At 35.3% G+C, this 260,341-nt stretch overlaps 7 protein-coding genes and 1 non-coding gene across 12 annotated transcripts; 4 read left to right on the top strand and 4 right to left on the bottom strand.

Moving 5' to 3' along the window:
- The first annotated feature begins 53,178 nt into the window (after positions 1 to 53,178).
- On the top strand, positions 53,179 to 53,251 carry Trnaf-gaa (transfer RNA phenylalanine (anticodon GAA)). The gene has a single exon. It is a non-coding gene; the product is annotated as a tRNA-Phe (tRNA).
- Positions 53,252 to 55,729: 2,478 nt separating this feature from the next.
- Positions 55,730 to 79,671, bottom strand: LOC132559150 (inactive histone-lysine N-methyltransferase 2E-like). 4 transcript variants are annotated; one of them, XM_060223763.1, is made up of 29 exons: positions 79,360 to 79,671; positions 76,267 to 76,419; positions 75,885 to 75,966; positions 75,268 to 75,506; positions 73,738 to 73,880; positions 73,096 to 73,322; positions 72,710 to 72,757; positions 72,078 to 72,148; positions 71,656 to 71,746; positions 70,608 to 70,685; positions 70,117 to 70,220; positions 69,074 to 69,191; positions 68,650 to 68,759; positions 68,243 to 68,326; positions 67,789 to 67,981; positions 67,259 to 67,429; positions 66,927 to 67,070; positions 66,110 to 66,261; positions 65,688 to 65,717; positions 65,055 to 65,490; positions 64,409 to 64,621; positions 64,105 to 64,258; positions 63,735 to 63,934; positions 61,826 to 63,394; positions 60,704 to 61,013; positions 60,324 to 60,452; positions 59,888 to 60,043; positions 58,513 to 59,079; positions 55,730 to 57,780 (listed from the first exon to the last, which is right to left on the bottom strand). In XM_060223763.1, exons 2-29 carry the CDS (start codon positions 76,332 to 76,334, stop codon positions 57,263 to 57,265), a joined length of 6,405 nt encoding a protein of 2,134 aa, XP_060079746.1. In that variant the 5' UTR covers positions 76,335 to 76,419; positions 79,360 to 79,671; the 3' UTR covers positions 55,730 to 57,262. The 4 variants fall into 4 exon arrangements, with proteins under 4 accessions (XP_060079746.1, XP_060079743.1, XP_060079744.1 ...); XM_060223760.1 differs by lacking the exon at positions 59,888 to 60,043 and having other exon boundaries at positions 65,055 to 65,508; XM_060223761.1 differs by lacking the exon at positions 59,888 to 60,043.
- A 293-nt stretch (positions 79,672 to 79,964) lies between these two features.
- On the top strand, positions 79,965 to 175,504 carry LOC132559146 (calcium-dependent secretion activator 1-like). Its single transcript, XM_060223756.1, has 29 exons — positions 79,965 to 80,821; positions 108,513 to 108,593; positions 118,407 to 118,564; positions 131,621 to 131,714; positions 132,431 to 132,552; positions 136,271 to 136,382; positions 138,505 to 138,641; positions 139,533 to 139,599; positions 139,815 to 139,923; positions 140,446 to 140,640; positions 142,369 to 142,505; positions 143,490 to 143,677; positions 145,771 to 145,872; positions 146,620 to 146,683; positions 147,242 to 147,365; positions 147,843 to 147,851; positions 152,504 to 152,610; positions 154,922 to 154,933; positions 160,105 to 160,261; positions 160,399 to 160,540; positions 161,008 to 161,163; positions 161,614 to 161,725; positions 161,970 to 162,008; positions 165,016 to 165,090; positions 166,241 to 166,324; positions 166,616 to 166,723; positions 166,957 to 167,061; positions 167,219 to 167,305; positions 169,294 to 175,504. Exons 1-29 carry the CDS (start codon positions 80,015 to 80,017, stop codon positions 169,414 to 169,416), a joined length of 3,813 nt encoding a protein of 1,270 aa, XP_060079739.1. The 5' UTR covers positions 79,965 to 80,014; the 3' UTR covers positions 169,417 to 175,504.
- Positions 175,505 to 178,340: 2,836 nt separating this feature from the next.
- Positions 178,341 to 187,624, bottom strand: LOC132559152 (protein SEC13 homolog). Its single transcript, XM_060223764.1, has 10 exons — positions 187,517 to 187,624; positions 186,572 to 186,616; positions 186,205 to 186,320; positions 184,853 to 185,004; positions 184,330 to 184,419; positions 183,387 to 183,430; positions 182,631 to 182,758; positions 181,447 to 181,567; positions 180,667 to 180,810; positions 178,341 to 180,341 (listed from the first exon to the last, which is right to left on the bottom strand). Exons 1-10 carry the CDS (start codon positions 187,517 to 187,519, stop codon positions 180,237 to 180,239), a joined length of 948 nt encoding a protein of 315 aa, XP_060079747.1. The 5' UTR covers positions 187,520 to 187,624; the 3' UTR covers positions 178,341 to 180,236.
- Positions 187,625 to 199,529: 11,905 nt separating this feature from the next.
- Positions 199,530 to 210,339, bottom strand: LOC132559153 (probable E3 ubiquitin-protein ligase makorin-1). 2 transcript variants are annotated; one of them, XM_060223765.1, is made up of 7 exons: positions 210,235 to 210,339; positions 209,176 to 209,301; positions 208,229 to 208,473; positions 207,150 to 207,385; positions 206,353 to 206,567; positions 205,035 to 205,145; positions 199,530 to 202,864 (listed from the first exon to the last, which is right to left on the bottom strand). In XM_060223765.1, the coding sequence occupies exons 1-7, from the start codon at positions 210,294 to 210,296 to the stop codon at positions 202,564 to 202,566; spliced, it is 1,296 nt and encodes a 431-aa protein (XP_060079748.1). In that variant the 5' UTR covers positions 210,297 to 210,339; the 3' UTR covers positions 199,530 to 202,563. The 2 variants fall into 2 exon arrangements, with proteins under 2 accessions (XP_060079748.1, XP_060079749.1); XM_060223766.1 differs by lacking the exon at positions 210,235 to 210,339 and adding an exon at positions 209,701 to 209,802.
- A 20,090-nt stretch (positions 210,340 to 230,429) lies between these two features.
- Positions 230,430 to 231,501, top strand: LOC132559162 (transmembrane protein 121B-like). Its single transcript, XM_060223775.1, has one exon. The coding sequence runs from the start codon at positions 230,474 to 230,476 to the stop codon at positions 231,425 to 231,427; it is 954 nt and encodes a 317-aa protein (XP_060079758.1). The 5' UTR covers positions 230,430 to 230,473; the 3' UTR covers positions 231,428 to 231,501.
- Positions 231,502 to 237,729: 6,228 nt separating this feature from the next.
- Positions 237,730 to 248,637, bottom strand: LOC132559160 (dynein regulatory complex protein 11-like). The gene is made up of 18 exons (XM_060223774.1): positions 248,627 to 248,637; positions 247,786 to 247,876; positions 247,127 to 247,363; positions 246,742 to 246,861; positions 246,292 to 246,483; positions 245,982 to 246,053; positions 245,238 to 245,446; positions 244,917 to 245,025; positions 244,305 to 244,424; positions 243,720 to 243,795; positions 242,866 to 243,014; positions 242,234 to 242,358; positions 240,843 to 241,033; positions 240,321 to 240,520; positions 239,756 to 239,839; positions 239,424 to 239,601; positions 238,904 to 239,142; positions 237,730 to 237,873 (listed from the first exon to the last, which is right to left on the bottom strand). The coding sequence occupies exons 1-18, from the start codon at positions 248,635 to 248,637 to the stop codon at positions 237,730 to 237,732; spliced, it is 2,547 nt and encodes an 848-aa protein (XP_060079757.1).
- Positions 248,638 to 248,737: 100 nt separating this feature from the next.
- LOC132559155 (B-cell receptor-associated protein 31-like) lies at positions 248,738 to 258,592 on the top strand. Its single transcript, XM_060223770.1, has 8 exons — positions 248,738 to 248,803; positions 249,805 to 249,909; positions 252,823 to 252,923; positions 253,571 to 253,718; positions 254,151 to 254,289; positions 254,621 to 254,705; positions 255,677 to 255,777; positions 256,442 to 258,592. The coding sequence occupies exons 2-8, from the start codon at positions 249,818 to 249,820 to the stop codon at positions 256,478 to 256,480; spliced, it is 705 nt and encodes a 234-aa protein (XP_060079753.1). The 5' UTR covers positions 248,738 to 248,803; positions 249,805 to 249,817; the 3' UTR covers positions 256,481 to 258,592.
- The last annotated feature ends 1,749 nt before the right edge of the window (positions 258,593 to 260,341 follow it).

The following is a 260,341-nucleotide window of genomic DNA, read 5'->3' as shown; positions in this document are numbered from 1 at the left end:
TGATGTTTACTGTATATATAGCTTTAAAGCTGAGTTTAAGCGCTCATTTCTCATTGCTGCTTGTGTTTTAGAGAGAAGGATACTGATTTGCATTGCAAGTTTAGTTTTGAATGAGAATGATCTCAAAGTAAAATGCTGCATGCTTGTTATCTTGTGATCTGTAATAGCATATGACAATGATTTTAACTTTGAGCACTACAAGGGTTAAAGGTCTGTCATTGTCATAAGTATATCAAAAGCCTGATGTGTACTTTATTTTGCAGTTTTCTAAATAATAATGCCTTTCACCCTCAAGTTATTATGTTAATTTAATTGTGATATGACTATTTCTTCACTCCATCATTGAGGACAAAGATAAAACATGTACAACAATTCAATGTTGAACACTGTTTGATACATATAGTGCTACTGGTTGGTTAGAGTAGTCACGTTGTGCTCTTACATAATTCATAATATACTGGACTCCATAATAATGATCTTACTCAAACAGGGTTGCTGTTTAAGGACCATTTATTCTAGCAATCTTTGCCATAATTTAAGACTTTGCTTATAAATCTAACCCTCTTCAGAGAGCTAAAACAAGACTTCAAATTTAAATACACATACAGTAAGTAGTTCAGATGGATATGACTAACATTATAAGTCTCCCATAAAGTGGTGAGAGCATTTGTTCTAAGAAAAATATTTAAAGGGAAATAACTCTATCACTAACAGCAAGTATGTAAAACATAGCATATATCCTTAATTTCAACTCAAGTGTAAATGAATACAAAAAATGTTCTAGATAATCACTCATATCAACCAATCATCCCTAACTGAACAAATTATAACACACAATGTACATTGTATTATAAGCATGATTTTTTTTTCTTTTGAAAATTCACATCAAACTTGCTCACTCCCTTATCTAAACTCTTTCACTTCTTGCAAAAGGCAAGAATTCTCAGACAAAGCAAAATAAATAATGGCCAGACTCTCTGAACAGAAGTTAGTATGTCTGACTTAGATTTAAATTTTTAAAATATCTATACAATGATATCAGAATTACAAACAAAGATCAAAGAAAATACTGTATACAGGAAACTATCACATTCCAATGAATAAATACTTTTTCGTCACAGAAATCAAGATGATTTCTTGCACGGTTTTTAGTGAAATTTTTGCTACATTATAAAATTGAACTTCATTTTATAGAGAAAAACAGATGAAGTTAAACCATGGCAAAAGTTTTCTAAATACCTCAATGCAAAGACTTTCAGATTAACAAACTCTTTGTTTATGAGATCAGACAAGCAAGGTGCCTATAAATCTATAGAATTCAATTGGTAGTCCTATCTCATAACTTTTACTAACAAAAAACAAAAAATGGCGGCCAGATTTGGCTCCGGAAATCCATCAAAAAGCCGTACATCTGTCCAACTGAGGACTGTCAACTCCCATCTTCTGTTGAAACTGGAAAAAAAACAACTTATGATAGTAAAATTTAACATATTTTGATTAAAATGCAAGCCTTTATAAGGGCAGACAGACAAACAAGGTCATATACTATCTGTTTCTGGGCAGTCTAATTGTGTTTTATATTACCTATCAACAGTTATGATGCTTAAGGACAGCAGCGTCAACTAACAAAAAGGGGTATATATTGCTGTGGCCATTTAAGGACAGCAGTGTCAACTAACAAAAAAGAGTATATACTGCTGTGGTCATTTAAGGAGAGTAGCGTCATCTAACAAAAAGAGTATATACTGCTGTGGCCATTTAAGTACAACAATGTCAACTAACGAAAAGAGTATATACTGCTATGGTCATTTACGGAGAGTAGTGTCAAATAACGAAAAGAGTATATACTGCAATGATCACTTAAGGACAGTAGTGTTAACTAATGAAAAGAGTATACTGGAAGGCAGAATAATTTATGTCTGTGTCACTCTAATGACAAAATACATCCCTGTATCCTTATATAATAAATATGTCAAAGAAACAGTAATTTTCTCATCAAAGTGTATCAGAGAAACACAAGTTCATGTCATTAAAACATGAGGACCATCGGACTTTACAGACCTTTTATGACACAACAACAAGAGGCCCAACTGAACTGAATCAATCAGATGTTCTACTCAGCTTACACAGAAAACTATTGGCTCATAGAGTAAATATCTGCAAAGCTGAAATCCTATTCCTAAATCATGCTACTACACAAATATCTTGACCCTGGAGCTACTGCTTGTTGAAAGGAGACATTTTGTGTTCTCAACATATTCGACCCAGTAACATTGAAAGTGGGTCATGACCTTTCACTTGAATAAACTAGGTAGCCCTTCATCCCAGCATGTAATAAAGCTAATATCAGTAGTCTGGGTTATTGAGAAAATTGTGTTAGATCTAGTTTACCAAGTTTAAAAGAGATTGGTAGAAAACTGAGAAATCTACACACATGATTAAGGAATTCAGATTGTGAAACATGTAAGGGGCAGTAACTTTCAAATACTGCCTTCAGGAAAACATATCTTCATGTTAATTAATCCTACAGAGTTTGATTTGGTTCAAAACTGTGTAGGAGTTCTCTGGATAAGTGAAAGTTTACAATGAAAATAGTGTCAATGCCATACCACAGTAATATGCTGTCAAATTTTTTGACAGGTGTATAAAAACTATATTCGGTAGTTACAAACATTCTCTAATAATAGCTGGAGAGTGAGTGGGCAGCGGTCACAATCTACACAGGAATAAAATGGACAACTGTTGGTATGGCTATTTTTTATGACTAATTGTGACAGTGATGGACTGTACTAATAACAGGTGAATTAGCCAACTACGGGAGGTTCATGGCATTTTACAGTCACATGATCATTGATATAACATACCTGGTTACAGCTTACCTGTCATCATTAGAATTATCCTATACCTAAAGCTCCCATCAAAAACAAAGCCAGCATTAGCTTGTGGTAAATTATATCAGCAAATTCTAACTGACCTACTCTTAAGACTAAAAGATTCCTAAGTAAAAATGTACAGTTAATACATCACAAGAGTACTGCCAATAGTACAAAAGCCTGCCTCACATTGTTCAGCACTAAACCTTACACTAGCATTAAAGGGTGGTTTCACCAGCTAGAATCTATATCCTAATATACTAACATTGAGTTGGAGAATTGCAATACATATTTTGATGTTTGTACAGAAATAAGTAAAATGAATTAGTAGATTAAAATGCAACAAGAACCAATCACTATGATACATTTACTTTTTAATCCCCTGTGAAACGCATTTGCAGGGGATATTAATTTTGGCTCCGCCCATGTGTGCATCCATCCGTCTGTCCGAGGGTTTTTCCAAACTATAACTTTAAAACTGTTCAACTCAACTTCACAAAACTTGCTGTATATATTAGGTTAATACCCTAGTTATGCCTTTGCTATTGACAACATTTCATTTTCTTACATTTTTTTCTGTTACCATGGAAACATTGTTACAAAAAACTTACAAAATTAGTGTTAACTTTCCTTTCCGGGCTACAACTTCAAAACCATTCCACCCTACTGTACAAAACTTTCTGTGTATATATATGGTTAATGCTCTAGTTTTTCCTTTAACTGTCGACATTTCTTTTTTTTTTAATATTTTTTCTGTTACCATGGAAACACAGTAAAAAAAAGACACAAAATTAGTGTTAACTTTCCTACCCGGGGCAAAACTTTGAAACCATTCCACTCAACTACACAAAACTTTCTGTATTATAAGGTTAGTGCCCTAGTTGAATTTTTTTCTGTTACCATGGAAACAGATCATTTCAGTTTTTCTGGACCAGTGCTCTAAAACACTTCAAGATAATTGCTCAAAACATTTTACACTTATTAAGCTCATAGTATCTTTTGCTATGACGAAGTTTTCGACTTAAATATTTTTTCTGTTACCATGGAAACAGATAGGCCATATCAAAAAGTTAAGATTTTCATACCAGTTCCCTTAAACCATTCAAGGTACTCAAAACTTTGTACAGGTATCAACCTAGTACCAAAAACCAAATATCAGTTATTAGTACACCTAAAAACAGCAAATCTCAAACCAGTGCCCTAGAATATTCACAAAGTTAACTGACGCCTTTCAATGCTTAGACCAAAAACTGAACATTTGGGAACCAGCACTGATGCTGTCACTGGAGTGACAATATAGCTTCCCCTCACTTCAGGAGATGAGCTAGTTAAGAAGATATTTCTCTTGAAGCTCTGTGGTAGAAGATCTGACTTAAAGGCTTTTTCGGTTTGCTGGATCAATCTTCAGCAATACATCTCTCGATTCTTAACACCTTTCTGGTCTTTCTTGGTGTGTTTGGATTGAAGAGCAATTTCCAATAGTTGTGAGGATAATGTGTTAGAACAAATTGAACTATGTGCTGTCAATTAATTGGACTAATTAAAGATGAATATGACCTGTGATTTTGAATTCTATATCATAACAAAAGATCCCAGAGGGATCTTGGCACCCACCATTGTTTGATCTTTATATGCTCTTTGAAAGTTGGATCAGTTTGTGTCTGCTGGCTTGCTCACAATGCGACAGCGGGACACGAAAGAAAACTTAACTCACGGAGATCTTAATTACCTGGTTTTCACATAATATTGTGTGACAAGGAACATCTAAAACCAGGGACACTTATGTGTCTTATATGTCTCCGATAAAAGTTATAAAATGATTATGAAACGTATTCTTTCCTGTAATTGATTTATTCTCAATGAAATCACCATAAAAATGTTTATATATCTTTGACATATTTTTAAAGTTTTTACTGAAATGTAAATGATGCATCAGGTTTAAAGAGTCGATGTGTAACCTATCGTAACAAAGGCATATCTCTGTCATAAGAACGTAAAGACCATTGCTCACACAGCTCTAGGTAAGTACCTGACAGCCCCAGGTGAGAGATAAAAGAGGAGGTTGACCATTATCTATCATCATGTGTTTCCCTGATGACCACCTTGTCTTAACGCCCCCGACACCCACACTACTGAGTTACAGCACATACTCACACAGTAAGGGTTGTGAAAAAGGTGTAATAGTGTGGGTGGAGTATCAGCTGTTATGTGATGGTAAATGTGCTGAGGTGAGTCTGCTGAGGCCAGGTTAAAGGTTTGAGGAAGAGCGTGTAACAGTGAGGTACAGGTGTATAGTGAGATGACATGTGAGTGTGGTGATAGGGTGTGTCATGATATTCCTAGGTCTAGTGAACAAAGCGTCAACACATGTGTCATTAAATCTCACTGATAAACAAGGTGTAAACACAGTCAGGTGTCATCATCTCTCACTAATAAACAAGAGGTAGACAGTCAGGTGTCATTATCTCACACTAACAAATGAGATGTAGACAGTCAGGTGTCATCATCTCTCACTAATAAACAAGATGTAGACAGGTGTCATCATCTCTCACTAATAAACAAGATGTAGACAGGTGTCATCATCTCTCACTAATAAACAAGATGTGGACAGGTGTCATCATCTCTCACTAATAAACAAGATGTAGACAGGTGTCATCATCTCTCACTAATAAACAAGATGTAGACAGGTGTCATCATCTCTCACTAATAAACAAGATGTAGACAGGTGTCATCATCTCTCACTAATAAACAAGATGTAGACAGGTGTCATCATCTCTCACTAATAAACAAGATGAAGACAGGTGTCATCATCTCTCACTAATAAACCAGATGAAGATAGTCAGGTGTCATTAACTCCTACTAAGGAATATTTTTTATTATATTTCCGTTCTTAACAATTGTTATTTATATGTAAGTAATGTGTCACTACAGATAAAATCTTGACACCACACTCATAAATTTGCAATTTTATGTCAAATGTACTATCGTTTTACTGTGACATCTAACAACAGAAAAACAACCTAAAACTCCAAACAGTGTTGTTATTGTATCAGTCTGCAGACAAACCTTTTTGGATTAATTCGACGATGGTACACCAGAAATGATTAAACTATTACCTATATAAAAAACAATGGCTTTCCTGTAAGTTACTTCTGAATCACAGCCTTCAAATCTGTCATAAAATCATACATAAAAACAAACAGGATTTAGATACAGTAACACAATCGTTGGTCTGTGGACGATTTGACAGTGCTGACAAGGCCGTGTCTTGATTTTAAATTGGAATAATTTTTTATATTAAAAATGATTAATACATTTATACTTGAGTGTAATTGATGCTAATTAGGGAACACTTATTGATTTTGAATAATAAGATATCAATCAGTTTGACAGCTTAAATCAACTGACACCAATTTGTTACATTCAACTACCTGGTAAACTCACTGTTCAGTTCAGGACTAATTTGTCAAGTAAAGTGTAAAAGAAAATCACTCAATCTATTCACTTGTTTAATGTACTTTTCAGGTAAGAACATAAATGGGGTTTCAAAGTAATACTGTTTATACATCATGTAACTGTGAATTCTGTGTGAAAATAAATATATGTCCAAATACTTTGTTGTGCCTCAAATTTTTTAATTTCACTTCATAAAATCTAACATATATACCCAGGAATGAATGCCATGTCTGGTGTTAAGCCCAGTCACATGTCCCTTGATATAAGCCCACCTCCCTAACTTTGTGTCACATTGAATGTGTTGACCCCTCCAATCATGTTGTCCTCTGATATAAGCCCACCTCCCTAACTTGTGTCACAATGTATGCGTTGACCCCTCCAATCATGTTGTCCTCTGATATAAGTCCACCTCCCTAACTTGTGTTACATTGTATGTGTTGACCCTTCCCATCATGTTGTCCCTTGATATAAGCCCACCTCCCTAACTTGTGTTACATTGTATGTGTTGCCCCTCCCATCATGTTGTCCCTTGATATAAGCCCACCTCCCTAACTTTGTGTTTCATTGTATGTGTTGACCCCTCCCATCATGTTGTCCCTAGATATAAGCCCACCTCCCTAACTTGTGTTAAATTGTCTGTGTTGACCCCCCCCCACACCCATCATGTTGTCCCTTGATATAAGCCCACCTCCCTAACTTTGTGTTTCATTGTATGTGTTGACCCCTCCCATCATGTTGTCCCTAGATATAAGCCCACCTCCCTAACTTGTGTTAAATTGTCTGTGTTGACCCCCCCCCCCACACCCATCCTGTTGTCCCTTGATCTAAGCCCATCTCCCTAACTTTGTGTTTCATTGTATGTGTTGACCCCTCCCATCATGTTGTCCCTAGATATAAGCCCACCTCCCTAACTTGTGTTACAGTGTATGTGTTGACCCCTCCCATCATGTTGTCCCTAGATATAAGCCCACCTCCCTAACTTGTGTTACAGTGTATGTGTTGACCCCTCCCATCATGTTGTCCCTAGATATTAGCCCACCTCCCTAACTTGTGTTACATTGTATGTGTTGACCCCCCCCACACCCATCATGTTGTCCCTTGATCTAAGCCCACCTCCCTAACTTGTGTTACATTGTATGTGTTGACCCCCCCCCCCCCACACCCATCATGTTGTCCCTTGATCTAAGCCCACCTCCCTAACTTGTGTTACATTGTATGTGTTGACCCCTCCCATCATGTTGTCCCTTGATCTAAGCCCACCTCCCTAACATTGTGTCACACCGTATGTGTCGACCTATTCCATCATGTTGTCCCTTGATCTAAGCCCACCTCCGTAACATTGTGTCACACTGTATGTGTTGACCCATCCCATCATGTTGTCCCTTGATATAAGCCCACCTCCCTAACTTGTGTTACAGTGTATGTAATATGTAACATATTTACGTATTTCTTAGCATAAGACTCTTTTGTAAAGGAGGTGTAGGTCACAGTACCATGCATCTTTAACACAATGAAAACAACGTTCTATTTATATACAATTACACTGTCTGCAAAACAGAGCAATCTAAAGCAATCACATACAGATTACAGATATACACAATTTTTCAGAATATTCAATCACAATCTGTTCCAGCTCAAGGAATCGGTTTTCAAACTTTCCAACCGCCAATACAGAAATTTAATATAAACACATTTTTTTGCGTAGAATAGTTTGCTCAAGTCAGTCGCGCGCCTGCTATGCTGTCTGGGTTTGGACAGTATAGATCTAGATGCTGGGTTACAGTTGTGCCCTCTGGTGCCTATGATCGCCTACTTCATCATACAGTTGGGGCGTTCCTCTATAATTGACAAAAATAAAACAAATGGAAAAGATATAAAAGTAAATCAGTGATTTTTTCCTAGATTCAATTGATCCTGTGAGTAACGAACCTTACACTGATATCAAAGTGTCTGATTGAGAAACACAGTTAACAACTGTGCAGTTATATATAATACGATGAGACGGAATGTTTGAACAGTAAATCTGAATGTCTGGACATGACTTATAGACATACAAAGCATATCCCCCCACTTTCTCAGTCAATCAACATCCTTTCCATGCCTCTGGTTATGAATTTTCACATTCTAAGGAACAAGTACAATCTATTACATTAAAGCTTTTACAATAATGCAGTTTCCTCATATAGTTTTGGTGCACTTAACAAGAGGCCTATTAGGCCTGAACAGTCACCTGAGTAGCTAAGACTTCAAATCCCAAATATTCAAGTGTTTTTCTGTGGGTAGTTGAATTTCCTCCACAACTAAAACTGCCTATGAATAACCTGCATGTGGCATTCAGACAAAATGTTGGTTAGGGATTAGGTGTTATGTGCAGCATAAAAAAATATTGTTTTAAATATTATCTACAAAAAGTTGACAATTTTGGAGTAAAATGGCAGTTAGACTCCTTCTTAGTACTAATGAACTTAGACTTTTGACCTAGTGACCTAAACAAAAGCTTTGCATCATTTCCTGAAATGTTCCTTAATGTGTATGACTCTATGAAAGTCAAAGATTTTTGAACAAATTGTCAGTTTATAGCAGTTGTAGTATTTAAGCTCTATCCCAAAATTACCCCACTCCTGGAGGCTAAACAGTACACAGAGACCACAAATTTTGTAATTTTACTAGAGCTACTCTTTAATATCACAACCATAAAAAGTACTTAAAATTTCAGTCATGTCTCCAAGTCAAGAAGAAGATTTTTTAAAATAACATGTTTTTGCACTGTTTTGGCCCCACCCCCTGAGCCCTAGGGTTGAGGATAACAAATTTCTAAAGATGAGAAACAAAAGAATCAATCAGATATCGGCAAAGCTCATTATAATTACCATGAAAAAGGTAGTCAAAAGGTGGAAACTTCTATATATAGACCAGATCCAGGTAGATCCAGGTAGGTAGGTCAACAGTGCAAATGAAAGTGAAATGGTGCATGATCATGAGTCTGACCCTTGACCTTTACAGTCACTTGAACAGTAGGTAAAGGGGATTTATTTAAATTTTGACAGCATCACATACAATAAATATTGAGTTAATGAATTAGGGATCCATTCTGGGGCAGTATTACAGTGTCCTCTAAACATAAAACCTGACACTGTAGCATGACACTCAGTTGTCACAATGTGCTGATAAGGTTTACCATTCTTTACTCTCATATATAAAGCTGCTGAGCTGAAGGTTGAAAGTAATTATTGTATTTTTTACAGTCAGGGTGAGATAACCCATAACCTTCAATGCACAGAGAAACACTCAACATTAAAATTATAAAACGAAGTCCTCAGTACTGCCAAGAGAATATTTTAAGAAAGCAAAACTAGTTAGAATGAAGAGAAAATTTGAACAGTTGTCGGCTACAGGTTCGACACTACCACTCTGGGCTTCCGTGTTCCCTCTGGGTTTCCGTGTTCCCTCTGGGCTTCCGTGTTCCTTATAAGCTACCAATTCAACACTAACTCTAGGTTTCTAATTCAACACTGTAACTCGAGGCTTCTAATTCAACACTGTAACTCTAATTCAACACTGTAACTCTAGGCTTCTAATTCAACACTGTAACTCTAGACTTCTAATTCAACACTGTAACTCTAGGCTTCTAATTCAACACTGTAACTCTAGACTTCTAATTCAACACTGTAACTCTAGGTTTCTAATTCAACCCTGTATCTCTATAGAATATGGGTCAGAACAGAGGTTTTGATGAAGTTTTGGACTCAAACTCTAACTATAGGATAAAATATCTGTTATACTACATACCTACTGTACATATGGTTGTCTAATTTTTGGATCTGAACCCGAGGGGAATGATGATTAAATAAGCAAACACAGGGCTTGCTGAGTGTTTGCAACATAAGCACCTTTCCTGAGGGTAGAGATCACCCTATCTTACCAACAAGTGGGTGAATGATTATTCTGCTCTGATCCTGCTGGCTTTATCAAGTACTCATATGTCTTTTTCTTGTCCCAATGCTTTGCATCTTTGATGCGATTCAGTTGTTTTTGTGATGTCAGCGCATTGTTTCTATGATGTCATATCATTGTCTTGTCATGGGAAACCTGTGGTCTCAACGCTACGATGAGACAAGGAAATCTTGTACCCCAGTAAAAAGCATGGATTTAAATTCACCTGTCCAGGGTAAGAAAAGTATTATGGGTGTTTAATAAGCAAAGGTGGGAGAATAGTGCTAACACTATAATATACAAAAATGGTTAAGGTAACCAAAACATTTCAAGAAAAAGGCATTCAGTGATATGTTTTGAAAAAAATAATCAAATAATTCAACATCAGTATTAAAGGATCAAGGTGAGATTAATTAAACCTGTAACCCGTATGTAATATCTGTACCTCATTCTCAGCTTTGTATAGAGTGAGATGTTACAGAATGTCAGACAGTATCTCATTCTCAGCTTTGTATAGAGTGAGATGTTACAGAATGTCAGACAGTATCTCATTCTCAGCTTTGTATAGAGTGAGATGTTACAGAATGTCAGACAGTATCTCATTCTCAGCTTTGTATAGAGTGAGATGTTACAGAATGTCAGACAGTATCTCATTCTCAGCTTTGTATAGAGTGAGATGTTACAGAATGTCAGACAGTATCTCATTCTCAGCTTTGTATAGAGTGAGATGTTACAGAGATATCTCATTCTCAGCTTTGTATAGAGTGAGATGTTACAGAATGTCAGACAGTATCTCATTCTCAGCTTTGTATAGAGTGAGATGTTACAGAATGTCAGACAGTATCTCATTCTCAGCTTTGTATAGAGTGAGATGTTACAGAATGTCAGACAGTATCTCATTCTCAGCTTTGTATAGAGTGAGATGTTACAGAATGTCAGACAGTATCTCATTCTCAGCTTTGTATAGAGTGAGATGTTACAGAATGTCAGACAGTATCTCATTCTCAGCTTTGTATAGAGTGAGATGTTACAGAATGTCAGACAGTACCTCATTCTCAGCTTTGTATAGAGTGAGATGTTACAGCTATGTCTAGAGTGAGATGTTACAGAATGTCAGACAGTATCTCATTCTCAGCTTTGTCTAGAGTGAGATGTTACAGAATGTCAGACAGTATCTCATTCTCAGCTTTGTCTAGAGTGAGATGTTACAGAATGTCAGACAGTATCTCATTCTCAGCTTTGTATAGAGTGAGATGTTACAGAATGTCAGACAGTATCTCATTCTCAGCTTTGTATAGAGTGAGATGTTACAGAATGTCAGACAGTATCTCATTCTCAGCTTTGTATAGAGTGAGATGTTACAGAATGTCAGACAGTATCTCATTCTCAGCTTTGTATAGAGTGAGATGTTACAGAATGTCAGACAGTATCTCATTCTCAGCTTTGTATAGAGTGAGATGTTACAGAATGTCAGACAGTATCTCATTCTCAGCTTTGTCTAGAGTGAGATGTTACAGAATGTCAGACAGTATCTCATTCTCAGCTTTGTCTAGAGTGAGATGTTACAGAATGTCAGACAGTATCTCATTCTCAGCTATGTCTAGAGTGAGATGTTACAGAATGTCAGACAGTATCTCATTCTCAGCTATGTATAGAGTGAGATGTTACAGAATGTCAGACAGTATCTCATTCTCAGCTTTGTATAGAGTGAGATGTTACAGAATGTCAGACAGTATCTCATTCTCAGCTTTGTATAGAGTGAGATGTTACAGAATGTCAGACAGTATCTCATTCTCAGCTATGTCTAGAGTGAGATGTTACAGAATGTCAGACAGTATCTCATTCTCAGCTTTGTATAGAGTGAGATGTTACAGAATGTCAGACAGTATCTCATTCTCAGCTATGTATAGAGTGAGATGTTACAGAATGTCAGACAGTATCTCATTCTCAGCTTTGTATAGAGTGAGATGTTACAGAATGTCAGACAGTATCTCATTCTCAGCTTTGTATAGAGTGAGATGTTACAGAATGTCAGACAGTATCTCATTCTCAGCTATGTATAGAGTGAGATGTTACAGAATGTCAGACAGTATCTCATTCTCAGCTTTGTATAGAGTGAGATGTTACAGAATGTCAGACAGTATCTCATTCTCAGCTTTGTATAGAGTGAGATGTTACAGAATGTCAGACAGTATCTCATTCTTAGCTTTGTATAGAGTGAGATGTTACAGAATGTCAGACAGTATCTCATTCTCAGCTATGTCTAGAGTGAGATGTTACAGAATGTCAGACAGTATCTCATTCTCAGCTTTGTATAGAGTGAGATGTTACAGAATGTCAGACAGTATCTCATTCTCAGCTTTGTATAGAGTGAGATGTTACAGAATGTCTCAGCTTTGTATAGAGTGAGATGTTACAGAATGTCAGACAGTATCTCATTCTCAGCTTTGTATAGAGTGAGATGTTACAGAATGTCAGACAGTATCTCATTCTCAGCTTTGTATAGAGTGAGATGTTACAGAATGTCAGACAGTATCTCATTCTCAGCTTTGTATAGAGTGAGATGTTACAGAATGTCAGACAGTATCTCATTCTCAGCTTTGTATAGAGTGAGATGTTACAGAATGTCAGACAGTATCTCATTCTCAGCTTTGTATAGAGTGAGATGTTACAGAATGTCAGACAGTATCTCATTCTCAGCTTTGTATAGAGTGAGATGTTACAGAATGTCAGACAGTATCTCATTCTCAGCTATGTCTAGAGTGAGATGTTACAGAATGTCAGACAGTATCTCATTCTCAGCTTTGTATAGAGTGAGATGTTACAGAATGTCAGACAGTATCTCATTCTCAGCTTTGTATAGAGTGAGATGTTACAGAATGTCAGACAGTATCTCATTCTCAGCTTTGTATAGAGTGAGATGTTACAGAATGTCAGACAGTATCTCATTCTCAGCTTTGTATAGAGTGAGATGTTACAGAATGTCAGACAGTATCTCATTCTCAGCTTTGTATAGAGTGAGATGTTACAGAATGTCAGACAGTATCTCATTCTCAGCTTTGTATAGAGTGAGATGTTACAGAATGTCAGACAGTATCTCATTCTCAGCTTTGTATAGAGTGAGATGTTACAGAATGTCAGACAGTATCTCATTCTCAGCTTTGTATAGAGTGAGATGTTACAGAATGTCAGACAGTATCTCATTCTCAGCTTTGTATAGAGTGAGATGTTACAGAATGTCAGACAGTATCTCATTCTCAGCTTTGTATAGAGTGAGATGTTACAGAATGTCAGACAGTATCTCATTCTCAGCTTTGTATAGAGTGAGATGTTACAGAATGTCAGACAGTATCTCATTCTCAGCTTTGTATAGAGTGAGATGTTACAGAATGTCAGACAGTATCTCATTCTCAGCTTTGTATAGAGTGAGATGTTACAGAATGTCAGACAGTATCTCATTCTCAGCTATGTATAGAGTGAGATGTTACAGAATGTCAGACAGTATCTCATTCTCAGCTTTGTATAGAGTGAGATGTTACAGAATGTCAGACAGTATCTCATTCTCAGCTTTGTATAGAGTGAGATGTTACAGAATGTCAGACAGTATCTCATTCTCAGCTTTGTATAGAGTGAGATGTTACAGAATGTCAGACAGTATCTCATTCTCAGCTTTGTATAGAGTGAGATGTTACAGAATGTCAGACAGTATCTCATTCTCAGCTTTGTATAGAGTGAGATGTTACAGAATGTCAGACAGTATCTCATTCTCAGCTTTGTATAGAGTGAGATGTTACAGAATGTCAGACAGTATCTCATTCTCAGCTTTGTAGAGTGAGTGAGATGTTACAGAATGTCAGACAGTATCTCATTCTCAGCTTTGTATAGAGTGAGATGTTACAGAATGTCAGACAGTATCTCATTCTCAGCTTTGTATAGAGTGAGATGTTACAGAATGTCAGACAGTATCTCATTCTCAGCTTAGAGTGAGATGTTACAGAAAGTGAGATGTTACAGAATGTCAGACAGTATCTCATTCTTAGCTTTGTATAGAGTGAGATGTTACAGAATGTCAGACAGTATCTCATTCTCAGCTTTGTATAGAGTGAGATGTTACAGAATGTCAGACAGTATCTCATTCTCAGCTTTGTATAGAGTGAGATGTTACAGAATGTCAGACAGTATCTCATTCTCAGCTTTGTATAGAGTGAGATGTTACAGAATGTCAGACAGTATCTCATTCTCAGCTTTGTATGAGATGTTACAGAATGTCAGAGTGAGATGTTTACAGAATGTCAGACAGTATCTCATTCTCAGCTTTGTATAGAGTGAGATGTTACAGAATGATCTCATTCTCAGCTTTGTATAGAGTGAGATGTTACAGAATGTCAGACAGTATCTCATTCTCAGCTTTGTATAGAGTGAGATGTTACAGAATGTCAGACAGTATCTCATTCTCAGCTTTGTATAGAGTGAGATGTTACAGAATGTCAGACAGTATCTCATTCTCAGCTTTGTATAGAGTGAGATGTTACAGAATGTCAGACAGTATCTCATTCTCAGCTTTGTATAGAGTGAGATGTTACAGAATGTCAGACAGTATCTCATTCTCAGCTTTGTATAGAGTGAGATGTTACAGAATGTCAGACAGTATCTCATTCTCAGCTTTGTATAGAGTGAGATGTTACAGAATGTCAGACAGTATCTCATTCTCAGCTTTGTATAGAGTGAGATGTTACAGAATGTCAGACAGTATCTCATTCTCAGCTTTGTATAGAGTGAGATGTTACAGAATGTCAGACAGTATCTCATTCTCAGCTTTGTATAGAGTGAGATGTTACAGAATGTCAGACAGTATCTCATTCTCAGCTTTGTATAGAGTGAGATGTTACAGAATGTCAGACAGCAATGTAGAGTGAGATGTTACAGAATGTCAGACAGTATCTCATTCTCAGCTTTGTATAGAGTGAGATGTTACAGAATGTCAGACAGTATCTCATTCTCAGCTTTGTATAGAGTGAGATGTTACAGAATGTCAGACAGTATCTCATTCTCAGCTTTGTATAGAGTGAGATGTTACAGAATGTCAGACAGTATCTCATTCTCAGCTTTGTATAGAGTGAGATGTTACAGAATGTCAGACAGTATCTCATTCTCAGCTTTGTATAGAGCGAGATGTTACAGAATGTCAGACAGTATCTCATTCTCAGCTTTGTATAGAGTGAGATGTTACAGAATGTCAGACAGTATCTCATTCTCAGCTTTGTATAGAGTGAGATGTTACAGAATGTCAGACAGTATCTCATTCTCAGCAATGTCTAGAGTGAGATGTTACAGAATGTCAGACAGTATCTCATTCTCAGCTTTGTATAGAGTGAGATGTTACAGAATGTCAGACAGTATCTCATTCTCAGCTTTGTATAGAGTGAGATGTTACAGAATGTCAGACAGTATCTCATTCTCAGCTTTGTATAGAGTGAGATGTTACAGAATGTCAGACAGTATCTCATTCTCAGCTTTGTATAGAGTGAGATGTTACAGAATGTCAGACAGTATCTCATTCTCAGCTTTGTATAGAGTGAGATGTTACAGAATGTCAGACAGTATCTCATTCTCAGCTCAGAGTGAGATGTTACAGAATGTCAGACAGTATCTCATTCTCAGCTTTGTATAGAGTGAGATGTTACAGAATGTCAGACAGTATCTCATTCTCAGCTTTGTATAGAGTGAGATGTTACAGAATGTCAGACAGTATCTCATTCTCAGCTTTGTCTAGAGTGAGATGTTACAGAATGTCAGACAGTATCTCATTCTCAGCTTTGTATAGAGTGAGATGTTACAGAATGTCAGACAGTATCTCATTCTCAGCTTTGTATAGAGTGAGATGTTACAGAATGTCAGACAGTATCTCATTCTCAGCTATGTTTAGAGTGAGATGTTACAGAATGTCAGACAGTATCTCATTCTCAGCTATGTATAGAGTGAGATGTTACAGAATGTCAGACAGTATCTCATTCTCAGCTATGTCTAGAGTGAGATGTTACAGAATGTCAGACAGTATCTCATTCTCAGCTATGTTTAGAGTGAGATGTTACAGAATGTCAGACAGTATCTCATTCTTAGCTATTTCTAGAGTGAGATGTTACAGAATGTCAGACAGTATCTCATTCTCAGCTATGTCTAGAGTGAGATGTTACAGAATGTCAGACAATTTCTCATTCTCAGCTTTGAGTGTGAAATGTTTCAGAATGTCAGTTAGAGATAAATCAGGGTCAAACATATACATATACAACTGCATAACACTTTCTCAACTATTTTCACTTTAGAATTCTTCAATTAGATTAGATAACAAACCTTTGTAGTAATACATCATTAAGACTGTTGCATGTGATTTTAATTAGGATGTCACTCGGTTCCAAATATTGAGTAAAGGTACCTTAAAGATTCGACAAGAGAGAAAAATTTAGCACTGAGCAGAGTGTGGGATTTCTATCTCATGTACAAGACTAAGCCATCACACAGCATCCACGGTCTATCCATCCCACCATTGATCACATTTATGTAACTAAAGAGCTTCCTAGGAATAATAAATGATAAATGATTTGAACACAGCCTCTAAATTTAAATAACCAGAACATTTTATGCAACTGCATGATTTACCAAGGATGCTGAAGTCAGAATATTTTTGGAAAATCTCAGAAAAAAAGTTTTGAAGTGTAATACATATCCTTGAAAAATATGCATGACCTGAAAAACCCTCGTGCGCTTTACCAAATATGTTACAAAGCAATGTCAATGAACAAACAAAGGGACAAAGGACAGACAAATGGATGGACAGACAAATGGATGGACAGACATGACAATATATACCTGCTTCATTGTGGGTGTTAAATGATCAGAACTGGGTATTTCAATCATAGGTTAACAACAGTCAGGTGAAGCACTGACATTTCCATCAATCCCACTGTGGACCAATAAACATGTAACAATATTGTTGTAGGGTACATGTAAACATATAAGTACGGGGAAGAGATTAATTCCCTAAACAGCTTTATAAGGTATCAAACAACACATCTAAACTGAATTGTCCTGAAGCTGACATTTCAGAACAGGGGAAGTAATGCTATTAAAACTGTATATCGTGACTGTATTTCTTAGTGAAAGAGTTATCAATCCATCTACTTCTGGGTAAAGTTACATCAACAAAATGTTTACATATCAAAAAAGCTTAAGTAGAAAAATAAACTTATTGAGAAGGAGGAGGAGAGGAGGAAGAAGAGGAGGAGGAGGAGGAGGAGGAGGAGGAGGAGGAGGAGGAGGGGAGGAGGAGGAAGAGGAGGAGGAGGAGAGGAGGAGGAATAAGGAACACAATTAAGAGGACAACGAGGATGAGGAAGAAAATAAAGAGACTGGGGAAGAGACCAGGAGAAAGATGAGAAAGAGGAACAAGGAGACAGCAAGGAGGATGAAGATGACAAAGAGGAGAATGAGGATGATGATGAAGACAATGGAACCAAGGACAAGGATAAAGAGGAAAGTGAGGACAAGAAAAGGAGAAGGATGAAGAGGAAAATGAGGATGAGGACATGGGGAACAAAGACAAGGAGGAGATCTACAAGGATCAGGAGTCTAATGAAGAAGAGGACAAGGAGAATGATGATGAGGAGATTGAGGATGAGGACATGGGGAACAAAGACAAGGAGGAGATCTACAAGGATCAGGAGTCTGATGAAGTAGAGGACAAGGAGAATGAGGATGAGGAGATTGAGGGTGAGGACATGGGGAACAAAGACAAGGAGGAGATCTACAAGGATCAGGAGTCTGATGAAGTAGAGGACAAGGAAAATGAGGATGAGGAGATTAACAAAAGTGTAATTATAGAGATTCAATTTTTTATATATTACTTTCCTGTATTTTCTGCATCATAGTGTACATGTTACACTGTAAATATAATAAGTTATATAACTTTCAGTATTAGAAACTTCTGTCAGAATTTGAGTAAAGGAGATAAGATTTTTTAATACTTGATTGTTTCCTAGGAATTTCTGGCCACCCACTTTATTTCCTGACATGCTGAAACAGGCACGGACAGGAAACTTAGTTGTTTTCTCAAACAGCATGAAAACCCCCTTCACATGACATGTTGAGATTCTTGGTGTGTCACAGCTACAATCCACGCAAAAAAGGAAATAAATTAAACTATTTTCAATGATATCATAAGGTGTACTGGTACCGATATGGCAGTTACGTTCCACAGGTGGAAGGAAATGTCGCACGTGCTGTGCACTTTTGTGACGTCATATTACAGGTAACATACAGGTGTGTAGCCATTTCAGGGCTTGTTGTAAACTGGACAAGATGTGTCACTTTAAAATATATAGATGTTTGTTTGATAAGGACTTTAATCACAACATTCATACTAACTTTTACAATGTTAGAATACTAAAGAAATTAGTATAGATCAATATCAGATTCTTGACCAATATGTGAAATAATTATTAATATTTAAATACATTTTGAAATGTTTCTTGCGACTCAAGCAAGCTCACCTGTATTCTGTTGTTTTTCATTAGAGAATTATAATTTTATATGCAGACTGAGCGAGAGAGAATGTGTGTGACTTACAAATATCCCAACAAATTTATCACCTGATTCCTTTAACAATTTCATTAACAAGTAACTGTAACCAGGTGTATGACCGTAACACATCCAAGGTGTCATTGTCATCAAATAAAGTTTGTGGTTACAGAAAGTTTCATACAGAACCCCAAGAAATAAGTCCTAGAGTGACTACAGAAATATCAGAAAGGGGAAGATTGTACAGGTTAAGTCCTAGATCGATGAGTGTAATTTCTTCATCCAAGGTAAAATGATACAGACTAAATACTTAATAAGTCCTTGAGTGATGACAGTAAATTCAGACAGTGTAAGATCAATTGCCTGTGAACTTAATTGTCAAATTAATTAGAATGCTGGCTTGTTGTTGGAAGAAAACAGAATTTGTTTATTATGCAAATAAAAAAATGAAAAAAAAAAACCAAAAAAAAAAAAAAAAAAAAAAAAAGGTTCCTTAATATTGCTTTTCAATGCTTCTGAACTGGATTTCAACCAAGTCACTGAAGCATGGAACATAACTTCTGCTTTTTTTTAAAACCTCATGCAAGTGTATTCCCTTTGTCACCAACATTTTGCCAGCCATGAACCTTCACAATGCTTCTTCATTGGTTGCATGAGGATGGATGGAACAAATTCATTTCAGTATTCCTTACCAACTCAATTGAACAGGAGATAAATGTTCAAGAGAAAGTTAAAACATATTTTGAACAAATTTACTGTAAACATTCTTAATTAACTTTCAGACTTCCTTTTTACTGTAACTGATTTGAATGGGGCTAATTTTCATCTCAAAAGTGCATGATCAAATTTTTACTAAAAATTTTACTAACCTGTATATGTTATTATTTTTTTTCTAAGTTTTCTCCATCAGAAACAATTTCCAATTTGAAAACCTTTATTATTTCAAACAAGTTTTATTAAAAACCCGGGTGATGGACAAAATACAGACAAATTATGAGGATTTATAAACCAGGTGGATGAGGTTTTGTCACATCATTCTGATAAAAATTCGCTGTTAAAGTTTACAATGCCCTGTAAAGTATCCCACTCAGTTTTATAACCAAATCATGACAAACACATTTTAAAATTCTTCAAGTGTTTTTATGGAATGGTATTCCAAATGTGATCTACTTGTAGGAGTTAGGCACAAGTTTATGATCCTATATATGGAATTGATGATGATTTTGTGTACAAATCCTGCCAGTAAGTGATAGAAATTCTATCTCCCTCTGATTTAATGTTTTGGTGCAAGATATGGAATTTGTGAAAATGTAAAAATAGAATAAACCCAGCGATCACTTCCTTATTGTATTACTTATGCATCAAGCCAGCGATCATTTCCTCAATGAAAAACTAGAATAAACTCAGCGATCACCTTCCTCACTGTATTACGAGTATAAACCCAGCATTCACTTCCTTATATTACGGGTATAAACCCAGCATTCACTTCCTCTTATTACGGGTATAAACCCAGCATTCACTTCCTCTTATTACCAGTATAAACCCAGCATTCACTTCCTTATATTACGGGTATAAACCCAGCATTCACTTCCTCATATTACGGGTATAAACCCAGCAGTCACTTCCTCATATTACGGGTATAAACCCAGCATTCACTTCCTCATATTACCAGTATAAACCCAGCATTCACTTCCTCATATTACGGGTATAAACCCAGCATTCACTTCCTCATATTACCAGTATAAACCCAGCATTCACTTCCTCATATTACCAGTATAAACCCAGCATTCACTTCCTCATATTACCAGTATAAACCCAGCATTCACTTCCTCATATTACGGGTATAAACCCAGCATTCACTTCCTCTTATTATGAGTATAAACCCAGCATTCACTTCCTCATATTACGGGTATAAACCCAGCATTCACTTCCTCATATTACGGGTATAAACCCAGCATTCACTTCCTCATATTACTAGTATAAACCCAGCATTCACTTCCTCATATTACGGGTATAAACCCAGCATTCACTTCCTCTTATTACGAGTATAAACCCAGCATTCACTTCCTCATATTACGGGTATAAACCCAGCATTCACTTCCTCATATTACGGGTATAAACCCAGCATTCACTTCCTCATATTACTAGTATAAACCCAGCATTCACTTCCTCATATTACGAGTATAAACCCAGCATTCACTTCCTCATATGACGAGCATAAACCCAGCATTCACTTCCTCATATTACGGGTATAAACCCAGCATTCACTTCCTCTTATTTCGGGTATAAACCCAGCATTCACTTCCTCTTATTACGAGTATAAACCCAGCATTCACTTCCTCATATTACTAGTATAAACCCAGCATTCACTTCCTCATATTACGGGTATAAATCCAGCATTCACTTCCTCTTATTACCAGTATAAACCCAGCATTCACTTCCTCTTATTACAAGCATAAACCCAGCATTCACTTCCTCTTATTACCAGTATAAACCCAGCATTCACTTCCTCTTATTACGGGTATAAACCCAGCATTCACTTCCTCTTATTACGGTATAAACCCAGCATTCACTTCCTCTTATTTCGGGTATAAACCCAGCATTCACTTCCTCTTATTTCGGGTATAAACCCAGCATTCACTTCCTCATATTTCGGGTATAAACCCAGCATTCACTTCCTCTTATTTCGGGTATAAACCCAGCATTCACTTCCTCTTATTTCGGGTATAAACCCAGCATTCACTTCCTCTTATTACGAGTATAAACCCAGCATTCACTTCCTCATATTACGGGTATAAACCCAGCATTCACTTCCTCTTATTACCAGTACAAACCCAGCATTCACTTCCTCTTATTACGAGTATAAACCCAGCATTCACTTCCTCATATTACGGGTATAAACCCAGCATTCACTTCCTCATATTACTGGTATAAACCCAGCATTCACTTCCTCTTATTACGAGTATAAACCCAGCATTCACTTCCTCTTATTACCAGTATAAACCCAGCATTCACTTCCTCATATTACGGGTATAAACCCAGCATTCACTTCCTCATATTACAAGTATAAACCCAGCATTCACTTCCTCATATTACGGGTATAAACCCAGCATTCACTTCCTCATATTACAAGTATAAACCCAGCATTCACTTCCTCATATTACGGGTATAAACCCAGCATTCACTTCCTCATATTACGGGTATAAACCCAGCATTCACTTCCTCATATTACAAGTATAAACCCAGCATTCACTTCCTCATATTACGGGTATAAACCCAGCATTCACTTCCTCTTATTACCAGTATAAACCCAGCATTCACTTCCTCATATTACGGGTATAAACCCAGCATTCACTTCCTCATATTACAAGTATAAACCCAGCATTCACTTCCTCATATTACGGGTATAAACCCAGCATTCACTTCCTCATATTACGGGTATAAACCCAGCATTCACTTCCTCATATTACGGGTATAAACCCAGCATTCACTTCCTCATATTACGAGTATAAACCCAGCATTCACTTCCTCTTATTACCAGTATAAACCCAGCATTCACTTCCTCTTATTACGGGTATAAACCCAGCATTCACTTCCTCTTATTACCAGTATAAACCCAGCATTCACTTCCTCTTATTACCAGTATAAACCCAGCATTCACTTCCTCATATTACCAGTATAAACCCAGCATTCACTTCCTCATATTACGGGTATAAACCCAGCATTCACTTCCTCTTATTACGGGTATAAACCCAGCATTCACTTCCTCATATTACCAGTATAAACCCAGCATTCACTTCCTTTTATTACCAGTATAAACCCAGCATTCACTTCCTCATATTACGAGTATAAACCCAGCATTCACTTCCTCTTATTACCAGTATAAACCCAGCATTCACTTCCTCTTATTACCAGTATAAACCCAGCATTCACTTCCTCTTATTACCAGTATAAACCCAGCATTCACTTCCTCTTATTACCAGTATAAACCCAGCATTCACTTCCTCTTATTACCAGTATAAACCCAGCATTCACTTCCTCATATTACCAGTATAAACCCAGCATTCACTTCCTCATATTACGGGTATAAACCCAGCATTCACTTCCTCTTATTACCAGTATAAACCCAGCATTCACTTCCTCTTATTACAAGTATAAACCCAGCATTCACTTCCTCATATTACGAGTATAAACCCAGCATTCACTTCCTCTTATTACCAGTATAAACCCAGCATTCACTTCCTCTTATTACCAGTATAAACCCAGCATTCACTTCCTCATATTACCAGTATAAACCCAGCATTCACTTCCTCATATTACGGGTATAAACCCAGCATTCACTTCCTCTTATTACCAGTATAAACCCAGCATTCACTTCCTCTTATTACCAGTATAAACCCAGCATTCACTTCCTCATATTACGAGTATAAACCCAGCATTCACTTCCTCATATTACGAGTATAAAACCATTGATCACTTCCTCATATTACAAGTATAAACCCAGTGATAATTCCTAGATGTATAACTATTATGAACCCAGGGAGCAATTCTTCATTGAATTACTAGTATGAACCCAGTGATCGTTCCTCACTGTATTACTAGTGTGAACCCAGTGATCATTTCCTAACTGTATTACTAATGTGAACCCATTGATCATTCCTAACTGTATTACTAATGTGAACCCAGTGATCATTTCTTTGCTGTATTACTAATGTGAACCCAGTGATCATTCCTAACTGTATTACTAATGTGAACCCAGTGATCATTTCTTTGCTGTATTACTAATGTGAACCCAGTGATCATTCCTTTGCTGTATTACTAATGTGCACCCAGTGATCATTTCTTTGCTGTATTACTAATGTGAAACCATTGATCATTCCTAACTGTATTACTAGTGTGAACCCAGTGATCATTCCTCACTGTATTACTAATGTGAACCCAGTGATCATTTCCTAACTGTATTACTAATGTGAACCCAGTGATCATTTCTTTGCTGTATTACTAATGTGCACCCAGTGATCATTTCTTTGCTGTATTACTAATGTGAACCCAGTAATCATTCCTTTGCTGTATTACTAATGTGAACCCAGTAATCATTTCTTTGCTGTATTACTAATGCGAACCCAGTAATCATTTCTTTGCTGTATTACTAATGTGAACCCAGTGATCATTCCTTTGCTGTATTACTAATGTGAACCAAGTGATCATTCCTAACTGTATTACTAATGTGAACCCAGTGATCATTCCTAACTGTATTACTAATGTGAACCCAGCGATCATTCCTAACTGTATCACTAATGTGAACCCAGTGATCATTCCTCACTGTATTACTAAAGTGAACCCAGTGATCATTCCTAACTGTATTACTAATGTGAACCCAGTGATCATTCCTAACTGTATTACTAATGTGAACCCAGTGATCATTTCCTAACTGTATTACTAATGTGAACCCAGTGATCATTCCTAACTGTATTACTAATGTGAACCCAGTGATCATTCCTCACTGTATTACTAACGTGAACCCAGTGATCATTCCTAACTGTATTACTAATGTGCACCCAGTGATCATTTCTTTGCTGTATTACTAATGTGAACCCAGTGATCATTTCTTTGCTGTATTACTAATGTGAACCCAGTAATCATTTCTTTGCTGTATTACTAATGTGAACCCAGTGATCATTCCTTTGCTGTATTACTAATGTGAACCCAGTGATCATTTCTTTGCTGTATTACTAATGTGAACCCAGTGATCATTCCTTTGCTGTATTACTAATGTGAACCCAGTAATCATTTCTTTGCTGTATTACTAATGTGAACCCAGTAATCATTTCTTTGCTGTATTACTAATGTGAACCCAGTAATCATTTCTTTGCTGTATTACTAATGTGAACCCAGTAATCATTTCTTTGCTGTATTACTAATGTGAACCCAGTAATCATTTCTTTGCTGTATTACTAATGTGAACCCAGTGATCATTCCTTTGCTGTATTACTAATGTGAACCAAGTGATCATTCCTAACTGTATTACTAATGTGAACCCAGTGATCATTCCTCACTGTATTACTAATGTGAACCCAGTGATCATTCCTAACTGTATTACTAATGTGAACCCAGTGATCATTCCTAACTGTATCACTAATGTGAACCCAGTGATCATTCCTCCCTGTATTACTAATGTGAACCCAGTGATCATTCCTAACTGTATTACTAATGTGAACCCAGTGATCATTCCTCACTGTATTACTAATGTGAACCCAGTGATCATTCCTAACTGTATTACTAATGTGAACCCAGTGATCATTCCTAACTGTATTACTAATGTGAACCCAGTGATCATTCCTAACTGTATCACTAATGTGAACCCAGTGATCATTCCTTAACTGTATCACTAATGTGAACCCAGTGATCATTCCTAACTGTATTACTAATGTGAACCCAGTGATCATTCCTAACTGTATTACTAATGTGAACCCAGTGATCATTCCTAACTGTATCACTAATGTGAACCCAGTGATCATTCCTAACTGTATTACTAATGTGAACCCAGTGATCATTCCTCACTGTATTACTAATGTGAACCCAGTGATCATTCCTAACTGTATTACTAATGTGCACCCAGTGATCATTCCTTTGTTGTATTACTAATGTGAACCCAGTGATCATTCCTCACTGTATTACTAATGTGAACCCAGTGATCATTCCTAACTGTATTACTAATGTGAACCCAGTGATCATTCCTAACTGTATTACTAATGTGAACCCAGTGATTATTTCTTTGCTGTATTACTAATGTGAACCCAGTGATCATTTCTTTGCTGTATTACTAATGTGAACCCAGTGATCATTCCTTTGCTGTATTACTAATGTGAACCTAGTGATCATTCCTAACTGTATTACTAATGTGAACCCAGTGATCATTCCTTTGCTGTATTACTAATGTGAACCCAGTGATCATTCCTTTGCTGTATTACTAATGTGAACCCAGTGATCATTTCTTTGCTGTATTACTAATGTGAACCCAGTGATCATTCCTAACTGTATTACTAATGTGAACCCAGTGATCATTTCTTTGCTGTATTACTAATGTGAACCCAGTGATCATTTCTTTGCTGTATTACTAATGTGAACCCAGTGATCATTCCTAACTGTATTACTAATGTGAACCCAGTGATCATTTCTTTGCTGTATTACTATTATGTGAACCCAGTGATCATTTCTTTGCTGTATTACTAATGTGAACCCAGTGATCATTCCTAACTGTATTACTAATGTGAACCCAGTGATTATTTCTTTGCTGTATTACTAATGTGAACCCAGTGATCATTTCTTTGCTGTATTACTAATGTGAACCCAGTGATCATTACTTTGCTGTATTACTAATGTGAACCCAGTGATCATTTCTTTGCTGTATTACTAATGTGAACCCAGTGATCATTCCTAACTGTATTACTAATGTGAACCCAGTGATCATTCCTAACTGTATTACTAATGTGAACCCAGTGATCATTCCTCACTGTATTACTAATGTGAACCCAGTGATCATTCCTAACTGTATTACAAATGTGATTCCAGCGATCATTTCTTTGCTGTATTTAAATATGAACCCAGTGGTCATTTCTTTGCTGTATTTTAATATGAACCCAGTGATTTAGAATGTTGATGAAAATTAACCAATGTATTTGTGACTGTTAATGTCATGACACAGTTATCAAAGCTCTTGTTTTACCAACATACTTCCTTCCCTAAATTCCTATGACAGACAGAACATCATAGTAAGTCCTCGTAATCAGACATGTCCCAGAGATAGTGGTTAAAATGAAGGCTTTTAATTGGATGAAGAATAACTATATCATTTTAATATGACAATCAGTGTTCATTTATTGGGGAAGTTATCCTGATTTTTTTCAAATCTAACCACACCACAGAAACAATAAAGCATAGGATATTACAAGACAAATTACACATCCGATCATGACTCTGTGATTAGTGTATGATGACAAGAGCCTTGGCAACTGTAAACCCAATATCTTTTCCTGTTTTTTCTTTCTCCTATTGTCAAGAAGAGTTCCCACAGAAGGACAGGCTGCATTAGACAATTCTCACCTGAGGAGGCTGCCTAGACGATTCTTGCCTGAGGAGCTATGTTTTTTTTTTTTACCCATAATCTGGACTTCATCATACAGTATTAACACTATAGTAACAGTTATTGACCTGTGGGCTCTTTGTTAAAGATCAATGACATTTCTTACCTGCAGTGACACTTTACGGCCAATACACAAACTTTTCATCACGCTCAACAACGTCTAATTATGGCAAGCAAAAACACTTGTCTGGTCTCGCAGCCATCTTTAGACCACTTGACAGCTGGTTCTGGTCTAACGTCAACATTCACAGACAGATCGCGTCCTGGCCCAGAGACGACTAAGATTATTTGTCTCAAAGCTCTGTCATGACTGTCCCTCATTTCTCAGGCCAGCCCTGATATTAGTCAAGAGCAGTCTTCAACTTTACTCAAGGGCCATTCACACTTAACAACTGCTGACATCAAAGGAAGGCAGCATTCGATGATACGACAATATTTGTTATACTTTAAGATCCAATAAACAGCAGGATGTTTTGGTGTCACTTTCAAGAAGACCGTATAAATTGAAAATCATCCCTGATTACACGTACTTGGAGAATGAGCGTTATGTAGCATTAGAGAATGGGAGCTTGCCTTACATCACCTGAACACTTGTAGTCTATCTGTGACCTGAAGTCACTGTCTTTATCATTTCAATTGTTTTTATATCACTCTATATTGTAAGAAGGAAACCCAATTTTTTTATGAAATGATACTTTTTTGGCTAATATAGGTTTAGAATGGATTATATGGTTCTCACTAGATGTATGATTTGTTAAAGAACTACATAAAAACAAAAACAAAAACCAAAATGAAATATTATACCTACAATGACAATTGACATATGGCATTGTGAAAGATGTAAAATCACTACACATTAAACAAACAATTATTTCTTTTCCTTTTACCCAAGTTATTACAAAACAGAATTCCTCCTCTGGTTAAACAACAGGGCTTCTCCATTGCAGACATAATTATTTAACACCTGCAGATGTTGCCAACTGCACTATCAGATTTCATAAGTAACTACATTTCATGTGCATCTAATTGAAACCATGTAGGTAATTTCCCTTCTTGCGGTTTTCTTCAACAAAATTTGATTAAAGAAACATAAGAACATGCAGACGTGTTTGAAAAATCAGAACAAAAATAAAAAAAATAAAAAGAAAGTGTTTGCTGTCAAATAAAAATGACTCCCAAGAAGATATGTTCGGATCAGTGAAAAGGTAAGCCCCGTATTGTCTACAGTAGCTTCAAATGTGTAAGAGAAATGAGATGTTAACATCAGTCACCATCAAGTCATAAAAATGGCAGCTGACTTTCTTAAGCAATATAGAATCAAATAAAAACCTAACTATATGTTAAATTTTGTCAGTGACTTTAATTAAAAATTGATTGAATTTGTATTCATCTCATGCATGTTCTGCAAGTGTTGTGTTTGGACTGAATGCATTTTGTAATAGAAAGTAACACATACACATGTTGACCCTTTGGGTAGCAGATGACACTTCAATGGTATGGAAAATAAAATGTTCATTTACAGATCATGATTGATGGGAACACCCACATGAAGAAAAAATCCATACTCAATGAACAAAACCCACATGAATTAAACATTAAAGACAAAACAATATGTACAAAATATCAAAGGATTTAACCATTTATAAATGCATTAAAATGAATTTGGTTACTGCAATAAATATTTTCAGAAAATATAAATGAATAAAACTTTCAAACAAAACTTAAAAGAATAAATTTTGAAGATTTTTCATGCTGCTTTTGCAAATTTTCTGGACAAATTTTAAGCAGTTTATTTTCTGGGAATACTTTTCATCTCCAAATGCTGATGTATCATGTTTTTTCAGCATATGAAAAAAATCAAATTTTTATCCATGGCTTTTATCATTACAATATTAAATGTCAATAAATGATGTAAGAGAAACTGGCATGGTAGAAACAATATGTTAACACAGGAACTACATCTGGTACAATACTGCTGAAATACTACAAACAGGTCATCACTGGTCAAAGACAGATCAATGTCGCCTTGATTACAAAATTTACAAAAAGTCCTTATGTAGGACAAGATTCTGCTAAAGTTTAATCCCTTTTCAAAAGCAGTTTTTGCTAAAGTGTTCTTTTTTCCAGATTTGATTTTGTTGAAAATTTCTTGCTTTTCAAAAAAAGGTTTTCAAAACCTTTTCAAAATGTGAAAAATATATTGATAAAGCTGTCCCCTAAAGTTATCATTTCTTTCAAAATATGACTCTGCTTAAGAAAAGATTTTCCCCTTGTGATATCCTTTTTCAAGCACAGATTCTACCATAACATACAATAGAAAAAACATTAAATTCTGCTGAAGTGTTAACTCCTTCAAGCAAAAACTGGATTATAATCATCTTCTTTGTAAAGACAAACTGCTAGCATTTCCATTATTGCTATTTTCATCATTGCTTTCTCCTCCTGTCTAAGACATTCTATGGGGTTTGGTTTACCGGTAAGTACTTCTGTACTTTTGTTCCTTATTTCTGTAATCTTACACTTACAAAATGTCAACTAAAACACATCCATGGGTCGGCCATATCAGACAGTGTTTGACAACATTATTATTGCAATAAAACAAAGGAAAAATATATTAGACACTTTGTTAAAAAGATATTAATTTTGACTTACTTGACATGTAAATAGACAAAACTAAGACATCACCAACATCAATTGCTATGTGCTAAGATATAAAACTTTACATTTATTATGCAAATGCACCATAAACTCTATAACATGTTTTGGGAGAATAGGATGTCATTTCCACCCATTATCCATATCACCATGTTTTCTTTTCATGTATCAAATTCAACAAAACCCAACATAATGTGTAATATGAATTTTGTTTACAAAACTTCTAATACCAAAGATATGTACAGGACCAAACTCCACTGTACTGATCCTAAAGACAGCATCAGATATGTTGCTTTTAAAAGCTTTCTGAAAACATCAAAGATCATAAACTAAAAGGACCAAGATACCTCAATCTGTTAGAATGTTAACCTACATTGCTTCACGTGAAGATCTAAGGTGTGTTGGCAGTTCAACACTCCCTTCCTATTGCAGTTTGTATTTCTCGGGAAGAGCTGTCATGTTTGTGTCCTTGGGTAAGACACTTCACCTCTCCTCTAAACAGCATATGATTGGTCAGCCATTTGTTTTTCCAGTGAGGAAGTCACTAGCTATAAAGAAGGAAAACCTGCATCACAATGACCCTGGGTGTTCATGAACCCATCAAACAATTATAAATGAAAAACTATGGTTTGCATCTATCCACAATGTTATTTTACTGTGCCAAGTTACAATGATAGTCAAAACATTGTCTAAGAGGATCTGTGCTTACAAAGTGTCATGGACGGACAGATGAACTGACAAGACATTCACCCAAGCTACATATATCCCCATCCCTATACCCCAAGCTTGATATTTCTTCATAACTTTACCCGAAGCACGACATTTCCTCATACCTTTACCCAAAGCATGACATTTCCTCATACCTTTACCCAAAGCATGACATTTCCTCATACCTTTACCCAAAGCATGACATTTCCTCATACCTTTACCCAAAGCATGACATTTCCTCATGCCTTTACCCCGAGCTTAATATTTCCTCATACCTTTATTCCAAGCATGATAGTTCCCCATCCTTTTACCCCAAGCATGATATTTCCCCACACCTCTATCTCAGCTTGATATTTCCCCACACCTCTATCTCAGCTTGATATTTCCCCACACCTCTATCTCAGCTTGATATTTCCCCACACCTCTATCTCAGCTTGATATTTCCCCACACCTCTATCTCAGCTTGATATTTCCCCACACCTCTATCTCAGCTTGATATTTCCCCGACACCTCTACCTTAAGCTTGGTAATTACCCGACTCTTTACCCCAAAACCTGATATTTGCTTACCTCTCATGCACATGCTATTTTTTCTCTCACTTTCATACAAATGTCAAAGTGATGAATAAGGAAACAGTGTTGGCATGTATAGAGATACTACTTCATGTTATCATGGTTAAAAATCTTCAGCCATTCTGGACAAGAAGATTTTTAAAGTAAAAATGGATGAACAGGAACAGGCTGTCAACCAAGTCTTCCTCAAAACATAGGAGGAATTTAGGATTATTTTTTCAACAAATATAGGATTTTTTTTATCGCTTTGAGGCAAAATATAGGAATTTTACAAACGAAAATCATTTCATTTAAATGCATTTATACTAATAATCCTTCTGCAAAGCTCATCATCTGAATGGGCACCTAAAAGGCCAATATTCTGTTGTACTGCCTTGCAAGGTGCCCATACAGATGATAAAGAGATGCACTGAATCATTTTCTGGTGGCTGGTGATGCTGTTAAAGACTTCAGAATTATCTAACCTGTAAAATAAAGAAGCCAAAAGCAGTATCAAAGAAATATTTACACTCTCTTTTACCAGTGACAAATTTCCTGAAAAATTTAGGAATATTTTTCAAAAATAGGAAAATATAGGAAATATAGGTCTTTCAAAACATAGGTTTTTGAACCAAAATATACGAAAATATAGGAATCGGTTGACAGCCTGAGGTAATGACAAACACTAAAAAGTCCTGGTATTAAGTTATGTTATGGTATAAATTCAGTTTCTCTATGCATGGTTCTTTGATCTCTGAAACCAAATTCATAAAATTAGCTCCAGTTTGTAAAATGAGGTGTGGGAATAGACTTATCTCTAATATTTTCAAGTTTAATTTAATCTTGCTCTATAAGCTTTCATTGTGATTATCAGCAATGTTAAATAGCACTGTAGTGATGTAAGTACAGATAAGGCAATCTAATATGCTATACTTTTATCACTGATATCCTCGTAAATGTTACCAATTAAAAATTTCAAAAGCTCTCGAAATAATCTGCCTTGACATATTGAGTCCCTATAAAACATTGTATACATATTTCAAAATGATGAGCAAGTTAAAAATGTTCCATTTGAAAAGTATTCACAATGTTGATACACCTTCAATCAAAAGTCACCTCAAATTTTTGAAACCATATAGATATGAACTAATTTCCTACCTTCACCTTTTGATCTAAGCAATAGTTCAAATATACCATTACTTATTTAAATCTTAAATATTTAAAAAGGTGTTAAGATAATTTAAACTAACAATTACAAATGGTAACAAATTTTGTCTAGACGTGTTAAAAATATCAAAAGAAAAATTGACAGAAATATTTTTTAACACTAGTTTGATATGACAGAGGTGACACCACCATATGTATGTACTGTGACAAAATACATTAGAGAAAAAATTGATCATTCTTATGCAAAAAGAGAAGGGGGTCCTTTTGATGTACAAGTACTTGATAAAATCTAAATTATCTAAATCTAAAATAAAATTTCAAAATATCAAACACAAAAAGAAAAACTTGCATTTTTTTTTAAATTCAAGGTTAACATTTAGCATAAAAAATGCATTTATCAAAATAAATAAACTATCTGTTGTTATTTCAATAAACTTCAGTTTCATTAGTAGTACATATAAGCAGACTATTTCCTCAGGAATACAAGAATACCAGGAGTATTTAAACTTGGGACAACTGTCAATCAGAATAAAAGTTTTGTTGTAATAATTAGTTTGACAGACGACTGGATCATTCGTGGCCCTAAATCACTGATTTTACCCGACTTTGTTGCATAGATCTGTGAAATATAACAGATGGAGTGATGTTAAAATTGACAAGGTCACCGCCCATTGAGATATTGGGACGAAGTCGCAAACAAGCATTCAATCATTTTCTTTAATCTTTAAACATTCCTTTATTGCAAACTTCGAAAAGCCTTCTATAGCTTTCAATTTATTGATATTAACAAACCCAATTTTATTTCTAATAGCTTTTTAGTTTACCATATTTTTTAATCACAAAAAATTTGTGGACCGCCAACGGTAAACAATGTTGCTTTTATCGTGTATAGACGTTAAGGCCATCTATGTTCACTCAATAACAAAATGCCATTTTATGGCCTTTTCATAGTTAAACTTCACCAAGTAATTTGTTTCTATACTTTCCTTCTTGAGCAAATAGTCAGAAAGGTATTTCTCTATGAGACTGCCTAATTAAAGATCAGTGTTAAATGGGTCGGACATCTAGATCTTAAGTCTTTTTATCCTCCCCCTTCCAAAAAAATGTAGCTTCATTTGATATTGGAATTATGATTTTGCAAAATAGTGAGTATATAAAATAATGATTAATAATTGGCCCCTTATAAAAGATAAAGTAAGTCTATTGACCACAAATTCTTGTAGCTCCGTGTTTATTCTGCGTTATAACGACTACGGAACAGTCATACTCTAATCTAATTGGATTGTTGTTAACAAAGAAAAATACATTTTCAACAAAATTGGAATTCAGAGAGATATGGCAAGAGAATGGTTCTCTGGAATTTCATGTATAAACATTATTTCTGAAAGTCTCAAAGCTAAGCAGTCTTCTGATATTAATTAAAACTTGAAAACTGAATACACAACACAGTTGAGAACCAACCTTATGACATTGAACACTGTTACATAAAAACTTCATCCCTAATTCTCAAGCCTTGTTTTGATTTGCTTTAGAATTTGTTTGTAACCCTCCCATCGCCTCCCATCCAAAACAATAAATGCTAATTTTCTGGGAGTAAATTGTAACAAATTTGAAAAGATGCAACTGAAGACATATGGCTGATGTGCAAAGCAGAATTCCCCAATCCACTCCTGCTACAGTCATTTTTGCTAAAAATCCTGTATATAACCAGTAAAATTACAGCTGTGCCCAAGGAAAAATCCTTGTCTTAAAAAGCAACTTGCTAAAATACCTTTGTAGCTAGTTCAGAATTACCAAGAAGTTACATCTAAAACTACAATACTTTGATTTTTGCTCCTGCTTGTTATTCCTAAGTTTCAGTCCTCTCTTATTGATAAAGTCTTCATTGCCTGACTGCCAAATTTCACCATCTCTGTAATCTTTTTTAATCTTATGATCAAGTGTGAAAGTAATCAAAACAATAATCAAGAGAAAGAGACATCTTTTCATTCATGTCATTCTGTGACCTCCAAGGGAAACAATGCCAGATTTATTTTCTTCTAACAATTTTCAGTAATGATAAGGAATATTAAGATGGATGAGCATTGAGGTCAGTGTGGCAGTCCCTATATTTAAGTTTGCTTGACCTTGATCAACATGACCTTGATATAAGCTCTGTTAAATGACCCTGAACCTCATCTTCATTACTATCCCAACTTTTTGGCAGATGTAGATACACACTGAACACCTTACTCATTCACTGATCACTTACATGTGTTTGAAACAAAAACAAAATTTTTAAACAGGAAAAGATTGATGAATTATAGAATAAATCATTTTTTTCTTCTTCGCTGACAATGTTTTAGATGCTTACAGACTTTTGTTTATGGCTTCAGTGATATGGATATACCCAGTTGCCAAAAAGACAGATTAATTTGGTTACACGCATGTTAAATGACTTCAGCATGAATGCTGCATGGCGAGCAATCAATCGACAATTGTTTCAAAGCAATTAGTGAGGAGCTATGACGCAGGAGCCTGGTCACATGGTGAGCTCAACACCTTCCTGGGTTTGTCTGCCAGCTCTAGGGTCACTATTAAAGGGGTAAAAACGTGAGGTGTAAATCTGTGTACACACTTAAGTAATAAAGTGCACACTTCTAGTATGATTCATATATGGATGTCTGGTGGGGAGAGTAATCAAAGGGAGGTAACACCTAACACATTTTCCCCATCAGGACTCACAGTGCAGCTACATTTTCAAAAACAAATCATGTTTATTTTATATCAATACAAATATTGAACTTGGTAAATTGTTTTAAAAACAAAACAGAACTTGACATATCCTATTAACTGTCACTGAATCTAATTTATCCTATGCCTTGTCTGATCGTAAAATACATCGCTTGACAAAATTCTTGCAATAAAATTATGAGAAAATGGATTTTGATAGCTAGAATACTCAGTCACAAATTGTGTCTTCATGAAGATAATAAAAACTGACAAAAATAATCATGACGCAGGGTTAAATCACTTACAGCTGTTATAAGAAGCACATTTTGCCTTAAACTGACTTAATTTCATAAAAATTCCAACTTTTTACAAAATATAAATTACTAGACAAGGTATACACAATGTAATGTTTGTCCAATGTTGTCATGAATTATCAGATTCTGTATTGTTAACACAAACTATATATTCAGCTTTAAGGTACCAGTGTTATCATTTTAAAAAAAACTGCTGAAGTTGGTACCTCGAGGAAGCAAGATATGTAAAGTTCATGTAAAAACCATTTGGAATTTATGTGACTAAAACTGTGTGACTAGATCTTGTCAAGTACAGAAGTCTATACTTATATACATAGACAAATATATCGAAGTATGCGCCAATATGTAGTTTATAAAATTGTTGCAATTTACACGAATATCGTAGTTCTTCTTGTGAGAAAGCGGTAGCTCATGTAAGGTTAACAGATCTTCATCAAATCGGGTTTGTATTTACAAAACATTCTGAATTTTTTTACAAGTTTCAGAGCATTTTGACAAGATTTAGTGAAGATCATTTGAAAACAAAATTAGAACCAGATGTAGCAGAACAAAATTCTACATTTGATAGGTTTTTACATCACAAAATCTGTCTTAGGTTTCTTTCTTTTGGAAAAAAAAAAAGCACAGCACTTTTAGTAGTTACAATAAGAGAATGATACATGTAATAGATATTGAGGAAAGGAGGTTGAGAATATATCTGTTTGTACTGCCTAGGATAAAGAACCATGCACAGCTGGACCTTCATGTTTTTTTTTTTAATTTAAGGAAGATCCATCCGGTATGAAGGACAACTCCAGAATAAACAATAACAAACTTTCCCGGATAATGACCTACGATGGTCACATGTAAGCCATTGTTTCTCTGATAAATCCCACAATCAAATAGGCACATTTAGGGATCAAGGCGACTCTACATGCAAATCCGAGAAAAAAAATCCATTTTTTACTTTTAATGACAATAACAGCAATAACAATATTTATAGTCAAAATCCAAGATGAGCTCTTTTCAGCCATCTTGATTTCTGATCTATCCAAAAATCAAAAGAGAAAAAAAAGAACCAAAGGGAACCATACATATGTAATTTGAGAAAGATCCATTCACTTTTTCTCCAGAAATAACATTAACAAATGAATACACAGATGTATTATTCTTCATTTATCAAATTAAATATCTTTCTAATGTTGCTCAATCAGGTCACTCTGGATAATGATGTATAATGTTCAAGATATGTAAATTATTTCAATGTTGAATGATAACATTTTTTTTCGCACTGTCATGCCACTTTTTAAGACAACAGCACTACAGGTGACAACCTGGTCTTGTATCTCATGATCACATTTCTCAGGGGAGGGAAAGTGAAATGACAGTCACCCCTTTGTGCTGCTATAAAACTTTCCATGACCAAGCTAATTTTGTAATTAGTGGGACTTCAAGAAGTAGGGTAACTATAGTGTCTAAAAACAGGACTTATCAGAACCTGGCAAAGAAAACCCCTTAGACCATGACCTGTTTCTGTCAACAGGTCTAGGTGACTTAATTTTCTTCAGACTAAACGTTCTATGAATGCAACCAGGAAATTAAATTGATGACCTCTTGTACATTACTAATATAAATTTAAATGGTTTTGCTCGTCATAGGTGGTGTTTCTGTTTATAGGTCTCTAATTTGTTTTTCCTCTGTGATGTAATTCTTTGGTCCACGAATCATTTACTTGTGCACTTACAATGGCCGTTTTTCATTACTGACCTGAACATTTGCTAACGAGCTTCATGTAGGTATGATTACAGGTAAGTCAGAAACACCTTGTGGCTGATTTAGCAAGCCACACAGATTTCACAACATGGTACCCTGTTAATTTCTAGTCACTCTATTTTCGGCTCTTTAGTGTTTGAAAACCTGCTTTCTGGTCTGTGAGTTCCCACAGTTAAACCTTATCAGACCAAGCACTCTAGTTTTAGTGAACAGTGGAATCTTGTTAGTCTGGACACTTTGGTTTTATGTGTACAGTAGAACCTTCTGAGCTGATGTTAATTAATCACATGTTATCCATGTTCAACTTTAAATAAATCACCTGAGGATACTTCAGACCTATTCCTGTGTTAAGGCCGTGCCCCTCCCACCCTAAAGAATCAAAATGCATCATTAAATATTTCTTCCCCTTTACCTCAGGATGGTTTACACTAAATTTGGACAAAATCCTGTCACTCCTAAAGAAGAAGGATTTTAAAGAAATCCAGGTCCAGGGGCCCAGACCCACCACTTATACTAAAACTATTCCGCTTCCCCAAAGGATGCTTTTGACCAAATTTGATCAAAATCAGTTCAATTTTTTTTGACTAGTAGTGACTTATGGGAAAAGTTGATGGACAGACAACAGACACTGTGGTATCCAATAGGAACATATGGCCCTTTGTGCCAGGTGAGCTGAAATTAACCTCTCTGTACAATAATAAAACTCTCCTTATGTAATTAACACCTTTAAATACACCTTCATTTGAATCCAAATAAAGACATATTTATCTATTTTTACAACACATAACTTGTTTACTGTCGTCCCTGTCAAGATTTCCATTTCCTGAATACAAAATATTGTCTGATTGACCTTGCACTGTGACCTCCTTGTTCCTGACATAATTAACATTTACGACACAGACAAATATTATAATTAAAATGAATATTATACCTTGTTCTAAACTTCATTGTGGACATAGAAAATAGGTCACATTGACCTAAATACTTGGTCTGCATGTTTTTTTTTATAAGTTTCAACTCAATAACAAAAAATTAATACATATTATGTAATTTTTTTTTGATAGAATATGTTGATCACATAGTCCATGTTATCACCATGCAGCTCGCTATTCCTCGGACTAATGGCCAAAACTGATAAATTGATGACAAACTAGAATTAATTAAACTTTCTTAAATGTGACAGTTTCATTCTGGAAATGATATGTAATAAATCATCCGAGTAGGAAGTAACACGCAGTTATTAGTTACGAGAGTAACATCTCAATGTCACATCTCCTTATAAGTTTCTGCATTAAGGTATAATCTCACCAATGACAAAATACTTTAAATGGAACTCCCACCATTGCAAAATGGTCCTTTTGCTAATACATATAGTATAAGTTACACTAGAAAGTTAAGATATATACCTGCTGAAGTGACAGATTCACAACTCAGTGATCAGGTGATACATCCTGTCGGTGATGTCATTTTCACACCAAATGTGACACACTGAAACAAAACGGGGGTCATCTCATAACTTACTTCGCCCAGAAGGGTCTTCTCAAAACTAATTATCGTATGTCTATTACCCCTTCTGACAGGTAAAACATATTGAATCCTGATGTCACATTATTGGCATGGATCTAATGCTATAGTGAACTGTCAATTTGTTCCCATAAAGGACCTTCCCATACCATTTATATCAGATGTCAAATGCATTTTCAATTTAAGTGAGTAATCGCTAAACCAGGACATCTTGAGTTAAACCAAATTGAATTGTTACATAATAATGCAAAAACAAACCATACGATTCATAAAACAAGAGGCCCAAAAGGCCTGATTCTGCACCACTATAAATACTATGCTATACTTTCAAACGAGACTGATGAAACCTTTTACTTTAGCAAGTGCTTCTGGTGAGATTTAAGAGAAAGTACTGATATGTGACAAGCTTATCATTTCCTTAATGAAATGCAAACAAATTTTAAATATCCTTTCTATCAAATGATTTTTGCAAATATTACACACAAAAATATTGCTTTTCAATGTCATTATTGTAGGCATCTTGGCTCCATATAAGTATACACTATAACATCATAATACAATCAGTGATGGTGAGACACCAGAAGACTATCACCACATGACATAACAAAATGTCATAAAACACATACCTTTACATGGATGTACTTCATATCACAGAAGTATGACATGGTTGTACTTCATATCACAGTGATATGACATGGATGTACTTCATATCACAGAAGTATGACATGGATGTACTTCATATCACAGAAGTATGACATTGATGTACTTCATATCACAGAAGTATGACATGGATGTACTTCATATCACAGAAGTATGACATGGATGTATTTCATATCACAGAAGTATGACATGGATGTACTTCATATCACAGAAGTATGACATGGATGTACTTCATATCACAGAAGTATGACATGGATGTACTTCATATCACAGAAGTATGACATGGATGTACTTCATATCACAGAGGTATGACATGGATGTACTTCATATCACAGAAGTATGACATGGATGTACTTCATATCACAGAAGTATGACATGGATGTACAGAATATCACAGAAATATGACATGGATGTACTTCATATCACAGAAGTATGACATGGATGTACTTCATATCACAGAAGTATGACATGGATGTACTTCATATCACAGAAGTATGACATGGATGTACTTCATATCACAGAAGTATGACATGGATGTACAGAATATCACAGAAGTATGACATGGATGTACTTCATATCACAGAAGTATGACATGGATGTACTTCATATCACAGAAGTATGACATGGATGTACTTCATATCACAGAAGTATTACATGGATGTACTTCATATCACAGAAGTATGACATGGATGTACTTCATATCACAGAAGTATGACATGGATGTACTTCATATCACAGAAGTATGACATGGATGTACTTCATATCACAGAGGTATGACATGGATGTACTTCATATAACAGAAGTATGACATGGATGTACTTCATATCACAGAAGTATGACATGGATGTACAGAATATCACAGAAATATGACATGAATGTACAGAATATCACAGAAATATGACATGGATGTACTTCATATCACAGAAGTATGACATGGAAGTACTTCATATCACAGAAGTATGACATGGATGTACAGAATATCACAGAAGTATGACATGGATGTACTTCATATCACAGAAGTATGACATGGATGTACTTCATATCACAGAAGTATGACATGGATGTACTTCATATCACAGAAGTATGACATGGATGTACAGAATATCACAGAGGTATGACATGGATGTACTTCATATCACAGAAGTATGACATGGATGTACTTCATATCACAGAAGTATGACATGGATGTACAGAATATCACAAAAATATGACATGGATGTACTTCATATCACAGAAATATGACATGGATGTACTTCATATCACAGAAGTATGACATGGATGTACTTCATATCACAGAAGTATGACATGGATTTACTTCATATCACAGAATTATGACATGGATGTACTTCATATCACAGAAGTATGACATGGATGTACTTCATATCACAGAAATATGACATGGATGTACTTCATATCACAGAATTATGACATGGATGTACTTCATATCACAGAAATATGACATGAATGTACAGAATATCACAGAAATATGACATGGATGTACTTCATATCACAGAAGTATGACATGGATGTACTTCATATCACAGAAGTATGACATGGATGTACTTCATACCACAGAAATATGATATGGATGTACTTCATTTCACAGAAGTATGACATGGATGTACAGAATATCACAGAAATATGACATGGATGTACTTCATATCACAGAAGTATGACATGGATGTACTGAATATCACAGAAATATGACATGGATGTACTTCATATCACAGAAGTATGACATGGATGTACTTTATATCACAGAAATATGACATGGATGTACAGAATATCACAGAAATATGACATGAATGTACAGAATATCACAGAAGTATGACATGGATGTACAGAATATCACAGAAGTATCACATGGATGTACAGAATATCACAGTGATATGACATCGAAGTAGTTCTTATGTACATATATTTCATACTTCCGGCAAACATGTTGCTCAGGGTAAATTTGTAACACCCAAAAGAGAGAGTTTTCTATATTTGACAATTTCTATATTAGAATATCTGTCTGACAGTTTTTTCATGATAATTTCCATATGAGAATCTCTGCATAACAAATTCTATAGGAAAATATCTATATCACTGTCTTGCATAGCCGCATGAGTTTTCTCTGTTACTCTGTTTCCCCCAACAGTAAGACCAGGCTCATACACTTTCATCTGTTCCAACAATATTGATTAACACAAGTTGATACATGCATAACCATTGACAATTGTTGTAAGATAACTAAAGTTCCTACTTTCACCATTTGCAGTTTACATCGAATATTTGTTTGGAAGCCTGAAGTCATTGACATTCTAGTGTTAGTCACATCACTGTTTAAAGGGCAGTGATAGCTTAGTGGGTAGACTTTACAACCTAGGGTGAAGATCCCAGTTCTATGACCCATTATCAGGGTAGTTTATCTTTCTCAGAAATGGGAAATTAGGGACTACCCTGGACAGTCATGGTGGCTGTGCCCATGGGGGAAGATCTTTACCCCATTTAATTTAGATAGTGTTGGGCCTCTCACATTTCATTCAGTGAGTTAGCCAACAGTTACAGTAAGGAGTTCCACACTTCAAAATTGTCTTGTCTGTTGACAGGGTGACGGACCAAGCAAAAACAAAAACAAGAAGTGTATGATGGGCACAAGGGATCTCAACTTGTTGCATAGAAGCTTGCTTGGGTGATGTAACTGACATCCATCGCAGTAACTCTGTCCCCTTTTAAGTTTTTGATAATTATGGAATTAACGTATTTATTTCCTACCAGTATTTCATTTCCGATCATCTGTTGAAAACTGAAAAGTAATCAGTTTGACAATGAGATAGGTAGTACAATATTGATATTTACATGTTACACGAGATCTGTGAGGAAGCTACCTGACTCAAAGCTGTGTGGTCATCCTTGATCTATAGTTTGCCTAACAGTTCCATGAAAAAAGATCTGGTCGGTGAGAAATAAACAAGAGATAGCAATCACAACACCTAACACGAATTGCCTTCGTCATAGTCAAGGTTTCTATTTCAATAAACTTTATCTTTCTAATACATCTTTACATTCTCATGTGATTAAATGTGCTTAAATTTACTACTTATCTTAAAACAGGTTTTAAGGGAAAATCCTCTATCATAGTAAAACAGGCTTATAAAAATAGACTTAAAGTAGAAAATTATAGATAATTTTCATGTATTTCATTTTCACATTAAATTTTTAAAATCGAATCATCTTAATCAAATCTTGATAATTTCTGCTAATATCCCTCAAAGAAAGAGAGGTGTTTGATGTGTGGCAGATAAAAAACTGTTACACCTCACTAGGTATATACCGACAAATCAGAGATAGACAAATACTTAAACACCTTGTACATGTTTTTTACTGGAGCAAAAAAGTCAAACTTCAAAGAAAATACAAACACATACAAAACAGGATGACATTTTGGATTGGAAAGAAAATCTGTAAGTTTAAGAAACAATCACTTCACAGTACTTTTTACAATCAAATCTAGAATCTCATAACTGCTCAACACTTAGTACTAAAACTGTTTTCCCTTGAACTCCTTTCAAACCTTGTAGTAATGTTTTATAATTTAGATAAAGAGAAAATCTGTCGGAACTTCTGTGGACAAATGTCATTTCCTATCAAACATCAACAGATATTGGGACATTTAATAGTGACTTGCCCAACAACAATTATCGTTGTCTTATAGAAGTTACTGTTCCATGATCTTCAATGATGCATGTAAGTCATAATTTCAGATAACTCCTGTTTGACAAAAAGCTTAGATCTCTCGAACATGTTGACCGCTTGCTTGATCATATAAAAACAATTATCATAAAATATTTGTCAGTCTTTTCTGACTTCGATAATTCTCCACTTAACAGACTGTAAATGCAAATAATGCCCCATTCGTGACAAGATGAGAGCCATCAGAAGACCTCCTTATACATACCTTTTAGTGTTTAAACGGGCCCAGGCCCTTCATTTTCTCTCATCTATTCTTTCCACAAATCCCTAGATTCCCCATTAATGGTAGTTTGAATTCCAAATTAGACGATGATGAATCTGCAGAAATCACCATTTCAAAGGTTCCAGGCACATCTCAGTCAGTTTGATGTTTACGTAAAACTTCCTGGGAAAATAGACAAGAAAAATCGTAAAAATTTCACATATACTCACCCTAGTGGACAGAAGACATATATTTCCCCCTAAAAGATGTGCTTCAATTGTAGATTCACCTGGTTTTTCTTGAGACAGGTGGTTGGGTAAGGGGATAAAACTCCACCACAACCCATTTAGGACAATATATTGAAGACTTTACGATACAACAGCATACAAATGAGATTTTTATTATCAATACAGACAAAAGCACAGAAGGATAAAGTTGTATTATACCTTTAGAAACTTGTATCAATCCTTCTCAGTAATAAAGTGTTTATATGTCAGCCAGAACACCCACCAGCCACCCAAAAAATTAACCAAGGTCACAAACTCACCTTCAAGGTCAGAGAGCATAGAAGGTCATAGAATTAATTTCAACACACCAACTTCAAGGTCAAAGAGTATAAAAGCTCATATAAGAAAGTTCAATCAAGCAATCTGACAGGTCATAGGACTACCTTTAAATGTCAGAATCAGATGATTTATAAATCATCCTATGAATCAACTAGGATGACCACAACACCCAATCCCTGAAACGAAGATTAGTGTGACCAGTAGCTAAAGGTAAGTGTGACTTGTAACTAGGGTTAGAGTGACCAGTAACTAGAATACTGACACATCTGAAAGGGCCCTGCTATGTGTCTGACCCTTAAGATTTCTTCAGTTTGATTTTGACAAATTTTGCTTGATGTCATAACAAAATGTTTAACAAAAGACATATCATTTGACCTTAACCTTAGATCCATTGTCCTGACATTTATTCAGATGACTTCTCGTTTGATCCTGATCAATTTTGGTTCATAATGATAAGGCAAAATAATTTTTACCTAAATATTTAAAATTTGACCTTGACCTTTGACTTTGACCTCTACTACTTGTTAGATTCTGGCCATCTTCATTTCATAATATCAACAGAAAATGTTTTCATCAAAACCTTTGAAATTTGACCTTTGAAAAGATGAATGACCTTAACTTGTTGCCAAGTAACGTCTCAATTTATTTCAGTAAGTTAAGTTTCATGATGTCATAAGTAAATATCATTAATATTCAGATATAATTTATTGTTTGCTGTATCTTCCCATTTCTATTTATAGTAATGGTGATCTTGACCTTTGACTTATGAACAGAAAAACCAATTGAGAACCAGCATTGCCTGTGATGAAGCAATGGAGAAAGTCTTTTGTGAAATTATCCAAACAGAATCTAAGATATTTTTGCAGAAACTATATCTTTATATTGCAATCTATATAAAGGAACAATGACCTTGACCTTTATCCTCAGGACACAGAAATCATTCCAATAACTTGACTCCCTTGGATATTTCTAAATCACTTTATACCTAAAAGTCTTAAGACTATTTGTTCAAAATGTCTTTAGTGTTGTCATTTACACAACTGACTTTAGTGGGTGGTCTCTGTCCAGGAATGATCACACACTGATGATGTATAACATCCATGATACTGGAAACTTTACTGACTGATTCATCCATAATGGCAAGGAGTCTTTTATTATGAAAGATTGAAGCCATGAAACTGCCTCTGTATTCCTTTCACATATGAATCGTAGGAGTGATGACAAGGATTTTAAACAGAGAAATTAACTCACAAACATAGGCCAACAATTAATGGCAAAGAGTCATTATTGCTGGTGGCAAATCATGTTTTTCTAAACCTATTTGGAGAAATATCCTTTGCTGAGTAATGATAAATATCATAAACAGACAAATAAATGAAATGATTCTGTTTTTGAATTTGGGTTTATTGTCTGATGAACCTATTACAGGTAATATACTGGCAGCTTCATTGTTGTAGGAAATGTTCAACCTGCTACAAGTAAATGAGAATTTTCCAAATATTCTGTATATTCAAGGGATGAGTATAAAATGTAGTATGAATGACACCACAAATCATCACGCGTTAGATATAAAATATTGCTGAAGGGTTTGAATTTCATGTGCCAGCCATTATTTTGAAAACATATCACTGGATATGTACCATACAATCCTCTTTACTATATAAACTTTATCACCAGAATGGAATGGTTGGAAAGATTGTAATAAATGGTTCTGGTGACTGTTCATTGAAAAATACAATATCTAAAGCTGGCTTACCTATACAGCATCTATTTCAAGAGCCAAGGGCCATAATTTTTGGACTCCAACTTGACCTGTAACCCCAAAGCTTGGAGCCACATTCAGAACTTACGGCTATCATTTCAAACATAACAGTAAAATGTCTGCAAAAAACACCATCCTGCACAATATTCTAAGTGCAAAGGCAAATAACTCCACCTGAAAGGTTTATTAGGATTCAAACTCAATCTTTGAACCTATAGTTTGAAACTATACACCAGATTTAAAGTCATAATCTCCAAACACATCACAAAAATGTCTGGATAGCTGACGTTATTAAAATAAAGCAAAACTGGGGACATTCTTTATCATTTAAAAGCTATAGATTTGTTGGGACAAGTCAGATAAATATATTTTCAGTGTAAAATTTTGCATACATTCTCTTGTTTGTTCAGTGTCAGCAATTTGAATTTTTGACTAACCACTGGTTAACTCTAACTAACATTTGAGCAACCCGGCCTAGTGTACACTTAAAAGAACCTGTGTTTCAACAGTATTTTACTTTTAAACATCAGTCTAAAATTAACAAAAAAATTACCCTGATAAAACAATCATATGTAGCAGATGGCAGTACAAGTATATAATTATACCATCGTGAATCCCTATCAAACATGTATAAACTCAATGCAAAATCGGGTCCATTGTGTCAAAGTTAGACACATCCATGTGTTACACAGGAAAATTTGGACAAGTGTGACACTTGTTCGAGGAATAGTGAGGTAAAAACCATGAACATCTAAGGTATGAGGATAAAAATGAATTTGAGAAATAAAAGGGTATTTGAGGAAAAAATAAGTCTTTGCTTAAATAAGAAGGAATATATAAAAACTCGGTCAGAACCAAACAATCAATTCGACAAATAAGGGGTTTGCAAGTAATGCATGTTCAAGGAAGTGGGGTTTTACTGTATTGTATTACTACAAGCATTCTGCGTCTAGAGTGACAGAAGCACTCTTCAGAATAAAAGGCTACCTGTTCAAGAAACTCATACACATAAACAGCTGATAATGATTCCAACCAATTGAAGAATTCAGGTCCAAAGTCTGGTATGAGATTTAAACCTTATGGCAATAACTTTCAAATCCTACATGCTTAAAGTATTTCATAACTGCATAATCAGCTTATTGAAATATTCTTTTGTAAAACTGTAAATTAATGATTATTTCCTCAAAGAGATAAATGGAAGATTTAGTGAAATCACATTTACCTCCCTTTAACACCCTTTTACGTGATAATAGCACTGTTTTGATAATCCTAAGTGATTAAACACACCAGATTTACTGGCTGAAACGTCTAGCCCTGTAAGTCTCCATCATAAGCAATGATATAGCTATTCTTCGGATAGATGGCCTTTCAAATAACAAATCTTTGAGCAAACATCTCAGTGACAATGATAGCTGTTCACTAATCTTTCAAATAAAAGTGTGCAAGAAAAACATGTAAATGAAGTTGAAACATTTGAACAGTCTGAACTTCCACACAACCTTGAAGTGGTATCAGGGGAAAAAAAGATTGTAAAATGTTTAAAGCCCTGTCTGAAGTATGATATAATAGGCTTAGAATTCAGATGATAGCAGCACATTTCAACAGTACTTCTAACTGAAAAATCCTGTTTCAATTTGAGTGAACCTCAATATAAAATAAGGTTCCAGATATCAAGCCATTATGGAGGTCCACATAAGAAGCTACAATGAGAGTCCAGTTAAGAAACTACAATGAGGGTCCAGTTAAGAAGCTTTAATGAGGATCCAGATAAGAAGCTACAATGAGAGTGTAGTTAAGAAACTACAATGAGGGTCCAGTTAAGAAACTACAACAAGGGTCCAGTTCAGAAGCTACAATGAGGGTCCAGTTAAGAAACTACAATGAGGGTCCAGTGAAGAAACTACAATGAGGGTCCAGTTAAGAAACTACAACAAGGGTCCAGTTCAGAAGCTACAATGACAGTCCAGTTACAAAGTTACAATGAGAGTCCAGTTAAGGAGCTACAATGAGGGTTAAATTGTGCTGCCCCTGTAAATCTGATAGGCTCTCTAAATTTCTGTAAACCAACAGTATCTTACAAAATAACTGAAGTTGTACAGCAGAAGTCCAAAATCAATTGTCTGAAGACTGGTCAAGCTTATTAGCTTCAAATTTAAATCTGAACCAATGGTAACCTTGATGTCCCTTAAGTTGCAGTGACCTCATGTTTACCATGAATTTTAGTACTATAAGTCCAATCACCTAGCACCCAGTTAAATGCTTTTAACAATTTACACATCTGGATACACTGCAGCAGGTCAGTAATAAACATGGATGATGACGGGGTGGAAAATGCTCCATCTGTCTGTACTGATAACAAGCTGTAGTGTAAGACACTCCATCTGTCTGTACTGATAACAAGCTGTAGTGTAAGACACTCCATCTGTCTATGCTGGTTACAAGCTGTAGTGTAAGACACTTTGTCTGTTAACAAGTTACATCATAAGACACTCCATCTGTCTGTACTGGTTACAAGACCTAGTGTTAGACACTTTATCTGTCTGTACTGATAAAAAGCTCTAGTATAAGACACTACATCTGTCTGTAATGGTAACAAGACATAGTGTTAGACACTTCATCTGTCTGTACTGATAACAAGCTGTAGTGTAAGACACTCCATCTCTCTGTACTGGTTACAAGACCTAGTGTTAGACACTTTGTCTGTCTGTACTGATAAAAAGCTGTAGTGTAAGACGTTCCATTTGTCTGTACTGGTAACAAGCTCTTGTATAAGACACTACATCTGTCTGTAATGGTAACAAGATCTAGTGTAAGACACTCCATCTATCTGTACTGGTTACAAGCTGTAGTGGTAACAAGCTCATACTGCTATTTTCATACAACTTAAATCTTTTAAAATGTACTTTACACTAATCGAAGTCACACTCCAAGTTATATGTTTTTATATATATGTTTTAATTGCACATTACTTTAATTGATGGTATAAGGTTCTTATATGTAAAGTGTAGGTCTTAAATCAGCAAGTTTTAAACACATGAAGCTGAAATCAATCCAGTGCAAAGAGAAATAACTCCAGGTCAGGTCCCAAAATAGAACAATTTGTAGTTATATCAGAGTTATTTCCCTTCTCAAAAGTGCTGCTCCCATAAATGTCTTTAAACTAAATTGAAATGTTCCTTGCTATTAAATTTGTCTCAATATATCTGTATTATACATGGAATCTGTGTATTTTGAATGACATACTGTGATATTAATTGCTAAAAACCTAACACTAATAATGCTATTCAGTGACCACAATAGCAAAGCACTTTTATGTACAAGGAAAATGTGGCTCTTTTGTTAATAGGTCAAAAATTACATGTGAACCAAGTTCAATGTTTAAGCTGAAATGTGTAATTTGGTATTATTTCAAAGCAGATTCAACACTGGAAAAATAAATGATTTACAGCAGAAATGAGGGTGAAAGTTATTCTTAGGTTGAAAATTGCCTACACAGTAAAAATATGGCAGATATAGATCCTTAACCATCAATGTGTCTTACTAATGCTGCGAGGAATGGAATTAAATCACAACGTTTTATTATTGTTTTTCCACATACTACACAATTGAACAAAAACTGTTAACTGTTGTTCTGCTTTGTTATAGTAAATAGCTATGTATGTCACCACTAGGAAAGTTTGGGATAAACTTTAATACTCAGTAAGTTTAAAATATTACTGTGTGGTCAACTTTGGTTCACCTGTAAGTTTCAAGGTTTGCATCTGTGTTGGAGGTATGTGTTCTTTTTAAAAGGGTCAATGTCTCAAAGGACTGAAAACTTTATGAAAAGTGTGTCCATGGACCAATAACTAGGGTTACCCTCAACAGAGTAAAGAGGAGGTTAAGAGTGTCATGTCCATGAATCAATAACTAGGGTTACCCTCAACAGGGTAAAGAGGAGGTTAAGAGTGTCCTGTCCATGAATCAATAACTAGGGTTACCCTCAACAGAGTAAAAAGGAGGTTAAGAGTGTCATGTCCATGAATCAATAACTAGGGTTACCCTCAACAGAGTTAAGAGGAGGTTAAGAGTGTTCTGTCCATGAATCAATAACTAGGGTTACCCTCAACAGGGTAAAGAGGAGGTTAAGAGTGTCATGTCCATGAATCAATAACTAACTAGGGTTACCCTCAACAGGGTAAAGAGGAGGTTAAGAGTGTCCTGTCCATGAATCAATAACTAGGGTTACCCTCAACAGGGTAAAGAGGAGGTTAAGAGTGTCCTGTCCATGAATCAATAACTAGGGTTACCCTCAACAGGGTAAAGAGGAGGTTAAGAGTGTCATGTCCATGAATCAATAACTAGGGTTACCCTCAACAGGGTAAAGAGGAGGTTAAGAGTGTCCTGTCCATGAATCAATAATAACTAGGGTTACCCTCAACAGGGTAAAGAGGAGGTTAAGAGTGTCCTGTCCATGAATCAATAACTAGGGTTACCCTCAACAGATTTAAGAGGAGGTTATGAGTGTTCTGTCCATGAATCAATAACTAGGGTTACCCTCAACAGAGTAAAGAGGAGGTTATGAGTGTTCTGTCCATGGACCAATAACTAGGGTTACCTCAATGGAGTAAAGAGGAGGTTAAGAGTGTCATGTCCATGAACCAATAACTAGGGTTACCCTCAACAGGATAAAGAGGAGGTTAAGAGTGTCCTGTCCATGAATCAATAACTAGAGTTACCCTCAACAGAGTTAAGAGGAGGTTAAGAGTGTCCTGTCCATGGACCAATAACTACGGTTACCCTCAACAGAGTTAAGAGGAGGTTAAGAGTGTCCTGTCCATGGACCAATAACTAGGGTTACCCTCAACAGGGTAAAGAGGAGGTTAAGAGAGGATATGGAAGATGTCTATTAAATAGTACAGTCACAGTAAACAGTTCTACCTGTTTTTGATAATCACAATCATGGGGTTATTGTGACATATTTAATCCATGTTTAACATTTAAATGACTTTAGGCTGAATTCTGGATTTTTTATTTTACTGTTTTGAATTTTTTCACTTTTCTCGTATGTAATTTTTTACATTGGCAGAGATTGTCCCTGAAAGTGTGAATCCTTTCTGATATTGCAAACTTAAAAAGTTGTCAAGAATCAGAGTTGCTGCAGTAATTTCAAGTTACCTTGAACAGAGTACTGAAAGCTGACATTAAAAAGAGGCCCACGGGCCTTAAGGGTCATCTGACTACAAAAACTTTCAGCAGGGAGAATGGTTATTTTTTATACTTTGAATGAAATTTTATTAAGAAGCTGTTTTCCAAGATGCAAATGGTGAGGGGCAGGTAACTGTAACAAGTGTTACCTATTTTTTGACAGTAAAGTTGGAGCTCAATCCAACTGGTAAAATTTAAGAAGTTTAAAATAAGTGTTGCACAGAAAAACCATGATTGTGCAATCATATTACAAATTGGCCTCCCTGGCTGCTGTGTTAAAAGTTTTCACAAAATCGAAAAATAACATTACTTTGTTGGCTGCCTTTCCTTAACATTCTCACCAATTTTTAGCTCAATGGCACCATTGGAACTTGGGAAGTTTAAAATATGTTTTCAAGAAAGGTGGCCATCTTGGAATTCATACCTGAAAAATAACACCACTTGGTCGCTACCATCTCAAGATCATTTCAGACAAAATTGAGCTCAATCCCACTGGTGGAATCTAAGCAGAAGTTTGAAACGTCAAAAGTTTATGCACGGCAGATGGCTGAAGGGGCAAGAAGACAGACAAAGCATGATGGCTATAAAAATATATAAAAATTAAGATCTCATGGAGTGTGATTGTATGAAGTTCTAAACAAGCTGAAAATAAGTCTAAGATATGTAGTGATATGGGAAGAAAATGGTTCTGAAAGCTCATGGATAAAAAACATCATTATGTAAGATTTTGAGGTCTTTCTTCTGTTTTATCTCATATAGATGTATTTAGCAATAAATGTTCGGTTTCTGAAAGATGTGTGATGGGGTTTTTTTTGTGAAGAAACTGTTTGTCCCACGTGGCCTTTTGTCAATGCAAGATGATGACTATAGCATGCCTTGTACAATGTACAAAGCATCAAGAAATGCTGAAGGATCAGGCTTTCATAAATAGTGCTGTAAATACATGGAATTGACAAGAGATCGGATGAATTATTCTCAGATACATTAAGACAGCATACCTGTTGGATTTCCAAAGGGAACTCATTTATATTCTGGTCCACACAATCCAGGCAGAATCTTTTTGTATAAAATATGCTGCAACTCTGAAAGCAAACAACACCAAACAATGATTTATGACATGCACAATACAGAGTTAGTTACATCAACAATGTAGAGTTGAAAACCACTTATAATGTAATAAGAAATTGAATGTTAATCATCCTTTCAAGTACCAAACTTTGAGTTAGGTATCTTATATTTAGTGTTCCTGCTTCACCATATCAACATGAAACAAAAATTCATGTAATTTTATGTCTCATGTGTTTCCACTTCCCCCCTCCAAGTCTCCAAGTCTTCTGGGGTCAAATCAACTTTCTGATTCATGTCATATATCTCATGTGTTCCCACTTCCCCCTCCAAGGCTCCAAGTCTTCAGGGGTCAAATCAGTCAAATAAACTTTCAGAGTATAAATGATCGCCCATCCCTAATGATTTTTCAGACCAAATCTTGTTAAAATCAGGAAAAGATTTCCAACAGGGCAGGCTGACAAAATAAACATGATGACTCTAGGTCTTTTTGACCCTTTTGGTCAATCGAACAAGCTTGTAATATTTCAAAATATAATTTGTTAAATAATCAGTAATCAATAAATTCTTACCGGTGAGCAACAGACCGACAGCTTACAATTGTAACAGTGAGAGCCCAGTGTGATAATCCCTCCGTCAGAAGAAAACGGGTCCTTCTTTACATAGGATTCTTCCAGTAATCTTTAAAAAATATATCAACGCTCATTGACATAATAGTTGTTTTCAGAAAATACGCTGATTAAAATGGAAACCCAGTTTACTGTAATTTTCGTCGCTTTGCCAAAAGCTTACAGCAAAAAGGAATGCATTTTCCACTGAAGGCACCGAAAATGTTTTCCGTCAAATGTCGTTTTGTTTTTTTTAGTAACAAATCCATACCCCAGTTGATAGGCCAGTTTATGTATCGTACACAAATCTGTGGTTTAGTGTACACACGGACAGTATTCTGTTTATGATTTTGAATTTGATTTTTATAATCATTTCATCATGTTTTAAAAATCTGAACTGCAATCAATCATAAAATAAAATGGAACCCCGAAAACTAACAGATCAAATATATATATATATATCGATATATTGTAGCAGAGTGTCAGGCCTCAGGATGAGAAAAACGCATTTCATCCGTCGAAACTGGAGACCCAGCACAAGAGACGAGCAGGCCAGATTCCGCAAAGGCAAAAACATTAACAATGTCATTACTTACAGAATCGATTTCATAAACGGTGGTTTTGATCCGAAGTATTGAAAATTTGCTGAAAAGTCGCATCTTTTACAAATAAACGTCTTCACGTTCTCTTCCTTTCCACTGGCAGAAGAGCCCGCCATTGATTATTTTCAAACATTACAATGACGAAGACTGGACGCTTTCATTTATTCCCAAGCACTTGTACACAACTATTTGTGTTTAATTGTAACATTTTCAACGGTAAGTTTAGTGACGTTGCAGGTAACAAGAAATTAATTTATCGTATTGCAATGAAGCAATGCATTTTGACAAGGAAAATTTATAAGTGTACCTAAATGGATAACTCTACTTTGTATACTAGTAACACCGAAACAACCATCGCCAAATAATACGATTTCCGGTATTTCGTCATCGATATCGAATTTACATTTTGGTGCCCTCTCCGGTATGGCCGAAATAGCTCAGTTGGGAGAGCGTTAGACTGAAGATCTAAAGGTCCCTGGTTCGATCCCGGGTTTCGGCAGTAAAGTTTTATTTTTACAAATCGTTCCGGACATGCATCACATACCAACACTAGAAAAGTAGCTGGGAACAAACAACATATTGCTGGATCTTGACACACCATTTACCTCACAAATAAATACTGAAAATTCACCACTAGCCTATTCATCTAATTTTTTCATTAATATTGCCTTAAAAAACAGCAAGAAAATACCCACTTTAATTCAAGTTCAATGTAATTCTTGGATGATATACGGGGAACCTTGAACATTTCTATTTCATCAACAACACCCATCAACCAATCAAGCTAAAGAGAAGTTCTCTCTAGCCTTGTGGTATATTGCAGCTAGTATTTTACCAGGGTTATATACTCCCACTCCAGGAAATAACTCGTCCTCGAGTTTCCAGGAGTTACAGCGATGCTGGTGGGGTATGGCCAAGTACTATTCCAGGGTCCCTTCATGGGCCCCAATGTAACAGAGATCATTATTTTTTTCAGTGCCTCCACTAGGACTTGAACAAGGGACCCCTGGCTTACTGGTCTGATGCTCAACCACTCAGCTAGAGAGAACTTCTCTTTAGCTCTATTGGTTGAGCATCAAAAGTTCTTCAATCTTCAATTCTCAAAAACCTGTGTTGTGTCTGTAAGCTGTGAATGTCTCTGACAAAAATTGATATCGGGAACAATCCCTTGAATATCATATAAATTGAGGTGTGTCAATATCAGACGTTTAAGAAGCAAGAATATTGCAACATTTCCATATAAAAATTGAAGCAATCAAAATTATCATGTTTACCATACAGTTGATGGGAGCTGTTCCTACTGGTTTTGACGTAGCTTAGATCAGGGTCAATGTGGCGATATATGTAATGTTTAAAACTTTTCCAATGAAAGTTGTAGTTGGTGTTGTCTGCTTAATAATATTAAGAGATTTTAAGGATTAATTTGATTTCAAAAAAAAAAAAAAAAAAATTAAAGATAAGTAGGCCACTGAATTAATTACTGGTTGTATTTTCAAATCAAATAGATCTTAATATTATATTAAAACTGCCTTCAAATATCTTGACAGCCCTTGTCACCACCATTTGAGATTCATTTTTACTTTGTAAATTGCTGACTCCATATTACCCTTGATGGCCTGATCACACCTGAAATGGGTCATTTAGAGTACTTTACAAATCATATCTACTTTTTCTAAGAGACCAATTGTCTGCATTTGATCATATATGGTACAAATGATTGCAGGAAGATAGAAATTTGAAAATATACCATGCAAAATGCTAGCCGACCCCTTAGGACTCCCCTATGGTCTCTGCCTGGAGTTTATGCGATCATCCCCATCTGACCCAACTGCCATATCCACACATGATTAATATAGTGACACACAAAACAATTCCTGCTAGACTACCATAACTATATATACTTGTATATTCTATACATACTGTGCCTATCTGCGTATCATGCAACTATCATAACTGCTATAAAATAATGCACTTAATAAACACTTTTTTTTCAAAAAGTGCAGGTTTCTGTCATATTTATTGGTGCTCCACATCCCTCCCCTACCCCCGCCAGCATATTTTGAGATACCTACTAGGAGTGTGTGTTTGTGGTCAGTCTTATACGATGTCCATTATATATCAAGTTATTAGACTCTGTATTTATTGCACTAAATTTGAACTGAAACCAAAATATGTCAAATTGTAATTGGCTTTGATTTATCAAGTGAATGAAAAGGCTAACCAGTTATGAAAACCAAGAACTGCAACTTAAGATTTACAAAAGTAAGAATAAAATTGCAAGCATATCTGCTCATATTCCTCGATGTTTTTTTTTTGTTTCACTGAAATTGGTGTGGAAGTTTTCAAGCTCTAGTAGCAATTTCTAGTGTAGTAGCCACTATACTTACTCCAAGACCATTTCTCTGGCCTTAAAGATGATGAACTAGATTTTTTTTTCTCTCAAAATTTATAACGTGGGTATATTTGGAAGGTCAAAGGAATATTATTCATCCATGCAACATATGGGTGGTCTTTCAAAATTGTGTTGCTCTGGTAGGTTTTGTTGTGGTATGGTGACAATTCACTATCAACATACTTACAATGTAAATTTGCATATCCACAATAATTGCTATATCAACACCATATGAAAAATGGAAATTAGCACAATACTTTCAGTGCCAAAAATATAAGTTTACAGTATTCAATGCAGAGGCCATACAACTGTCTCCTATTATAAAGGTGTTTTTTCTTCAATGGTGCAAATGTTTGCAGCTTTACCAAAAGCTTGATGCAAGAAGTCTTTTTTTTTCTAGAAATGGACTTGTTTTCATAAACTCTACCTTCAAGGTATATTTTATGACTTCGTTAAATCTTCACAAATAACCTGTATGAAAATTGCACAGATGTCTGCAAATAGTTCTGAATTACTTGCGCATGGAGACAATGATTTAACAAAAACACATTAAAACACAGAGAAAATAAAAAACACGACAATATACAAGTTTCATAAAATGATTTACTTGACTTCTATCCACTAGTGGACAATAATCCCATAAGCAAAGTACAAAGCTGACCAGAATATCAGACAATACAAGCCAATATCTATATCCAGTCTTGTTCAGACTACCAACTTAAGGCAGAAAGAGAGAAAGAGAGAGAGAGAGGAAAGAGAACATACTTCTGGGATCCACTAGTGTTGGAAGCTTGTTAGTTTATTATGTTGCAGTGATCTAATCACCAGTCAAATGCCAAAATAGCAACTGACAGCAATATGTCACTGCCCCCCTTTTTGTTTATATAATACACTGTAACCTGATATCTGTACAGGTATGAAAATAATGTTTAATTCGCTGTGTACATAAAGCCATCCATATCTAGTACCTATTTCATGAAACACAAAATTTACCCCCTTTAAAATCGATTTTGGTTGATATATATTACACAAAATAAACCTCTGTACAATGAAATACTAAATGAATGATTAATGGTCATTTTGAATGAAAATGGAACAATCAAAAAAAGGTTAATACATGTCAAAAATCTTGCCTCATGAAAAACTCTTTCAGAAAAAAAATTAAAAAAATAGATGGCTTATATTTACAATGAAAAAAATGCAGTTATGTACAGACACGGCAAAATGACTCTCTTCCTTCCAAACACACTTACATCCGAAACCCCAACATATTGAAACAGATGAAGGGATGCAGAGAAATAATAAATACAACTCCCAAACCATTTATTGGGCAAAATAACCTGCTCATCAATAGGTAATGATTCCTATTTACACCAACAAATATTGCCCTATTGAGACTTACTAAAGCAGACAAACTTCCAAGGCAAATAATGCAGTCAGTAAACATGATTTAAATGCCTTGCTTTTAAGATTCATTCATTAACTTTAAATGCCATATAATGTAAACACAATAATTCAAAAAATAGTAAGAAATACAGTACTTCATGCCACAACACAGTCTTCCATAAAAGGGTCTTTTATCTTTTTTTTTACATGGTAATTATGTTATCTGGGTGTTACAATATCATGGCTGTCAAGCACACGATATTACATAAAAAATATTTGCCAACTGAGAGTGTAGCAAACAAGTACAGCTTGAAAAAGACTTCTGGATTTCACTCATATTCCAATTTTTTTTTAAATGCTGCATTACACATAAATGATATGAGCAAATTTTGCATGTTTCCCCCCCTTCTTACAACACTTTAGAACAATATCAAAAGAATTTTGAAAGTATTTGTTTATAAGTACCAAATGTATGGGACTTAATGAAGTAATGCACATTAGTTAAGATCTACGAATACCAATAACATATATTTCTATTTCCAATAAAAACATTTGATCAGAAAGAATATCAGAGTAAAACATCATATACTTAATGAAGAATGTCTTAATTCAAGAAGGTCGAAAAAAAAAAAAAGAAAAAAAAAGAAGACATGTATAAATAAATCAATTAACTCACTCTTTCAATCACAATATAACCCATACACACAAAAATGACATCCTTCCATGATGGTCTCAATAAAGACCACCTGAGTCAGGGTAAACCTGCTGCTGATGGTTATGTCCTTTTTTCCTTTTCTTCCCGAAAAATTTTGATTTTCGTTGCACTGACCCCTGAGAGTGGTACTGTGATGGGGATTGCTGGTAGTGCTGTTTATGGTCACTATTTGACATTCCATTATAACCGTGGTTATACTCGTGCACCACAGGTGGTCCATTTGCAGGAGGTTGCTGTTGTACCTGCAGCGAAGAGGACTGAATCATATTAAAGTTTGAATTGCCATTCAAAGTAGAGTTGAACCCTGTCTGGTTTGATCCCTGGGGACCATTCATAGTAGAGTTGAACCCTGTTTGGTTAGGTCCCTGTGGGCCATTAATGGTGGAGTTGAACCCAGACTGACCTGGCCCCTGAGGGGACTGCTTGTAACTAACAGTGTGGTTGGTTGTGTGAGGATTATGTTGTTGTTGTAGAGCTGGTTGGTTGAAAGATGTTGCCTCATTATTCAGTATACCATGTTGTGTAATTCCAAGCCCTGAAATAGACATCATCAGTACAGAAATCATACACGTAGAATTCCATAGCCATATACAACTTGATTTCAAGAGATTTGTAGTACCAATTTTATTTTTAAAATGTACTTTCCTGACAAAATATACAAATTTGAGTGTATTGAAACAATGAATTGACAAACAAATGATTCCCCAACTCTTAATCCCTGATTCACTGATGTATCTTGCATCCTTTTCTAAATGTAAGGGATTACATCATAATACCTCTGCCTTGTTCAAATTTTTGGGGATTTTTTGCAGCAAATGTCAGTAAACAAGGTTTCAACCATTTACCAGTTGTGAAATGTAAATTGGAAAGTTAAAGGTTTCTCAGACTACAATAAATTTAGGGAATGAATCAAGATGACATCGATCATGCCATGGAATGAAACTTTTATGTGATATTGAATAAAAATTGTACAATTCAGCCATATTACTAAGTGGCAGGGTACAAGGGAAGATTAATTCATTCTTAAGTATTGTAATAATTTGCCAATAATTTGCTAATTAGCTAGAACTATTTCCTTTAATTATCTACAATCAATAATATAAGATAAAGGCACAAGAACGTGTAATAGGCATGTTTTACCCAAGTTTGAAAATATGACAATTTTCAAGACTGACTGACAGATAAATAGACCCTTTCTTACTTTGTTGTCATCACAATTTTATACAAGACTGATGGCCTGATGTAACCACATAACAGAGTAACATACCTTGGTCATTCCCCTGCTGAAGGTGTTGTCCTGGAAAGACCTGTGGTTGTGGAGATTGAGAAGTGGAAGGCCCATTACTGTTGACCGTTGGCTGTAGCTCCCTGGAGGGGAATGTCTGTATGGACATCAGTGACGGTATTTTACCTCCTTGTCTTGGGGAGGGCCCCCCAGTGGGAGCTGGTCCCGGGCCATTCTGCATAGGTGGTGCCTGTACCCCAGACATGTGAGGGTGGGGTGGCAACATTCCTGATGCCTGACCATGTCCCTGGCCATTAGGGACAGGTGGGGGTATGTGACCTGGTCCCACCATTGAGTGAGGAGGCATCATGCCTGGCGCTGGTCCATTGAGCATGGCTGAGTTCTGTCCCATTATATGAGCAGGTTGGGCAGGATGTGTACCCCCGTGCATGACCATGTCCTGCTGCATTGGCGGATGGAGGGGTGGCTGGCCTGTGTGTTGTTGAGGATGGTACATGGGTTGCTGAAAGCCTGGGTGATGTGGTGGAGGACCAATCGTTTGTTGTACTGGGGTCTGATTCTGTGGTTCTTGTCCTTGGTCCATATACTCTGTGGAAAGCAACAAATTATGTTAACAACAATAAATCTGTGTATACATCACTTGGAAATTTCTTTAAAAAAAATTAAAATGTGTTACTTTTTTCAAATATATATAATATACATTAGGATAACATGATAACAAAATTGCTGTACTAAATCAGTGTTTAAGTACTGTTTCAAAATTTGAGAAACCATCCATACACAACACTGATTGATAGTTCAGAACACATTACAGTAAAATTTTCTTACAACAGACAGTGCCCAGATGTTAATGAATACTGCACTTAGCTGACGAAAAATCATATAATTTAGTTTTAGTTTTAAGATAGAACCTTGTGAAAAAAAGTCTGTATTGAAAATAATATTGCAACAATACAGAATGGAACCAAGTCTAGTTGACTCTCAGTCATAGCTTGTGAAAATTACTCTAAAATCTGACATTTCACAATTGATCACCTACAAATTTCAGGGAGAAAAAAAAGATCCAGAAAATTTGGCGAGTTTAAAAAATGATAAAGGGCAATAAATATGTTAAGAGACAGATCCAATGGGTACTTTAGGAGGAATAGAGTAACACGAGTTATTGTTCAAGAGTGGAAAACAAACAGATAAAAGCAGGCTTCAACACCCTATCAAAAGATAATGAAACTTGTAAATTGATACTGCCCATATTAACTCAGGTAGGGATGAAATTGGATCTTTAAACATATTTTTTTTTTACCAAAGTTTATGTAAGATGTCAAGTGTTAACATACAGATGTAAGGCTGTTATACAGCAGCAAGGCGGCACTATCATCCGCTGTGCTGTAGAACTCACCCTGACCACTGGTTAGGCCTGCGGGACGAGGCTGAGAGGTTGTACAGGGATGAGGAGGAGGAGGAGGAGGGGGAGGGGGGAAAGATGATGATGCTGATGAAGCTGCTCTGGTCGTGCTAGCAATGGAGGTGGCGATGATGCGGCGCATATTTCCATCTAGAAAGTAGCAATTTGTCACTATTATCCTATTCTAATTCATCATGTTTAATTAATAAGGAAAATATGTAGGAAATGTTTCCAATTGACTTTTTAAAGGATTAACATCCACTCAACAAACTGCTACTATCTAATCGTTATGAATCAAAGCTAAATACTATGAAATTCAGATGTATTCAAACAAATATTTGTATGAAATGAAAGCAGCCTAAATTTAACTAATGATCAGAAGAAAAAGTGTGCAAGGTATAAGCAATATATATATCTGAGTTAGACTTGCCATTCTTTTCCTTTGTCTCTTCCTCTGTATCATCAAACCCAAACTCTTGTTTTAATCTTTCTGTTAAGCTCAATGGTTTTACAGGTTTTTTCACTTCAGCTGACTTTCTTCTGACAAGGTCTGAAGAACCTACAAAAATACAAGGGTTGAAGGCTTATAAGTAAGACTGACATCACTAATGAAAATATCTTTATGAATATATAAGCAACCACCATTGACAAAAATATCCCAGGTTCTATTACTTGGGTATTGTTATAAAATAATAAATGAATCTGATTCTTATAACGCTACTACTCAGTTGGTGCTGAAAGTGTCTCATCTTTCATTAACATGGAAGAACATCAAGTTTTACATATATTACATAACACCATAATACTTACTTTTAAAATGATATCTAGAAGAGTCTTTTGGCGGAGATGAATCAAAGAGTGGTAGTGATGGTAAAGATGGAAGTCTCTTTGTGTTGTGGAGGGTTGAGGAGCCACGAGATGTTGTTGATGAGGATGGCTTGTTGTATGATGAGGACATGGATGGAGATGGCATGAATGATGGTGACAGGGACGATGGAGATGTACAAGGATATGATGTGTATGATGATGATGAAGCTTGTGATGACGATGATGACAATGGACAGCTGCCACTTGGTGTGCTTTTCTCCTTGAGTCTTTTCCTATACTCCAACAGACTGACCTATAATAAAACATCCAAATCTGTGTTATTATCAGATTACCATAAATTGTACTTGGTAAAACATCTGTATAAGTTGTTATGAAACATGTTTTTAGGAGATACACTTGATTGTTTTTTGGCATAAACCATGCTTTCATACAACCTTCCAGTGTTGGTGGTCAAACTTTAAGCATGAAGAAATTTCAAGTATATATGCATACGTCTAAATCTTTAATCATTTAAATATTTTCTCAAGTGTTCTTTGAAAATTAGCAATCCTTTGATATTCTTAAATCAATACACAATGCTCAAATGAACACATTTTATGATAATAAATGATAACAAGAGGCCCAAGGGGCCTTAACGGTCACCTGAGGAATATATGTCAATAATCTGGGGATTTTAAAATGTTGCAAAAATGACAGACAAATCATGATGGCAAAAAGTCACCATGAGCCTTCGGCTCAGACGACCTAATAAAAGAGTAGTTACAGAAAAGAAATACACATGCCACAGAAACTGAATCGCATTATAGCTTTCTAATTACACAAGTGTTTTTTTTCTCAATATAAACAAATTACATTAATACCCACAACTACTACGGACGGTTTCTGGTAGAAAAGACGGCAGCTATTAAGATTTCATGAAGCTATTGTTAAAATTGTCCTGAGATCCTCAATAAGAAATCTGAGTGGTGAAATTTCTGACTTATTACTAAGACATTGGGTTTACAAGAGATAATTATATACCGAACACAGAAAGGAAAGGCAGCCAAGCTGGATATACAGGTCTCTTTTCAAACATGGTAAACAAGCACTATTCCTGGTTCTTACCTTTTTCTTTGTGGGTGTTGGCAGTGGAGGGGGATCTGAAGGTACAGATGAGGATGCTAAATGCGAGTCTTCAGATATACTAGATGATGATGAAGCTTCTCCAGTATTTCCTACTTCATCTGAGAGACCAAACTCATCAAATGATGGTGTGTCAGCCTCAGATGTATTTGGTAAACACATGGAGCCCGTAACACTGGGCAAACTGTCCTCCTCACTCTTGTCCATTTTTGATGAGACAGCAGCCTCCGAGCTGTCAGCAGAATCACTATTGCCTATTGTGTTAGATGTGGCATCTGATGCACAAAGCTCTGTAGATGATACCCCGACATTATCTGATGACTGTGACGACACAACTGGAGACACATTGTTCGATATCACTGATGAAGCAGAGTCTGATGATGCTAAGTTTCGTCTAAAATCGTCAACAGTTTGTGAGGACACTACAGATTGCACTGAATCCGAGGAGGCCAAATTCCTCCTTTCACTACTACTGCTAACATCTGATAAACAGCTATGTGTCTTTTCATCACTACTGCTGCCTACCTTCTCTCCTGACGTATCTAAGGAAACAACAGAAGAGGAAGAAGAATGTCTCACAGGCTCAGAGAAATCACTCACCGACTCCACCAGTGATTCCTCTAACTGATGATTGGTTTCCTGGTTACTAGAATTTAATAAATCTGTCCTAGAAGAGCCATAATCACTGTCTGTTGACTGATCAGCCAGAAGTATGGCCACTCTGTCTGAATCACTGGGACGCCTACCTACCAGCTGATCAGTATCTGTACTGCTGTCCACAACAGTCGCCTCCTTTGCCTCCGAATGAGTGACTAAAACACTACTGCTGCTACCACTGTCTGCTTGAACTGTCTCAAGCATACGCGGTCGCAATATTTTGTTCTCATCCACTTTGGATGTACTATCACACAGAGCAAGTTTGTTGTCTTGAGCAGTTTTCCCTCCCCCCACATTAGCACTATCTTCTGTACTGTCCACCTGCATGGACTCCTCAATGGAATCATCATTAATCTCACCTTCCTCAAGTTCAGACTCCGACTCAAGTTGTCGCGATTCCATATCGCTGTCAACCCTATTTGTCTGTTCTTGAATACTGTCACACTCAGACTCTATTGGGCCACCACCTTTCACATTTACAGATTTGTCACTACTTACATTATTATTAGCACTATTTTCACTTGCATTATTACAAGTCACAGACAATTCAGCCAAGTCTATAGATTTACTACCACGGCTTCTGTCATCTTTCTCAATTTTATCTCTAGTATTATCACTTATCTGTCCAATCTCTGAACTGGCTTCATGTATTTCCGATTCAGAAGACTTCTCTGCCACTTCCATTTCAAAAGAATTTAAATGTTCTTCAATTTCAGAGGATTTTTCATGTATTACATTTTCAGGGGATTTTTCAAGTCCTGAATCTTCGAGATCAATTGAATTCTTACTAGTAGTCATATCTACTGAATCACATGTTTCACTATCTATAGAGTTCCTGCCTCTCATAGATTTGTCTACACCAACATCTTCAGCTTCCTTTGATAAAGGCGTACTCTGAAATAAGAAGTTTATGTAAGTAATAAAATTTTCAAATTCAATACTTTCTATGTGTTACCTTTCTAACATATTTTTTTATTCTGAGAATCAGCGACAAACCCACTTTTAAATAAAATGCAAAATAATTAAGGACAAATTTTGACAGTTTTGAGTCTGATTTCATATAACCACAATTTTTTTTTGTTATCATTGGTTTGACCTAAATTTAAAAAAAAAATAATATCTGTCAATAAAGCTTCAAGAGTGCTTTCAAAAGATACAAACAAATGATCCACAGTTTCAGTCAAGCATTTGAAGCACTTGTGTGTTAAGATATTTTTGTTGTCTTTGGGTGTACCTCATCTTCCTCTTCCTCTAAGACAGTTGGAGTTGGATGATAGTCTGGCTTGCCCTGGATGCCACTCTCTTCGACCTCACCTAATACACTGTAGTCTACACCTACTGAAGAACAGCTTGCTGGAGTGGACGGAGTCTGTGGAATAGGCTGGTCACACGACTCCCGTGCAAACCGCCTCTTCTTCAATGGTGTCACAAAATCTGAAGTCAAACAGCATTAAACAGTTCAACATCTGTTTAACTTATGCAGTGCTTGGGTTGATTGTTTCTTTTTTTTCTTTTTTTTTTTTTCTTTTTCTTCACTTTTTTAAAAATAACTGCACCACCAATCACATATCAGAACTATTAAAAGAATAGCCAAGGTGACTTACCACCAGGAGGAGAGGCCCCAGGGCTGGGAATACTGGGCATGATGTTAATGGTATTGATAGCAGGGTTGGGACTTGCTCCTCCACTAGCTGCCACTGGGGACACAGAACCACTGTCAGGGCCAGGCTTGTCCCACATGGCCTGCCTTAACCATCGCTGAAATAGCAATGATATATTGAGTATTGGCACTAAAAACGAGTGTAAGCTTTTGTGTTAAGAGTCAGGCCCCAAATATCAGCAGATAACAATTATATCAGGATGTCTAGTTATCACATGGATTCCTTTCTCACAAGCTTTGCGAGTTACCTTTTTAGCAGATCCTATGCTGTTTTCTAAGCCTGCCCGTGCACCACCAGAGCTGTGACTATTTCGGCGAAGGTGGTCCATACTGTTGCGCGGGCTCGGTAAACATGTCACAAACATGGCATTGTCCTCTACTGCTACTTCCAATGGTTCCGTCTTCAGGCCTAATGGATTGCTATCCTGGGTCCTCTCACTTAACCACTCACTCATCAAATGCTACAACACAAAAAAAAAATTACTTTTTACCCAATCAGTATCTTCATCGTAAAAACACCATTGGAGACAGTTGGTGTAGGAGTTGGTAAAGATATGGCAGCAGCCTTGAGATTTGATTTTTGATCTGCGTAACATTTACTAATATTTTAGTGAGTCAGAAATCAAAATGTTGCAATCATGTTTATGCTCTGTGGATAAGTAAAAGTATTATCTCTGTGAAAATAATGGTATGACATGGTGCCATCAATCTTTACTTTTCAGAAAGATTTTTTCATTACCTAAATAATGCAATCAAAACACTGGCTATTGGATTGCAGGTGTTCAAACTGCAAGATTTGTCAAAATAATTGACAATCCTGAGATGATAAGACATTTAAAGATAACTACAAAAGGGAACCAGTCACAAATTTAAAATAGTCCATGCAATAATCACCTTTTTGGTTTTCAAGAATTTGAAAGATGGGGGTGTGGCAAGGTCTGTGCTTTGGACTGGTGTTGATGGACAACTAGGCAGTGTGTTACTACTCTCATCTTGTGAGATGGTTTCTGAGCTACAGCTGCTGCTCATCCTTCCCCTCTTCTGTTGTAGGTTATTAGTGATGGAGGCAGGGACTGTCAGTGGGGCCACACTTTCCGTACTACTGGTGCCACAGTTGCTGCTGAACCGGCGCTTCCTGGACGGCAAGGTGTTTGATGAAAGAGAGCTAGCAATCGTTTGTTGTGGTGTGGCCTCCAAGTTACAGCTGCTTGTTCTGCTTTTCCTAGTGTGTGTAACTGCAGGAGGCTGTGCAGGTGGGGTGGGCGTCACAGGGGTTGACAAGGATTCAACTTCAGATCCTCGTGAGCTACTTGTGTTAACCCGACTTTTTCTGAAACAATCATTGATACTGTTTTCTATATATGCTTGTTTTGTTTTACTTTTTATTTTCTGACCATCTATGAAGTGCTCCCAGTTATTTTCAATATAAAAAGTTGATTATGATATATCTTCATTAATTTACACCACATAATTACCCCTTTTATACCATACATTAAAAACTTACAATTAATTCATTGAAATATTTACCTTCTAGCCGCAGCCTTCTTTGCCTTTCTTCTGTTAAAACAAATCACATAATTCAATTGAAATAGTTATTTGTTGGTAAAATACTACTTTCTGTTTTCAAAACAGTAACAAGCTTGATCTTATTTGTCATCCATTTCAAAGGCAAAATTACTATTAACCTTGAGAACAGTGGCTTGAATGGTATAAAGAAAAAATCCAGTAGACCAGCAGAGTCTCAAAAAGGGATCTAAAATAGACTATTATCCCTAAAACTATATCTGTGATAACAAAGAAAATCATTGCTAACAAAAAAGTATGTCTTTCGTAATTTGCCAATTTTTCGTTTTCTTTCCTACCTAAATCATGTACATGAACTCCTTTCAGTTCTTTCAAATTTTGCTTCTGACAGAAAATGTCTTAATTTTTTATCACAAAATACTTACGTTTTTGGTTTACTTTCTCTTTTTCCACCTTCAACTTTGTCTGTCTCCTCCAGCTCTAAGACATTTTCTTTTGATATGTCTTTCAGAAGATCCTTTTTTGAATCTTGTTCAGACTTTGGAACTTTTTCTTCCTTATTTTCTTCACCAGTGCTCTGTTAAGGAAACCCATATCTCCTATTAACAACTACTTAAATACAGAGATGCAGTTTTAATTTATATCGGTCATTAATGTAGGGTATCATTTAAACCAATAAAATTTAATCATGGCAGTAGTTTACTTAAGTATATATCAGGTCTTAGTTCTGCATATTTTTGAAAATTTTATTAGCCCAACAATATTATTAGAGTAATTATTGAAAATATTTACTTCCTCAAACAAAGATCCCTGAGGAATGTTGGGGTTATGAAATTCACAATTTTGGTAAAGCACCTAAAGACTTTTCTATTAATGTAGAGCATGTGACTACCATATCCTAGTGATGAAAAAATATTTTTGAAATTTTGAAGTCAATATGACACCTTTTGGCAAACTCCTAAAATGAGAAGGATCCTCCCTGTATTTCTTAAGAAATGATTATTACAAGAATAGGATGTACAACAAACCATATGTGAAGGGCAATTTGAAGAACCCACCTAAAATCTACTTTTTTAGGACTGCTGAAGTACAAATTAAAGGTACTGTATTTAAGTAAATTGTTAAATGGAATGGTAAACATGTTTGCAGAAATTTTTACAAATCAGGGGGATATATGAGTAAGAGAGTAACAAACCCATTATTGGTCATTAAATTATCTTGTACAATAGCATGACTACAAACCTCCGCTGAGGTGTTAACCCCATCTGTTGCTGAATCGTGTCGTTGATGTTCTAGTCGTGCCAGTGCTTCCTTTCTCCTTTCTTCTCTTTTCTCCAACTTTTCAAAGGCTTTCATGATGGCTTCCATCTTTCTTTCTTCTCTTGTCTGTAGAGATGGAGGAAGTAAATCAAACAAAATGTTTCACAGTCTACAAAAGCTAAGAGCACATCCTTTTCATGCAATGAAAATAATTTAGTAACTTCTTTTGCCTTAGAATTTGTCAAGTAGAAAATAAACCAGAAATTTGTGTGGAAAAAAGAAACATTATGACCGTTTATGCATAAAGAATGTACCTTAGATATTTTATTTCGTTTCTCTGTTGATGTCCCTGAAGACACATCTTCTGAGTCACTTCCTACATCTGACACTAAAGGAGGAGCTGGAGTAGCAGCAGTAGTAGAAGCACTTTCATGTTGTTCTTCTTCCTCCTCTACCACAGGGACTATCTTTGGCTCCACCGTTTCCTACAGAACACAAAACAGTGATTAATGCTCGAAAAATAAAAAAGCAAGGCTGACGGATCTGAATATACCCTTTTTCTGTCTTTCTAATACTAAAGCAACACTGACTGACCAAAATCAAGGAAATCATTATCTGACCATGTCACAAACACTTCATGCTCTAGATGAAATTGATTCTGTCTTTCTAACACTAAAGCTCAACTCCTGAATATACCATTTTCCTGTCTTTCTAATACTAAATTTCAACTTCTGAACAAACCTTGCAAATATTATTGATTGAAATTATATAGCAGAATTTTAAAAGAATGGAGCCGATAGTGATGATGTAAGCATTATTGGCACTATTGGAAGTAAAGGACTACCTTTTTTACTTCCACAGGTGGGGGAGGAATCTCTTTTGAAGTCTTTGGCGGTGATTCCTCTACAACTTCCTCCTTCTTTACAACCACATCCATCATCTTTTTGATGGAAGACCTTAGAGGGGACTTGGTCGGAGACTTGACTGGAGACTTGGCGATAGGCTTCACAGGTGTTTTAGGAAAGGATTTGTCTTTTCTGAAACAAAACAATAATTCATATAAAATTCAAAATATAGGATAATTAAATATTTCTCTGCATAGAATATAACTATAATCATCCATTTTAATAATAATCATAATATGCAATGCACCAACCAATTGGTAACAACAAGGGAATATTTCTCGAGAATACTAAGTTACTTTTAAGTGCTTTACATATAAGTATATCCCATACAGATATGCACTTACATATTTCATGACTATATCAGCCTTTGAAAATAATATAAAATTGACTTACTTGTTTTGAGCATTTTGTTTTCTTTTGAAATATTTTGCTACAGGGCAGTTGTTTCTAAGGCAGGCACATTCAACACAGTAGGAGCTGTAAAGACAAAATCAATCAGTAGAGTGAACACTTTGTTTTAGTATAATCAAAGTTACAGTTATCATTATCTCAATTACGTATCCTGGTTTTGATATCAATACCTTCTAATTTTGAAGCTTAACCAGGGTGCGGCATCACACAATATGTCATTCAATGACACAATTTCAAAAGATTTTTTTTCTGAACTGCCACAAAATTTCAATGAATAAATTACAAAAAATCAAGGAATCAAGAGTGATCAATAAAGATGCATGATGTATAGCCCATTATTTCCTATTTAGTTATCAATTGTAAGACATTGTAGGCAGACAAGTACTCACCAATCCTTGTAGTTATAATCATATGGTATAGTAATCTCTGAGCCTCTTGGTATAACTTTAGCTGAGTAAATGAAGAAATTTACAACACCTTTTTCCATGACATGTCGTACCTAGATATAAGAAAAGAAAATACTATTGATTGAACACAGCATATATAAAACCAAACACCTATTAACATATACTTGTTTATGACGAAAGTCATGCCATCAAATCACTAATTGTCATCTCCATCACCAATTTTTTTTTTATCTTGAAATTTGCTTAAAAATAAGGGACATCAAAACAATTTCAAAAGCATCTTTATCACACTCATAGTCACTGATAGCAGATTCAATTCACCAATGAGACATCTTGACTGAGGTGGAATTAAGCAACATTCTATGAGAGAAGAATTTTTAACATCATATCATGTTGTATGCCTCACCTCTGCATTGGCTTTACAGGATCGCCTAATAAACCTTGCAGTGCTTCCATATGAGGTGGCATCTACACACAGCTCTATGTTATCATACTTGTTGTAAAATAATGCAAATGGGTTGAACCTGAAACAGAAAGTCATACATACTGATCATGATACAAATATCCTTACACTTTAACCTTGCCTTAAGCCTTTACCCCCTCCCAGCGGGAAATGTGAGACCCTAAGGTCATGAAAGTTACAATTTTGGTAAAGCATCTGAAGGCCTTTTAATCAAAGAAGAGTACTTGATTCTACCATACATCGGGTTTGAGAATTTTTTTTTACAAGTTTCAATCAATTTGACCATTTTTGGGTCTTGACCCTCAGGCCCCTGGAGGTTGAAGACCATATAACTTACAATTTTGGTGTGCCTTAAATCATGGAAGGTTTTTTCTAAAATTTCAATGAAATCAGTTCAGGAGTTTTCCAGAAGAAACTGAAAACGTTATAAGTTTATGATGCACAATGCCAGACAAAAAGTACTATGACCTTGACCCTTGAACAATGAATTCAGACTCGTCTGAAATATAACAGTTTCTTTTAGAGGTGTCAGGTTTAACAAAAACCTCTAAAGAGATGAAGCTGACAGTGCTGATAAATGTAAGTGTTCCATTACATAGAACATCCCAATATTCCCTCCTTAACATTTCTAGCATGGGGATAATTATGCCTATTATATGAAAACATTTCAATGTGTTTTTAATGATTTTATCAGGTTAAAAATAAATATAGCAATTTTTGTAAGGACGTCTCATCAAACCTTAATCAAGATTTTGCATGATATTTTTATTAGTGTTTCATGATAAATCAATGTTTCGTTTGAAACAAAATTGCAATCTGTAATTGAATATGTTATGTTAAACATGTTTATGCTGTTATACTGTCTTTGTGCTCTTTGCAATGCAACTGATCAAATCTTCATTTCAATATGAACCTTTGTCAGGTTTTAAATACAAATGGGTTCATCGAACATCTAAAAGCTGTATTCAGATTTGGATATTACTTACTGCCGGAAAAAGTTGTCCTTGTCAAACTGTTGTTTTAGTGACACCTTTCCTGTGTATTCTATAATTGGCTCTCCCTCGCCGATGGTTTCGGATGCCTCTAAACCCTAAAAGAATAAAAGACCCAGTTACTCTCGCTGCCAGAGAAAAGGTAACACTACTTCATGTAGAGATTGATTAAATATTTCCTTTATAAATCCTTTAAATCAATCATGCATAAACAAAGTAACTGATCAATTTGGATAGAACTGATGTAAAGGTTTATTGCAAAACTTTAGTTTAGTTGATTGTATTGGACAGCCAAACATTATACATATATTACCTTACCAAGGACCTCCATTTACTGTCCTGACAAATATGAACCAAAATGTTTGACTCAATATTACATCCAAATCCATACTCTGTCTCTCATTATCTATTACCTTATACTCTTAAAACTGATTGGCAAAAATAAAGTTTTAAACTAATTAAGTACATCAAACCAACTGGATTACCTTTCTGTTTTTGCTGACTTCAGTAACATGGCACAGTTGGGTTGGCAACCTTCCATTTAATGGATGAGGGTCATCAGCCTAATAAAGAATTAACACACAATATACTAACTTTTATCTTTGTTAACCTAACCTTAATTGTAATTAAGTATAAAAAAGAAACTGGCACTTCAACCTTCAACCATGCCATTGACAAATATATTACCATATTTTCTGGATTATAAGCTGCACTCTTCCCTCACAAGTAGGGCGTGGTCAAAGAAAAGTCAACAGAATAAAAAAAAACAACAACAAAAAACCCCAGAAAAATATCAGTACACTAGTATGAGACATTACTGAGTATTTTTAGTACCTGCCCGTCATTTGTATGCGAGCGAAACTTTGAAGCCGTAGCGAAAGTTTACAATAGCCTTATGCATCCAGGGATCGATGGGTCATCAGGTTATAGGTCAAGTTCTAGAACGACCGCCATGCTTGTTTAGGATATGTATGGTTTTAAGTAACTTACAAGAAATAATATGCAACTATAAGAATTTGATCGGCATTTTAGGGCCTTTGTTAATATTTAACAGTAGACATTGATGGAGAGATTGTTTAGTAAACTGTACATAAAGCCAGGTGCTATATCTGTATGAAGGCACCCAAACCAAAGGAGTAAGATATTTGCAATTTGATGTTTTTGAAATACATCAAGAAAATAAAGGATTATCTCTGTAATTCATTTGCAAACTTCATTAAATATTTCACCGATGATCTTGATAAACTGCCTTCCATTGTCTCTTATATTAACAAATGGTCAATTTAACAGTTACCACTTCGCAAGTAAGGGTGCAGCTCATATTCCCGTGTGGCTAATATGTGAATCAAATTTTTAAAATCGATAAAAATCAGCTCTGTGGCTTACAACCCGGAAAATACAGTACTGTTGACATCATATTATCATTTTGTTTTTTACCATATACAATACATATTTAGCCATGATACAATATCAGAGGTTGTAGTACCATTTTATGAAGAAAGGTAGACAATTACTGACTATTAAACAACTTACTGGTTGACCATTTATGCGTATAGCCATAAGTGCTTGAATATCTGGACTGTACTGATTTTCTTGTGCCTCCTCATATTTGTCTACCCAGGGACTGAATAATAGAAAACAACATTACCAGTGAAATATCCAAAATTCTAGACATTAAAGACAAGAATTATTTTAATTAAACAAACCTACATAAAGGACCAAGTCTTGAGGTTTTCTTCCATCAAAGTCCTTACTACATGAACTGTGTTTTGTATTTTTATATCTTCTTTGCATTTTGAAAACAAAAAACATGTTAATTTCTTCTTCACCATGTTCATTTTTCCCCCTCATTATTTCATCATCTTATCATTCCTCATACCATTTTTAACCATGCATCAAAGAGACTCATATTGTTTTTATCACGCAACAAAGAGATTTTTTATTCAAAGTCTTACCTGTAGCTACTGTCCCATGGATCCTGGGCATTTTCGTTCATGACAAGTGTCAAACCAGGCTTCTTGTTCAGCTGCCAAGAAAAAGCACATTTATAGATCGAAAATATTTAATGCAGATGAATATTGTCAAGTTTGATGTTCCGACATTTATTCTAGATGAGCAATCACTAAGGTTTCAGGTACAGACATGTCAAAGATTAATAAATAAATATGTGATACTGTCTATCTTTTGTCTAATACACTGATTTTATTATCTGCGAATTAAGTTTACCATAGGCTGGTCTAAGTTGTGATAATTTCCAGTTTCAGTTAACATGTTGAAAATGAAGTTGCTTCAAGATCACCTTTCTCATATTTAACAAGAGATCCCAGAGGGATCTTGACTCCCATTTTCATCTGATCTTTTTATAACAAATTTTCAATGTCAAAATCCAAGATGGCCACCAGTATACCATTATCTTTTTTCTGACCAGTCAAAAATCAAAAGAGAACTGGAGACTAAAGGTAAACTACATATCAAATATGAAAAAGTTAATAATGAAGCATTTCTCAAGAAATAACAATGAGAAGAATTGTTTACTGATGGAGCACAGACATTTTTCTACAGCTAATCAATTTGAAACAAAACTTACTTTAGATTTATTGATCTTTTTGCTTATGGCTTCTTTAATAGCTGTTTGCTGTAGAGATGAAATAACATTGCAATAAAACATATGTATATTTTCTTATAAGCATAGAAATGAAATCACTTGATGAATTATATATACTTCTGTAAGGATGAAAACTGACATGTAAACATGCAAAAAATGACAGCAGCAGCTATTGCAAAATTCTTTATTACCCTATATGGCAAACAGCAAGGGTGTATGGTATGTATACATACAAACAAGTCTTTACGAAAACTTACATGCCCTTAAATCTTTTCGAGATTTAAGGCGGGATACTCGAGAAAGCATTAGCTTATATTTTGTAATGGTTCAGCTAATAACTATGATGAAAACTGAAAAATTGAACTTACTTTCTGTTTTTTGTCTGCTTCTTTATTCTCTTTTTCTTTTTTGACATTATCTTTTTTCTCTTTTTTAGGCCTTTTCAACTTGACATCACTTTTATTTGGGGTTGTGGGGTTGTTCTTTTCACTGCGAACTCTAGTCTTTTTCCTATTTTTGCCTTTCTTTGAGTTGAGGAGTTGAGACATTTGTCTGTTCATTGCTTCTTCAGGGTCTGTATCAGTAGCACTAGAATCTGATTGAAAGAAATAGTTTTGTTGACATCTTATCAGAATTACAGTGACAGGAATGAACTGCCATTTGCTGCAATCGTTAGTATCATTTGAAACAAAATTGAAAATTTTGGATATACAATAATCCCTCAATAGAAAGGAGATCCACATCAATTAATCCAAGTGATATATCCACTTTAGCATCAGTAATAAGAAACATGGCTTGTACTAAGCGATTGATTCATGAATTGTTTTGTCATCAACATTTCTGTTTAAGAAAAACTAAGAGATAGATATTTTTGTGGTTTTAGGTTCCAAGTGACAAAGTGACAATCACAATGAAAAAAAAAACATATATGGCTCATTATTTACATGCAACATTTTAGTCTGTAACATAAAATTTAATCCGGCTTTTTTTTTAATCATTAAGTCTTGTACCATTGATGAGTAGCTCCTTCCTCTTTGTTTGTAGCTGTCGAGCTCTTTCTCTGTCCAAGACCCGAGGCTCACATATTTCACAGAAATAGGACTCGGGTATGTTGCTCCTGTCAACTCCCATACAGTCGATGTGTTGCCAGACACTAAACCAAATAAAAAAAAATCAGTATTTAATCACCTGTAACTAACATTCAATTCAACAGTATCAAACTGTGTAAAGGTCAGAACACAAAACAGAAGCTTCCTTTTGATTTAAGACCCCTTACTTTAAAATCTTGTTTCAATTGTAAATTGTGATAATTTTCTATATTTAATTAATCTTGATATCATTTTGTAAAAATCGAAGTTCAAATCTGTTATTTTAGCATCTGAAGTGTTGTATTGGAAATGTGTCTATCTAAATCTGAAGATGGCGACGTTCATAATGACGACATTGACATGCCGCAGTTTGGTGTCCCATGGATCATCATAAGAAAACAAAAACACATTTCTTTTGTAATTTCCAATCATGTTGATAACTTTCTCATCGAGTTTTATGAAAAGCAATATTTGTTATTTTGAAATCAAACACAATATGCATACTTAAAACTAATTTTCAAAAGTTTACGCATGACATCCACTCATACATAGGTTTAAAAAGCATGACAAGTTCCAAGTAAAAAGAGCTTTGAAAAAATTTGAACACTTGGATTGTGCTAGTCAATTGAAAAATAAATGCACTACACTTCTCTGGACCTTACAGGTAAGCAGGTCAATCTCTTGTTCAGGAACAGAAAGTGTGAAAATTTAGCCAGCAGGGCAGTGACATCAACGTAATGCGTCCAGGTGTGACACATGGCTCTGGAGGCAAGAATCCATAGTTCTTGTCCTCACTTACCTGTGATTTACATGTGGTATTTTTTGTGACAGTTGCCAAAATGAAGTGATATTGAGCAATGTCCACATGAAAATAAGTGACATTTACAGATGTTGGATTATATTTACAAGGATTCCAGAGTTACCTTGGTTCCCACCATTGTTTGATCTTTATTTGTTCTTTGAAAGTTGGATCTTTTCCCATTTTTATCTTCTCTTTTCTGTTTTATGATAAGAAATTTGCAGAAATATAGATAATAATCGTAAAATGTAAACTGCCCAATCCAAGATGGTCACCTGTGGGTCATTTTGTTTTTTCTGATCAGTCCCAAAATCAAACTGGCACAACTAGGGACCAAGAGAAAACTACATATAAATTTGAGAAAGATCCATCCAGTTATTCTCAAGTAATAGCAATAATAAAAATTGTTTACGGACAGACACCCAAAGATCACAGACAAAGAATGTTTTGAAAAGCCCTTCATCTGATGATGGTGGGCTTAATATATAGGGGAAAAAAATCCAGGTTTCAAAAAGACACGATATTCACTTGTAGGTAACATTATTAATCAAATCCACCATTTACAAAGTTGACAAACGATGGACAGCATGGCGAGTTAAAAACATTTTCAACATGTTGAAGTAATGCTCAATGTCCATCCCAGCTGTACATACCTGCATTTGTCACAGCAGATCATGTAGCCATCATCATGTGTGTAGTCACAGATGCACCTGGTAATACTGTCATCCTCCACGGAGATCTCGCGTGCTACCTCTGTGGCAGCCACAGCTGGCACCATTACCACATCCTCCACCTCCAGCTGGAGAGCCTTTTCCACCTGTGGAGGAGATGCTGGCGGGGGAGGTGGTGATGGAGGAGGAGTAGGTGGTGGTGGAGCACCATAATTGTGATCCTGAAATTATCAGATTAGCTTGTGTGGTTTTCATTTTTTTTGGTTTTGTTATTTCTTTATTTTAGATTTGTCTTTATAACTTAGTCAAAAAATTACTCCAAACAGCTCATCATTTTCCTTGAAAAATCCAACATAATAGCTTGTAAGCCATTTTGTTTTCTTGATCAGCCTCAAAATTCAATTGGCTCAAATAGAGATTGAGGGGAACTACACACCAATTCTAAGAAATCATAACAGTCTGACATCTGATGATGGTTGGCTAAAGATAAGTAAGTAGACTTTTGATATTTCTTCTTGCTGTACACAATTAAATTCACAAGTATCATAATCAAAGCCTCAAAGCAGACTGACAAATGGAAAAGAAAAGTATGTGCTTACTTGGTAAGGCAAACCAAAACATCCCGGGTAAGTCTGTGGTATCATGTAATATTCTCCTGTGGGACAATCCACCACATCAGTGCTGCAACAGAAAACATGATAACAAACTTTCACAATGGTGCTGAATTTATCTGAGGAAAAAATTGAATATCTAAATATGCACAATGAAAGGTACAGAACAGTTTTACAGTAAACTTTATAGTAAGGTAGGAAGTAGTGTTATACATTTTCACATCTTGTTTGTATATCTTTAAACAAACATTGCAAGAGATTTGGTTAAAAACTCAGCCGTATCAGGTGATTAGGTTATCTGCCTGTATATTATGTATCAAATGTTTGTGAGACAAATGTAGAAATAATTGCCTGATGAAATAAAACTTACTCATTAACTGTATCTTTTTGTCCGCTGTCATTTGTATGGACTACCCCTAGCCTCAGGACCACACTCATCGTCAAGGTTCTACATTGGGCCTAATTATGGCAGTGGACATGAAATTGTACATGAACAGTTTCCTCCATTGCATCAACACACTACCTACAATGTAGTAAAAGATATCATGAAACTTAGGAAAAAGAATTTTGTGCATTCAAAAAAACAGGTGAAATGTTTCATCCAAATTTGATGCTGTACAGTTTCAACTGGTTGCAATGAGTACCATCTATGCAAAATTTCATAAGAAACAGATGAAGTCTAGGAGAAAAAATGTGAGAATTTTTAATTATTTTCAGTAATCCCATGCAATCCTTCCATGTAAGTAGCTTGTGTACCAAATACATATGTGTATGGCTATAATCTTGTGACCATTAGAGGCATAAAGTTACTGTTATGATATCTAGTATACCATATCATCCCAAAGCCCAGTTATGATCATAGCAAAAAAATCACATATATTTACTTGCTCTTGACCGCTTTTTTGTTTAATAACTTCATAGTATCAAGTATTCACACAATCACAATTTCTCTTATTCTAACCAATATGCATGCACTAATTATGTCTTACCAGCTGTCTGCTTTGTTATTCAAAAAAGTTCCCAGTGAATATTAATTTAATTATTAGCATACAATTGATCACTAATATATAAGATTTAAATCTGAAAACCCTCAAAGATAAGAATGATGCAATTTTCAACATTATTGCAGTCACATAGTTGATTGAATCCATAAATAACTCAAAAATATTTAAGGAAGAGAGAATATATAACCATAGCCCATTGTAGGCATTTACATCTCTTGGGAAACTTAACTAGATGCCTGTGATATTCCTAAAGGAAGTCTCACCTGATGCATCATATTTTCACTTTCCAACAGGAAAGCCATTTTTTATGTACATGACCTTATATACATTCCACTGACAATTAAATATAATAAAAAAAATGATAGATTGAAAAACATCTGTTGACAATTGATAAGGAAAACCCTATAATTTTTTTTCAAGCATTAAACTTGTCATTCTTCTGAAATAAGTCTTCTACACTACTTATTATTCTGGTAGAATTGGTCACATACACTCTTTCATTGCAGTCTCGTAATTGAGTTCAAATATATTAACCTGATCCTGAAATACGTTTTCAAAAATTGGCTTAAGAAATATATGACTATGAGGGTTTGCTGGTTTCCAAAAAAATAAAAGATCCATCAACGAAGCAAACCCTAAATATGGCATCACCCTGTCACTACATTTAGATAATGCCAATATCTACATAAATGAATGTAAATGAAAGGAAGATTATGGTAGCCCTTTTTTCAAAGACACATTTAAATGCTAATCTGATTAAACTATAAACTCTGATAGTAGGGATATACTATAAAATGAAAATCAATTTGCAGTGGTGCATGTAGATTTTATGCTAAATGTGTTTTGACTGTTATGAATTCAGTGTTTTCAACTTAATTAACTGCACTTTATCAAAATTTATAATTTGACATGCACCTATCGTATATACTGGAAAGTCAATACATACTATAAATACTTTGAAATCATATTTAAATGATAACAGGCAAATTACCGATTTTCAATTGTTTCAATTAGATCTGAATTTTCTGATGATTTAAAATTATACATAGCACACCAATCCAATCAGATTGAAGAGAAAAACCGAAAATGCATTTTAGTATTTCATTATATGTATTCATGTCATTTAGGCCTTTGTTCACATACAATTTTGACAAAGATTTACTATAAAGATGTTGTCCATGAAGCAGAAGATGCTTACCTTTATAAAACACCTGTAATTTGGGAAATTTGACAGAAAAATAGATATAAATGAATAACTAGAGACATTATATCAAGTTCCTAATATTTGTCCGGTGTAAATAAACAATACTCTCACTCTTTGAAAAGTGAAGAAAAATAATAGACCTGCCTTAGTCAGCATAGAAACAATAATTGAGGGGGAAAAGTTGATTATTTCTCTCCCTTTGATAAAAGAACAGATTTCTGACTGAAATATATGAAAAAGGTTGTCAGAATGATTTACAGTAGCCCTAAAACAATGGGATCACAAAAGTGTACCATTATATTATCTTTTATTTTACTGGTGTAAAGCCCAATGCTGATCAATGTTTGAAAATAAGCAAAAATCAAAATCTAATAGCATACTATACTTGCCAGCCCTTCTCATTAACTGAAGCATTTTGATGTTGAATTGCACATGATGTGTAACAACCAATTTTTCAGGAAATGTGCTTTCAGAAATATTATAATCTGAATGCAAAACATGTACTTGCCAAGAAAGGTCAGCCACCACTAGTTAAAATGGTATATCATTCTATATAAAGCTTCTTGCTGCTACAAAGTAGGGTCTGTAATCTCTAAGCAAATATTTCATGGATGTTATTATTTAACACAGTATTAATTTTATTGTTTAACACGTTTCTTAGCACACCAATCTTCAGTTTGTTCAGTTCAATAACAATGAATCACCATCATTCACTGTTTAGTTCTATGGAAACCTTACCAGACACTGCTAGCAATTATATAGGAATTATTCTGTAGAAGCAGACGAACAAGAGCTATAGATTGAGCCCTGGAATGTTCAACGACAGAAAGCTATTGCATGCATTAGAAGTTAATAAGGACTTCTTCCAGAGATCATAACGGCAAATATATGAATATTTTCAAAAACCCTAATAATTAAAATGGAGTTTTGACCCTGCAGTAACATGTTCACCGAATTCATTAACATAACAATTGCACGACCATCAGCCAAAATTTATTTCCAGATTAGCTGCTAGTTCAATACGATGAAACATTTCTTCTGCACGGTAATTTAAACTTCTGGTTGTTGAACTTCAAAGAAGAACAATAACAATGCTAAAATTAACGACTAAGACAGTAAAATGTTCTAAAATTCAAAACCTTCGGGCGCCATTTTGATTATGGCGGTCCAAAACGTTCGATAAAATTATTTTTCCAACCTTGTCTTTTTCGAGCTTCTACAAAGGTTAGCAATCAGGAATCTTTTGCATACTTACCAGTAAATAATCATCTTCCTTGCAAAACACAATTGCATGTCAAAATAAGTGTCCAAAATGAAAACAAAATAATGACAATCTAACTGTCAAAATCGCAAGAATGTTTAGAACTGACGATCTTGTTTACATATCACTGTTCACAAAATGCAGCAAATAAAACTTAATTGTGTCTTGCTTTAGGTTCCAAATGATAACGATATAAAGCTTTGCACATTGCACAATAAAGTAGTATCCATGTCTGCCATTGCAAATGCCTGACAGCTGTCGGAATGGGCCTATTCTAAACTAAAACGGACTTATTTCTTTTTCCGACGGCGGCCATTACAATTTGTTATTCTGCGGGTCTGACGCTAGAATGTAAGGGAGGGCCAACGTCCGGTGATGTCATTTTTTTCATAAAGTTACAAATGTCAGCGATTTGTTAATATTCTGTTATCTATAATAATTTTAAAGTTTGTTACATATCTATTTTTCTTTTCCTACTCTAATAATATTATAAATATTCTAACCTCCGGTAAAATCCGTCAATGATCGTTTTGTTGCCGATACGCATGCGTGGTAATTTGGCAGGAAAGAGCACTTGGCCGAAATGTAAATAAACTGTCAACGGGATGATGCAGGCAGGCAGAACAGTTGTACCGCTTTAAGTGTGAAGATGATGTACCAGTCCTCAAGTGAAGATGAATCAGAAAATGAAACGAATGAAGATGAGATCACAGACGTTCTTAATCCCCAAAACAACAGTGCAGAGCAGCAGAGTCTGTCTACTAGCGGACAGAGTGGGGATAACTTGCCAAGTCTCTTGCCTCATGGCCGGTCCAACAGTATTCGGCCGTCAAGTCCCAGTCCGTCCCTTCATAGCGACAGAACAGAAAAGGGGACTGATGACACGGAAAAACTGGAAAGGGAAGAGGAGGAGAGAAAGAAAAGGCTTCAGTTATACGTGTTTGTGATGAGGTGTATCGCTTATCCTTTCAACGCAAAACAGCCCACTGACATGGCCAGACGACAAACGAAAGTAACAAAACAACAACTACAAACAATAAAGGATAGGTTTAACGCATTTCTCAATGGTGAAACAAGTATCGTTGCTGATGAAGCATTTACAAATGCAGTGCAAAGTTATCATGAAGTCTTTCTTAAGAGTGACCGTGTTGCAAATATGGTTAAAAGTGGTGGTTGTTCTGCAAATGATTTTAGGGAAGTGTTTAAAAACAATATTGAAAAAAGGGTAAGGAGTTTACCTGAAATTGACGGATTAAGTAAAGAAACAGTTTTAAGTTCATGGATGACAAAGTTTGATGCAATATTTAGAGGGGAGGAGGATCCGAGAAAGCAACCCCAAAGGATGACAACAGCAGCATCTGAACTGATTTTAAGCAAGGAACAACTTTATGAGATGTTTCAAAACATTCTCAATGTCAAAAAATATGAACATCAAATTTTATACAATGCATGTCAGGTAAGTACTTTGGGTTTTTAAACAAAATTAGATGTAATAAAAAAGAACGCTTTTTGGAAAAATCAGTTAAGGGGGAAAAATACTTTTAATGGTTCACAGAAGTAAAAAGTTTTAAAATGAATGTTGGTTGGTGTGGTTAAAGAGAAAATGGGAGTTATACAATTTCAAATGGAAGAAAAAAATGACTACAACTTACTCTAGACAGAAGTTAGATTACAGTTTTGTTTTGTATGATAACATCTGGTAATATATTTGTGTTCCACTTATTACATACATGGATATAGAACTTGGTTGTGGTTGTCTTTGGGAGGAAGACTTTATGAAGGAGAAAGAATTGTAAAAGTACACTATGCTAGTCTCGATGAAATATTTCCATTAGCTTCTTGCAAGCGGTAATCAAGAATATCCGAATCGAGCCAGTTTGAACCCCATTCAAGGCAGGACATTTAAATACTTCATTTTACATGCATGTATGCTTGTGTGTGCTACATGTTTACTTATATTCTCTTGATATTTATGTGTTGAACACTACATGGATCCCTGGCACAGTACATTAAAAACTGTCCTGGTATACACAAGTTGATCAAAAAAATAGTACAATACCTGAAATTAGATCAGATCATGAAAGAATAAGAATAATATATTGAACATTGGTCTCCACCTTAGCAGCTTTGAATTCCCAATGTAAAAATACACACATATTTGTTCCACGCAATGTATCATTTTTTGCCTGTTGGTTCCATTGCTGTATATATATATATATGAATATATATCATTACTTACTTGGATTGGCCTAGATTTACATGTTGGGTGTCATCAATAAGCAGAAAAGACTTATATATACCTAGTGTTATTCTCCTTGTGCTTTTGCTGCTATTTTGCCCAAGCTATATTGAATTTGAGTTTGGATTATGATTGTTCACATGTTGGTATTTTCTCGTTATTATCTAGATTCTGTACTATATACTGTAAAAGACGAATATTCTGTCCCCATAACTTGCATTAATACATTCATGTACCTATAATTTCTAAGTCAGGCTACTAGTGATATCACAATATTTTACAAATCACTAGTACTCATCAGTATTCAGATGATAGATTTGAAGAATTTGTGAACATGTAAGTGATATACATAATAAAAAACAAGGAAAATGCAGATTAGGCTAAGTGTTCAATCATACATTAACTTTTCTTTTCTTGCACTAAAAAAACTGTTATAGATGAATTTATATGAGGGAAACCAATGCAAGCATTGTTTATCATAGAAATCTGACAAAGCTCCTGATAAATATAGACCATTAGTAATCGGACAAATTTAATTAATTTAGACCATTTGATATGTTGCAAAGCTCCTGATAATTTGAAATTGTTTTTCTCCAGTTTTATAGTCAGTTATCAGTAATGTATCAGTAATCACTGCCTTAGTTGTTCCTGTGTCTTTCTTGTCTGATTAACAAAAATGGACGAGGAAAGGTTAAATTGTTTAACATCATGACTTTCAAATAAATACTGATGTGAAAATCTTTGTATTCACACTCTATTTCAATTAATGGGGCAAATAAGTCTCCAGCCATTCTATTACAACTACCTAATAGGAAAGGTCAGACTGCAGTTCACAGGTGTTTGTCTTGCCTCGCTCCATCACAGCTACCAAGAAGAAGAGGTCAAATAGGTGTTTGTCTCGCATCACTCTCTTTGGAGTGACAGTATTGGACCAAAGAAGACTGCCTGGACAGAACCTTAGGGACCCCTTGTATTACACTGTACACTAGTCTGTTACTTAGACCTGGCCAAACTCTCACAGTGTCCCAAATGAACAGAGCTTTTTAAAGACTCATCATAGGGGATAAAGCCCCTTCCCTTCGCATCTGCTGAACACTGGTGAATCTCATTGAAAGCAGCAGATCAACCAGCCTCACTATGTCAAAGCTACTTGACAGGAGGGTTCAGAGTCTTTGCCAGTACATACAGGTGTTTGAAATAAAACCAAAGAAATTCATAACCTGTACCTTTAAATTTGCTGTTGTACCTTTAAACATTAATATGTACAATATATGTACAAAATCCTTTGGAAGAGTTATTGATATTTATAGATGGGTGTGTAATGTTATTCATTTACTGGTTAATTCAGCCTATTTAAAGAATATACCTAATTCATGTTGAGTATTGATTTATTGATTGTAATTCCTCACTTGTGTTTGTGATTCTTGTTCTATGTACAGCAGAATGAGAAAATGCCACAGATGGTGTGATTGGTGTAGAAGATGATCTTGTTGCGATCTGTGATTTTGGAATTAATTTGATTTTAACGATTAGGGTATACTTCTTCTTTCTTTTCTTTTACTTCAACTTGATATGACAGAGCATTTTATTAAATTTGGTTTCCTATGGATTCTGACAAATGTTTTAACCAGACCAGTGTATCTAACCAGAGATTTGGATTTCATCTCATGTAAAATAAGATAAGATACCTTTGCATAAATAGCATTTTTGTAATGCCATCAAGTTGTAATGTCACAATTGAAGTAATTGGAATCTTTAGTCAATGACAGCTAGGTGATACTAATAATGTGGTCATAACACCACTCATGTAATGGTTGTTAATACTGATTACAGGTTTGTTATAAATGTATTTTTTCTATACTTGCATATATTAAGTCTGGTAATTTTATTCTTTGTATTGGTAAGAAATTTCAGATAGCTGTGACTATATATATGTGATAATCAATAGATTTAAGGCAGGTTATCAGTAAAGAATGAATGCAATTTAAAAAAAAAAAAATTCTGCTGAGATCAGAGCACCATTTCCAGAATTTTGATTAGTCCAGTTACAAAGAAAAAAAGTTGAGTCCTCAAAATTCAGATGAAACCAATAAAAAACATGAGTTATTGACTCAAATATTTGAGTCACAGAAATCACTATGTAATATATATTTGAAAATAGAGATATATGTATACACACATGACGATGGCTTTCCTGTTTCAGCTTAATATATCAGTAAAACATTTGTTTTGTGTGATATTTAAATTTGCATGATTTGACATTTACAAATATCAATATTTGTAGCAGATGCTGATAGTCTAGATGATACTTGTTTGCATTGCCCCATTATGATGCTTTTAGAAATTTGACAAAATATTGATTTATTCTTCATCAATACTAGCTAAAGTACTGCAGGTATTATTATGCTGCCTCGGAGTTACAATTTTTTTTTCATTTCAAAGGTTTCAAATGTTAAAATGGAAATGAGATATCAGCTGTACTGTTTTGACACTGAAAGAAGTTCAGTTATTTAATGATATTTTTTTGGTTGGTTTAGAGGAAGGTCTAAGTGACCTATTCTAATCATCTTTTTTTTCCTGTTGTAATGCATTATCGGTTGTCACTCATGGTGAGTAAGTAAACAAGATTTGACTTCTCAGAAACCCCAGAACCATTAGCATTAAAATTTTGAAGGAAGCATCCTTGAGACAAAGTTTCTTCTTCTCTAGATTCAGATATCTTAGAAAACAAACTCTTCATTGATGGAAGGGTCAATGTGCTTTATGAAATTTGTCCATTTCATGGTCCCATAGGCTCCATGTCTGCCACTTCGGTAGGGATGAAATTTATTATAGCTAACCGGTACATATAGGAAAATGATACTTTTATGTAAAATTTGTTCATTATTAAAACTCATTATTAAGAAAAAATAATGTTTTCATAGCTGCAAGATGAGTTTTGATACCAAGACATTTTCTACCCTGGTCTGCCTATTGGATGAGACCAGAAATGGGCCATAACCCCTGGACTCCATGTTTGCAGTTGGGATGGAGTTACAGTTTAATATAGTTGAAGATTATATATGAAAATGATACTTTTGAGCATACTTTGTTTAATTTCTGTTGGAAATATCTCATTTCAATCATAGCTTGGGTTGAAATTTCCTTTATTTTGTTTTAGAAAATTATATGTTTGAGCATAATTTGTGTATTGCCATCTAAAACAATTAAAACTGGGAAAGAATTATTTGTATGTTATGGTACTTTTATATGTATATTTTGGCCCTGGTTAACCATTGGGGTTTAAGGGGATGGTAAGGTTTACTATACAATGTAATTTATATCAGAAAATTACATTTTTGTTGTAATTGCTATAAATTTCCACTGGATATAATTCAAACTAGGGATGATTCTTTAATGTTATGCACATTTTAGAATTGCATTACATGAAAAATGTAGTTCAGGTCAAGTTTCAACAACAAAAACAACAGCATGTATAGAACTCGAGTGACTATTAAGGCCTTTAGGCCTCTTGTTTTCAAATGCATTTGAAGTGTTTAAATGGAAATGACGCACTTCGTTTTTAGGAAGGTAAAATTGATGATTGATGGATTGATCCATATCTTTAGAGGTTATTTAATATATTTGGACATGAAAATCAATAACCATGCCAACTTATTCTCACTCAAGTCTTAGCGATCATGCACAAGTGGTTCCATGGAGATTGGATTTGCTTCAGTCTGCTGAATTTACAATAGTCAGTAATCAGATGTAACGGTGGGCTCTGTGATTGCCAGTGTTCCGTTATATTGCATACAAATTGAATTAAGAAATAAATAATTTTTCTCAGACATTTGTGAATGTATAATATATGTTGTTATCAGACTAGCAGACTATTTCTATAAATATTGCAAATAAAATGGTCTCTTTAATATGAGATGATATACTGGGTAATGAATTGAGTTCAACGAGCATGTAAAGGGTCAAAGTACAAATGCCTCTAGCACCATTTTAGGGGAGTGGTGGGGGCCTATAGTGATGCCCAGTTTTTCATTTATTGGTATAAACAAATTCCACACTAAAATATAACACTGCAGTGATACATGTTACCTCAAGTCGGATTTCAATATGGCTGATGCAAGTTTTTTTCATGAAGTTATCTAATGGGGAATGTTTTGAGGTACATCATTTTTAAGGACATTGTAAGATTTTTCATGAAGTTATGGGGAATATTTTGACATACATCATTTTTAAGGACATTGTAAGATTTTTCATGACGTTATGGGCAATGTTTTGATGTACATCATTTTAAGGACAATGTAAGCTTTTCCATGAAGTTACCTAATCATCACATATCTGCTTAACAGAGCTGACGCAAATTTTTCCTGTGAGTTGAGTGCCTGATTTACTAAAAAAAATCCAAAGAAATTACATTTATTCTCATTTATTCAAACAGTAGACTTCATGCACATCTCAAAATTACCTTTCTATTAACAGATCAAGTTCAAAAGCATTTCTTTCTAGGTCTCCATCTTGAAATGCTTACTTGCTAGATTGATCATGACAATTGACACTTTGTTTTTACCATGATTAAATCAGATGGCAGTTTCTAGCATCTATTTTGAGTAGCTGTACTAAATGTCATTTTGAACTAAAGGAACAGCAAAAAATTGATTGACAGGCAATTGTTATGTTTTAATCGGTTGAACTTTCGTTTATTGGATACTGTTCTTCTTATGAGTACATTCCTTTTTTCAACTAATATGTAAGGACTGTAAAAAATACGGATATTATAGATTTTGAAATATGTAAATTGAATTAATCCATCAAATGCAGGAAGCAGCATGTAACTTGTCTTTTTCACATATGAAAGGATTGAGGAAAACAAAACTCCCTCTTCGAGTTTCCAACAGACTTTTTGCAAATTGAATTTTATTCCATTCCTATCTCAAATTTCCTAATTTGGAGTCTCCCAGCTTTCAGTAGAGGTTATCAATAATTGTAAAATTTGCTGATGGTTGCTAAATGATATTGAAAGCCAATGGCAATAGTTTCATGACAGACTGGAAAATATGTTTTGTATGTTCCATCACTATGGCAAAATGCACCAAGATTTTGACACTTTGATGTGCTTGCAGTGCCAAGCTCTCTCGGAGGAAAGATACATATTGCATATCATGACTGTGAAGCTTGCTGTCTCTAATCAGATATGACATTGCATTATTGATTAAACTTAAACTGAAGTAAGTAAAACAGGTTAGAATCCCTTTGGAGTTCTGTTGTAATCCTCACAGGCGAAGCTGGCTATGTAACCAGACAGGCACAGACAGGGGTTTCACAGGCACAAGTTTTAGCAAAATGTATTTGTAGGTTTGGCAGGAGAAAGAAAGCTTTTTACATGGATGGAATTTTTGTACTCTTAATATAGTTGATTGCCAATTTCACTTATTATTAGTAAATAGTATGTTTACTGTGATGTAACTGTATTGAATAATCTTTTATCATATTGGATGAGCGAACATTTCTCAGTTGTTGTATCTATCAAGTGATAATTATAAACAAATACTGTTGCTGATAGTTTCTATAGCAAAAAGAATAAACTTAGGATAGGACAAATCAGGATTTATTCCAGATAGGAAGTGTTCTTTAAAAGAGGAAGACATATATAATTAATCCATTTCTGGAGTAATTATTAAATACTTCATTTTTATATATTTATATCTGTGCAGTTTTTATCCATTAAGTGTTTATTATAACTAATTTCTCCTTTAAAGGGTTATTTGCTGCCTTCATGAATGGAATGAAATTGTGTAAAATAGATTCTTTGAAAAGTAACAGGACATATTATGGCATTGTCTGTCCATCTGTCATTGTAATTTTCTATTGTGCTTGTGCACAGTTTTCAACCAAATTTTGTAGATTTCATAACCATGTTGTTTTCATAATGATAATCTTGTCTAGAGACATCCTCTCAGTTTTTATTCTATTTCTTTTAAATTTGGTAGGTTTAAATCTCCATGACATGAAGTAGTCTTTTCTTAAACAGCAGTGTGATTCTACAGGTCTTGAAGGAGTTATTGCCACATGTTTTTAGCATTTGAATTTTGTATGGAGGTCTCCTTTCTAAGATTTCTCCGATTTCTGAGAAACTTGTTCTGCTTTATCACCAGTACATGAAATGATGTTTCCTTTCCTGGCATTGTGCTTTCAACATTTTTGGATAGAGATATTGCTGTTTGTTTTTCATTGTTTTGTGTGTATTTTCATTTTCATCTTGACCAAACATTTCCTCTTTCAGCTTTGAACCAATTTCTTTGTGACTTGATTGGTTTGTTGAAACCGCAACATGAAATTGTGTTTTCGTGAATAACATTTTGATTCAATAATGTTTCAAAAAGTTATTGTCCTTTGCTCTTTTCAGTATTTTAATCTTGTCAAGAGACTTAATCTAGAAATCCATAATCCATGTAATGACTTCTGTAAAAAAAACATCTTCTTTGCTGTTTTTGTCAAAGAAAATCAAAATTAATTGAGAAATTCAAAGTTGAAAGTATATCCCTATGCTAATTTTTTTTGTAAAAAAAGTTAACCTTTGTAAAACAAAAACAGAATATATCTGTAGTTTGTTTATTGACTCTCCATGACACAAGGTGCTTGTAGATGAAAAAATGACTTCATGATAACAGTTGTTTGTAAAATTCTGGCAGTGTTTGTGTCTGCTGAAAATTGAATCTTAATGAGAAGTGAAGAAGGAACCATTATCACTGATATTTTTGTTAGTTTGACCAATGTTTTCCGGCACAAAGCTATTCATTGTTAAGGCTTTCAGTCCCCTGTGTCTATTGAATGGTTGGCCTAGATCAATTGATGGCCCTATGTGGTTTTAAATGGAACATAAATGGCTCCATATTCCTGCAGCTATGAAGAGCCTGCCAGAAAAACGTTAAACTGTTTAGAGATATCTGTCAGTAATCATTATCAGAAAAGGATGAAATCTTTGACGGTTACGATGCCTTATATATGTCAAATGTATGTCGGTATAACTTGACCTGGTTGGTTTGTTAAGTACACCACTTGGCCTGTCATAAGGTTTACCATATAACCTCTGGTTAACATGGAGTTGGCTTATAATTCCAATACAACATGGCATATGGCCATTAGCTGACCTAGTTTCCTAGCTGGACATGCAAGATGGCATATGGTGACCTGCTGACCCAGTTTCCTAGCTGGACATGCAAGATGGCATATGGTGACCTGCTGACCCAGTTTCCTAGCTGGATATGCAAGATGGCATACGGCCACTAGCTAACCTAGTTTCCTAGTAGGATATGCAAGTTGGCACATAGCCTTTACATGTTCTAGTTGAAAAACACAAGATGGCATATGGCTACTTGCTGACCTAGATGCATTGGAAGGATGGTCAGTTAATGGTCTTTGAGAGCAGACATTCAGACTATAAAGACAGTAAAAATTCTGTCTCCAGAGACCTGTTCTCATTCTGCTTCTGAATGGTGTGTCGAGGAATTTTGGCAGGAAGGTTCTATTAACTATCACGGCAATCACTTGATTGCATGTTAATTAGAGTAGGTTGAGGAAGAAGGGTACATGCTTTCTGTGGAAATCTGGTGTAAACTATAGTCAAACACTTCTTTTTTTCTAGTGTAAATTTTAGTTTGTTACGAGCAATTTACCACTTGAACCTATATCATATGTAATCCTGTCAGTGGAGGACACTAATGGGACCAAAGAAAAGTGGTCTTAATAAAGAGGTGTTCTTTATAGTCAGGTTGCCATAAAGACAGGTTTGACTATACTTGAAAGTGCTGTAGACTACTGACTATTATGATAAAAAGTAAGGAAACAGTAAGGTTTTGTTAGTACAAAGTATAAATGCTGTTCTTGTTGGTTTGCAGTATGAATTATTCTTGGCGTATGGAATGAATTTGAACTTGGAATGAATTTGAACTTCATATATGGAAGTTTGAAAGGGTTTCTTTTTTTTTTTTTTTTTTTGAGAAGGGAGGGTTTGCTATTGTTAGCATGTAAATGAATTTTGGAATTGGAATCAAAATTCATTGAAGATGGATGTTTAAACTATAGAAGACATGCTTTCTATTGGCTTTGCTTGCATGTGATTTCATGTTGCACCACTGACTTCAGTTATTGTGCAGAATGACTTCGATAATGTTAGTGCCAAGTTCCAAGAACAATTGCGTGATTTGAAATTAACTTTATATTGGCTGGAGTATTAAGAGGCGGGTGTTGACCAAGAGAACTGTTTCACCTGGTTAGTAGAAGATATCAGATGTGCATGCTGTAGGTACAGATCTGGATCACACTATAATGCTAACACTCATGAATTCTTGATTATTGTTGAGATTATAGAGCTATTCTTGGTACCAAAATTGAATAGAGATTTTGTGGGTAAAAATATGTGTAAAGCTTGATACATCAACTTTGAATTTGTCAATATACCCAGACATTGATGTACTCTATATTTCATTTGCTCACCTACCCAAAAGGCAAGTGAGCTTATGTTGTGGCATGGTGTCCAATGTTAACTACCTATATACTGCTTTTTCTCAATAACTGAAAGTCCAAGGGTAAATGATATAAGGCCTGTAGCATACTGGGATGAAGGACTACCAAGTTTGTTCAAATTAATGCCTTTGACTTACTTTCAATGTCAAAGAGGTCAAATATGTCACAAACATTTTCTTCAAAAATCTTTTTAACCAAAAGGCCCACAGGAATGATATCAGAGAAATATTACCTGCTGGGAATAAAGGATTACCCAAGTTTGTTTAACCTGGGTGACTGTCAGGTGTCAAATGTGTAAAATATTTAAACCATTTCTTCTCAATAAGTAAAAGACCCAGGTTACTGATGTTTTTTCTAATAGCATGCATTGATAAGGAGCTACCAAGTTTGTTAAAGCATATAACTTTGATTCACTTTTAAGGTCACAAGGGTAAAATGTGTCGAGAAGATGAAACATCTCTTTTTTAATAGCCAATGGCCATGAGATCATAGTATTGGTGTAGTTGCAAATTTTGGAAATGCACTCTAACATTTATAGAAAATTACTGATAGTTTTTTCTTTGTAAGCTGCAGAACAATTTAGGCCCATTGGGCCTCTCACTTTTATTAGGTATTATTGGGAGATATTCATGGTTATTCTTAGAAAATCTTGTTTAATCTGGGAAATTCTCCCTGAGATACCACACATAATAGTCTGCAATCAGCAATCCAGATTGAATTCTTGTTGTGTGGCATGGCCAGATAATTATCTATTATCAATATATGGCTGATTTACAGTTTTCATTTGATTCAACAAGTAACATCTGGGAACTTTCCAGGGAACACATTGATTTCTACACTTTGTAAATCAAGATATCCTGTCTCCACTTGCAAAGAATTCTTTATTTATCCTGTAAAAAATCCAGGGAGTCAAGAAATTTGGAGTGAAAAAACAAGAAATGTCAACATAATCATAATCTGAACCCAAATGCAATAAAAGTAGGGCAAAATATGAACACAAAAAAAAGATTTATATGGTGACTTCAGAAACAGTACAAGGAGACCAGGTGTTCTGGAAGAGTAAACGTCATCTGCTCCATCAATAACACCCGCCATGTAAAGCTTGTAAAGTAATGTCATGGTCCCAAATCAGAACAAGGCATAAACAATGGAACCAACAGGCAAACTAACGAGCATCAAACACACCCAGCTTCATATAAAAATAAAGCAATGAATATTTTTCAATGAGATCACTATGACAACCATAGAACTTCCTCTTAATTTTCATTTGGTGGTGGGCTTACTGCAGAATCATGAAGTGACATCATTTTTTGGAATTCTACTAAACAGCAATGTACAGTAGTCTAGTTAGCAATTTCTTTTGGTATTAGCAATCAGTTATACTGCTGAGGAAACAGTTTTGCATGTGTAATACACATGTACAGGTAACGGGTGAGTTACCCTGAGTAATTTTAGTAAACAACGCTCACGCAAAATGTTTTTTGGGTTGTTGTTTTTGCATTTTGTAAGGCAGTGTGACGCCAAAGAAAGCATAATTTATCCTGAACCTAAAATAAAACCTGCAGCCAATCATGCAATTGTTTTGATCATGAAAGAGTTGATTATTTTATACTCTTTCAAGAGATCATTGATTAAATATGGAAACTTACAGTGATAGCTATTTTGTCATGTAACCATCTCCCAATTTAGACCTTACGTCTAGATTTGTCTCATTCCCTGTATGACATCAATATTCTATTCATATTGGCACAGATGAAGCTTTTTCGTACATGTACATCACAAAAGTGATGGTATCTTAAAAGAAGATTGTCAAAATCATTTTTTATTCCACTATTTTGCTATGAAAAACATATTACATAATATAGCAATGGTGATTAATGAAGGTTGCAGAAAGAGATGGATAAATGCAAGGGGTGCATATGAAGTGGAAATGTCACAGTATTTATATATAAATTTACTAGTTATTGTACTGATCAAAACCTGACAGCAACACATGTAACTGTTGGAAAGTATGTGTCAGCGCTCTGCATAACAATAAAGTATATTTATAAAGCTGTGCCGCAAATCCATCATTTGTATTTATGTACATGTAAGTGATGATTTAAACTTAATATTAAATTCAGTTTATCCACTTCCTGTTTATAGCCTATGTTGCAGTTATGTTATATCGTATTTTACTGCACATGACTTGTGTCTTTAGCTGTTGCATTGAAACTCTTTTGTATTGCCACCCGGTTATACTGCGAAAAAGATGCTTGGAATATTAATCCAATCTTAATGTAATGCAGAGTTATCTGCCCTTGTAAGCAGGTATTGATTGTTACCTCCTTTGTTTGTGAGAGTAATGAGAACAGACATAATTTTCACGCATATTAATGACACAATAATTACTACCTGCTCACAAGAACAGAATACTGCATTACAAAAGACAAAATAATTTTATAGACATGTATGTGATTAACATCATATCTGTGACAACTGCCAAGGCCAGAACTAATTTCATCTGTTATTGATAGATTTTCATGCGATGTACTTTACAAATACATCTGCTACCATTCACAGACCCCTACTCTCAAAATCAATGGACTGCAGAATCACATAAAATGTCAAATCAATGAACTTTATTCATTTACCTAGCTTGTCCATCAAAAGATTGTGTATACCTAGAGATGAAACTGGCTGTGAAAAGAAACAATCTTGATCCCAGTTTTACATTACAAGGGTCAAATTTTTAGCCCATCTGGCCCAAAGGGGATTAAGCCCAACAAAGTTTATAATGAATGTTCCTAGGATGAAGCCCAACAAAGTTTTCCAAAGGAAATTACTTTGACTTCATGGTCGTAGGGGTCAAATTTGTTTCAATATTTCAACAAATTCTTCTCATGAACTAAAAGTCTTAGAGGTATGGTATTTGGCTGGTATGTTTTTAGGATGAAACCCAACAAAGTTTTGGAAAAAAATTACCTTGACCTATATTCAAGGTCACAGGGTCAAATTTGTTAGAACATTTAAATGACCTCTTCTAATGACCTAAAAGGCCTAGAGGCATTAAATTTGGTTGGTATATATATTATATATATACCAGGTGAGCACTGCAGGCCTATTGTGTCACTTGTTAGCATCTCATGGTGAACTTTTTAAATTGCCTATGTCCATGGTCCATCATCTGTCTGTTAACAATTCTTGTTATTGCTATTTCTTGAAGGACTAGATCGATTTTTCTCCAATTTCAGAAGAAGGTTGATTGCCTGACTGACAGGTGGCTATCTTAGATTTTGACATTGAAAGTTTATCACATTTTCTTGAAATATATCAAATTTAGTCCCTTGGTGCCTAGTTGTGTCCTTTCAATTTTGAGAAAGATCAGAAAAACAAAATGGCTGACAGGCGACCATCTTGGATTTGAAACTTATTACTTTATTTCTTTAGTGGAATTTCATGTAGTTAAGAGTAAGAACAGAGTCAAGAATAGAAAAGAAGGAGAAAAAAACTTTTAAAGAACAGATAAACACCAATCAATGGTGAGTGTCACGATATTTCATTGACTTCTTCTGATTAATCAAAAGACTTTAAATCATTGTATTTAGAGGTAAGTACAAGATCCCCAGGATGAAGCCAGACATCGATTGAGAAAATAACCCTATTCAAGCATCTGTTAGCTAAAAACAACTGAAAGGTTAGGCATGCTAGTTAACAAATTTGGTTAGATTTTATTTAAATCCTCTTTCAATATCAGTTAACAACTTAAAAGTTTGATATGCTAGTTATCAAATTTGGTTAGATTTTATTTAAATCTTCTTTGAATAACCATGATATATTTTGGGAAGCATTTGCAGAATAATAATAAGTGAGCATTGAAGGCCAATCAGGCCTTTTTCTGGAAAATTTAATTGGTTTTCAGAAGTTGAGTCAACGAGTTGTTAATTTGATAGGTTCTGGTAATATTCTGTTTTTTGTGAGTTATTGATTAGTAAAACTAACACAGCTGTAATCATGTTGGTGTGGAATACTTGTCTGTTTACTCATTCTGTTTGATTGGGGGGATTAATGTTTTATTGTCAGTATAATATGGTACATGGTATCAGCCTGGTTCTCAAGCTTATCATTGGTACCATTAACACTTTGGTAATCACAATTACACATGGTATGTCACATAGGTAAATTTCAGTTATCTTTTAATAATTCTGTTTTGTTCACATTCACCTTTTTAACTAATTGTTTCAGCTGAAAAGGAAAACAAAAATGGGTTTGGAGAGTTGTTATATTTACATGAAGTTGTAACATTGGAAAGTTCAGAATTATTAATGAGATGTGTACATGTTATAGGTACCTGGAACTACAAGGCAGTAAATACTACACTTGGTGCTGAATGTACTAGAAAAGGTTTTATAGTGAACTATTTACAGTGGCAGTACCCTCCTGGATGCACTAGAACAGGTTTATATGAGTGAACTAGTTACAGGGGCAGCTCCCTCCTTGATGTACTAGAACAGGTTTATATGAGTGAACTAGTTACAGGAGTAGCTCCCTCCTTGATGTACTAGAACAGCTTTATATGAGTGAACTAGTTACAGGGGCAGCTCCCTCCTTGATGTACTAGAATAGGTTTATATGAGTGAACTAGATACAGGGGCAGTACCCTCCTTTGTGAACTAGATCAGGTGTATATGAGTGAACTAGTTACAGTGGCAATACCCTCCTTGGTATACTAGAACAGGTTTATATGAATGAACTAGTTACAAGGGCAGCTCCCTCCTTGATGTACTAGAACAGGTTTATATGAGTGAACTAGTTACAGTGGCAATACCCTCCTTGATGTACTAGAACAGGTTTATATGAGTGAACTAGTGACAGGGGCAGCTCACTCCTTGGTGTACTAGAACAGGTTTATATGAGTGAACTAGTGACAGGGGCAGCTCCCTCTTTGGTGTACTAGAACAGGTTTATATGAGTGAACTAGTTACAGTGACAGTACCCTCCTTGATGTACTAGAACAGGTTTATATGAGTGAACTAGTTACAGGGGCAGCTCCCTGCTTGGTGTTCTAGAACAGGTTTATATGAATGAACTAGTTACAAGGGCAGCTCCCTCCTTGATGTACTAGAACAGGTTTATATGAGTGAACTAGTGGCAGCTCCGACCTTGATGAATTATAGGCAAGGTTGACTGTGACATTCGTATGGAAAGCTGTTCTACAAGACAATAGACTGAGCATCAATGGAGATTTTAATTATGTTGTGTTTGTTTGCCTATGTAAATACGTGTTTGCGTTAGAGGTTCGTGTAAAGAGATGCTAAAATCATGATTAATGGATAAAATGGAAGAATGGCAATGGTGCCTAACACACAAAGAGTTTGTATTGAACCTTAGCTTGTGCCTTGCCACCACCACCACCAATGGTTCAATATCGTGTCGCTATGACTACACGTATTGATCTGAGGACACTAGGAGAGAGAGTCATTCATTGATGGTCTTACTTCACCAAAGCCGATTCCTGTCTTCTGGCTCACAGCAGGACTAATGCTTTTGCCAAATCCTGCAGTACTAACCACTCTGGTCATATGTCACTGCTTCTTTCTGAAACCTTAAGCAGCCCCATCTTTTTAAGGGAACCTCCTATTTCCATACCCTGATCCCTAGCTCTACCTTGTACTAATACAGTAACAGTCATCCATGAGTTTTTGTGTCGGCAGTACAGTGTAATTACATTAGTCTTTTATGGAATGTCATCATGGACTTTATCCTCTTAATGGTATTTCATTACTTGCAGGATTAGAGGACATAATACAAAGCAGAATAGGTCATTTGCACCATCTCCAGAGTGAATGTTTTAGACAAAGTAGAAACCGACAGATATTCCTATCTCCCAGTATAAATGTTGTACCTACCTCCAGTGGAAATGACCTTTTAAAAAAGGTAGAAAAGGACAAGTGCACCTGTTACAAGAGAAAATAGGGTAGAGAACGCAAAAAAAAAAACAAAGAAAAAAGAAAAAAATTCTTCAATCAAAACTGTGTAATTAAACCTGGCCAGGCATCCCCAGTTGTGCTATGGAAGGGGTTAAAATTGACTGTAATTAATTAAGTGGGATGTTGATTTTTTTCTTTACATTTTCTACAAAAATACTTTTTCAATTTCCCCAAAGGTTATTTCAATATGCAACCATGCAGCCTGAAAAAAATAGTGGTGGGATAAAGACATTTGTGACAATGATTCGATTAAAGCTAAGTTGTACAGGCCCTTTTGTCTTCTTGCTTCTAAAGAAGAGATAGCCAGACTTTAACTCCTACAGAATGGCAGCTCACATCAAGCTTTATTCTGTTAACATTACACCCACGATAGGATGGCAGTAACACTTTATACAGAGCTGCTATGTCACTATGAAATAACATCTATCAATTTTGTCGCACTGTTCATCTGTCATCAGTTAAGATGCTGCGTAGTATGTTCAGCCTCCTACTACCTGCATATAATCATAGAAACAAGTGGACAAAAAAATGGTTAGTCACAAAGAAATGTCAATCTTTGTAGAAAATCTGTACAGAACTTCAAAGATTTTACCCTCAGTTTGAGATAGTTTCAGTTGACATCGTACAGAGATGATATGTTATGTTGATACAGGCATAGTAGAATAGTACTGTTGTCTCCACTACCTATATGAACTCAAGGAAAAAGAATGTTTGGATTTTTGCTGTCCAGACAGGATAAAAATGATAATAATGTTCAGGTCCTGCAGTGGGATCCTTAAGGGATTTTATCTGTCCAAGCAGGATTCCATATCAGCATTTGGAAACTGCCAAAGATAGATTGAATTGCCTGGACTATATACCTATATGGATTCCAATGTATTGACATGCACAAATTTTTATTTTTGTAAACTGACACAAACAGAGACAATCATAAAATATCAGTCCAGCAAAATTAAAAAATATAATTTGTATCTGATCAGTAAGAACATTTAATAAGATTAATTTTATGTGTTATTGTGATATTTACATGTAGTCGAGATATTCAGCTTACTTTCTTTTTGTTAACATTTTTGTGTAAATATTGTTGTTTGGTTAACTATACACCCCATTGTCATCTGTGAACTGCTCGGGGTTTTCTAATGTAAGTTTGAAATTTCTGTCATACATTGTGAATGGTTCAGTCACACACTATTGGATTTACACTAAGGCCTAGCATGAATGTTTTTGTCATTCAATTTTTCTTCTCTTCCTGTGTGATGACTCGACCCTGAAGTAGTGACTGGCTTTACATGTTAGGAATATGAATTATATATCAGAATTGATTTGTGTTCAGGATCAAGTTCTGCCAAGCTTTGACAGTTTATCTTGTCAACTTTAATTAAATTTAGATGTGGAGATGGCATGGAAGTATTTGTACTTAAACTATAGTTAGAATGATATTTTTTGTCCAAAGAAGATACTTATATTTTCCTGTTCAAATTTTGAAATGATTGAATTCAATTTTTATTATTGCATTTCTATAACCTGATGAAGCTTTGTAATAATAGAATTCAGACAATTATTTCTACTCAATAATTGAGGTGATTGCCTCTAGGTACATGTCGTACTTTCATTCAAACCTGAAATTTACAGATTAATTTTACTGCATAAAACTTTGAAGTTGAAGTTTATTTATTAGTCATACTGTCAAACCGGCCTCAGTGATCACCTGAATTAAGCAAACTGACTTCCTGTCCTTTGTGACCGTAATTTTTCCTCCCAGTGTAATCAACTACTGTAAATCATTTCTATTTTGTGTGGGATTTATTTTCACCTTTACACATGAATGGAATTCAAATATCCCTCAGTTTTTCATATGCAGCTATTGATGACATCTTTATTGTTTTGTGTTTACTTGCGTTTAGAGACTTTCCTTGAAGTTATATGTACATTGCCATTTTATCACAAACATATATTACTTCTATAAATTCAAAAATCTTTAGAACCTGAGAGGTTGAAGGACAGGAACGTGCCCCTCAATGGATATAATTGTAATTCCCCAGTGCTATTTTTGTGTTTGAAAGGAGTTTATAACATGCAAATGCAATAGGAAGGAGTAATGAAAAACTCCCTGCCCCTGACGGGTTTGAACTAGCAACCCTTCCATCTCTAGCCGGACAATATACCACTTGACTAAAGAGAAATGCCCACTAGCCAAGGGCTAATAAGGCATCCTGTACTGTCAACCTCTATACAAAATATCTATTTGATTGAATTATAAAATAAACAGTAGGAAAAACTGTCAAAGACATTACCGCTGGGAATTTACTATATAATTAGTATGAAAGTGTTATGAAGTGTATTGTTACACACTGCACAAACACGTCTAACCTATTGAATTCCAGTAATCTTACCATGAAAATAACTCACCTTCCTTTCCAAACTTAAAAGCAAATGGGGTGTTCACATACCTTTCTTTTGTCTACCTGTTAGTCTGTACTCAGGTAAATATTGTTCAATATGGACACATGACAGAATCACTTTTGAGGTATAGTCCTATGACTTTTGATTAACAAAATGGCGGCTGATATGAAGCTAACTGTTAATGATATTGGAGCTTTTTAGAGTCCATGTCTCTATTAGCTATCTTTCCCAAATTTAAGGGGAAAAAATTCTAGATCAGCTTTCCCAAGATAAAATAAATAGTTATAATTCAATATTGAATTTGGAAATCTCAGTGATATACATTGTATACCTGAATTAAGCAACACCTGTTTGAAGTGACTGGCGGCCATCATTTCTGTATACCAAACACCAAAACCAACCTTTTTCTGAAAAATACCTGACTTCCATAAATTTACACATTTACAATTACACGACAATCACACGTTCCTTAAGTTGTGCTTCCCAGGAATTGAATTTGATAAACCCTGAATTAGTTCCTCTTTAAGTGTATTAACCTGAATGAAAATATCATTTATTGTGAAGAAATCGCTACAAAACTGTCAATATGACATTAGTGTAAACTCTTGACCTATTTTTAGCACTATGCTCTTTTGGTCAAAACACAAGATATCAAACTAGATTTATTGCAGCATAACAAATATTGAATAGTTATTCATACACATCACTTGCAGAATAGGAGAGAGTTCTGATCTAATAAAACCACAGCTTCTATTGGAATTGAGGAATATTCACAAAATTCGTACAGGCGCCTTTACAGGTTGTATCACATACAGGTCTTCACAGTTAAATGGCTGTTAAGGTCCATGGCCTGTTGTATCACATACAGGTCTTCACAGTTAAATGACTGTTAAGGTCCATGGCCTCTTGTATCATATACAGGTCTTCACAGTTAAATGACTGTTAAGGTCCATGGCCTGTTGTATCACATACAGGTCTTCACAGTTAAATGACTGTTAAGGTCCATGGCCTGTTGTATCACATACAGGTCTTCACAGTTAAATGACTGTTAAGGTCCATGGCCTCTTGTATCATATACAGGTCTTCACAGTTAAATGACTGTTAAGGTCCATGGTCTGTTGTATCACATACAGGTCTTCACAGTTAAATGACTGTTAAGGTCCATGGTCTGTTGTATCACATACAGGTCTTCACAGTTAAATGGCTATTAAGGTCCATGGCCTCTTGTATCATATACAGGTCTTCACAGTTAAATGACTGTTAAGGTCTACATCCTCTTGTATCATATACATGTCTTCACAGTTAAATGACTGTTAAGGTCCATGGCCTGTTGTATCATATACAGGTCTTCACAGTTAAATGACTGTTAAGGTCCACATCCTCTTGTATCATATACAGGTCTTCACAGTTAAATGACTGTTAAGGTCCACATCCTCTTGTATCACATACAGGTCTTCACAGTTAAATGACTGTTAGGTCCATGGCCTCTTGTATCATATACAGGTCTTCACAGCTAAATGACTGTTAAGGTCCACTGCCTCTTGTATCATATACAGGTCTTCACAGTTAAATGACTGTTAAGGTCCACTGCCTCTTGTATCATATACAGGTCTTCACTGTTAAATGACTGTTAAGGTCCACTGCCTCTTGTATCATATACAGGTCTTCACAGTTAAATGACTGTTAAGGTCCATGGCCTCTTGTATCATATACAGGTCTTCACAGTTAAATGACTGTTAAGGTCCATGGCCTCTTGTATCATATACAGGTCTTCACAGTTAAATGACTGTTAAGGTCCACTGCCTCTTGTATCATATACAGGTCTTCACAGTTAAATGACTGTTAAGGTCCACTGCCTCTTGTATCATATACAGGTCTTCACAGTTAAATGACTGTTAAGGTCCATGGCCTGTTGTATCACATACAGGTCTTCACAGTTAAATGACTGTTAAGGTCCATGGCCTCTTGTATCATATACAAGTCTTCACAGTTAAATGACTGTTAAGGTCCATGGCCTGTTGTATCACATACAGGTCTTCACAGTTAAATGGCTATTAAGGTCCATGGCCTCTTGTATCATATACAGGTCTTCACAGTTAAATGACTGTTAAGGTCCATGGCTGTTGTATCACATACAGGTCTTCACAGTTAAATGACTGTTAAGGTCCATGGCCTGTTGTATCACATACAGGTCTTCACAGTTAAATGACTGTTAAGGTCCATGGCCTCTTGTATCATATACAGGTCTTCACAGTTAAATGACTGTTAAGGTCCATGGCCTGTTGTATCATATACAGGTCTTCACAGCTAAATGACTGTTAAGGTCCATGGCTGTTGTATCATATACAGGTCTTCACAGTTAAATGACTGTTAAGGTCCATGGCCTCTTGTATCATATACAGGTCTTCACAGTTAAATGACTGTTAAGGTCCACTGCCTCTTGTATCACATACAGGTCTTCACAGTTAAATGACTATTAAGGTCCATGGCCTCTTGTATCATATACAGGTCTTCACAGTTAAATGACTGTTAAGGTCCACTGCCTCTTGTATCATATACAGGTCTTCACAGTTAAATGACTGTTAAGGTCCATGGCCTCTTGTATCATATACAGGTCTTCACTGTTAAATGACTGTTAAGGTCCACAGCCTCTTGTATCATATACAGGTCTTCACAGTTAAATGACTGTTAAGGTCCACAGCCTCTTGTATCATATACAGGTCTTCACAGTTAAATGACTGTTAAGGTCCATGGCCTCTTGTATCGTATACAGGTCTTCACAGTTAAATGACTGTTAAGGTCCACTGCCTCTTGTATCATATACAGGTCTTCACAGTTAAATGACTGTTAAGGTCCATGGCCTCTTGTATCATATACAGGTCTTCACAGTTAAATGGCTGTTAAGGTCCACTGCCTCTTGTATCATATACAGGTCTTCACAGTTAAATTACTGTTAAGGTCCATGGCCTGTTGTATCACATACAGGTCTTCACAGTTAAATGGCTATTAAGGTCCATGGCCTCTTGTATCATATACAGGTCTTCACAGTTAAATGACTGTTAAGGTCCATGGCCTCTTGTATCATATACAGGTCTTCACAGTTAAATGACTGTTAAGGTCCATGGCCTCTTGTATCACATACAGGTCTTCACAGTTAAATGACTGTTAAGGTCCATGGCCTGTTGTATCACATACAGGTCTTCACAGTTAAATGGCTATTAAGGTCCATGGCCTCTTGTATCATATACAGGTCTTCACAGTTAAATGACTGTTAAGGTCCATGACCTGTTGTATCATATACAGGTCTTCACAGTTAAATGACTGTTAAGGTCCATGGCCTGTTGTATCATATACAAGTCTTCACAGTTAAATGACTGTTAAGGTCCATGGCCTCTTGTATCATATACAGGTCTTCACAGTTAAATGGCTGTTAAGGTCCACTGCCTCTTGTATCACATACAGGTCTTCACAGTTAAATGGCTATTAAGGTCCATGGCCTCTTGTATCATATACAGGTCTTCACTGTTAAATGACTGTTAGGTCCATGGCCTCTTGTATCATATACAGGTCTTCACTGTTAAATGACTGTTAAGGTCCACAGCCTCTTGTATCATATACAGGTCTTCACAGTTAAATGACTGTTAAGGTCCATGGCCTCTTGTATCATATACAGGTCTTCACAGTTAAATGACTGTTAAGGTCCATGGCCTCTTGTATCATATACAGGTCTTCACAGTTAAATGACTGTTAAGGTCCACTGCCTCTTGTATCATATACAGGTCTTCACAGTTAAATGACTGTTAAGGTCCATGGCCTCTTGTATCATATACAGGTCTTCACAGTTAAATGACTGTTAAGGTCCATGGTCTGTTGTATCATATACAGGTCTTCACAGTTAAATGACTGTTAAGGTCCATGACCTGTTGTATCATATACAGGTCTTCACAGTTAAATGACTGTTAAGGTCCATGGCCTCTTGTATCATATACAGGTCTTCACAGTTAAATGACTGTTAAGGTCCATGGCCTCTTGTATCACATACAGGTCTTCACAGTTAAATGACTGTTAAGGTCCATGACCTGTTGTATCATATACAGGTCTTCACAGTTAAATGACTGTTAAGGTCCATGACCTGTTGTATCATATACAAGTCTTCACAGTTAAATGACTGTTAAGGTCCATGGCCTGTTGTATCACATACAGGTCTTCACAGTTAAATGACTGTTAAGGTCCATGACCTGTTGTATCATATACAGGTCTTCACAGTTAAATGACTGTTAAGGTCCATGACCTGTTGTATCATATACAGGTCTTCACAGTTAAATGGCTATTAAGGTCCATGGCCTCTTGTTTCTATTTATGAATGATTTTCACAATATTATTCATTATTAAGATGAAAACAATAAAGGTATTCACTATTAATTAATTAGTCACAGAAATATACCTTGTTTTTCACAGTAGTATGAGACTGTGGATTTCAAATATTTCTAGATAATTGGATAGGATAGGCATGTTTCAGTGTCATCGATAATGAATACTACAGTGTTAGCAGATTTTACAATAAACAATTACAGGAAGCCTCACTCCAAACAAACAGAAATAGTTGACTGTCTGGCTATAAATTATGTCAGTTATCAATGAAAATATAACGCAATATCTTGTTGTACTGAGCAGTTAGTTCCTATAAGCCTTTTGACATCCTACAGGCTTTGTCCTTTAAATGTCACTGATGAATATATGACAAATACATCCTCGCTGGCTAAGTGGTGGCGGGGGAGTGTGAGTATTCAGGTGCTTAGAAGGAGGTGGACTGAGCACAGGAAGGTTAGGGTAAAAATAGGGAAATGTCACCGGTATAAACGGATTCAGGATGGGCGTGAAAGTTTAATAGTCATGTCTTTATCAGCTGGAGGGAATGGAATTAGGAAGATATCAGGTGTAGTGGGAGAGATGGTAGCCGAGGGGATATAACATATTTAGCTGGCGATAAGTACTTGCCTTGTCCACTCAAATATATTTTGTAAATTTCCTGTAATAAGCCTAACCCATGACTTGAAGTAATAAGTTCTGTGTTGACCATCTAATGACTTATTGCTGAATAAGCAAAAGTATTGTAACTCCCTCTAGAGTGAGGAATGCTTTTAGTATCAGGGAAATCTCTATCAATGGTAGCTCTCCCACAGGTTGGGAATGTCATTTGTATTGGAAATATATCTATCAGTCTAGGTATGCTTTTCTTCAATTGTCTCACAGGGATTGTAATTGCAGATATTGTTTCTGTGAAAGGTATCCCCGGAGGCTGAGGGACTAATAATTTACCTGTGGTGTGATCAAGGAGATGTTATGAAAGAAATGTTGATTGATTGTAATTCAGTTTTGACTGGCAAAAATAAGGTTTTGTCCATAGGTTATGTTAATGTTGAAAGTTATGAGCTTTCATGTCTTTGTTATATATAAATATATGTATTGGTTTCACTTTAATACATTGACCTACTAGGTCAGTTTAAGAATTCAGTTTTAGGACCCAGTAGATTTATGATCTGATTTTTTTTTAACAGAGATGTTACACTTTCAAAAGATTTCCTTTGAGTTTCAAAAAAAGGCTTATAGTAAGGGAATGAAATGATGTGTTCTGTATCACTGATTTATGGCAAGGTATAGTCTTGCTAAAATAGTGTTTTTTCGGTTAAATGATCAGTCAGCTTTATTCATCAAACTGGCAATGGAATCCCATGTCATGCAAACTTCCCATCAATCATACATCTGTCTTTCCATAAAAGGGCAAAGATATCAAAGCGAAAAAGAAAAAAAATCGGAATCAGTGTTAAAAATTCTAGTTGCTGCACTGCACATAGAGAATCTCTTAGTTTTACACATGTCAATCATATTTGGTAGGTTTTATAGATTTGGTAGTGAATAAATCATGATACATGTCTGGTTCATCTTAAAATAACTAGTTGCTGGAGGAAGTGATCCTTATGGCTTGGTATTGATTGGATGTACTAGTTTTATTGTGATTTCACCAAGTCAGGCAACGTTACACTAGTGTATCAGTATTTAACGGCTCTTTCATTGCTTCTTCATCATTAACTCCTATTCATTACTGATGTGTTCCTGACAAAAAGCAACACAACCATGAACTACCATTTCATACTGAGAAATGTGAGGAACTTCACAGATGTTTGTGTTAAACATTCATAATAAAGTTTACAGCTTCAGTGCATTACAAGTGTGGTTACTGAAGAGATATTTTTACCAGCTAATATACATGAGGTTTCATAGTGTTCTGTTTGAATCCATTAATATGTAAACAAGCATTTTGGTGCTCTCCTGTATCATTTTTCACTTATATCTAATTATTCACTTTCTGATGTCTATAGTTAGTTATGTTTTGTAATCAAGTGATTGTGTTTTCTCCATGTGTTGGTTTTATTCCATGTATGTGACTCTATCCCTATGAACTGCCCACTTAAGCCCATCCCTTTTCCCAGTTCCTTGCTCACCCTATTTTGTTCTTTCTAACTAATATCCTTGCTGTTCTATGAATGTCTCTGCCCCATTCCTCTTGCTGTTCCATGAATGTCTCTGCCCTCTTCCTCATACTGTTCCATGAATGTCTCTGCCCCCTTCTTTATACTGTTCCATGAATGTCCCTGCCCCTTCTTCATACTGTTCTATGAATGTCCCTGCCCTTTCTTCATACTGTTCCATGAATGTCCCTGCCCTTTCTTCATACTGTTCCATGAATGTCCCTGCCCTTTCTTCATACTGTTCCATGAATGTCCCTGCCCCTTCCTCATACTGTTCCATGAATGTCTTTGCTTCCTTCCTCATACTGTTCCATGAATATCGCTGCCCCTTCTTCATACTGTTCTATGAATGTCTTTGCTTCCTTCCTCATACTGTTCCATGAATGTCTTTGCTTCCTTCCTCATACTGTTCCATGAATGTCTTTGCTTCCTTCCTCATACTGTTCCATGAATGTCTTTGCTTCCTTCCTCATACTATTCCATGAATTTCACTGCCCCTTCTTCATACTGTTCCATGAATGTCTTTACTTCCTTCCTCATACTGTGCTATAAATGTGTGCTTTCTTCCACTTGCTGTTCCATGAATGTCTCTGCCCCATTCCTCATACTGTCCTATGAATGTCTGTTCTAACTTCCTCATATATTTTCATTCCTATCCCCATATCCTTCCTCTTGCTCTTCCATGAATATTCCTTCTCCCCTCTTGATTTCTTACTCTTGATCCCAGCCTTTGTTTCGATTATTTCTGCTTTCTCCTTTCCTTTTGCGTACTCACCTTAATATATTATTTTAACTGGTATTTTTGCAATACCCCAACAGTATTATGTTACTTTTTATGTCCTGGCCATAAAATGGCTAGAAACATGTAGCATTCACTCTCTACTGATTGCTTATCAATCCATCACATTTTCTCTGAACTGATTTTACATTTAGATGTTTCCGCTTCACTGATTAGTTTCTGACTCTATTTCATATTCTTGTTTTGGTGTTAGTTTTATGATGGAAAGGACTGAAGATTAATATTTTTCGACACTTAGGGATTTTCAGATAACACCATGAGGAGGTAAAATCTGCTTGTAGAAGTTTAAGCTTGAATTGCATTTAGCCCCTGTTAAAATAAGTTTTATGGTTGTTCTAAGTTTTTAATTTAATTGCTTATTGATTTGTTTTCTCCATTGTTGATTTCTGTCAAATATCTTAGATATTGATATTCCACTGCAAGCTTTTCCTTTTGTGCTTCCTTGCATGAGATCAGTTATGAAGTAGATCTTATCCAAACTGTACCTTGTATCAGGAACTTTGATTTACAATTAAATGTCTTACCTCAATTTACTGAAAGAGAACCACTACAAGAGTCCTAAAGTAATTTCTGGCAATAATTTGGGGTAAAGGAGTGAAGTACATACATTCCATGAAACTTGGGTCAGTCTGAAATAGTACAGAAAAAAAACTCATTTATCAAAAATTAATATTGGCATCGAAATGAAAGTTTGGAAGAAAAGGTCTCCAGATGGTCTAGTGTATACATACATGTATATGATGTAAGAATTAGGAGGGAATGTTTATTATTGAATTCCAGTGGGGCTGATTCAGCAGGGAAATTCCTGCATCACACATGGAAGGAAGCCAGTACAGTAAATATGACTGTCTTAATCAAATGTAGATAGTTTTCTTACATTTCTGGTTTGTTGCATAAAGATAAGAATACAGAGAAAGGGCTGTGTCTGTTCGATATATATCTATATACAGTACTGACTGACTGATCAGGGCTTTAAATGGCACTCAGCACAATTCCAGCTCTCAGGACACAGTTGGGAGCACTCATCCATCACCAGTATATCAATAATTATCCATGTGTTATATCAACATTCCAACACACTGGTCCCTGTAGTGTCATTGCCATGCTTGTGGCAAGTGTTTCTTGAAATATGAATGAACATGGCTGAATGGACCAGGGTAGAAATGTTATTTTGCTTTCTCACACATGACCTGGCATGAAGTGCAGACATTTGTGAGAGGTCTCATGTGAGATAATTCGGTTAAAGAAAATTCAACATCCATTTAAATTCAGTACCTTTTTCTGATGAGAGATTTCAGCGAAATGGAGATTTTGCTATGGTTGTAAATTAGAGTCAAATAAAGATAATAACCTTACCCACGCTCACACATGGACAAGAAGTGACAGTTCTCTCACAGATGCTCTACTATGGCTAAGGGAAGTTAAAACTAGTAAGGTTGGATTGTACTCTATAATCTTCTACACAACTCAATCCTTCACAAAATCTTCACTCTTGCAACCGAGAATTTTTATCTGCAACACGTAAGCTTCTCAGTTCATTTAAGCTGAATGAAAGAGCAGTAAATGACACTAAATCTGAATGAGAATGGTGTCATGCAACAAAGCTTTCTCCAACTAGGCCTACCAATACCATATTTATCCTCAAAAAAGCATCTACCCTAGTGTAAAAGTTAAGTATTAAAGTTGTCCATATTTGTGAACTACTTTGAGCTTACTACATGTAGTTCAAGAATATTGCTGATTCTGCAAAAATGAAGAAAGGGGCGTATTTACAAATGAATGAAATTGTGATATTTCTACTCTAACAATGAAGGAAATCCTGTCTACTGACAAGCTTTTTGGTGAGATACAGGTCTTTTGGTTTGAATATTGGTATACAAAATTGTAATATCAGAGATCCTATATGACATTGCAAGTTCCAGACAAATTTCTTATATATGCCTACTGAAGGAATATTTTCAAAAGTGAAGAGAACATTTGAAAAATATGGGGTTTTTTTGTAAGAATTATCAATCTGTCATAATTTTTTCCACAACAGAACACAAAACCTATAAGAGGTATCAACATAAACCATCATAGGTAGATAGATCTCAACAAGGAAAAGTGCAGTGCACCAGAACCATCACTCTCTTTTGCCTAATTTAGCAGTTATTGCCCTTTTTCATACTTAAATACTGTCCATAGCGTTACACTAAAATTATAAGAGGAATCAACATGAAACTTCATAGATAAATAAATCTCAACATGGGGATGTGCAGTACACAAGAACCATCACTCTCTTTTGCATAATCTAGTTAGAGTTATTGCTATTTATTATTTTTCATACTTAAATTTTGTCTGTAGCATTAAACTAATACAGGTAATAGAGGTATCAACTTGAAACTTCATAGATAGATAGATCTCAACAGGGAGGAGGGCATTGCACAAGAATCATCACTCTGTTATCGCTCTTTGTTATTTTTCATTCTTAGATTTTGTCCCATTCAGAGAGCATAACTGTCTCTGACGGCCTTTGTTATTATCCAAGAATATTTGTTTAGAAAATTGTTGCCAATTATTTTCATGCAGTTTAGTAAACACTTTATTTAGCAAAATATCCATGTGAACAATGTTCAGCAACTCAAAATATACATATGATAAAGAGATCACTTTTGATCAGTTCTTAAAGGTCATTTTATTTGTTGCAGCTGGACAGTGCAGATGAACAAGCTTCCCAGGTACGCCGAGAGTTGGACGGGAGACTGCACCAGGTGGAACAAATGTCCAGGGTCAGTACTTACAAACCAAACCTAACAACTTATAGCTTCTCTCACTCGTATCACTTAAATTTCCACCAGTTAACTCTCCATCAGCTAACTCATTGTTCATTGTAGAGCACAAATTCTCCATCAAAACTCACTCTCCATGGTAGAATTCAAATTTAATATCATAACTTACTCTCTCAATTATAGTATTCAACTTCTCCACCAAATTTCACTCTCTTAATTGTAGAATTCAAATTTTCCATCAAAACTCATTCTCTCCATTGTAGAGTTCAAATTTTCCATCATAACTCTCTCTCTCTCTCTCTCTCTCTCTCTCTCTCTCTCTCTCTCTCTCTCTCTCTCTCTCTCTCTCTCTCTCTCTCTCTCCTTTTTTGTTCATGTGTACCACCCAAAGCCTCCATTAAAATTAATTTACCTTCTCATTACATATGAACCTGTCCAACACAACTCATTTTATCACTGATTACATCCATATCATCAAAATGAATCATTTTGGCTTGATTCATCAAACTGAATCAATTTTAGGGAGACAATTGTCTGTAGACTTACCTATAGAGATGTATATACTTTCAATAGAGACTTCCTTATACAAATTGTCTGTAGACAACCTCATAGAGATGTCTATAGCCTTTCAATAGAGACTTCCTTATACAAATTGTCTGTAGACTTACTTATAGAGCTGTTGGTAGACACCCCAATAGAGATGTCTAGACTTATCTAAAGAGATTGTCTTTTGTTCTTTTGATAATTTTCTATGTCTGATTGTCTTCATTTGTATCAGTACATGACCTGTAGGGCTATGTTGGCTGGAGATCCAATTAATAAAATAACAGGTGGCTGTAAACTGACCACTGGTCATATTCATTAATAACCAGAACAGATGACCATTCACCAGTGTATTACCTATACAGTTTAATAAGGCTTTTCATTTCAGTAATAATTACCATAACTTTAGTATGCAAATACAGTACCTACACCCATCTTTGTATCCCAACAACAAAAGATTCAAAAGAAAAACAATCCCGCCCTCCCTACGATCCATGAGCCATCACGACAGGAACGCAGAGTGATCTCCCTTCCTCTTACCTTTATGGCTGCCGACGAGTGCGGAGGTGTCTGAGCTAAGTGCTTTTCTTACTCCTTCTCTTCGTACTGCCATTGTCGTTTGAGTATATTGTTACTCTATTAGTAGTCTATAAACCCATCTCCCAACTTATATTGTGAAATTAAGTATTGTCATTTGTTTATTTTGACCGTATTTCCGGCCGTTTTTTCCTCCACGTATTCGAGTGCGTGACTACTTGTCTCGTTGCTCGGATTTGCGTGAAGTTGGAATTTGTTTTCTTGCTGCTTTGTCGGCCGTGTTGTACGGCCGTTTTATTTATGCAGTGCAATCTTGCTGCGTACGGTAGGCTTTGTGCTCTCGTTCGTAGTTTTTTGATTGTTCGAGAACTTCGTTTCCGGCCGTGTTTTTACTCCGCGTGTTCGAGTGAGTGACTACTTGTCTCGTCACTCGGATTTTCGTGAAGTTGAAATTGTTTTCTTGCTGCTTTGTCGGCCGTTTTGTACGACCGTTTTCTTTTTTTGCAGTACAATCTTGCTGCGTACGGTAGGTTTTATGATCTCGTTCGTAGTTTTTTGATTGTTAGAAAACTTTTTATCCTTGTTTTCATTGTTACAATTTTTTATTGTTTCGATGCTGGATAAAGGTGCCGGGTTTACGTCGGGGGTCAGCGCATGGATGTTCCTATTTCTATAGATAATGGGAACCCCATGATACCTGTCCCATTTGCCGACATTACAGCCAGACCTCACTATGTGAACTTTGTTTGCACATGGAGTCTGCTGCTTAGGCTTCCATGCCTTTCCAGCTAACTTTCCGCCGGAAGAGGGATTCGTCCTCTTCTTCCGGTAAGGGAAGTAAGCTTTTTAAGACCTCCCTCCTGAAGTTCTGAACCAGAGCGTTCCTGCTGGGGGTGCTCTCGTTCCACCGAGCTCCGCCCTTCAGCAGGGGGTGGCTCCCCTTGTCCAGGTGCGTCCTGGAGTAGGGGGGGGGCAGCCCGACCCTGACTCGGCGCAGTCAAGGGTCGAATTGGCCGGTAGCTCTCGAAAGGCGGCGGTGTTACCGTCGGAAAGGGACTTCCGGTCGAGGTCTCTGATTCCTTCAGGGACCTCGGCACGCCAGGTGGCGTCGTTGGTGGGGGCCGCTTTGACTCCGGAACTGTGCCTTCGGGTATAGGTTCAGGGGCCACAGACTTTTTGTCAGGATTGTCTGTGGCTACGGGGATTAGTGACACTTGAGTTCACTAATCCTGGTGTCAGCGCGGGGTCTGTTTTCCCACCCTCACAGGCTTCTGGCTCTGGGACTTCCGTCCCAATCCAGATTTCCCAGTGCAGGGTTTCCCAGGGGGTTTTCCTCCAAGGGTTTGGGGCTTCAGGCCAGGAGTCCGGTTTCCGGTCTCCCTTTCCCCCGGGCTCAGGGAGTAGGGGTGCCTGCGGGCACTTATTCCTGGGTCGCCCAGGCCAACCTGCGGATGGTTTTGGGTACCAACAGTTACTCAGCAGTTACGGGCTTAGCCTGTACATGTCTGGGTTTCCACCTGGTGGGAGTGGCGGTTCATCCTGGTCCTTTGGACAGGATGTCCAGCCCCAGACTCAGGCAGGCCATCTTGGCCAGTTCTGGGGTCACTCCCGGCCCACTGGACCGTTCCCATTCCCTCAGGGGTTTGGGTTTTTACCCCATGGGTCTTCACTCGTGGAACCCATAGGGGTTGGTCTCTCCTCTAGGAGATGTTATAGCAGTGCGGAATCCCCCCAATGTTCTGCTACTTCGGGGGCCTTGTTGGCCGGTCCTATAAAGGTTTGCCAGACCTTAAGGACTTCCGCCTCCAGCGCGGACCCGTCGGTCTCCTGTTCCCAGGGGTCGGCTTCGGGTCTCCGACCCAAGCCTACAGCTACAGCTGTTGGTCGCGCTGCGTCCAAATGCCATAAAGAGGAGTTCCCCTCTGCGGAGATGGCTCCTCTGGCGGCCCCTGTTCCTCCCAAGGGGACTTCGGTCTCTATTGAGGAGGAGATGGACATCGAGGGTGCGGGCTCGGCAGAGGAAGACGATGTCATTCATCTTTCTCCTGGGCCAAGAGGGTTCACAAGGGGAAGATGGCCCTGAGACTGCTGAAGCTGAGGCTCAGCATGTGCTTTCTGGGATGCGGGTCCTCCGGGCCAACATCTCCCGGATTCTCAGGGCGGAGGTTTGCCCACCGCCTCAGCATCGTCGGCGCCTGAATCCACCATCCTTCTGGGTTCCCTGGTGGCTCCTCGGGCTTCCGTTCGCTCAGATCGGTCTCTGCCAGAAGGCAATATCATGTCTTCGGTTCTGGCCACGGCCCGGGCTCCGGTTTTAGAGAAGGACTCCTTCTCTACCCGTGCTCTCGGGTTTGTCGGTCTGCAGCTCAGTGTTGGTGAATTGTCGGAGGCTTCAGCTTCCGACTATGCCACACATGATGGGCAGCTGGCCTCTCAACCAGCACAGCTGGAGTTGAGACAGCTGGCTGCCTGGCCCGGCAAATCAGTGGACCAGGTGGTGCTCGATCCCAAAGAGCACCACAGGATGGAGAGAATGTTGCACCTCTCCATCCAAGTTCTGTCATACATAGACTTCCTGACAATTTGTCTATACAGGGTATCCGATTTGCCTGAGTGTCGGTTATCCGAGACAGAACAGCCGACATACAGGACACGGCAGCCTTGCAGGTTCTCTGCTTGTCAATGCCGTGTTGGCTAGGCAGTTTTCAGTTCTGAAATTCCGCCCAGTCCAGTAACCCTACCGTTTCCGCTTGTTGAATGCCCCCTTCTAGGGCTCTACCCTGTTCAGGGGAGCTCTTCCTTGGGTTCAGAAGGATATGAAGGAGGACTCGGTCGCCTCAGCACTTCTGGTGAAGAGGTTTCAGGCTGAGAAGGCCAGTGCCTCGCAGGGGTCAGTGCCTCCTAAGAAGAAGGCGAAGTCTTCGGCTGCTCAGTTTTCTGCACAGCCCAAGTCCCAACCTCACTTCAACGGCAACAAGGGGAAGGGTAGGAAGGGTAAGAAACCTCCTGGGGGCAAGAAGAAGGGTTCCTGACTATTTCTGCTTCTTGGCCGCGAAAGGCGAAGGGTATGGCCGGGTGGACGGTGGTTCTCCTTTCCCGGGCTCATGTCCTTCTGCAGGCTCAGGCTCCGGGTGGGCAGACGATTCTCTGGTCTGGCAGGGGCTCGATCTGCCCCATCCGGAACTCCCTGTGGGCGGACGTCTCTCTGCTTTCCTTTCCTAGTGGCAGGATATTACAGAGGACGCTTGGGCTTTTGTCGGTGGTCAGGGAGGGTCTAGGTATTCCCCTTCTTCAGGATTCGTCCCTCACCTCCTGGCCGTTTTTGTTTCTTTCCTCCTCCCGGGGATTCAGAAAGGGCACGGGTGCTCCAGGAGGAAGTAGGGACCATGCTGCCAAGGCAGAGATGCCCTTGGGGCTCACGACAGCTCCTTTGGTGTTCACCAAGTTGCTGCTGGTGTTTCCTTCACTCCTGCAGAATAGACGTCCACATCTATTCTCGACTCCCTCATGCCTCTTTTGGTGTGGGAATCGTTAGTGAAGGACACTCGTCTGGTCCTGAAACTCTTGCTCAGAGTCGGCTTCATTCCTTCCAGAGAGAAGTCAGAGGTTCCTTCATATTAGGACTTCTTCTTCCTGGGGAACCATTTTGACATGGTTCGGGGCTTAGCCCTTCCACCTCTGGAGAAGTTTGAGAAGGTCAGGGCTCTGGCTCTGACTTTCATCACTTGGTCACTTGTCCAGGTACATTGGTTCCTCAGTTTTCTGGGGTATCTCAACTCCTTGGCATATGTGGTCCCCCTAGGGAGGATTCACATCGGACCTCTCCAGATGTTCCTCCTGTCTGACTGGGTTCCGTCATCCAGGAGGCCTGGATCCCGCTTACCCAGTCGGTCAGGGAGTTCTCTTGCTGGTGGACCATTCAGGAGAACGTTTTCCACGGGGTACCTCTGACCAAGCCTATCCCCTCTATGATCCTGTTCATGGACGCGTTCATGACAGGAATGTGAGCTTACCTCGATGGGGGAGTGGTCTGGCGAATAACTCTCGGAGCACATCAGTGTACTCGAGATGACACTGTTCATTTGGCTCTGCAGTCCTTTAGGGGTATCCTGCAGTCCAAAGTGTGGCTACCGACAACAGTTGTCGCGTATCTGGAGAGACAGGGGCCACCAGGTCTCATGTCCTGTGTGCCCTCTCCATCCACATCCATCTTCTCTGCCAGGACATGCAGTTGACCATAGCGGTCAAGCATCTTTCTGGCAGGCTGAGTGTGTTGGTGGCCACTCTCCAGGCGCCACCAGCCGGTGTTGACGGAATGGCAGCTGTGTCCCTTGATTTTCAAGGGGAATTGTCAGGCGTGGGACAGACCTATTATAGACCTGTTTGCCACTTCCCTGAACAACCAGCTGCTAACCTTCGTCTCCCCGGTCCCAGACCGTAAGGCGTGGGCTGTGGACGCCCTTTCTCTGGAATAGGAAGGGACGTATGCATATGCATTCCCTCCCTTCAACCTGGTGGGCAGGGTTCTACAGAAGTTCTGGGAGCATCACTGCTCCTTACTTCTGAGAGCCCCTCTGTGGCCGAGGCAAGCTTGGTTTCAGGAGCTCTTGTTGTTTCTGGTGGAGGAGCCCTTGGCTCTCCCCACCAGACCGAATCTCCTTCGCCAGCCTTGGCCCAGAACGACACACTCTTGACCAGAGATCCTCCACCTTCACGCGCTGAGGCTATCTCTGGAAGCCACGCCAAGGCAGGCTTTTCTCAAGAGGTGTCCGATTGCATTGAGCAATCAATCAGGGCTTCCTCTTCTGCCGTCTACCAGTCACGTTGGATGATCTTCTGTGATTGGTGTGTCGGCAAGGAAGCTTATTCATTCGAAGCCTCTGCATTTGATTGCGGAATTCCTAATCTCTCTGTTTAGGTACCGCTATCTGCCACCTGGCACTATTGCTGGCTATCGTACAGCTATTGCCAGAGTTCTTGCTTGTTATGGCAGGAAGGAGATCGGTTAGTCCTCCTCTCTTTCTGCCCTAATCAGAGGCTTTGCTATGAATAGAGTTGTTTTTAGCGAAGAATCAGGTTCCGGGGTTCTCGCACGATCCCATCAGGATCCTGGCTGTGACTAGCTCGGAGGAGCGAGATAGGTTGCTTTGTCCTTGTCGGGCTCTTAGGTTTTATCTTGATAAAACCAGGGGGGGGCGGGGCTCTCGATCCCGTCTGTTTTGCCCATTAAACAGGGGCAACGAGATATCTCCTCCCAGTCGGTTTCCAGGTGGGTTTGCCAGGTGATTTAGTATGCTTACGAGCATTTTGATGATCTGGCTCGGGCGAGAGTGAAAGCGCGGTCTCACGAGGTCAGGGCCCTTGCTTCATCCTGGGCCCTTCTCTCAATGAGTCCTCCTTTCAGGAGGTCATGTCTGCAGTATTCTGGCAGGGCAGGGATACCTTAACAGATTTTTATCTGTGATCCCTAGCTTCCCACTCAGAAGGCCTGTATCATTGGGACCTTTGGTGGTGGCATAGTCAGTGGCTGGGCCTCCTCGTTAGCCCCGGGCCATGTCTTTCCGTACGGCGGCATGTGGGTACACCTGCTCTTTCACAGAGAGGTCCCTTCCTTCACTTTAGCACTCTGTTCTCCCTCCCTACTACTTTGGTTGTGCTGAAGGGGCTGCCTGGCTTCTAGTCACCACTACGGTAAGACGAATTCGCATACTAAAGTTATGGTAATTATTACTGAAATGAAATTGAGGTTTTTTAATGTAAAACCAATTTTCATGATGTAATACTTACCATAACTTTATGGAGTCCCACCCTATCCTCCCCTCTTCCTTATCTGCCTGGCTGCCCCTCTGTGGGGTTTATGCCATAAAGGTTATTAGAGGAAGGGAGATCACTCTGCGTTCCTGTCGTGATGGCTCATGGATCGTAGGGAGGGCGGGATTGTTTTTCTTTTGAATCTTTTGTTGTTGGGATACAAAGATGGGTGTAGGTACTGTATTTGCATACTAAAGTTATGGTAAGTATTACATCATGAAAATTGGTTTTACATTAAAAAACCTCAAGTTTCATTAAGTTTTATTAATTCTGTTTCCAAATTTGTCAAAACTTTCAACGGGTAATCTTCTTGACAAAATTACTTTTAAGTGTAGATCATCCACATGATGACCGGCATTTGACATTATTGTAGGACAGTGTATATCATTGAAAAAATCAATAAAGGAATAAATAGGTCTGTGAATAATTAATGTTATAATATTAATTAAGTGGTAGAACGGTAACTAATATTTTGAAGGTATAATATAGATATTTTTGTGAAATGCACCCAAGAGTTTTGTCAGTGAAGTATATATGTTATATGTGGATATCGTTTTCACAAACAAGTGACATGTTAATTACTACATGATCTCAAAGGGAAATGATAAACAGCAAAATCCTGTACAGTGAAAGTTTGATTCCAATATGCTTTACACTATTGATATAATGTAAATGAGTGACGATATTCATGTCACAATTGTGTTTTACACTGTAATACAAAATATTGGTTTAAATACACAACAGTTAGAGGCTTGTCATGCAATAGGGAGTGCTTATTGATATAAGAATTCATAACAAAAATGAGACGGTATGTTAATTATGTGGAAAAAAATAATTCTTATTTGTTCAACTCTGTGGGATTGAAAAGGTGTGAATACCAACATTCTGTTTAATAAATTGAATTCATACAAGAGTGAGGGAGAAAATTGACCACTGTTCATGCATGATTGCTCACCATCGCCCACAACAGGCTGGTGGTCACAGATGGCTCAGGTGATATGGAGACAGATGGCTATTATCTGTGTGACAATCTATAAATATACTGCAGAGTTGTATCGCTTTACATAGGTGTAACTTTTTTCATGATTTTTATTACTATTATTTCATTTGTATTTCTGAATAATTCAAAAATATTAATACATATATATTAGTTTTTAGTCAATTTGCTACTTGATACAAGAACCATTCAGAATAAACTCCTTTTCATAGGCTGTAGGACATTATAGTACATGAAGCAGTTCCTTACAGATATCAGTGTACCTCTAGAACAGTGGAAAAGACTTGACCATGGCTGACACCGTAGGATCGTGTTGGGCATAAAACAAATCTGTATGATATTACTTCGACTATGAAAACATTTTGCATGTGTTTTATAGTCTAGGAGATCAAATGTCAAACGGGGTGATATGATCAGAACCATGTACTAGTGTTTAAACTCTTGTCATGTGATGCCTTAATACTGACAAAAATCTTGGTTTCCGTCTAGACATCTATGTAATTACATGTCTACGAAGCAGAGTTATTCCCCCTGCTACACATCATTGTCGTCATATCCTAGACAGACCTCCTCAGATTGTAGGCTATGAGAATCTCTTCACAGACGACAGAACAGCTTTTAGTTTCCTTACTGTCTGATGTTAATATTACATAAGGGGACGATTGATAGACAAACAGATAGAAAGTGTACATTACATGCGAACATTTTGGGGAACATTCAGTTTTGAATCCTGACATGAAGGGTATTTGTATGGTATACTGGGTATGCTTTTGTCATCGGCTTCATGGTAATGTTCGTAAAATCTTATCTGATATCAATGAGAAAAGAAACCTTCATGCTTCCTGACATTGATATTGGTGCCAATTCTACTTTTGAATATTACATAACACCCACTTGGTGTACCAGCCACAGAGATGATATAGGAAGATTTTGAGATGAAACATTTTACAATGCAATTTACATTAACACCTTATTAATAAAGATTCTAATTGACAACAATATCCCAACTTAGAGTGGCAATTTTTAACCAGATTACACCTAGCATGAAGGTTTTTTTTTAGCTCAGCTGTCATCTAGCTGTCATAACAAAGTTTGCGAAAAGAAATGACCTTGACCCATATTCAAGACCACAGGGGTTGGATTTGTTGAAAAATTGAAACAACATTTTCTGACTGATGATAGCATGCAGAAGCGTGGTATTTGGCCAACAGGTTCCTAGGGTAAATTCTGATAATGTTTGTGAAAAGAAATACTTTGACCCTTATTCAAGGTCACAGAGGTCAAATTTGATAAAACTTTAAAACAACTTAATCTGACCAATCAAAATGCACAGAAGTGTGGTATTTGGTGTATAGGTTACTAGGATGAAGCCCAACAAAGTTTCGGAAAAGAAATGACTTTGTACCATATTGAAAGTCACAGGTATCAAATTTGTTGAAATCTGTAAAAGACTATGGTAAACCATAACAGATTTCCAGAAAAAAAACAGGTTGCATTCACCTATAATCCAAGTCCTAAGTGTCACTGTTTAGAGTTGAATGTTATAAGCTATTTGTTGTGGAAATTGGTTTAAATTGATTGTATATGCCTACTTTGAATGCTAATGTGTTAACGTATTTGTGATAAACACTGATTATAGTTTTGATGAACATAGAATACCAGATGGACGATGCAAGCCCATTGAGCCTTTTGATTTATCCTCGTGCAGTGCTGTATCAAGTATAATGAAATGATCATGTATAAGATTTGCAAATGAAAATGTTTTGACAGACTGCTTAATGTTGAAAAGACAAAGACAGGATGTATAGCAACATTATTACAGTATGAAAGAACTGTTAGAAAGTCATTGTGATAGACACGCAGACTAGAGATCCACTGGTGAAACTTCAAACAGGACCCATTATTTTCCCATTTTTTGCCTACAGTTGAGGAAGCACCCAAAGTTTGTGGTGAAGGAGATGGAGAGTATGTACGTTGACGAGCTGAAGTCTGCCATCAATCTGCTCATGGCCAATCTAGAGAGCCTGCCAGTCAGCAAGGGCAGCACTGACTCCCGCCTACAGAAGCTTAAACGCTACAACAGGTAAAGTCATGCTTGTCGTAAGAGGCTATACAGATAGCTAGCTAGCTTGACTCGCACATTTAACTACATAGTGAAATTTATGAGTAAAAACAATCTGTCCATGTGGTTCCTGCCCCTTACATTAAATCTCATTGCTGTGTTGTGGTGTTGGTTGTAGTAACTCTGTGTTGTTATCAGCATTCTAAGCACATTATTGTCCAAGCAAATGATTTAACATGAGAACAAAGATTTTAAAATTAGAGAGTTTTGAATGAGATAAAATGAAAGAGACAAAAAAATAAAAGTTTTACAGGAATGTACCATTGCAATCTATTTCTAATGCAGTTCAGTTATTCTGAGCTCCTATACTGTTACTGTATGATTCAGATATGTGCAGCGTCTGTTCAATGTGACCTTTCTTTGAATAATTAAGATTTTCAATCCTGTAAGAGTTAGTTTTTTTTTTACTCACCTGGCCCAAAAGGCTAAGTGAGCTTATGCCAGGGTGTGTCATACGTCGTCGGTACGGCATCAATTTTTCCTTTTAAATGACTTCTTTTCAATAAACAGCAGACCAATTGTCATGGTATTTTGCTGAAGGATGCCTGGAATAAAGCCAGACAAAGTTTGCGAAAAGAAATTACCTTGTCCCTATTAAAGGTCACGGGATTCAGATTTGTTAAAGCTTTAAAAGAGCTTCTTCTGTCTAACAAAAGGTGCAGAAGCATGGTATTTGGCAGAGTTCATTTGTGGAAAGAAATGAAATGAGATATAATCACAATGTTCAATTGATAGTATCTGACCTTGCCTGATATGAAGTTCATGCAGATTTGATCTTGACCCTATTTAAGGTCACAGGTTGGTTACAGACCTGCCAATCTCATTGAAAAAACAGGTGATTGATTACAGGTCTATTGGGCCCATTGTGTTGTCTAGCAAGCGTCTTTCTGATTGGTAAGCTTTGCCAAGTAATATCTGATGATACATTGGTCATTATGATAGAACTCTGTTCTGCTGCTGTAATCACAACCCTGTTAATACAATACTAAAACATGGCCTAAAGGAACTGATGAGACGTCTTTCTTCATAACATTCCAGGGCAAAGTTTATGTTGTTTTCAGGATGGGTATTGATACTTCAGTCACTGGATGGAAATTTTTCTTTCTGTGATATGACTGGATAATGTGTAACTTTGAATAGATTCCAAGATGATTTTTGCACATCTTTTACAAATATATATATCATCAGTGTAAGATAAACTGTTGTTTTTTATGAGAGCAGACTTTTCCAACCAGTTATCATTCTTTTTAAAGAACGTGACTGATTGATTAATGATTAGTGAAAAGTATATTTTAGTGGTAACAATTTGAAAATGTAATATTAATAAAACATCATACTAGAGTGACTTTGGCCAACAATGATTAAGGAATATTGTAGACTTACTTTCTGAGATTATCAACACATATTATTGATAAATGTTTTTCACAGGGACTTGTGTATGATAATAATTCAGATTATAGTTGTTACAACAGTGACTCGTTGATTTCAGATATTGATGTACAGGTCAGAATTGATAATTGTTTCGCCATTGACTTGTTTTTAGATAAAAGCGTAAGCCCAAGTCGGAATTTATAATTGTTACGACAGTGACTTGTTGATTTCAGATATAGACGTACGTCCTTGCTGTTAGATCTTATGTGTTGTCCTTCTATCTATGGTAAACTATTGTAAGTAAGCAATTGATGTGTCTGCACGCTCCTCTCTGAGTCCTCTCTGTATCCGAGCTAGGGGGCAGCACTGATGGATATTGACCTATGACCTGTTGTTCTGCCTCTAGCTTAGCTGGAGCCTCAGTATGGTCTCCAGTATGGCATTAGAGTCTGTGAAGTATTTATACATGTAGAATATCATAGTGCACAATTCTTCAGGCACTTTTATCAATTTATTACTCGAGAATTTCTTTTATCTATTTGTAAATGGTAGATCAGAAATACTATAACATTTTTTCCTTAAACTTTACTTAAATGCCAAGTATAGATCAGAAAAATATATAAAATGTCATCCTGTGACACCTTTCTGTAAATCTTTATTAATATCAAGAGAAATTTAGAAAGCACTTCTTGGAAGATTGCATTTTGAATCATTAAGAGATATAATATCTTAAAAATCATAGCTGAAATAGAAGAGAAAACTCTCGTATGAATGTGTACAATAAATGATGGGATACCTACCAAACTGTTTTAGGGAGTTTGGAATCATTAAGGCACCATTAATGATATTTCAAAACTTGTACCAGTAAAAAGAAGAGAAAAAATAATGACAAAGTCTCACTTGACTATGTATATAAAAGTTTTCTTCTAGGAAAATAAAAAAACAAAAAAGCTTTTAATTTGTGACAAAACTGAGCTGAGAGGTTTCATATTATGATGTTGAGCTAAAAAAAATTCAGTTATTGTGTCGCCTGCCAAAGGCACCACATAGAGGTATTACTATGTCGGCATCATCTTTGTCTGCACAAAGGTTTTTTTCGCAATTATTTAGTTCACTTTTACCAATCAACGTCAAACTTCATTCAGTTTTTCCTTACCAGAAGTGCTTGCTTGAGATCGCTTTTGAGGTCTGAAGGTCAAAGGTCAAGGTCATTGTTACTATAAATAGGAAATTGTTTTTGTCTTGATGACTTGAGTATGCTTTGGCCAATTAACCGGAAACTTCATACTGTACTTTTTTACCAACAGTGCTTGCTTGGGAATGCTTTTCAAGTCTGAAGGTCAAAGGTCAAGGTCACTGTTACTGAAATAGAAAACTAGATTTTTCGCAATAACTACAGTTAATGTATGCCAATCAACCTCAAACATCATACAGTGCTTCCTTACCAAAAGTGCTTGCTTGGGATGGCTTTTGAGGTTTGAAGGTCAAAAGTCCAGGATAGTGTTACCATCTACAGGAGATTGGTTTTCATGCGATAAGTTTTCTTTTCTTTGGACAATTACTCTTCATGTATTGCTTCCTTACCTAAGGAGCTTGCTTGAGATTGCTTTTCAGGTTTGAATGTCAAAGGTCAAGGCCACTTACTATAAATATAATTTTTTCCCATAAATTTAGCTTACCAGAGATAGTTGCTTTGATTTCTGTTCAGGTCAAAAGTTCAAAGGTCAATTTCATTGTAGCTGTAAAAAGAGTTTGTGGGATTACTTGAGTTTTCTTTGGACAATTAGACTCAAACTTCATACATTGCTTCTTAACGGAAGGGGCTTGTTTGAGAGTGTTTTTCAGTTGGGTTGTCCATGTTCCTGCCATATTTTGTGGAAAATTCTAATTCTGTGTGTAGTTGTAATATATGGATCTATCCTTGGTGTTCAGTTCACTTCAACACTATACATCTAATCTGCAAGTTCACTCTTCACATCTCAAACAACCAGACAACTTATATAAATGGAATAAATACAATGAATATCTATGGCTATTGTTATTACTTCAGATTCTTGTTTTGAAGATTATGATTGCCAAAATTATTATGAATATTTTTGTTATGTTTTTATATAACCATTGAAAAATGTGTTTTCTCTTAAAGGCTATCTGTACTGGCAAGTTTTTTTTTCTTAAGTTGTTTCGAAGAGGATAGATATTTGGTTAATTTTTTTAATTTTGAACTCAAAACTAGGAGTAGAAAGTCAATATTTCAATAAGTGCATGCAGAAAGGTCAAACATGAAAAAAGTATTTGATATATCTCGAGAGTATATTTAGGAAATCTGCACTTGTTTCTGTTAAAGTTAGAAATAACAAATTAGATAAAATCAGCTGATTAATGTCATTGCTTCAGTTATTTTAAAATGTTGATAAAACTGTTCATGTTTTTAGAACTCTTCTGTCTGCTGGAATTCCTTTCCTGTACTTTGTTAAAAAAATTCAGAGATGAAGACTGATCAAACAATTCAGAATCACCAAAGAATTAATTTTACAACTCTGACAATATATTTAAGATATTTTAGCCATATCTATAAAAGATTTGACATATAGATGCTGAAGCTTTTATCAAGCATTCATGATTCAACAGTTATAAACATTAATATGTATACTACAATGATAAATAAATGCAGAAGATGAGAAGGGTGTGCATAATTACATGTATCAGTTTTTAGATGATAGTCGTAGAAATTTAACTTTAATGTTACAAATATCAACAGCATCAATACACACTCTTTTCTTCCTAATTAGAATAAATCATATTTAGATCAAATCTTAATGAAATAAAAGACACTTATCAAAATTGAAATTTGTGGAATTTTTAATCAAGCACATAATGTTATACTGAAGGTGAGTCGTCAGTGAAACTAAAATTTTACCAAACAGAATTAACCTTTTTTTCGCAGATTTTGCAATTTCTGAACGCATATGCATGCACGGGACATCACTGAGTATTCAATATTTTCATGGCTATTATCTATGAAGTTCGAAGGTCAGGGTTCATATTCTGGTCACGGTAAATGTCCAATATATGTATTACTATTTTGTTAGGTGTTGGTTGGTTGATGAAATGCATGAATTGGTTTACATATGAGTTTTATTGAAGGTTTTAGTATTATTAAATTTCAATTTATTTTATAAAGTCATGATTAAGGATAATGAAGATATGAAATAATGTTTGAAATGTTTTCCCTTTTATTTTTTTAATCTTTGAGAAGAAGAAAGATGATTTTCTATCTTGATGTGAAAGTATGATGTTTATTTTAAGATATAAAACTTGCATGCTAGACAAATGTTATCAATGTCTTTTTCTTTTAAAAATGAAATTGTTGGCTCAGAGTCATGACAAGTGCAGTTAAAGTGTTAGTTGTCTGTATTGGGTTTCTGAGGAAGTTAAAAGCTCACACACAATATCGCATGCAGTTTTATGCACTAAAGGCTTTTTTAAAATGAAGATTAGAAACCATTGCGTCTCTCAGCCTTCAATGTTAAAATGTCAAAATACAGATGAGAACAGAGTGTGCTTTTAAAAAAAATAAACTGGAAGATGAAATTCCAGGGTGCCATGCAATATTAAGTCATCACCCTAACATGACGCACACTGCAGCCAAGCCACAGATGGACTGCATTATGGTGTATACAAAGTTTGTGAAACCGGAGATGTACAAGAACGTTCTTTGACAGCCAGATAAATAGACTAGAACTCCCATACAAGTTTGCATTCTGTAATCAGTAGTACATACTGCAATGCTAACTTTAATTTACTTATTATTGCAATACATACTTTACTGAGTATCAGGGCCTTGGTAGCCAACTGATTAAGGCATCTGACTGTCTTTTTCACTCGCCCTCCACCTCTGGGTCGCGAGTTCAGGGTCTATATGGGCAGTTGTCAGGTACTGGCAGCAGGTGAAGGGTTTTACTCCAAGAACTCCAGCTTTCCTCCACCACCCAAACTTGGAACGTCCTTAAATGACAACAGGATGTAAAGCAACAATAAATAAACAATCTTTACTTAGTATTGAAAAAGTCCATCAAATTGTCCATCTTTTCCATCTAAATACAGTAAAGGTCAGTGCAATTGCTTTGTTGTCATTGCAGTCAATGATCACTGAAAGGATATCTTAATTGAAGTCTTCAACAATTAAAGATGGTATCACTTGATATATCATTGTCATTACTATCAGGATTTAAGATGTGATGTTTTTAATAGCTGTGACAGTGTTGTTGCACTAACTTCTAAAGTACTGCATGGAATGTATAGATTTCTTTGTGTTTTTCTAAAATTTACCTTAAACTGGATATCCTCATTTCACACTATGATTGAGTGTGTGAACACTAATTGTGTATAGTGTTACAGCAATAATGTGTGTATTTTAGGGCAAGAAGATAAGGACTGTTCCCAACCTTTTAAGGTAAACTAGGACAGACCTTAGCTCCTTGGGGAAAATCCTTAAAGCATTCAAATGCTCAGACATTCTTTTATTTGATAAAAAATGAAATAATCCCCACCTGTTTTCATTTTGAGTCACCTAGTGTTTGTCAAAATATCACTAGTAATTCAAGTTTGTCAAAGAAATCCACACTACTGTTTGATATTTTAAACCATGATGAGTTCATTGTTAACCTATTGAACAGTTTAAACATTTTCTTCTATCTTAATGCTGTGGAAAAGTTAGCTTCTAAAAGAAAGCTTGATTGATACTAAAAGTGTTCTTAACCTTTCACCCTCTAAAGATTTGTTTCACCGGACACTGTGACGATAATTAACTTTTTCAAGTTTTATATCACAATAAGTTTGCCACAATTGATTTAGTAAATCAGACTACTATGCTATATTATAAATCTTATTTAATAAAATTTTGCAGCATTTAACTACTGTTAAATTGTCTTTATTGTTTGTTAAAGTAAATCACACATGAAAGACAGTTGGTTTATAGTTCTACTGTATTGTCTAGTCCATATCTCTGATATTCAAAACAGGTATAGAATGTGAAATCAATATTTCTGTTCCTGTTTGGCTAAATATTTGTAACAGCTTATTTATGCTGAGTGTTTCTGTGATACCTCCCAATTAAATCATGTACCAGGTTTAACCTCGGCTAAAGTTGAATGATATTGAAACTATTCAAATGAAATTTATCCCTTGACTGCCAGATGTGATAAATGTAATTGGTGATTTGGAACGAAACATTTCAAAGTTTTAAAAAATATATGAAGCCATCACTTCAATATTTTTCAATATATCTTCTCAATTATTCTAATTTTGCTCGGTAACAAGAGAAAAAATCCAATTTTACATGCAATGCTTCTACAGATTTCTTACTACTTCCTGATCATACATATTCTGTTTCTCATTTCTTGTGTGGTAAATGTGAAAACAACAAAATGAAATTTGTATTGATGTTTAAATTGGTGAATGTTTATATGTGGCCTGGTAGTTTTCCATATATGTAGGACTATTAATTCCTCAGGGATATTCAGCCATGTATCCTCCTACATTCAATGCTGCTGGAGACATTCGCCCTCGTCACAAATACCAGACATCATAATTGTACGAACTAAATGTCACTAAAATCCTGTCTTTTACTGTTTCTAAATTTATCCCAATAATAACATTAGATTGAGAACATGCAGCATGTATTTTTAAAAAAGAATAAGAATGTTATGGTTTTAATTTGTCAAAAAGTAAATTCTTTCACTTGTTTGTCACATAAAACTTTCAGTTTCAACAGACGTGTTATTCCCCATTGCATAGGAAGAATTAGATTGTACTTGACTGAAGTGAATCTTGTATGGTCATTATAACCCCCATTTAGCAATGTTTGTCAATCCCAATGCATCCTGTCCTGGTTTTTTTCTTCTCATAATTTTGTGAATATTTACAAGGTACTTGTAAACAAAACATCAGTGTTTACACAAATTCTGTGTAAAGACTGAATAACTGGATTAATCTTTCTCAAATTTCATATGTAGATTCCCCTTTGTCACTAGTTTTGCTATTTTGATTTTAGGACTGATCAGAAAGCAAAATGGCTGACAGATGGCCATCTTGGATTATGACATTGAAAGTTTGTTATTGCTATTTTATGAGAAACACTGGATGGATCATGCTCAGATAATATATATACATTCCCTTAGGCCCATAGTTGTGTCTGTATAATTTTGGGAGCGATCAAGAAAAGTAAAATGGCTGACCAGAAACCATCTTGGATTTGAGTATTAAAGATAATGATAGCTATTTCTTATGAAATTTTCAAATTTCTTATGATTAAGATCAAGAACAGAAGAAAGAATAGAAAAGACGGTGGGAGAATCCAACTTTCAAAGAACAAATAAAGACCAGACAATGGTGGGCACCAATATTGTTCTGAAAACTCCTATCTAGCTATAGCTTCTAAATTAAAATTGTTCTATTAATTGGTTACCGTTTATTTCAATGGTATCTATCTTCCTGCACATGGTTCCCATTTTTCTGTAGTTGCAACTATAAAAATAATGTCTTTAACAATGCAACATGTACTTAAGCATTGAACTGCTTGCAGTTGGCATCCATGAGCCTATAAATGCCAACTGGACAAAGGCTCATTCCATTAAGTTGCCTTTCTCTAGTTGGCAAGCATAATCAAATGAATGCCAGTGAATGCCAAATGAAAGCAGTTTAATACATATCTTTACTTATTTCTTATGCTATCCAATTTAATAAAAAAAAAAAAAAAAAAAGTTTTTCAATGGGATTCAAATTTCCTGAACACATGTTGGCAGTAATGATCGCTAACAATTTCATAATAACAGAGATATATTGTGTCAATTTCAGTTGTTGGTAAATGTTTCAGTATCGAAAAATGTGGAAGACCATGGCTAATGCACAGTTCCCCAATTATTGTATTAAACAAGGACAGACACAACAGGGCAATCTCTAGTATCATTACATGACTATATCATCACATTTACTCAAATTCACATGAAAATGAGTCAGATGGTGGTGATTGTTTCCTGAGTAACGTAATTGAATGCCATTTAATGAAGAGACCTAATTAGATATGAGAGTTAAATAGCTTTGTAGTCGACATTCATTTGTAGTTTACTTTACAAAATCAATAACACATTATTCCTGCTAGTATTAATACAATCATGTACCTGGTTAACAAACTCTTTTATCTAACAAACTTCATATTGAAGTTTAATTGCATCTAAATTGTTGAAAGAGAGCAGCTTTTTAATAGCTTGTCAGTTGACTGAGAGTTGGGCTGTGAGGGCCAAGTGGTTAAGATGTGTGACACTTTATCACAAGTCCTCCACCTCTGGATCATGGGTTTGAGACCTACGCTGGGCAGTTGAAAGGTACTGGCTGCAAGTCGGTGGTTTTTCTCCAGGAACTCAGACTTTCCTCCACCACTCAAACCTGGCACATCCACAAATGACCTCGGCTGTTGATAAGATGTAAAGCACAAAAAAAAACAAAAAAAAATTGAAATGGGATTAAAGAATAAAATTGAAGTGTTGCTATCAGAACGCTTCCAAAATGTCTACCGAGATGAAATTACTTTGTGTTCATGATATCTCTGAGGAAGTACAGATAATTTAGTCTCCACCTTGCTTAGAAATTAATGTGAATATTCATTGATATATAAAGTATACATGGTATGTTACCAGTAAACTGATTTTTAAAGTTTAACACACCTGCACCTAAACTTTGTGATTCTGATCGACAGAAAAGGCAACCCACTTACCTGAGGATGTTGAATTCATAAATTTTATAACACTGGTGTGATATGTATGACCAGTTTATCAAATTATACTTAAACTTCATACAATATAATGATATCTTTCAATAGTAATGATTTGTGGTCCTCCGTGTGAATCTACAAGGGACGACATATCATGGTTCTCCTAAACTCATGTGGCCATTTGGCAGCCAGTTATTTTCTAATCACTTGATTGGAACCTCAGCATTATTAGTTAATGATTTCCTGACTAATTAGCTTTGTAGGCAATACAAGAACAAAACTAGTTTACGTTGTCTAACTCATCTATGCAATAATAGCCTTTTATAGTGTTGTGTCCCAGCACAGCATTTTTTGCATGTTGCCTGTCTACCTGCTTCCAAGCACTGAATAAGGAGCAATAAATGTCATACACAAATGGCAGATCGGATGGAGAGGTAAATACACAAACACATTACTCTGATGTCAGGAGCGAGATTCTAAATGGACAACCATCGGCTGGAAATAGATCAGATGGTGTGTTGTTTTCCACAGTCAGCAGTAACGCAATTATCAGGCAGGTTCTTCTGTTTCAGCACACTGTGCAATGTGATTTAAACTTCCAGAGATGTTTCTTAAATACGCTTTCTGTCTTGTAGCTGAATCAATTGTGGAAGAATCGAATCACTTAAACCACATTATGTGTTCCTTGTGTTATTGTTTGGGCTATTCTATCTGGTATTGATAAGACCTAGGTATTCTTTAATAGGAAGATATTTGTTACCGTCCTTGGCACAGCATTATATAGATATTTTGCTTTATGAATTTTGAGAATGATGATCAGAAAACAAAGTTCTTTAAAAATGCAGTGAGACTTAATTCCCCAAACCAATCTTTCTCAAAGCCAATTCAGTCTTAATTCCGACTTACATTTATCCCTTTTGATCGAAGATAATGAAACTTTTATCCCTTTTGATTGAAGATAATGAACTAATTTTCTGGCACAACATTTTAAATTCACCCCAAATTATAATGCAAACTGGCCTCACCTGATCCAATGACCAGGATTCGATATTAAATGCCTGATATATGACCTGCAGAGCATTAAACCAATATCAATGAGAAGAGTGACCCCACTCTTTGCATCTGAGCATATTTAGATCAGCAGGGGAATTTTAATGCTTCTATTACGTATCCACACTGAAGCCACATCAGTACTAGATTGTTATAGCATTAGGTCATCAAACCAATACTATGGAATAGAAATTCTAGTAACACAACCATTAGAAGATTTGATTGTGATGTTTTGATGACTACATGATTACCTTAATCAGACAAATGGCCAGTATGGAGAGTACTAACACTGACATACGTAATGTACGAGGTTGTAAGAACCAACCAGCTTTTCCAGCTGGACTATAATCCTATGTACTAAGGTTGGAAATATGAGATGAGATGGTAAATAAATTATAAAAAAAAGTATACAAGAAGGTTAAATGTACTGTAGTCGATTTGGCTACGCTTTGAAATAAAGAGCAAACAATGCAATATATGTATTCCATGGAGGGTGATGTTTGTTTTATATTAGTAGTAAATATGATGCAGGAGTGAATATTCCAGTCAGTCCCATCTGACTGGAACCTCTGGTATTAGAAATGAGAAAAAGCATTTAGTTTGAGAATTTTGAAATTATATGTCATTACAAGCAATTCTGGCATCAAATTCAGTTTTTAAGTGATATTCGTGAAACTTTAGTAATGTATTAATGCATCTTCAAGGATAAAAGTGTTTTAAATCAGGATAATATGTTTGTTAGATGTAGTTACCTCCCCTTAAGAATCATCCAAGTCTCTAATGCAATTGAAAAATCACTAACCCAGGTTAAATGTGTTTGTGTATCAGTGTTTGTCTCCTCATTCATTTTAAAGAATTATTACCTGTGATTACTATCTCATAATGAAGATATATATGTCACATGAAGTGGTCAGACATATCGCTGATGATTCGATGACCTTATAGAGGCAAACTCCGATGTTTCAAAGTTCAAGGTACTACCAAAAACATTTTGGTACATCAAGACTTTTAATCACTGGTGGTTTTCATATTCATTTCTACAGTTGATGTAACAATATTTCTACCTGAACAAACAATAAATACCAAGATACAAGTTTAAATGAAAGAAATGCATTTTAATATTACACCAAAACATTTTCATTAATGATGAAATAAAACTGTAACTTTAAACAGAAGTCATTGTGAAATTGACTATGCACTCGCTGTCTTATTCTGATGGCCAGGTAGCAATGTGTGAGATTTTCCAGAGGGTTGAAAATACTGATACAATACTGTACAGGTAAATGTTTTGTTCAAATTGTGAGGTGTCGATGATCACAGCTAACATTCTGTGAAATAACTTTTGATACATCAAAAAATTTGTAGAACTTTGAGTCATTAAGGGATAAGATAGTGATGATATATAGGAATAACATTTGGGACTTAACAAAAACTTTGATACATTATGGAATTTGAATCAGCAAAGTTTGATTCATAGAAGCTTGTAATTTGTATTGGTATTATATTTGATGTTGGTTTTGCTTTCATGGTAAACTAATTCAGTTTGATTAATCACATTTTCATTTTGTAAATTATGTATACTTTTTAAACAAGATTACGATAAAAATTTATGATTAAAAACAATTCCCAAAGCGTATAAACCAAAATAGTCCTGCATGCAAGTCTACATCCATATTTAGATAAAGGATTTTAGAAGAGAAATGATTCTCTGGTTGAACGCAGTTTCAGTTTCAAATTCAAACATTTTAGTGGATATCAATAACTGGTTTTCTCGTAAACTTTTGAATATCGGGCCAAGCTGACATAAATGTGCTGTGTATTTCATTGCAGTCATGTTTGAGATAAAATACAAGATATTTTGGAAACTGAGGTTGCTTCAGTAAACAGACAAGTATCTCGTCTTGAGTGCCAGTAAAACCATCTCGGACCGGGGAAATGAATCACACGTCAGTTCTAATGCAATACATTAACTATGACATTATTTTCAAAAAGCAGCCATTTATCTCAAATGCATTTACCCTCTCATGGAATTCTGATTGTTTTTGAAGTTTCAGATCTAGATTGTTTGGTAAATCTCTTTGAGTTTGAAAATGAATTTTCGCAGTAGAAACATTTTAAAATTATTGCTGAAATGTTTTTGCTGCAGCTGCCACTGCCTGTCAAGGAGCTCTTTATAATATATGTGAATTTTGTAATACATGACCAAATTGACCTTCATTGTTTGGAATGACCGAAGTAAACCAAATGGTTTTATATAATAATAAAGATAGTTTTAAATAAATTAAAGAATTTTGCTAAAAGGAAGTCTTCTCAATTGTTAGGTCTGCACGTCAGTCCTATATAAAAATAAAGGTCTTACCACCTAACAATGCCTTTAGTCACTATGCTTCAAATCAAAAAACCACTGTAGAATATTAGAGTAGAAAACTAAACCCAGCACAGTCTATTATCTTCTCAAATTAAAACAATACTCTTAAGTTATTTCTTGAACTAAAATGTGAAAATAACAAAACTAACATGTTTTCCCAATTTCAGCACTTGATCTTAAAATTATTTCCTTTAAAAAAAAAAATTCATGATTTTTTTTTTTTTTCCTTCTTTAATGGCATTTGTTCGTGAAATATTAAATTCATTATTATCTGATAATTGTAAAATGTTTGATAAATTGTTCGGATTTACCTTTGATGATTTTAATCTAAATCTTTGAAATGTCATGTATGTATATTTGATGTATCCTTCGGGACTTTTGTACATGTTTTTAATTTTTTCAGAATCTCTGAAAATTATCAAAAAAAACTGACAGTTTAATTATTTTGTTGTATTTTCAGGACACATCCCTCTTCACTATCCAAAATGGATATATCAGATGACACGGAACCTGGACTGTCTAAACTAGACGTGGTCCTGTCCTTCACACTTGAGGTAAGCTTTCACTCCATATATGAAAGCCAAATATACAGAAGATTACTAAATGTCCGAAAATGATATTTCAACTTTCTTGGAAAATATTTCAACAGACATATGAGTCAATATGGAAAAATATTTAAACTTTTCAGTCTACATCCACCAAATAAAGTCAAATAGCCTACAGGTAATAGACTTTTTGTCCATTGTCCACTTGGATGTTAATTCATCTACACTTAAAAAATGCTTCAAATGTGTGGAATCCTTATAAAAAAAAAAGAAGACATTGAAATAATCAGAATGGTTCAGAGGCGAGCGACAAAATGTATCTAATATATATATGATTTACCCTTTAATGACTGGCTTACAAAAATTAGGGCTTCCAAAAGTGAGCTACAGACAGGTAAGACAAGACAGATTAACATCTTTAAAATTATCAAACTCCCATGATCAGAAAATTACTGAACGGTTAGTTCAGTTGACACCTCATAGAGAACAAAGAACAATTGTTAAAATTTAAAATGCAACAATCAAAATTAGATGTTCAGAAATATTCCTTTACATACAGAATTGTGGATAATTGGAATGACTTGTCTGAATCAGCAATTACTTTTCTGTTGAGAACTGTGAATAGTCCAAAAACTGGTATATTCTATACTCTGAGTAAAATTGTGAAAATTATGTGCAACAAGCCCTAGTTTACTGGCATGTCTAAGGTAACCTTGGTTTTACAGGTACATGTTGTAGAGGTCAAAGGTCTACGTTCCCTGGCCAACAGTAAAATTGTCTACTGTACCATGGAGGTGGAAGGGGGAGAAAAACTGCAGACTGATCAGGCTGAGGCCTCCAAACCAAGGTAAGTGTACTGTATGATGGTACTAGAAGGAGGAGTGAAACTGCACACGTATCAGGCTGAGGTCTCCAAACCAAGGTAAGTGTACTGTATGATGGAGCTAGAAGGAGGAGAAAAACTGCAGACTGATCAGGCTGAGGTCTCCAAACCAAGGTAAGTGTACTGTATGATGGAGCTAGAAGGAGGAGTGAAACTGCACACGTATCAGGCTGAGGTCTCCAAACCAAGGTAAGTGTACTGTATGATGGAGCTAGAAGGAGGAGAAAAACTGCAGACTGATCAGGCTGAGGTCTCCAAACCAAGGTAAGTGTACTGTATGATGGAGCTAGAAGGAGGAGTGAAACTGCAGACTGATCAGGCTGAGGTCTCCAAATCAAGGTAAGTGTACTGTATGATGGAGCTGGAAGGAGGAGTGAAACTGCACACTGATCAGGCTGAGGTCTCCAAACCAAGGTAAGTATACTGTATGATGGAGCTAGAAGGAGGAGTGAAACTGCAGACTGATCAGGCTGAGGTCTCCAAACCAAGGTAAGTGTACTGTATGATGGAGCTAGAAGGAGGAGAAAAACTGCAGACTGATCAGGCTGAGGTCTCCAAACCAAGGTAAGTGTACTGTATGATGGAACTAGAAGGAGGAGTGAAACTGCACACGTATCAGGCTGAGGTCTCCAAACCAAGGTAAGTGTACTGTATGATGGAGCTAGAAGGAGGAGAAAAACTGCAGACTGATCAGGCTGAGGTCTCCAAACCAAGGTAAGTGTACTGTATGATGGAGCTAGAAGGAGGAGTGAAACTGCACACGTATCAGGCTGAGGTCTCCAAACCAAGGTAAGTGTACTGTATGATGGAGCTAGAAGGAGGAGAAAAACTGCAGACTGATCAGGCTGAGGTCTCCAAACCAAGGTAAGTGTACTGTATGATGGAGCTAGAAGGAGGAGTGAAACTGCACACGTATCAGGCTGAGGTCTCCAAACCAAGGTAAGTGTACTGTATGATGGAGCTAGAAGGAGGAGAAAAACTGCAGACTGATCAGGCTGAGGTCTCCAAACCAAGGTAAGTGTACTGTATGATGGAGCTAGAAGGAGGAGTGAAACTGCAGACTGATCAGGCTGAGGTCTCCAAATCAAGGTAAGTGTACTGTATGATGGAGCTGGAAGGAGGAGTGAAACTGCACACTGATCAGGCTGAGGTCTCCAAACCAAGGTAAGTATACTGTATGATGGAGCTAGAAGGAGGAGTGAAACTGCAGACTGATCAGGCTGAGGTCTCCAAACCAAGGTAAGTGTACTGTATGATGGAGCTAGAAGGAGGAGAAAAACTGCAGACTGATCAGGCTGAGGTCTCCAAACCAAGGTAAGTGTACTGTATGATGGAACTAGAAGGAGGAGTGAAACTGCACACGTATCAGGCTGAGGTCTCCAAACCAAGGTAAGTGTACTGTATGATGGAGCTAGAAGGAGGAGAAAAACTGCAGACTGATCAGGCTGAGGTCTCCAAACCAAGGTAAGTGTACTGTATGATGGAGCTAGAAGGAGGAGTGAAACTGCACACGTATCAGGCTGAGGTCTCCAAACCAAGGTAAGTGTACTGTATGATGGAGCTAGAAGGAGGAGAAAAACTGCAGACTGATCAGGCTGAGGTCTCCAAACCAAGGTTAGTGTACTGTATGATGGAGCTAGAAGGAGGAGTGAAACTGCAGACTGATCAGGCTGAGGTCTCCAAACCAAGGTAAGTGTACTGTATGATGGAGCTAGAAGGAGGAGTGAAACTGCACACGTATCAGGCTGAGGTCTCCAAGCCAAGGTAAGTGTACTGTATGATGGAGCTAGAAGGAGGAGTGAAACTGCACACGTATCAGGCTGAGGTCTCCAAACCAAGGTAAGTGTACTGTATGATGGAGCTAGAAGGAGGAGTGAAACTGCAGACTGATCAGGCTGAGGTCTCCAAACCAAGGTAAGTGTACTGTATGATGAAGCTAGAAGGAGGAGTGAAACTGCAGACTGATCAGGCTGAGGTCTCCAAACCAAGGTAAGTGTACTGTATGATGGAGCTAGAAGGAGGAGAAAAACTGCAGACTGATCAGGCTGAGGTCTCCAAGCCAAGGTAAGTGTACTGTATGATGGAGCTAGAAGGAGGAGTGAAACTGCAGACTGATCAGGCTGAGGTCTCCAAACCAAGGTAAGTGTACTGTATGATGGAGCTAGAAGGAGGAGTGAAACTGCAGACTGATCAGGCTGAGGTCTCCAAACCAAGGTAAGTGTACTGTATGATGGAGCTAGAAGGAGGAGTGAAACTGCACACTTAGCAGGCTGAGGTCTCCAAACCAAGGTAAGTGTACTGTATGATGGAGCTAGAAGGAGGAGTGAAACTGCACACTTATCAGGCTGAGGTCTCCAAACCAAGGTAAGAGGTCACAAGGTCAAAAGTTGGCTGGCTGACCTTTACAAACCTAGGTTTATGAGGTTGCCATGGTCAGAGCTTGGTGTGTTAGCTAGTGTTAGCTATGTCACCAAAGTAAAAATGAAATAGGTTTTGGATTCTTGAAATGAAATGAAATGAAAGATAGATCACCCAAGGTCAAATAAAATTGGATTCATAAACAAAGTGAGAGCCAGCTTCTCCACAGTGATTTTTTAATTCAGTTATAAAGTCACCAAGACATGTTTGACTTTGCTGTTTATAACAAAGCAATATAAGTGATTAGATTGCGAATGAATTGTCATTTTACAATCAGTAGTAACCAATTCATCGAGATACAAGTCTTCATGATCATAATGGGATAATACTAACATTTTACTCCATTTTGAGCTAACATATGCCAAATCTAGCTAATATACTTCATATCTAGCTAACTTCTATATATCTTGTGAACAATTTACCCATATCTCGCTAACATTCTATATATCTTGTGAACAATTTACCCATATCTAGCTAACGTTCTATATATCTTGTGAACAATTTACCAATATCTAGCTAACGTTCTATATATCTTGTGAACAATTTACCAATATCTAGCTAAAGTTCTATATATTTAGTGAACAGTTTACCCATATCTAGCTAACATTCTATATATTTAGTGAACAATTTACCCATATCTAGCTAACATTCTATATATTTAGTGAACAATTTACCCATATCTAGCTGCAATACCTCGTATCAAGCTTGCCCACACCATATCTAGCTAACATAGCCCTTATCTAACTGACAAACCTCATATCTCACTAATGTACCCCATATCTAACTAATATAGCCCTTATCTAACTGACATACCTCGTATCTCACTAATGTACCCCATATCTAGTTAACATACTAAAAGATAAGATAACACACTCCATGTCTGGCTAACAGTTTACTACATACTTAGCTATCAATTAATTCCATATCTAACTGAAATACCCCATATCTAGCTAATTAACTCCATATCTAGCTTGTATACTTCATACCAAGCTAACGTACTCCATATTGAGCTTCTTGTCTTATAAGAAAACAAATTTGATTATTTTTTTAGTTATCACAGGAGCTGAGACTTAAAATCATTGTATACAAGTGTTCAGAATAATTAGATGTCTTTGTGTTTTGTACATATGCCTTTGAATCCACATCATACTAGTCTGTGGTATTCAGTATTGAATATACTCATTTATTCCAGAGTTTTTTATACAAGATATTGATCAATTTGTACACTACCAAGTTTAAAGTGGCCAATTATATTTTCATTTAGTTGGGACACCCAGGGAGACTTTACGACTACACATCCTCTGCCTATCGTCAAGGTGAAGCTGTACACAGAAAGCTCAGGCATGCTCAGTCTGGAGGACAAGGAGCTTGGCAAGGTACAATAATGTATTTAAGGATAAAAGAGTAATACTTCAGCAAAATCATGAAAGTGCATAAATATGCAAAATTTGTCACACCCAACATATTTGAATATGTATGCATCAATATTTCTGATTAATTAAATAAGATCAAAATTCTTCTATATCTTAAATTATCTTTGATACTCCAATAAAAATTAATTGAATGTTGTATAAAGGTTTCAAGGTAGCACAAACCCTTAACTTCAACACAAATCACAGGTACTACATTTGTATGGTGGCATATACCTTTAATTTCAACGCAATAATTTGCACTCATGTGTAATGTGTGTAGATAGTTTTGGGGGTTGACAATGCTGAAAATATGTTTCTACTTACATAATTAAAAATTCAGAAACTCTCTTCCAGATCAAAGTTCTCATTAGATGCAAAATATTCAGCTTTCATGTCAGACCAAGGATATAAAAAGTCCAAAATTTGAAAGTATTCTCTTTAAAATTCATTTTCATCTCAATTTTTGGCTTTAATTAAAATGTCATTTTTAATTACAGATTCAATACAATTGAAAAAAAAAAAAGTCTGCCTAATTTGTGCATTTCTTGGTTTTCTTTGACATCAGACACAATCTTCTGAACATTCATCTGTCCAATTAACCTAGATTTATAGATCTTATGTACACAAACGCTTTTCATCACACTAGGCTTAATCAACAGCGATCGGTTTTGTAATTACAGGTACAAGTAATTATCTACCTATTAATGATCACACCAGGTAATTACAATCTCTGAGTGAGGTTTTCTTTCATGTCTAGCTGTGACATCATGTGTGGTGGCAGACACAAATCGAGGTCCCAACTCTGTATTGCAAGCATATGGAGCATGCAATGTTGGCATGTGTATTGTCAAAAGAGAAACCGTGTTTCACTGCACCACTGAGACTGATTTTTAAAAATAATAATCTGCAGTCATAAGTCTCAATCCACATCCTGCATACTAATATGTCAACGCCAACTTTTGCCGATACAAAGTAGACTAGTAGCTGTGAATCCTTTGTAGCAGTATCCAATATAAATGAGAATAGAATGAAACCTGTCATTTCTAAACAGTCAAACATGTAAGTGTTTCCAAAGATAATCATATTATAATCAACATATTTTTCAATGTCCCAAACAGGCTCCTGTCTTGCTAGTTGCTATCAGGGTTTTCAATACTTTGTCTCCATTTTGGATGATGTTGACTCAGATAGTTTGCATTCATATACCATTACTCAAACATTTATTATCATTGCTCTTAAATGAATTATCAAATCCATACTGTGTTACTAATGCATAACAGATAATACCAACAATTCAGTACAAATAATAGAAGTGATGTTTTAGGTTGGAAAATGCCCTTGACTTCAACACAAATAACAGGTTTTATGTTTCAAGGGAAGCATATTTGCTTGACTTCAACACAAATCACAATTACTAAGTTTCTAGGGTAGCATGTACCCTTAACTTCAATATAAATCATAAGTATTAAGTTTCTAGGGTAGCATGCACCCTTAACTTCAAAATAAATCATGCTTGTGTAGAAGCATATACATTGTACCACTTTAACTCCTGTTATAAGTATCTATAGGCAATGCTGGCAAGTCACTGTTAACTCGAAACTGTTTTCAGTGATATAATCATGCAGCTGTGAAAATCAATATTTGTGTTAATTTTACCACTTTAGGTGTACTAACCTGTGAACAAAGAGTTGTCTAACTTTCATTATTAAAGATGAAAGTTAGGTGTCACTGTCTACTTTTAGTTTTCAAATATATTCAAAGTCTTGGTTAAAGAATATGAAATAACAATCATTAGCTACGGGTAATACTACTGTAGCTTAATTGGTACTGCTGTCAAGCAATCAAAGACTTCGAATTTCGTGCATGGTTTATTTTTTTAAACAGGTAAACTTTTGACATACTAAGGTATTAATTATATGCCTTGTGATATCCTACTTTGTGTTAAGAAAACATATTATTTACTGATCCATCTACCTGTACTGTAAACATTAGGTCAACATTTTGGTTTCAATTGTCATATCCCTAGATTCAAATATTTGACGATTACCATCTGACATATGATCTGATAATTGGTTCTGATTCACAGGTTGTTATCAGGCCTACAGCCAACAGTGGACGTATGGCTGAGTGGTACCGTATGCAGACAAACAAGAACTGCCCTGATGATCTCAAGATCAAAATTGCAGTTCGAATGGACAAACCACAAAACATGAAGCATTGTGGGTAAGTCAGGAATTGTAAAAAAAAAAAAAGAGGTGTTATCAGTACAGTCCGTAGACTGTAAGGAGCAAAAGCAATACATGTTTTAGAATGATGGAGACAGTTTGTAAGGAATTATGGATATCTAGTAGCTTTTCAGAATGAGATTAGAAGTTGTTGGCTAGACATACGGTTAAATTGTACTGGTAGAAAAATGCTTCAGTTGGAAAACCTATACATGCAAATTTTTAAGGTTGAAATTGATTTACCAAAATTCTATCTGCCATCTGGTTTTCTTTCAACAGTCTTGGTTCATGATATTTGTTTCAGAAGCATGTTAACTATGGACCACTTTTAAGGTCACAAATCAAATGAATTCAATAATGTTTCAAAGAACTTCTCAGGGACAACAGAGGTTGAGTGTCAGGATATTTAGTTTTTTGTACTGGGATGAAGGGCTTTCAAAGGATTTTTCAAATAAATGACCTTGTCCCACATTCAATATCATGGATGCAAAATTAATCTTAACATTTGAAATTACTGAAATACTGAAAATAATGTTGTTTTGTTTGAAAGTTGGTAGTGTGTAGTCTACATTGACCTACTTTCAAGGTCGCATGGGTCAAATTTGTGTTACAAAAAAGAAGGAAAAGAATTACTGGTCATATAGATATAACACATAAATAATTCAGTAAGGATATGCGAGACAAGGAGCAATATTATGCCTTTATAACTTCTTTCCTTTTGTGTTGGAGTTAATTTGGCCTTGTTGGTCATAACTCAATTTGAAAGTCCCACATATAAGATATATTTGTAAGAGAACTATAACAACAGATGATCCTGAGCAGTACAGGACCATTGAACCTTTTATTTTATGATATTAATGAGTATAGAAATTATTGTTGACCTGTTTAGATACCTCTATGCTGTGGGAAAGACTGTATGGAAGAAATGGAAGAAAAGATATTTTGTTCTTGTACAGGTAAAAAGTTTACTCTGAATCTGACTGTTTCATTATTAAAGATGAAATTTGTTATTGTTATTTCTCATAGAACTTTTGCGCTTTTTGAAAATACTTCAAATGAAAAATAATGAGTTTTGCAAAAAATTAATTATTTCAATAAATCTCAACTTGGTTGATACATTGTGTTGCTACAACATGCTGCATACATGTCATACCTTAATTTTGATTGATAGGTGTCACAGTATACATTTGCCATGTGTAGTTACCGGGAGAAGAAACCAGACCCTACAGAGATGATGCAGCTGGATGGATTTACTGTGGACTACTGTGAACCCCTCCAAGGTAAAAGTCCAAGTCTGACAGTAGATAATGGAACTTATGAATCCTAGAAAGCTGTTGATATTGAGAGATACTGTTTTCATTATTGGTAGTAATTATCATTGTATCGAATTAAATTGAAAAGATTTGGTTTTGAAAGTAAGTCCTCTTGCAGATTTATTTCAGATTAGTGTAGAAATAGCATTAGACAATTTTCAGTACAGTTAAACTGCCAATAGTTTCAAAAATATCAATAAGGATTAAACCTGTTCAAATTATACCTATGCAAATAAACTTTTTTTAGTTTGAAAAATTCAACTCCATATTAGCAAAGTAACAAAAAGATGTCAGACATGTGAAATGGCAAAGTACAGGAAAATGACATGCTGATTAATACCTAAAATGTCTTCAGTAAGTCATCTGTTCACCTACGAGAAAATATATGCAAGTTAGTAGTGCAATGTTTTGTTGAAGTCTTCAGACAGGATGCCATTGTTGGGTGTGACCAAGTATCCATTTACTTTATGTCTGAACTTCTGTTGGCAGATGTTGAGGGTGGAAGATACTTCTTTAATACCGTCAAGGAGGGTGACAATGTGACATTTGCTGCCGAGGATGAGAATGAACGGACACTGTGGGTACAGGCAGTTTACAGGGCCACTGGACAGACGCACAAACCTGTGCCACCAGTCGTACAGACGAACAAGATCTCAAACACCCAGATCTCTCGTATGCAGGGGGGTTAGTTATCCTGCACACTGTGGGAATGGGGGATTTCAGATTGTAAATCTATTACTGTATCTAAAATTATTCCATCAGGTTTTGAATTCTTTAAATTTATCTTTCAATGCTTTTTCAATTATTTTGCTTTTGTGAAGAAATTTGGTTGCTTATTTTTCTAAGGTTACTTCATGATTACCATATTTTCCAGATTATAAGCAGCAACTTTTTTCTCATGAGTTGAGTAAGGCAGCTTTTATGCCAGTGTGGTTTATATGTGAATGAAAAAGTAAATCAGCAGGATGTGGAAAACAATTTTAGAGTACCAGTACGAGACGGAACTGCATTTTATATGAGTTTGTAACTGAAACAAATCGTGTAGAACAGTCACTTGTAATCGTATACAGAATGATTTGAAGATTGCAATAAAAATAATATTCTCAAGGATTTAATGAATCATGCCTTTTGATGTAAATCACAATTACATCTTCTAGACTTTTGTGGTTACTTATCAGCAGTTACAAGAAGGCATGGTGGAAGTTTACAATAGCCTATTGCACCCTGGGATCTATAGGTCATTGGGTGACAGGTCAAGTTCTAGAACGACCACCATGACTGTTTTAGATATATATAGGCTGGTGTAAATACTAGATATTGTGGGACTACAAGAATTTGGTGTACATGCAACGGCCTTTGTTAATATTTAACAATACAGACACCAATAGAGATATTGTAAACCATACATAATGTCAGGCCCTACATCTGTGTATAGAAAATCTTTGAAGGCTCCAAGCCAAATGAGTACAATATTTGGTATTTTATGTATTTTTGAAGATCAGAATAATGTTTAAAGTACATAATTAAAATGATTGCAAACTTTTATTGTTTGACTAATGATCTTGATAAATTGTCTTCTGTTTTCTATTACATCAGAAAACTTTGGTCAAAATAATGATTTCCACATCGTAAGAATGGTGCAGCTAAAATGGTGATCAAATTGAAAAAAATCAGTTAAAATTGGCTCTACAGCCTATATAGGGGTGCGACTTATATCCCGGAAATTATGGTATATGGAAGTTATAAAATCCATGAGCTTGTTGTTAAAAAAGTTATAAAATTCTGGCATATGATATATTCTTTCATATATACTCAGAACTTAGGATTGCTTCATATATTGCCTTTTAAATTTCATAGAAGACAAGTTCATTGAAGCCAAAAAGTTACAGAAATTTGGTCACAAAAAGCATTGAGTTTCAGTGTGTGGGCAGATATTTTTTTTATTCTAAAAGTTACAGATATGTAAATATTTTCTGGTGATCAGATTTAAATCAATGAGATTCTATTACCTGGTGTGTTCCTAACAGCTTTTGCCCTTGGCCAATCCTATATCCTAAAACAATTTTTGTTATCTCTATTTACTGAGAAGTGCTATGTAAATCTTTCTCAAATTTCATATAAAGGTTCCATGTGGTCCCTAGTTGTGCCATCTTACATTTTGATAGTGAAAGATTGATATCATTACTTCTTTAGATGTACAGAATGAGTCTTCTGAAAATTTGTATTTTCAATTTTGAGACTGATCTGAAAAACAGATGGCTTGTACCTTCGACTGTTACAGGAGAGTGGACAAGTTTGTTCAAGCTAACCCCCTAGGTTTTTTTTTTTTTTACCATTGCAGATGCTAATTGTACCAGATACATGACCTTGACAAGTTTGTTTTGGCTAACTCTTGTATCTTTGACCTTACAGATGCTGATCGTGCCAGAAAGCATGGCCTGGATGAGTTTGTTCAGGCAAACCCTTGTATCTTTGACCACCATGAGTTGTTCACAACACTGCAGGTTCTGACACTAGACTACAGACTCAATGATGCCTACACCTGTCTGGTAAATCTCATGTTTTATCTTCCTCTGTTGACACTCGTCACTGTCACCTAACCCTGAAACAATGAAATACTTTGTCATGAAGATATTTACAATGGCTTGATCTACTTTATATTGTAAGAAGCCCAAACATACACTCTGAATCAAAGAACAGTTACTTTATATTGTAATAAGCCCATACATACACTCTGAATCAAAGAACAGTTACTTTATATTGTAATAAGCCCATACATACACTCTGAATCAAAGAACAGTTTTGCTTATGACCTGACAGTATAATACTACATTTGAGAGAAACATTTCTCCAGGGTTGTTTTCATCCCTCATTAAAAAAAAATTTGTCTTTGTCCAGTGTTTCATTCCCCCTCAAAGCATAATAACAGGCAGTTGAACTTCATTAGCTCAAAGTCTACAGGACTGTAGGAAAACTTTGAGTTATCCAATTACTCTATTCAAGTGACGTTGAATGCTTGATTTGAAATTTGGCCAAGACTACTAAAATACTTAAAGGGGGTATTTAGGCTGTACTATTTCAAGGTGACGAGGTTTGACTGTATATTTAAGCTTTAACTTAAAACATTTACTATCATTTTATATTTATTTTATTGACAAAATAGTGAAAATGGGCAAAGTTAAACCACAATGGTTTCCTGTATAGAGTAGTATTTCTGCAGAACTGTACAGGAAATGGATGTACTTATTAAGAGATATGGGCCAATGGCTATATAATTACAATAGCTTCTGTAGTTGAATTAGACAAGAAATTACTAGAATAAAGACCTATAACATATGTAACTTGCTTACTTTCCTTATCCCTCTTGCCCTCTCTCAACGTCCCTGTCGGATAAACCTTTCTTTCAGATATATTCCTATTTAAAGAATACTTCATGTGAATTTTTTATTCTGGTTGCTGAAGGTTTTGAATAAATATTAAAATAAAAAATTGATGACCCCCTTACTCATAAGGATTTGACCTTTATCTTATAGGGCTGGTTCAGTCCTGGTCAGGTGTTTGTACTAGATGAGTACTGTGCCAGATATGGTGTCCGTGGCTGTCATCGCCACCTGTGTTACCTGAGTGACCTGTTGGAGCGGGCAGAGCAGGGTGTGATGATCGACCCTACCCTCATACACTACAGCTTTGCATTCTGTGCCTCGCATGTCCATGGAAATAGGTTAGTATGTGCTTTGCATGTCTAAGAAAGATGATAAATTTGCACCTCATACATCCGTCAAAAAAAAGTAAGTAGATCCTATCTCCTTCCTTCCTTTCTCAGTCACCTGAAACTAAGTCTCATGGTGACCTATTGTAATTTCCTTTATCCTTAAAGTTTTGACATTGTCAACTTTTTCTTAAAATCTCAGAACCAATTTCAGAAAAAAATTTTCAGAAACCCACCCTGGCCAAAGATGAATCAAAATATTAATTTATATGGTCCCCACCACTCAAGGGCCTGAGAGGTGGTGTTAAGGAGTAGGAGACAAATTGATTCAAATTTCAAAAATATTCTTCTTAAGGTGCTTTATTAAGATTATGAATTTCATGACTCCATAGAAGTTTTCTATAGTTTATATAGGAAAAATACGATATTGAGCATAATTTGTTTAATTTCCATTGGAAATATTTCAAACTTAGTTAGAATTACTAGCAAAGGATGACAGCATGACGGTATGCAGATATTGATACTGGCTGACCCCAAGGTAGCAGTAAACAGTTAATTTGCATTTTTCCTGAAATAATTTGTCATGTTTGAGATATACACGTATAGCAGATTGGTTATGAAAAATACATCAATACATGTATATATATTTATAAACTACATAACAATTGCATTAACAGTAGAGAGATGAAATTTGTGTAATAAAAAAAATTTCCTCTGATTTCTGACATTTGATTGTCATGGTTACCTACTGAAAAAATGCTAAAAATGCAAAAATACTGCTAATTTCAACCTAACACTACAACTTTATAGAAGAAATTTAATTCTAAACACCTATCTTACAATCAACAACACTGTCTTGGTAACAAAGTACTTACATTTCAGCAAATTCCAACTCAGAAATTCTTCATAACATGACCACATGAAAACACTATGAAAATTTCACTTCCTGTAAAGCTAGTTTTTGGTGCGTAGACACAGATTCGAGACTGCCCAATTAGTAATCTCCAACACAAAGCTAAAATATTATCCTGAAAAAAATGAAACCCCACATTGTCCACTTTAACATGACAGGACCAATTTTAGCAAGGATTTTTTTTTTCCATTTTTAATTAAAACCTTTATAATGGGGTAATCTAATGAGCAAAAAAATCACCCATGGCCACACCGAGAAACTGTGTACTGCTACCCAAGGGACTGATGGGCCAATAGGGGGTCAAATTCACTCAAAAATTCAAAAATCTTCTCGGTACCCAGATATGGTAGAATCAAATGGTCTTCATGGATGGAAGGGTCACACTGCTTTATCAAATTGTTTTATGTCCATGGTCCGTCGTCTGTGGTCAGACTGGGAAGAATTATTGCTACTTCTTATCAGAGAGATAAAATATAAACAAATAAAAAATTCTAAAAAATAAAGCTATGAGGTAGCCATCTCGGATTCAACAATGAATGTTTGTTAACGTTATTTCATGAGAAGTACTAGATAAATCTTTCTCATGAGATCATCTGTGTCCCTCATTGTGCCCGTTTGATTTTGGGACTTATCAGAGAGAAAGAAAATAAATAACAAAATATGACTGAGAGGTGACCATCCTTTTTTTGTGAAAAAGGACAGTATGGATCTCCTTAAAATAACATATGCAGGTTCCCCTTGGTCCCTAGTTGTGCATGTCTGATTTTGGGACTGATCACAAAAGCAAAATGGCTGACAGGTAACCATCTTGTATTTGGCATTTGAGGATTATTATTGTTACCTAGGTATTTCTTTAGAGAAATGTTCAAATTATGTATCATTAAAAGCCAAAACAGAGGAAAGAAAAGAAGAGAAAAGATCCAACTTTCAAAGAGCATATAAAGATCAAACAATGGTGGGCACCAAAATCCATCTGGGATATCTTTGATGTTTTAATTAACCACATTTCACATTCATATACAAAAGTGACAGGAGCATATTCAACAATAGTATGATAATAATGTTGTCAGATTAATACATGATAGAAAACCTTGAAAACAACTGAAACACCACTAGCTTTACATACATAAAACCTTCACTAACACAGACAACATGTCAACCCCTATACATATGGTGGCATTTATACTTTCAGACCTGATGGAATAGGCACCGTCCTGTTAAGAGAAAAGTCAAAATTTGATGAGATCAAAGAGAGGCTAAGGATTTTACTGGAAAATCAGATCACTCACTTCAGGTAAGTCCCAACGAGTCAAGCTCTAACATAGTTAAGGGTGTTGACAAGTCAAGCTCTATCGAAGTTAAGAGTGTTGACAAGTCAAGCTCTATCGCAGTTAAGAGTGTTGACAAGTCAAGCTCTACCGTAGTTAAGAGTGTTGACAAGTCAAGCTCTACCATAGTTAAGAGTGTTGACAAGTCAAGCTCTGTCAAAGTTAAGAGTGTCAACAAGTCAAACTCTACCATAGTTTAGAGTGTTTTACCTGTTTTTGGTCTTTCATTTCTTTAATTACAAGATTCTTACAAAAAACCATATTGACAGGATTCCTTAAAGTTTTGTTTGCACTATAGTACAGAAAAGAATGATTAGTCATGGATACTTTGGAAACAGTTTCCTTTTAGAATGGATATTAAATTTTACTCAATGTTGAAATGTTAACATTTCATGTTAGAATTAATAGGAAGCTTGATAACTCGGGTTTTGTGTTTAGATATATTCTAATGAAAAGGTACTAGAGAACTGGTAACTCAGTGGCTTGTTTAGAATTGTTTCAATGAAGAGGAGATAGAGAATTTAGTCAATAGATCAATGTTTAGACAAATGAATTACTCAGGTTGAGGTCAAGTTTGTACACCTTGAGGAGTGTCTGCATCTTATTCATACAGGCTTTGTAAATTGATTTTGGTGTAAAGAATTTCTATAAATCACTTCTTGAAGCTAACATGTTTAAGCTATATTTATATATAGAAAAATTTTCCATTGTAGGTACTGCTTTCCATTTGGAAGACCAGAAGGGGCACTGAAGGCAACTCTGTCACTTTTAGAGAGGGTAATTTATTACTATTGATAGATATGCTAAACCAGGATTTGAAGTAGCAATTTAAAGTGCAGTGATAGATCAGCTGACAAATAGCAAACAAAAAACACTTATCTTAACTGACAGGAGTCACCATTTAGTACCAGAAATATTTCTAGAATTTCTGAAAATAGAAATAGTACCAGAAATATTTCTAGAATTTCTGGAAATAGAAATAGGACCAGAAATATTTCTAGAATTTCTGAAAATAGAAATAGTACCAGAAATATTTCTAGAATTTCTGGAAATAGAAATAGGACCAGAAATATTTCTAGAATTTCTGAAAATAGAAACAGAATTCAGAATTTTCAGTTGGTATTGTTATTGTTTTATGCCCTATTAGGAGCCATGCTGTATTTTTTGCTTCAAATTGGATATTTTTTTTTTTTAATTCCTATTGTAGTATGTCTACCAATCTTGTTGCAAAAAAAAAAACTTGGTTCATGTCATCAAAACGATACTTTGAGTAACAACATTAGACTTGTTGATTTTCCATAAATTGGTCTGTAGCCATTTTTTGTCCCTGTGTAGGTTTTGATGAAGGACATTGTGACACCCGTTCCACCAGAAGAAGTACGGAATGTCATCAAGCTTTGTCTCGAAAATGCTGCTCTGGTAAACTACACGAGAATTTCGGAATATGCAAAGATCGAAGGTTGGTATTCAAAACAGAGAAAGAACCCTGTTTCTAATGATATAACCTCATATTCGGAATTGTCTGGCTTGTGTATTATATAATGTGTGGGACAGGTCTAAACCTTGCACTAACACATGGACTTCATGATAAAACATTAGAGAATTTAGCAATGCCTGCTTAACTGCTTTTTGAGAGAAAATATTGTATTTTAAATTTGTAATGACTGCAGTGTAAATATGTTTTGCAACTAAGTTGAAATGATGTAGAAAAAAAATGATGCTTTAATTTTTTAGTTGTATTTCATTAAATTGAAATTCTGATCTTAAAATTATTTCCAGTTTTATATTGAGAGCTGTATTAAAGATGTTATTATATATTTATTTGGCAGTAGAGTATGTTAAAAAATATATCTATATTGACAATATTATTGCTATTTATTTTTGTAGAATCTATTAAAAACATGTTTTTTTGCTCATTAAATTAATGCTTATTCAGGAAGAAAAGGTGATAGCACATTTCCGACAGTAGCAATTTCCAAGATTAAATGTTTTTTGTTTACAATAGATTTTCACTAGCACTTGATTTTTCTGCATGTAGTGATTCTCTGTCACTATTGTAAATCTATAGAGAGCACTATGGTTTTGTTTCTTTTGTACAGATGTCCAGTAGTGTATAGCTGTAGACAGGGTAATCATTGCAAGTAGATACTATGATGAGATCAAAGTCAAATAAAAATATTTTGTTTTAATGGTATATCAAGATTTACTGGGCCCCAGACCTAATTACCATATTTTATGGATTTCAAGCTCTGACATTTTTCCTTTACGATCAGGCGTGCAGCTTATATACCAGCGCAGTTTAAATGTGGACAAAAATAGATAGGCAGAAAGAAAAAAGAAATGAAGCAGACCAGTTTTTCACGAGTACCTATCCGTCACGTGTTTGTGACTGAAACAGATCGTCTAGAACTGTCATTTGCAATCGTATACAGGATAATCTTAAGATTGAAATAGAAACAACATTCTCATCGATATAATTAATCATACCTTTTAATATGAATCACAATGATATCATCAGAACTTTAGTGGTTGCTTTGGATTCTAATTAAGTTGGAAGCCATAGGGGAAGTTTACAATAGCCTGTTGCATCCTTGGGTCGATAGGTCATCAGGTTATAGGTCAAATTCTAGAATGACCGCCATGCTTGTTTACAATAGGAATAGCACTGTGTAACTTCATGTCAGCATGCAAGGGCCTTCACTAATATTTAACAATACCATGATGAAGAAATTGATAAATAAACATACATAACGTCAGGCCCTATATCTGTGCGTAGATAATCTGTGAAGGCACCCAAGCCAAACAAGTTTGATAATTGCTATTTATGCACATCAATCAAATAAAGGATTATCAGTGTATAACTCATTTACAAACTTACATCTGTTGTCTGTTATATCAACAAACTTTGGTCAACATAAAGGTTACCTCATCATAAGAAAGGGTGTGACTTATATTCTAGTATGGCTAATATGTGGATCAAATAGAAAAAATTGTTAAAAATTGTCTCTGTGCTTTATTACTGGTGCAGTTTATAACCTGGAAAATACAGTAATTTAGAAAGCACATCCTTTATTCTTAACAAGAGATGCAAAACTTGAAAAGAAATAATGTTTTATTTTGCAGTTTTAGAAAAAAAATCTCTGTTAGCTGTAACAATAACAATAAAGTTGTGAATCATATTTAAGTTCAGGAATGGTTTGGATCATTAAAGTGTTTTATCCAAACTAGTACCTCATAGGTTTAGTCCTGGTGTTGGCCGAGTCAGTTTCCCTTCCTTACTGAAGGCTTCAGACTGCAGCTTCCAGATATCCCATATATAATAAACAGACCAAAAATGGACTGTCTCATTTATCAGATTCATCCACTTCTATTACATATGATGTAATTTATCTCTGAGCTTGTTCATTTGTTTCTGGAAACTTTATTTCATAGAAATGATTATTCAGAAATTGTATCATGTCATTGACAACTGTTTTTAAACCAGGGGTGATGAAATTTCTAAGATATCTTTTGAAACAGAAGACATTATATAGCTTCATACTCTTGTCACTAACAGCTGAAATGAAGACACAGGCTACACAATATTTTATTTATCATTTATATTGCACTTAGAAAAATTTATTTGATGACACAATTTAGTTGTTTTACGATACCATAGTTTTGTGAAGTTCAAAATAGTCAATCAGTATACAGGTCTTAGAGTAGTAATGTTTCACTATACATTTGTATACAAAAATCACACACACTCACACATTGCTCTTACTGAAGCACTTTTCTGTACAGAACTTGACTTTATTTGACTGAAGCACTTTTCTGTACAGAACATGACTTTATTTTACTGAAGCACTTTTCTGTACAGAACATGACTTTATTTTACTGAAGCACTTTTCTGTACAGAACATGATTTTATTTTACTGAAGCACTTTTGAAAAATAAACATAAGAATTTGTGTTAAATGTTCAGATCTGGTGGCTTTTAAAGCAGAAACAAAGATAACTATGAGATACATTGTTGGCACTTTCCTGAATGAAAATTCATGAGAAAATCTACTGATACTAAGATTGTTAAATTCTATCGGTGTATTGATTGATGGACATGTGAACTGGTGGAAGAAGAGTACATAAGAAATCTACTGACGTAAATCCTCTTCTCATTGGTTTCACAGCAGACAAATCTCAGGGAAATCACATTTGCTATTCTAAGATGTTTCTATCAGTTTTTGCACAGTTTGTATTTGTAAAATTCACAGTACAACAGGTGTTACAGCTGGGAAAACCTCAGATGGTATGCTACGTTAATGAATTATCCACATAATTTGACAATTTAAGTGACCTTTTTTCCTGAACTCATTAACTCAATATACTTACTTATATATCTTCCTCTTTAGGATCAGGTAAGTATGACATTTGTCAGATTTCTTAGATTTTTTTTTATTTCTTTTCACTGTGTTGTTGATACTGTGAGAAAATTAAGGTTTGCAATTTTGTAGACATACCTGCAAAATGATGGGTCTGATCAGTCATTTAACTTATGTAAATCTATACAGTTAATTGATGTAATTGTTTTAAAAAGTATCCCCAATATTTTCTCTGAAATAATCAGAATTTTATTTTCTGAAATGGAAAGGTATATATATGCTTCAGAGAATAAAATGATTTTCAGTCTTTTTACAAAGTCTTCGAACTTAATACTTCCACAAGAAAAAAAACCTCAGACTGTATATGTGGATTAGTGTTTATAGCTGGAAAAAAAATGAGACACAATCTAAAAACCTGCTTCTTTTTTAATGATCACTCTTTGGATGGTATATGGCATATTTTCAAGTACTCAAATTTAGCTTTTAAGAAATCACTTTTGCAAATGAAATTTTGTAATAGAAGGCATTTAGTTTCCCCACTTCAGGAAGGCAAGCTTTTTGAATATCAGTGCAACATACCTTTATGAGATAAACCATTGGTTTACTTTTTATATAGTTGAATAAGTGATGCTTTGATATTATAGCCTGTAGAGCTTTGATATTTTGGTGTTTTATTTTTCTGCGTGGTTTTACTGATTTTATTATTGGTTTTATTTTAAACAGTGTTATTTATTTATGCATTAGTCACTTTTTATTAGACCCCCTGCCCCAGTTCCAGCTGATGTGTCATTTTAACTATAACATCCCTTTTTCCATTTGATGTATTTGGTTCCATTTTTCTATCCACATTCTCCAATAGATCAATATAGATTTTGGTAGAGTATCTACAGAGACAGAGGTACACTGTGATTGGCCACTGTTGATTAAGGCTCTGAATGTTAACAGAATCTTAATGACTTAGTTGGTATGGAGTCTGCCTGGTGATAGATATGAGGGATAACTATTTATCTCTTTTTACTTAGATATATAGAAATGGGAAATAACTGTATCTCTATTTACGTAGATAAAACTCTCTGTCTATATCTTATTAGCTATATATACATGAGAAATAACTCTATCTGTATTTAGTAAGACATCTAGATATGGGAAATAACTATTTGTATTTAATGAGGCATTATATATGGGAGATAACTCTATCTCTTTTACTTAGACAACCAAAATATACATGGAAGACAACTATCTATATCAAATCTAGACTGGATTGCCTGCCATGGTTTTTCTAAAAAATGTTCTTGACTTTACTTTGAAAATTATAACTCCCAGACAGGGTTATCAATCCTGTCATTTTGATGGGCTAGTATCTATGTTTAACATGAGATATTTCTATCCAAGATGGCGATTTTTGGGATTTTTGCTGAAAAATTAAAATGTCTATTTGACAATCACTACAATGTAATCAAATTGTACTGACCCATCAGGATCATTTTGGTCAAAACTTTGACCAAAACACTTCTGGCCTGTCTTGGTTTCAATGAGTGCAGTCTAGCAGAGAAAAATTGTAAATAGGCAGGTAAATCCAGTCTATATTGGAAAAGACATTTAGATATGGGAGATAACTCTTTATGTATATATAGTAACGGGAGATTATTCTTTTTTCTATTCACTTAAAGATATAGATATGGGAGATAACCCAATCTGTATTTATATAGACACATAGAAATGGTAGATAACTATAATTGATTAGAGGTATATATGGGAGACAACTCTATCTCTATATCATTAGACATGTATATATGGGAGATAACTTGGTCTCTAATTCAATAAGACAGATAGATATGGAAGGTAACTGGATTTCTATTCACATAGATACTAGGAATTATAGAGTGAGGTATTTAAAAGCTGGTTATTTCTTTTGAAGGTATTGTTAGTTGCAGCAATGTGGATGCATCAGAAAATTTGTATGAGCATGACTTTATACTGATTAATGTGAATCCATATCTTCTGGAATATAAATTGATGATTAAAAAATACTTAACAAGCTTACTTCACATGAAGATCACTGTAAAAGATAAGTGAAATTTTGTTTTGCCTTGTCATAGGAAGAAATCAGTAGTATCTTAGCCACACATATTTATTTAACATAGCAAAAATATTAACAAGAGTTTAAAAAGAAAATCAATTGATTCTTGTCAGAAGTTGAATTTTAGATATGAGTGAATAGAGGTCTCGTGTTTTTACAGAATCGTACAGTGACGAGGTGACACCCAAAAAAAGGCTAGATGATGTATTACACCTGGCTGAGCTCTGTATTGAAGTCCTTCAGCAGAACGAGGAGCATCATGCTGAGGTGAGGCCGGTCATGTGATCCTCTGTTCCCATGTACTTCAGTAGTCTTCTAATGAAATATTCAATATTTGTACATCAGAGGGTTGGGACTTACAATAGAGTTGATGCCTTGCACCTTATACCCAAGATACCTATGTCTCATAGGATGATTGAAAACTAAGTGCTTCAAGTGCTTCAGATTTTAAACCTGCTACTTGACAGCAATGGATAAATATTCAAACCTGTGTATCTTCTCAATGTTTCTGATTATATACACACAGATGTTTTCCCAGGTCATTGGCCTTTTGCTTGACAAAGCTGTTGACAAGACAGATTATCACATAAATGCAAACCACTCCATTGTCAGCCTTCTGTTCTAACACCCAACAGAACTTTGACTATCGTCAGTGAGACGAAACCTACCAGTAGGTGGAGTCATGTAGGCGAAAACAAGGTAACTGTTGTCTGCTGTAGGTAAAACATTAACACATCCATAGGTAACTTATCAACACCTGAAACATTCAGGAGAAGTCACCCACACCTGGAGTGGCAGATCAAAGAAGTGTTGAAACACTTCAGAACTAACATTTAACTGCATGTCCAGCTCAACTTGTCAGTGTACATTTTCAGATTTCGTTACTTTTCAGAACCAAAACAAACATGAAAGATAGTTTTAGTGATTCCCACTATGGGCTAAAGTCATTGTCCTTGCTTGTAGTAATTTCCATCATCGGCTTTAGTCATTGTTCTTCACCTGCAGTGACTAACTCTGAGCTAAAATCATCATTCCTGGCCTGTAATGACTAACACTATTGGTGAAAGACATTGTTCCTCACCTGCAGTGACTAACTCTTTAGGCTTAAGTATTTGAACCTTGCCTGTAGTTATTTCTGTTATTGGCTGAAGTCATTGTTCCTCACCTGCAGGGACTACCTCTATGGGCTAAAAACATTGTTCCTTGCCTTTAGTGATTCCCACTTTGGGCTAAAGTCTGTGTTTCTCGTCTGCAGGTATTTCCACTATGGGCTGAAGTCATTGTTCCTTGCCTGTAGTGATTCCCACTTTGGGCTAAAGTCTGTGTTTCTCGTCTGCAGTTATTTCCACTATGGGCTGAAGTCATTGTTCCTTGCCTGTAGTGACTAACACTATGAGCTGAAGTCATTGTTTCTGACCTGCAGTTATTTCCACTATAGGCTAATTAAAGACATCTTGCCTCATCGGCTGTGATCCTCACTTAGGACTCTACTGAATCTTGTCTATTACAGCTGTTTCAGTTAGTTGCATCAGTTTTTATTAAAATTCTCAAAAATTATACTAATGCTAATCTTTTTCAGGACATTTTTGAAGAAATTACTGTCTGTTGCACAAATGTTTATAATGTTAACAAGAATGTTTAACTGTAATTTGAAAATGTTAATGATTCTGAATTTCCAGCACTGGTGTACTTGAACCATTGACTGTACTGGTGGTGGGTGATAAGGGTGGAGGAAAAGTGCTGATGTATAAATGTTATTGACTTCAATTTTACTTTTTATGATCACTGATTTAAATCTAATTGACATATTGAGGAGTTGATTTTTTAATTTTTATATAGAAATTGAGATATTAAATGGATTCCAAATATAGTCTTAATTAATGAGAAATCCTTTACCACAGATTTCAATAATAAGATTAAATAAAGATTTAAAGGATGAAATTAAAGGTGTGGGATTTCAGTGTTCCTACGGTGTCATTACATGTAGGTCAACCCTTCATATTGTGTTAAGGTCAGCACTCGTAATATTTGATAAAGCCAAGTTAAGGTAGACTTATACTCTTGTATGGTATTTTCCCATGTTTATCTTTTTTTTAATTAGCATGCATATGTCTCAAAAACACACTTTTGTGAGAAATAAACAAAAGTATTTGTTTTAAGGCAGTTCAATGGTTGGCTTACTGGTATCTGTATAAAATTGTCTGCCGCTTGCATGTAATACATTGGAAAAAACCATATACTCTTCTCTCATGCTGTATTTCTTTTAAGGTTTTTTTTAAGATTCTATTGAAGTAGAAGTTGCAGATTTTTTTTAGGTACAATTTGAAAATCATAATAAATTTTCAAATGCGTTTTCATTAATATCACAGTTTGAAGGGTTGATCAAGTTTGTGTTGTAACCATGCCAGCTTACTGTTCAGTCAAGTTTGTCATATGTGTGAGAGATTTTTATATACATTTGTATCCCCTCTTGTCGGACAGAGCGTAAGTGTGTTTCCACGTCAATATCATATATGTTTCATGTCAGATCATGCATGAATTAACCATATTTTGTGCTTTTTACCCTCTTTGCTGGTAGCAGTTTGTCGCGGTGAGTTATATACCCATACTTCCTGAGTGTGTATTACACATTTTTTACTCTGCACTTCAAATACTACATACAATCAATATTTCTTTTCTTAATAAATCAGAAAATGATTTATTTTATTTATTTTCATAAAGATCACAATGTGTGTCTCTGTATGGTTTAGATCCTGTTTTCTCTCGCCGGCTTCCTAGATCTATTGGTAACACCTGTGCATTTTTATCTGTTTTTTTTTTTTTTTTTTTAAACTGATATTTAAGATGTTACGATGCACACCAGTCACTTCAAAGTTGTTAGATGTTTGGAAATTTTAATACAAGTATTTTTTAATTATTCTATCAGGAAGTTTTGGTTGATTGAATTGTCTCCCTTCGCTATTCTGAATTTTAAGTGTAATTTTTTTCATTAAGATATGTTTTTTTTGTATTACCTCCCTTCTCATTAGAATGTTATACAATTTCAAGACTTTTAACAAAATAACCCTAAAAGAATGCACAGAAAGTAAAGAAAATAACTCTTTTTTATTTAATCTTGACAGTCAATCATCTCTTAAAGATAAAGCTTTAGAATAAGTACTTTTAATTTAAATGTTGTTTTATCTACGTTGAAAAGAGATTGTTCCTTATTGTGATTTTTTGAAAACGGATATTTTTCAATATGTCAGACAAAAACATGAAGGCTTTGCTGATATGCTTTGGATGATGAAAAAATTTATTGGTTTGTGCCATAGTGTATCGATCATTATCAGTCCACTCAAGCACTTTTTCTTTTTCTTCTCAGTAACCAGTGATAGGAGGAAATGCTGTCAAATTTGTTCAAATAAGTTAACCCATTTTTGAGTTCATTTGGTCATATAAGTTAAAATCTTCAAATGACTTCTTCTGAATTACCTGATGGCATGGAGTCTTTTTAATGGGCCAGTAGTAATGCTTGAGTGAATGACCTTGACTTGTTTTCAAGGTCACTGAGATCAAATGAATTGGAAATCTTTTTACAAGATTTGAGAGTTCCAGAATCATTATAATGGGCCAATAACATGTTGTCTGAAGGGCTATGGACAAATTACTTTGATCTAATTCATTAGTCATAAGCCAAATGAGTTAAAATCCTGAGACAACATCTTAATAACCAAAAAGACCAGTGTCATGATATGGACCCAGTAGTATGTTGGATTTAAGTGCCATCAAGTTTATACTGATGTATAAAATTGATGTTGTTGTGAGGTTGAAGTAAGGTGTGTTTAAATCATAACAAAAAGTTGTGAATTAGCATCTCGTCAAGGGTTGTAATTTTTAATAATTGTGCAATACTGAAAAGAAGGGATGATAAGTTTGGAATATGGATGAAAGTTCATAAGTAAAAACTAACAGCAAAGTCTTCTCGGAAGCTGCAGAAACAGGTGAGCACTACAGGTTGATGGGCCACTTCTTATGTACAAATGTTTACTACAGGTACAAATGCTATATACAGGCAGTTTGCTCATTATAAACAGAGTTATGGCCCCTTTTTAGCTGTTCTTCATGTTGTTTGCAGCATATTTCTCTAATATGGTCCATTTGGTATGACTGACAAACTTGTATCAGATTGTTCCATTCTGAAAAAAGAGTATACACTCTACATACTGCCCTGAGTTACTTCTAAAGTTTGTCCAGAGGTGGAGTTGTATAACATGTATTTGCTGTTGAGACAAAATCTGCAAAATTTCCTATACCTAATTCCACCACTATATTCAGTGAAAGTTAGTCTGTTGAATACTTAGAGAGTTCTGATGTTGGTATCTTCCTTGTACATGGTTGGAAATTTTTTTTTAACTTTGACAAGTTAAGTTTACAATCAATTTTATCATACCTGAGTTTATCAGTGTATCACAAAAACCAAAATATTCAAAACACAAGTATGCTTTTAAAATACTGCACCTTGACTCACCACAAATATCACAATACCACAACTATATAAAAACACAAGAATGCTTTGTAAGATACTGCATGTTGACTCACCACACTGTCACTATATCACAAATATCAAAAAACACAAGTAGCTTTGTGCTTTGTAAAATACTGCATGTTGACTCACCACAAATACCACAAGAATATATAACAAAATTGTACTTTGCCGAAATCATTACAACTGACCACAAATATATCTAACTACTAGACTACTAAAGAACATCTCGGAGCTCATCGCAATTGAATTCATACCACAAATACACAGAAATACACAGAAATCTAGCCAGTAGGAGGTGCTGCACACTTGCACAGGTGACCAGACAGTGTCTTTGCTGTGTTTATTTGCTCTCCTTATGTTTTCTGTTGATGTTCCATCCAAAGTTTATTTAAAATGACACTTTTAAGCACACTTAAATCCTTTTACTTGTTACTAGATCGTAAACTACTGATTGGCATAGTCACCACTACCATTAATTTGGCACTGTGCAAATTTTCCTTTCAGCTATTTTCATTAATCCTGTTATCAGATTGAGCTTTTATTTCTCATTGAGACACTATTGTATAATACTATAGTATCCTTTTATACAGTCTTAATTATTATGGTAAATATTTGGCACCAAAATAGAGTTTCTCTTTTAGAAGTTTTGAAGACTTACAAACATTCAATTAAAATAGGAATATTGCATGCATGTGTGACCGTCACCAACAGGGTTGCAGTGCATGCCTTTTGGTTCACAGCTAAGGATAGTTGATAGAAAACCTTGTTTCTTAATTGGCACTTATGTAGTTTATCTGTTCATTGGAATTTTGCTATTTTGAAATTTTCATCATCATTTTCATAGCTTCCATGGAATTCTGAAATTTGCATTGTTAGTTTATCTGTCTTGGTCTCTTCCTATTGGGAATCTGAATTTTTCACTGTTAATCTATCTGACTTGGTCAAATCGTAATGTATTGTTATTTAATCTACCTTGATCTCTGTATAATTTTGATCGTTTTTGTATATATTGTTAAAGATGTTGGTTGATAAATTTTGGTTTTGTTTGACTACTTCTGATTGACCTTTCATAACTCCAATAACTGCTCTAAATTAGCAAGGTACTTTGGTGTAAGGATAGGGTGCTTATTATCATGGTTCAGCCAATTGGTTTGTGATATCCTAAATTAGCAAGGTACTTTGGTGCAAGGATAGGGCGCTTATTATCATGGTTCAGTCAATTGGTTTGTGATATCCTAAATTAGCAAGGTACTTTGGTGTAATCCTAAATTAGCAAGGTACTTTGGTGTAAGGATAGGGCGCTTATTATCATGGTTCAGCCAATACTTTTGTGATATTGGGGGCGGAATAGAAAAGTAATTTAAGGAAGAGGCTTTTGAAATTGTGGTAGAGCAAGTTGTGCAGCTAGATTTTGTGATACCGGTAAGTGAAACAGGTAGGGCTTGTGAAATTGTGACAGGCTTATATAGGGCTTGTGATAAGGGAAACAGAAAAAGGCTTGTTAAATTGTGACAGGGTTTGTATAGGGCTTGTGATAAGTAAAACAGGAAGGGGTTTGTGAAATTGTAAAAGGCTTATATAGGGCTTGTGATAAGGGAAACAGAAAAAGGCTTGTTAAATTGTGACTGGATTTGTATAGGGCTTGTGAAAAGTGAAACAGGAAAGGGCTTGTTAAATTGTGGCAAGGTTTGCATTAATATCATAAGTGGATAGACAGGAGCTTATTAAATTTTGTCCAATCAAATCAAGAGAAGGGATATGATAAATTTCTGCAAGGCTGGTCAATTGATGATCTGGTTTTGTTGTGTGACAAATACTGTTATTGAAGGATCTGTGATTGCAATCACAAACCAAAATTAGTGTTAGGACAAAATCACCGTAAATGATGGGAACTCTGTTTAAGGAACGATATTTGCTATTATCATTTGTACAATTTATGAAAACCTTCTGTTCTTTTCATCCACTGTTTATTTTTCCTTAAGTATATTCAATTTTTTTTAGATATATGAAAATACTTAATATTTATTTTTACAAAATTTGCATTTGGTATGATGTGTTTGCTACCCTGTGTGTTCTTTGCAATTTGACTGTGCAGTTTCTTTCAATTGTAGGCCAGTAGCTGAGCATATATATCTAGCTGACCAACATTCGCATTTTTGATTAAACAATATTTTATTTCTAATTTCAAAAGTTGCAGACCATATTAAGTACAAATGTCATAAGTGTGAACAGGTGTTGAGGCATTGTTTATATTGATACAAAAGTCCTTTGAAAATAAAGGAATATTTGAGATGAAATTAATACTTTTAATGGTTTTAAGCAGTGCTTTTATCTTCTTATTTTATTCATTTTTTTTATCTGGAGAATCTGTGAAAATTAAAAGGCTTTATGATTACTAGTTTTTGTGTAGTTTCAGTCATCAGTGTTCTACAGGTTAACCTACTGAAATGTCATAACATGATTCTTACAATTGATCACACATTGTCTAAACCAAATTTGGTGTGAATGGATCTCAAATTAAAACACTATTATAGACATATAGCATTATCTGTGATCTTCCCATCCTGAATTACTGTCATCACTCAAGCAACATATGAACTTAGGTAAATTTTATACAAAGATTGGCAACAACAATAATTTGATAAGTTTGTGTGTTAGGGAGTTCAAAGGTAACAGTTACAAGTAATAGGGGAAGTTTAAGTTCAAATTTACAGGAAGTAGGGGCTTTTGTGTCTTACAGATGCATATATTTTCAAGTAATCTTAAGTGAAGACTATGATTTTTTTTATTGAATATTTTTTTACGAAGATTCCATTTTATTTGGTGGTTGTTCTTGGTTGGTTTCTCAGAACTTCTGACTAGTACTGGGTGCTAAAAGCTTAAAGTCTTTTTTTTCCCCTTTTTTTAGATATTTTTAAAAGTGAAGTTTTCTAACTTTATGTATCCCTTCATGAAAAAAATGTATATTAATTATTTAATTTGTAACATGGGCTAAAATTTATGGTAATTTGTTGTATGTATTTCACATATTCCTGTGATCATGATATTTCTCTGATTGATTTTTGAAAATAATTGAGTTAATTTCTGATTCACGAAAATTAAAATGCTGAATATTTTGTATATCTTTTGTATGATTTAAATCAAACAATTTATGTTTCAGGAATGAATGTTGGAGAGCTAGACATAAAGTGAATTTCTGATCATGTTTATGTTACATGTATTATCTCTTTTAGGCATTTGCATGGTTTAGCGACCTGCTGGTAGAACATGCCGAGATATTTTGGTCCCTGTTCGCAGTTGACATGGATGCAGCACTAGAAATGCAACCTCCAGATACATGGGACAGCTTTCCATTGTTTCAGTCCCTCAACGATTACCTCAGGAACGACGGTAAAAATACCTTATTTCTTTATCTCAGAACTTTGACATCTTGGTTTTTGTTGGAACAAGTCTATAATAGAATGCAGAAAAATTTAATGAATGTGTTCAGTAAGTCACTGCTAATTGATTGAATTTATTTTTAACAGAGAGTTTATGCAATGGAAAATTTCACCTGCACCTGAGAAATGTTTTTGCACCACAAGTGGTACGCTATGTTGATCTCATGGAATCCTCAATAGCACAATCCATACACAAGGGCTTCGAACGGGAAAAGTGGGACCCTCAGGGGTAAGTACAATAGAAATCTCAGGGGCAAGTACAAGGGAGATTTTCTGGGGCAATTACAGGGGGATCTTTTGGGACAAGGACAAGGTGGACCCTTTGGGGAAGTTCAGGAGAATCCAGAAGGGTAAGTACAGTGGAATCATCAGGGACAAGTGCAAGGGAAACCCTTAGGGGCAAGGACAGGGGGACTTACAGTATAAGGACAATTTAATCCACTAGGGTAAGTACAGGGTGAATCTCAAGAGGATTCTCAGGGTTAAGTACAGGTGGACTGTTGCTAACTTATTAAAACATTTGATAATACCTGATAGTTTAGTTGACACTTGAGTTAAAATAAATTTATCTTAAGATCAATAGGTTCTGAAAAAAAGGGATCCCCTAGAAGAAAAGGGGATTGTTTTTGTTAAATATATACATACCTTATGAAAAAATTAAGCTTTGAAAATAACTCTGTTATTGATTTGCCATAGAAATGGATGTGCTACCTCTGAAGACATGCTATGGAAGCTGGATGCTCTCCAGTCATTTATACGGGACTTACATTGGCCGGAAGAAGTGTTTGCCGAACACCTTGACCACAGACTCAAGCTGATGGCAGCAGATATGATAGAGGCTGCAGCTAAACGGTAAGTGGGATATTCACCAAGCACAAATTGATGGTGGCAGACATGATAGAGGCTGCAGCTAAACGGTAAGTGGAATATTCACCAAGCACAAATTGATGGTGGCAGACATGATAGAGGCTGCAGCTAAATGGTAAGTGTGATGTTCACCAAGCACCTTGACCGTCGGCACATATTGATGATGGCAGACAAAGCACCAGCAGATGGCCTCAGGTATGATGGTAGACAGGAGGTCTGTTTGCTGCACACCTTGTCCCGTAGGATCAAGCTGAACTCATTTTTTCTGGAATAAAAATACACATGAATTACAATCCTGAATCAAGCTAAATTTTAACAGTTTTAAGATACTGACTTCATGGTTTTTAAATATTTGGTGAGATATGTGTAACTTAATTGTTGGGATTATTTACCTTTATATAGGAGTCAGTATTAATGTCAGCTCTTTTTTAACAGCACACTGAAATCATTCGAAGCTTGGCTGAAGAAAGGTGGGAAGGGCACAGATTACATTACGTATGCTGAAATGTGTGTTATGATGAATGTCATCATTGATTGTAAAAACAGGGTGAGTTGACCAGTGTGGGACTGCATGTACTTAATCTCTTCACATCACATGAATCTATTTTTGAATTTATCACTGAAGAATTGGCAAGATATCTTTTATTGAACATTTTTATACCTTTTTATGATTGTTTGTATTTGAGATTAAGGTTTGCATGTGTCGTTAGTGCCAGTAGTGTTCTTTGAATCATCTGTACTTTTAAAAACACTTTTTACTCTGTCACCTGAAAATACTGTTTGTTCTACAGGCCTTACATCTTTGTGCACTGGATAGTGGTGAAAACATGGTAAGTGATTTTAGCATGTATCACCTCAGCTAGACAAGTGTGTTCATAGTTACCTGCAGTGTATACCAAAACATGTACAATGGCTAGATTAGGTGCAGAATCGTGGAGCCTACATAACTCAATGTACCATATTTATCCTGCAAAAAGCCCATTGAAAGTGGGAGGAGGGGATGGCAAAACTTTTCCAATTGTTGGCATATCTATTGATATTGCAAAACATATTGATGGACTTATTTACAGACATGGGCTTATTGCGCGAAAATAATTATAGATTGAAAGGTTGGAATGTCCAGATTTTCAGTCTACCATTTTCTTATGGGTAGAACTTTATAACAATGCTGTCCCCTCAGAATGAGATTCAAATCTGTTTTATTTTTGTTTCTGAATTTGTAAGACAGCTGCCATCTTGCTTAGATAATTGTACATTTGTATATGTAGTCTTCACGATTCTTAATGCAACTAAGATAGCTTTAATAACCCATTTACAATAAAATCATATTATAATGCCACTTGTTTCATGCTGTGCTCACCGCTTTCCATGGATTCTTTTGCTCTGATAATTGTTTTTGATTCCCAATATGTTATAAAATCAATACCAAATTTCTGCTTGATGACGTGGCAGTGTAACAAGGTTTTACTGTACATACCAGTTGTTCTGTAACCAGATGTGGGCATGTTTCTATTTTAAACCTGTCTTTTGTGCAGACCATCCCATAATCCTGCCTCAGCATTCATGTGCAAAGTTCTAATCATTTATTTTGCTCTTTCAGTTGTATTTTCTTTGTAGGCCAACACTTTAAAGCTAGAACTGAAAAACATTCAATAGTTACTCGCATATTAAGGGGAAGGATAAAGAAAATTGCTAGTTTTCATATTTCAGACTTAAATACCTTTTATGGGTGTCCTCCCTACATACCTGTCTGTATATAATCCTCATTGCAAGGGTGTTAAAACGTTAACCCAATTTTCCTATCAGTTAATTTTCAAATATTTTAGATATGAACCCAAAGTTTATTATGGCTTGATTGTCTGGATGCTGTGATTTGGAATATTTCAGATGTGGTACTTATACAATATTAACCTGCCATTTTTTTATTGAAACTTTTAATGGTAATCATTTCACTAGTAAATCTACATAGCCAGGAACAGATGACCTTTTAAAAAAAGCTAAATTATTCTGGTTTACAGGGATAAGGAATGAGTTGTCAAGAGTACTAAGACATCAATAGATAATACATGATATATAGAAGTGTAACATTTCTCTACATGTTGTATGATATATCAGTAGTGTGTATACCCACCACCACTTTCAAACCTGTCATCCCACACCTGCTTATTCCCATTACACCTGCTTTTTAATCAAAGTTAACCAGGGATGGAAGACCTGCTGACCCCACTGCTGTCAATATCGTTCCTTGTTTGTCTATAATATATAACAAAGAGTGATACTTCTCTAGTAAACTGTTGTGTGTAGTGGGTTAATTATAGAATTTCCATTATCATAGGCTCTGTAACATTATAATATTGTCTGTCTCCATCTTCATAATTGTCTTTATCTGTAGCATTTCTTCCTGAATAACATCAGGTAGGTAACATATTAACTGTAGATTTCTATTGGTGTCCAGCCCCTGGGATGATGAACATGCAAGTCAACCTTTCAATATTACTGGAATTACTGTAGCTCAATTTTTTCAAGCCTTTGATTTTGTAGCCTCACTTGGAAACCAGAGGTTTATGGTTCAATCCTTACTCCATGCTGTTCATGTTTCTCAGGAAACCGAGAGCAGGGATTGTTCTATGCTGTTATGGTTGTGTCCATTTGCAAGGCACTAGTTGCTTTGGAAAGCATGCAATGTGTGTAATGAAGTATGCATAGTTTCAATCTACTACAGAGAGATCCCTCCTCAGGATGAGCTTGGCTGTTAAGAAAGGAATCAGCAGACCATTGATACCCTTCAGTGTTATTTTATTCAGATGTTGATATTTGCATTACCATTGGATAGTTAACAACATTATGATTGGTTTAGGAGAGAAATTGTCAGCTTTTTGTAATCTTAACTTTAACTTAGAAGTTGTTTACTGTGAACATCAGCAGGGCCTGATATTGTATGTCTTAGAAGTAAGAAAGACAATAGTTGATCTGTTTTGGGTAGTAACAGACCAATAACTCATTGTCCTGTGTACATCAGCAGGGCCTGATGACATACTGCTAGTCACAAACAGGATAATTATTATCAGTTACTATTAATCTATCTTGTGAAGTATTAGACCAAGTCCTGTGTACATCAGCAGGGCCTGATATTGTATGTCTTAGAAGTAAAAGGGACAGTAGTTAATCTATATTGGGTAGTAACAGACCAATAACTCATTGTCCTGTGTACATCAGCAGGGCCTGATGACATACAGCTAGTCACAAACAGGATAATTATTACCAGTTACTATTAATCTATCTTGTGTAGTAATAGACCAATAACTCATTATCCTGTGTACATCAGCAGGGCCTGATGACATACAGCTAGTCACAAACAGGATAATTATTACCAGTTACTATTAATCTATCTTGTGTAGTAATAGACCAATAACTCATTATCCTGTGTACATCAGCAGGGCCTGATGACATACAGCTAGTCACAAACAGGATAATTATTACCAGTTACTATTAATCTATCTTGTGTAGTAATAGACCAATAACTCATTATCCTGTGTACATCAGCAGGGCCTGATGACATACAGCTAGTCACAAACAGGATAATTATTACCAGTTACTATTAATCTATCTTGTGTAGTAATAGACCAATAACTCATTATCCTGTGTACATCAGCAGGGCCTGATGACATACAGCTAGTCACAAACAGGATAATTATTACCAGTTACTATTAATCTATCTTGTGTAGTAATAGACCAATAACTCATTATCCTGTGTACATCAGCAGGGCCTGATGACATACAGCTAGTCACAAACAGGATAATTATTACCAATTATTGACTTCCTGTCTTTTCTTGTAGCATCAGTACCACACCAAAATAGAAGAATTTCTGGACCGTGTCCAGATGCAGATGGTCAAATGTCTCATTGAAAAGGTTTGATATTTTCTTTTATTTTTGTCCATATGTTTATATATATAGTATTTATCAATATTTCAAACTTAACAACTTACTTATTTCTGTTAATGAAAATGTTAGTCCTAACTCATACCACTTAATATCAAAATAATAGATACAAGCATTAATCTTAATGTCCTTAAAAAATTGATTTGTTTTATATATCAAGGTAAGTTAGTTAATGAATGCACACAGAACAACTTATTATTTCTGTTAATGAAAAGTTTACTTAGAATGGGGCTAATATGTCATACCACTTAATATCAAAAGTAAATAGATACAAGCATTAATCTTAATGTCCTTAAAAAATTGATTTGTTTTATATATCAAGGTAAGTTAGTTAATGAATGCACACAGAATAGGGCCTGATATGTCAGTATCTAAGATAAGTGTCCAACAGTTTACTTAGAATGGGGCGTAATATGTCAGTATCTAAGATAAGGTGTCCAACAGTTTACTTAGAATGGGGCGTAATATGTCAGTATCTAAGATAAGGTGTCCAACAGTTTACTTAGATTGGAGCGTAATATGTCAGTATCTAAGATGAGGTGTCCAACAGTTTACTTAGAATGGGGCAAGATATGTCAGTATCTAAGATAAGGTGTCCAACAGTTTACTTAGAATGGGGCGTGATATGTCAGTATCTAAGATAAGGTGTCCAACAGTTTACTTAGAATGGAGCGTAATATGTCAGTATCTAAGATAAGGTGTCCAACAGTTTACTTAGAATGGGGCAAGATATGTCAATATCTAAGATAAGGTGTCCAACAGTTTACTTAGAATGGGGCGTGATATGTCAGTATCTAAGATAAGGTGTCCAACAGTTTACTTAGAATGGGGCAAGATATGTCAATATCTAAGATAAGGTGTCCAACAGTTTACTTAGAATGGGGCCTTTTATCAATATCTGTTGATGAAATACACAATGTTGAGAATGCTGTTTATTTGAAAATTCATGAAGTTAGCCATTGTGAAACATGCTATTTAGTTAAAGATCAATATTAGCCATTGTAAGAAATGCTACTTCAGTATCAATGAAATTAGCCATTTTGTAATCCTTAAGAGACAGATTTTGTGTTTGTCTATATACAGGCATAATGCATTTAACTTATGCTTTTGATTTTAACAGTTTCTACAGGTTATGGAATCGGTCTTTGCAAAGTTGGCTCGATATGATGAGGGGACTTTTTTCTCTTCCATTTTGTCTCTCACAGTAAGTAAATTTACTTATAATGATAGAACTGCACTAGAATTTAAGTATGTTCTGGGAGTAATCTTTAACCTTTGTAGTCAAGAGGGGGGGGGGGGCCTTTCATTTTTACTTACTCAGCTTAATCTAAGAGGGATGCAAAAAAAGCAAACCCCCATGTCTACCCTAACCCCACCTCACCCTTTCTCAAATGTCTGGAGATAGAAACAGCAATGCTTCCTTTATTAACTATCAACTTCTATATATGTATATATATATATATGTATACTATGTATATACTGATGTCTTCTACAGAAACCAGTGAATGAACTAGGAAAATCTTATGTAGATTTCATGAGGGGCAATCTGGAGCAACTTCGACAAAAGATCGCTGATGAACTATTCACATTATCAATATTTGAGGTAAGGCAGTACTTGACTAAGTCAGCCATTTAAAGATGTATTAGAAATCTCAGGAATGGGTTAAAAGCAAATATGTAAAGATATGGATTGCATGTCATGATTATTATAGCTATGGTAACGTTATAACTTGGCCCAACGTAATCCATGTTGGTCCAAATTGATTACAAACTTCCTCACGATTCTGTTTGTTTGCTTCTGTATTACATTTTAACTGAAAAATGATTTCTCTGTAGCAATGGTACACAGGTCAGATGAAGATGATTTGTGATTGGCTGACTGACCGGCTTGACCTCTCCCTACACGTGTACCAGCTGACATGTGTGATGACCATAAATAGGGTAAGACATTTACTGACACTACAGCAACTGTTGTGATCACCATACAATGTTTTGTGGGTTAGGGTTTCTTTGATGACATTAAAAATGTTTAGAGATCAGTCAGTCGCTACCTGAGATGGAATGAGTTAAGCTTGTATACCTATTTTTCTTCTTACAGAAATGTTTCTCTGATTTTGAACTGCAAGGTGTGCCAGAAAGTACACTGAATACCAAGACTTATCAGACAGTGTGCAGCCGCCTGCAGGTAAGTGTATCATAAACCATATACAGTAAGTACTGTTCTAGTATGTATACAGGTGTGATGTGTCACACATGTCAGTTACTGTAACTGTGGAAATCTCTGTAGGGGGGTCATTTTTATGATTTTTATGGATAAACTATATGCGTGGGGGTTATTTTTTCAATCTAATGACATTCGGAGAATTAGCAAAAATTTCCATACATATGACTACTTGCTGTTTTTGTGTATTTTGAAGTGGATAATGTGTTTCTTGGATATTATAAGAAATACAGTTAAGATACACACACAACCTTCACACAGCTTTACATCATGGTATATGTCAGTGTCATATTGTTAAGGTTTTAACTAAAACATAGAAAAAAAGGACTTATGGATTACCTGAACCAAACCTAGTAGATACTACCGTTAGATGTGAGTTGGTAAAATCTATAAAGGAATTTGAGTACAAAACTCCCGAGTCCAGAAAGAAAACATAGATATATTCCCATTATACTTCGGAACAAAAGGCCAAAATTTCATTATATGTAATTGATAAAGGACCAAGCAGGGCTGCCAAACATTTCAGTGGTGTAATTGTACGTAAAATAAATTCAAGTTCTGTGCGAACCATTAAAAGGAACTATATTTACCAGCAAACTCTTCACAATACGACAGAGCACTAGAAAGGGTTGAATCTAAAACTTGTGGGCAACCAAAACTTCTAAGTGATGAATTGGATTCCTTGTAACTGATTTCATCAAAGATTTAAGGGAAGTAGGTGGAGTTGTAAACACCAATATAGTGCAAAGCATTGGTAAAGGTGTGTTGATAAACCAAAACAATGAGTCCTTACTGGCAGAGAATGGTGGTCATATAGAACTCACAAGGGAATGGGCTAAATCATTGTTGGATGGAAGGATGCAAAAGATGTAAAAAAAAAAACTTATCAGATTATTTCAAACAATTAAAAAAGTGATTAAATTTTTAAAAATCTATAGAACTATGGAGCAGCATGAAAGAGTATTTTGGGAAGATAATCTTACCGTACGTGGAAAATACACAAAAACTTACCATTACGACAGGCTGATCAGAAAACCCTTGTTGTTTTCAACATATTCAAGGCACACAGAAATCAGGAATTATTAGACTTAATGAAATCAAATGGAATGAAAATTGTTGCTTGTCTTGTGTATATATTCTGTTGTGTAACAATAATCTTTGACTTGAAGCAGAACTTTGTAACGGATTGTTTATTTGATTTTGCTGTAATATGTTACAATGAAGTGTTTGAGAAATCAATAAAATAAAACAAGGTATCGCAAACCAATTTTCATTTTATTTCATCTACAAAATTTAAGCATGTCAAAAATTTTAAATACTGGAGAAATTTTTGTAATCTAACAACCTTCGCGTAATTAGTGTAAATTTCCCTGTCACGTAAATTTCCACATTTACAGTATGTATATATGGTGTGATGTGTCAAACAGGTATGTGTACAAATGTATTTCACACAGGTATAAAATGGTGTCACACAGGTATGTATACAGGTGTGATGTATCTTACAACTGTGTGTACAGGCATATGTCACACAGGTATGTATACATGTGTGTGTCAGGTATGTGTACAGGCGTATGTCACACAGGTATAAAATGGTGTCACACAGGTATGTATACAGGTGTTTATACAGGTCAGACAGTTATTATTACAGGTGTAATATGTCACACATGCATGTACAGAAGAAAATTCGCATAAGTATTACAGGACACTAAACACTAAGTCTTATCAATCAATTACAGGTTTAGGAATAGATATTGCAATGAGTTATATCGTTACTGAATTATCACCTAAATCTATTTTCTATGATAACTCAATAATTTACTTCCAACTTTTCATTCCTATTTATTGATTCACTTACAATACAGAACAAGAAAGGCAGTATGTAGGACACCTCAGGTTTAAGTGGATTATTGTAGTTTGTATTAGTTAACCGTTTGGCTCTTTATATTTTACAGGTGGAGGAAGCCACTCAGTCTGTTACTCAACCAGAAAATAGTCGTACCGCTCGCTTCCTTGGTGGAGGTGGGGCTGGCAGCAGTAATGCCAGCAACGCAAGTGGTGAGGAGTCCGACTACTAGGATAGAACAGCCAGAGGGTAGTCATACTGCACGCTTCCTAGGTAGGGGCGAAGCAAGCAGCTGTAATTCCAGCAATGCAAGTAGGGAGGAGTCTGACTACTAGGATAGAACAGCCAGAGGATAGTCATACTTCACGCTTCCTAGGTGGGGGTGGGACGGGCAGCAGTATTGCCAGCAATGCAAGTAACGGGGAGTCTGACTACTAGGAAAGAACAGCCAGAGGGTAGTCATACTGCTCGCCACTTCCAAGGTGGGGGCGAAGCAAGCAGCTGTAATTGCAGCAATGCAAGTAGTGGGGAGTCTGACTACTAGGATAGAACAGCCAGAGGGTAGGTGTAACGCTCACTTACGGGGTAGAGGCAAGGCAGGCAACAGCAATGCAAGTGGAGTCCAACCACAAGAGAAGAACAATGGAGACATGTTTTCTAAGACTTCTGTTGTCAGATTTTCTGGGTATGCTGAAATGAATGTCTTTATGATGGGCATGGTGTAATATTTAACATAACACAGCCGATGATATCTGTCATTGGATATTGTTATATAAAAAAAATGTGGACTTTATAAGATGTCTCTTAATTTTTTAAAACACATGGCAAAAGTATCAGGTCGGCTAGAAAACGATGTAAGGGTCATAGGTTATCTAAGGTCAAAAAGTCACAGATCAGACAACGGCACAGTTTAAGGGGTGTTATAAGTCAGAAAATTTTTTGGCAGAATGGTTATAATGCAGAAGATGGTCACAGTGCAGGAAGTTGTAGGATTTGCAAATATCGTGTCACAGAAAAGAGGTGAAGGTCAATCAATCTAGATAAGCAGGACTACTAAATGACTGGTCTCATTCACCTTTCATAGCCATACTGATCACAGTCGCGGTCAGGAGAGGGATAATTATATCATGTGAGGGCACGTATCATTTTCCTAGATGTGTTTCGTGAGAACAGTTAACTTATGTATACAACCTAAAGTAGATGATATTTGACAAGTCTGTACAACAGGATTGTAGAAGGGACTGATAATAGAAAAAAACTGATTATTGAAGAGAAGTAAACTTTCCATCTCTTTATGGTCAGTATGCTGCCAGGGATCATTTGAGTAAACTGGTGTGTAAAAAATTAAACATCCTTAGATTAGAGGACATTCTATTCCTATGAATAAATGATTTTGTGAAATGCAATTTCTGAATTATATTACATTGTACAATTATTTTCTTTAAAATTCTAATTTAGGATTATTAAGATTATTATGGTCGTGGATGTATATTTAGTCTCCTGTATCTCTCACTTTTTTAACCAATGGATTTTAACTTGATATTAGAATGCATTTATTCCTGTGAAAGACACTGGTCATATGAAGATACTTTTGTAAAATTCTTATGATACTTGCTGTCTTAGTAAAGCATATACTTAGCTTTAGGAACAAATTTGTTATATGATCTGATGTTTTGTCTATCTCACACATACTTAATTTCACAAACTGACCATTCCATATGTACTACTGGGGACATTAATTCACATTTCATTTAGCGTGAAATGTCTTCCATAACATAAAAATCATAGGTGTGATATACTTGCATTCGTATTCAATAATTTTTTGCAATTTACACAAAATAGATAATATACATATTTACAATTTCATTGTATGTAATGATTGTTCATCTTGTATATCTACTGGTTTCTCAGCGTGTGTAAATATTTATTGTATGTAGATATGTACCGTAGGTTTAAGTCGACTTACAGATACATATGTATATATACTAGCTCCCTCGATACTTGTGCTCAGGTTGAAGCTTTGCTCTAGTACAACACCAGGACAGATTTAATGATTATCTACATCATATGACAGTATGCAATGTATATATTTTGGTGAAATAACATTATACTCTGTTTTTTTTTTTGTTTTTTTTGTAATTCTGGAGTTCAAATAACAATGAAACTCAGAAGTGACAAAATTCTGAACTGATTTTTTTTAAAAGCGAATTCCATTAAAGTTTTTTTTTTTTTTAACATTTTCTTCGGGTAAGTTATATCAATAGAAGTTCTTATTTATATAACACAACCAGTAGAAGATTTGAGTGTGACATTTTGATGACTACATGATCACCTTCATCAGACAAATGACCACTGTTAAGAGTTCTAGTTCTGACGTACGTAGTGTACAAGAAGGTCAGGACTTGACCAACTTTTTTCGACTGTGCTAGAATCCTTTGTATACGAAAGTCAAAAATAGTGTGACAAGATGGTGAACAAACTATAAAAAGTACACAAGATGGTAACAATGTATTAAAGTCAATTTTGCTATGCTTTGTTTAACTCTTGGTCATAAGTGTGCGTAGTTCAAATCTTCTACTAGTTGTATTTTCTAACTCTATTGTAGTAAAGTTATTTGTTTTCAATCTTTTTACAATACTTAGATGGAATAGTTTTTCACTAACCTGGATGTTGGGTTGGGTCTAACTTCCTCCATGAGACAAGAGATCGAGTGTGAGAACTGAGTTATAGACTTTGTAACCATGAGGACATAATTGTGGTAGAATGAGAATCACTTTCACGTTATGGATTTTTCTAAAGAACATTAAGTATTTATTTATAATTTGTGAATGTTAGTTGAGCTATGTAGAATGAGATTTTTTAGAGAATGTTTTATGTTATCATGACAATATTATGGCAAAGATGTGTTTTTATCATTATCATCAGAGTTTTCCATCATCAAACCCACATTTAGTCAGTAGTAAAACAAGAATCTCTTTTGCTGGATGGATGTAGAACATGGATTCTGTTGTAGTTGATAGCTGATGAAGTTGATACCAAAAGGCTTTATGTTGAAGTTGCGAGCTGGTGAAGTCAATACTAAACTATCTTCAGTTGTAGTTGAAAGCTGGTGAAGGCATTACTAAACATTTTGAAGCCAGTAAGTCTTGCTGGTCTGAAAATTGTATCAACCCAATAACTAACTTTACAAAACCAAGAAAGGCCAGTGACCATATAGAACACAGATATTGTTACGTGATTGAGTTTTAGTTAACACCTGTAGGATGTTACCAGTAACCTAGAGGTCAGTTTAGCATTACAATATTTACCTAATATAGCAACAACTAACTGCTACTGGTTCACGGTTAACTGGACAAATACTAAACCATATACTGTCTAATAATATATGTATTTTACCTCATCATCTGGTTGATAATGTTGTATACAAATGAGATCATTCCTGGTTAATAGCTACTGTCTACCATTCCTAGAACTATGGTTAATATCATTATTCCTGGGTAATAGCTACTGTCTACCATTCCTAGAATTATGGTTAATATCATTATTCTTGGTTAATAGCCACTGTCTACCATTCCAAGAACTATGGTTAATATCATTATTCCTGGTTAATAGCTACTGTCTACCATTCCTAGAACTATGGTTAATATCATTATTCCTGGTTAGTAGCTACTATCTACCATTCCTAGAACTATGGTTTATTTCATTATTCCTGGTTAATAGCTACTGTCTACCATTCCTAGAACTATGGTTAATATCATTATTCCTGGTTAGTATCTACTATCTACCTTTCATAGAACTATGGTTTATTTCATTATTCCTGGTTAATAGCTACTGTCTACCATTCCTAAAATTATGGTTAATATCATTATTTCCGGGTAATAGATCTTCGTAAAAATTTCAGTGATTTTCTCTTTTCATTGACATTTTTTTGAAAAAGAACAAAAAAATGTGAAACAGTCTTTTTGTTTTGTTTGACATTTCAGAAGGATGAACAAATATGAGGCAATGTATATTTCTCCAGCAGAGTTATCAAGATTTTAAAATAGTAAGCAACAGTTATAATTGTGAAATTACTACCATGCACTTTATGTCTGTAAATTAACTTAAATTTTCCCATGATGTAATCCATATACGATTGTAGACAAGAACAGTAACGAGGAAAAGACTTAGGAATTCATTGAAGTAAAACACGTTTTGTTGAAAATAGCGTCATTTACAAAAGTTTTGACAAGTTAATGTTTAAATTTTGCAAAATAATGTTGATTGTTTAAAAGGAGTACATTCCGGTGTCACAATGTTTGAGTTGATGTACTAAGATGAAAATCTTGCCTGACCTTTAAGGCCATCTGAACGAATAAAATAGTTTCTTATCTTAAAGGGTGAAAAATCAAGTGATATTGTTAGTATGTATTCCAAGCAATAGAAGCCCCATGGAGCTATTGTTGTATTATCTGAGTTATAGCCCTTGTTTGTTGACGTTGAATTTCTGAATGTTAGATTTATATTGTGTAATTGTTTTATTTTGTTGAATGGTAATGGTTCCTCCAGCCTTTTCCAATTGATCATATGTATGTCTCTTTGTTTTATGTGTATTGTAGACACCAAGAGGATGGAGTTCTTACATAGCTGAATGCTTCAGTCACTTTGTAGGATATACAGGGTTTATCATATATAACTATAAAGGATGATCATCGGAGTGATTGTATTTTATACACTAGGGTTGTCAGTGAAAATTAAGAGTATTTGTTCAGTGGAGTGGTATTTGAAAAGTGTCAATTTTTTTTTTAGTATGTACATTCCAAAGTTATATGTAGAATTCATAGTTAAAAAGAAAGGATTTAACTAACGTTATGCTTTTACTGAAGGGTAAATGCCTGTGAAAAAACTTTTTGCTTCCCTGCTAGAAACTCTTGATTATTGTTCCAGAAAGTTTGCCTCAAGTTTTGAGTTATATTGATTGTGAATAGCCTTTAAGCATTTATATTTTGAGCTCACCCAGCCCAAAAGGCCAGATGAGCTATGTTGTGGCTCAGTGTCCGTTGTCCGAATGTCATGGTATTTGTAGTGGGTTACTGGGATGAAGCGTGACAGGGGTCAAATAAGTTAAACCTTAAAACAACTTCTTCTGATTAACCAAAAGGCACAGAAGCACAATATTTTACTGATAAGTTCCTAGTGTAATATCCCAACAAAGCTTTTGAAAAGAAATTACCATGACCCATATTCAAGGTCATAGGAATCAAAATTCTTCTGACTAACTAAAAGGCACAGAAGTATATTTGTCTGATAGTGTCAAGAGATCAAGGCTGACAAATGTTTGGAAATGACCTTACCCATATTCAAGGTCACATGGGTATTTTGTCAAAACCTTTAAATGATTAGCAGTATTTTGGTTTATTGCCAAAAGGTCCAGAAGCATATTTGACAGATGTGTTCTTAGATGAAGTGTTGTGAAATGCTTGTGTATTTGAGATGAACATTGAATACCAGGTGAGTGATACAGGCCCATGGGGCCTATTGTTACTGTATTTTACTCGTTTACTTCTGGTTGTTTCATATTATTTTTTTTATTTATTAATATTTTTACTTATACACAAATGAAATCCAAATATATGTAGATCATTATATGAGATATCCTTTTAATCTCAATGTTAATTTCTTTGTTAATTAATATGTCATTTTTCCTGTAGATTAACACTGTAAATGTTGGCAGTTTAGTTTTTTATGCACCACAACTATTAGCCTAAGTAAATTGAATATCATGAGTGTGGCACAAAGCATATTTACAAAGTCCTCACCGACTCAATGTTGATGACAGAGTTTGTACACAGACATTCTAGAAATTAGGAACATTCTTAGGTTTGATAAAAAGAAGAAATGATAATAATGGTACTTTATCAACTTTTGAGATATTCATGATATGGTTTCTCACAGATATGCTAGTCTGTTTTGACTTACTCAATAAATACTGTATACATTATGACAAAAACTGCCTGCTTATGTAAAACCAAGCAATTTTTTATTTGGTGTGATGCTAAGAGGGTCATAAGATTCAATTATTGCAACCAGTTTGGATTCTAGTTCCAAATATTGTTATATATTGTGGGATTGAATAATCTCATCTGAAAAAAATTAATGAAGAAAATTTTGTGCAAATTGTTGGAAACCATGCTGGGTTGATTATATTCACCATTATAAAATTATGCAAATTCATCATAATTAGTCATCGTATATATATAAAAATATATATAGTTGTGCAATATCCGCTGTCTTCATTGTTATGGTGCAAAGTTATGTGTACAAATAAACTAACTCTTCAACAGTGTTAAATCTTGTTTTCTCTCCCAAGAATTTTAATGTTGCGATGACAGGAAGAGTTTGTTTGCTACTATAATACTGACAAGTTTGAAATGCAGTTGGGCTAGATTGTACCCAGTGATACTAGCAAGTCTGAAATATACTGAAAAATGCTGACAAGTCTGAAATGCAATTGGGCTAGACTGTACCAATGATATTGACAAATCTGACGTGTAATTGCGATACTCTGAATCAATTGATACTGACTAATCTGAAATAGAGTTGGTTTAGCCTGTTCCACATAGTAATGACAAGTCTAAAATGGATTTGGTCTAGCCTGTCCCAAATAGTACTGACAAGTCTAAAATGGAGTTGGTTTAGCCTGTTCCACATAGTAATGACAAGTCTAAAATGGATTTGGTCTAGCCTGTCCCAAATAGTACTGACAAGTCTAAAATGGAGTTGGACTAGCCTGTACCAAATAGTACTGACAAATCTAAAATGGAGTTGGACTAGCCTGTACCAAATAGTGTCGACAAATCTAAAATGGAGTTGGACTAGCCTGTACCAAATAGTACCGACAAGTCTAAAATGGAGTTGGACTAGCCTGTACCAAATAGTACCGACAAGTCTAAAATGGAGTTGGACTAGCCTGTACCAAATAGTACCGACAAGTCTAAAATGGAGTTGGACTAGCCTGTACCAAATAGTATTGACAAGTCTAAAATGGAGTTGGACTAGCCTGTACCAAATAGTACCAACAAGTCTAAAATGGAATTGGACTAGCCTGTACCAAATAGTATTGACAAGTCTAAAATGGAGTTGGACTAGCCTGTACCAAATAGTACCAACAAGTCTAAAATGGAGTTGGACTAGCCTGTACCAAATAGTATTGACAAGTCTAAAATGGAGTTGGACTAGCCTGTACCAAATAGTACCAACAAGTCTAAAATGGAGTTGGACTAGCCTGTACCAAATAGTATTGACAAGTCTAAAATGGAGTTGGACTAGCCTGTACCAAATAGTATTGACAAGTCTAAAATGGAGTTGGACTAGCCTGTCCCAAATAGTACCGACAAGTCTAAAATGGAGTTGGACTAGCCTGTCCCAAATAGTATTGACAAGTCTAAAATGGAGTTGGACTAGCCTGTACCAAATAGTGTCGACAAATCTAAAATGGAGTTGGACTAGCCTGTACCAAATAGTACCCTGACAAGTCTAAAATGGAGTTGGACTAGCCTGTACCAAATAGTACCGACAAGTCTAAAATGGAGTTGGACTAGCCTGTACCAAATAGTACCGACAAGTCTAAAATGGAGTTGGACTAGCCTGTACCAAATAGTATTGACAAGTCTAAAATGGAGTTGGACTAGCCTGTACCAAATAGTACCAACAAGTCTAAAATGGAATTGGACTAGCCTGTACCAAATAGTATTGACAAGTCTAAAATGGAGTTGGACTAGCCTGTACCAAATAGTACCAACAAGTCTAAAATGGAGTTGGACTAGCCTGTACCAAATAGTATTGACAAGTCTAAAATGGAGTTGGACTAGCCTGTACCAAATAGTACCAACAAGTCTAAAATGGAGTTGGGCTAGCCTGTACCAAATAGTGTTGACAAGTCTAAAATGGAGTTGGACTAGCCTGTACCAAATAGTATTGACAAGTCTAAAATGGAGTTGGACTAGCCTGTCCCAAATAGTACCGACAAGTCTAAAATGGAGTTGGACTAGCCTGTCCCAAATAGTATTGACAAGTCTAAAATGGAGTTGGACTAGCCTGTACCAAATAGTGTCGACAAATCTAAAATGGAGTTGGACTAGCCTGTACCAAATAGTACCGACAAGTCTAAAATGGAGTTGGACTAGCCTGTACCAAATAGTACCGACAAGTCTAAAATGGAGTTGGACTAGCCTGTACCAAATAGTACCGACAAGTCTAAAATGGAGTTGGACTAGCCTGTACCAAATAGTATTGACAAGTCTAAAATGGAGTTGGACTAGCCTGTACCAAATAGTACCAACAAGTCTAAAATGGAATTGGACTAGCCTGTACCAAATAGTATTGACAAGTCTAAAATGGAGTTGGACTAGCCTGTACCAAATAGTACCAACAAGTCTAAAATGGAGTTGGACTAGCCTGTACCAAATAGTATTGACAAGTCTAAAATGGAGTTGGACTAGCCTGTACCAAATAGTACCAACAAGTCTAAAATGGAGTTGGACTAGCCTGTACCAAATAGTGTTGACAAGTCTAAAATGGAGTTGGACTAGCCTGTACCAAATAGTATTGACAAGTCTAAAATGGAGTTGGACTAGCCTGTCCCAAATAGTACCGACAAGTCTAAAATGGAGTTGGACTAGCCTGTCCCAAATAGTATTGACAAGTCTAAAATGGAGTTGGACTAGCCTGTACCAAATAGTATTGACAAGTCTAAAATGGAGTTGGACTAGCCTGTACCAAATAGTATTGAAAAGTCTAAAATGGAGTTGGACTAGCCTGTACCAAATAGTGTTGACAAGTCTAAAATGGAGTTGGACTAGCCTGTACCAAATAGTATTGACAAGTCTAAAATGGAGTTGGACTAGCCTGTACCAAATAGTACCGACAAGTCTAAAATGGAGTTGGACTAGCCTGTACCAAAAAATCAACCAGGAGCCACTGAGATCTGTCCAGATGGTTTGATCATGGTGATACAAAAGTCAGTGTACACTGTATTTCTTACTCATTACATATCTACTAAAGGAGAATGGACAAATTGAAATATAGATTGAGAGGAATCATAATCCAAATGACCATCTCTTCAATTATAACAAATGTGTGAAGTTGTATGTCTTCTAATAAAACTAGAACGCAGTATTAGTCATTCAAAAACTGTATTTACACCAACATCTACATTATATATAGTGGTATTCTCTTTTATCAGTTCTCACTTTCCACTCTCTCTCAGCACACAGTTATCAGTACACATGGTAATTTGATAGTTATTTACATATCCTCACTACAGCCTGGCTCATATAAGGACAGATGTCAAGACAGACCCCTATAACAGTTAGAATTGAAATAACCTAAAAATACACTGGATATATTAAGTTATTTACCTTTACTTGTTAAAAGTCCATTACTTATCAGAAAAGACTTTAACTGAGGCACAAACCAGTGTTTTCTTTCAAATTCATGAATATTCTCAATACATTTGCAAAGAGCCATGCACAATTACATGTACATTATATCATGTTTATAATACAGAATTTCCTGATAATGTTGCGACAATTGATTTTTGTTTTTACTGTTATAGGGTTTTATGTCCTTGCAACAAAAATAGTTGTGTAAGGATGGTGCCAAGACAGACAACTGTAATAGTAAGGATTTAAATATCCTCAAAATACCTCAATATACAGTGCATTTCCACACAACATCAACACAACAAATTCTTGCCATATCAATATGCAAGCATAAGAAGTATTTCCTATGAAAATGAATAATAATTTCAAAAGATTTTCTGTGTAGAAAGCAACATGACATGTAAACTCGGTTAAGCCTCTTGTTATTTTACATTTCAAAATTTTCTTTGGTACATGTATTATCTTAGTCCTCAAAAGCACTTCATGAGTTCTGGTGAGCCCCTTATGAATAAAAGTTCACTTTCTTAGTTCAATGATCAGCATATCACCATAATTCTAATAAGAAAAATCAATAAATAAAAACGAGACCTCTTTCAAAATTTTTTTTGTGCCTGGTTTTGTGGAAAGTGATAAGAATTTCAATTAAACCAAATTCAAGTGGGGCACTCCATTTCTTTGAAAACAAATACTAATTTAGAGAAAGTTATGAAAGCTGTTAAGCCAGACTTTACAAATGTCTTGTCTACTGCACAAGAGTTCCTTGTAGACATGCCAGACATGATCGCAATAACACCTCTACAGAACATTATAGTTTTACTGTTGTGAGATACAAGTGTAGCCCTAGATTTAATCAAGTTGTACTTTTTCATTATTTACAACCTAGATAGAGAGATACTTAACTCTCCTATCTTAATCCTCGTATGGAGCACTGAAATCAAACACATTACCAGTCAGTGATTTGAGATCAAGGTACAAAATTGAAGTATAAAGTATTATACATTCTGTATGATACTAAGGTTTTAAAGAAATGAGCACTATTTATCAGCTCAATGAAAATTTTCTTTAACATTTGGATGGAAACAACTTGTCATAAAATATCCCTCACAGATACTTTGTAATTGGTGAACATTCAGTCCCTTCTTCATTTCATATTCAATCATAGAATTAGTATATGACAAAATTCCGAAAATTTGAAACACATTTTCTGCAGAGAAACCGTGGTTTCATATCTAATGAACCGTAAAATTTCAAAAATCCATATTCAATAATGATGGCTTTTACAAACCCTGATAGCTGAAAACTCACACCCCTTATAGGAGTGTCCTAATGCTTGTATAAATAATAGAAATTGGCACCATGTCTCCATTACAATCACTGAGGACTGAAATAAGGATTGTTACAAAACACCCATGTCTCCTCAATGTGCCCCAACCACAGGTCCACACAGTCCATCTTCATCATTTATACAATCTTAATGAAAATTGCAAAGAATTTTATGGCATATTGTTTTGGGGACCATTTGATATGTGTCTGTGCCTGTCTGGTGATTTGGATAGCAAAGTCATAACACACATATGGTCCCCAGTACAGTCCTGGCTGAGATTGTTACTGAATCACTATGGTTACTGTATCAACTTGAGGAGCCCTTTTGACTGTCTGTGACTTGACCTTGACCTTTGGTAACATCACTGATACACACCCACTGCCCTTCTAGTGTCTCCTTCCATAGACTGACCTGAAAACACAATCATTAAAAACAGGTCAAACCTCTGGTCAAAACTTTACAAATTAGAATTGAAAACAACAAAATGTAAAAAAATTCAGTTCTGAGAGAACATCTTATATTGTATATTAGGAAACTTTCCCTGCACTTTAACTTTTGTATATTTCTCCCATTTGTCAGTGCAGCAAGTGCAGAACTTTATAAAAAAAAAAAGTAATTATAATCAGAACTAGTTCAAGTCTATTTTTTATCATCTGCTCAAAAAACGTCTCCTAACATTATTAAGTAATAATTAACATGGAAAATCCCTATTTTCATTAATGCTGACATATGTTACCTTATTGTCTCCCCCTGATACAGCCAGAATGTTTCCTGTGATTGACCAACTAAGATGCCACACAACGTCGTTAAACTTATTTAGTGTTTTAGATGTCCAGTCGCTGCTTGTTCCATCATTAGTCCAAATCATAACCCGGAAATCCTGTAAAATTGTTTCAATTAATTACCAACCACTCAACATATCTCTCACCTCACCAACCTCTCTGAAAGTGCATATTATTTATACATATTAAGATTTCAATTAATTCTTCAAATTGGTTTTACACTAATTAATAACTGAAATGTTGGTAAAATGTATGCATGGACCTGCAGACTTTGATAACAAAGAAACTAAACTCAAATTCAAATCAGAGGGATGAATTTGAAACTGATTTGTGAAATGCCAAATATAGGTCACAGTGACTCACATTGGTACATTTATGTAGATTTCCTATCTCATCTACTTCTAGAGTAAGAGCAAAGGAACTTAACACAAAATTTAACCAAGATGACAGAAAGGCCAGCATGCATGTGCAAAACGTGAACACTTCATCCCTATCATGTATGTGGATGGGGTAATCAAATATCCAGTTACACCAGAACTAGTCAGAAATCTTTTCCACAGACTATAAAGGATACCGAGGTGACATCCATCACCTAATCACTATGTTGTTATAATTTCTGATCCATTTTATCTGAGAACAACTTGCCAGGATACTTTTTGGCAGACCTATAGAGGGTGCCCAGGCAACATCCCTTACCCAATCACTATGTCCGTCTAACTTCTGATCAACCTTACCTGAGAACAACTTGCCAGGATACTTTTTGGCAGACCTATAGAGGGTGCCCAGGCAACGTCCCTCACCCAATCACTATGTCCGTCTAACTTCTGATCCTCCTTCCACTGCCCATCTTCTTCCCTACACCAGATATAAAACATGTTTGTTAACGGCTTTTCAGCATTGTATCAAATCACCAATCAGATTAAATATTAGAGCTATGCAGTGGCAAAGTTAGCAATAGTGCAGAGAAAGAATACATTCAAATGAAGTCAGAAATTCTGACTTCTTAATATCACTTTAATTCAGTTCAAAAGAAATCATACTCTACAATGGGTGTATTTATCATGAAAAATAAATCTAGCAAACCTTTCAGATGCCATTGAAACATTCATTTGAATCTGTTAGTGTACTGCACACAGAAAACATGCCATTCTAACAATGCGCTGATATTATTAAGAACCTAAGAATTGTACTGCTATCCTAAAGTAAATAATATTTAATAAAACATGCATGCTCATACAAGTCTCATATGAATCTAATGATGATGTAATCAAGAAATTATCAAAACTCAAAAAGTGTGTTTTTGGAACATTCTTCCATTATTTCCTAACAATCTACTGTTACAGAAAAACTCACTTGGTTTGAATATATTAGATTAGTTAAATGTTTTGTTCAGTCCTGATGTTGTCTCTTTATTTTAGTAAACTAAACATGGAGTATTCCAACACTGTCGAATCGAATACTGCATTTGTGTCAAATATATTTTTTGAGATCTGTCCCTTTTAAATTCTACCAAAATTCTACCTTTTTTGTAGTAAACATTAAGAAATCACATTGTCTCATGTAAAAATGTCCTGGCTTCAGTCAGAATGACCGAGTGTGATGGGTCAGCAATATCTGTGTTTATGGGCCCTATTGTAAATTTCTGATATCAATCAAACAATAACCTCTGCATTTTAACAGGTGCATAAGGAGAAGGCTTAAATTTGTTAAGAATTTGACACCCAAATTTTCAATAAGATACACTGTAGTCTGTTGATTGGAAAATCTACTGTGCTCTGTTTCCTGTGCATAGCTGCTGTGTAATGTGATACTTGAGTGATAATGTTCTCACACCATTTCAGACCCTACAACATGTTTTATAGACAGTTTTACAGATAAAAGTGCCACAGTGTCCACTATGTTTTTCATCCTCGCTTACCTCCATATCTTGACAAGATTGTCACATCCCCCTGATGCAAGTCGCTTGACAGCCTGCTGACGTACTGACTGATCTAACAGGGCTCCAGGGGATATAGAGGGTGCCCAGCTTACAGCATTACAACCAATCTGTAACCAAACCAGTCAAGAACACTTTAAAAACATAGTATTAATTTTTCTGGACGAAATATAAAGATTTTGTTCAATACAAACGATTTTTAATTTGAAATTCCTTGAAGAATTAGTGACAATAATCTTTAACTACCAATTCTAAGATGGTTGTCAGTCTACCATATCTGTTTTTCTAATCAAACGGGCACAACTACGGATTAAGGAGAACCTAAATTGGAAATTTGAGAGAGATCCATTCACTGCATCTCAGGAAACAGCCATAAGAAAAACTGTTTATGGACAAACAGAAGACAGACAGAAGATTGTCCACAGACAATCTGATGATAGTAGGCTAAAAATTATAACATAATCAATACTAATGCATTTAGATCTAAATACATTGTATCAAAATTCTATAACTATTTGTTCCAAAATAAAACTAAAGATATTTGAATTTATAAAACGATATATGTAAGTGAAATTATTTTGCAAAACATTCTGAAGTTGCAACTCCATTACATTCTGTTTCTACTGTTCCTATCGTAAATTTCTATATCCACTAATACAAGTTCTGATAGCCAGGTTGTCTCAGTCATCAGAGATTTCAGCCTTAAGACCTCTATATTTTCAGTTGATGTTGACTTACAGAGTGGGCGTTGTTTATTTTCTTGGCATCCCATGCTCCATCACCTTGAACCAACAAAACTTTTGATTAGAAATTTCAAAATTGTGAAATACATATAGACAGAATTCTTAACTATAAAAGCATAATTTTCTTCACTGCCATGATTTTACACACATATAGTTATAACATTTGGTTTCTCAGATTTTTGGAAATGATGGGAAAAAAAACAATTTCTATTGCCAATTTGTTCTAAATTTATTCTCAAATGGAAACTATTTATGATACATTGTGTAATTCCACTCTCGGATCACTGTTTAAAGGACCTGACAGTTGGATAAATTTATGATATATTCCACTAACAGTATCTATCCTACCAGTCTTTTGACTCCAAAGTTTATTTTGACTGAAAGGGCACTTCGTGAACTCACAAAAACTAAAATGTGCAGTAGTTCACAACTGTTGTAATAATTTGATTTCTGTAAGGATTTTCATCAACTCATTGCATTGACATTAAACTAATTTCCAACTGATATCAAAGACACTCAATTTATCCTTAGAATATCTTTTATTGTGGTAGAAACAAGTCACACAATCTCATGCTTGTTATATTGTAGTTCTTTCATTCTTGTTAGTCATTTTTTAAAAGTTCAATAAAAACACTTGCTTAAACTTTTGAAAAATAACTTTCTCATGGGCAAGAAATATTGTATACAGCCCAGCATACTTCACAGAAAAAGGACACCAGGAATATTAGAGTCCTAGATTAATGATTTTCCTGTGAGACTACTCAAATTTTGAGATTCCACTGTATTTCTTTGAAATGGGACTCATCAAAATTTTGAAAATTGCGTTCTTGACTTGTCTGAAGAAATCCGGCAACAATTGTTGGGACACTGATAAAATGCATGCTGTGTTCTTATGATTATCACAAAAAATAACATGACAATCAGTACAACTGACTTACCTGCACTGGATATTATTGAAATAGACCCATCAGAACTGCCACATGCCAATATAAGACCAAATTCGTGAGGAGCAAACTGTACAGAATTTACTGAAAACCAAATAACAAAGAAATTATTTCTGAAATGACAACAGATCACAGTTCCTGACCAATGAAAATGATACGAATAGTTTGTCATTTATGTATTTACTTGAATGTGTGCACACAAATACAGAGACTTTAACCGCTAACTATATTTTCAGGTAATCTGATATCAATAATTGAAACGAATGGAATGTAACAAGGTTATAACTGTAGACCTTTACAAAGACAGTAAGAAAGTTATTTTTTACGGAAGAAAGTATGCATCCCTTGTCAGCAAAAAGACATTTTAGCTGTTTTAGGGATTTTGAGTATACAAAAACAGGACACCTATGATAATATCTTTCGACAGTCAACTCCTGATTTATCTGCTGTACAGATGTGTTTGATGTACTACCTGATGACACTTCAATTTTTTTTCTCTGTCAGTGTTGTGAAATACCTGATGAATCATGATTAGGATATTCATAGAGTTTTCCCCAGGTTCCATTGCTTTCCTTCCATATGATAACCTTTTTGTCATAACCACAGGACGCTAGCAGATTACCAAACATAGGATGTGCCCAGGCAAGCTGCCATACTGGACCATCATGTCTGAAAAAAAATAATTTGACAATAGATAAACACTTAATGAAACAGATGCAGAACATATTTAAAAATTGTTTGGACTGGGAAAAGGGTACAGAAAAAAGGTAGCAAATTTTTGTCCCCTCATTAATGATTGTCAAATGGTTTCATTATTACTTTTATACCAAATACACATGGTAGCTCTGTCCTCATTCCTTATTAATTGGGAAAAATTATTTTCTTTATTCAATGGTTTTGAGATATTGGACAAAGTAGAATAAATACAGGAAACTTTCTGAATTCCTATAAAACTTGAAAGGTAGCAATTTGTTTTTCCTGGTTAAATTGTAGTGTAAAATCACTTTGCTCCTTGCTGTCTTTCCTACCCAGTAATTGTTTGAAAAAAACAATGTCCCTATTTCTTATAAACTTGTAAACAGGAAAAGGTAGGATTTCTTATTCCTTATCCAAATTTGAAAAATACTCAGATAACTATTTCTTATACAGATCTACAGGGAAAAGTGACATTTAGTGATATTCAAGTTCTGAACTCCTGCTTTTCCTATGGGACACACTCAAATTATGAGAATACACTATATCTCTTTGTTACTGGACAAATCAAAATTTTAGAAATAGTGCTCTCAACTCATCACATAAAACTTTTCACAAAAATTACTGGGCATCTCATTCTTTATTTAGATATAAGAAATACTTACTCAGATCATATTTCTTTACACAGAAAAAGTGGCATTTCTTATTCATTGTTTTACACACTGCCCTTACTCCTCACACAAAACATGAACTAGTAGCCATTATTCTTCATTTCATAAAATATGTTTCACATCTCGAAACAGGTTACATCATCCTTACACCTAAATCATCAGTGAAAATCATGCTAAAGATTACACATAAATGTATCCTATTGTCAAAGTTTTGTATATTGTAGACCCTATGTCTTGAGGGTCAGAATGTATGCTTATTTAATCTTATGTGATTCAGATAAAATGGGTTTTTTCTGTATTTGCAGTACGTTCCTTTTTGTAATGTGATAATGAAGCTGGAAATAAACAAGAGTTCAGTTGTAACAATAGAATCTGATTTATACAAAAGTATTTTTTGTAGGATTTTTCCAGATGAGTCCAGAAAACCAATTTCCAAATCTTCATGAGTCCCAAAATTTTAGTGAGTCCCAAAAATCAGTGCACAACATCTTAATGTGATACTAACCCTCTCAGTTCTGACACAAGTGTTTGTTGTCCACTCTTAACATCAAATATCTTTATTGTCCGATCTGATGAACAGGTCGCCAGTTTTGTTCCATAGTAATCAAGCTGTGCATCATGCTAAACAGAAAAACAATGTATCACAGAATGAATGCAAATGAATATTAGTTTAATCATACATCAAGTTGTAAACCAATTAAAATTGTAAAAATCACTGAAAATTATGCAATATTTAACTAATGATAGTTCACAGTATAATATTCTAATTTTGGCACAGTACAATATAAGACAGCATTGTACAACATGTCTGTATGCATGAATTTACTATGTGTTCCATAAGTATTTCTTCTTTAAAGAATTTTTATACTTACAATCATGTCTTCATGAGCTGTATCAACTGAATTAATAACAGACACCTGCAAGAGGAAGTGAAGAAAAGTCAAGAGAGTATAGTGTTAAAAGTGATACATATATGTAATGAATTAAATAACAACAATGGATTAAACACCTAACCTTCTGAATCACAGTGTCTATATACAAGGTTTCTATCATAAAACTTTTATGGTTCAATAGGCCATGAAATCCAATAAACATATCTCAAGTTTTGTTCCAGTTCTCGTTTGGACTGGGAAGTGTACACTTTAGTCTGCATTATTCAGGCATTCTATCAGCTTTTTGTTATCTACAAAGATCTTTCTATCCATGTGCACTACACATCTGTAAATGACAATTTCTTTGCATAATTATTGTTTGAATGCTGAACCACACTGATCACTTTATAAAGGGCTGGATTTCTGACGTTTATCGACTTTAGGCTTAAATATAAAAGTTGATAAAATGTATAAATAATTCGGACTATTTACACTTTCGCAAATTCAAAACTAGGCCTATATTCATTCAGTGAAGAACATGACATGTGTACATACACACTAATCTTCATATATATGCTGTATTTTTCAGTTTGTCAATTTTGTGAAACATGGGTACCTTATTAGAAACAGAAGTAGATATCATACATAGGACATGCCATCTTTCAGTAATTTGATTGTCCAGGATAACACAGAAATTCACTGTATCATATGAATGGCAAATACCATCATTCATAATTACCTCAAAATACATTATTACAAAAGAACTTACAATTCCCCAATGACTCGAAATGACGTATAACATAAATGGGCCATCAATTTTAAGTGACAAGAAGGGAGACTGGCCATCTGGATGCAAAACTTATCTAGTACATTGTTAAGGTATACATGCTTTCCAGTCGTTGTCTGAAACAGATCGTCGTGATTGAACATCCGATTCATACTTACCATGATGATAGAATGCGATAATAGTTACTTCGCTGTGGGGTTTAGTAAGCTTATAAGTCTTAACTGAATTGATAATAACGTAATTTCTAACACATCACGAAGCCGGTCACTAAAACGGACGTGGCATTTACTTCCGGTTAAAACACCACCTGTCGGCGGGAAACATTAATTGATTATCTTCCCCTGGAAATGTTGACTCGTATGCTAAAATTAAGAATATAATATATATATATCCGAGCAACAGTACGTTACACAATTAAAACAACACAACGAGATTTCGGGGTAGCATAGAAACATAAATGTAAGTAACACTCACAATCACTAAAAGGAATAAGATTTTTACCGTGATATCCGGTTCACAATCGACTGTAGTTTATTCCTGAGGTGATCAGGTGGCATATTGTCCACACAGCCCAGATTTCATACAGTAGGATGACATCCTCAGTATTTACTCTATGTTAGTCAAAGACTACTCGGATAATAACAAACTGAAGACTGTTTAAGTCAACGCGTGCCCTTGTGTTATATAAAGCAAGTTGTTCATTGAGCATGTATCGCTCACATGGTTTAGTTTGCTAAAATTGCTAAAATAAGTATTTTTAAAGTTTAAAATATATCTCTCCTATTAGGCAATGTCTTTTCTGTCCCTAGGGCTGAAAGCTAAATGCATCGATGTTTCAGACCAAATTTGACGAAAATCAACCATTCATACAAAATTTTCAAAAAAATGCTACCATTCCCCAATAAGGCCCAATCCATCTGGCAGTAGTTGTTATGGGGCTGGTTAGAGATAACCATGAATAGTAACATATTTGAAACATTTTCTATCATTTCACAGCAGTTGATTTGTTGTGACAGGTCACCTTGATATATATATGAGAATTAATTTTGCATTTAACACTCTTATTTCTTTCGTGGCAGCAATTTGAGATTTTCACTACTACTCTTACTTTTGAGCAAAGGGGACCTGGTTCCCAGTGTCCGAGACCAACCATGTATGCAACATTTCCTTCACCCTAGGATGGTTCAAATAACATCAGGTCAAAACCCAATCATTCCTACAGAAGAATTTAAAAGTGCAATATTTTTTTTCTTTTGGGTCCCATCCCCTGGCCCCAGAAGAGGCGCACACACCGTTTATAAGAATTGAATCGCCTTCGGTCCACCGTCTATAAGAATTGAATCGCCTTCGGTCAAAGAGGCTTAAGACCACACTTGAACTGATTCCTGACATTTCTACAGATGAAGTATTTTAACGATTCTGCTCAATTCCTCGTTGATTCTTGCCCCAAGGAGTCGAGACCTATCATGATTTGAAAATTATTCCCTTTACCCAGGGATTCTTCAGATCAAATTGGAACATTTAACTGATATACCTAAGGAGGAAACATTTTAAAGAATTTGAAAAAAATATTCCTTCTCTTGCGCCACGCCATTCCGACATTACCTTTACCCAAGGATGGTTCTGATAAACTTTGGTCGCCGAGTAGTTTATGACTAGCTGAGATTTATAGAAAAAATCGAACAGACAGACGCTGCGATATCCCATAAGCTTATTGGACCAAGTGAGTCAAAACATCAAAACAAACACTACCTAAGACAATGAATAGACATATTTTATTAATTTTATTATTGATCATAACGAACACAAAGAAATCGGCGGTTTCCATCCATGAGTGTCTATACAGGGCTGTCTAATACATCAATGTCATCTTCGTAAATTGATTAATATCTAGTACCCAATTGATCAAATAGTTTTCAAACTAGTAAAAAGAATTACTGTGTAAAACTTCTCAATATTCAGCATTTCCTCATTCAAAATATTTCTACAGATCACAAACGCACCTTAACCTACGCCAAAACCGAAAGTCCAATCAATATTGTACTTGTGTTCGGCAAGTGTAATTAAATTAATCGATTAATTTAAATAAAGAAAGTTTCTCCAGAACACAAAAGGTGACCCCGGACGCAGTAGTCCCTACCGCGGCAGCAACATTGCCTCCGAGAGCTGCTGCACCCACAGTCGACCCTGCAGCCACGCCTTCTCCGTTGGTAATAACAGCAGCTAATGACCATGAAAATTAATAAAACAAAACGAGTTACATTTAAAATTCATAACAGAGGTATCAAATTATACAAGTAGCATCATCTTTACATTGTAGCAATGTCTAAAATATCTAGATTTAAAGGAAAGTGTCCGTATCCCTTACAAGGACAAGGCATGGAGACAGTCGTGTAACTTTTAGCTCTGTAACGACAGAACTGTAATTTGCTGATATTTGCCATCGTGCGGCAAAGCGATGTTGATTAATTAACTTTTGGGAGTCGGATGGATACGGTTTATGAAGAGATACAGAACTGATATTTAATAAGATGGGCAAAACAACCGGAATTCGCCATGGCGAAGCGGTTACTAGGAACAGTCAGTATAGCCGTGCTCTTCTAAGCCGTCAGAAGATCCATTGATTGATAAAAAATAAAGAAATGTACTATTTGTAGGGGTTAACTTGAAGACAAGAAAGCTAAGCTGATGAACTGTAACCGACGTAAAGAATATTTTTGTATTAAATATCATGAAATAGAAGATTGGAAGTATTTTTTTTCAAATTCGGAGGTCATGCAAAAGCGTTGAATCACAAGTTCAAAATATATTGTCGAGGAAAGCTTAAAAGGCCACTTACATCATGTACAAGAAACTGATAGCAAAGAAACATGGAAAATGGACACGTAAAATAATAGCAACAAAAATTGAAGTGTTTTTGAAATACCGAAACTGCAACAATATTATAGAAAAGATCGGTTAAAATCGGACAAGGAAGAAATATTTGAATTCTTGACGACACATGGAGTGTCATCAGTAGGCAAAATGGCAAATAAGGTGATAAGACAACGTCAAGTATTAAATAGAGAAGATAAAGATAGACCCAATCAGACTCGCTAGAAACACAGAAAGAAGTACTCAGGAACATTCAGAGTCTAAAAACCAACCAAACACGTTTAACGGTACACATAGGAAACAACTTATCAAAATATGAAAGGAAAAACGGACATAAGCTTCAGGAAGATTAGAAGCAAAAACTGGAAAATTGTCTGTTTACAGAGTGCATAGAACAGGTGGGTCATTCAGATAGGGAAACAGAACAGAAATAATTATTACAACAAATAGGGTCTGAAGTCATTGGAGATATAAAGACAGGAAAATAATATACTAGATATGGATATAGATGCAATTAATTAATCATTTATGCATTAATAACCATCACTACAGTGTATTCATTGCTCTTCATAATACATGATAAACATTGATAATTTTCTGGGCGTTTTCAAAGCTAAAGAGAGATACAATACAACGCAATTTTGTGACCATGAAAAAAACGCTATTTTTTCATATTTTGTCGGGCTTCATCCCAGGAATCGGCAAGCCAAACGTCGTGGAAAATAAGATGTTGTTTAGAGAGTTTTAACAATTTTGACATCTGCGACCTGTAAACATGGGAGGCCATGATGAGCTTCATGCCAGAAAACAGCCAAATGCCATTCATCTAGGCAGTTTAGTTTGTCAGATTCCTGGTTTATACAAACTATGATTCCTTTCATCCAGGTATGCGTCAGAACAAATTGGGACAAAAGTTATGCATTTCCACGAAAGTTGGAAGGTTCTAAAGATTTTTGTTCTGTTTCCCCTAATGCGTGACGTCCCTCCCGCCCCATACGGCCGATAATCACCCTTAACACAAAATTGATCTTCTTCTTTCAAAAATGCTTCAGACAAAATTGGGACAGAATCCTGGCATCCCAACAGAAGGATTTTAAAGGGGCGAGACCCACCATTTAAACAAAATTTATTTCCCTTCTTTGAAAGATAACTAAGATCAAATTGTGACGGAATCTAAACATTCCTTCAGAAGAATTGTAAAGAATTTCCTATATTTCTTCTATTGGGAAAAGAGGATCAAGACCCGTCATTTGTACAAAATGTATTCCCCATCCCCCAAGAATGCCTTAGACCAAATTTGGACGGAATCCCGTAATTCGTTGGGAAAAAACAAAATATCCCCTATTCTGCCCCGTCCCTTCTGCTGAAGGGACCGAGAGCGACGGTTTATACAAAATTAATTCTCTTCATCCACGGATAATTTAGATCCTACACTCCTACAGGAGAAGGGTTTTTTTTTTAAAGTATTTGCTCTAATTGGCACCGTCACTCTTGCCCCACTATTTTAATCAAACAGATTTATTTTCCCCAAAGAATTCTTCAGACCAAATTTGAACTGAACCCTGTTGTTTCCAGGGAAGAAGGGTTTAAAGAATTTGAAAAATATCCCCTTTGGGTCCTTCACTTGAGTTCCTGTGGCCTCAGACCCGCCATACAAAGATGATGATATTGACCAAATTTGATCAAAATCCGCCTCGCCGTTCATGACTTGTCTCGACAAGAGGAACACTGACAGACTGACGACAGACAACGGACGCCGCGCCACGACATAATCACACAGGTCCTTTTAACAGGGTGAGCTAAAGAAGGATGAGAAGACGGACGCCGCGTATAGTCTACGGGAATTAAATATAAATGATACGAAAATGGGGTGTTTTATACAATGTGTATCTAGACGGACCCTTTCTTAAAGACAAAGTCTATGGTATGGTAACTGCGGTGACTTATTGCGTACAGCAGGCGACGCAAAAGGCAGAACGTCCGAGAAAAGACAATTCAAATAGGTCACCATAAGGCACGTCAAATGACCAAGGATTATCTTCATGTTAATTTACTACAGTACAGATTCCGGTTGAAGTGAATCCAACAGCACCAAACACTAATGGTGTAGCCGCAACAGCTGCCACGCCACCCAACAACGACAAGCCTAGCTTCTTCTTGAACGTCCAGATTGTTTTTTGGTTCGGGTGGAAGATTCCGAGGACAATTGTCATCCTCTTCGGAGTCAGTATCGTCAGGATCACTCGGTTCTCTGACAATGTTTTCCTGTTCTCGCTGCAGTTCATTTCATATTATATCGGATTGTCTCTGTTGTCGCCTCGTCTCTTTTATCGTTTTCTGTTAATAGGAATGTATCAGTATGAATTTGATTTCTAATATTCTGAATCTGGGCGAGATAAAAAATACCGAGCAGCCAGTATTGTGACGTCATAATATGTGAGACATTTATAATAACATGTCGACTTTTGAGTACCTGTATACAGGAAAAGTCCCTGCTGTATCTTACTGAATGCCGTAAGAGCCTCTTGATGACACCCTGTCTGTTGCCAGGACGTTGATAATTTCAGTAAAAACAAAACAAACTGAAATAAAACAAGAGGCCCCATAGGCCTACGCGGTCATCTGACTATCTATAAAGACACGTGTGTACATGCAGCAGTGATAGTACGAACAAATATGATACAATGAAAACCATCAAGGTTTTTCAGGGAGTGTATGTTGAAGTTAATCCTAATAAGTATGAAAAATTTGCATTTAACTTAAGTGTACTTTACATCAAAATGGTGATATTTGCTGTCACAACTGCTCAGAAAAAAGAAACCGAACGTGGTTTCAATGTTGATATATTTTACAGTTTTGTCGGCATTATATAGATGAAGATAGCATTTATTTTGTTTTTTTAATATTTTGCGCATTTGGAGGCTTCTCCTATAGTTTCCGGGGCTAGAACAATAAATTTCACCTTTTTAATCATCATGTCCCAAGGAATCTTGTAATCAAGTATGTATAATAAATGGCCTTGCTACCCTCTATCTATGCGTCATGGGTTAGAGGCCTTCATAGACCAGTCGCCAGGTACTGCCGCAGGTCAGAGATTTTTCTCCATGAATTGCGGCTTTCCTGTCCCAGCCAAACCTGGCTTGCCTTAAATTACCCTGACTGTCAATAGGACTTAAAGCAACAATAAAGGAAATATCCAAGAGGACATCCAAAGGCAATAAAGCTTTGAATTCTTCATCACTTTAGAGCTTCACAACTGTGAAAGAATTTTAGTTTCACGTTGTTCATCAGATTTTTAAACAAAAAATGCTGGATATATCAAATTGCCTTTTTGAGGCCCTTTCCCTGGCTCCCTTGGGGCCCAGACCCGTTAAGTTCACAACTTTGAACTGACTTTGGCCCAACGATACTTGTGGAGGAATATGATTAATATCTGCCAGCTAGTTAGCACACGACGCTCGAAAGATGGAATACGAAGGCCAAAGGTCATCACGACCCGAAACCTAGTTTATTGTACTGCGTCTTTCTATACTGATTAATATTACTTCCTCGTTTTCTACACTGACTCTCAGTGTTTATGATATATCTTTCAGTGTGGGCATGCTACTCCTTTAACCTAAAGACATTTTTGATAAACCAATGCTTTGTGAGTTCTACATCACATCTCAGACATATCCGGTTGTTTATCCTTAAGGCCTCGTTAGCCTTACCACTGGGGTTCGTGGTATGCGTGTATAAGATATAGATCCATTTGCATTTTACTTTTTTATAGGTTGTAAATTATGCACATAATTGCATTAAAAGTTCTCGGAAACCCTTACCAGGGTCGGATATGACATACTTCCTTTTTTTCGTAAGGAACCATTGGTAGAAAGCGATTTCCCGGTAACGAAGTAAAAAATTAAGACCTATGTCATTATTCGCATTAGAAACAGAGTTTGGGTTAGTCTAGTGCATGTATATGTGAAAATATATTGATATGCTCAAGTCTTTGTTGTCTTTCTGATTTAGATTCCAATAGGACATAAGAGTTAAGTTTTTGATGGAAATGTGATAAACTATTTTATTAATGTTTGTTGCCACTGTTTACTATCATGGGTTTTGTTTATGGTTGACGATCATGAATTCGTCATTACCCTTGGCGAGTGTTTATGGTAACCGAGTATTCTGCCCTTCATCTGTGTGACGCTTATCCGTGCATGTATCGCAAGAATGACAGGTCTGGATTGTAAAACCAAACTTCCTAACTGCCATCTGATGGCAAGGGCGTACAAGTAAACATCACACAGGTGCCGGATAAGCTCACAATACAGATATCCCAATGCGCACTGTTGACCCTATGACTTCAATGTATTCAAACTCGGGCTCGGGTAACATTCTTTCCAACGGAAGTTGGCATTTACCATGTTTATATATATATTTATCCACACTAACAGAAATATTCACACTAATAGATATAGCATGATCATAATATAATCATGATTTGCCAATACTGCACTGGTAGCAATATTATATGTTTAATGTAAAAAAGGTCATGATTTATAACAAGGTCTCCGCTAGGATTATAACCTTGGACCACAGCCTTACTAGTCTGACGTTCAACCGATCATTGCGATAACAAGTTATTTCTTTAATATATCATGGTCAGTATTTGACCAGGGTTACTTGTCAATATACAAAAACATTTCATATACATTCATATTTACACTATGGCAGACAAATCTCGAAAAAAAATAAAACGAAAACAATGCTGGAGCAAAATGAATGCAACTTATGGCGGAATTCGGTTCCTGCATCTTCGGGGTTATTTTTCTGCACATGGCACTAACTATTCAAGAGAAGAAACTCTGTCGTGACTTCTTAGAAATTAGAAACGAAAATAGTTTTATTTCTGATGAAAAAGGAAAGCGCATCAAAATCGGCCGACTCAATACAGGCGTCATATCGTATCCCCTATCATAAAAGTATTTTTCTTTTTTTGTCCATCAGACAAGTATAAAGTATCCCCCATCTTTAGATCAATACTTTAAGTTTATCTGTTTTACAAAGGTGGAGTCGACATGTCAACGTATATGCGAATTTAACATTAGCATCCTTCCAGTGCATTATCATGAGGCAATTCCAATAAATTATGTCATTAATATGTGCACATTATATCAACCAACATTTTGATACCACATATCACACTATTTCAGGAGAAACGTTTCTTTTATGTACACTACTAGTGACGGGTTTTGCCTTTGTCAGTTCCGATCCATAATTTGTGGCAATTTGAGAATCTGACACGAGATAGAACAGTTGCAGTTTGAAGCACATTACATTGCGTTTTAGTATAGCAGAACTGCTCAAGTGATTGCTTGTTTGAACTTGAGTGTTGCATGGACTGGGTTAGTTTAATCTTGATGCTGAACATGTCCCAAGAAATACAAAATGCACGTAACACGTGCACACATTCCAACGGTTCGCTTGCCCTCTGGACAGACACAGTAGTAATATCTGACAGGGTCATCTTGATTATTTCTGTCAAACGCAATCCACACATTGTATTTTGAATGTGATTTGTGCCTTTGATGGATTTGGCTTCGGAGAAGATTTTCATCATGCTGATAGACCCAAACTCTCCAGCAGGAGTCAGATGCTCAGCAATATATCTCAACTTCTTCAAGGTCACCCAATGCATTGAAACAGTAGTCTTCAATGCCGTGTTGTGGTAGGAGGGGAAGGACAGCACGGCGAACAAGTCAGTGGATCTCTTCGTTGTCTCTGTAGTGCGTCTGGAGTCTTAGTTGTTGGGCCTTTCTCCAAATGCACCGGGTAAAGTGAAAGAAACATCCTTTCACTGTAATCCATGGGAATACGGCTTTGGTGGCGTTCTGGGCAGCAGATTCAAAGTCCCTGAAAATGACGGTCGGGTTAAATTGAAGATGTAGACCCTCCATTGTAGCTTTCAGATTCTCCAACATTCTGGTGTATTTGATCTGTGATTTCCATGGTAACAATGCAAACACAAGCGGGTCCATCTGGTAGTCGATCTCGGCATGGATGGTGTATAGTTGAGTGACGAACCTTGGACATGTGTAGAATGTTCCATCACAATACAAAGTGCCAGTCGCCGACAAGATCTCCAGGCTATTGGTTGTGGCTAAAATTCTCGAATTGTCACTGTTGTCGTCAAAGAGCAGAAATTGGGTACCTATATTGGTTTGTGTCCACTCGTCCTGTAGGGCGATATCTGTGGCTAAAGGTCAGTAAACTTGGATGAAGCTTTGCTCTCCTGTGATATAGGGATGTCTTGCAGGAGGGGAAAGTCGGTATCTGTTCCACCATTAGTTGTTTGTCAGCTGTCCAGTCAGGCGTCTGAAGCACGGCGATTTCTTCTTCGCCATAGATGGCAGGTACTTCTTCATCGTTGCATCTCTTCTTTATGTTGTCCATGGCTTCCCGCACTTCTACTTCAAAGCGGTTTGGTTGGTGGTTGTGCTGTTGACTCATCTTTACTGGAATGTCGTTGGTAGTGTTCATTGTGGCAGGGCAAGTTCGAATGCAGCATCTCACTAGGTTGTTTCTCGGTAGTTGTTCTTTACCATATAGCTGAATCCGACTTGATGAAGTTGGAATCCATGATATTTCATTAAAACTTCAGTGATATATGTAGCGGGCGGTGTTGTGCCAAAAAAACAAAACCGCTGGGTTCGTTCAATGTTTAATCGATTGATCGATGTAAAATAGACATTCTGGAATATACAATAAAACATAACCACACACTCTCATTACTTCACAAATCTCTCGAAACATATTCAACAATTCATTTCATCGAGTGAAACAATATTATTACTTCTACATTTGAATAAAATATAAGATCCAATAAAATACTTTACAACATGACAGTTCCAATAGTAATAATGTAAAATCACACTTACAACACGTATCGTGCGCTAACGTACAAGTCATATATAAGTTCACAACACTCAAAAATCACCTCGTCGTCAGTTATATATAACAAGCAAGAAATGCAGAACGCGTAAAGGATTTACGAATATTATAATATATATATACATCGTTTATTCCAAATATTACCCTGAACGTTCAGTTACCGTTAAAACATTATTGCAACAATTGTATTGTTCATACAAACACTCGTCACTCACAATGAGACTATATTAGAAGAAATACTTACCATAAAGACGAAACCCGAGAACCTGACATTTGAACACCCGTCTAACCCGCAAGCCAGGATTCAAATGTACCCCGATATAGTAAAAGACAAAAGACGTATACCAAGGAGAAACTTTCAACCAATCAAACAACTCCATCAAGGTCCGTCACGTTGTCTTGTGTCCAGTCGGTCAGTGAACACTACTCACGTACACATGTACATACATATACACTACACAAAGGGACGCGCTCGCTAATACGTATAAACGTTACGCGCGCAGGTAAAACGTGACACTAACGATGTGTTCGCGATGATAAATAATACCCACATGTACATAACCAGTGCACACACACACATATATATACCAGAATACAAAATATAGATACTACATAAATCAGTACCAATATACAAAATACGACCCTATTACATATATATATTCTATACGAGCTTGGGTGTTCACTTCAAATACTCACAAGCTCTCACTCCAAGCTTGGGTGTTCACCTCAATGTACTCAACTCATCAGCAGCTTCATTACTCACAAGCTCTCACTCCAAGCTTGGATGTTCACCCCACCATCTTTTTGGTGTGAAGTGTTCATATTGACATCCAGTAATGAGAATTTCTTATTTACTAATTGAAGAATAAAAATTATAAGTGATAGTTTAAAACCATTGATAAAATATTTAATTATAAATTATGAGTTTATAGTAATTACAATTATTAAATTAGAAACACATTTATAAATCTTCAATTAACTTTGATTTTTATTCAAAATATTTAGGGAAAAAATATATTTATTGTGGGTATTTTTTCCATCTCTCAATTACATTTATCTATATAATATCACATGTCACATCCTATTTACCTGTATTATTGGGGACAAGTTACCTGTTGAAACAACACCTTGGGACACTAGCCACTATAACAACAAACATACTATTGGGACATTTAGGAATTATAATCATTCAATTTAGGGACAGTCAGGAATAAAACCTTTTGGTAATTACTTACCTGTACAGGAATAAGATATTATTTTCAAATCTAAAGGTTACAATAATATACACTTACTAGATATGCTTGCAGGGGCAGAGGATGGGAGTTGGGAATGTTAGAAGAATGATCTAGAACATCAATTAATTTTTATGTTTAGCAGCTATTCAGTGAATTGTTATATAGAACCGGAAAAATCTTATCCTGTGATTCTAGGAGGTTTATTGCACATAGGATTATACTTACATTGATTAAAGAAACCAAATGGTTAGAACTTCAATTCATAACCAATAAAAAATTTAAATATCTGTTAAAAATTGTGTACTTTCTGTTATTCTATAATATGTTTTATTAACAACGTCCAATTTTAAATAAAATAGGAGCGATCTAACATTAATTCATATCATTATAATTTGGAGAGTGTAAACAATGCCTTTGCACGTGCAATTTTAAATTCAGATTAATTCAAATTCATTTATTTCACCTGTCACGCATACAGCGTGAAACAAAAGGTCATCTTACAAAGTAGGAATTGAAACATGACTGGCAAATTAAGATCTGACTAATTGCATAATCATACATAGTAAATCATATTAAACCCGCCGGTTAAAACGAGGTTCCGAAAGGTCACGTCATGAACTCGGCCATCTCTGATCTAAACAGTGATGGGTGATAGACAAAACAGCGAGTGTCAACTAGAGTTAGATTGAAGCTGACACTCTTTATCATTGTAGTCTAATTTTAAGTATTACAATGCCTGCATGTAAATCAAAGGCATGGGAAAAATAACAAAATCTAACCGTTTAGTCCTTTTTATCAGATCAAAAACTCAAGAGAAGCACAAAATGCCCCAAGAAGGGATCTGCAAGGCATACATCTTGGATATTCACATTAGATTTAAAAGCTCCATGAAACTATTGTTGTCTCTCTTTGAATTTCAAGCTTAAAAAGGTTTCAAAAGCAAACAAGCAAACCACTGGCGAGTCATTCATAGCAATGCCAAGAAATGCAAACATGGGTCTTTTACGAGAAATTTGACATTTTTCATTTTTGACCTCAGGAGTTTTGAATGTAGGTCAAGGAATTGACTAACCAACAACCTTGACCTAATCATAATAAGCTGATCAATAAATAAACACAAAAAATGACATGAATTTGCATAACAAGAATTTATTTCATTTTCCTGATCTGACCACAATCCTTGGAATACACGTTGGTCAGAAAACACACCCTGTTTCTTTCATTTCTAATATTATGGAAAGGTAGGACATGTTTTCTATTTTTCAATATTTTTTAAAGAATACATGTATTTTAGGCATAGTTAAAAAAGAGATAACGAGCAAATTGTAACACTACCATTCTCATGACTCTGGATGTCATGGGATGGGCTTATTATTATTATATAAATGAAATAATTTCATATTCACTGAACACCAATAAATGCTGGCAAGCTTATTACCTGATATGGGCTTATTGCAAGAAAAATATGGTTTTAAGTGTATAGCATACCAAAGGCCAGGCTATCTTTTTCTACTGACCAGGAAAACCAGAGATGGACAAACACAAATTGACGTTTGTACAGATGGATAAATACAATCCAAAGAATTACCTGGTAACTATAGTCTGTGACTTACCTTAGCCCAAACCCAACTGTCACAGTACTCAAATCTGAGATCAATTTGTTCTGATCACAACCAGATATTTGATTTTTTAATTGAACACATAAGATTTGACAAAATAAATATCTGAGCTCTTACTTTCATTCTATTGTGAAATTTAAGGTCAATATATGAAATTATATAATAGAAAGTGAAAGTATATAAATCTCTTTCTATCACAACAGGCGAGCGTTATTTAACTCCCAAGGCCTCATTTAATCATCAGAACTGTTTTAGAAACATGTAATACCACATGTGGTATAACAATTAGGCTTGTTTTGATTGGCCGACAGGATGAATTTAGACTGAAAGGGCACTTCACCAACTAACAGAAATGAAAACATGGAGAAAGTAGTTTATTCATTATTGTTTTCAAAACAATTTGATTTTCATTTTTTTTTTTTTTCATTTTGAAGATAGCAAAACTTTTGACTTTTATACATGGTATTTCTCTCACTCTTGTTTGTTATTTTCCAAAAGTTACAAAATTACTTGATCAAGCTTGTGTCTTTTTGTAAATGCTGAAAAATAACTTACTCGAATGAATGCCATACAATGTATTAAAACCACTCCTTGTGTAACCTCTTTCTCCTTCAGTCAATAACTTCAATACGGTACAAAAAAATGCTTTATGCCAAAAATAAACATCGTAAAACAAATCTTGGTAAAAACATTAATTTTGTAATTGATTGTACTGTTTTATACACTTCGAGTTACGTTTTTATGGTAGTGTGATATTCAAAAATTATGTCAAATGTCCATCACCTGATAGTTTTGGAAAGGGAAGCAGTTCATTTTGAAAACATGAACACATGATGGATGGCAGAAATGACAGTGTCAGTAGTGACACAGTCAGTAAAATTCTGTTTTTCAACACTGGCTTTTGTTATTGATTGGCAAATGTTATTTGGAAACTCAAAGTCAATAAAAAATTATGAACTAACATTATCCCGAACAATTTCAGAAGGGAAGCCTTTTTTAGTGTGCATGCGTTATTATATATGATGCAAACATTTACATATCTAGACTCTACAGATCAGGATTTTTTGCTTTTTATACATATTGATTAACCTCTTTAAGTGCATATTTTAGTGAAAACCAACTGTCGTTGTTTATAAGGTGATATACTTAATATAAATAAACACAATAATAACAAAATCAGTCAAAAAAAAAAAGTTTTACCATGATGTTGCTTTAGCCGAGAAACAGACCGAAACATAATGTCTAACCAATGTGTATTGGATAGATCAATGAAAGGACAGACAGGCGGACAGATGGACAGACCAGGTGAATGCTCATGCTCAGTTCATTAACACAATATCACAGACATCACAACGGATATAAACATTCAATTAATCATGAATTCAGGGTTTCAAGATTTCATAATTATAACAAAAAAATCACAATCTAGGACTAGCCTGTTGGAGACATCAGCTGTTCAGAAAGAAAGTTAACAGTAAACTTTCATCAACATTTGTAAATATTCTGCATCCTTATTTAAAAAAGATGATTTTAACAACTTTCTCCAATTAAGAGAAAAAAAATGCCGTTGATAAATCTACACTGTACCATTGTTTTTGATATCAATTATATCTACAGTGTCCATGCTGAGTAGCTATGACAATACAAATAATGATTAGATATGAGATGTAGTATCATCAACATGGTAAACAAATTTTTATTTACTTTCCCTTTTTTAAAGCAATCTATGATATTAGCAGTGTGATTCATAAAGATAAAAAAAAACCCAACTTATGTTATAATCACATACATTAAGAAAGAAACAATTCTAGGCATTGATATTTCATTCGGAATGCAAAGGTGATGAGATATTAAAAAAAAAAGAAATAAGTTTATCAGTTTATATCTAAATGGCAGATCACTAAGCCAAGTTTGGTTCACCTCTAAATGACCAAATATTAACTCAACTTAGCCTGTTGATGCTTATCTGCTAAAATAGACAGACTTGTCTTTTCCCTGTTCAAAAACTATTATGGTTCCACAAAGTAAATACTGCACCTATCAGGAAATAAGATGTGTCTTTTTATGCAAATCAATGACTATCACAGTTGAGACATATAAGTGTGCTGATTACAATTAATATTTCCATTCCTGACACAACAAATGTGGATGGCTTTGGAAATTTGACTTTAAGGCTGTATGCTACCTTGGTAATGTGATATGTATGGTACTAAGGATATAAGCTACACTGTAAGGCTTTACATGACATTGCTGCAAGAGGTTTAGTATTAATGTTGTAATTGGTACTATATTCTATTGTATACCTCTTTCCAAAAGGAGTTCCATCATTCACCAGTGAAAGATCTTTTATGAAGGTAAAAAAGACATGGATGAGGAAGACAAATCTGACATATAACACAGGTAGCATATATCCTCAACAGATGTTTACAGAGCCCCACTAATGAGCACTACTTGGAGGAATATTCTAAACTTTGTGACAGTATAAATGCTTAAATGTACAGAACCGATATCAGTCCAAGGGAAAAACAATCACATTTTCAAGGATCACCAAAATTCATCAAAATCACTATCGCTATCCATGTCGCCTAGTGTAAGATTTAGCAATAAATTATCTAACTCCTCTTCTAGTTCTAAAAGCAGCACTCTGTTTTCTCTCTCTTCAAAGAAATCCCATAAACTTATTTGAGACACCAAGTCTATATCTCCTTCAGCATTTTGCCTTCGTCTTCGTTGTCTTGGTTTTGGTGCTGCTACTGAACCATCAGCATTTGCATGTAGATAGAAGCACTTATCATTGAACGGACATTCACCTTCTCCTTTCTTGAAATACATACAGTGTTTAGCACTGAAACAAACAAAACATTTCTTCAATAATAACAAATGTTTCATCATAGGAGCCTAAAAACACAATATGTCACATAGGGCCAAATAATGTATGTAAAAACATCAAACTAATAGATGCCAAATATTATTATAAAACAAAATAAAAATCACTTGATAAAACGCTTAATTTAACACATGAAACAACAAAACCAAATAAAATACATTAGTATCCCCGGGACGGGGTGCAGAAAGGGACATTAATAGTAGAATGAAGAGAAGGTGGGCAGATAGGGACAACAAGATGCCCATTGGGCATGCACTGGTCACCAGGTATTCAATGTTCATCAAAAGTAGAATCAATGTTAATATCACAAATATATTGACATGTACACTACTGGCATGCAAAGTAGGCACATCGTATCAATTTTAACCAATTTGACAACAAATAGCTTACAATACACAATTTTAAACAGTGACAGTTATTACTTGGATTATAGGTAAATGCAACTTCTTTTTTTCTCAAAATTTGTTAAGATTGCTAGACATTATGGGTGACAGTAATGGTTGGGTGAGGGAAAAGGGGAAGTGAAGGACATCATAAGATTTCTAGACATTATGGGGGACAGCAATGGTTGGGTGAGGGAAAGGAGAAGTGAGGGACATCAGTTGTTAAGATTAGATAAACAAGAGATCCCAGAGGGATCTTGGCGCCCACCATTTGAGGATCTGTTTTCAGTTCTTGAAGATTTGTTTATTTTTTTTTGTTTGTTACAGGTGTTGTAAATGTTCATGAACTGGTCTTCATTGAATGTACTCAATGATGGCACAAGATATTTTTATTAAACACCTATTAGCAAATATCATTTGAAAAAGATCCCAAAGTATTATTAGACAGCAGTCAGTTACAGGTGGATAATGGACAATATGCTTGTGCTGTATTACTATCAAAATCCAAGATGGCTGCCTAGGGGCCACCTTGATTTCAAATCAGTCCAAAAAAGGTACAATGCACAACTAGGGACCAAGGGAAACCAATATCTATGAAATATCAGAAGGATCCATGCAGTACTTCCTCAGATATAGCAGTAACAAGACTTTGCTCTCAAAATCCAAGATGGCTGCCTGTCAGCCATCTTGATTTCGGATCAGTCCAAAAAGGTATAATGCACAACTTGGAACCAAAGGGAACCTGCATATGAAATTTGAGAAAGTTCCATCCAGTACTTTTCAAGAAATAGCAGTAACAAACTTTTACATTCAAAATCCAAGATGGCCACCTGTCATCAGAATATCAGAAGGATCCATGCAGTACTTCCTCAGATATAGCAGTAACAAGACTTTGCTCTCAAAATCCAAGATGGCTGCCTGTCAGCCATCTTGATTGCATATGAAATTTAAGAGAAATAGCGGTAACAAACTTTTACTTCCAAAATCCAAGATGGCCACCTGTCGTCTTGAATGAGGATCAGTCCAAAAAGGTACAATGCACAACTAGGGACCAAGGGGAATCTGCATATGAAATTTAAGGAAGATCCATCCAGTACTTTCTCAGAAATAGCGGTAACAAACTTTTACTTCCAAAATCCAAGATGGCCACCTGTCGGCCATCTTCAATGAGGATCAGTCCAAAAAAGGTACAATGCACAACTAGGGACCAAGGGGAAACTGCATATGAAATTTGAGGAAGATCCATCCAGTACTTTCTCAGAAATAGCTGTAACAAACTTTTACTTCCAAAATCCAAGATGGCCACCTGTCGGCCATCTTGAATTCTAATCAGTCCAAAAAAAGTACAATGCACAACTAGGTACCAAGGGGAAACTGCATATGAAATTTGAGAAAGATCCATCCAGTACTTTTCCAGAAATAGCGGTAACAAACTTTTACTTCCAAAATCCAAGATGGCCACCTGTCGGCCATCTTGAATGAGGATCAGTTCACAAAAGGTACAATGCACAACTAGGGACCAAGGGGAACCTGCATATGAAATTTGAGAAAGATCCATCCCGTACTTTTCCAGAAATAGCGGTAACAAGAATTGTTTACGGACGAACGGACGACGGACGCAGGGCGATTTGAATAACCCACCATCTATTAGATGGTGGGCTAATAATGATGGTTGGGGAGGGACACACAGGAGAGCTACAGAAAACCCCCTCCTCCTTCCATCATAACATGCTGTGATAGGTTACCTTAGAGCTTTCTTATAGCCTTGTATTAGCTTTTTCTTCTCCTCCTCACTTTCCACCCAGTATTTACTAGGAGTGACGAAGTCAGAGGTTACACGACATTCTGGGCAGGCCCTGAAACAGTACAACATCATATGAGAGAAGTCTACCAAAGAAATTAAAAAACAACGGATAAAGTACCTCTAGAGATATAACAATGATAAAAGACAATTCACAGATAATTGACAAAACGGCAATAATTACCATTAAATACAGATGAGCTAAAAATGTCCAATATCTTTTTGAATCTACAAATGTAATACATAAAATCCATCTTATTCGTGATATGTCGCCCTTTGCCTCTGAAATGTATACAAAGTATACAATGTCATCAATAGAATCTCCCATTTGCCATAAATATTTCATTTTACTTCACTAAAGGTTTGGTAAAATGAAAAATTCTGAGACATATTTCAGAAATCTCCCAGGAATGGAACCTCAAATTTCACAAGTGGCCAGAGGACCTTTTTCTTTAACTGCTAACCAAGCTCTGTATAAGCTATAGTTTTTGTTATATTTGACATATTATAGAAATCATTTTATCAACAGAGTGAGATAATTTGGACAGCATTATACATCAAGAAATGTAAATGAAATACTGTGTATGTGCACAACTATAACCGCCATCCCAAGTTAAAACTTTGATTAACTAAGTATGAATTATTTCCATTCCAAATTAAACAAATTATCTTCAAAACTAAGCTTCTTACATTAAACTGAAGACCTTCCATATAGGGTAATGCGAGACCCTTACATCATGAAATTCAGTCAAGCATCTCAAGGCTCTCCTATCCAAGAACAGAATTTGATTCTAGCTATCTGGGCCTTTTAAATTTAAGTCAAATTAAACACTTTCAGCCTTGCCCTTTAGGCCCCTGGGAGTCAGCTAGGGTCAATGTGTGTACCAGCAAACACATATCCTATGCTAGTAAATCTTAAAAAGTTTGACTTATTTTTATTGGAAATTTGATAAATAGTGGTAAAAATGATTATCCTATATAAACTATAGAATTAATTAATTTTACGATATCTGGATCTGCAGGAGATATTTCACAGTTCAGTCAATTTGACCTGGCCATCAGGTCCCTGGGGAGAGACCATACAATTCACAATTTTGGGTTACTTTTGGATATGGAAGGTCTACAAAATTTCAATAAAATTAGTAAGGGGTTTCCAGAACAGGTAAAAAATGTCAATTTTTCATGGACACTTGAGGGATAGCAGACAAAAAGCCATTGCAAAAGGTCAGAGACTTCATCTCAAGAGACCAAAGAATTCATACCTAACAATTTTATTTTCAAATTGCCTGGCACCCCTCCACTTGCGAATACAACTGAGACAGAATATATGATTACAGTTGGACAGTATTCCAAAACGTTGCTCTGTTGGGGGCTCCTTTTCTAGTATGGTGTCCATACAGATCCCACACACTTTGTCTTTGCTTAGGGCAATAGCGAAAGACAACTCCATATCCTTTTCAAGCTGTTTCATGCATTCCTGTAAACAAGGAAATACCATAATTTTTGCTTCATACATTTTTATATTGCTGTACTGTATATTACAACATTCCTGAACATACAAGTAGAATTTAACATTTCAGAAATTTTACTTGGTACCTACCGTACATTATGCAAGCTTAGTCTAGCTATTTTGGTATCCAATATTTACAGGAAGTTTCATATAAATTAATCTATAAATAAAGATGAGAAGATGCTAATAAGGAAATGTCAATGGACAAAGGATGTCACAGTATGTCATAATCTCAATTGGTCCTTTGATCCAAGCAAGATAATAATATATAACATATGGACAGACAGTATTTCTAGCCACTGTGACCTTAACCTTAACGTCAAATGTATGACATAAAGAGGAACTTGTTAAAGACATAAAGATTTTAACAAGTTTTACTAAAATGCATCTTAAAACATGCTTGATAGAAAATGGTTTAAAAATGAACAGATGGATGAATGGACCTGTCAAATACATTAAAGCTTTTCCTTGATAGGTGGTGAAAAGAAGAATGAAAAAAAATGTTTAAAAAGTGAAAAAGGTCCTGTTTACTTAGTTACAGATCCTTACACTGTTGTGTTTCTCCCGCTGATCATGATCAGACGGATGAAGCACTGGCATACCACACACTTCACATATGTCCCCATGTATGTAGGCACATTCCTCATCATAGGGACAGTGACCTTGGGCAAAGAAAGGGCAGACTAGTTTGGACAAATCACTGTAAGGGTCCATCCCTTCCTGTATGATAAGTGGTTTGGGGTTTTCACTGCCAATTTCTACGGCATTAGAGTAGGAAAATGGAACTGAAATAAAGAACAGAACTTTGAACTGACACATCACCATAAAAAAATACATCTGCCTGATGTCCTAGTGATAAGTTACATGACTAGAAAATAATTGATATCCATAAAAACTTCAAGAAAAAACTTCAGTGTTTGTATAGATTACTGTGCTTATCCACAACACATTTCTGTTACCTGAATTCAGCTGGCAATAAACCCTTGCCTGATAATTATTAGCCTATCCATATCTATTGCTGTTTTGTAAGACTGCACACTGATGATATCTTACCTTCTTCCAGCAAGCCCGTCCACCCACTTTCAGTCATAATTTATCATTCAACCACTTTTATTCAGAAGAACCAGAATTAGGACACACCTACTTTTACTCAGAATTTATCATCCACCCACTTTGTGACAATTCATAAATACATGTTGGCCTTCTGAACATTTTAAAAACACAGTAACTCTGACTCAGGTGATGAGGTTATTTGTGTATGTTCCTGATCAGCAATAGATATGGGTAGGCTTATCACTAAGCATGGAAATATTGCAGGATATATTAAATATACCTTTAGCCTGAATTTTGTTTAAACAGTTCAATCCTGACTGAATGCATGAATCTAACATTTTTTATTGTTCATTACAATAAGTACCTGGTAGTAGAATCTACCTAAAGAACAGAGATAGATCAAATCAAAATTGTCTAAAATATAATGATATGGTTGGTCACTGGCTAGCTGCAAAATTTGCCAGATGAGCTCTGAACACAAATATTTGAACAACATAAAAAGCACAAGTACATGGCTGGCCAACTACAAAGTATAACTCATCTCACATATACAGTTGTTATGGTAAAATAATTACCTGAAGAACACTGATATGGTTGACCAGGCACAAACTCTGTGGCTTTGACCCATTCATCTGGAGGCCTTGGAGAGGAAATTGATACAACATCAACATCCTGTTTTGATTTTTTTAGAGATACCATATTGCCGAAGGGTTTTGTATCTACACAAGTTATGGGTAGAGGTCTGTTTGATGGAGTCGTCCGCATATTCTCAAGCACATTCGAACCTGGAATCTTAGACTTTGGTTTCACGTGGTCATATCTGAAACAGACCCAGAATATGTATTAAACAACCTGCATTACTACTATCATTGATGTGAATTATGAAAAATGTTCACCAACAATCAATATACAAACAGAGAGGGTCTAATACTAATGATTGAAGTTTTCAACAATTCTTCTTGCTAGTAGATACCATTTCACATAGCACAACTACATGTATGATGTATCAGGGAATAACACCAGAGTTTGATAAATGAAACAAACTTTTTAACCAGTCGCAAGGCATTCAGTTTACCTTTGGCATTTGGCAATTTCAGAAGCCAAATGCAAATCTGGAGAGTCAAGACGTGTGAAATACAAAAGCTGACGAACTCAAAAAGAGTCAAAACTCAATTTGGGAGCCAAAAACATATTCTTAAGGGTCTTAAGGACACTGAATGCCTTGCAGTTGCAATATAAAAAGCCTAAGGAAATATTTCATGTTTTTCTTAATATTAGCCTAAAATATACACTATTTAACAGTGTTGTAAGTTATTGTATCTATTAATCAAAAGTATTCCTTTTTTGGGTTGAAACTAGGCAATGAAGTACTTGCTTGAAATAAATGTATACATCTTCCTAATTGTCTTCTGTCAGACAAGAGGATTTCCCTTTCTTGCTATTTAAGTAGTTGATCAATAAACATTGTCTAAATTATAACTGTAAAGTGACAACTATTTAAGACTGGTGATACACTATTCACCTGCAACCATCTCCATATGTACAGGATCCTTTGAGATAAAACCTGCAGATGCTTGATGGCTTGTCGTGACGGTCATGTGAGTAGCTACATTTATCTCCTTGCCTACACGCTCCATGTACGAAATATCTATAACAAGGAAAAATATGTTGATATACAAAAAAATTTCCAAGTATGGAAGAAGCAGTATTTTTAATGATAAAATTGAAACCAATCTCAGACATAATTTATAATGTAAAGAAATCTTCTTAATTCTTTGTAATTCAATCAATTCTGCAGTAAGAGCAGTTTAAAACATATCAGGATTTAAAGTATGGTGTGTCAAATAAAGTTTTAATATGAAGTTTTCTGAGACTTTAACAGAACATGAGGCTATAATGAGGCCTTTGTAAAAATGTGTTTGCCATCCATGAATATTGTTTCCCAATACAACTGAACATGTGGTGTTTGGTGCTGTGATGGAGGATTATATTGGTATGTAAAAATTTCAGTTTAACAAGGATATTCCCAATCTGGGTTTTGGAGTACCTTATAATATGACTTGTTTTTGCTGCTGCTATTTTGCATAATTTAATTGAGCTGCTGATGACCAAGAAAAAATAAAATCATGCATAGTTCAAAACTCTCTGGACCAGCATTATTGACACAAAACCTTTGGCTGAAAGTTTAGTTTGAGTTGAGAGACGATAAAAAATGGGGGACCAAAGGAAATTTTCCAGTCAATGTCTATAACAAGATGGTTAAACAGGTTGGGATCATCCCCTCATATGGGCAGTAGTCCTTCATTATTTGAGTAATACTTTAGTGAGTTCATGACCATTTGAAATAGCATCATAGTTCTTTCAAACATTTACAACAAAAGAAGACGTAATCTCGTCGTGTCTGTTGTTTTTGCTCTCGTCGATTTTTCGATCCGGTCATGTTCACCGTAAGACACACACGTACTGTATACAGTACAACAAGTGTCCCCTGCGGTTGACCACTTCAAGTTGAAGACAGTATCAACAAAGTACTTCTGAAAATGGCCGTTGACAACCAAAGATATCCTTTAAGTTGATATACCTGCACAACACCGTCGAACTCCAATTTGACGAAAAGGCAGTGCTTTTACCCCCCTCTGCCATGGTAGTTACATTGTTGATGCAACACCGTTTTAATCGTGCGAGTCAGGCACTTCCGGTTTGTCATTGTTAATTTCCGGTCAAAATAGAGTTGCGGCGGCATATTTGATCACCGAAGAAGATGCGGCAGCTGGAGCCTGAAGTGATGAATTTCGGTAAGTCTTTGATTTGATTGTGATGTGTAAATAAATTGATTCTTTATCACTGAAGATTTCATTGTTGTTTGGTATGAAAACTCAAAGCATAATTTCTATTTTTTCATAATTGACAATATCCGAACCATAAGTCTAACTTAGTTATCTCCCCTTCCACTTGGGATATCTTTTCAATTGATGTACTCCTAACTTCACTTTATAAATCTCCCAAAAATGCAAAGCTGTCCTCTCTTGCTACGTAATTTAAAAAGTCACTTAGTAAGAAAAAATAAATATAAAAATATAAATATTAATGGAAGACAAATTGAATGATAACAATATTTTTTCAATAGCACTGAGTATCTGCATCAGTACATATTTAGGGCAAATGAGATTAAATACAACATCAGGTGTCTGTCTGTTATTTGTTCTTCATCCATCCTGCGTCAACTTTTCCCTTTCAACAATTTCTCCTCAACAGACTCAGATCAGGGTACTTGATATTAGGCTTGTTGAGCATATAGTAGCTGGGATGAAGATGGTCAAGTTTGTTCAGAAGGGTGACCTTGACCTAATTTCAAAGTCATAGGTGTCAGATATCATAAAATATTTTAGAAACTTCTTCTCAATAACTTACAGGCTCAGTGACCTGATATTGTGTCAGTGGCATGCTGGGGATGGGATGGAAGGTTACCAAGTTTGTTTAAATGAATGGCCTTGACACATTTTCAAGATTATGAGGGTCAAATGTCTGAAAATCTTTTAGCAACATCGTCTTGATAACCAAGAAGACAGGTGTACTGATATTGTGGCAGGGATGGAGGACTAACAAGTTTGTTGAAATGAATTACCATGACCCATTTTCATGGTAACAAGAGTTGAATGTTTTAAAATCTTCAAAACAATTTTGTGTTAATACCCAAGAAACCCAATCACTGTTATTAAGAGTGTAGAATACTTGAATGAAGGGCTATCATGTTTGTGTAAATGAATGATGAGTCATTTTCATGACTTCTTCACTTTAATATATTAAAATCTTCTATTTTTCTACTTTTGAAAACATGTCAAATAAATCTGATCTTTCGTGTGGACATTCTGAACTCTACTTTTTGTCTGACTATTCTGATCTCTACTTTTTGCCTGACTATTCTGAACTCCACTTTTTGTCTGACTATTCTGAACTCTACTTTTTGCCTGACTATTCTGAACTCCACTTTTTGTCTGACTATTCTGAACTCTACTTTTTGTCTGACTATTCTGAACTCTACTTTTTGTCTGACTATTCTGATCTCTACTTTTTGCCTGACTATTCTGAACTCCACTTTTTGTCTGACTATTCTGAACTCTACTTTTTGTCTGACTATTCTGAACTCTACTTTTTGACTGACTATTCTGAACTCTACTTTTTGTCTGACTTTTCTGAACTCTACTTTTGTCTGACTATTCTTAACTCTACTTTTTGTCTGACTATTCTGAACTGTACTTTTTGTCTGACTATTCTGCACCCTATTTTTTGTCTATTTTTTATCTCACTAATATGACATCTACTTTTTGTCTGACTATTCTGCAGTCTACTTTTGGTCTGACTATTCTGATCACTATTTTTTGTGTGATTATTCTGAACTCTACTTTAACTCTTCTTTTTGTCTGACTATTCTGCACTCTCCTTTTTGTCTACTTTTTGTCTGACTATTCTGAACTCTTCTTTTTGTCTGACTATTCTGCACTCTACTTTTTTTCTGACTATTCTGCTCTCTACTTTTTGTCTGACTATTCTGAACTCTAGTTTTTGTCTGACTATTCTGAACTCTACTTTTTGTCTGCCTATTCTGAACTCTACTTTTTATCTGACTATTCTGAACTCTACTTTTTGTCTGACTATTCTGAACTCTACTTTTTGTCTGACTATTCTGCACTCTACTTTTTATCTGACTATTCTGAACTCTACTTTTTGTCTGACTTTTCTGAACTCTACTTTTTGTCTGACTATTCTGAACTCTACTTTTTGTCTGACTATTCTGAACTCTACTTTTTGTCTGACTATTCTGCACTCTACTTTTTATCTGACTATTCTGAACTCTACTTTTTGTCTGACTATTCTGAACTCTACTTTTTGTCTGACTATTCTGAACTCTACTTTTTGTCTGACTATTCTGAACTCTACTTTTTGTCTACTTTTTGTCTGACTATTCTGAACTCCACTTTTTGTCTGACTATTCTGAACTCCACTTTTTGTCTGACTATTCTGAACTCCACTTTTTGTCTGACTATTCTGAACTCCACTTTTTGTCTGACTATTCTGAACTCTACTTTTTGTCTGACTATTCTGAACTCCACTTTTTGTCTGACTATTCTGAACTCTACTTTTTGTCTGACTATTCTGAACTCCACTTTTTGTCTGACTATTCTGATCTCTACTTTTTGTCTGACTATTCTGAACTCCACTTTTTGTCTGACTATTCTGAACTCCACTTTTTGTCTGACTATTCTGATCACTATATTTTGTGTGATTATTCTGAACTCTACTTTTTGTCTGACTATTCTGCACTCTCCTTTTTGTCTGACTATTCTGCACTCTCCTTTTTGTCTGACTATTCTGAACTCTTCTTTTTGTCTGACTATTCTGCACTCTACTTTTTGTCTGACTATTCTGAACTCTTCTTTTTGTCTGACTATTCTGCACTCTACTTTTTGTCTGACTATTCTGCTCTCTACTTTTTGTCTGACTATTCTGCACCCTATTTTTTGTCTATTTTTTATCTCACTAATATGACATCTACTTTTTGTCTGACTATTCTGCAGTCTACTTTTGGTCTGACTATTCTGATCACTATATTTTGTGTGATTATTCTGAACTCTACTTTTTGTCTGACTATTCTGCACTCTCCTTTTTGTCTGACTATTCTGCACTCTCCTTTTTGTCTGACTATTCTGAACTCTTCTTTTTGTCTGACTATTCTGCACTCTACTTTTTGTCTGACTATTCTGCTCTCTACTTTTTGTCTGACTATTCTGAACTCTAGTTTTTGTCTGACTATTCTGAACTCTACTTTTTGTCTGCCTATTCTGAACTCTGCTTTTTGTCTGACTATTCTGATCTCTACTTTTTGCCTGACTATTCTGAACTCCACTTTTTGTCTGACTATTCTGATCTCTACTTTTTGTCTGACTATTCTGAACTCTACTTTTTGTCTACTTTTTGTCTGACTATTCTGAACTCTACTTTTTGTCTACTTTTTGGTTGACTATTCTGAACTCCACTTTTTGTCTGACTATTCTGAACTCTACTTTTTGTCTGACTATTCTGAACTCTTTTTTTGTCTGACTATTCTGATCTCTACTTTTTGTCTGACTATTCTGAACTCCACTTTTTGTCTGACTATTCTGCATTCTACTTTTTGTCTGACTATTCTGATCTCTACTTTTTGCCTGACTATTCTGAACTCCACTTTTTGTCTGACTATTCTGATCTCTACTTTTTGTCTGACTATTCTGAACTCTACTTTTTGTCTACTTTTTGTCTGACTATTCTGAACTCTTTTTTGTCTGATTATTCTGATCTCTACTATTTGTCTGACTATTTTGAACTCTACTTTTTGTCTGACTATTCTGATCTCTACTATTTGTCTGACTATTTTGAACTCTACTTTTTGTCTGACTATTCTGAACTCTACTTTTTGTCTGATTATTCTGTACTCTACTTTTGTCTGACTATTCTGAACTCTACTTTTTGTCTGACTATTCTGAACTCTATTTTTTGTCTGACTATTCTGATCTCTACTTTTTGCCTGACTATTCTGAACTCCACTTTTTGTCTGACTATTCTGATCTCTACTATTTGTCTGACTATTTTGAACTCTACTTTTTGTCTGACTATTCTGAACTCTACTTTTTGTCTGATTATTCTGTACTCTACTTTTGTTTGACTATTCTGAACTCTACTTTTTGTCTGACTATTCTGAACTCTATTTTTTGTCTGACTATTCTGATCTCTACTTTTTGCCTGACTATTCTGAACTCTACTTTAACTCTTCTTTTGTCTGCCTATTCTGAACTCTTTTTTTGTCTGACTATTCTGATCTCTACTTTTTGTCTGACTATTCTGAACTCTACTTTTTGTCTGATTATTCTGTACTCTACTTTTGTCTGACTATTCTGAACTCTACGTTTTGTCTGACTATTCTGCATTCTACTTTTTGTCTAACTATTCTGCACCCTATTTTTGTCCACTTTTTGTCTGACTATTCTGAACTCTATTTTTTGTCTGACTATTCTGATCTCTACTTTTTGCCTGACTATTCTGATCTCTACTTTTTGCCTGACTATTCTGAACTCCACTTTTTGTCTGACTATTCTGAACTCTATTTTTTGTCTGACTATTCTGATCTCTACTTTTTGCCTGACTATTCTGATCTCTACTTTTTGCCTGACTATTCTGATCTCTACTTTTTGCCTGACTATTCTGAACTCTACTTTTTGTCTGACTATTCTGAACTCTACTTTTTGTCTACTTTTTGTCTGACTATTCTTAACTCCACTTTTTGTCTGACTATTCTGAACTCCACTTTTTGTCTGACTATTCTGAACTCTACTTTTTGTCTACTTTTTGTCTGACTATTCTGAACTCCACTTTTTGTCTGACTATTCTGAACTCTACTTTTTGTCTACTTTTTGTCGACTATTCTGAACTCTACTTTTTGTCTACTTTTTGTCTGACTATTCTGAACTCTACTTTTTGTCTGACTATTCTGATCTCTACTTTTTGTCTGACTATTCTGATCTCTACTTTTTGCCTGACTATTCTGATCTCTACTTTTTGTCTGACTATTCTGATCTCTACTTTTTGTCTGACTATTCTGATCTCTACTTTTTGCCTGACTATTCTGATCTCTACTTTTTGTCTACTTTTTGTCTGACTATTCTGCATTCTACTTTTTGTCTGACTATTCTGAACTCTTCTTTTTGTCTGACTATTCTGAACTCTACTTTTTGTCTGACTATTCTGAACTCTACTTTTTGTCTGACTATTCTGATCTCTACTTTTTGTCTGACTATTCTGATCTCTACTTTTTGTCTGACTATTCTGAACTCTACTTTTTGTCTGACTATTCTGATCTCTACTTTTTGTCTGACTATTCTGCACTCTACTTTTTGTCTGACTAATCTGAACTCTTCTTTTTCTCTGACTATTCTGAACTCTACTTTTTGTCTTACTATTCTGCACCCTATTTTTGTCCACTTTTTGTCTGACTATTCTGAACTCTATTTTTTGTCTGACTATTCTGATCTCTACTTTTTGCCTGACTATTCTGACTCTTTTTTTGTCTTACTTTTTTGTCTGACTATTCTGATCTCTACTTTTTGTCTGACTATTCTGAACTCCACTTTTTGTCTGACTATTCTGAACTCCACTTTTTGTCTGACTATTCTGAACTCCACTTTTTGTCTGACTATTCTGATCTCTACTTTTTGTCTACTTTTTGTCTGACTATTCTGCATTCTACTTTTTGTCTGACTATTCTGAACTCCACTTTTTGTCTGACTATTCTGAACTCTACTTTTTGTCTGACTATTCTGAACTCCACTTTTTGTCTGACTATTCTGAACTCTACTTTTTGTCTGACTATTCTGAACTCCACTTTTTGTCTGACTATTCTGATCTCTACTTTTTGTCTGACTATTCTGATCTCTACTTTTTGTCTGACTATTCTGAACTCTACTTTTTGTCTGACTATTCTGAACTCCACTTTTTGTCTGACTATTCTGAACTCCACTTTTTGTCTGACTATTCTGAACTCCACTTTTTGTCTGACTATTCTGAACTCCACTTTTTGTCTGACTATTCTGAACTCCACTTATTGTCTGACTATTCTGATCTCTACTTTTTTTGTCTGACTATTCTGATCTCTACTTTTTGTCTGACTATTCTGAACTCTACTTTTTGTCTGACTTTTTGTTTTTCTGACTATTCTGAACTCTACTTTTTGTCTTACTATTCTGCACCCTATTTTTGTCCACTTTTTGTCTGACTATTCTGATCTCTACTTTTTGCCTGACTATTCTGATCTCTACTTTTTGTCTGACTATTGAACTCTGTCTGACTATTCTGACTCTTTTTTGTCTTTTTGACTATTCTGATCTTTTTGTCTGACTCCACTTTTTGTCTGACTATTCTGATCTCTACTTTTTGTCTGACTATTCTGAACTCCACTTTTTGTCTGACTATTCTGAACTCTACTTTTTGTCTGACTATTCTGAACTCTACTTTTTGTCTACTTTTTGTCTGACTATTCTGAACTCCACTTTTTGTCTGACTATTCTGATCTCTACTTTTTATCTGACTATTCTGAACTCTATTTTTTGTCTACTTTTTGGTTGACTATTCTGAACTCCACTTTTTGTCTGACTATTCTGCATTCTACTTTTTCTCTAACTATTCTGCACCCTATTTTTGTCTACTTTTTGTCTGACTATTCTGCACCCTATTTTTTGTCTACTTTTTGTCTGACTATTCTGCACTCTATTTTTTGTCTACTTTTTGTCTGATTATTCAGAACTCTACGTTTTGTCTGACTTTTCTGAACTCTACTTTTTATCTGACTATTCTGAACTCTACTTTTTGGTTGACTATTCTGAACTCCACTTTTTGTCTGACTATTCTGAACTCCACTTTTTGTCTGACTATTCTGCACCCTATTTTTTGTCTACTTTTTGTCTGACTATTCTGAACTCTACTTTTTGTCTGACTATTCTGAACTCTACTTTTTGTCTGACTATTCTGCACTCTACTTTTTGCCTGACTATTCTGAACTCTATTTTTTGTCTGACTATTCTGCACCCTAATTTTGTCTACTTTTTGTCTGACTATTCTGAACTCTATTTTTTGTCTGACTATTCTGCACCCTAATTTTGTCTACTTTTTGTCTGACTATTCTGCACTCTATTTTTTGTCTGACTATTCTGCACCCTAATTTTGTCTACTTTTTGTCTGACTATTCTGAACTCTTTTTTTTGTCTGATTATTCTGAATTCTACTTTTTACCTGACTATTCTAACTCTTCTTTTACTCTACTTTTTTGTCTGTGAAAGTATGATATTATTGCCTGAACCAAGACCTTGTATCATGAAAGTGTTTTAAGCAGTAAATTGTTGGATTCCTCTGTGTGTAATGTTTTTAAAAATAATCATAATGCTGACTATCCCACAAAGTGAAAAGTTGGTGGTATCATGTAAGCAATAAATTCAAAGTTATCATGATCTCACTGACCTGATTTATAGACAAACCTTTTAAAGTGTGTGGGTATATGTATATCTACTAAGAATGTAAATTACTTGTTGGAACTGTCCTACCATATGATTGTCCAGTTGAATTTGAAAGGTCATCATCACTGACATTTGATTCTGTTAATGAAAACCTGGGTGTTTTGATATTTGGTGATTTTAAATGCAAGAAATTACATGGAGCTCAAACAATGTTGATCCCCACTTGGTGCCACAATAACAGTGAAAATAACACAACTGTCCTGAACTGCATTAGAAAGAACAGCTTGGACCAGTCGGTATCAGAACAGACCCACTGTGTAAATAATTATCGCTGTTTATATATATATATATATATTGCACCTTTTAATTTTCATATATATATATTTATTTCATAGCTTTGTCATGAAATCTGTTATGGAGTTAGTCGGAATTATTCTGACATTCTGTTGGCATTTTTATATCCGTCTGGAGTTCATTGAATTGAAATAAATAAATAATGAAAAAAAGATGTAAAAAAACTGTATTATATTTTTCACAATTTTTTTTCATCTTGGCCAAAGGATGTGATCTCGAACACCCAACTTTGTATTCATCTTAGAGCAGTGGGGAGTTATCTGAGTAACTGTAGATACTCTATGTCTTTTTGTTATGTTCCTTACTGTAGATAGAGTTATGTCATCTTTTGTTCTACTGTATTTTCTGTAAAACTTTGGATCAGAAAACTTTACAAACATGACTCAAAACACACACTGATTTAAACTTAATTTGAATGTCCATGTTCTTATTGATATGGCCATTTAAAATAGTATAATTCGCTTGGTATTAAATTTGATGAAGCTGACTATTTTTGTGCAATGTATATCTAGATAAATATCTGATATTTCCTCCCACTTTGTACATATATCAATCTGAATGTTTTCGAAATGGTTGAGTGTTATGTACAGAAACACTTTATAACTTGCTTCAGAAGTTTTGTTAGATGAAGTATCCAAGGGCAATTGAAAATATTTACAGACTACATTGTTATAGAAAGAATCTGAAAAATGTTATAACAACGTCTTTGTCCATAAAAAAAATTCATGTATAAGGAATTTAAATAGACATAGAAATTGTTAGGAAACTTTTGTAGACTGAAGTTTTTCAGAAAATTCCTTTTCCAGGATTAAGAAGATTTTGCGGTGATATTTTTTGCAGTAAACATGTTTATAACAATTTGTTGTGTGAGCTTATGACTTGATTAATTTGATTTACCGATTCACTGCATCATAGTAATAACTCCCAGGCGAGCATTTTATGTTAAATCAATACAAGATGTTACACACTTTGATAATACAGACAAAATAAAATAAAAAGTTGTTATCGACTATATTTGTACAATATGTGTATACACATACCATATTTGCCTTAAATATCAGTAGCACACCGCTTGCTTTGAAAAAATAAAAAAAAATATGTACAGAGAAAGTTTTTACGTGAAATATATGGAGACATGAAACTGGTAAGGGAAACAGACATGTATTTTAGTTGCTGGGTACATGGGAGACATAGAGTTGAAAAGCTGAATATTGTATAGGAAGATCAGTGAAATAAGAAATCTTCCCATCGGCTTTATTTAAAGACTTCTGTTTTATCTCTATCTATATCTATTTATCTTTCTGTTAAATATTTTGTTTAATAGGTTTTACATTCACTTTTATAGCTTTTTGTCTGATGAGAAAATATAGGAAAATGAGTACTGGTAGGCAGGAAATAGTATGAAGTGATGGGAGACATTGGGAAACAGAAATGAGGTAAAGAGGGTCATTTATACTGTCAGATCTATCATTAAACCATAATTTTGAAGTCCTCTTGTCCTACTTTTAGCTGTGACCTAGCTCTGTCTAGGCCGTTGGAAAATGAGACCGGTTGTGGACAGAGAGGAAAAGGAAGGGGATAATGGCAGTCCAAGCAGTATCATCCTGCGCATAAATTCTAAATGTTATGTTGGTGTAGGAAGCAAATTTTTAAAATGATTGTGGAAATGTCAACAGGAAAGTGCTGTCAGAACAATCAACTCTGTTTTTGTTTATTTCTGAATTAATTTTATTGGCATTTGTGTAATAAGCCCTGATCATGATCAGGAGCATCTGGCAGTGTCTGGAAAGTCTCCAGCAATTTTGTATATCATTGGCTGACTAGTATTAAGCTGTTACAAATTTATTAAAGAGGAAAGCTGATTGAATTTGATGGAGCTGTATTAATGATATACTGTTTGCCGTCATTTGTAAATCCGATTGTCAGTCACAGGGTTTGTTGTTCATTGTTAGTTTAATTAATCTACATCTATTTCATTTACAAGGACAGCAATTGCAGGTGTTATCATGTCAACATGTTGAGTAGTTGACCTAAAGGTCATAGGTCATTGTTGCCACTTGCATTCAAACAGCATATGTGTTTTTACTTTGTCCTCTTTTGATTGTCTACCCAGCTGTATAAAAAGGATGTGATAGGTAAGAGATATTTTATCAAAAAAATATTATCTTGATTTCCAGTTCTAGCTCCATGTTCAAGCTGTCAGTCATTGGTAGAGTTTAAAGTGTATTCATTCTTATACGCTATATTCACTACCACAATTCATGAATGAGAGAGTGATACATGACCTCATCTCTGTACATATTGTTTTGAAACACCAGTCGTGATCAGTGGTGACTTTACTTCTACACTGAAGTGTGTATAGTCTGCACTAGCGCTGAGTGTATTTCATTGACTTACAAGTCTACAACATTTCATACACAGCAGTGGAGATCATGTGTATTAGAGGTAAGTACACTGTACAGTGCTTTCTGTTTTTGTAGTATCATACCAGACATTGGATATCTAGTAAAATTAGATATTAAATGTTTCTCCATAAATATTTGGTGAAAATGTATAGCGCACTATGTGTTATGTACCTGCATATATGTGTTTGTTTATTTTCACTTGACTTGTTTTTAACAATAAAATGAACAAAATTTTACCAAAAAGATGACATATCAGATTATATATTATGGTGAGATCAAGTATGATAACATGTTTAAATTAATTTTAGAATTTTTATATAATTTTGAGATTACGATCTTATGTTAATTAAGGTAGTGAAAAAGGTTATCACTCTTGTTGGCTCAGATAATGAAACTATGCAGTTTAAAGTTATGTTATGGGAGCTAACTGGAGTCAATGAGCATGTGACATCATCATTATCATGTCTAGTTGGGGAATTGATCCCGGTCACCTCAGTGATTATAACTCTGGTCACCAAGGTGTAAGGTGTGTGCAGCATTCCCCTATTGCACTGAAGCAACAATTAAGTCTTTGTGTACATCAAATTATTTAACAAAGTACATACTTATGAGTAAATAAACTAAAACATTGAAAGAAAGAAAGACAAGCAAATTTGAACTACGCCTTTGCAATATATTATGCTGTTTGTTTGTAAACAGGAAACAGTGAAATTTTCACCTGTATTGCCCATTAATTTGCCAATAGAAAGAAATAAATGGTGGCCCACAGTTTTAATGTTATTGCTGAAATATCTATTCTTTGGTGGATTTAACACAGGATTATTGGAATTATGAGTTTTATGTAAGCATGAACATTTTATTACAACATTGTATCTATGGCATGGAAGTCTAGACAAGTTATGTGATAAATGAAATATTTTCTGTTGACTCTCACATTATTAACTCTTTATCAAATCAAAATATTGCTCGGGATATATATAGCCACCTAGTTGATAGTAGTAGTCTGCATTTAAAGAAAAAGTACTTGATGCTCTAATTCCAGCAGAGTTCTGCTTGATAAATCCAAGCGGGAAAACCGATACACGAAAGGCAGTATGAGAAGACCACATGGGCAGAGAAAAACAGTAATGATAGAGCATGTAATTGATACTAAAAAACCAATTACTGTAGATGAGAGATTTTATAATGTTGCTAAAACAAATTCAAGATTCTGAAGTAGGGTAAGAACATTTAGCTTACAATCTTAATGTAGTCACATGATTCACACAGTTTATCTGTGAATTGACTTTGCTATTTGGTTTGTAATTTGATATTTTTAATGGATGATATGTAAACAGGTTTATTCTAAACTTTTTGATAGACTTTGAAGTGAAAACGCCCGTGTGATAATGTGCCATCGAGTGTTTTCCGTTGACTGTGGAAATCAGAAATTAATTGGATGTGGTCAGTGGCAACCAATCGATTGACCACATCTGTTTCGTTCCTACCAATCTTCAGTCTTCAATCAAAAGCGAGGGATTACCGAACCTACAATACCTTCACGAACCTACAATACCTTCACGAACCTACAATACGTTCACGAACCTACAATACCTTCACGAACCTACAATACCTTCACGAACCTACAATACCTTCACGAACCTACAATACCTTCACGAACCTACAATACGTTCACGAACCTACAATACCTTCACGAACCTACAATACCTTCACGAACCTACAATACCTTCACGAACCTACAATACCTTCACGAACCTACAATACCTTCACGAACCTACAATACCTTCACGAACCTACAATACCTTCACGAACCTACAATACCTTCACGAACCTACAATACCTTCACGAACCTACAATACCTTCACGAGAAGAATGGCATTGGCTCTTCACCTCTAGTGATGTCAGAAATTAATTGTGACATCATGATCTACACCTTGATCAGTTAATTAGTTATATGATAATCTAAAGACAAATTATTTCTAACTGCATCAGAAAATCTGTAAATTACTGATATTGCGTTTATATATTGTTTCTCAGAAGGTGAAAAATAATCTAAATGTGTGTGAAAAAGCATACAGTTTAGGTAGTTCCTAATCAATAACATGGACTTATGACTTGTTTTGACTAGAATTATGTATATATACTGTTTTATAAATAGTATGCAGTTCTATTAGATTTGATTAAAACTGGTACAATATTTATCTGAAAATTAGCACATGCCTGGTAATAAGCCTACCCAAATAAACCCAATGTTTTACATCAATATTGCCCCCTTGGGTTTAATGGCGATAGTAGTGTACATGTATTATGTGATGGGAAATTACGGTCTTTTCATTACTTGTAGGTGTACAGGTTAGCATTTTGCATGGCTTGTCATGTTATCATTCACCCTAAATGTAAAGTCTGATATACTGTTCACACTTAGAGTTGAGAAAAGGTTCAAAGCATTTATCACAGTTAAGTTTGGATAAAGGTTAGCATTTATCACAAGAAAGTTGGGATAAAGGTTAACATTTATCACACCAAAGTTGGATAAGGGTTAGCATTTATCACAGTTAAGTATGGATAAAGGTTAGCATTTTTCACAGTAATGTTTGGATAAGTGTTAGCATTTATCACAATAAAGTTGGGATAAAGGTTAGCATTTATCACAATAAAGTTTGGATAAAGGTTAGCATTTATCACAGTTAATTTGGGATAAAGGTTAAAAAAGCATGTTTTCACAAATAAAGTTATTTCCCTTGGATAAAGGTTAGCATTTATCACAGTTAATTTGGGATCAGGGACAAAAAATTCAATGTTTTCCCTTGAAATAGCATATTTATTTCCCTTGTATGATAGAATAAATCTGTACTTTTCACACATGTGATATATACATGATTTGTGTGGATTTTATACCTGGGTTACATAGCTTAGGAGATATATGTGTGGATATTTAGCTGGACATAAATTAATGATTTCTGTGGATGTATTTTAATATCCCAGCTTTTCTGTGGCTGTTTATACCTGTGACATCTGGTTTACTGTGGATGTTTATACCTAGGTTACATAGCTTAGGAGATGATTTCTGTGGATGTTTATACCTGGGTTACATAGCTTAGGAGATGATTTCTGTGGATGTTTATACCTGGGTTACATAGCTTAGGAGATGATTTGTGTGGATGTTTATACCTGGGTTACATAGCTTAGGAGATGATTTCTGTGGATGTTTATACCTGGGTTACATATCTTAGGAGATGATTTCTGTGGCTGTTTATACCTGGGTTACATAGCTTAGGAGATGATTTCTGTGGATGTTTATACCTAGGTTACATAGCTTAGGAGATGATTTCTGTGGATGTTTATACCTGGGTTACATATAGGAGAATGGTCCACCAGATACAAATTTTAGATTTGTGAACCTTACTCAATGATCTGGAGTATGCAGCAATACCCAACATCTGGAAGCACTTACTGACTGGCTGAGTTTATGTGTACATGTATTTCTCCTGATAAAACACAGCTACCAGATCTTATACAGATAACACTATCATGGGAGCTTCAACAGGATTAGTCTGAAACATTGGAAACAGATTCACAATATACAGTGTTGTACTAAATTAGCTTTAATGCTTTTTTGTTGTATTGGATAAAGGGGGTATAATTATAGAAGAATAGAATAACATCCACTCTGTGTGGGTCTCATCTTAGTGGGCTACTCTGGTCAATAGGATTAAATAACAATCAAATTAAGGAAGTGAATGTTTAGAGGAAAACAGATTGTGTGGTGTACTCTGATAATAAAATAAACACTTAGGTTTGTGTCTTTCTTGTCTACAGTACTTAACTGTCGTAATCTTGTACATAATTGAAGAAAAGCTCAGCTACATATACACAACTATGTGGCCAAAGGTATTAAAGGATATAGAAATTACACATAAAAATGTATACTGTTTTGTAATAATGATTTCTTCTAGTTTGGTTGAGATTGTTCATCCCAGTACTTAGATTTACTACTTAATTAAGGTTTTAGAATAACATATCAATCTTTTTTGTGCCTCCTCATTACTTGTACTTGTTTTGTCCTTCCCTTTGATTTTGGTGTCCCCTCAATTCCTGTTAATACCTTCCTTTTGTTGTCTCTCCAATTCCTATTGTTGCTTTCCATTTTGTTTTGGTGTCTCGCCAGTTCCTATTATTGCTTTCCATTTTGTTTTGGCATCTCCAATTCCTGTTGTTTTTCCATTTGTATCAGTGCCGCTCCAGTTCCTATTGCTTTCTATTTTGTTTTGGCATCTCTCCTATTCCTGTCGTTGATTTCCCTTTTGTTTTGGTGTCTCTCCAGTTCCTGTTGCCGCTTCTCCTTTTGTTATGGCATTTTTCCAGTTCCTGTTGTTGCTTTACCTTTCCCTGTGTCTCCTCACTTCCTGTTGTTGCGTTTCCTTTCGTTATGGCATCTCTCCAATATATGTTGTTGCTTATGCTTCAGTTTTTGATGTCTCCAGTTCCTGTTGTTGCTTTTTCTTCTGTGTTGGTAGTCTCTTTAGTCCTTATTGTTGCTTTCAATTTTGTTTTGGTGTTTCTCCACTCCCTGTTGTTGCTTTTTCTTCTGTGTTGGTAGTCTCTTTAGTCCCTATTGTTGCTTTCAATTGTGTTTTGGTGTTTCTCCACTCCCTGTTGTTGCTTTTTCTTCTGTGTTGGTAGTCTCTTTAGTCCCTATTGTTGCTTTCAATTTTGTTTTGGTGTTTCTCCACTCCCTGTTGTTGCTTTTTCTTCTGTGTTGGTAGTCTCTTTAGTCCCTATTGTTGCTTTCAATTGTGTTTTGGTGTTTCTCCACTCCCTGTTGTTGCTTTTTCTTCTGTGTTGGTAGTCTCTTTAGTCCCTATTGTTGCTTTCAATTTTGTTTTGGTGTTTCTCCACTCCCTATTGTTGCTTTTCCTTTTGTTTTCGACCTCCACTCTGTCCTGTTGATTTCCTTTTATTTTTCTGTCTCTTCAGTTCCTGCTGTTGACTTCTGTTTTGCTTTGGTGTCTTCTCAGGTCCTTTTGTTGTCTTCCCTTTTGATAAGTTTCCCTTCCTGTTGCATTATTTTTTCTTCACCATTTCTATTTCTATGTCACCTTTTGTCAGATCTTACCTGTGAATGATCACTTTTGGATTACCTGCCCTCAATCGTTACATGACACTTAAGATGTCATCGAATGCTTTACTTTGATATATAATGTTAACACAGTGATGACATGTTTATGTATAAAGACGTTGATCACTGTGTACATATTACTACACACTGTACAATAAATAACCGCTCAGGTAAAATTAACAGTCAAGGTTTTCATGACAGATTGATCCTTCATACAAATCTATTAATAGAACCAGATTATTGCTGATTGATTGAAACGTTCATTAATCCTCCCCTTTAGCTGTATATAGAAGAGTACAGGTGAGATTGGCGAGATGTTGAATTTCTAAACAGGTGTCATTTTTTCTGACTTGATTAGCTCTATTGAAATATTCACGTAAATATTTTCTTTTTTCATGATCATAAGAATGTGAAAAGGATGTGTGGGCCCCAACGTAACATTCTTCCAGCCTGTAGCTGTCCACACTGGTGTCGAACTGAAATCATGTAGTGAAAGTAAGTACACACACAGATATTTATTTTGTTTATAGTTCTGTCTTTCTGATAACATACAGCAAAACCTGGGCTTACCCTGGTACAAGACAGCAACAAAGTGATTGACATTTCGAATATAATACAGCAAAACCTGGGCTTAACCTGGTACAAGACAGTAACAAAGTGATTGACATTTCGAATATAATACAGCAAAACCTGGGCTTAACCTGGTAGAAGACAGCAACAAAGTGATTGACATTTCTAATATAATACAGCAAAACCTGGGCTTAACCTGGTACAAGACAGTAACAAAGTGATTGACATTTCTGATGAAATACAGCAAAACCTGGGCTTAACCTGGTACAAGACAGCAACGGAGTGATTGACATTTCTAATATGATACAGCAAAACCTGGGCTTATCCTGGTACAAGACAGCAACAAAGTGATTGACATTTCTAATATAATACAGCAAAACCTGGGCTTAACCTGGTACAAGACAGTAACAAAGTGATTGACATTTCGAATATAATACAGCAAAACCTGGGCTTAACCTGGTAGAAGACAGCAACAAAGTGATTGACATTTCTAATATAATACAGCAAAACCTGGGCTTAACCTGGTACAAGACAGTAACAAAGTGATTGACATTTCTGATGAAATACAGCAAACCTTGGCTTACCTTGGTACAAGACAGCAACAAAGTAACTGACATTTGTATTTAGTTAGAGTGATAAACCTATCTTTGGCTGTATATTATAAAAGGGAACCACCTTGTGACTGTGTTGTTCATTCAGCATTTGGCGGTACCTTTTTGACTGTCAAAGAGACCAATCGACCATAATTACACATTTTTAAAAGTTCTGGAATGACTTTAGGATGATTCTATTCCTTTTAGAACAGAAAAGGTTTTATCTTGTTGATGTATATTATTGCTATAACATTATGTCATTGTGGTTTCTGTGTGTGTACTCTGTTGCTATCAGAGTTATATAACAGAATTTCAGATCAATACATTTTGTTATGGTGAGGTAAATGTATTTGCTTATGAGAATGAGAAATCAATGGTTTCCAGCCAGTGTACCCCTAAAGTAGAGCTGTTGAAATGAAAACATCTAAATCATAATGTCTATATATAGATATTATAGATAATCTATATTTCTATATATGGTGAATATTGATTTCCCTCGGGCTAGTTAAATACCAATCTGGATATTATAATCACCGGTTCAGTAGTTTTGAGTGGACAGAGAAAGTCCCTGAGGTGTTAATGTGTAGCAGCTGAGCCATCACACACCTGTCCTCTATTTGTATACAAGTATATGTGTGGATACACATCATTGTAGGTAAACTCTAGGTACATGTCCTACTACTTCTTAAACGTTACTAGACTAGTCAGCGTTTCCTCTAACCCCAAAACCAGACGTCCCAAACCAGGACTTCAGTCTGTGAAAACCTCTAACATTTTGACCCAAGTCAGATCTTGGATTCAGAATCTCTGAATTGGAGACAGATGTTCTTACATTAGGTGATACAACTACATGTACATGGTGACTGATGTATGACTTAAAGAGTCCAGAACTTTTACCTGTGGATTGTAATATACAAATATAGTGATAACTAAATGTATATGAAGAAACGAATCATTCTGGATATTTCCCATCAATTATAAAACTGTTCTTTTACATCTACATATGATTGAACTCATTTCACCTTGTGCATGCATGTAGTCTTATTCTCCCTGTAAATGTATACATGTAAAGTCTTATTCTCCCTGTAAATGTATACATGTAAAGTCTTATTCTCCCTGTAAATGTATACATGTTAAGTCTTATTCTCCCTGTAAATGTATACATGTAAAGTCTTATTCTCCCTGTAAATGTATACATGTAAAGTCTTATTCTCCCTGTAAATGTATACATGTAAAGTCTTATTCTCCCTGTAAATGCATACATGTAAAGTCTTATTCTCCCTGTAAATGTATACATGTAAAGTGATATTCTCCCTGTATAAAAACCTTTGTTGCATAGCACTAAAATTTAGGATAGTAGCTGATAATCATTATTGATAGTAAGAATAACTAATGGAAAGACTCTCACTGTTTTTCCATAGGCATATTTTGTTAAGGAAATCAAGGGGAATCTGGGATGTCCTCAAGAAAAAGAGAAGGTTAATACATAATGGAGCATTTATTAGGTCAATGGTGTCCGGTGCTTTAGAGCAGTAAAACGAAATAAAGCTGGTGTTTATTCTATCATGACACGCCGCTACTGAAGTCAGTGGAGCACAACGAGAGTTTACTTTCTATACATTTCCTTACTGTACATTCTAAAATATCAAGTTGATATATTGGTCATTTGCAGCTCTGAAATAGTTATCTGTAATTCAAGCCAGCAGGTAATGTTGAGTTACCTGTAATTAAAAACGGCTGTACACATGTACTAAGGCTGTTTGTTCAGGCAGATAATAGAAGTGTATTTGAACTAAGAACAGCACTAGAGATAGGGTTGTGTGGTCAGGTATACCCTCAGTGTTGGCGAGAAGTGCATTAAATACAAGATCATAAGCATGACATGAAGCACATCTACTCATATCATGTCTTACACAGGTAAGTCAAACACGTTATCTACCAAGTCATTTAATTGTTTTTCTTTTCTGACATGTTAACTTTTACAACAGATGTGATTTTACTGTACATGTTTGTACATTGATTGGATTGAACCTATATTTTTGTCACTAGCCTCCGAAGTACGTGCCATACATGATGATTTTATTATTTCAGACAAGTTCTAGTATTCCTCAATTTTTTAGTTCTGATTTTTCACCTAATGGATGTTCAGTGGATATTGAAGGTAACCCCAGGGATTTGACACAATTTCCCAACCTCATGAGATAGTGCTTTCATTAAGCCTAAGGGTAAGAAATATGATTGGAAATGAATGTTCGTTGTCACTTTCCTGGGATGAATATATATGCAATATGTAACCTGGTTAATACCAGCTGCACTAGCACAGCTCAGCTTGAGATCTTTTTTGGCTTGATTGGCAAAGTTTAAGACTAGTAAATCAGAGGTCCTGAGTTCGAATCCTAGCAAAGGCTTTGAAATCAGTAATGATGTGTTACACATTAGAAAAATTCTTTTCACAGATTGGCTGAGAGGTCTCTTACAGGTTTCTAGAAAATGCAATGTTAATCTGAAACTGCTTTGAGTATTCCTGCACAAGAGGTTATATTTGCAAACTGCAACCTTAACTAAAAACAGTAACAGGGAAATTCCATGATGTGAGGTTATCATCGCAAATTGATAACCTGGCTAAAAGTACACAGTTTTTAGTTATAATATAGATATTGTAAATGCTGTGTCACATAATTATACAGTTGACTTTTTTTAAGGTTTATACAAGGATTGGTTGAAAGCTGATGTTATCTTCCACCTGATGGATCATGAGCTTTTTAGGTTGACAAATCCTTGTATTAACCTAGTAAAGACAAATACTTCTATTTATTTAAGGTTGATAAGTATTTTGTTATCATGTTATTGATAACATGCCACTGACATTGCAGCCATCATGGTTCCTTTTTTGGGGAAGCAGTGGTGAAGTGGTGTTTAAAATACTATTGATATTTGAATTTCAATACCAGGTAATCACATAAAGATGTCATCATTACTAGTTCATAAATAAGTGAGTTAATGTACACTTGTATTTTATCTATTTGTGACTTTGACACAACAGGGAAGATAACACCCATCATAAGGATTTCAGAGTTAAAAGATACTTCATGGAGGATTTAGTTGAATTAACCTTTTATTTTAGGATGGATTTTTACACTTGATAGTCATGCAAGTAAGACACATCATCTTTGATGGAATATTCACTGAAAATTTATTCTGATTATATTTGAACATTGTAATAATATTATATCTTGATTTTGTTCTTTAAGTTTGAAACTTCCTCAAATGAATTAAATTTGAAGTTTCTTTTGATAAACAACATTTATATTTGGGTAAACAGGAATGTATAACCTGTTATATTTCCTGGTACAAAGGGTTTCGATTCTCTTGTTGTGTCACCTGGCCCTCTAGACTTTATGTATGATTTGAATTGTTTCCTGAATGTAGAAACTGTCATGTGTTCTTGTGAAGCCTTTATGTTCCTTTATAAATCAGCTTGAGATGTCATATTTCAGTAAAACAATTTTTGTCATTCACAGGAGATGTAGTAAGGTGTAGTGTGGATGGTGTACCGCAGTACTAACGATTCTGTGACCACTTCCTATTCCAAATGGAAATACGTAGGAACAGTATTGGACATTCAACTAACCAATAATTATCTTAATCTTAATGTGAATAAAACAGTTTTGACATACAGTCATCATTTGTGTAACAACATACTTCCAAGTTTGCTCCACTGTGACCGTGACGTTGGGCCAGAATGGGGAACTCCTGTGTGAATTGCTGTAATGCTATGTATCAGATCCCGACACGTGTTCTATGCTTCGTTCTGGTTTTGGCACAGGGTGGTATCCTTGACTATTACTTAGTAAACCACAAGAACATTTACTGGTATGGCTGGGTGGCAGCTGATGTTGCTATAGGACTTGTTTTCATGATGACTTTTTTAATATCTTACCGACACCTCAGTATCATCCACCGTTCTCGTGGCTCTGGTTCAACAGTTCGGGCCGGTAGTCTTCCTCTCTGCTATTTTGCATGGTTTGTGTATTCAGTATTCCTCGGAGCAAGGGTTTTCATCATATATCAAGATATTGCCAGGACATTGAACGAAGCAAGCGTATTTGGACCAAATACCCTCAAGATGACAATTTCTACCGCCAGCTTTGTGTTTGTTCTGTTACTACTTACTCACCATGATGCCATAGCCAGTTGTAACAGAAGGTACCGAATCGAGGAACTTTCGGGAACAGTTCTATTTGATGTGCTTGATTCGATTGATGTTTTAAACATATTTTTTAATCAATCAGATATCGATGAGATATCGAGTGAATTGGAACTCTCAATCCTTATCGTCGCATCTCTGAATTTTCTTGTACCAGTTTTATCGTTAATGATGTTAAATCGCACGCACTTCGGACATAAAGGTCGAAAGCATTATCTTGTGGTATTACATAAACTCAGCATTGTGGCATTTACCAACCTGCCGTTGTTTATCATCAGGATGCTTTTGTGGCATGTTCATAGCCAAGACATATCTATCTTTCCCATGAAGAACATTATCATGATCTTTCTGGCATTTCATGATCTTTACGATGAGCGTCGAGAGGATGCCAGACCGAAACGTAGAAATTACTCTGAGGAAAAAGATCATAGTCGGGTAGAGGAAGTTGAAGAAAATAAAACAATGTTCACTGGCGAGAGCAAGAAATAGAATCACAAAACCAATACAGGTATATATTGTTATCAATTTGTTCTCAAGCAGTTTTTAAAAACCCATTTATTGAAACCCAGTTATTTTATCATTAAGTTTGAACTGGTATTTGACTATTTTAAGTAAATGTAAACTTCATTATTTGTTTCTCTTGGTTTGGTTAAAGTGAAGAATTTATATTGGAATTGTAAATGGACCACGGTTTTGTTCATTTATCACAATCTTAGGTCTGGGCTTGAAAAACTAATAAACCTATTGCACTCTGAACCAAGTAATATTTACATATGATGCATCTATTAGCAGCCTTATTACAAAATTTTAATCTTCTGAAATGTAACAACCAGATATATGATTACTGTAAAAATTTGAAAATGGTGTCCCTTCAAACATGTACAGAATTTCATGGTAAGTCAAGTTCATAAATTACTATACATAGCGAAATTTAGAAATTTGCAGTGTACATTATTTCATAAATGACAATTATAATTTGTTTATTCAGAAATTTTGAGAAGTAGCTGTAGTATAGATTTGAACTTAAATGACAATTCATCGTTAAATCAAATGATTTACAAAAGTTTGATAAAGAAACAAATATATAAAACATTGCTGCTCTGTCATTCATAGGACTATAAACGCCATGTGTCATAAGACTAAAAACAGATTTTATTGAATTTTTCTTTGGTTTGCCTGCAAGATATCTGCTCTTTTATGTATGTTTAGTTTTAGACGTGCTACCTGACCAAACCAGTTATTTGTTGATATTTTGTTTATTACATCTGTGATATTTTTTGCGGGCAATGTGTGTCTTTATATCATATATTTAATTCGTTTCTAAAATGTTTAGTTATTCTCTTGGTGTCAAAGTTTTATCTGTTAGTTTCATATAGACTGTGGATGTTTACCAAGATACTACCTTAGAAGATGAAGATACTTCAGTAACACAACAAAGTAAAGGATGATAGAATGAGTTATTGTCACTGCTGACATCTAGAACTTCTATAATTTTCTGATTAAACAATTAGACACCCAATGATATTGATTAATTAAGGTTAATGTAGTAAGAAATCCACTGACTTACTGATTTTTATTTCACTGTTAGCCTTACTTGTAAAGGTGGCTTCGTACTGACTCCTTGTAATCATTTCTTGTTACTATGAAGTAAAATTGTGATGTATAGAGAATCTTGTGACTCAAATTATAAACACATTTAAAAAAAAAAAATGTAGGCAGGGTTGAGAAAACAGAAGAAATATAAAAAGCAGACAGACAGGCAACTGATAATATAGGGCATTCTCATCCTTAACGCAGGGCCTTAATAACATAATCATACTGCAATATATGTATGCTTGTAGGGGCTGTTTTTTCCCCTTACACTCATTAAAGTCTTTTTTCATTTCTGTTATTGAATCTCATGTGTAATTTGTTCTCTTGATTTTTGCAAATTTTGTAAATGAATAATTTCCTTACGCTCACCGTGCAATACTATCTTCATATAACTGTGTTCCTGATTATTCAGTGTTTTGTTAAGTTTTTCTGGTTTTGCTGTAAATAATGTTGCTTTATGAAATTTTCATTGAAGTCATTGTGACCAGCTTGGAATTGGATGGTCAAGTTTATTTTAAATTACAATGTGACAATTTTTCTTTTTTATAAACTACAAAGAATTCCAGCTGGGTATGACTGTATTTATGCTAATTAATTTGATTACTTAGCCAGATTGCTATGATTTATATACAGAATGTGTATTGGTACAGTTTTTCTTTTACATTTAATCAGGTGCATGCATGTACATGTAAAATGAATTGTTAAATTGCTTTTTGGTGAGTTAGAGTCTCAATATACGCAATTTTGACTGAAAATCATCAAAGAGAAAATACCATCATTTTATATCATTATAATGAAAATGAACTTATCTGAAAAATATTCAAGAGGATGTCGTGTGTTCGCATTTATATAAAAACTGATATTCACTTTTTGTTTACATGGCACCATTTATGATCATTACCAAATCAAAGTCCAAAGAGATATTTTAGACATTTTCTGAGAGGTCAGTATTGACTATTAGTAAGCCCTTGAATGTCTATATACCTGCATTCTACTTGTGATATGAGGCCACAAAAAGTAAGCAACACGTGCAACATTACACCTTACCTGTAAAGGCACCTACTACACCTGAACATTTGCTTATGCAGGTTATTTACATGTTTTATTTGATGATGACCTTCATGAACTTTTATCTTAAAATATACTACTTTACCACTATGCCACTTTTCTCCTTAAATGGGCGAATGCTCATCTTGTCTTTGAGAGAACTTTAGTAGCCCTTCTGAAGGAATATTGGTCTTCTAGAGTTTAAGCATGGAAAAGGAAATGGGTGTACTGGACACCCCGGCCAGGTTTGGATGACAATTTGGATTCTTTTATTAATGTAACTAACCACATGATTAAAACCTGTAATCCGCTAGAACCTACAAGAGTGAACTTGAACAAGATGGATCGTCTTGCCGTAAAAACAATCCAACAACGTAATGATCTTGTTATCAAACCTGCTGACAAGGGTGGCGCTATCGTGATTATAAACAAAACTGATTACATAAATGAAGCATCATGCCAACACAACAATCCTGAACACTACTTAAGCTTACCAACAGAACCAAACAGATTATGTCTGACATCAACCAGTTTATCCAGAACCATAGAAGTAAATTACCCCCTGACATAGCTAAATACAACATTGTTAAACAAGCCAGGACACCCGTATTCTATCTACTACCCAAAATACATGAAACTGATAATCCAGGCCAACCCATTGTCTCTGCCTCTGGAGGACCGACCGAAAAATTATCAGTTACGATGGATCACTTCCTCAAACCCTTAGCACAAAAAGCGGATTCGTACCTCCAAGATACTGGCCATGTCCGCAGGAAAATTAACTATTTAGGACATCCCACGGTCTGCACTCTACATGTCGATACCTCACCGTGACTCTAGAGTAGACAAATCCACTCCTACATGGATACTATTGAGGATCCTACGTTTAATACTTACCTGTAACTGTTTCAATTTCAGCAACCAACACTACCTTCAGATACAAGGTACCATATGGGGACCATTTGTGCTCCGAACTCTGCTATCTTATTCATGGATCATTCTGAAACGACCTTCCTGCAATGGCAACCCCTCTCCCCTCTCCCCTTTCCCCTCTCGTGTGGTGGCGTTCCGGGTAACTCTTCACAATTGAATATCAAGTGATAAGAACAATCAACTTCTTGAACCGTAATTTACACTTTAGCTCTCCTATTTTCGATGTAAATATGTTCTGAAGACGGTTGGCCTAGCCAACCGAAACATGTCAACAAAAAAAATCTAAATCTTTGAAATCCCTGGTGTTGATGCTCCATCCTTCATCTAGTTGTTCAAATATACTATTCAGCTTTTTAGGTCATCTGACCCGAAAGGACAAGATGGCCTATAGCCTTCGTGCTCCTCTGTTGTTGTACGCCATGTGCTGTGTGTAAACTTTTTCTTCAAAACCTTACTTCTCTTTCATACTGGGGTGTATTGCAACCAAATCTTGTCTGATGGATCATTAAGTGAGAGTAAAAATTTCTTAAATTCAGAAATTTGATTTGACATCAAGGGTTTCAGGGACAGGGCCCCAAGTTGGGATGTGCTGAAACCCTACTCCTCCTTTCTGCCTGGATATGTTTCAACAAGCTTTGGCCTGATTCATCAGTTAGGGAATGCAATTATTTCTTAGATTCAGAAATTTTTTATTTGCCACTATGGAGTTGGAGACGGGGCCGCAAAAGGGGAAACTATACAATATTTTGCTTCAAATGGCTGCTCCTTTTTAAGTCTTGAATGGATTTCAACCAAATATGGAGTGAAACATCACTGAAAGTGGAGAATCATTTCTTAAATTCAGAGGCTTGATTTGATCTCTGCGGACCTGGAGGCAGGAAGGGACCCAAATGGGAAAGTCAGTCAAAATTTAGCTTCAAAACACTATTCCTTCTTAATGCTTGAACGGATTTCAGCCAAATACTTGACAGGTGGCAAAAATCTTCAAAACTTTAAATGACTTCTCAGTAACCAAAAGGCACAGGATGATGATTAATATCAGGCTTGTAGCATTATAGGATGTAGGGCTACAAACTTTGTTAATATGAATGACATTGACACACTTTCAAGGTCAAGATATCAAATGTGTGAAAATGTCAAAAGGACTTCTTCTCAATAACCAAAAGGCCAAGGGTCCTGATATTAGACCAGTAGCTTGCTTCTTCATCAAGCAATATGTGCGGAGTAATGGAAATTGTGTTGTGTATGTATAAAGAATATGGTTTCAAGTTTTGCTGAAAACATCTTGATGAGCCAACAATGACTTCTATGTAATTTGTAGAGTAGTTGGGCAATTTATTTTAGGCCTCTTTGGCCTCTTTCATATGTAGGTCTTTATACTCAGAAGAACATTAAGGCCCATAGCCTTTTGTTTAATCTTATCTTTGCATAATTAACAAATGGAAGTTTTCTCAGAAATTTTCTGAATCTCGTAGATTTGCTGAATGATGTGTATATTGGGGCTATAAAAGTGTTCATAATGACTGCAATTTTTTTTTGTATTCATTCAAATTTGTTTTTAAATGAATGGTATATATGTATTTTTTTTTTTTCGATGTTAACGTGAGATATGTTTTTGATTTTTAACCCAGACTAAGAGGCTTAATTAGGACTTCCATTGATATCTTCTTGTTCCATAATTCTTTTTATGCATAGGAAGTTAGGATTACGGCCATCTCTTGTTTGAGGCCCCTGTTTAGATATAACTTTTGAAAGTCGGGAAAAACAAGTTTTTGAAAAAATTAGGAATTTTACCACTTGTATGTAATGATTTAAAAGTAATATTAAAGGTCTGCAATCAAAGGTGGATAGCATATTGAAAAGCCCATTTTAAACTACTTTACCTGTTTGATGGATGCCTTTGAGCTGAAACTTTATGGAATGTTCAGAAACTCCAATCAAGAAAGTGTTGTTAAATTTTTTCGCCTTTTTCTCACAAAACATAAGGGATTTTGCTAGCAAACAAATTAACATTCACTGCTATGATTTAAAATTGTTTTAATGACATTTGTTTAATTGTTCTCACTACCACTACTGTTGTGAAGAGGTCTTTATAAATGTCAGATGTTAAAGCCCATTAGTCTCTTGTCTCTTTAATATTGAAAAAAAGGAGTTTTTTTTATATATAAATCATATATTTACTCTATGTGAGGTTTTATATATCATGGTTTATCCTATGTCTAGTTTTAGGAATTCCATTCATTGTGAATTTCTGGGTTTTTTTTCTGGAAACCTATGTTGATCTTTGACTGGTGCTAGACATAGTGTGTTTTATTCTATTGTTGGAAAACCTGGGTATAGTTATAACTTTTTGAAATGTAAGTTCAGCATGTTGTTGAACTGACATAAAATATTTCACAGTTTGTATCCTTAAATAAATAAACAGAACTTAACATGTATGTTGTATATAATGTAACTTTCTCTGATCATGCAGAGAACAAACACTTCATTTTATTTTTTCAAAATGGCATTTGAATTGTTTTCAGAACTCAACAATATTATGTTAAATCTTGATAACCATTTCAAGCATGATAGTGAGTTGCAAGATATTGATGCAACAACCAAATAAATTTTGAGAAATTAAAAAGTTTTTGTTGTTGTGTGTTGTTAAATGCTAAATCAACAATATGGCTAGGGTGTCAGCAATGAAGACAAAGAGAAAAATAAAACATTACAGCATCATATTTATTACATAACGAGGAAATTATCTCGTTAATTTATGACTTGATCAAATAGAGAATAGAATACATCAAACAGTATTACATATCTAAGGAATTATAACCATGTTTTCTAGTAAAATATTAAAAAGAAACCATGATGATATGTAATTTCTGGTTTTATCTGAAGGTAGAATATATATCAAAATAGCCTCACTCAATATCCTCATATGTAATAAATCAATATTAAAAAAATTTCAAGTCATAATTTGATGATAAATCATGGATATGTAAAATGTAGGATTTTAATATCACATTGTCACCATTTAAGTATACTTGTATCGTCTTGTCATCAAAATCTTCTAGACCATCACAGTTATTGATTGCAGTAAGAAACTTTTGGTGTAAAGAATATTATGAAAAACAACATCTTTTTCCAAGTATGGTTTTTAGAAAACATTTTGACTCCAACAAAAAAAGTCTTGTTATCACAGTTTGGAAATGGATCATCCAAAATTATGTCTACTTCTTTTTCTTCTTCTTTCCTCCCTTCTTTTTGCCTCCTTTTTTGCCCTTTTTTCCTCCCTTACCACCTCCTCCATCATCCTCATCAGCTGCTGCAGCCTTAGCACGCTTCTTACCAAGAGGAGTCTTAGCATACCATGACTGTATAAGAAAATTAAATCATTTTGTACAAAGTCTATGATACTATATAAGTATACATAAAAAAAGGGAGAATGACCTTACACAGAAATATTTAATGAAGTCTTTTGAGAGCTTCATGTATATAAATGTGACTTTTGACATTTAATCTTGACCAATGACCACCAAAATCAGTTTTAGAACTAGTTCATGTGATGATATGTTGTGAAAGTGAATTAAAACTGTTGAGATGTTTATGAGATATCTTCAATGTTTCAAATCTTAAAGTGGTCAAGCATAACATACAATCAGTCTTGAATGATAACCTCCAAAATCAAAATCTGAGCTTTTGTCAATGGCTGATGATGACTTGACCCAAAGACCAGTATTGCTCCATGATGTCATAACAAAATAGTGAGTTAAGAAATGTAAAATTTGACCTTGAACATGGATCCAATGACCTTGTGTTAAAACATTGATCATATTCAATTTTGCTTCATAATATAATAAAGTATTTACCAGGTAAGAAATAAACAATTAGACCTTGACCTTTGACCAAATGACCCTTAGCTTCGGTCAGTGATTTCTGGTTTGACTGACCAACTTTTTTTTCATAATGTAATAACAAAAGGTTTAGCAATTAAACGATTAAAGAGAAGGAGCTTGACTTTGATCAAATGACCTTGGCCTTCGATCAGGAAACTTCTCTTTTGATTCTGATCACTTCAGTTTCATAATGCCATATCAAAATATTTCCCACTGAAATATTCAAAATTTGACCTTGACCTTGACTAGCACTTCCTGTGACAAAGCAAAGAAGAAAATCTGAGTGCAACCATCTGAACAGAACTTAAGATATTTTGCAAAAACCGATTTCCTATCTACACTCCCTTGTAGGCATTTCTTTCCAAGAAGATTTAAATAATGTTTTAGTGCTATTTGCCTTACAGAACTTGAGATGTAGTGTTGAAATAAATTAAAAAAAAAAGAAAAACCCAAACAATCCACTATAAGGCACCAGCATCATCAATACAGTGTCCTAATTATAGTTTACCTTAAAAGACTCCTCTTCCTCCTTATAAATTGGGTCAATCCTAGCGAGTGGCGCTATGAACTCAACAGCCTGAAGTGGTTTCTTTGAAAGTGTCTGTATGCGTCGCTCTGTGAGGACCTGTTGAACAGCTGTAGCCATGTGACCAGGTGTGTACCCATCGGTGACCTTGGACAATGAACTGATGTCAAGGTGTGCAGTCAATACACCATTGTTTTTCAAAATGATCCGACGCCATAACACTGGAAATTAAAAAGGTGGAATATCATGGCAATTTCTGATCTAGAGCACAATTTCTGATCTGGTGAATGAAAGGTGAAATACGTCAGACCCAAACATTCCAAAGTGCAAAAAATGTGACAGTTTTTGAAGAAATAATTATCTATTACTTGTGTTTTATGAAGGTAACTGTCAAGGAGAGCACTGTCAGTGCTGAATAATAAATGTACACTAAAACTTATACCTTACCAACTTCATACCATCTTCTGACTCAAGTATTTGTAATAGACATGTTTAAACTTACAGTGTCGTGAGGCATAGTCTGGACGAGGGATGAGAATTATCCGCTGGTAACAGCTAGTCAAAGGTTTCATCTCTCCATCAAATGGACAGCGAGATGTTCCAACTAGTAGCAGGCGGTCATCACTTTTTATTGTCTTCAGGGCTTTCGGAAGCTCCTTCTTTAACCTTTTAGGGTCTGTCTGAAAAAACATTATCAAAAATGAAATATAGTGAGTGACAATTAGACTTCAGTAAACTCTGAACTCTACATTCCAGTAAGGTATGGTCGAAATTATTCTTAGTTACAGAAAATACAAATTTAATGTTATATCAAAAAAGAATGACAAAACTTACTGGATCTGTTTTGGGCACTTTCTTTTTAAACATCCTTTCACAATCTCCAATATATATAACACTTGGTTGAAGTTCTCGTCCAACCTACAAACAAAACCACTTATACATTTTATAAAAGGTACATATATTTCAAGGTATCAATGATAATAAATTTTAATAAAATACTAAAAACTACAGGAAAACAAGTCATAAAAGCCCTTTTAAAAAGAAACATTGCTGTAATGATATCACACAGTTGTCATAGTGGAAACATGTGTACACAATATTGTTGACTTGGGATATAGGATATTATATTACATCCAAACAAGTAGAAAAACACTGTTCCCAACAGGAAGTTGAAACTTTAAGCTGTTTCCTGATCAGTCAAGGTGAAAAATCAAAAACATGTGACACATTTTTAAAAAAAAAAAAAATATTCCCAGCAGGAAGTTGAAACTTCAGGCATGTTTTCTGATCCGTCAAGGTGAAAAACAAAAAAAACGTGACATATTTTTGCTATTGAGGTTTCAATCAAAGTTAAACTGAGCTGTGTGAAAGGCGTCACTTTTCCCTTGTAAAATCCTACCTTAAACACTAAATGCATCAACATTTTGAGTCCATCCTTCCCAGGATATTTTCCCACTATATTTGCTGGTGATAAATCGAACATGTTGGCTCCAGTCTCATTACAAATGGCTTGAACAAGCATTTTTTTACCAGTTCCTCTGGGACCGGCTAAGAGTATGGATTTAGTTAGAGGGGCTTTCTCGTGTACAGCCGGTGAACCTGTAACAATTAATACAACAAATGTATCTGAGAATTAGTCATCTATTCATTGACATTTCATTTTTTAAATATTTTTTATGAATCAGTATTCCTCTTCAGCTTAACTACAAACTATCAAGAGCTAACTCAGTTGAAAGATTTTGTTATCAAACACTTTTTCATAAAAAAAAATTCCCAAATTTTAGTCATCCAAATGTTTATATATAACATTAAGCTATTTTTATCTTAAATCTATTTATAAACACCCTTGAAAATAACATGATTAAAATTATAAAAAAAAACCCAGTTAATGTAAATAATAAACCATTTGCTTGACATTTACCAAGAGGAAGGATGCCGAACTCTGTAACTAGTCGTCTGACATCACTGAGAGAAGGCATGGGTTCTATATTAGCCTGTCTCAGTGTGGTACCCAGGTAACTGTACTCCCCCTCATAGTCCATCAGCTTGATGTTGGGCGTCCGCACAATAATGCCATTCATCACCATTTCTTCATACAGTGACTCTATGGTTCTGTAACAGGTATGATGTACATTTAATCTTCTGCTTCCTTCTTTCAATTCGAAAAAAAAACTTACTGGACAGTTAAATGATTTACCAAAGAAAGACTATGGCCTTCTGAGTCTGCTGGAATAGTAAAATATTTCACCTGTGTTTTGTAGAAAGATACATCTGTGCTAGCCAAGTGCTAACCTTTAAAAACCTTATTCCAAGGGTTGAGATAATTCTGTCTCTCTCGCACTTTTCCACCATAAAACAGAAGTTTTGTCACAAATTCCATAAATTGTGTCATCATTCATGGCCCAGGAATAAAATTGTGACACAGCTATGTTACATAGAATGAAGCCTCCTTATTGTGAAAAAAATTTTCTCTTTCCTAACAGACAAATGAATATAATGCAACTGTGAAGTATGGGAGAATTTGTGATTAAGAACATGCCCTCAAACCAGAAAGTAGTTCTTGTCTTAACGATACAGATATTAGCTAACATTTTCATTTCTGAAGACAAATTTCATCACAAACTTAAATACCTATCTGGAGTTAAATCCTTACCTATCTGGAGTTAGATCCTTACCTATCTGGAGTTAAATCCTTACCTATCTGGAGTTAAATCCTTACCTATCTGCAGTTAACTCCTTACCTATCTGCAGTTAACTCCTTACCTATCTGGAGTTAAATCCTTACCTATCTGGAGTTAACTCCTTACTTATCTTGAGTTAAATCCTTACCTATCTGGAGTTAAATCCTTACCTATCTTGAGTTAATCCTTACCTATCTGGAGTTAAATCCTTACCTATCTGGAGTTAAATCCTTACCTATCTGGAGTTAACTCCTTACCTATCTTGAGTTAACTCCTTACCTATCTTGAGTTAAATCCTTACCTATCTTGAGTTAAATCCTTACCTATCTTGAGTTAAATCCTTACCTATCTGGAGTTAAATCCTTACCTATCTTGAGTTAAATCCTTACCTATCTGGAGTTAGATCCTTACCTATCTGGAGTTAAATCCTTACCTATCTGGAGTTAAATCCTTACCTATCTGGAGTTAACTCCTTACCTATCTTGAGTTAAATCCTTACCTATCTGGAGTTAAATCCTTACCTATCTTGAGTTAAATCCTTACCTATCTTGAGTTAACTCCTTACCTATCTTGAGTTAACTCCTTACCTATCTTGAGTTAAATCCTTACCTATCTTGAGTTAACTCCTTACCTATCTGGAGTTAAATCCTTCTCCTTCTTCTTCTTCTTTCCTTTCTTTCCACTCTTCTTCCCCTTCTTCTTCTTTTTCTTGCCCGATTTTTTGCCTTTCTTCTTTCCCTTATCTCTGTCTACAGCCTATAAGCATTGTAATCATTTAGAATTTCCTGTGTCATTAGAATTACTCTAAAGTGCATTTTGTAAATAGTAATTAATCTTATAAAACCTGGGGACAATATATACACAATGGTGAAATTTTGAGCTCCACAAATTTACACAAGTACTTTCCTGATTAATTGTGTACCTAAATCTTGGAGTTTATTGAGCCACTACTGTAACCAAAATATAACTACTATCAATGACAGATGTCTGCATGGTTATGTCGCTTCAGCGTGGGACTCTTAACTTCCAGGACACATAGGGTCCACTGCTGACTGAAATGAACAGTGACCCTGAATAGCTCTTTAAAGTCACCACAAAAGATGTGTAAGAGTTGGAGCCAACATCTGTATGAAATCTAAAATTCTATAGCTTAGGACTAGAGGAGACACTGCGACAAGGTAATATACTTAAACCATACATAGTGCATACTTATCACAATGAGACAAAAGATGCAAGAAAAAGTAAAATATTATTATAACTTACTGCTTTCAGGTTTTTCAGCTCTGTCCTCATTAACTCATCAACCTGGAGACGGATTTCCTCCTCCACTTCTTTACGTTTTTCTTCTTTGATAAGCTCGGAGTCATGTTTCTGTGAAAAGTTGTCTTTCTCATCCCTTGTCTGCCAGACGCCTAGTTGAGAGACCAGAAATTTAGATAAGAAGACTTTAAACCACAGAACATTGGGGGCTCTATGATTGGATTACTTAATACAAGAGTTCTCTATTATACCGAAGCTAATGACTCTTGTTTGTCAAATCCAAAATTTTCTATCAGTTATGAAGAAGTTCCAGATTGGAGAAAGTCCAGTTTTTCACAGAGTTTCATAAGGCATCTGCTTTTTGTGACATCACTAACAAGGCCACCACATTTCTCAAACTTAAAATTGTTTACATTCTTTGGTTAAAATGTGATTGGTATTTTCCTTAATGAAAATCATGATTTTAATGAATTTATTTCTCACAGTATTGGAATTACTTTTTTATCTAATGTATGATTATCAACGATGTAGTGTACTACCAGGTAACTAAATTGTAACAGAGTCAAATACCTGTCATATTAAAGATAATACTCAATGCATATTTCACACTTATAAAATCTTATTGACTGAATGTATCAGAGTTATTTTACACTTCTGAGTAAAATTCTGGATATACATTATAAAGTCTTTAAAGAAACACTACAGACTTTCATTATGATGAAACACATATACAATGAGAGGTAGACCTATACAATCTATATCAGGTTTGACATTAGAGTCTAAACACATACAACTATAGAGTCAACTGATGATTGAACTTTTTAGACTTCTTGTCTGTATTATCTAGTGTTATTTACCTTTGTAATCATCAGTGCCTTCATTGATGGCAGGAACAAAACTAGAGGGAGCCATCTTCCAGCCTTCCTCTTCCTCCTGTGTACAAACACACAGGTTTATAATACAAAAAATGTTACTAAAACTACATTCCACTGGACGAGCAATGATGGTTAAATTATACAATAATTAAATTAAGCAGAGAACATTAACACTCCATCTGTGGTACTGTGTGATAATTACTTACTCAAAATGTACCCGTTAATGTGAGAGTAATTTGATCTCTGTACATTACAGCATATTAAAGAATTTATTTTACTATTTACCGCTGTATGTATTCCTTAAAGTTGTGTTTTGACCTACTGTTTGAAGCCTGTAATATTTCAGTAGTGTGTATTCAGTTTTATTTTTGTTTTTTGTAAGGATATGAAGAACATCCCCACCCATCCTTTTTTTCAGTATCAAATTTTTAATGACATTTCGTGTTTTACAATGTAATATTGTTGAATTTTTTTAAAAAAGAATACTAAACTACCATGGTATACTAAACTGTTTGGTGTTTTAAAATACATATACATATTATGTATATTATGTAAATATTAACAAACTTCATCATCTCCTCCTTTTCCCTTCTTTCCTTTTTTTCCTTTCTTGTCTTTTTTGTCTTTTTTATCTTTCTTGTCTTTCTTCTTTCCTTTCTTATCCTTTTTCTTGCCACCACCTTCCTCCTGAGAGAATAAAAAACAAACAAATAAGACATTTTCTCAAACATTCTTTTGAGCTCTTCAGCATTTTTTAATAATTCTTTCTCCTCTTTGACATGGTAATATGTTATATAATATCACCCTCCACTGAGATAAATCAGGCTGTACAAGTAATAGCTTGTTTTTTTCTCTAGCTTCACTATTTATTTCTTAAAATGAAATATACATCTACAACATTATGTGACACTACAGAAATTCAGTCAGGTCCAACTTAAAAGATGCAAATGTTTCTATCATTTGACTGGGTAAAACCCAAGATCATCATTTAAAGCAACATTAGTGACAGAGTTTACAATTAAAATGATAAAATTAACATTTGTTTGGAAAAATCATTTTAAGATTCACAATTTTTTTTATGCTTGGGTTCAGGAAGTTATTCCTTTATGATTGTATATATCTGAAAATGATACATTTAACTTATCAGACCATGAGTGACTATAAACCCTGCACACTAACCTTCTCTCTCATCTCTGCCTCCAACTCCTCTGGAGTTTTCTGTTTGAATATGGCTGCTGAACCACCATCATCCTCATCTGGGTATTCGGGGAATTTTCCAGTAGAATCTCTGGAATATTATATAGACAACTATCAGAACTTTAGAGACAATCATAAGGAAGTTTTAGCTAGAATTTTATATTTTACTATCAAAACTTTGATTTACAACTTTAAAAATGAGGTTAATTAATTATTACTAAGAACGAGCTCATTGTGAAATCTTATTTAAGAATTTACTTGAACCTGACCCCATCATACCAGTATACTCTGAACTCAGCATACCTGCACTCAATAAACCACTGTCGAATCTGGTCCATCATGGTCTCCTTGATATCGGGCCCCTCAGTTTCTTGGATCTTCTCCTTAATAGTGACCAGGGATTGCTGGAACTCGTGTTCATATGTACCCTGGGTTTGTCTACGCTGGGCCTCAGTCTTCAGAGCAAGAGCTTGTGGTGTGTTCTTTAGACTTGTTGGCATCGGGGGTGGTGCCTGTGGCAAGCAGTGTCATATTGACTTATTTGTTTGTTTGCTAAGTTTACTACTCCCTAAACAGCCAAGGTCATCTGGAGGTGGAGTCTCCTTGCAGAAGCTGATGGCTTACTGCACTGAACAAACATTATAGATTTCTAGCTCTAACTTGTTTGTTGTTAGAAACACTATAAAAAATGGATTTTTTTCCACACAGACTAGTTAGCAAGCAAAAGTGTTTCTATTTTATTAAATATATTTCAGAATTTTTCCCTAAAATAGAATTTATATGATATTGAAAATGATTCACAGAATTATTATAACTTGGCCCGTTAAAAAAGTTACAGAATTAAAATCAAAATCTAAATTGTCTAGAAATATTCATTTCTGAAAATCAAATATCAAAACTTTACCAATATGTTCTTTCAACATTGAACAAATGTCTACCAGTGTACAATATCAGGTAAATATGAAATAAATTTCAGGAAAGTTAAGAAAATTTAAACTGTTTATCCCTCATCTTTAGTCAAGGATTTTATCACATATCAACACTTACCATTCCAATAAACACCATTTCTTCATCTCTATCCTTTTTTGTTCTCCTTCTTTGTGCAAAACCTTTCCACACCTTTAAAGGAAATGCAAAACAAAACAATCAAGAAAGTGTCCAACTAATGTCTTGAAATGGAATGTTACCAAAAGTTGAAATATGTAAGAAAATTCTGTTCAAATTCAGTCTGTATACAATCAAATCTACCAGTCGATAATAATTTACTCAAGCAACTTTGTTCTTTGAAAACGAAGGGTCTAAGTCACCCAGGATGTCACTCTAAAATTTGAACATATACAGAAAAAAGACAATGTACCTTCTGTATTCTAACTGCAGCAACATCTGGATCTAGTGTTGGGGCACCACGTGTCTGAGCCATGATTTCACGCTCCTCTTGCTCGCGGATTTCCTTCATGAACTTTGCCCTTAGACGTCCCTGTCTTGCACGCTCATGAATCTGAATTATTCTGATAGCATCCTCCAGGGACATCTTAACTTCCTCTTTGTGCTGTAAGTGTGTATTTCTTTACTTTAACATATAGACATATATGGGTATGCCAAATAACAAGCAACCATGCAAAAGTCCAAAAATGAAAATGCTATGTGACATCAAAAATATTTTCATTTGACTTTGTGTAATGTATATCACAGTCAAAGGATCATTACATTGTATCTGATCTGAGCAAAATCGTCACTAGACTGTTCTTCATTCAGTCATCATGAAAGAATTTTACATGACTGTGACAATGAAAATAAAAAGACTTACATCTTCCTTGTCTTGTGGTCCAACCTTTGTCAAAATTTGTCCAAGCAATTTTTCTCTTTCTTTCAATATTTCCATTTTTTCATTGATGAAGTACTTAGGTATAGGGATTTCAACATCATTCTGGAAACAACAAAAGAACAACATAGATTTATTGTGAGCATATTGTTTGCTTATATGATAAATCAATGATTTGTTTTCATTTGTCATTTTTTTAGTTGAATTTGAGGAGGAAAAAGCTGACTGTCACAGAAATATAATAATATTTAAATTTCAATAACTTACATATGAAAATATGTCCCTGAAATCCAAAATTTATGCTGATATCAGTGATTATTATAAATTAATTTACAAACTAAAGACTAAAGATCACTTAATGTGTACATACCGGAGTAAGTTTTAAATCTGACAGAACATCATCAAAGTAATGATACTCTGAAAACTCCAGAGTCACCATCTCATGTTTAAGCTCTAGAATTCTGCCCATTGCTCCATCAAGTACATGACGAAGGACTCTGCGCTTCTGTGGATGTACCACCTGATCATAAGATTGTTCAAGTTTACGGAAGATCTGAATGTATTTGATGTACATGGTAGCCAGCAGCTGAAAGGCAGCTAATCTGTCCTGTTGGGAAAAATGTGAAGAAATTGTTAACAAACTTAACAACTATATACAGCTTTGTAATAAAATGGTATCAGACAGAAGCTCAATTTCCCTTACCTAATATAGATGCAGTAAAAAGAATCTGACTAAAAATAACCTTTCAATATACAATCTCAATTAATGTCTAAGAAATATGAGGCATTTCATTAGTACATTTGTAACTCAAAGTAATTTGCAACATTTTACTCAAGAGCAGAACACCATCCTTTAATTTTTTATTTGTGAATAAATTGCCGAGAATGCTGATCACTGCTGTCATGCCTGACAATAATTATTATTAAAATCATGAATAATCACACGACAGAGAAATGAACATGATTATGTGTATGTTCCCTGGATATCATATCTGTAGCATCTAGCTGCATCACCATTATTTTGTTTACCTTTTCTGGTTTGGGGGGCTCTGGTGGTAGCTCCTGCTGGAGAAGGTCCACCAGGGCTGACTCGGCCTCTGCCCATTGCTTGTTGTATGTGCTAAAACACAAGGAAATTTCTGAGTTATGATTCAATTAAATTATCTGTAAATTGATCTTATATGTTTAGTTTTAAAGAAGACAGCAAAGTTGTATTATTGTACTGCCAGTGCTAAATATTATGTAAAAAAAATGTTGACACTACAAGACCTGCATGAGAGAAGTGCCAAATGAAAGGAAAGTCAACCTTCAAAAATAAATCCAAATGTATACATTGTTCATAAACTTTCTCTTCATTCATTGTGTAAGCCTTGTTGAGAATACTTCACAAAGTGTTCACAAATAACCAGTCAATGACATAAAAATTGGCGGGATGACTTGTCCTGGTTGTTAAAATAAATGATAAGCACATATTTATGGAAGCAATGTCTTGTGAAGAACAAATTCTATCCTGACCTAATATAGATGCAGCCTGTGACAAATTACATGTGTAGCCTTGCATTTTGCTAACGTTTTTTTAACTTCAGAAATACATGCATAGCAAAAATTATCATGCATGAATTTATTATCTAAACACACGAATAGCACGTATTTATGAAATAAATGGATATCATCTAGGACATCTTTTTCGTTAAAATTGAGAACGGTACTGTACAGTACTGAGCATTGGTTTATGACAATGAATAAAAGAAACACTTTGAAGCCCAGACTGTTGAACGTAAACCATCTTCATGATGTCATGCGTTGAAACACCAATTTCAAAACAACCTTTGATTATTAGAAAGCATGTGACAACACTTAACAAACTTACCTGTGTGACATCTTGTTAAGGTACACAAATACTCTATCCGTCCACCATGTTGTTTTTATAGTACCTAGCAACGTTCCAATCTCATAAGTCAGCGAGATTTCATCGGGAACATGATCATGGTCCAATGTACGCTTGATACGTCGATTTCCTGTTTTAGGCCTGACAACTGACGTGACAGTAAGTGAATAACCATTTACGGTTCGATTGCATCGTTAGATGTGTCATTGCATACAAATTTATGTTCTTATGATAAAATGTAGGTCGATTTTTTTTTTATGAAATCTGGCATGATGCCACTAAAAATCGTGTAGTGAAATACGTGGGTATGTTCAACAGTTCACGGACTGGTTATTCGGGTTGTCGGTGTTAGCTATCTGACCAAATAGCTAATTACTATAGATAGAAATGACAACTCGTGTCGACGATAGAATGGGTACACGTATTTACTTTAGTGGGCATGTGTACTTAACTGTTGTAATGTATATAAGTATTTGTATTACATTACTTGTGTAATGCAGTGCCAGTTCATGCAATTTCATTCATACAGATAATGTATTAGGAAGAGGGCCAATTCGTTGTACATTGATAACGGATAAGTAGGTAGGTAATATGACACCGAGGGATATAGGCATTTCTAAAAATTCACAAATTTCGTTATTCATTATTTCGCTTGCCACAAGGAAACATGGTCACATGGATGGATTAGTACATCTGTACTGTTAAATGTACCTGTAGATATTGAAACCCATTGAGTCATATAGATTGAAATTTACTGTCTAGTGTTAGGAATAGCAATGACAAAGTTGAAAGGGTTCTATAGGAAGATCCTGTTTATGAGTATATATAATTACGATGCCAAGTCTCCAAATCAATGCCCAATATGATAGCATCATTTGCACTATGGCTATAACATTTTGAGTACCAAACCTTCTAAAAGTTTAGCACACTGATGTAAACTTATATGGTAGATTTACACATATTAGAACTTATGGAAGGTTTCTGGTCCTGAATATTTCTATCAATTAAAATTGTAATAATTTTCTTGCTTAATTGAAGTGAAAGTTAAAGGAAAAATATTACTATTTACATATCCTCCATCGAATGTTTCTCTATTGCTTATTTAATTTTGACTTCAAACCATCATAAATAAGATAGAGGTTTGATGCTTTATTTTTCAGTAAAAGTCTGAAGATGGCATTACAGTGGACATTCATCGCTACTTTCCTTTACTTCGAGATCTTTATAGTCATCCTTCTTCTGCTACCATTTGTATCACCTGCACGGTCAGTATTTCTTTCATGAAATAAGTTAAAAGTATGATGATCAGCTTATGATGATGACTGGTAAGCTGGTGAAAAGGTTACTTATCAATATCAAAATTACTATTCAAGATCAGGGTTCATCTAATATGTGTATTTTTAGAATCTTCACTATTATTAGTATTTACCAAAGCTGTGTCCTTTGTAATGCCTATATATATCATTAGTGTTTCAAATGATGTAATTTAACTTAAAATATTATTCTGCTGACCTCTGTCATCACCTCTTGATTTAAACTCTATATGAACAGCTATCCTTTCTCCTCAGCTATCCTATGTGTCTGTTCTTTTATCTTTGTCTCTAATTCTTCAATGGTTTTTCCTTCAAACCTGTTCTGTATTATGATAAGGAAATCTAAACGTCATTTAGTGGTAAACTATGTATTTGTATGTCCCATCCGAGCACGTAAACAATTCCAGCACCTACCAATAGGTGCGACATAAATGCCTGATTGTCTTGGTCTCTACCGTGCTCGGATTGGTCTATTTTACCATTCTCTCACATCCCGTGCCAAAGGGTATCTCAACTTAAATGATTCTCCTGCTCTTGACATATTATTCTTAACTGCATTTGTTACAATTTATGTTAATGCCCACGATATATATAATCGTGTTATGTTGGTAAAAAGTCGCGTTCCAATCGAACTGCAAAGTGTTGGTATTTTCTCTCTTGTGATGTTATGTATCTTAGTCTTTACTGAATTATCTTTACTACTTTCTGGTGACATTGAAACTAATCCAGGACCTGGGTCTTATCACGACTTGTCTTCTGAATCGTCGTGTACATATGAAAGTAGTAATGAACTCAATCATAAGAAGTTTTCTTTTGTTCATCTTAACGCCCAAAGTTTAAAACATAAGGTTGATATCCTTTTTAGTGAATTATACAACAACGACATCATATCGTTTACCGAAACTTGGCTGAGCCCAAGTGACGATATGAACGAACTCCGCTTTCCTGGTTTCTCTAATAATATGTACATACAATACCATTAGACTGTCAAGTCTGACCCCTGGTTATTTAGGCATCTCATCTAATGATGATGTGATACCATTTACCTGTCCAGTCTGACTCCTGGTTATTTAGGCATCTCATCTAATGATGATGTGATACCATTTACCTGTCAAGTCTGACCCCTGGTTATTTAGGCATCTCATCTAATGATGATGTGATACCATTTACCTGTCAAGTCTGACCCCTGGTTATTTAGGCATCTCATCTAATGATGATGTGATACCATTTACCTGTCAAGTCTGACCCTGGTTATTTAGGCATCTCATCTAATGATGATGTGATACCATTTACCTGTCCAGTCTGACTCCTGGTTATTTAGGCATCTCATCTAATGATGATGTGATACCATTTACCTGTCCAGTCTGACTCCTGGTTATTTAGGCATCTCATCTAATGATGATGTGATACCATTTACCTGTCCAGTCTGACCCCTGGTTATTTAGGCATCTCATCTAATGATGATGTGATACCATTTACCTGTCCAGTCTGACTCCTGGTTATTTAGGCATCTCATCTAATGATGATGTGATACCATTTACCTGTCCAGTCTGACCCCTGGTTATTTAGGCATCTCATCTAATGATGATGTGATACCATTTACCTGTCATGACCCCTGGTTATTTAGGCATCTCATCTAATGATGATGTGATACCATTTACCTGTCCAGTCTGACCCCTGGTTATTTAGGCATCTCATCTAATGATGATGTGATACCATTTACCTGTCAAGTCTGACCCCTGGTTATTTAGGCATCTCATCTAATGATGATGTGATACCATTTACCTGTCCAGTCTGACTCCTGGTTATTTAGGCATCTCATCTAATGATGATGTGATACCATTTACCTGTCCAGTCTGACTCCTGGTTATTTAGGCATCTCATCTAATGATGATGTGATACCATTTACCTGTCCAGTCTGACCCCTGGTTATTTAGGCATCTCATCTAATGATGATGTGATACCATTTACCTGTCCAGTCTGACTCCTGGTTATTTAGGCATCTCATCTAATGATGATGTGATACCATTTACCTGTCCAGTCTGACCCCTGGTTATTTAGACATCTCAACTAATGATGATGTGATACCATTTACCTGTCCAGTGTGACCCCTGGTTATCTAGACATCACAACTAATGATGATGTAATACCATTAACCTGTCCAGTCTGACCCCTGGGTTATCTAGACATCACAACTAATGATGATGTGATACTATATACCTGTCCAGTGTGACCCCAGGTTATCTAGACATCACAACGAATGATGATGTAATACTATATACCTGTCCAGTGTGACCCCAGGTTATCTAGACATCACAACGAATGATGATGTAATTTTACCTGTTCACTCTGACCTCTTGATACCATTTCCTATCGTGGCTTCCATACACACAATATATGTAATAGTATCTGCATATATCAACATCCTTTTTCATCTTATATGTAGCTTTTATATTATTTCCTACATACTATCTGATTAGGCAGGTCTAGCTTACAGTAGGCTCTGTTCAGTGATTAGGTAAACAGAAACTTGAACTAGGTACATATTTTATATAAGGGTGGGGAAAGTAGATTACAGTATGATAAACTCAAAATAAAAGGATGTTATTCTATTTGTTAAAACTGTCATAGCATATTTTCAAGGCTCATGTAAACTATAATTTTAAGTAATTGCCAGTGTTAGGTAATGTACTAGGATGTATTCTGTGCCATTGTCTACCTAGCCATGAACAGTGTAAATATTTTTAACATTTTGAATGCACCATATATGTTTTGTGTAGTCCATGATCTGTAGCTTCCTTATTCCATATTAGTAGTTTGTTTCCCTATAGAATATTTCATTCATAAATGTACATCTTATTTCAGATGGCAGAAGATTTTTCGCTCCAACATCGTCAACACCTTGTCTAATTACTCCTATATCTACTTCAATGTGTTCATCGCCATTCTTCTGTTGCTGTTTATAGGTCTGTAATGATCCACAGTGAAACCTGTATAATTCAGAGCCATAGTACTTAAAACATCATGCCAAGGTCTGATAATGCAAAATATTTCATTTGGTAGTTTTCTGAAAAAAATTGAATTGAAGATTTAAACAATATTTTGAAAATAACTGAATGCCAGAAGTCAGATAATAAGCTTGAACAAATATATAAGTGTTTACATGTACATCATGAACTACCAAATATATACTTGTTTTATAGGTAAACTTGTAATGATAATTACATATTTTTTTTTTTCATTGAAGCTATTGTGTAAATTGCACTGTGTAGTTGTAATCATATGTATCATACAAGCCTAGTCACAAGGGGATGGGCAGGGCACATAAGGGTTGAACCTGATACAATCAGATAAAAGTGGGCATATTACCAGACATTAACTTCTTACAAAATATGAAATTTTAAAATGAATTTAATATTTATTCCAGTGAAACCAGCAACAGTATGATTTCTCTGGGTCAGATTTCAGTAGATCTGTTGATGTCACAGTGTCATTATATAGTGACTTTATTATATTTATAGATTAAATCTATGGTAATTATAGATCTGTAACAGTTTGTCTCATCATCCTTTGATGTTGTAATTCTATAGTAACTGAACTTTTCTATTTATAGATTCCATCAGAGAGGTCAACAAGTACTCGGTGCCTGTTGGAGAGGTTGATCTCAAGCATAATCTTGACTCTGAAAACCTTGCGCACATGAAACTGTTTCGAGCACAGAGAAACTTTTACATAACTGGATTTGCTCTGTTTTTGTGGTTGTACGTAGATAAGATTTTATTTTTCAATTCTATGATAAACTTTATAGACTTTTAGCAATATGATAGAAATTTAGAAATCTTAAGGAAAAGAAGATTTTTAAAACATTTCTCATGATTTCTGCTGCCTTTAGGTGTATGTGATACAATTTTCTATTAATATTGATGTAAGACTATGAGATAACATGTCCTGTCATAGTATTTTGTGCCGGAGACATGTACAGTTCCTGTTGATTGAATGAAAATATACATGTATCCCTTTTCAAATCAAAGGAATGATTTCTTGGTGTCAAGGAAGATGTTTCACGATTTCTAATGAATTTCTCTTTTAATGATATGTGTGTGAAGAGTTAAGCAATCACTTTTGTATGGTTACACATTTTCTTTTCTTCTCTAATAAGCATTTTAAGCATGTTAAAATTTTCTATGCTGCAGTATAATCCGCCGTCTGACGACACTCACAGCAGAGCAGGCAAGGTTGAGTGCTGAATGTGAAGCTAGTCAGAAACAGGCCAAATCAGCCAATGAGGTGGCCAAACGCCTCATGGAGGACCAAGACAATAAACGCAATAAAGTAAGCTAACAAGCTCTCTATAAACACAGATTTCTAGAGTTTTAAGTATGCACCAAAATTACCAAGGCACTGTAGACAAATTTGTAAGAACAGTTTATAACTTTACTTTTTACACAGATGTTCCTGTTCAGGCATCCACAGAAGAAATTTGATTTATTTCTGCCCTTATAACATTTTTTAATTAATTTGGCCTTATACTGTTGTAAATTTACAAATTTTCTTTGAAGAGTGTCATAATCAACATAAAACTGACATAGGATACAATGTATTAGCCTTTTTTCTCTGGAAAGATTTTTTTGTGTAAGCAATACCATTATGTCTTGGCTTACAGGCAACTGAGGATGACACAGCAGAGGAGAAAAGTTTGGCCCAGCAGTTAGACAAGACCAAGGAGGATCTAGTCAAAGTCAAACAAGGTTAGATTTCAGATACATGTATTACCATATACTAGATGTGGATAGTGTTATTCCTCCCCATTCTAAAGATTTCTCTATGGAAAGAGGGGAAGAAGGGAGAGATTAAGCAGAGGGTTGAGAGAGAATCAGTTGAAGGAGGGAAGGGAATCAGGTGATGGTAGAGAGAGAATCAGCTGAAAGGGAGAGAGAGAATCAGCTGAAGGTGGCAAGAGAATCAGGTGATGGTAGAGAGAGAATCAACTGAAGGTGGTAAGAGAATCAGGTGATGGTAGAGAGAGAATCAGCTGAAAGGGAGAGAGAGAATCAGCTGAAGGTGGCAAGAGAATCAGGTGATGGTAGAGAGAGATTCAACTGAAGGTGGTAAGAGAATCAGGTGATGGTAGAGAGAGATTCAACTGAAGGTGGTAAGAGAATCAGGTGATGGTAGAGAGAGATTCAACTGAAGGTGGTAAGAGAATCAGGTGATGGTAGAGAGAGAATCAGCTGAAAGGGAGAGAGAGAATCAGCTGAAGGAATCAGGTGATGAGAGAGAAGAGAATCAGGTGATGGTGAAGGGAGAGAGAGAATGAAGGTGGCAAGAGAATCAGGTGATGGTAGAGAGAGATTCAACTGAAGGTGGTAAGAGAATCAGGTGATGGTAGAGAGAGATTCAACTGAAGGTGGTAAGAGAATCAGGTGATGGTAGAGAGAGATTCAGCTGAAGGTGGTAAGAGAATCAGGTGATGGTAGAGAGAGATTCAACTGAAGGTGGTAAGAGAATCAGGTGATGGTAGAGAGAGAATCAACTGAAGGTGGTAAGAGAATCAGGTTAAAATGGAGAGCAAATTGGATCAGGATGGAGAGAGAACTCGTAAATGGATTCTAGTTTTCTCCTTTTCCATTTTCATTTGGAATAATAAGAGTGATTAATATTAGTTGAGAAAACTGGTTTCATTATCACTGTAAAAATTCATTATAAATTTCTGTTACAGATTACAAGAAAGTCAAACTAGATTTAGATGCACTACGCAGCCAGGCTGAGGGAACAAACAAGGAGTATGACCGTCTACTGAAGGAGTACTCTGACCTCCAGGTATGATCTTGGGGAATTGTGTGTCTAATTTTCTGTTTCCATATGATAACTTGCATAGATCTAGTCTGATTTATTCACAAACACAATAAGACAGGGTTCCGATTTAATGTAAAGGATTTATTGATCATAAATATGGGAAATGGAAATTTTCACTGTTATAACACTACAAACCTGAAGACTTATTTCAAGTTTTTAGTTTTCTGTTGTTACTCAACACACTGCTACTTCACTTGGAATTGGATAATGGTCAGATTAAATCACCAATAATTATTGGTTGGACTAAGCATCAAAGGGAGGTAACTCCTTATCATTTTGACATTGAGTGCAATTTATTACCATTATACCTGTGAGTCATCCTTGTTCTGTTAAATATATCACAAACATATGTTGATGTATTTTACTTTAGTGTAGCTATAATATATTAAACAATTTATCAGACAATAAAAGGTGACAGGGAATGGATTGGTAATGGGTAAACTTTGATATTGGGTGAATAAAATAAACGCTTTATGTAAGAGGGGTAAGTAACCTTGGATGCATGTCTCCACATGTACGGTGTTCCAAAATCATGTTGATTTATGAGTGTATATTGTGCTCTGATTTGTTTTTACTGTTTTCAGTACTCATTCCATTTTATTAAAATACAATTTTGTTTCTCCTTCAGAAAAAGTTGAGTGAAGATGGATCAAAGAAAGACAACTAGACAGCAGTGGACAATTTCATTTTTCTCTTCTGTTTGTCTGTTTTTCCTGATGTTTAAGTTTACCAAAAGTAATGGTTCAGATGAAGGTCAATGAAAAGATATTGCAAAGATGATAATGAAGTTGGAAATTAATTGCTGATTGAAGTTTTTACTAATCCATCTCATTGATAAAGGCTCCTCCACTTTCTGGATGCTGTTGGCTGTTGACTTCCCAAAGTAAAGAAAAGATCTCTTAATGTTTGAATATTTCTGATATTGCTAGTGTATTGAAATTTAATTGAACTGGATGCCATTTTCATAACTACCAGGGGTAATATAATGATTTAAATAACTTTGACAACAACAAAAACATTACTGATATAGATAATTCTGTCTACACAAACAAGAGGAAATTAAACAACATGCCGTTTTGAAGTCTAGTTCTATTTTTCTTTACTCTGGAATTTTCCTTTGTTATATGATTATAAATATGTATTATAATATCAGTTTTTGCATTTATGAAATATTCCCAGTATATCTATGTAAGGAATTTCTATTTTTATTGCAAAATTATAACAATTTGCACTAAATGGCAAATTAGTATTTCTGTTTATATCTAAATATTTGATATAGTAACCATATTTTTTACCTGTCAGGATAAAGGGAAAAGGTTCTGTACAATATTACATATTGTGAAAACAAGAAATAATATAGGATGTGAGCTGGCTTGTGTCAAAGACCTGTGACAGAAAATTGTTGTAGTTCACTGTGATTTTTAAGGCGAAGAGAGTTGTTATAATTCAGTAAAACTACTGTTGAAGGAAATTAGATTATAACACTATTTAATTTACCATTTTGTGATTTAATAACATTAACTTGAAATTGCTGATGGTTTTTTAAGCATTTGCAAACATTCATGAAGTTGTAACAGTGTCAAGTTTATTAATAAAATTGATACTTTCACAATGTAATAAAATTACCCAAATTGATGACATGTATGTTGAAGAAATTAAAACATCAACTCAATGGTAGATTGATAGCAATGCATTGTTGTTCACTTGACAAATCCAAATCTGACATTTGTATTTTGGTACAAGATTAATTAATTTTGGCTACGTTTGTTACCTTTATTACATATCTTCTTGTTCTTTACCATTTCTATTTATTTATCAATTGTATGTAGAATTGTATCTTGTGATTTTTAGAGGTGTACTTACATTAGAGTTAATAAAACCCTATAGCAGATGTTAATGAAATAAAAGCAAAAAAAATCAACAAATTATTCCTGTGCGAGTTGTACAAGAGTTATACTATAATAAGCCAATGTCTGGCAATAAGCACTTGTCTGCCAAAAAGACCACCTTGTTCAATTAATAATCAAGAACATTTATTAAGTAATGCATTTTTATTATCCTGTAATACAAGAACCCCCTCCCTTTTGTCAGTCAAAATGTACTTGCCTCCTTGGCTTATTGTCCTGTAATAAGCCCTCCGTCATACTTTATGACACAGGTTTTGTGTAAGTCTATTTGGCTTATTGTCCTGTAATAAGGCTGATCCAAACTTAGTGTCAGAGGTTATATGCTGTCTTCCTTTGCTTATTGTCATGTAATAAGCCCATCATCATACTTTGTGACATGACTTATGTACTGGCCTCCTTGGCTTATTGTCGTACAATAAGCCCATCCTCATCCTTTTTGACAGAGGTTTTGTGTAAGTCTATTTGGCTTATTGTCCTGTAATAAGCCTACCCCAAACTTAGTGTCAGAGGCTATATGCTGGCTTCCTTGGCTTATTTTCTTGTAATAAGTCAACTTCTCACTTGATGACAGAGATTATGTGTTGGCTTCCTTGACTTATTGTCCTGTAATAAGTCCATTCACTCACTTTGTGTCAGAGGTCATGTGGTAAGCTGCAGGATAAATCTAGATCATTCATAGCATAAGATTTAAACTTATGATTTTATCATATACTTAATGCTACAGATACAGATGTAGACTGGGTTAAAACAAGATCAAATTCAAAACATTTTCTTTTGTACATCTACAATTAGGTTTACTTGTATCAACACTGTGTTGTATTAGTCATTACTGTATTGGAATGTTGAATAAAATGCGTTTTGTTTCTGTTGAATTATATCTAAGTACTGCTCAGAAAACTTCCAATAAACAGGAAGTGAAGTAATGTGAATTTCAGAAGTAAGAAAATTCTTTCATTGGTTGAAATGAATTTAAGAATTTGAAGTGTGAGATAATAAGAGGGAGTGAAAGAGATGGATTATTTTAATAGGATTTATTAAATGAAGGGAAAACATATAAACTAAGAGGGCTGCTAGTGACATATACACAGACATACAATGAATGTAGAAATAGCAGATACATCTGTACATGTATCAAAGACAGATACATTGTACATTTATCAAAGACAGATGAATTTTACATGTATCAAAGACAGATACATTGTACATGTATCAAAGACAGATACATTGTACATTTATCAAAGACAGATACATTGTACATGTATCAAAGACAGATACATTGTACATTTATCAAAGACAGATACATTGTACATGTATCAAAGACAAATACATTGTACATTTATCAAAGACAAATACATTGTACATTTATCAAAGACAGATACATCTGTACATGTATCAAAGACAGATACATCTGTACATGTATCAAAGACAAATACATTGTACATTTATCAAAGACAGATACATTGTACATTTATCAAAGACAGATACATTGTACATTTATCAAAGACAGATACATCTGTACATGTATCGAAGACAAATACATTGTACATTTATCAAAGACAGATACATTGTACATTTATCAAAGACAGATACATTGTACATTTATCAAAGACAGATACATTGTACATTTATCAAAGACAGATACATTGTACATTTATCAAAGACAGATACATTGTACATTTATCAAAGACAGATACATTGTACATTTATCAAAGACAGATACATTGTACATTTATCAAAGACAGATACATTGTACATTTATCAAAGACAAATACATTGTACATTTATCAAAGACAGATACATTGTACATTTATCAAAGACAAATACATTGTACATTTATCAAAGACAGATACATCTGTACATATATCAAAGACAGATACATCTGTACATGTATCAAAGACAGATACATTGTACATTTATCAAAGACAGATACATTGTACATTTATCAAAGACAGTTATCAAAGACAGATACATCTGTACATGTATCGAAGACAGATACATCTGTACATGTATCAAAGACAAATACAATTTATTACTAGGATCTTTCTTTTACATTGTTAGAATCTAAACTTCGTGTTGTGTGAAGCTTTGTACATGGATACAGATAGCTGTTTAGGGTTTTAGTTGTTTTGATGACAGTAAATGTGAGATATGCAATGTATTATGAATGAAAGCAGCCGACGTGAGCTCTATATTTGCAATGGTAGATAAAAATACATAAATAATAACAATGCTGTTGTGTTATTTTTTAATCTATATTTCCAAAGGACTTCGTGAATTTGAACCAGCTGTAGTCTGAAATACTGATTTAAGAAAGGACTATCATATTTATATTTAATGAAGTTGAGGCAAGGTTTAAGGTTTAACTTTTGACCTTTGACTTTTAAACTTTGAGTTGCTAAGCATGGTAAGGAGGGTCAAGGCAATTGGGAGAGGGGGAGGGGATAGTGCTTCAAAAATAACTTTCTTCTTTGAAAGGTGTTGTGATTTTAAGAAATTCTGGAAAAATGCATACAGGGTGTTGTGAAACGTTTTGTTGGTTTTTGTTGTCATCCATTGGACTATATAAAATATGAAATTAATAACCAAGTCAAACTGTGTTAGTTCATGGATTGGAATTTATA

The sequence above is a fragment of the Ylistrum balloti genome, unplaced genomic scaffold (genome assembly GCF_031769215.1).
Source record: "Ylistrum balloti isolate Yb309-2 unplaced genomic scaffold, AGI_CSIRO_Ybal_v1 Utg370868, whole genome shotgun sequence".
NCBI lineage: Eukaryota > Metazoa > Mollusca > Bivalvia > Pectinida > Pectinidae > Ylistrum > Ylistrum balloti.
Note: the sequence above shows the minus strand (reverse complement) of the source record. Positions and strands in the feature narration are given on the sequence as shown.

Bases quoted from the DNA above. Each gene is read 5' to 3' on its own strand.
- LOC132559160 (XM_060223774.1), bottom strand. The intron at 239,840-240,320 runs GTAGGATTTTAC...TTTTGTTTGTAG, and splicing joins TGATGCATTTAGTGTTTAAG to GTTGGACGAGAACTTCAACC. The intron at 239,143-239,423 runs GTAAGTTTAAAC...TTTAATTTCCAG, and splicing joins AGACTATGCCTCACGACACT to TGTTATGGCGTCGGATCATT.
- LOC132559152 (XM_060223764.1), bottom strand. The intron at 186,321-186,571 runs GTAAGTATAAAA...TTTTCTGTTTAG, and splicing joins CAGCTCATGAAGACATGATT to CATGATGCACAGCTTGATTA. The intron at 181,568-182,630 runs GTAAGCGAGGAT...TATCTGGTGTAG, and splicing joins AATCTTGTCAAGATATGGAG to GGAAGAAGATGGGCAGTGGA.
- LOC132559150 (XM_060223763.1), bottom strand. From the start codon at position 76,334: ATGAGTGTGGTCCTGAGGCTAGGGGTAGTCCATACAAATGACAGCGGA. The intron at 72,758-73,095 runs GTAAGTTCAATT...TCATCTCTACAG, and splicing joins AAGCAGACAAAAAACAGAAA to CAAACAGCTATTAAAGAAGC. The intron at 68,327-68,649 runs GTGAGTACTTGT...TTGTCTTTACAG, and splicing joins GATTATAACTACAAGGATTG to CTCCTACTGTGTTGAATGTG.
- LOC132559146 (XM_060223756.1), top strand. From the start codon at position 80,015: ATGATGTACCAGTCCTCAAGTGAAGATGAATCAGAAAATGAAACGAAT. The intron at 118,565-131,620 runs GTAAAGTCATGC...TTGTATTTTCAG, and splicing joins AAGCTTAAACGCTACAACAG to GACACATCCCTCTTCACTAT. The intron at 136,383-138,504 runs GTACAATAATGT...TCTGATTCACAG, and splicing joins AGGACAAGGAGCTTGGCAAG to GTTGTTATCAGGCCTACAGC.
- LOC132559153 (XM_060223765.1), bottom strand. From the start codon at position 210,296: ATGGCAGAGGGGGGTAAAAGCACTGCCTTTTCGTCAAATTGGAGTTCG. The intron at 206,568-207,149 runs GTAAGGATCTGT...CCTTGTTTACAG, and splicing joins AGCGGGAGAAACACAACAGT to GAATGCATGAAACAGCTTGA. The intron at 205,146-206,352 runs GTATGAATTCTT...GTACTGTTTCAG, and splicing joins TTTGAAAATAAAATTGTTAG to GGCCTGCCCAGAATGTCGTG.
- LOC132559162 (XM_060223775.1), top strand. From the start codon at position 230,474: ATGGGGAACTCCTGTGTGAATTGCTGTAATGCTATGTATCAGATCCCG.
- LOC132559155 (XM_060223770.1), top strand. From the start codon at position 249,818: ATGGCATTACAGTGGACATTCATCGCTACTTTCCTTTACTTCGAGATC. The intron at 254,290-254,620 runs GTAAGCTAACAA...CTTGGCTTACAG, and splicing joins AAGACAATAAACGCAATAAA to GCAACTGAGGATGACACAGC. The intron at 255,778-256,441 runs GTATGATCTTGG...TTTCTCCTTCAG, and splicing joins AGGAGTACTCTGACCTCCAG to AAAAAGTTGAGTGAAGATGG.